At 40.0% G+C, this 288,358-nt stretch overlaps 5 protein-coding genes, 2 non-coding genes and 1 pseudogene across 11 annotated transcripts; 1 reads left to right on the top strand and 7 right to left on the bottom strand.

Annotated features, from left to right (window-relative positions):
* Window positions 1-48,849: 48,849 nt before the first annotated feature.
* VCPKMT (valosin containing protein lysine methyltransferase) lies at window positions 48,850-54,877 on the bottom strand. Of its 2 annotated transcripts, XM_005894281.3 has the most exons (6): window positions 54,564-54,874; window positions 54,357-54,467; window positions 54,113-54,185; window positions 53,197-53,316; window positions 52,105-52,209; window positions 48,850-49,959 (listed from the first exon to the last, which is right to left on the bottom strand). In XM_005894281.3, the coding sequence occupies exons 1-6, from the start codon at window positions 54,827-54,829 to the stop codon at window positions 49,945-49,947; spliced, it is 690 nt and encodes a 229-aa protein (XP_005894343.2). In that variant the 5' UTR covers window positions 54,830-54,874; the 3' UTR covers window positions 48,850-49,944. The 2 variants fall into 2 exon arrangements, with proteins under 2 accessions (XP_005894343.2, XP_014333249.2); XM_014477763.2 differs by lacking the exon at window positions 54,113-54,185 and having other exon boundaries at window positions 54,368-54,467; window positions 54,564-54,877.
* Window positions 54,878-55,460: 583 nt separating this feature from the next.
* SOS2 (SOS Ras/Rho guanine nucleotide exchange factor 2) lies at window positions 55,461-161,367 on the bottom strand. Its single transcript, XM_070378109.1, has 23 exons — window positions 160,705-161,367; window positions 136,004-136,129; window positions 132,232-132,363; window positions 131,142-131,306; window positions 120,343-120,546; window positions 116,472-116,615; window positions 113,295-113,405; window positions 104,855-104,953; window positions 92,192-92,319; window positions 91,039-91,694; window positions 90,552-90,633; window positions 88,801-88,923; window positions 86,024-86,127; window positions 83,247-83,469; window positions 80,014-80,133; window positions 79,694-79,856; window positions 75,340-75,457; window positions 74,163-74,335; window positions 71,494-71,610; window positions 69,983-70,244; window positions 69,411-69,452; window positions 58,672-58,781; window positions 55,461-57,187 (listed from the first exon to the last, which is right to left on the bottom strand). The coding sequence occupies exons 1-23, from the start codon at window positions 160,789-160,791 to the stop codon at window positions 56,678-56,680; spliced, it is 3,999 nt and encodes a 1,332-aa protein (XP_070234210.1). The 5' UTR covers window positions 160,792-161,367; the 3' UTR covers window positions 55,461-56,677.
* LOC138989660 (U6 spliceosomal RNA) lies at window positions 150,480-150,586 on the bottom strand. Its single transcript, XR_011465907.1, has one exon. It is a non-coding gene; the product is annotated as a U6 spliceosomal RNA (small nuclear RNA).
* An 8,295-nt stretch (window positions 161,368-169,662) lies between the features above and the next one.
* Window positions 169,663-223,098, bottom strand: L2HGDH (L-2-hydroxyglutarate dehydrogenase). 2 transcript variants are annotated; one of them, XM_070378104.1, is made up of 11 exons: window positions 222,853-223,098; window positions 217,492-217,607; window positions 216,335-216,486; window positions 205,520-205,651; window positions 192,814-192,976; window positions 191,554-191,588; window positions 183,843-184,010; window positions 182,438-182,595; window positions 181,198-181,329; window positions 171,820-172,032; window positions 169,663-170,585 (listed from the first exon to the last, which is right to left on the bottom strand). In XM_070378104.1, exons 1-10 carry the CDS (start codon window positions 222,990-222,992, stop codon window positions 171,837-171,839), a joined length of 1,392 nt encoding a protein of 463 aa, XP_070234205.1. In that variant the 5' UTR covers window positions 222,993-223,098; the 3' UTR covers window positions 169,663-170,585; window positions 171,820-171,836. The 2 variants fall into 2 exon arrangements, with proteins under 2 accessions (XP_070234205.1, XP_005894340.1); XM_005894278.2 differs by having other exon boundaries at window positions 169,663-172,032; window positions 222,853-223,091.
* Window positions 169,816-169,976, bottom strand: LOC138989639 (U1 spliceosomal RNA). Its single transcript, XR_011465894.1, has one exon. It is a non-coding gene; the product is annotated as a U1 spliceosomal RNA (small nuclear RNA).
* LOC138989464 (histone PARylation factor 1 pseudogene) lies at window positions 186,312-187,439 on the bottom strand (annotated as a pseudogene).
* Window positions 223,099-223,154: 56 nt separating the features above from the next.
* DMAC2L (distal membrane arm assembly component 2 like) lies at window positions 223,155-234,792 on the top strand. The gene is made up of 5 exons (XM_005894277.2): window positions 223,155-223,227; window positions 230,101-230,212; window positions 231,097-231,305; window positions 231,872-232,043; window positions 234,115-234,792. Exons 2-5 carry the CDS (start codon window positions 230,106-230,108, stop codon window positions 234,227-234,229), a joined length of 603 nt encoding a protein of 200 aa, XP_005894339.1. The 5' UTR covers window positions 223,155-223,227; window positions 230,101-230,105; the 3' UTR covers window positions 234,230-234,792.
* Window positions 234,793-234,938: 146 nt separating this feature from the next.
* Window positions 234,939-286,820, bottom strand: CDKL1 (cyclin dependent kinase like 1). 3 transcript variants are annotated; one of them, XM_070378106.1, is made up of 10 exons: window positions 286,520-286,820; window positions 285,693-285,979; window positions 260,542-260,663; window positions 248,024-248,096; window positions 244,698-244,788; window positions 243,937-244,137; window positions 243,462-243,544; window positions 240,536-240,592; window positions 239,222-239,377; window positions 234,939-237,375 (listed from the first exon to the last, which is right to left on the bottom strand). In XM_070378106.1, exons 2-10 carry the CDS (start codon window positions 285,861-285,863, stop codon window positions 237,268-237,270), a joined length of 1,062 nt encoding a protein of 353 aa, XP_070234207.1. In that variant the 5' UTR covers window positions 285,864-285,979; window positions 286,520-286,820; the 3' UTR covers window positions 234,939-237,267. The 3 variants fall into 3 exon arrangements, with proteins under 3 accessions (XP_070234207.1, XP_070234206.1, XP_070234209.1); XM_070378105.1 differs by having other exon boundaries at window positions 285,693-285,966; XM_070378108.1 differs by lacking the exon at window positions 286,520-286,820 and adding an exon at window positions 286,135-286,423 and having other exon boundaries at window positions 285,693-285,966.
* Between the last annotated feature and the right edge of the window lie 1,538 nt (window positions 286,821-288,358).

Here is a 288,358-nt window from a genome sequence, read left to right as displayed (position 1 = left end):
CCGGGCCCCATGTGACTGCACACGTCTCACATCCATGAAGCTGCTCTGTTAGCAGCTGTTGTTTGCATCGGGGGTGCACGCCACGCCCCTCCTTGTGGTAACGGCAGCTTTTGTTTCTGTGTGGCTTCTGTAGGACTGATGCCACCATTGCTACTTCAGATGGGCCTGTGATACTGGGCTGGCCAATGAGAGCACTGCATCCTCCAGGTTATGATTAGTTCAGGGAAGGGCATGTGACCCAAGCCCAACCAATGAGAACTGTACCTCAGAATTTTGATGTAGGTGAAAAGGTATCTTTTTGCTGGTGCTAAGTCACCAGGAAGTTAACCTAGAGTCCCTGGGGATTGCTAATTGGAGGAAATTCTGCTGGAGATAAAGCTGACCCTGAAAAATCAGAGTCGAGAAGATAGGGCACTTAGGGGAGAGATTCTTGCCAGCATCATTTAAGCAATTACTGAGCTGATCTTCTCCTTTTCATTTGTATAAACCACTAACTTTCCTTCTTGGCCTAAATCCGCTTACCTTGGATTTCAGTCACTTGTAATCAAACCAGTCCTGTGAGTCAAAGCTTAATAAATGCCTTTCAGTTTGAGTAATAGATCTGCAGGGCTTGAAGGAATCTGTTGTTTAGTTCTATCACCCATTCTTTGCTTGGTTCCATTTGACTTGAGAATCAGGGCAAGAAATAGAATAGCCCAGGGAGACTGTGACCACATTATTAAAATGAGAATTTATAGAGACGTATCTCTTACTTGTGTTCATTGTTTTGTATTCAGAAGGAGACAAGGATGAGGAGCATGGGGTAGAAGGCCTTTTTGCTTCGGACATTTGAAAACAAAGTTTTTCAGTTAAGCATGTTTTACTTTTATACTATGAAAAAATAAGAATAAAGTTTTTTTGTTTCAAAGATTTGAAAAGATGCAACTCAAGCCAGTTCACCTTTCCACAGACTGCTAGGGTAATGATCCCACATAGGTAATTCTGACCAGCCATGCCAACCCTTCGTGTAAAGCCAAGCTCTGCAGAGCACACAAGTCCATCTGAGCCGCACTCTCCCCACCCAGGACTCAGCCTGCCCATGCCCCCACCCCACCTGCTCAGAGGGGCTGTGTCAAGGCCAGCAGTCCAGGTGGATGTTTACCGACTTGGGTCTAACCACGCCCAAACTATACCCCTTCACATTTCTTTTGGAATCCTGAGGAAATCCTCAGACTGCTGACTTTACTGCCAGTAGCAAACATTATCTACCCTCTGGGTGTGCTGGCAGGAAAATCAAATTTTATACCTTCAGGCTGGCCCGAATCTTAAGGCCACTTACCTTCCCCTGTGATCTCACCCCAGTGGCCCTTTACTTCTTCCCAGAGTGAAACCTTCCTCTATGCTTTGCTCGACTCTCGGCCCAGCATGGCTTTCTGACACCCCCTCCATCACCAGCCCCCCAGCTTGTCTCCCCTCACACCCTTCCCTGACAACCTCTTTCTTTGGGTTGCCCTCCTCCGTTTAATTGTGAACAGACTCTCCATCCTACTCCTGTGGGCAGACTCTTTACTAATTCCTTTTTGCCTCAGTTGAAACTAGATCTTTCCAAGGACACTAGCCTCCCCTGTGGACCTCTCACATTCTCAAGTGGAAGCTCTTAGGGCCTTTCCCCACAGCTAGTCCTGCCATCAACTTGGGAGAGTTTGGTTTTTCTCATGGGTGTCCTAGCCTTATTGTCCACCTCCTCAACTTCAAGGACCTTTCCCTCTCTCCATTTCAACCATGGCCACATCCTGTATGTCCTCAAAACTCAGAACTGAAATGTTAAACTCTAATACCCCTAAACTTGGTTACTGGCACTCCCAATGTCAAACACCAACATTTTTGCTTTATTGAGATTTCTGGTCTATGGTCCATTCCATTTCCCCCAAATTTATGCATTCAACAAATCCCTACTGATTCTATGCATGTACCAGGGGCTGCTAGGCAAAGCTGGTGAAGCTTCATTCTAGTGGGAAGAGGTTTCAGTTACCTAGTGCTTTGCAATGAACCTGTAGACTTTAGTGACTTCAGACAAGGGCTGATTATGTCTCATCTTTCTCTGGTCGGGAACTGGTCATGGCCAGGTTAGGCAGCTCTTCTGCCTGCCTGGGTGTCAGCTGGGATCACTCATCTACATTCAGGCATCACTGTACTTCTGTCACTTCCGTGCTCCTCCACACAGAAGCCTGAGCCTCCTCACAGCATGGCAGTCTCCAGGCGGTCCGCCTCATCACATGGCAGCCAGCTCCCAAGAGTAAAAGTGGAAGCTGACGGACTTCTTAAAAGTTAGGCCCAGAGCTTGGACAGCATCATTTCTGCTGCATTCTGTCAGTCAAGGCAAGTAATAGGAAATCAAAAGTCCAGATTCAATGAAAGGAGAATCAGACCCCACCTCGTGATGAGTGGAGTAGCCTGTACGTACAATAAGAGAAGGAATTGGTGGTGGCCGTTTTCAAAGATTATCGACCACAGAGGAGGGAGACGATAGATAGGTAGGCAGATAAACAGGAAAACGCCAGATGGTAGTAAAGCTGCTCAGACAACTGAAACAGGGTGATTTGATAGAGAACCGCTGAGTAGCTCCTGTAGATTGAGGGGATTTTCAAGGAAGAATCTGAGGAAGAGATATTTAAATTGCAACTTTAAGGCAAGGATTGCCAGCGTGTGAAGATCCAGGCAGGAGGGAGAGCTAGCACAAAAGCTCTAAATGGAATGAGCTGGGCAAATTTAAGGAATAGAAAGAAGGGGCAGGAGTTAGGGAGTACAGCCAACCACAAAGTGTGTGACTGGAAACAAGGCTAGACAGGTCAGAGGGGCCAGTTCAAATGCACTGGGGGAAGGAGCCTGGATTTTATTCCAGGAGCAGTCAATGGAAAGCCACAGAAGGGTTTTAAGCAGAGAAGGGACAGAATCACTGTTAAAAGTTCACTTTGGCTTCCCCATAGGGAATAGGTTGTGAACTATGAGTGTGGAAGCAGCAAGACCAGTCATTGTCTACCATGGAACCCAGAATCAGGAAATGGTGGCTCATTTGGCTGCCAGATGTGGGGAGAAGCATGGACATGTTTGAGGGTTGGGCCATCAGGAGGAGCTGAGACTTGAGCCTGCTCCGTCTTGGTTCAAGTCCCTATCATGCCTGGGTGATTACTGCAAAAGGCTCCTGCCTGTTCCTCACCAGTGCACCCACAGCTGGCTGTCAGTTAGTGCCCTTCCTTAAACAGCATCTTAGTGTTTTAAAGATTATTTTCCAAGTAAAGTATCTTGCATATAGGGCTTCCCTAGTAGCTCAGTTGATAAAGAATCTGCCTGCAATGCAGGAGACCCTGGTTCGATTCCTGGGTCGGGAAGATCCCCTGGAGAAGGGATAGGCTACCCACTCCAGTATTCTTGGGCTTCCCTAGTGGCTCAGATGGTAAAGAATCCGCCTGCAATGTGGGAGACCTGGGTTCCATCCCTGGGTTGGGAAGATCCCCTGGAGAAGGTAACAAACAACTACCCACTCCAGTATTCTTATCTGGAGAATTTCATGGACAGAAGAGCCTGGTGGGCTACAGTCCATGGGATTGCAAAGAATGCCTCACAGCTGAGTGACTTTCATTTTCATATCTTTGCATATAAGCCAACCCCCAGCCCAGGATCTGTCCCTCTCCTCACTCAGGCTCGTTTCCAGTCTATGTCCCATATTTCCTTTTCACTCCAGCTCCATCTGATCACCCACAGTACCCTGACAACATCCTAGGTTGTGATCCCGGGCCTCACACATGCTATTTTATCTTCCTAGAATGCATCTTCTCCCCACCTCCATTCATCATCCACCCAACATCTACTTCACCTTCAAAATATAACAGGCGTTACCTTTTCCAATACGCCTTCCCTAAAAACCCAAGTTTATTTAGATTTCTGTGCACTCAACACAGTGTACCACGAATGTCCATCTCCTTTGTCTGTCTCTTCCAACCAAGTGTGGGTGCCTGAAGGACTGGAATCTAACATAGCACTCTCCAAGTGAAGGCAGTGAGAAATTTAGGAGAGCGGATGCTACCCTATTTGGCATGATTTGCCCTTAGATTCAGAAAATTTGCATTACAAGATCAAATCACAGCAGAAAGATGGATGTGATAGGTGCTTTTACTGTGTTCCTCTTTCTCCAGGCCAACTCGGGGAGGTTAGAGTTGGAATCTAGAATGAGGGGAGAACTTAGTTTCCTCTGTGCGTAAGATCCTCCAGGAAGAGTCTGCCCCCTGTATACACGATGCATCAACATCGTTGTTGATAATAGTATTGACTTCTGGCAAAATTAGTACTCTGACTGCCTTTCCCCTGGGAAAGTCTGAAAAGCCTGCTGCTGGCAATGTGAAGTCCACCATGATATTTAACGGTAAATACACTGCAAGCTGATGACTTTCATATCCATACCCAGACCTGGTCCTTGAACCGAACTTCAGACTCTGAACTCCAAGTGTCTGATGCCCTTCTCTACCTGGATGCCCCTCAAATTTGGCCAGTCTAAAATCAAACTCATCACCTCTCTTACTCCTGTACGCCCAAGACTGAGGATCTACCAGTAATTCATGGATGAGTCACCGATGAATATTGGAGTTCACTCTCTTCCTTCTGAGTGCCAAGATCCTGGTCCAAGGCCTCAGCTTCTCTGGGCTGTACAACCACCAGCATCCCTCCTCCCAGGCTGTCCTTCTCTGGTTTCCAGGGGATCCACTGGAAGTGCAATGGAAATGCAAATCCAATCTTGTTCCCACCTCTCACCAATCCCATCTGAAAATCTAAAACCCTTTAATTCTTTAATTGTCCAACATCTTGAGAGCTTCTTTAAAATGCAGATCTGAGCCCCTCTAAAGGCCTGGTCAATCCAGAATCTGCTGGGTGAAGCCTAAGGATGAACATTCTTAACATTCTCAGTGTCCAGGGATTCTGATGGGAGGGGGTCCACCCTGAGCCAAAGTGTGATCCAGGGAAGGAACCCAAGCTCCTCACTCACTTTACCAAGCCCTTCATGCGTCCCCCTCTTCTTAGGTGAGGTCACAGCCACCTCCTTGCCTCACCTACTCTCTCCCCACACACCCTGCTCTCCCAGGTTCTTCTCCTCTTTGGCCTTTGCTATATCTTGCCTGTCTCCAGGAATGTCCTCTCTGAATGACTTCTTTCTTCAATGAGATAATGAAACTGAGTCCCCCTAAAATCAAATTTCCCTACTAAGTTTACAATTAACCTCTCTATTCAAAACTTTACTCCCTTTCTTGTTCTGAACTTGTTCCCCTCAGGATTGAGGAGCATCAAAGAAAAGGGGGCATCGAAATGGAGCAGGATGCTGTGGGGCCCTCCTGGATAAAAAAAATCTCTCCATGTTCCCCATTTTTATTTACAGAAAAAGACTTTATAATCTCGTAGGCTTTCCTGGAGTTTCAAAGAGCAGACATAAGCAGTTACTAATTAGGGAAGGAGGGAATGCAGAAACAAAGGAAAAGCAGTCAAGCAAGAAAAGCAATGATATTTTAAACAACAGTTCAGCGATAAAACAGAATCCTAGTTCCTCCTCAAGGGGTATACGGAACAACCTGACACATATCTTTGACTTGTTTTGCAGAAACTAAGACCCCCCATCCCAATGGAGGGTGGTGACTACATGCACGTAGACCCCAGACTGGTTGGAAACGGAAGGTTGATGATTAAAATTTCCAAACCACCACTGTGCTGCCTCACCATCAGCCAATCAGAAGAAAGTCATGCACTCTGCCACATCTGGGAGCCAGAGGTTTGTTCTCACAAGCGACTCTACCACTAACTTCTGTCACCTTGGCCAGCCTCCTATACCTCTCTGAACCTCTGGTTCTTGGTGTGTAAAAAAATGAATAAGAATACTTGTCTGGTCTACCACACTCCTTCCTCTAAATACTCAGAGGTGTTTCTACAGGGTTATGACAGGCTGGGTGAGGTGTGCATGCGTATGTGCACACACGCACATGCACACACGCACACACACACACTCATAGTCACTTCCTCTCCATGCTGTTCATTGACCCAAATGCAACAGAGCAAAGCCCCAGTCTTCCCATGAGCTTTCCATGCCGCCATGATGGCACCCATGAATGTCCAGGCCGATGCTCTCAAGAGCATCAATAATGCTGAAAAAAAGGCAAACACCAGGTTCATTTAAGGTCAGGCTCTGCAGTCATTGCCTGGTTTCTGCAATGGTGAAGCATGATTACACTGGCAATTTTGAAATCATTGTTGGTTACAGAGCTGGGAACATTTTTATGAACCTCACTGGCACATTAAAGAAGTGTGAATGGAGCCCCAGATTTGACGTGCAGCTCAAAGATAGAGAACAATGGCAGGGAAAATGAGCGGGACCCTTTTGGATGCAAAAGCCCTTGTGTCCCCTGTTTCTTGTTTGTCAGAAATAGGCTTTGGCCTCCTAGACCTCCTCCTTCCAAAGGGCAGATCCAAACAGTTGCTAATCAGGGAAGGGAGAGAAGGCAGAAACAAAGAAAGAGCAGTTGGAAAAAAAAGAAAAAACAGTGCAGTAAAATAGAGTAGAGTTCTAGTTCCTCCTCAAGGAAGGTACACAACAACAACAGCAACATATCTCTGAGTTCTTCTGCAGGAACTAAGGCCCCCTCCCAAGTGGAGGATGGTAACTTCAGGCTGAAGCACAAGAGTCCTGGCACATCACCCTGTTACCTCACCATCAACCAATCAGAGGACAGCCTCATACCCTGCATCCTTCCCCCCAAATTTTACCTCTAAAATCCTCTCCCTGAAACCATCAGGGAGGTCAGCATCATTGAGCACAAGCCACCTGTTCTCCTTGCTTTGCCCTGCAGTAAACCTTTCTCTGCTCCAAACTCCGGCTGTTTGTTTGGACTTGCTCTGCGTCAGTCACACGCATGTGCATTTGGTAACAGCAGGACCATCTGCCCCAGCCTTTTGGGTTCACTGTAGTGGTGATGATCTCAGCTGGCATCACAGATAAAAACACACAGGCAGGAAAACCCTGGGACTCTTCTTCTAGAGGTGTAACACATACATACAAGTCGAATGTCACAATGGGCCAGAGAGATGGAGAGAGAGAGGGGAGCAAAGCCCGGGTCAGCTATCTGCCCCTTGCAGCTCTGAGTCTCAGCTGGAGCCCTGGACAAGAGGGAGCTAAACCACTTGGCATCATCATGAGTGTCTAGACTGGAGATTGACCATCTGGGACAGGTCAGGCAATTGGTACACATAGAAGTTCTCACTGAGGAGTGTCCCAGAGCCATTAGTCTGCATTAAGGAAGGACGCTGCCTCCAGGGAGCCTCCCAGCAGAAGCTGGGCTTGCTTTAGTGCAAGAATGAGGGACTGCAGGCCCTAGAGCCAGGGTGCTCACCTTGGACATCTACAGTACCTATTTTATCTTTTGTCTGCTTGCATGTAGGGCTAGACGGTTCTATAAGCTGGTAGGGGCCAGAGAACACAGGCTTCACTTTTGGAATAGTTAGAGCTCTTAGGCAGAAATGAGATTTGAAACTGGACTTCTCCTCCTCTGCCCCCACTTTATTAACACCGACGATTTATGACACACCTACTCTGTGTCTGGCAGCATCTTAGATACTAGACTTGTATAGTCTCACAGAGTTGAAAATGAGGAGCTCATGCATTTCTCAGAACTCAAAGCAGAACTGGAGTTACTGACTCCCCCAATGCCCTGCCCCTCACCCCGGGGCCTTGCCCACAGCATTCTCAGTAAACACCAGTTGGAGGGACCATCTGTGGTCAAAAGCATTTGAGAATGTCTACATGCTGTGTCCCCTTTGGTTTCAGGATGCTGTGAGCTGAAAGACACAGAACATTCATGAACAAGGAAGAAAAAACCCAGAGAGTTAAAGCAACAACTGAATAACACCAGGGATGGAGAACCGTGCCTCTGGGTGGTCCAGGCCTTCCCTCAAGATCCCAGTCTGACTGCAGCAGTTCCAAGCTCACGTCTTCCTGTGCTAGTGTCAAAAGACAGAAGAGACAAGTACTGTCTTGCGTTTCGCTTTGAGAGGAACAACTTCCTGGGAGTCCAAAAGCCTCATTTGCCTGTGGGCAGAGCTGTACTCCAAGCTCCTGCTTAATAAGGCAAACACCGCCCCTCCGGGAATGGTTCAAACCAACCGGTCTTCCTCTCAGGACTGGGGAGGAGCCCACAAAGTAAACAGGTATTTAACCAAAACATTCCAGGTTATCTGAGCAGAAAAGTGGGGGCCAGGATGAGTATTAAGTGGGAAATCAATAGCATCTTCCAAACCTTTCTTGGTGAGCCACACTGCTCATACATTTAAGGTTCTTAAACACATTTCTTTCTTAGATCAAGAAACCCACTTTATTTCTTTGAACCCAATGCTTTCCCAAACTTATTTTTCCTGAGAATTCTTATTCATTTCTTACAGACATGCTGAGAAAAGTTGGACCCCACCTTGCTGTTTTTCCTCAGCTAAACGACTGTCCTGAGTGCTCTGAGAGCAGCCTTGGGGCCAGACAGCACTCCATGCAAGGAGAAAAGCTCAGAAATTCAAAAGGGAGAGATCCCTTTGGCCTAATTAATAGGAAATAAAGGCGGGCGTTTTTTATCTTTGGTGGGCTCCTTTTCTTTTTGGCTACTCCAAATTAATAGGTTTAAGACATTACTTTTAGTTGAATTTCTTTCCACTAAACTTGCCACCAGAAAGGGACAAAATGATGGCTTTTAATAATGATTATAAAGGGACAGATGGTTAGGTCAGGCGAGGACTGTGACCGCACCAGCGAAGCCTGCAAGAACTCACTCCTTAGTCCTTCTTATGGCTGTCAGCTCTCACTAGGCGATCCCCTCCTCCCTACCCCTCCTGTCTTCCCGTCCCCGCTTCTCCTTGGTGCCTCCTCCCCTGTTGGAAATTCCTAATGAGTTTTCAAAAAGGAGACCTTGAGGTTTCTTTGTCACTGATATTTGAGTGAAAGTAGAAACCCCACCACAGCCCTCTGCTTGGGAGAACAGCTGGACCCAGCCTCCTCGCGGTTGTTAAGAACCACAGAGAAGGGGCAGGGACCAGCAGGCGGGAAGGCCACTCTTCACACTGGAGATAACCAAGGCTCAGGTTGATGTCACAGATAGAACCATTGTTCTCTTTCCTGTTCATTTTGAGCCCTCCTGTGGGCCCGACTTGTTCCCATTCTTGTACGTGGGTTTTAAGAGGCAGAGCCATCATGCTGGGTGTGTGAGGGAAGGACAGGTGCCCTCAGCAGCCTCTGCTGGCTTCCTCAGGCAAGGTGTCCCACCAGCTGACAAGCCGAGGCCTCTGGGCTAGCGTCTCCTGGGAAAGATTGGGCAGGAGGTGTCCGTCTTGCTAGGAGGACTGAGAGGAGCTCAGCTCATTCTACCTGGTTCAGCCAGATACAAGAACAAGGCAACTAACAAGTAATGTCCACAAAACTGAGATTCTGGGGACGCAGGATTGGGGCAGGTCTAGGGTGGACCCGACACAGGCTTGTGCAGTCTTGCCTCTCCCCGCGGTGTGTGTCTTCCTTCTCTGTGGCTTCAATGGCTGCCTGCTCAAATCTTCCCACTCTGGACTCCTGTTTCCTTGATCACTTTGTCTCCTGTTTCTTTGACTCTGTCTTAAAAATGTCTCGCATCTGTCCACTTCTCTCTGTTTCTATGGCCTCTGCCAGCATTCAGTCCCCATTGTCTCTTGCCCCAAGAGACCTTGTCTCAAGGTCAGCCACACTGCCACTCTTTACTCCCCAACCAGACTGACCTTAAAATGTCACTCATCTGCTTGGAACCCTTTGGTGGGTTCTCACTGGTCAAAGGCCAGATTTCACAATCTTTACAGTGACTCACAGGCCCTGATATGCTGTGGCCCCTGCCCCTCGTCTGCTTGCCCCTGCTCACTGAGGTCAGTCATGCCAGCTGCCGCTAGCTGGGCTGGCTTCATGGGTCTGTGACCAGTGCAGCCATGCAGGGTCCTGCCCTCTGAAAGGGTGACTCTGCTTGGGGTCTAACACTCTGTGATTACCACCTTGCAGTTCTTAGTAATTATCCTTTTTGCAGGGGCCATGTTGTAAAGCTTGTGGGATCTCAGTTCCTTGATCAGGGATTGAACCTGGGCTGTGACAGTGAAAGCTTGGAACCCTAATCACTAGGCTACAAGGGAAGTCCCAGTAATTGTCTTAGAATTCGTTTTCCAAGTGAAGTTAGACAGGACAATGGAGCACAGCACTGCACTAGACCTAGAGCCTCGACAGTCCTCTGGTCCTACTGCCTCCCTGCTCCCTGGACCCCTGTCCCACCCACCTTCCCCTTCCTCCCTGTGGCCACGGCCTCCCTCTGCCAGGAGCTGTGATCAGGCACACTGGCAGGCCCATATTCTGCTGTTGCCCTTCATTCTGGGCAGAGCTGTAGGAGGGTTGGAGACAGACACCTGATGTGACGTCATTTCCGCCCAGGCTGGCAGCCCCACAGCTCTTGAAATCACTGGATCCAGGTATCCATCATGTCCTTGGGCGGGGGAGGGGAGACTGCCTTACCCCTGGCTGGGGGCCTGTAATTAGCAGATTACATAGTCAGCTCGGCCTCTGAGATTCTCTGGGCTGCCGCCCAGACTGCGCTTTCCATGCGTGGTTCTTTCTCATCCTTCAGGTCTCAGCTCACAGTCACCTCCTCAGCTCATCATGCCCTGCTCCTCCTGTCCAGAGGAGATCACACCTGTTGTCCTCCGCTGTCTTCACATCACACTTGAAGAAACTGCTTGAGACACAGAGCTTACACACTTCTTAGTGTAATCCATGCATGCCTTTAAATCACTCATTCGCACAGAGGGGACTCCAGGGAGGCAAGGTAAGTGGGAAGATGTTCATGGCTCTGAGCTGACTGGTGGACCTGATTTCCCTCCCCAGCCTCTTACTTGCCATTGCCTCTTCTGAATTCTCTGACTCCTCATATGGACATAAGGAAGGTTCTGGCAATCACTTATCTCAAGGGAAAAAAAGAGTGATTCCCCTTCTCTGTTTCTGTTCAGTCACCCTCTCTTCACCTGGGAAGAGAACAGGAAGGACTTGAGAAAATGTACTAAGAAGTCCTTTGTTTTAAAAATAGCAGAACATTGCTGCTCGATATTTCCCCCAATTTTTATTTATTAAAAATATGACCTCAGCTCCTCTTGAGTTTAGTATGGACAATGGAAAGGCTTGGACTCGTCCTAGAATCTAGCATGCATCAAGCAGGAGGTCCTTTTGGAGCACGTCAGGGTGTAGCCTGGGTGCTGATTAACCAGGAAGTCACTGGCCCTAGTGCATAAACAGGACGTGGAAGCCCCCTACTGCATGAGTTGATGCCTGCTTATTTGGTGTTATGAACCAAATGTCTGTTTCCCTAAAATTTATATGTTGAGGCCCTAACTTATTATGTGATGGTATTTGGAGATAGGACCTTTGGGAGGTAATTAGGCTTAGATGAGGACATGAACAGGGCTTCCCAGGTGGCACTAGTGGTAAAGAACACGCCTGCCAGTGCAGGAGATATAAGATGCAGGTTCCATCCCTGGGTTCGATTCCTGGGTCAGGAAGATCCCTTGGAGGAGGGCAACCCACTCCTGTATTCTGGCCTGGAGAATCCCCATGGACAGAGGAACCTGGTGGGCTACAGTCCACAGGGTCACAAAGAGTTGGACATGACTAAAGTGACTTAGCAGGCATGGGCTAGGACATGAAGGTGGGGCCTTGGTCTGATGAAATTAGTGCTCTTATAAGAAAAGACACTGGAGGAAATTCCCTGGTGGTCCAGTGGTTAGGACTCAGTATTTCCACTGCCATAGCCCTGGTTCAGTCCCTGGTTGGGGTTGGGGTTGAGGGTGGGGAAAGACACTGGAGGATTCCCTCCCTCTTCCTCTTTCACTCCCTCAGTTCCTCTCTCTACGATGTGTGTGTGTGTGTGTGTGTGTGTGTGTGTAAGAAGGCAGCTTTCTGCAAGTCAGGAAGAATGCCCTTTCCAGAGTCCCTCTCCAAGCACTGACATGGCCAGCACTATGATATTGGACTTCTCAGTGCTCCAGAGCTGTGAGAAAGTTAATTTCTGTTCTTAGACCACCCAGTTTATGGGGTTTTGTGACGTCAGCCTGAACAGACTAAGGCTTTCAGGTATCTGGGAGGTGCCGTGGAGTGGTTGGGCGAGGGTACATGGGAACTTGGGGCAGTGGCTAGTCACCATTAGGTACAGAAATATTTCAGTCTATTTAACAATTGAAACAAGTAGATTGTGATGGCCCAGTACTGCTCACGGAAATAACATTATAGAAGAGGCAGACAATGTACAAAATAAGCAAAATAAACAGTATGTCAATGGTTTTATGTGCTGTGAAGAAAAAAAAAAAAAAGGCAGAGGAGAGAGTTAGGAGACGCCATGGAAGAGGAAGGCGTAAAGAGAAGGACACAGCACATTCCTTCCATTGAAGAGAGCTTTCCAGAAGTTACACTCTACACTTAAAGCCTGTTGCTCAAAACTTAGTCACTCGGCCACACCTGGCTACATGAGAAGATGGGAAATACAGACATCATTCTGAAAAGCCATGTGCTCAGCCATTGTAGGAAGTGAGGTTCCAGGACTGAAGATGCAGAGACTGGATATTGGGGAACAATCAGCCACAGCATGGGAAAAACATGATTATATAGAAAGATAATTTTCACAGGTGTCAGGAGACCACTCTCCCTGGGTTTCTCACATTTGTGGGTGTCCCCATAAGCAGAGGCACCGGCTGCCTTCCTTCTGGACTCTCTTTGCAAGGATGTTTGTATAGCGAATAGTCTTAGAGAGAGACAGTGTCTCCCTGTGGAACAAAATACAGGAGTGTTGAGTGTCCAGTATAATAGAATAAGATTTCCTCCTTCAGAAGAAGTCAGGACCTACGGACCATCATAAAATACTTGGGTTCCCTAACCTCAGAGATCCTCCCCTGTAATGTAACCCACTGCAGGCTCAGGAACCACCCGGCCCTCTTTGCACTGACCTATAGGAGGAACTGGGGATCGGGAAACCCCCATTAAGATGTGTATTTATTTAGTCATTCCCAGGAATAGAAGGAAAATGGTAGCTTTATAATAAAGAATCTGGCTGATACCATCTTTACAAGAGGATCAAATGACACAACCAATAATGGGACAACTTGACATTGTGTTCAGTTCAGTCACTCCGTTGTGTCCAACTCTTTGCGACCACATGGACGGCAGCATGCCAGGCTTCCCTGTCCATCACCAACTCCCAGAGCTTACTCAAACTCATGTCCACCGAGTCGGTGATGCCATCTAACCATCTCATCCTCAGTCCTTCCTTCCAATGAATATTCAGGACTGATCTCCTTCAGAATGGACTGGTTGGATCTCCTTGCAGTCCAAGGGACTCTCAAGAGTCTTCTCCAACACCACAGTTCAAAGTGTGTCCTTAATGTAACACTCTGAGAAGAACAAAACCCACAGCTTCCTTGCTTTTTTTAAAAAATAGCTTGATTCTAATTATGAGGAAAAACCAATCCAAATCAAGGAATATGCCATAAAAATATTAGCATTATGAAATACAGAAGAGGGTGGGAGAATTCTTCTCAACCACAGAGGGTAGTTCACCACAGACTGGTGATAAAGACCCTGGCTGATTGTGAAGGAGCAGAGGCTGGAGCCATTAAAAGGCATTGCATCGGTGTTTCCGTTTAATGCCTCAGCCATCAATGACTCCTCAGAGGCTGCTTCAGCTACCTGTTCCAACGCATCCTGGGAGTTGCTGGGCAAATATGTGGACAGCATTTCAGTCCTAAACCTGCAGGGCCCCCCCACCTGCAGGGCCTCCTGCTCTCTATAGGTAATGGTTTCAGCCTCTCCTTCAAACCTAGTCTCAGCAGGGACCATTGAGTCACCCAAACCTCAAGTCTGGCTTTCGGGAAACAGCCACCGGTCTAGAAATGTGTCACTGTGAGAAGGAAGGAAAGGGAAAGATAACTGAAGGCCCAAGGTACAGGCAGCCTCTGCTCTCTCTCTCTCTCCAGAAAACAGAGGGTCCCTTTCCTCACTCCAATCCTTTCTCACTCTTATTCTCCTTTCAGGAGAACTTAAGTCTGTGGCTAATCCTTAAGATCCAGAATGAGTCAGACATGGGTTTTGAGTCTGGATTCTCCATCTACCAAAGAATAATAATAATACACCTTCCTCCTGGGAGTGAGGGTCCATGGGATAACTTACAGTAGGGCATGAGGGAGCCAGAGGTGAGGGTCCACTGTTCTCCCAGGAACATCTGGACAAGGTCAGAGGTGGATGGCCCCAACCATGGTGCCTCTTGGACCACCCTGGAGAGGTTTCCAGTCACACAGCAGGAGAGATGGGCCTCCAATCAGAGGCCCCGGGTTGCTGTGGTCAGGGGGCAGGGGCGGGTGCAGGCTGAGGGAGGGGGGCGGGGGTTCCACTCGAATAAACTGCACACCTAAGATCAGTCCAGGCAGAAGACTCCGGGAATTTCCTACTACCTTCACTGCAGATGTCCTATTTATAAAGCTGAGTCACAGACAGTCAGTCAACATGTAGAGACAGGAAATGAGGGGCACACCCAGAAACAGGGCCTCACCCACCCACAGGCAGGGGATACCCTGGGTCCAGCCTGGCTGTCCCCACTCTTAAAAGCACCTTGACAGACTCTGGGCATTTGCGTTTCTGGCCCAGTTTTCTCTTTCTTATTGCATTGACCCCCTTTCTGGTTTCTTTGCTCCAAAGTAGCCTGCTCTGTTTCAGGGTTATAAACTTCCACGGAAAGTCTGGCATCTTCATGGCTGGCTTACAAGCAGTGCCAGTCCCTTCTGGGGGGTGGGGGGCCCTCCATCTCCCTCTGAGACCCAAGGGATCAGGCATATGCACGGATCTAACAGCGTCTGTCTGCTTCTCTGCATGATCACGTGGGCCTGAATGCCTCTTGCTCAACCCAGCCTCTGTGTGAAAAAACCAAGTTCTCCTAGGAGTGGTTCCTTTAGTTCAGGGGTGTGGACGCCTGGGGTACAGGCATCATCAAAGTCAGCAAGGGAGCAAAAGGGAGCAGAGTTCAGCTAAGACCAGCAGCACTTGCCTGTCCATCAGCCCCTCCTGGAGAAGCCCTGGAAGGACGGGCTGGAGGGGTACCCTCCTCACCTCCCCATGTTTCAGCCACTCCACCAGCCACTGAAATCAGGGTCACCAATCACGGCTGTGAACAAGGCCTGCCCATCCTGACCCCAGCAATCCCATCAAATGTTGGGCAAACCCACTTCCCCACCCCACAGTTGCGCAGAGAAGTTTCCAAACCAAAGCAATCTTCATAGTCAGCCACAGTTACTCATCAAACAGGCACACCATGCATGGTCAAAACATTCTCACCTCCTGACCCTCCCTCAATAAACTTCTGCTCAGGACCAAGTGTGGGAACCCCCAGCTCAGTGAGCCTTGTGGATCTAGCTCTGACTCCTGGAAGTTCTGGGGATGCGGGAGGTTCAGACTTGGGGGTTCCCAAGCCCTGAGGCCTTGGGAGTTAGGGTCACAGCAGCGCAGGTGACCAGGGCTGCATGGGCTGCACTGGGAGGGGCCCGGGTGCTCACACTTGTCTCCCAGGTGCTCCAGCTCCTCCGCCATCCCCATGTCGGGTGACCAAAGGACCCTAGGGTTTTCTCTGGGTGGCCCAGCTGGATAGCGGGGCTGTGTCCTCCCGCTCTTCTGGACCTGAAGCTTCTCTTACTGTCTACTGTCCCTGATACTTCTCCAGACCACCCCTCACCCCATCAATATCCCCTTCCAAAGTCTTTCCCTTTTCTCTGTCTTCTTCCTCCTCCTCTCCAAATCCTTCCCTCTCTCTTACTGATAGCATCCCCGCCCTTCCCCTTTCCTGTTACCAGAGAATGTTAAGCCACTCTTTCTCCCATCACAGTGGTCAGTGGCCTGACTACAAGTCTCTGAAGCCATGGAGACCCTGAATGTTCACATCACAGAGGCCTGGCCCCTGCCTGGAGGAGGAAGCCTTTTCCACTCCTTCCACTGAGTCACACCCTCAACCCTCACCACCCACCTACCATAGAGATTAAATAGGGTGGGTGCTTCTTTACTGTAGCAATGGAAAAATTGAACGTCAACTTAGAAAAAAGAAAGGTTGAAACAAATGAGAACTGACAAGTTTCAGTAAGTTTACCAGGCACAAATCACCCTGCACAAATTAAAGCATCTCTCCCCACCCACAGTAGCTGCTAGGAAATATTACTGAAAAGATACCATTCACCACAGCAACGGGAATTATAAAATACATAGGGGTTAACCATGAATACACAAAACTTCTACACAAAAGTGTTTTTTTAATTCTAATAAAGGAAACAGAAAATGATCTAAATAAGAAGAGCATATTCCATGCTTTTGGACTGTATGGCCTAATAGAGGATGACTTATCTTGGATGAGTCTGTAAAGACCTAATTGAATTCATGATTAATCTATAAATTCAGCTCAATCTCACTCAAAATTCCAGTTGGACTTCTTTTTGAGGAATAATAAATAAACAACTTTCAAAAAGACGGGTAAAGAAGAGAGACTTGCTCAATCAAACACGCTGCACATCCATAGTAGTATAGCATGGCATTGGCTCAGTGACAGAGAGACCAGCGGGACAGAACGGAAAGCACTACAGTGTACCCATGGGTTGTGTTTGAATATATACATATCAAGCTTCCCTGGTGGCTCAGACAGTAAAGAATCTGGCGGGCTACAGTCCATGGGGTCTCAGAAGAGTCTGACACAACTTAGCGACTAAAACAACAACTGTGGTAGTAGCCAACAAGTCCCAATGTCCTTTATATCTTGATAATTATTGAATCTAAAGTAATGGGTATAGCAGGTTCGACAATACTATCATCTCTGCTTTCATATGTTTGATATTAAAAGTTTTCTTTTTTTAATCTGTATGGCTTAAAATAACAAAAATTTGCTTCTTGATCCTACTATGTGCCCATCATGGATCAGTCAGGTCTCTCCCCACCTCACTGAGAGGCACAGTCTAGTGAGCACCGGCTGTCTGCTTCCACGGCAGAGGAAAAGAACCCTGGGGGTCCATGTGATGGTGCTTAAGGCTTTTGCCTGGAAGTGAAATGTATCTCACTATTGACGTTTCATTGATAAAACAAGTCACATGGCCACACTTAACTTTTGTGACTCAGGAAAATATGACCCACCTATATGCTCAGTAGGAGACCTGGAAATATTTGGTGAACAGCATAAATGATTACCACGGTTCTGAAGACACGAGTCTAGAAATTAAAGGCCAAAATGTACTGTGATACACAACAGTTTTTATCGAAGAATTTCAACACCCCCTACCCACATGCTCAGCTTTCTCACTTGTGATAAAACGCTCAACATTATACCAAGATTGGGAGACCCACAATGGCAGGGACAGTTTATCTGTCTTTACCTTTCTAACCCAGAACACCTGTTTTGTCTTTACCAGGAGCTAAATTCAGGTTTACTGAGCTGAAGAGACCCTGGAGACAAGCAGTGTGAACTACCAGGCTTTCCCTTATGGAACCTATTTCTCATCTCACTTCTTACTTTTACAAATTCGGTTTTATGACATTCCCAGGCAGAACATGGGGCTGCTGCTGCTTTTCTAGGCCACTGGGGTGGTGGCTCAGTCATGAAATGAAAAGATGCTTGCTCTTTGGAAGGAAACAATGACAAACCTAGATAATGTATTAAAAAGCAGAGACATCACTTTGTGAACAAGGGTTCACATAGTCAAAGCTATGGTTTTTCCAGTAGTCATGTACAGATGTGAGAGTTGGACCATAAAGAAAGCTGAGCACCAAAGAATTGATGCTTTTGAACTGTGGTGCTGGAGAAGATTCTTGAGGGACCCTTGGACAGCAAGGAGAACAAACCAGTCAATTCTAAAGAAATCAGTCCTGAATATTCATTGGAAGGACTGATGCTGAAGATGAAGCTCCAGTACTTTGGCCACCTGATGCGAGGAGCTGACTCATTGGAAAAGACCCTGATGCTGGGAAAGATTGAAGGCAGGAGGAGAAGGGAACGACAGAGGATGAGATGGTTGGATGGCATCACTGACTCGATGGGCATGAGTTTGAACAAACTCCGAGAGATAGTGAAGGACAGGGGAGCCTGGTGTGCTGCAGTCCATGGGGTCGCAAAGAGACACGACTAAGTGACAGAACACCACCACCACCATGGTTGATCTCTCTTGGCCAAGAGCCCTGAGCTTGAACTCACTTATGCCAGGGACTCCAGAAGCGAACCTTGGGATCATCCCACCCAAAGGCATGCATCTTACAGGTGAGGAAACTGAACCTCAGAGAAAGTAACCTAAGTAAGAATTTCTATTTTCTGGAAGTGTCTATGGCCAGCGTGTGCCCTCCAGTTTGCTGTGGTTTGCTTCAAAAGTGTTTAGACGGAACAGAGCTTGGGAAACCATTTCTCCCAATCTCCAGCCTCCCTCTAACTTCTTTTTCAGTCAGTGCAAGCTTTAGAACCAATCACTCAGCAATCACTCAGACATCCTCTGCCTCTGGAGCAGCCAACACCTTTTTTTGAGCTTAGCTCTTATTTCCACTCAACCATGAGCTCTCAGATTCGACAGAATTATTCCACAAAGGTGGAGGCTGCAGTCAACCACCGAATCAACAAGCATCTGTGGGATTCCCACACCTACCTTTTCCTGGGTGTCTGTTTCAACTGCAGTGATGTGATTCTTGAGGGCCTGGGCCACTTTTTCTGCAAACTGGCCTGAGCCTCAGATGCTGAGGTCCCTGAGCATCTCCTAAAGATGCAAAACCAGCACAGTGGCTGCACTGTCTTCCAGGATGTGCAGAAGCTGTTTCCAAGATGAGTGGGGTAAAACCCTGGGCGCTATGGAAGCCATCAAGCTCGTACAGAAGAACCTGAACCAGGTCTTTGGGTCTGCATGTCCTGGTCCTGACTGTGCAGACTCCCAGCTCTGACTTCCTGGAGAGCCACTGCCTAGATGAGCAGGTGAAACTCATCGAGCAGATGGGCAGCCGCCTGACTAACCTCCCAGGCTGACTGATCCTCAGGTGGGGCTGGGTGAGGACTTCTTCGAAAGGCTTGCCCTCAAGCATGACTAGGAGCCTCTGGAGCCCAGTGGACTTTAAGGAGCCCCTCTGCATCCCCCTGGTATCAGGGTTTCTGCCTGAGTGTCTCTCTGTAGCCACTGGACAGCTTTTTAACCACCCTGGAGCCCTCTCCCAAGTCCTGGACTAAATGAAAACAATTTTTTAAAAAGTCTGTGTGGGGAAAAAAAAATCTGTGTGGCCTAAATCCCTTTGCCTTAGCATTCTTCAAAATGCTTGTGGCTGAACTGACTTTGCAACCCCAGTCTGGTGCTCTCCGTGCTCCATACTGTATCCAGCCATCCTGTAAATTGCCACATGTTCAGCAAAAGTAAAATTAACAGAGAGAGAGTTGTTTGTACACTGTAGGCAATTCTGCCTGCTACTCCACTCAGTGAAGGGATATGAATCTGCTGTTCCATGTCGGTCTTGGTTCCTGCCTCCTTCTCATTGTGTAAGAACTGGCCAGATTTGGTGACGCTCTAGCACAGTCCTAGACACAGGCCAACCCTTCTCCCGGGGCTCCACTGAAGAGACAATGTTCTGTCCCAACACCTTAGTGAGGAATGGTGTCATGGTCTCTAATGTGGCACTGCTCATTGCTTCCCAAGGGTCATTTGGACCATCCTTCCATCTTTAGAACCTGAGCCTGGGTGTGATGTGCTCTGCAGTAATCACTGCCAGCACAGGGGATAGGCTGCCAGGAAAGAATTCATGCAGATCAGCACGTGTGTTCAATGACCCCCTCTTGCTGCGGCATCTTATTGGCAGGGGAGTGTGGAGAGAATGAAAACTTGAACAAACCTACACATCACTGGACTATAAAAAATCATTAAAATATCGAGGGGTTTGAAGGTTTAATGACCCAGCAAAGATGGAAAATACTTAAATGCAGATCTCAGTCATTAAAAACGCGTTTTGCACGCCACATTTACCTCCCATGAAAATGGCGGGGTAGGGGTAGAGGGGCAGGAATACACTTAGGGTGAGATTGCCACAGCTCCCCGAGAGGGCGGGTTAGAAAAGTGAGTCACAAATCTCACTGAGTGCCCAGTGGGGTCAAAGCTCTCAGGTGCTCGGGTGGTCTTTCTGTGGAGGCTGGTGGCTCTGTCACCATTTAAAGCTGCAGCCAATCCACCACTGCAGAGCCTTCTGAACTGTGCAAGACGCAGGAAGCTCTCTCCTGAGAGACCTCCCCTCACAGGGAAAGATGCCAGGTAGGTTCTGGCTTGGCAGAAGCATCAGGAAGTAAGGAAGCTGGAGAAACGTATGTCACAAGAAACACGAGCAACTGGGAGCAAATTCCTAGAGAGAAACAAGTTAGTCTCCGACCACAGCATGTTGTTTTCTGACCAGACCTTCCTTTCTGTGTTAGTTTGTTAGGGTTATTGTAACAAAGCACCAGAGACTGGGTGGCTTAACCAAAAGAAATTTATTTTCTCACTGTATTGGAGGCTAGAAGTCGAAGATCGAGGTGCTGGCAGGCTTGGTTTCCTCTGAGGCGTCTCTCCTTGGCTCGCAGACGGCCACCTTTTCCCTATGCCTTCATGTCCCTTCCCTCCTCCTGTGTCCTCTTCTTATGACACCAGTCATTGCTGGATCAGGGCCCACCCTAAAGACCTCATTTTAACTTAACTACCTCTTTCAAGTCCCAGTTTCCAAATCGGTCACATTCTAAGGTACTGGGGTTTAGGACTTCAACATATAAATTTGGGGGGGGGCAGTGCACAAGCCAAACCCTGCTGCTGCTGCTGCTAAGTCGCTTCAGTCGTGTCCGACTCTGTGTGACCCCACAGACGGCAGCCCACCAGGCTCCCCCGTCCCTGGGATTCTCCAGACAAGAACACTGGAGCCAAACCATAAGAGTTGTTAAATGATTATAACACCTTCAAAAGGAGGCTTGGGGAGGGGCTGCTTTGTTTTATAGAGAAAAGTAAATGTTCATAGTGTGTGGAGTGGCTTCTGCCTTTCTAAGTTTTTGACTCCAGTGAAAAAGTGTGGAAGTGTTAGCTGTTCAGTCACGTCCGACTCTTTGCAACCCCACGGACTGTAGCCCACCAGGCTCCTCTGTGGAATTCTCCAGGCAAGAATACTGGAGTGGGTTGCCATGCCTTTCTCCAGGGGATCTTCCCAACCCAGGGATCGAACTCGGGTCTCCTGCATTGGTAGGTGGGTTCATCACAAGCGCCATCTGGGAAGCCCTCAGAACATACAGTTAAGTGAACAAAAGCAAGTGGACGAAAGTATATTGCCACTTGGAAAGAGGGGGGTGGGTAGGTATGTATATTAAAAAAAATTCTTGGAAGAAATGAAAAACAAAACAGAGGGAGTCCTAAAGACCCCCTTTAATGCTAAAGATAGTGTGACCAAGATGTCAGGTCCTGACCTCTAGGAGTGAAAGTGGAGCAAAGGGACAAGCGGCCTGGCCTATCCCTCCACCCAGTTCAGGTGAGTGTGAGGAGGAAGCCACGGGAGTGTCTGTCCTGTATAGCACCCGAGATGGGTACTTCAAAGAGATTTTCTCCTTTAATCATTTATAGTTTCACTTTGAGATAGGTATTTTTATTACCCTCATTTATAGATAAGGAAAGGAGAGCCAAGAGCAGTTAAGCAACTTGATCAAACTTATAAAGCAAGTTGCCAAAAATAGGGCTCGGGATCCCAGCCACTGCCTCCCTCTCTGGTTGGATGCCGGCTGGAGCTCCTGGGCTGTGGCCACAGTGAGGTCATGCTTCCCTAGGGACCTGGTTTCTGCCTCCTTCTTCACACCCTCCCAGAGTGGGGCACCAGGCCCAGCTGCAAGGGAGGGGGCCTCTCCCAACCTCCTGTCTTCTCTTCTGCCTAGGGAGGGAGTGGCTCTAAGCCACTGGTTTTCAATGTAATTGTGTATGAAAATTGCCTGAGGAGCTTTCAGAACTACTGATGCTCAGGTCCTACACTCAGTGATTTAATTTGTATGGGTTGCAGCCTTGGCATGGGGCTTTTAGACAGCCCCCAGGTAATCGAATTGCAGGAGATGTGAGTTTGATCCCAGGGTTGAGAAGATGCCCAGGATAGGAAATGGCAACCCACTCCAGTATTCTGGCCTGGAAAATTTCATGGACAGAGAAGCCTGGCGGGCTACAGTCCATGGGGTTGCAGAATCAGACACGACTGAGCAATTAAGCACATACACACACACAGAGGTAATCCTAAGGTGCAGCAGTTTGAGAAGCAGAGCTTTGAGCTCCTGCTGTTTTCACGCGTACTCAGGTCAGGGATCATAGGTATCACCTGGGTGTTTGTTAGACCTGCGTGCTCTCCGGCCCCGCCCAGACATACTGAATCAGAAATTTGTGTGAAGGGACAGTGAAGGGAAGGGGGTCCATGACTCCTCAAGCCTTCCTCGTGATTCTCTGTGCTCAAAGCTTGAGAACCGCCGCTTGGTGCAGCAAGCCAGAGACAGACCCCTGGTGCTGTGGTTTGCTTCATCAACTGTCACAAAATTGCTGTGTTATTGCCAAGGAAGATTAAGTTGCTGGTCCTGGGCAATGAGACTGTCCAGGCCTTTCCCCTGAGAATAAAACTTCACGGCCTGTGAGAACGTGTTTAAATGTGATTTGGAATCGACTGGAAGTCGGTGTAGCTTCTGAGAAGGGGAGTGACATCAAAACATGATGATGCTACTCAGCTACTGTGAACAACAGGTGCTAAAGGGACCATCGGCAGCCGAGGGGGAACTGTGACCCTTGGGGACAGACAGGCTGGGGTGGGCAGCTGAGGTGAAGCAGCACCCTGGCAAGGCCTCACCTGCCAAGGCCTGTCCACTTGAATGGTGTATTAATCTCCTAGGGCAGCTGTAACACATTAATACATGTGATTGAAAACGACACCTGTTCTTGCACTGCTCTGGAGGACAGGAGTCTGAATTCGGTTATCAGCCGGGTTGACTCCTCCTGGAAGGTCTGTGGTAGGAGAATCGGCTCCATGCTTCTCTCCTGGCTGCTCCAGGCTGCGGGCAACCCTTGGGGCTCCTTGGTTTGTACAGCAATTGCTCCAGTCCCTGCCTCTGTCCTCACATGACCTTCCCCTCTGTGTCTTGATTCTCCTTCTCCTTTCTCTTATTAGGACAGTCCCTGGATTTAGGGCCCACCCTAAATTTGTCATGTGAATCATGACAAACTGTGGAAAATTCTTAAAGAGTTGGGAATACCAGACACCTTACCTGCCTCCTGAGAAATCTGTATGCAGGTCAAGAAGCAAGTTAGAACCGGACATGGCGCAATGGACTGGTTCCCAATTGGGAAAGGAGTTCGTCAAGGTTGTATATTGTCATCCTGCTTATTTAATTTATATGCAGAGTACATTATGCAAATTGCCAGGTTGGATGGAGCACAAGCTGGAATCAAGATTGCCGGGAGAAATATCAATAACCATATTGAGATTCATATTCAGCTTCAGCATCACTTCATGGCAAATAGATGTGGAAACAATGGAAACAGTGAGAGACTTTATTTTCTTGGGCTCCAAAATCACTGCAGATGGTGACTGCCATGAAAATAAAAGACCCTTGTTTGCTCCTTGGGAGAAAAGCTATGACCAATCTAGACAGCATATTAAAAAGCAGTGACATTACTCTGCTGACAAAGCCCATCTAGTCAAAGCTATGGTTTTTCCTGTAGTCATGTATAGATGTGAGAGCTGGGCCATCAAGAAGGCTGAGTGCCGAAGAATTGATGCTTTTGAACTGTGGTTGTTGGAGAAGACTCTTTAGAGTCCCTTCGACAGCATGGAGATCAAACCAGTCAATCCTAAAGGAAATCAGTCCTGAATATTCATTGAAGGACTGACGCTGAAGCTCCAATACTTTGGCCACCTGATGCAAAGAACTGACTCATTGGAAAAGACACTGATGATGAGAAAGATCGAAGGCAGGAGAAGGGGACAACAAAGGATGAGACGGCTGGATGGCATCACCAACTCAATAGACATGAGTCTGAGTAGGCTCTGGGAGTTGGTGGTGGACAGGGAGGCCTGGCGTGCTGCAGTCCATGGGGTCACAGAATTGGACACAACTGGGTGGCTGAACTGAACTGACAATCTAGGATGATCTTATCTGAAGATCCTCCATTCACTCACAACTGCTAAGGTTCTATTTCCAAACAGGGTCAACCTCACAGGTGGTGAGGGAGGGGTTTAGGCTTTGAGTGTACCTTTGGGGGGCCTGCCATTCAACCCACTACGAATGGGAAACAAATCCCACTTTCTCACAGCAGCCCTCTCTAATGCTGATTCTGGGCAGAGGGGTGACCTGAGGAACCTGCTTCTCTCAGGGCAAACACAATGGGCCTGGAATTCAGCACTGAAGACTGTCTTCATAGCGTTCTCTACCAGTGTGCTTTCCTGAGAGCTCTGAAGCCCTGCCGCAGAGCGGAGCTCTGTGCTATTGAATTGATATAAAAGGAGAAACTGAGGCTTAAGGAGGGCTTTCCAGGTGGTGCTAGTGGTTAAGAACTGGTCTGTCAATGCAAGAGACATAAGAGACGTAGGTTTGATCCTTGGGTCAAGAAGATTCCCCCGGAGAAGGGCAGGGCAACCCACTCCAGTATTCTTGCTTGGAAAATCCCATGGACAGAGGAGTCTTGTGGGCTACAGTCCATGGGGTCCTTAAGAGTCAGACACAACTTAGGGAGGTTGACTTGCTGAAGCTCCCAGAGTTAAGGGTGGTCCTCCCACTCTAACTGTGCTGCCCCTTCTGTTGGTATCAGCTGGTTTCAGGAGTCATGACAGCCTGGTTGTCTTCAGGAAAGTAGGGGGCTGGGGATCTCTCACCTGGGATCAGTGGTATAATTATCGTGCCAGCCAGCTTGTCGCCGAGAGGCTCCTGGGGACGATGGTCTGGTCACTTCTTTGTTTCCTGTGACCTCTTTCGGTGCCACTTCTACACACACAGAGTGCTTTGTGCCTGCCAGGCACTTGGCCTCTGGGAAGAACTCAGTAAATGTGAATAGAATGATTTTTTTGTTTGCTTGTTTTTGGCCCCAGCTCAGCAGGAAACCCGTTTGATATACACAGTCAAATAAAATACATCTATTTTGGGACTTAACAATCCAGGGGGCCCACAGATGTACAGTCAGAGTAGAAACAGTGGGTTCTGACACTGATCTCCTTGCTCTTGTCAACTCCGAACTGTGACATGCTGTAGGAAAGCAGCCAGGAGACTGGTGTGGGTGTGGTCACCTCCAGGTGGCTCTGTGTGGTCCAGTCAGTGATGTGAGGTTGCTTTCATCTTTAGGGTCGTCATCACCGAGCCCAGTGGGCTCAGGTTTGTTTGCTCACCTCAGCCACAGCTGCTGCAGCTTCTAGGAATTCAGTCACGTGTGGCTTGAACGACCCCAGTGTCCCATCCTGGGACTCCTGCCTGCCTATTCTCAGCTCTCAGCCTTTGGGTTTCTAGCTACCAGTCTGACTATTCCACCATCACGTCAAACCAAAATTTAAAAAATCAACCTATCTTCCCCTATCAGAGTAGTTCCCCTTCCTAACCTTTCCCATCTGCTTAATGGTACTACCTAGAAAGCTGATGTCACTGCTTGGCCCTCACCTTTTCTCTCTTCTCTACAGGCGACCTCTCACCTTTAGATAGGAGGTGGGGTGCAGCTATGGGAGATGAGGAAGGAAACCAACAGTTTTGAGCACTCACCACAATGAGACAGACCAGGGGCTGATGCTAACTCACTGATCTTCTCAATAATCCCGGGAGATGAGGACAGGGTTACTGTCCTAATTTCAAAAGTGAAAAACCAAGGCTCAGGATGATTGAGGTCTTGGGGCCATGCAGCCATGAGGTGGGGATCAGGACCCAAGCCCGTGTTCTTTGCGCCTGGCAGTGATGCTCAGCCTGACGTATGCTTCCTTTGCTGATTCCCTAACTGCTGCTTCTCTCTCACTTTTGCTAGCGCTGCCTAGTTCAGGCCTTCACCATCTCCCTTCTGAACAGCGGCAACGGTTTCCCAGCTATTCAGTGCTTCTACTCTTTTCTGCTGCAAATTTGCCCGTGTCCAACACTTTCTATTTCTTTTATGTCTCCCACAGTGCCTGGCCCAGGACTGGACGCGGGGTAGACACTCAGCACATCTTGTTAGCAGAATGATATGGGCCTGGTGCCTTGGGAGATTAATTTTCTAGCATCTAAGTAAGAGTTTTGATTAGGCTAGGCATCATCTGATTTGCTGCCAAGGATGGCAGGTATAGACTAGGTTAGAAGTGTGGTTGACTTGTTACCATCCTTAGTGACGAAGGATGAGGATGGCAATTACATGGGAAGTTCACAGCTAAGGGATGACAATTACTTCTTAAAGTCCTTAGCTTCATCTTCTCCACTGACAAATCTGTAGCCAGTCTGTTTCTCTACTGTCGCACAGCTTCAAGGGAAGTCAGACAGTCCCAGGGTATTCATTACCTGTGCACCAGGAGCCACAAGTCCAAGGAACTGCTGGATTCTCAGGTGACTTGGATGAAGAAAGTCAAAGCAACTTTAGCTTAATCTGACCCAGGAAGGTCTGATACACATTTCATGCAAATCAAAACCATAATTAGATATTACTTCACACACTAGAGCATTAAGGACCACAAGAATCAGCTCCATATGTAATCTTGGAACAGCAATGTGATGAAAAGTATATGCTCGTGATGAATGTCAAAATAGTTCCTGGTCTCTTGGGTTTGGTATCTTGGGAGAGCAAGGTGGTAGAGGACAGTGGTTAGGAACAAGGCTCTGCAGTCAAATTCCAAGATTTGGTCCTGGTGATGCCATTCAAGCCATTTGACCTTGAATAAATTACTCTCTGGTCTTAGTTTTCTCATCTATAAAATGGAGATAATTATAGCACCTATCTCCTAAGGTTGCAGTGATGATGAAAGAAGTAAATATAGGCAAAATATATACCAAGTGCTTAACCAATGTTACTACATCCTTAAAAGCTAATCTGCTTTTACAAAAATCATTATTTCTGCACAGTAAGCATTAAAAGCTTCAAACTCCTCACTGCCCCTCCCCTCTCCTAGCTCCTGGGGCAGTGAATTAAAATAATAGACTTGATCTTTGTCTCTTAAATTCAACAGAATGGTTATTCCTAACCAGTGTTGTCTATTGCAATGCAAATTAATGTAAACTATTCATTTTATCTCAAAATCATCTCAGACTCCCACAGTCATTAATTTCAAACCCAGACTTGCCTTTGTACACAATTATTAGTTCTTCTCTCAGGGTCGGGAATGTAGCACTTTCATTCATTCACAAAAAAGTTTAGGAGCCTTTCTTGGTGGTGGTGGTGGTAGCCATGGCAGTGACTGAATGAGTCCAACAGAGCGCTGGAGTCAATGTGTTAGAAATTCCCATTTGCTGCTGCAGAAAAGTTATACCATCTAAATGGGGTTTTTAGGCTGAAAGCATGGCAGTTTCTCTACCTTGTTAGCAAGATAGGAAGTTCCAAAAAGGAGGTGGCTGTGGGATCCTAAGCAAGCCTTCACCTGTCTGTATCTTTAGATATCTCTAAAACAAACAGATTATATTAAAAGGTGCAGTGGTTCTTTCCCTTCCAAAAGACCCTATGTAGATGTGAACCCTGTATCAGGAAGCTGGGCTCTTTTTTTTTAAACTATATTAAAATACTCCCCTCTGACCCCAGCATTGCCACCACACATCTAAACACACACACACAGTGAAATTATAAAACAGTGCCCATTTATTAGTGCTAAGTGCCAAGTGCTTTACATACATCGTGACACTAAAGCTCACAATAAACTTCTGAGGTAGCTATTAAGTTTTCAGACACCCATAGAGGCCACAGTGAAGCCCAAAGAGAGAGCCTAGATTCTTCCCTGTAAAACAGGAACCTGAGCCAGGTGACCGAGGCCTTCCAAGTGCTTGACCATTCTATACATCTAGATTATTGCATTCCCAAGCCTTCACAGTCAGCCGTGGTCCTGGGATTGGGCAATTCCTGTGGGACGCTTCCTGATGTCCGAAGTGTGGAATGCCACTGTGTCCTTGGGATTCTACTTTTCAAATCTGTTTTGGGTGGGCTGGTTTTATGAAGCAGTGCAACAAGAGTTCTCTTCAGGCTCTTGAGAGCCTCGAAGGCAGACAGACATTCTGTACTTTTGATTCCAAACTGCCTCCCTTCCTCTGAAAAACTCAAGGCCCTCGACAGTCTCACTGGGGAGAGAGACTCAGCTCCCTCCTGTGGCTTTTCAGTTTGCGTCAGGCCGCTGGGCAAGGCTGCAGTGATGTGACCTCACTTTCGGTGTCTGGTTTCAAAGCCCGTATTTAAGTCTCCGATTCTACTGCAGCTGCACATTTTCTGAGCCTTTATCTTTTATCCCTGCCTTCAGAACTTCAGTCTATGCGGCCAAGCTCCCTCTCTCTCTCTCACACACATTCTCATTCATTCTCGATCTCTTTGAAAATATTTCACAGTGGAAAATTAACACATTGGAATTAACACAGTTCGCTGTGACAAGAAAGCACACAGAAGTGAGAACCAGCGTCCTTATAACCGCAGTGGTAAGGAATGTCTTTGGAACCATTCTCTTCTTCACAGGGCTGAGAGCTCCAACAGAACTCATCAGAGACTAAGACAGGCTCAGAATGAGAAACGCACACATTTATTCCGAGCAGCTGCATTCATCTGAGTTCATGGAGGGATGTGGGGCAAGACTGGCATTCATTCACTGCTCTGGAAAAGCCTGATGCCATCAGCACCCAAAGGAGTGAGTTCCGGGCGCCATGTGGGGCATCCACCAGGCTGCAGCCCCTGCAAAGGTGGGGTCCAGGCTCTCCAGGGAGTTGGGGTCACAGGGCCTCCTTATCCCCACCGCTGGGGCACCAAGGGGCGGGGCCCAACCTGTCAGAGGTGGGCGGGGCCATGTGGGGGGGACTTCTGAGCAGTTCCCCACATTGCCCCGCTTCCCCCACCCCAAACCTTCAAAGAAACAGTTCAAGGGTCGCAAGTTAGCACCCTGCCCTGGGCGTTGCAGAGGGGCAGGGCCCAGCCAGGCACCTGCAGTCCCGTCTCGTCGGCCCCTCAGGGATCAAAATCCTGCCATCTGCGAAAGGAAGGCGCTGCTTTATTTCCGGTTGATCCTTTCTTTGGGTAAGGCTTTCCCTCTGGTTTTTAGCAAGAAGAAATACAGAACACTCAGCTAAATTTGAATTTCAGATAACAAATATGTTTTGGTATAAATATGTCCCCAATCCTGCAAGGGGCATGCTTATATTAAAACATTTTTTGTTATTTACCTGAAATTCAAACAGCACTGGGTGTCCTGTATTTTATCTGGCAACCATACCTCCTTGCAGCCCTCCCCGAGGCCTTCCCAGGGAGTGCTTATCTTGCAATGTGCTCTCAAGCAGAAATTCATCAGTTCTGATTCTCCTGGGATTCCTGGTGAAAAAGCAGACTTCAGGCCACATCTACTGAATATAATTTCCAGGGGTAGGACCCAGAAATATACATTTTATCAAGGTGGTTGTCTAGGTGATTCTGACGCACATTTGTATGAATTGTTTACTGCCTCCAAACAAATTCCCTAAAACACAGAGGCTGAAAACAACCACATTATCTCACAGTTCAACATATGAGACAGGAATTTGGAACTGACTTAGCTTTGTGATTCTGGCTAAGCTTCTCTCATGATGCTGCAATCAAGGGGTTGGTCCAGGCTGCAAACATCTCTAAAGACTGTTCTGTTGCTGGAGAACCTGCTTCCAAGCTCAGGTCCTTTCTGGCTATTAGGTGGAAATGTCAGTTCTTCAACACATGGACTGATTGGTGCCTTTTCCCAGAGTTAGGGATGACAGAGACAGAGATACACAGAGAGGGAGGGAGAGAGAGGGGAACTCTCCAAGACAAATCCACATCCAAGGGAAGAGAATTACACAAGATCATCCATTCCAAGAGGCAGAACCGTTGGAGGGTTGTCTTAAGAGGCTGTCCACCACCATATTCAAGTCGGAGAATTATGATAACAAGTTAGTTCTCAACGTACCACAACCAAGATCACATTTAAAAATTGGAAGTCAATGTCTTCCTTTACTCACTTTTTCCCTGTTTGCACCCCTCCTCCCCATATAGCCCTTGGGGTTTAAGACAACAACAATCAGGAAGAAAAATAGTCAAAATGACAATCTTAGGAGACTAGCAAAATGTTAAAATTTTAAACGCCTGCAAATATTGAGGAGGAGAAAATTAAACACCAATCCCACACATATATGGCTGTGTCCACCCAAAAACCCTCAGCATTCAATGTGACTCCTGAAGAACCTCCAATGAGGACTTCTGGAAATAAAATACAGAAGGTGACCAGCTGTCCCAGTTTGCCCAGGTTTCTCCCAGATCCTGGGAGACCCTTCAGTCTCAGGCAAATTGAGATGGCTGGTTATCTTCTAACATGGAGCCAGTAAAAAATCAACCACTCTGCCCCTGTCTATAGACTGAGTGGGTCTATCCTGTGACGAAGTGGAGAGTGCGGGCTTTGAGCTAGAAGCCCACCAACAGGTGCCCTGAGCTGTGACTGTAAGCTATCTCACACAGAAAGCAGGCCCCATAATTCTGCTTTAAGCTTAAGTATAACGACGCCCATGGAAATGCCTTATAAAGTGAGAGGTACTGCCTAGATGCTCTTTTCTACTCTTTTGAAGACCCTGATCCTAACGTGAAAGGTGGGACCAAAGTCATCACCCGTTTATACTTTTGCAACCAAATGTGACATTGTCTCTTTCAATTAGGCAGATGTGCTGGCCTCCAGAAAAGTAAACACAGCCCACAAAAGCCATATGACACACCTTTAATCTTCATTTAGTTTGCACTTTAATCCCCCAAATTGATTCACACTGTTCCCTCCAGAAACTGCTACACTACTGAAAAGGACAGTCATCTCTATTGTATCCTCAATGACGAGTTTCCCAGAAAATCTGTGTGAAGTCTTGATAGGAAAGACATGATTCATTTTTCACAGCTCTGAGGGTGTGACTCCCTCCTCTTGGGAGAAAACCTGTCACCAGCGGCACTCATTCCCTCACCCTCCTCGTCTATCTGTCCAGGCTTGGGAGGCTTTTTTTTTTTTGCTAGTGAGAAAGGCAGCAGTCTGTAAATCATATGCAAGTGTTCAAGGCAGGAGTCTGTAAATCATATTCAAGTGTTCATTCCCTCTCTTTTTTTCTTCTGCGTTTACCAGTTCTGTGCAGGCCTGCCCAGTAATATTAATATGATGCCAAATCTCAAAATCAAAACAGAAAATGCCATTTTGAACAGACGCCAGTGATTTTTGAGGAGGGCCAGTTAGCAAGACCAGCCACGGTTGTGTTTTGTCCACTCTCCTCCTCCCCACTCCTGTACCCTGGCTGTGCGTCCCAGGCACCCAACAAAGATGCTGGACTGATGACGACGCTGAAGAAAGCCCATGTGGTCTGGCCTGTTCCCTGCCACCCTGCCACCATGTAAGCCAGGAGCTCTCCTGAGTCTCAATGGGAAGAATGACGTCTGGCCCTACTGCAGCATGGGGCAATGTGCAAGGATCAAATCAGATTCATGTAAATGAAAGATGTTTAAAAATCTTAGAGTGCCATATAAATGTGAGGGCTTAGGTTTTATTAGAGTCCTTCCTTCAGCCTGCTTCAGGTATCTGCACAACTGAGTACTCCTGTAGTAGTGTAATCTGCACTGTTCACTAATGAGAATTTTTACTTACTGACCTCAGCCAGCTTATCTCATAACTATAATCATCTTAACACAGCCACAAAGCTGCTGCCTTACGGTTTCTGTTTTACAGTTTTAATGCTTAAGAGGCTGATTTTTGGCCCTGCGTTAAATTAGACCAGTCTTCAAGGTGTGTCCTTTCCTCGATATGCAAGACAGTCATACCTCAGTTTATGAAGTAGTCTTTAGCTTTCTATTTTATAATATCTCTACATAAATACAGACTGTTTTAAAAATGTTTTGGCTTACTTCACTCTGTATAATAGGCTCCAGTTTCATCCACCTCATTAGAACTGATTCAAATGTTTTCTTTTTAATGGCTGAGTAATACTCCATTGTGTATCTGTACCATAGCTTTCTTATCCATTCATCTGCTGATGGACATCTAGGTTGCTTCCGTGTCCTGGCTATTATAAACAGTGCTGCGATGAACATTGGGGTACACGTGTCTCTTTCAATTCTGGTTTCCTCAGTGTGTATGCCCAGCAGTGGGATTGCTGGATCATAAGGCAGTTCTACTAACGCATATATATGGAATTTAGAAAGATGCTAACAATAACCCTGTGTACGAGACAGCAAAAGAGACACTGATGTATAGAACAGTCTTTTGGACTCTGTGGGAAAGGGAGAGGGTGAGATGATTTGGGAGAATGGCATTGAAATATGTATAATATCATATACGAAACGAGTCACCAGTCCAGGTTCGATGCACGATACTGGATGCTTGGGGCTGGTGCACTGGGATGACCCAGAAGGATGGTATGGGGAGGGAGGAGGGAGGAGGGTTCAGGATGGGGAACACGTGTATGCCTGTGGCAGATTCATTTTGATATATGGCAGAACCAATACAATATTGTAAAGTTTAAAAATAAAATAAAATTAAAAAAAAAAATGTTTTGAAGATTTTTCTACCACAATAAAACTCATTTTAAAAAACAGCAATGCTTAAGCTAAACTTAAATGAGTACCATATAATCCCTTAAAGAAGGGATTATAAACACATTTCCTCTGTTAAGTTGCATACAAGCTTGTATTTAATATATAATCAAAACATTCACAGCCATATCAAAAGAAATGACAAAATGTGTTCACTAATAACTCTACCTGCCTGATACAAGTGACTAGTCTGAAAATGAAACTAAGTAAATTGTTTCACTATAGCATTTTTCTTCTGGAGGAGAAAGGATGGGAGAGTTGGGCTCAAAGACTCAACCTCATTCAGGGCACTTGGGGAGTAGGCCTAAGGGGGAATGCCATGCATAAGCTCTCTCAGCACATCCTTGTTTTTTTCTGAGCAAAGACACTGTGAGGTTAATTTTATGTGTCACCTTGGCTGGACGACGGAGCCTAGATTACTCATCAAATATTCTGGATGTTTCTGCGAGGGTGTTTTTGGTCGAGTTCAGTTCAGTTGCTCAGTTGTGTCCGACTCTTTGCAACCGACTCTTTGCATGAACTGCAGCACGCCAGGCCTCCCTGTCCATCACCAACTCCTAGAGCCTACTCAAACTCATGTCCATTGAGTCGGTGATGCTATCCAACCATCTCATCCTCTGTTGTCCCCTTCTCCTCCTGCCCTCAATCTTTTCAAGCATCAGGGTCTTTTCAAATGAGTCAGCTCTTCGCATCAGGTGGCCAAAGTATTGGAGTTTCAGCTTCAACATCAGTCCTTCATGAACACCCAGGACTGATCTCCTTTAGGATGGACTGGTTGGATCTCTTGCAGTCCAAGGGACTCTCAAGAGTCTTCTCCAACACCACAGTTCAAAAGCATCAATTCTTCGGTGCTCAGCTTTCTTTATAGTCCAACTCTCACATCCATACATGACCTCTGGAAAAACCATAGCCTTGACTAGATGGACCTTTGTTGGCAAAGTAATGTCTCTGCTTTTTAATATGCTGTCTAGGTTAGTCATAACTTTCCTTCCAAGGAGTAAGCATCTTTTAATTTCATGGCTGCAATCACCATCTGCAGTGATTTTGGAGCCCCCAAAAATAAAGTCAGCCACTGTTTCCCCATCTATTTGCCATGAAGGGATGAGACCTGATGCCATGATCTTCGTTTTCTGAATGTTGAGCTTTAAGCCAACTTTTTCGCTCTCCTCTTTCATCAAGAGGCTCTTTAGTTCTTCTTCACTCTCTGCCATAAGGGTGATGTCATCTGCATACCTGAGGTTATTGATATTTCTCCTGGCAGTCTTGATTCCAGCTTGTGCTTCTTCCAGCCCACTGTTTCTCATGATGTACTCTGCATGTAAGTTAAATAAGCAGGGTGACAATATACAGCCTTGACGTACTTTTCCTATTTGGAACCAGTCTGTTGTTCCATGTCCAGTTCTAACTGTTGCTTCCTAACCTGCATACAGGTTTCTCAAGAGGCAGGTCAGGTGGTCTGATATTCCCATCTCTTTCAGAATTTTCCAGTTTATTGTGGTCCATACAGTCAAAGGCTTTGGCGTAGTCAATAAAGCAGAAATATATGTTTTTCTGGAACTCTCTTGCTTTTTCGATGATCCGGCAGATGTTGGCAATTTGATCTCTGGTTCCTCTTGCCTTTTCTAAAACCAGCTTGAACATCTGGAAGTTCATGGTTCATGTATTGCTGAAGCCTGGCTTTTTGGTCAAGGTTAACATTTAAATTGGTGAACTTTCAGTAAAACAGACTGTCCTCCCTTATACAGGTGGGCTTCACCAATCAGGTGAAGGCCTAAATAGAATAAAGACTTGGGGGGGGGGGTGTCCGAATGAGTCCCTCAACTTCTTTTAGGCTTAATTTCCTTGTCTGAAAAACCGAAAACGCTTTGTAAACACTACTATATAATGTCTGGTGTTACATTTATTGTATTTCCTAAACTCACAGTAGCAGCTAACACTTGAGGACATTGGCCAGGTTCTGTGCCACATACATGTATTATCTCATTTACTCCATCCAACAACCTATGTGGGAAACAGTAGCACTGACCCCATTTTACAAATGAAGAGACTAAGGTATAGAGAAGTTAAGGTACTTGCCTTAGGTCACGCAGATGGGACACAGCAGAGCTGGGACTTATACCTACATCTATCAGAACTTGGGGAATGTTCTCCCTAATGATTAGCTCTGTGACCAGGGGGGAGTTATTTAACTATTCAAGTTCTGACATTGTTGTATGTAGCGTGGGATACCTGTATGTCTCCCAATCCTGGTGTGAGCATTCAGGGGATCACATTCTAGCACAGTGTCTGGTGTGTGTGCTCAGAGTGCAACAAGATTTCCACTCCAGACTGCTGGGTCCCACACTGCCAGTCCCCATGCACAGAGGATGGCGGGCAGCCACAAGCCAAAAGGGGCCAGATTCCCTGGACATCAAAGGCCACTCTGCCACACTTACTAACATCTTATTTCAAGAAATGTTCTTCCTGAGAAGAGTCAACGAATTTGAACAAATTTTTTTGTTTTTCTTATAATGTTAAGACTTTTAATATGTTACAAATATCTTCTTAAATATATGAGAAGCCTAACTTACTCTATAACGCAAACTTTTTGGCAAATCAAACATTCCTTAAAATACTAATGAAATACATCCCATATTTAAAAATACAGCTGAGATTATTGTGTTAGTCTGCTCAGGTTACCATAACAAAATCCCAGAGACTAGCTAAAATAACAAAAATTTGTATTCTCACAGTAGTGGAGGCTAGAGGTCCAAGATCAAGGTGCCAGCAGGGCTGGTTTCTTTTGAGGCCTCTCTCCTTGGCTTGCTGATGGTAGCCTCCTCCGGTCTTCACATCTTTCCTCATTATACGTCTGAGTCCTAATCTCCTCTTCTTGTAAGGAAACCAGTCATATTTGGTTATGGTCCACCCTAATGGGGCTTCCCTGGTGGTGCTAATGGTAAAGAACCTGCCTGCCAACACAGGAGATGTATTTGATCTCTGGGTCAGGAAGATTCCCTGGAAGGCATGGCAACCCACTCTAGTATTCTTGCCTGGAGAATCCTGTGGACAGAGGAGCTTGGTGGGCTACAGTCCAGATGGTCACAAAGAATCGGACACAACTGATGAGACTTAGCACGCAGTACACTAATGGCCTCGTTTCAATTTAATTACCTCTTTAAAGGTCTATCTCCTTCTGAGGTACTGCAAGCCAGGACTTCAACAGGTGAATTCTCAAAGTACACAATATATACAAATATATATTAACTTTATTTACATTAAAATAAATCCCTATTTATTGGACATCTTCAGAATCACTGAATATGCATGAAGAATATATTCACTGACTATATTTGAGAAAATATATGCATGAATATATTCATACAGAGACTCTTTGAATGAAGCTTTCAGTAAACTGGTTATTTTGGTAAACCTGACAAGTTGGCCATATGGTGAAATGATACTTGGTCAGTCGTCTCTCTGAGAATCAACAATTGGGCATATTGATCCAGAGCTGAAAATCTGTATGAACCACCATCTAATGAGACCTCCCCACCTCCAAGAGTATCACACTGTTCCCTGAGAGAGGAAAGCACTGAAAGCCATGATCGACTGTGGAAACAAGGGCAGCAGGTGGTTGCCAGGAGGCCAGGAAGAGGTGTTCTGAGGGAAGGCGTGGGGGAACCTCCAAATCTGAAGTAGGTCAGTTCAGCAGAGTGCTCCCAGGGAGCCTCCAGATCCTGGTTCAGGGGATGGGTTGGGGAGAGAGAGAAAAGGGTGAACCTAGAGAGAACTTCTATTTCCCACCTCTGCATTTCTTTTCCTCAGTCAGGCCACATGGGCAGTTCTGTGTCACAGTTGCTACTTGCTAGTCTGTCCACTAGTCAACCCTGTAGCAGCTTAAGCTCCCTCATGTCGAAACCCAAGTCCCCTCTTTCATTCATTTAACAGTGAAAACCCAGGGTATTGGTGATAAACCCCTTTCCCCCTAGGTGCAAGTGTGCGTGCTAAGTTGCTGCAGTCGTATCTGACTCTTTGCGACCCCATGGACTGTAGCCTGCCAGGTTCCTCTGTCCTTGGGATTCTTCAGGCAAGAATACTGGAGTGGGTTGCCACTCCCTCCATCAGGGGATCTTCCTGACCCAGGGATCAAACCTGAATCACTTACGTCTCCTGCATTGGCAGGCAGGTTCTTTACCACTAGTGCCACCTGGGAAGCCCTTTCCCCTACATCCCCGTCCACATTTAGCTACATCTTCCTCCCTCCCCGCTTTTCTTCCTTCCTTCCCTCTGCTTTCCCTCCCTTCTTCCCATCAGTCCTCTAAAAGAGATGACCCTCTTCCTTCCAGAATCAGTTTACCTGCTCTGGATCTCACTCCTCCACTCTGGGCTCCTCTACAGCCCCCCTCCCCTCATGCCCACTTTATCTTCAGCCACAATCTCTTCTTGTCCATCCTTTAGTACAAGCCTTCTTTCAATTAAACTCTACGAAATAGGCTACTGCTTTCACTTTCTCCACTCTGTTGCCTCAGTTTTCAGTCATATTTCATTTTTGTTTTCCCTCCAGGACCTACCACAAGCATCACGGGCACTCGAGAAAAGTTGGTTGGATTAATTACTGGGGAATGGAATATTCCTCGAGCGAGATGTGCAAGGATCATGCAGGGTGCAAAGACTCTGTTCTTGACTTTAAGGAGGGGGCGGAAGAGTCAGGGAGACAAGGTAGAAACATGGAAAAACAATGTTGCTAGAGCCAAACTGGAAACAAACATTAGAGAATCTTTAAGGGGTGAGTGCCAATCAGTGAAATCACGGTGAGTGGCAAGTACTGTGACGATTACGCCACAGCAGGGGGCACAGAGAATGAAGGCGCATCATAAGGATGGGGGGATATTCTGGTTGGGAAGGACGGTGTCCCTGGTGGGAGGAAGGCAGTGGAGGACGCACGGAATCTGGGCATAGGCCAGCTCTGCGGACCCAAATGGCAGATTTCCCATGGCTGCTGCTGCTGCTGCTGCTAAGTCGCTTCAGTCGTGTCCAACTCTGTGCGACCCCATAGACGGCAGCCCACCAGGCTCCCCCATCCCTGGGATTCTCCAGGCAAGAACACTGGAGTGGGTTGCCATTTCCTTCTCCAATGCATGAAAGTGAAAGTGAAGTCACTCAGTCATGTCCGACTCTTAGCAACCCCATGGGCTGCAGCCTACCAGGCTCCTCCGTCCATGGGATTTTCCAGGCAAGAGTACTGTAGCGGGGTGCCATTGCTGGGCGTCTTTAAATCAGACCTCAGAGCCCTGCAGGCCAAGCAGTGTTTACAGCCCTCCCTGGGGAGACCTGCTACCCTGGATTCTTTCAAGAACAAGGAAATAAGACCATGTTGAGTTGAGGAGGCCTTTCATTTGACAGGCTGAGGAATCAATGAAAACACATCTGCAAAACCAGTCTCATCGCCTTCGCTCCCATAGTAAGAGTAAGAATAACAAGAAGATAATGACACATCTGTAAAATGCTCAGCATGTCTTGGGCCCTGTCCTGGCGTGCTCACTCCTTTTAGGAGCCGCCTCTTTTCCATGATAGTGAGCAACTCACAACCCATGGGTGTCCCTAGCACTTGCCGTAAGGCTGGCCCACTGAACACAAATGAGAGATGGTGACTGTCTCTCTTCTGTGACAAGGAGTGAGCATACGATTGATAAGATCTGGGCCAAGGTCAACTAGAGTCCAATAAGAAGCCAGACTGAGGAGACCAAGGGGAACTGAGCCACAGTCTGTCCCTCCCCACTTCTGTGGACCTTTGGCTAAGGTCCCCTGCTCATTAGAGATGAAGCAGATACCCTCTGTTTAGTTTTGAATGGCACATACTTGGCTGGGAAGGGGAAGAACCATCCAGCCTTTTGTCGGATGTCAGCACCAAGCACAGTAACTCACATCTCCATCCAGCTTTCAAGCTGACACTGGGCTCTCCCATCCATTTTCCTGTTTGAGCATCCTAAGGACTCTGTGGGTGGGCAAAACAGGTGTCACTACCACCATCACCATCCCCATCTGATTGAGGGACCTGCCAGAGGACTCACAGCTAGTCAACAGAGGCAGGAGGTCAGCCTTCACCCTCTGGCTCCAGTCAAGCCAGGAAATCTCCATCAAATGCTGCCGAGGCATATCTTTAATCAGGAGGACAGGGTAACCTGAGGGGCGTCAGCATGGCCACTGTCCTAATCACAGTCAATGCCTGGCATTGAGTGTTTGGAAAGATAGCTAGATGCCTGGGAACTCACAGATGAGTCCAGAGAGTTGTGGGAACTCTCTTGTGCTCGGAGAAGTATTTCTGGGGAGATTTGCCGGCTGGAGCTACTTTGTCCCCAGGGGAGGCTGAGGAGGCCAGAGTCCTGGGCTCTTAACAGGAGCCCACTCTCCCTGCCATGATCCTCGTGGAAGGACAGCAAACAATGCCATTCTTTTTGTTGAAGAATAATGGTCAGTTTTTCTAGGCTACCAGGCAAGTTAAGAGACATTGGTAAGAAAAATAAAGCCTCCAGTCTTTTACCAATTAATTACAACCCCATCCCCAACCCCGCTCCAAAACACACACATTATCATATTCTCTGCTCTCTACTCACATTTCACAGGCCTGGGCACAGATCTAAAGCAAGGCTCTGAATGGCCAAGTGGCATATTAGCTATTAGCTTGGGTCTTATGTTAGCCTTGATCACATTAAGCATGATCACATAAGGTAGAACTTACATCAAATCTGACAGTCTTGAGCCCATCCATTCACAACACCAACATCTAATCTGGTTTCCTATTTTGGGAGAATTTGATTCTCCTACCACTGCAGCCAATCACCTGTCAATCATCAAAGCTGCCTTTAAAACGAACCCAGGCCTCTATTGTGAATGGCTGTCTTGTCTTTCATAAATTAGTCCTTGTGAAAGTCAGGGATCATTCTGGAAACTTAAAATTCACAGTTAGGGATTTTATTTCTTGACTTGGTTTCAAAATGCCATATAGTCCTAACATAGGCCTTCAGGTATCTCACACAAGAAATCACAATTAATTTTAAAAACTATCTTACCAATCTATTTGGAATAACATGATATGAGTATAAATTCTAGTGAAAGTTTCAAATCTGGTGATATTAAAAAAAACATTAGGTTCACTTCAATCTTTCCAAATACCTCGATATTCATGACAATTACATATAAAGTTAAGCAAAATATTTACTGCATGTAACATCTGTAACCCAAGGGTCAGCTTTGCCTCTGTTCCAAAGCCCTCCTCTGGCATATACTGGGAAGAGGAGGTGGCCCCTGGAGTGCTGGGACCCTCTGGGGCTCTCTCTTCCTCCCAGAATTTATACTCCTATCATGTTATTCCAAACAGATGGGTAAGGTAGTTTTTAAAACTTACACTCTTCACTTTTTGCCACCACATGGAAGCTAGACCCAGGTGTCAGACTTTTAGGAAAGCTGTGGAACTAAACGGAATTGAAATAAAGTAAAAAAATGAAAACTTCCAATAAATACAGGTTTTTTTCTGTAACCCAATGAAGCTTTCCAACCTTTCTTAGCTGACACCCTCTGCGTCTAGTCTTGCTCTCCAGATCTTGGACCTCACCTAATACCTGCTGTAATTCTCCCTCCACTTTTCACAGTCAGCCCTACCCAGACCCACTTGCTCTCTGAAGCAATTCATTCTCTCAGTGCTAAATAACAAGTCCAGGATGGGGATGGAGAGGGGGAGCCTTGAATATTTTCTGGATGCAAAGGTGGTGGGTATGCTCTTTGGTAATACAGGAAAACCACTCCCACAATGGGTTTTTATTTCTTCACTTTTGCTGAGTAGTTTTATGATGTTTACTTTTGTGGCTTGATAGGTTAAGATACTGATCACCTGCAGTATGATCAATAACTGACACTATTGTAGCAAGTCTGTAAATCAATGGCTAAGATGATTTGGCTGCAATTAAGCACAAAATGAAGCCTTAAAAAGCAGATTACTTCTTGGGAAAAGTACTGGTTGGGAAAGATTGTTAAGATAGGGGTAGAGTGTGAAAGGCAGAAAAGTTTGAAGGGTCTAGTTAGGACTCGCTCCACGGCAGGGAAGGGAAACCCAACCTCAAACCAGCAGAACAAAGCTAACTAGGTTATACAACTGGGAGTCTAGGCGGTAGAGCTGGCTTCAGAGGCTCAAACCGAATAATCAGGAGTCTTTTGATTTCTCTCTCTGCATCTAGATTCTGCTTTTGTCTGTGTTGATTTTTATTTGGGGGAAGCTGGAGTCTCATTTTTATCCTTAGCATTAGCTACCCTGGAAAAGAGGAAGTGCTTCTGATCCCGGAGGGCTCTGCAGGGTTGGCATGGGTCATGTGATACCCATCCTTTAACTGTGGGGGTGCAGGGGAAGTGAGGCTGTTTGGCTGGGCTTGGTCATGGGGCAGGCAGAGGGTCAGTTCTTAAGAGATTTGGTCTTCACTAGTCAGTTGGGTGGAGAAGGCGATGGCACCCCACTCCAGTACTCTTGCATGGAAAATCCCATGGACAGAGGAGCCTGGTAGGCTACAGCCCACGGGGTCTCGAAGAGTCAGACATGACTAAGCAACTTCACTTTCACTTTTCACTTTCATGCCCTGGAGAAGGAAATGGCAACCCACTCCAGTGTTCTTGCCTGGAGAATCCCAGGGACGGGGGAGCCTGGTGGGCTGCCGTCTATGGGGTTGCAGAGTTGGACACGACTGAAGCGACTTAGCAGCAGCAGCAGTCAGTTGGGAGAAGGCTGATGGAAAAGATCATGGGCAAAGACAGAAGCCATGAAGCACACTGTGTACACACCCAAGAGAAGTCCATTTTGGGAAGATAGCAAGAAGGAAGCAAAAGGAGATACACCGAAGAGGGTACTGAGTACCTGATGTGGGACTTTCTACCTCACGGGCAGTCTCTGGGGAGGTTTTTGAGTAGGATGCTGAAAAGTCTGGAACTCCCTGTCAGGAGAGTACACTGGCACCACTATCTGCACAGGTGTGTGTGGAGATGCTGGAAGTGGGAGACATGGAGCATGGATTAGAGGCAGTGAGGCCTGGCCTCGGGTGACAGCAGTAACGGGAAGAAGGCGAGGGAGATGGGACACACTGAAGGCAGCTGAAGAGGTGACGCCATGGCTCAGCAGGGGCAGGGGCAGGGGCCAGGGTGGGAATCTACAGTCGGCTTGTGGGTGGAAACAAGAGAACTGCAAGTTCTCCCCTGTGACCTCTTACTCCCTTGTGATGAAGGTGGAGCCTAAAGAGAAAGTGGAGAACTCAGGATGGAAGTAAAAGTAAATGACAGACAGGCTGCTACACTGGGAATCCCACCTTTTTGACAATAAAGGCTTTTGCTTTTTTTGGACCAAGCCGTGTTGTTTCCATAGGATAACTTCTCTCTAGTTTGCAAGAATTTACCAGTCTGAACCCTCAGAGCAGATAGTTGAGGCTTATGCTGGAGAAATGCCTTCTTCCCTACCCTTGTCTACATATATTATCTAGTATCAGGTAGATGTCACTCTCACTTTACAGAGACGGACATTAACATTCAGAGAATTTAACTCGCCCAAGGATATATAGCTAGATAAAGTGGTAGTCAAGTGAGCCATTTTCTCCTTAGGAGAAGAACAGAATGTATAAGCTTGGGCACATCAAGGGAAGGTGAGTGGACTTAGAACAGACCTAGGGTTGTCTTCGGAGCTAATTTGGACTTTCATTTCTATTGGCCACAGTGAACTTCCACTCCTCTCTTCCTTGGAATCTCAGGTTAACAACCAGACACCTACTGCAGACAGAGAGTAACAGACTGAATGTGGGTGTCAGAGATATGCTAGAGAGTGAAAAGAGAGTTCTGAACGACAGATTTTTTTAAAAAATCCCTGTGACAAGATTTAGAAAGACGATAGTTATTCTAAAAGTACACTGTACCTATGTTCATAAATGTCACCGAAACCCAAAGGCATTCTCTGGTTAAACATTTATTATTTGTGGGAGTGTGAAACTTGTTTTTCCTGTTTTTAAGTTTCAAGAAGCCAGGTGTATGTTCAAATGTCTATTATATGCCATGAGATTATTCTTTACACTCATTTGGAATGAAAATATCAAGCTTCTCATCTTAGCTTTGGATAAAACATGCTATTTATATTTACCCCAATGTGCAACTGTACTGTGCTCGCAGGACAAGCCAGTTTTCAGGACACATTCCTAAAAGAACAAGGTCAGGTAATGAATGTAGATACATGGGATTGTTTGTACTATATACACAATAACTCCAGCAATGATTTATCAAAGCACCAATGAGCCAACAAATGAATCTGGACTTCAATGGATTAACAAACTTAGAATAAAAGTTAACTTTTAAAAAAATTACTCAAGAGTGTTTAAAAGCAATGACCCATCAAGCGTTTTAACAGACTGCCAGTGATGATTCATGAGAGCTAATGACATGAAGGAAATCTGTTAAGTACTCAACATTTAACCCCGTAAGGTTGGCATCTAGAACAGCTCTTTCAAAAGCCTTAACTTTGTTTTGCAAAGAAGAAAACATCATTGTTTCTAACCTTGTGAATAGTAAAAAGTGTGAATTTACCCTTCATCAAATTAAGTTAGTGTCATAGCTAATAGACGTTTCTAAAAATTAAGACCAGCTATCTAGTGTTCATAATAATCTTTTCCATCAACTGCAAACAAAAAAGGCTTGAAAGTTTAATATAATGCAGTTAAGCACCTGTGTTATTTTACACTGGCTGATGGAGAAGTAGATACAGTTCACGCTTCTGACTCTCATTCTTGTCTGCTGGTACAGACAGAATCAGCCTGAAGTTAAATGAAGCTCCTGATTCTCATCATATATACTGATCACAGGGTAAAAGATGGTTTACCCAGGAGGCAAGAGCTACAGAGTATTTTATAGTCACCTTGTTCTTTTAGAATCAACACATCTAAACCGATAGTAATTACGCAGATACATCAAGCCCCAGCCTTCAGAAAAATGACCTGGTGCCACTTATCTGGTCTCAGTTTAACACAGAGAAGAACCACAGAGGGAAGAACTGGGTAAGGTTCAGGATGCTGGGATCCTGGAGCTTCAGCCAACAAGCCCAAGCTCTGGTATTTGGAAATGAGGATCTGTTTTTGTTGGCCTCTTAATGCTCATGGCACTTAGCTTTAGAACCGTAAAAATGAACAGCAAACAAAGGTTTTCTTTTCACCACATTTTCTTTTTCTAAAATTGCTTACCTGTTCAACTTACTGTGGAACACTTTTCTCAGACTCCTCCCACCTAGGAGCCATTCCCACTGTGATGAGGTAGTGATGTTCATGAGCCTGATACTCTCAAAAAGATGCCCAGATTTCACACCGCAACACAGACTTGCATTATTACATTTCCCCAGGACCCTCACGTAAAGTAATTCCAAGCCTGCTATAACCACAACATTTATTGAAGGCTTACTGTATGCTGAGTATTTTATGTGTTAAATCGACTTAATCCCTATGTCAAGGGATATGTCAAACTATGAGGCAATCCATCATGGTTTTACCTCATATAGGAGGAAACTGAGGCACACAGTCATATAGCTAAGTAAATGAAGAACTGAGGTTTAAATCCAGGTAATCTGGCTTCAAGGCTTGTGAGCTAATAGTTTTCAGGATGGTCATGAGAAAACAATCATCATAGAGATAACCTATTCTAACACAATTTAAAATTTATTCTTTGAAAACTATTTGCTATTAATAATGAATTACATAAGATGGATCTCACAACTGATATGACCCAAAATACGTAACAGCTTTCACCTAACTGGTGAAAATGATTTCAGAATTTGTTTTCCTACCCCAAATCATTTAAAGTGAAAACTTAAGTTTCCCATTACTTAATTTTCAGTAAAATTTTGTTGCCACAAACTTTTTCTAATTCAAATATGGCTTAAAGATCTTTATGTTATGAAAACTGAATATTATATTTTTAAATGTTTATTATCACTGAATCAAAAACTCTTTCAAATCCTAATGTTCCTTGAGGAAAAATTAAAACTGAAAGTCAAACAGGCAGCCTAAGCTTACAGAACTGTGATACAACCAAAGACAGAGCTTCAGTCTTTTGATGTAAAAGCTACTTATTACTCTAGTGAAGAAGGAATACTGGCTTGAAAACTAATTAAAATTAATTAGAAGCTTCAAGCACCTCAGATATAAAATCATGCATTATATAAAAAGTACTTTCAAGGTGAATTTCATTTTTAGAACTTGAACTAATTTAGCCTTTGAAATATCTGTCTCTCATAGAAAATACCAACAGTAGAGAAATGATTTATGAATTGCAATTTATGTAGCTATATGAACAACATTCAAAATTTCAAAAGGCATATCAAAGTGCAATAAACAAAATAAATACAGATTTACAAGGGAAAAAAACCCTATTTCCCCTACACTACTGTTATGGTCTGGATGCTTACACCACGCCCCTCCCCACCCATTCATATACTGAAATCTATTCCTCCAGTGTGATGGTATTTGGAGGTGGGGCATTTGGGAGGTGAGCAGGTCATGAGGGTGAAGCTCTCTATAAATGGGATTTGTGCCCAGTAAAAGAGATCCCAGGGAGTGCCTTGTCCCTTCCGCCCTGTGAGGACGGCTGCCTATGGACATCTTGATCTTGGACTGCCCAGCCTCCCAGAACTGTGAGAAATAAATTTCTGTCGTTTGTAAGTTACCTAGGCTACGATATTTTGTGATACCAACCCAAACGAACTAAGACAACCACATTATATTCTGAAAGCAACTCATAACAGGTAGGTTTTATTCTTTAAAATCTAACTGTACTTCACTTTCAAAATGCAAGTGTGAATCCATTTAAAACATTTTAACAACTTCCTGTCTATAAACTGTTTAAAGACCAAGTTAAGCAACGCCATCTACAGGGAACCTTAGGAACAACAGTCATATTTCTATGATCCACACTATTTTTTTTAATATTTTATTTATTTATTGGACATGCAGCATGTGGGATCTTAGTTCCCTAACCAGGGATTGAACCCATGCCCCCTCCATTGGAAGCTCAGAGTCTTAACCACTGGGACCACCAGGGAAGTCCCCCACACTTTTCTTTGGGGGCTTCCCTGGTGGCTCAGTAAAGAATTTGCCTGCAGTGCAGGAGACCTGGGTTTGATCCTGGGGTCGGGAAGATCCCCTGGAGGAGGAAATGGCAACCCACTCCAGTATTCTTGCCTAGAGAATCCCATGGATGAGGAGCCTGGGGGCTACAGTCCATGCGGTCACAAAGAGTCAGACACAACTGAGCGACCAACACTTTCACACTTTTCTTTAAATAAACACAGTTGTCTGTACTCTGAATTGACATCATTTAACAAGGAAACTAGCCACACTGTGTAAAAAGCCCCACTAAAAATCATTGTGGATTGTTAATACTTCTTAATAACCAAACTTTACTTCCAAATTCACCAAACATGACCCATGGACCCTAGGTTATGAATTGCAGCAGATTAAGATTTAAAACTATGTAACCTTAAAGACCTTGAAAGTTATAGTCTATACAGAGAGGAAATAAGTCATTGGAGGCTACACCTGTAATAATTTTCTTTTCCTAGCTCTTGAATCCTCCCCCCTCCTTTTTTCGGGGTGGCTACCCTGTGCTGCATGTGAGATCTTAAGCTCCCCTGCAGTGGAAGTGGAGTCTGAACCACTGGACCTTCAGGGAAGTCCCTCCCCTTTATTCTTGAGGAGTATCACCTTTACCTTCCTAGCCAAACTTTCTAAATTTTCACATATTTAGTTCCTAAAACTCAGCCCGGTTTATTTTAAAACATCCTATTTCATAGAAGATTCCACATCAGATTCAAAACTCTTTCCTCCCTTTATATAGATCTAATCATGGTTTGTTTTCATGTATCTCTTTCCTTTGATCTCTTCTTGGGAAGTAGCTGCTAGAAGAGGCTTCTTCATTGCAGTAATTCTCAATCTAGGCTAAACATTAAAACCATCCAGAGCACTTTAACAAATTAAACTCTGGTTTAATTGGACTGGGATGGAGACTAAACACAGTTTTTGTTTGCTTTTAATCTTCCAAGTACAGCTTGTCTGAGAAGCACTGCCTTACTGGGTGGCTGGGTGGGGTGTGTGGCTCTCTAACTGGCTATAGCTGCACTGCAGTAAGTGGCTTATAGGTTTCATTGTGCACAGTGGCAAGCCCCACTTGGGCTAATTCCTGAGCAGTTCCTCTTGGCCCTGGAAGTCCCTTGAGATTTGAGCGTTGTCTATATTCTAACTCCCAGATAATGGCATCACACCTCACTCGTCTGCTGCACCTGCCTTTTAACCACCCCATGTTGCTGCAGAAGTCCTAATGCCTTCAACTCATGTGTCAACTCTCAACTGCCTGAGATCCATCTTTAACGCCTCTCTGACAGTCTCCACACCACCTCTCCAAAATTTCCATGCTCTGGAATTAAACAGATATATTCATCTGCAGGATAAAGACAAATCCAACCAGGTGGGAAAATGCTAGTCAACCCTTCTTGGAGGCATCCTGGATCTTGAATTCCTCCCCAGGTCTCCCTCCTGTGGCTTCTGAGTACAGATATGCTCTGTTCCCTCTCTCATGAGAGCTCAAAGGACTAAATCCCTTTCCTCAACATTGCACTTCCTCCAAAAGAAGGCCTCTCCCAGGTCTCCCCAGCTGTGTGTAGAAGGTAGTTAGTGAGAGAGCTTGCTACATGACCTGGCAACCCTCAGGAAGCCCGGCAGTGTTTACTACTCACTATGGTTCTCTGATCTTGAACATGGTGATTGGTACCTTTTAAACTCTGCTTTGGCCTTATTCCAGAATAAGAAAAACAATCTCACTTCACTTTCTGTTACAAAGTAGTTAATCCTGTAGTCAGTACCTTATATCAGTTCCTCATAAACAGATGGTAATGAATGTATGATGGTGGTTTAGTCTTTAAGTCCTGTCTGACTCTTGTGACCCCATGGACTGTAACCCGCCAGGCTCCTCTGTCCATGGGATTTTCTAGGTAAGAACACTGGAGTGGACTGCCATTTCCTTGACTTATTAAGGTGATAAGAAAGAAAGGGAGTGGAAATAGGACATGAAAGAAGAAGTAAAGGGGTGATTCTGACAAAGCTGCCAAGAGGCTGATCTCATCCCAACCCCTCCAGGAAGTTTTGGTGTAAGGTCCCCTGTCGGAAGTAAAGGAACTGGGCTTTCATTACAGGAATGTTAAGGAGGACTTCAGCTGAACATCCACAGCTACTGTATTTTAGAAGTACAGTCTTAAGGGGAGGAGGGTGAAAGGGACCTGAGGAATTGGAGTGGACTACTAGGGCTGGTCATTGTTAATAAACTCATTTCTACAAGTTTTATATTGTTACGAAACAAGCCAGAAAGTGATCATTTGTTCTAAGACTTCACTAATAAAACACCTGGTATTATCTGTAACTAGAAAAATACCATACACTTAGGTTACACTAGCTGCTTTACACTAGCTGCTTCGTAAGCTGATTAATGAAATGCTAAGAGCAGTTTCAGAGAAGGCAGTGGCACCCCACTCCAGTACTCTTGCCTGGAAAATCCCATGGATGGAGGAGCCTGGTAGGCTGCAGTCCATGGGGTCACTAAGAGTCGGACACGACTGAGAGACTTCACTTTGACTTTTCACTTTCGTGCACTGGAGAAGGAAATGGCACCCCACTCCAGTGTTCTTGCCTGGAGAATCTCAGGGACGGGGGAGCCTGGTGGGCTGCTGTCTATAGGGTCGCACAGAGTCGGACATGACTGAAATGACTTAGCAGCAGCAGCAGCAGCAAGAGCAGTTTGGGGAAAAAAACAAACAGCAGAACAAAAGTTAAAGACTGAAGAAAGCCTGAAGGAAAAAAATTTTCTCTTGATGTTAATCTTTAATTTCTCTAGGGCTGCTTTTGCTCTTTCTGGAAAGCAGTCACCTGCTTTAAACATTTATTTTCTCTAAAGCTATTTCTGAAACATTCTCAAAGTCACAGGATCTCAAAAACAATGTTTATTTTAACACATAAAATGTGCCACCTAGCACCAATGCCTGTTAAGTACCAGCATTCCATCTGGTTACTATTACGCTTTGGAACCAGTGTGACTGGGAAGTCCTGACAGATCAGTCTGCGAACAGATGATTATCATAACATAAAACAGAGACCACACAGAAAAAAAATCATTTGGTAAATGTACACAGAAGTACACTTGTAGTATTTTAAATAGCTTCCTGTTTCATATAAACAAGTGATCACCAGTGAATTTAGCCACATTTTCCTGGAAGCTACACAGGAGGAAGAGTGCACAAGACACATAAACGCACGGGCCTGAGGCTGGGCCTTTCATTCTCACTCCATCCTCAAATAAAAAATGTTTACCAGGATCTTTCCCTCCCTTGCACTCTGACTTCTTTCTTCTTTACTAACCAACCACAGTATAATTTATTATGTAATTCACAGGGTAAATTATACTATAATCAGTACGGTAAAGGAAAAGCACAGAACTTTGGTCACAAAACAGTCTTTTCATTTTTTTTCCCCCAAGTAAAAGAACACAAATATTAAAGTTGTCTGAAAAACAATGAAGTGGAAGATACTTAAAATAAAGCCCATTTTTAAATGTTAAAACCCTCTCTTAAACTTATCTTGATGACAAATTAAAATTTACTGATTTGAATTTAAACATTATTAAAGAGTAACTGATACCTCTCTTTAGAAACTGGGTCAACTTACCTCTATTTTCCTGAAAACATGCCAAGCCAACCATGCTACTTCATTATTTTTGGCAGACTTTAGGCTAACCTCAGTACCTATTTTTATTGGAGGAGTGACTGACACAATGTTTCTTTTAAGCAGAACTTGATGTGGAGCTAAAAGTAAACTAAGTTGGATTTCAGGCCCATTGGCAGGTAGGCAGTCAGTCAAGTCATTTTTCATATTGCAGGCAGCCGGTGGTGGTTGTCTATAGATCGGATCCCTAAAGACATGCTGAAAAAATCTGTGAACACAATCTTCCCATGCTGTATTCACATGCTTCATTCACGTTATTAGCTTACCCACGTTGGTAGAGGCTTGGGTAAGATGACTAAAGATTTCATGATGGGAATTTCTATAAGAAAAAAAAATGAAACCTTAAAAGACTGATTTCTTATTATATATTAAATATTTACTGGGTATTTAATACTAGGTATTATGCTTGCTGACAGCTAAATGCAATTCAAATGAATAGCTATATATAATGCTTAGAGATGGTCTTTGTTAATGCCTCAAGTACAAGCAACCAAAGAAAGAACAGATATACTAGACATCATCAAAATTAAAAACCTCTGTGTTTCAAAGGACATACTATTAAGAAAAGAAAAGGACAACCCACAGAATGGGAAGAAAATATTTGGAAGTCATAAATCTCGTATGAGTCTGGTGTCCAGGATATATGAAGAATGTTTACAACTCAACAATGAAGACAACTCAATTTTAAAACAGGCAAAGGGTTTCTACAAATATGTAAAAAGGCCAATAAGTACACAAAAAAAGATACTCAACATCATTAGTCATTAGGGAAATAAAAACCACAAAGTGATTACCACTTCATACCTACTGAGATGACTACAATAAAAAAGATTAACAACAATAAATGTTAAGGAGGATATGGAGAAACTGGAAAATGCAGACAGTGCTGGTGAGAAAGGAAAATAGTATAGCAGCTTTGGAATAGTTTGGCAAGTCCTCAAAAAGCTAAACAAAGAGTTCCTGTGTGCCCTAGCAATTCCACGATGGGTATACACACCCTCAAGAGATGAAACACGCCACACAATAGTTTCACATGAATATTCACAACAGGATCATTCATTAGAGCCCAAAGTGGAAACAACGGAAATGCTCATCAACTGATGAACGCAGGTAAGGTGTGGCATATCCATACAAAGGACTAGTATTCAAGTGTAAAAGAAGTGAAGTGCTGATGCACCCTAGAAAACACTACTGAATGAAAGAAGCCAGACAGAAGAAGCACACATCATGTGATTCCATCTGTATGGAATGTTCAGAATGGGCAAATCCACAGAGATACAGACTGGTGGTTGCTAGGGGTTGGGGAAGGCAGGAAAAAGGTGTAACTGCTAAAAGGTATGGGGTTCCTTTTGGGGGTAATGAAAATGTTTAAAATTAAAACGTGGTGATGGTTGTCCAATTAGGTAAATATACTAAAAATGGCTTAAGTGTAAACTTTATTGTATATAAATTATATCAAGTTAAAAAAACAAATGACTCTCTGCCCACCCCCCAAAAAAAGCCTTTATATTTAGGAAATACAAAATTTTTAAGCCTCAAAAAAAACAAAAACAAAAAACCCTACTTTTAAAACTATACAACAGCTTTGGCTAAAACTGGATCCTTTAAGGCATAAAACATTTTTAATTCATTGTTTTATCTCTAGAACCATGCCACATAATAGTTGACCTGAATTACTAATCCCACTGCTCTTCTTTCTTTGTAGTTCCAACACCTACTCCTGATTCCAAAAAATGCAGATTATCTGCTTTTGGCTAGAATGCACATAAATCAAAAAACTTCACCACAAATCCAAAGGAAAGATAAAAGAAACAAATGGAACTAAATCACGTTTAGCACCCTCAATTCATAAAAGTGATCTTGTTCTTGCCTTATACCAGTCACATACACACAAGGTGCTGGGGTACAAAGGTAGATGGGACACAATTCTTCCCTTCTACACATTCAAATACGAGACACTGCATAAAATGTACTTATTATAATGGGTAAAGGAAGCAATCTAAAAGGGGAACATAAAGATTCTATTTAATTGAGTGCATTTTTCTTTATTGGACAGACCAAAAAATAAAAACATATAACTATGTTATAGTTGGACTAGTTAAAAAAAAAAAAACTTGAATGGTTGGAGAGAGTTCACAAAGGTCAGAACTGGCATTTGAAAACCTCTAAGAGATAACAGAAATTTATAAATAGCTAAGTTACTTGTCTGAGGTAATGCCCAATTATAAAGCTATATAATTTACAGCTAGAAATGACCTTTACAAAAAAAGTCTGCCTTTTAGAGAAAACACCGGAGGCCCGATAAGTTAGGCAATCTTAACACTGAGCATTAGTGCCCTGGTTCTGTTAATCATTATAGCCATTTCCCCACATTAAAATTAATATCTACATCATACTCAAGCTCAGAGACAGTGTCCAGCTAGTGAAATCACTTCAGAGGATGATAAGGCAAACATGTATTTACCGATTTTTTCTTTCTGATGTATAACATGTGAATATCTTCACTTCGATATTCTTCATCATGTTTTTCCAAAGGAATTTTTTCAAAGTCAAAGTCTAGTTGAAGGAGCTATAAATTTAAAAAAGATGCAATTCAAATTCAATAATATGAACTATCCGTTGCTGACAGAAATCAGAATGGTGGTTACCTTTGGAATACTGACTGGGAGGGGTATATGAAAAGTTGAGCTAAGCACTTGATATATATGCATTTGATATGTTTTAACTCAACTGAAAACTGATTAATGATATCAAATTTTCAAGTATACACTATTTCAGAAGTTCATTAAAGTTCTTCACAGTCAAGAAAAACATAAAAGTAAAAAACCATTTCACCATATATCTGAGGCAGAGTCATGAAGAGTCACTTTACCCAAAGTAACCCTTTCAGAAGATAAAACTGAAGAGCCATAAAGATGTTTCCTTAAGAGGAACCACTTGTCATATGATGGATCTTTACCCATAAGAAGCATTTGGGTGACCACTGGAGGAAGATGGGGGAAAGACAAATGGGATTCTAAGTACTACTTCTGCAGCTTCCTGTGGGTCATTAATTCTTGCAAAAGGGAAAAAAAAAGAAAAAGAACAACTTCAAAATAGGTAGGATACATTGGCCAAAGCTACCATAAAAATACAGTGGAAAATACTGAAATGAAAACATATCATGTTTCAACATATCACATATCATGTTTCTATGATGTATTCTCCAAAAAATATATACATCATTAATATGTTCCTAAAAGCCAGCAACTTGTCTGATAAACACTGAAAACTTTCTCAGAAAAGACAAGGGTGTCACATTATTATTTTACATGGCTTTACACATACTAGATCAACAAATCAAAAAAGAAAAATAAAGGATCAGAACGGGGGTACTGGGGCGGGGGAGGCTGGCAGCAGTTGTTAGAATGGTGTGCTCTAAAGAATTCTCTCCTTGGGTTCATACAAGCAGAATGTTTTCCCTACTCAAAATTACCACAATATACTGAAACACAAAGTCACACATAGCCTCTCTGAAGGGTAATCCCTACAAATGCAGATCTAATAGAGTACTCACCTCAAAATATTTTTTCTCGATTTCTGGATTTTTTCCCATTGTTCGCTGTTCATAACAACATATAATACAAGTCTCAGACCCACTGAGATCTTTTAGGGTTTTCAACAGTGGCTCCAAAGACTGTTCAAAAAGGAATATGATTTTTGTTAATGACTTTTAAAAACACATTTGTTTACTATAAAAGGGGGTAGGGGAGGCAGAGGAGATAATTATAACTCCCTTACAATTCACACATCTTTGAATCAATCCAACCCAGTAAACACAGTTAACAACTCTGTAACTAATGATTGGTAAACTCTTAACTAATCAACCATTGTATTAATTTCAGCTTCCAAGAATGGATTCAAGTGATTGCATTTTGGAGTACCCATGGGTAAAAATGGAATTGACAGCATTCTTAAAGCTTACTCTAACAATATTTAAACAATCAACAATTTACTTATGAAAGTAGGTCCAACTTTAACTTGAATATAAGTTGGTTCAATGTTCATTATTGTAAAAAAATGATTGATGCTTACACTATACAAACTGATATTCTAAAAGAAAAAAAATTCTATAAATATAATAAATCTTGCCCCCAAACAATGAATCCTTTAGGATGCAACTTACAGCTAACTTAAAAAAAAAAAAAGAAATCTTAACCTTTTACAGGAGATTCAGAATAAAAAATCCTTTAAAAATTTTACGGAGGCCTCCTAAAATGCACGTAACACTTTTCTCAATAAGGTTCAGGGACCTCTATGTTAATCATGAGTACATATACGTAGTTCCTGGTGACCTTTCTCTTTGTTCATCAACTATGGAACATATATCCTGCATTCAGAGATGTTAAAATGCTAAGTAATGCGTGCTCCAGAATCCTCGAAATACAGTTTAAGTCTTCTAAAGGAAGAGACTCCACTCATGAAATACTCACCTCTTCGTAGTATATGCAGTCAGCCATCAGTATATAGTCTGGCGGAGAAGGAAAGTCTTCTAATTCTTCCCCCCTTAAAAACGTCAACCACATATTTTAAACTGTTGCTTTACTAATTTAAAATAGTCTTGTTTTATAAAAAGACCCAGAAATCTCCACTCGTATTAATCATGCTTTCAGTGAAACGCGATTTAAAGCAAACTACAAATTGTTATCTTAAAACAAGCTGAAAGGCCATACAAACCATTTCAGTACCTTGGCTTGAACAGAACCAGTGACAAGATGCTTGTTCATATTAATATTCATCTTCAGCAAGTCTTGCAATTCCTCAAGATCGGTGACTATAACATCTGCCCTATAAAATAACGTTGATTTACGTGTAGGCGAAAGAGTGGGAAGCCAGTAATCGGGGTTCCCGAACAAAGCGGCGTACCCTCCCGCCAGGTCTTACCCGAGAGTAGCGGCCATGAGCCCCACAGCCCCGGTGCCTGAGCCCAGCTCTAGCACCGACCGCCGGCTCAGCGCGTGGGCCCCATCGCCGGAAAATCCGGGCGTTTCCAGGTATTTAGAAAGGACAATGGCAGCGTCCCAAACAACACAACCCACGCCGCCGGAGCCATACTGCTGCAGTCGTAACACCGTGCCATCTCGCTTCTCCAAAACTCGCACAAAGTTCCGCAGTGGATCCTCCCCAGAGGACTCCAAAGAAGCCGCCATCGCTGCCCGGCAACAAGAGGCGTCGCACGCAGCGACGTCACATTCACGCGCACTATTCCAGGCCCCGCCTTGCCAGGGCCCCGGCGCGTCCCGGTGGCGGAGTTGGGGCTACGGCGCGTGCGCGAAGCCACAAAACCCGGAAGGCAGCGTTCTTCCAGCGCTGCCCAACGGTGGGCCAAGGCACCCCTACGCGCGAAACCGTCTCATTCTCCCCTAAATTACAAGTGTGGCTTAACGAACGGGCAGTTTAAATCACTTTTCCAGACAACGCCAACCTGAGCGTTTTTACCTGGCTGGAGACTGATTAAGTTTTTTTTTTTTTTTAAATTACTGGCTTTAAATCAAGGCAGCTTCCAAGATACTACCGAGGGTGGCTATAGTCTGCTTATCTCGAGTTCCTAATAGGCTCCTAAATTTTCATCTCAAATGCATAAAACGGTTGCAGGAAGCTTGTGATCGCGTTTAACGGTGAAGACAGTTTCCCCTCTTCCCTCTAAAGTTTACATCACTTAAATTCTTTGGGATTATGGAATTTAAACTGCACAAAATAACTGAAAATAATGTGTGTATATGTATTACTTGTACAGAATTCGACAGTCTTACCCCCTTGTTCCTTATAATGAAAACACATTTTAAAAGTCTTTTAAAAATTAAGACTGGGGTGATTTATTAATCTTGTTAGGAACTCTGATACAAAGCACAGTAAAAGGCCACAGACCAGTAAATAAACAATGTGGCTTTTGGCTACTTTACAACTGCTGCTAGCACTAAGAGCAAAACACGCTTTTTCATCACTTTGAACAGAGGAGTACAAATGGCAAATAAAAGTTTTAATCACTTCTCTGATTAAAAAGTTTAATAAAGCTTTAACTGCTGGTTTAAATATTACCAATCTAAAAAAATACTTTAAAAAATTTTAGTTAACACGAGATTTATAGAGAAAGTTACTTGGTTTTGAAGGCAATGCAGTTGGTTCCTATGCCATAAGAAAATTATCCTCCGGATTTATGAATTAGTAAAGTAGCAGATTGTATTATAGGCCTTGAGTCACATAAATTTATATAGGTTATTAGCATTATTTTTAAATATACAATATAAACAAAACTGTACATATATGGCATATTAACTTTGTTTTCCAAAACAATAGGCAACTCGTTAGCTAAAGACACCATAGTCCGCAAAAACAAAAAGGCACATCTGTACAAGATATATGCCCTTTTTCCCTCTATGACTGAGTTAGGTAGTCTTTACATTTTGACAACATAATAAACACAGTGCATTCTATTATTTTCATTCTATTTTTCACTTTTGTCTTCAGCAGCAAATTCTGGCATTTAAGACATGGCATTGAAGAGTTTAAGAATAGTGGGTGTTATTCACAATTTTCGGTAAAAACTAGATGTAAAAACAAAGATGGTCAAAGAAGCTTAAAAATCAGTATCACCACACACCCCCTATATGTGTGTAAATTCACTGCCTTAAATAGTCATCTGTTACTCAAATTTGAAAAATTCCACAAATGCACTATCCCCTTTCAGTGCAATCAATTTCACTTTAAACCATATTTTAGCAGAGTCTACAGTGCAAATATAAATTCCTTATACTGGCCTTTTGGCAGCACTGAGGATCCAAGACAAGGCAATGCTACTGATCACCTGAGGATAATGGTAAATGACTTCTGTATTTTTATTTTTCCAATTCTGAAAAGCTTATTTGATCAGTAGCATTTTTGTAAGAGCATTATTTTTTTAAAAGTACTAAAATACTATGCCTTTTTTGAATAAATTAAAAAAAAAAAAGAAACTTTACAAATATCATTCCAGTGTCAATGACTACATATGGCTAGGGTCATTGAGGAGTTTCTGCATTTTCTAACAAAGGCAGTCTATACACTGGGGGGTGTGAAAGCTCCCGTTTGTAAGTCTTTGGTGGCAGTTTTGGTAGATGAGGGCTTGAATTCTGCCTTGGTGGAACAGGGGGAGCTTGAGGATGAGCAAGATTATTTTGACTAGAACTGAGCACATAGCATCGACGAGGTACCCTTGGAGAGGGTGTGCTAGGAGGAGTGTTCGGAGAATTTGGACACGTACTAACGTCTCTGAACCAGTCTGGATCTCTGTGAAGATGTCCCAGTGGAGGTGGCTGAAGGGTAAACGGACAGTTTATAAAGTGTTCTGGAGGCCGAAGTGGAACCGGTGGAGGGGTATCAGGAAGAGGGTCTCTTGGCGGCGGTGGAGGTGGACTGTGCAGAGGCCCGTCAAATGGACCAGCGGGAGCAGGAACTCTGGGTTTTACCTTTGGAGGAGGAGGTTGTCTTGGTGGAATAGCAGGGGGGTCATCATCAGATTTCATAGTTCCCTCAAAAACAAAAAAATTAAATTATACCTCTGTTCTCTTGAAACATCTATAAGAAAAAGTTTTAAAGACTAAAAAATTCTTATGTGTTAAGTTAAATCCAGAGACACAAAATAGGTTAATCTGGTTTAATGATCAGATTTATGAATAAATTACTCCCAGTTTCACTCAGGGCTCAGTTTAATATTTTTATATATGAGATGTTTTAACTGAAATCTTATAAAGCCTCAGATTATCTTGCTTTGTAGATACAGTTTATAAATTTATGCATTTTAATTATAATAATGGTCAAGTAAGTAAAAAGAATATTTAGTTTTGTAGACATGAATGCTGAAGCTGAAGTTCCAATACTTTGGCCACCTGATGGATAAGAAGAGCTGACTCACTAGAAAACACCATGATGCTAGGAAAGAATGAGGGCAAGAAAAGGGGGCAGCAAAGGATGAGATGGTTGGATGGCATCACCGACTAAATGGACAGGAGTTTGAGCAAACTCCGGGAGATAATGAAGGACAGGGAAGCCTGGTGTGATGCAGTCCATGGGGTCTCAAAGAGGCGGACATGACTTAGTGAATGAACAACAAGACATGAAAGAACATGATGTCAAGAGGTCTTAATATCCATCTTCTGCTTTTTGGCCATTTACTTCTACTATCCCCAGTGAACTTCAGAGTGGTGGTTCTCCAAAGTTTGACCCAGGATCAGCAGCATCAGCACTATTGAAAGTGTTAGTTGCTCAGTTGAGTCTGACTCTTTGTGACCCCATGGGGTGCAGCCTGCCAGGCTCCCCATTCCATGGAATTCTCCAGGCAAGTATACTGGAGTAGGTAGCCATTCCCTTCTCCAGGGATCTTCCTGACCCAAGGATTGAAACCGGGTCTCCTGCATTTCAGGCAGATTCTTTACCGTCTGAGCCACCAGGGAAGCCTTAATAGGGATTTGTTATAAATGAAAATTCTTGGGCCCTGCCCCAGACCAACTGAATCAGAAATTCTGGCCATCTGGTTTTAACAAACCTTTCAGATGCATCTGATGCAGCCTGAAGTTTGAGAAGCACCAGCTGAAAGTTTGGAGAATGCTTTGAATACTACAGTTTTTCCCATCTCTACCCAAAAGAAAATGTACTTCTGAGTATCTATGAATCTGCCCAGCCTTTTTTTTTTTAAGAAAAAGTATTATGAGGATTAAACAATTATTTAAGGTATATTCTAAATAAAACAACCTAAGTATTTAAAAAACATAAACGGTAACCAAATTATAATTGACAGACTCTTTTTAAGAATAAGCACTGTTTTGAAGATTCACAACTTTGAATAAGTTGAGGCAAACCCAAGTCCTGTTGACTACCTTGGATTTTTGTTGTTGCTCTTGTTGGCTGAAAGGCACAGCATGTAGGATCTACAGTTCCCTGACCAGGGATCAAACTTGTGCCTCCTGTAATGGAAAAACAGCATCCTAACCACTGGACCACTGGGGAAATTCCCTACCTTGGAATTTGAAGCATCCTGATCAAATTTTTTTCGAGGTGGAAGTGGAGGAGGAATCAGTGGCTCTTCACTTAGCTTATGTAAACTACCACACGAACTGAAGAAAGACTCTGGGGGTAAAAAAGATTAGTTTAACCACAACTCATAATGCAATCATAAGACAAAACTTTATTTCAGTCTGTGATCACCTCTCCTATGGCATCCATCAGACTGTACTGTAGCTGACTGTTGGTTTAGCTATCCTCTCCATTAAGGTGTAAGCTTTTTGAGGGCAGTATTTATTTTCATATCCATAGCAAGTAACACACTGATAGTGCCTGCCACATGCTAGATACTACTGCTAAATGAAAATATAGTACCCAATTAAGATTAATAAGGAGATTCTGCTCCCTGAAAAGTCTTTTGTTTGTATAGCTGTAAAGAGCATCCATAAACAGAGACTATGCATTTTTGAAAAAGTTACTATCGGATACATTTCTACATAGGTAATAAAACCTTCATTTAGGAGATGATAGGGTACTGTTGTATCACAGAACCATTCTCTATACAAATTTCTTATTGATAATGGACCCATTACATAACCACATTAATGGAAATTTACAAAATAATAAAGTATTAGAGGAAAAATTATCCCTAAACATGCCAACCAGACATAGAACGATTTTCATGTTTATTTTTTTTATCTTTTTCATATGGTTATAATACCTGTCATTATGGACCTGTATAAAGGCACTGATAAGTCTTGTTTATCATTATACTGAGATTGGGTTTAAAGGAGCTTTTTGGGAAAGAAGCTGATGAGTTTAATTTTAAACACACTGAGTTTGTGTGAACTGCTTATGGGACATCCAAATAAAGATGTCACTCATTACTCCATGTCAAAAGTTGCTGTCCTGATCATATCACTCTGCAGTCACCCCAGGGGTCTTGCTGGCTCAGAGTGCCAGCAGCAGAAACAAACAGTATCCCTATGTGGTGTTGGCAGGTGGTGTGAGGAGGACAGGTAGAGCACTACCCGCTGTCAATACGTTCCTTTTGCTTGCCCAGCACACCCTGCCCTGTCTTTGTCTCCAGGTGATGGTGAATCCATTCCATATGGTTTAGTCAGCCAATTCTGCCGAGGGCGCCCCAATTTCAGTCAAGAAGTGGACAAAGGACTCATTTTCTTGACAAGATCAGATCTGTAGCTACCTCTTTTTTATGCATGCAGCCATGTGCTTCAGTGAAATCTGACCTCACCCCTTAGCTCCAAAGATGGGGCCTGCTTAGATCATTCCCTCAGCCAGAGTAACTGGTTTAGTTGTTGGCACAGGACCCAATTCAGACTACTGAAATCTGAAAGGAGTTATGCAAAAGGATACTGAAAACGAAGTTTCTTGTTCTTTTGGAAAAGCAGTCTGTCAGTCTTTCTTTGTACCTCTTTCTCACTTGACTGAGCAAGAACACACATAACCTATTTATTGCTTCTGCCACCCCTCTTTCGACTTTGAGGAAAAACAGCCTTGGATAAAGCTGATAATCTGGACAAAACAACGAATGGTCAAAAAGAAACCTGGTCTTTGATAATATCACTGAAACACCGAATCAACCAGCCTTAGAGCAACCGTCCTCCAGATTTTCAGCTAATGAGTCAGAAAGCTTCCTTAGTGTTTAAGGCAGACTGAGTTGAGTCTTCTCTTCCATACAGAAACACACATGCTTATGGAAGCAAAAAATATCTTAATGATGATGAGACATTGGTTTTAAGTTTTTGAAACTGAGTCTGACTCTACGTCAGACCACTTAACCACTATGACAGGAAGCACTTAGTAAACCCGTGTTGAAGTCTCAACTTCAATTTTATTTTCCATTAAGAGCACTTCTCCACAGATTATTCAGGTTTTGTGAGCTTTTAAAATAACTTCATTATTCTACACTAGTGAATGTTGGATAATTTACTAAACAATTTCTGTAATGTTAGTTAGCTATATAAGTTACTTCCAATTTTTTATCATTCACGCCTCCATCCACGCAACAAATATGTATTGGGTATCTGCTATAGTGCCAACACTCTTCTAGGTACTAGCAATACAGCAGTGAACAAGAAACAAAAATTCATGTCCTTATGAAGCTTACATTCTAGGTTGATAAGAAAGAATATACATGATGATTAAGTAAAAGTATAACAGCTGTAAGTTAAAAGAAGAAATATTAGATAGGGAATGGGGAACAAGTTCAAACAGGGTGATCAGGGAAGACCTCCCTCAGGAAACACTGAGAAAAAAGGTTGAAGGAGGCAAGGGAGCTTGCCATTAGGCCAGACGGGTGAACAGCACTCTAAGCAGAGGGAATCGGAAGAACAGAAGTCCTGATGTGGGAGTATGTCCAGGATGCAGAGTAGCTAGAGTAGAGTAGGTGACAGGAGTGAACAGCAGGTGATGAAGTCTGACTGATCAGAGGTTAAATTTCACAGGACCTTACGGGTCCTTTTTGAAGAAACTGAAACTGTGTCTTTTACTCTAGGATGGAAGGCTGCTGGGAGCCAGCGTAAGGAACTCCGCCCGTGGCAAAGGTCATGAGGAAGGAGGCTTGGCATACCGCAAAGGTGGGATTGAGCCTCAGGGGTCCCCCTGGAAATTCTCGAGCATCTACCCCCCCAAACCAGAGTCTGCCTACTTTACTGCTTTGTGCTCTCACCTACACCTCTGACTTTACAGGGGGCTGTCCCCCACCACCTCTCTCTGAAAAAGAGTTAACTTACAGCTCCAGTTAATAAAGTTCCTGGGTGTGACAAGAGGGTTTCAACCTACAAACTCCTTTGGAAGTCCTCTAGCCTGCCTGAATAGGATCTTCCGGCCACATGTGATTGTTCACAGCCTCCCAACCTTGAGAGGCATGATATGTTCTAAACTGTCTAAATACAGATTCCTTTGAGCAGTTAAAAGATTGATTAGAAATTGTATTGGTGAAGGGTTTTTCACTTGTTGGGCCAATGTTTGCTGCTAAGTTTCCATATCCCTTACCTACTGTGTCCCTGGGAGTGTATTGATTAATATAATTGGTGTATAGGAATGTAAGTAGTAGCTTTAATGTTTGTAACCTTGGACCCTTGAGTTAATTCTTTTCTTGTTATAGCCCACCACACCTTTGCCCTATAGGAATGCAACTTTATCTAATGCTTTTGGAGGGTGGTGCCTGACTTTAGAATAATCACCTTTAGAGAAAAATAAGTTTTCTGAAGAAAGGATGATAAAATGTTAACAGGCCTCTTGGCCAGAAGATGATGTAATTCAAACTTTTGCATATGATAAGTTTGCAGGAAGAAAGCCTGGCTTACTGCTGACTCTACCCCTTCCTCATTATCCTCTATGCACAACTTAAGGTATAAAAACTACTTTGGAAAATAAAGTGCGGGCCTTGTTCACTGAAACTTGGTCTCCCCATGTCGTTCCTTCTCTTACCTTCTGGCTGAATTCCCATCTTGAGCATGGAGGCTTGTCAAGCCTACTAAATTTGCCTGGGCTTCTAAGATCTGACCGGGGAGGCCTTAGTGTCTCCTCTCCTTCGGGAGAACGGGAGGACACCTGCGGTCTACGTAGGTGACTCAAATTCCTTATTTTGGAATTTTATTAGCTTTCCACGTAAACCAAGTTATTCAGCCTCTTTTCTCCACTGAATTTTCTCACTGAGCTATCCTTATTTGATCACCCTTTGTATCTTTAATTCTATCGTATCCTGATCGCCGAAGCCGTCTCCCCTTAGAATTCCCTGGATCCACCGGGGCTGGACCCCGGTAAGTGGCGCCTGGACAGGCTTTTCAAAGGTAGGTCCCCCCCTAGAAGCAATTAGGGTCATCAGCCCTATTGCCCCCTCCTCGGAACAATTTGGGTCATGAGCCCTGTTGTTCCCCCTCAGAGCAATTAGGGTCATCAGCCCTACTGCTCCCCACTCTGAACAATTTGGGTCATCAGCCCTGTTGTTCCCCCTCAGAGCAGTTAGGGTCATCAGCCCTCCCCCCTCACAGCAAGTAGGGTCATCAGCCCTACTGTTCCCCCTGTGTTGAGTTTTTGGGACGGCTAGGACCCCACTCAGGGTGCTGCAGACCCCCCTGTAGGATAGACAGGGCAAGTAGGAGTGGGAAGTATTGAAGTGTTAAAGGGTTGGAGAGAAAACCCGGTTTCTGAAGACTAAAACTAAATCTTTTACTATACTTAACTTTCTGACATGGGTAACAGTGAATCAAACAAAGACAGCTCTTTATAGGAGTAATTTTGCAGTTATTAAGAGAGGAATCAAAGTTTAAAAATCTACCATTCAATCATTTTTTTTCATTTGTACAAGAATAGTGTCCTTGGTTTCCAGAAGAGGGTACTGTTAATTTAGATACTTCGGTTAAGGTAAAAAAAACAACTAAAAACTTATCATACAAATATGATTAAAAATGTTCTGGACCCCTGTCATGAGGCTGTTGGATAGCCTATGGGAGAGGCTATAGCGGTGGATGGTAGTGGGTCTCCACCTTCTGCGCAGATCATATTTTCTGCCATTGACGAAGAAAAGGAGGGAGACTGTGCTCTACCTCCCGAGGAATGAGAGGGCTTACAGGACACTGCGGCTGGGCGACCTGGCGAGCCCCCTCCCCCTCTACACAAACCTTTAAAAATTTATACAACAACTTCTGATTTAAGGCGACCACCCCACCTCCGCTTGCACCTCCCAGGGCCTAGGAATTCCCCAGTTTACATCCAAAGCCTCCCAGAGCATTGCCTAAGGCTGAAAAAGATAAAAAAATTTTCTTTTAAACAAAGGAGCTTTTAAAGAATACACAATACACAGAGCCTGCTCCTTGCAGAAAAACCCCCTTCGAATTCAATGACTCCACCAGGGCTGGACCCCAGCAGAAGGCCATGGGTTTTAAGTAGTCATGAGTTAAGTCTAACCTACATTCTAAAAGGACCCATCTGCTGTATTGAAAACTGAAGTACGGAAGGTGGGAAGTGAGGATGCTACTATAATCAATCAGGTAAGTGATTGTGGTCACTTGGACCAGGGTAGCACTAGTAAAGAAGTCAAGAAATGATTAGATCCTGGATGTATTTTGAGAGTAAATAAAACTTGTTGATAGATCACACTTTGGGTATGAGAAAAAGAAACAGGTAAATGATAGCTCTTAATATTTTCAGCCTCAGCAATTAGACAAATGTGATTATAACTGGGAAGAGGTGGCAATGGAGAGAACGACTTTAGAGGGCAGGATATTGAAATAGAGACATCGAACAGGACACTGATTATACGAGGCTAAAGATCAAGAGAGAAGTTCTGGGCACAGGAAAAAAATGGGGAATTATCATATTACAGATGATATAACATTGAATGAGACACCAAGTGAGTGAGAAGAAAAGAGATCCAGAGACTTAGGACCTTCCATTTTTAATAGGTTGGGAAAATACAGAGAAACCAGCCAGAGAGACTAAGAAGCTAAAAGTAAAGTAGAAAAACCAAGAGAGTGAGTGGGGTGAGCAATGTGATCTTCATGTATGTGCCTTCTTCACAAAAATGTTTTGGTATTCAGTATTAATGAAGGCAGAGACTTTTTCTTGTTTGCTACTGAATCCTTAGTAGTTGGCAGAGTAGCTGGTCCAAAGTACTCAATTTTCTATTGAATGAATAAGACCAAAAGGTGTGAACATTTTTTTGGTTTGATACGTTGTTTTCAAATTTCTCTCCAAAAGGATCATACTAATATATCAACTCAAGAGGGTAAGTGATATATGAGCACCTTTTAAGATAGGCTTGCTCATTCTTTGATGTAAACTGCCTATTCATGCCCATTGTTTCTTGCTGTTTTTCTCATTGTACGTGAGCACTTTTTGTACTTTTATTTCTTTCAGGACCTTAAGATACTCAGAATTTTATGCAGTTATTCTCAATGTTTTCTATTAAAATTCAAAACATGATTTTATTTATGATATGGAAAGTATATTTTACCATCACCCAAAATAATGTCTAAAACTCCTTGTTCTAAAATGACACAGTGTTATAAACTGAACTGTGTCCCTTCTCTCCATAAAAGTTATGTTGAAGTCCTAGCCTCAGTACCAATAAATATGACTCTATTGGGAAATACAGACGTTACAGCTCTGAAATCAAGTTAGGATGAAAGTGAACTCTATTTCTGTTTGTGTGCTATGTGCTTAGTCGTATCCAACTCTTTGCGACCCATGAACAGCGGGTCATAAAGAGTGGGCCGCCAGGCTCCTCTGTCCATGGGGCTTCACAGGCAAGAATACTGGACTGGGTTGCTATTTTCTCCTCCAGGGGATCTTCCCGACCCAGGGGTCGAACGCGCATCTTCTGCATCTCTTGCGTTGGCAGGCAGATTATTTACTACCTTGCCACCTGGGAAGTCCTAATTCTGTGTGACTGGTATCTTTATAAAAACAGTTGAAGAGAAAACGAGATACAAGGAGAAGCTGGCCATGTGACAGCAGAGGCAGAGGTTAAAGTGATCTATCTACAAACCAAAGGATGCCAAGGATTACCAGCAAAGGCAGAAGCCAGAAAAGCCAAGGAAAGATCCCTCCTTACAGGTTTCAGAGGGAGCATAGCCCTGCCATCTTGATTTTTCAGACTTTCAGCCTCGGAAGTGGACTTGAAGTCACTCAGTTTGTGGTACTCTGTTACTGAAGCACTAGAAACTAATATATGTAGTAAAAACATTTCCACTGCTGGACAATACAGGAAAGTAAGAAACATATACAAACTTCAATGAAACCAGGAAACATCTGAATCCTGAAGCTTCAACCCATAAAGGTGGACTACAGTGTATATGAAGGAGACAAATGGAAGAAGACAAAACCCAACAGTCTACACTGAATGAGACTGACAAACAGCAGCAAAACTGCCCCCACAGAACCAAAGGAGGGACCGGGAATTGAAGGCACTTAGTATAATGGAAGGCACGGGACAGAGGACTTGATTGAGTCTATACAAGGGACAACGAGAACCCTAAAGCCCTATTCTGTACTTAATGAAGCCAGGAAATTACCACATTTCCACCACTGGCAGGAGACTCAGGGTTTTATTCGCTGGAGAATCTAAACATCAGACTTGGGGACACTAGTCTGTGCTGAAAACAGATTTTCATACTAAATGCAAAGATCACCCAGGGAGAAGATTCACAGATCTTTCTTTGGAGAAACTAAATACTCTTAGAGAAAAGGCCTCACAGATTCTGAAATATGGGGATTCCTAATTTAAAAAATTCTCAACACTCTATCACCCTACAGTGAAACCCACAAGTCAACAAGTTTTACCCATGGATACAGATCTTTCCATAAATTTATACTGTCTCACTTTAAAATATGAACAGAAAGCTAAGGATATAAGATAAGAAAGAAAAGCCTCCAGTATGAAAGACCACAGACCACAACAAATAGAAGAAAGAAACTCAGAAAAAAAAGAATCTTATCAGAAACAAAATTTTTCAAAAATTAAAAAATTAAGCCAGAAGAGAAAAATATAAAAATGGCATGCTGAGAGGGAATTTAGAAAGAATTCTGAGAAATTCAAAACCATGATAGATGAAAAAAATAGAAAAGCTGGGTGATTAAAGTAAGGCAATCTCCCAGAAAACAGAACATAAAAACAAAGAGATGGACAAGAGGAGATAAAAGAAAACTGAATGACAAATCTAGGATGTACAATATGGAAAATAAGCTCCAAAAAGGGAGCCAGGGAACATGGAAGGGAAGAAAGTATTAACAAAATGATACATGGAAAATTTTCTAGAAATCAAAGACATAAATCTCTAAATTTAAATGGCTCATTAAATACACAGCAAAATGAAAAAAAAAAAAAAAAAAAGACCCACATCAAAGTAGATCACTGTGAATGTACTGATCATTAGGAATAAACAGAAGATCCTAAAAGCTTCTTGAATTTAATGTGGCAGAGACTCCTAATTGTCCCCCAGGGCACCTTTCCCTTTCATCCTTTTAGTAATAGGCTCTGCGGAGAAGGCAATGGCAACCCACTCCAGTACTCTTGCATGGAAAATCCCATGGATGGAGGGGCCTGGTGGGCTGCAGTCCATGGGGTCGCTACGAGTCGGATATGACTGAGCGACTTCACTTTCACTTTTCACTTTCATGCACTGGAGAAGGAAATGGCAACCCACTCCAGTGTTCTTGCCTGGAGAATCCCAGGGACGGGGGAGCCTGGTGGGCTGCCGTCTACGGGGTGGCAAAGAGTCGGACATGACGGAAGCGACTTAGCAGCAGCAGCAGCAGCAGTTAGAGAGCATTTCTTACAGCTGTGCCCGTGTGACTAAGTTTTGGCCAATGGGATGAGAGCAGGAGTGACGTTTGCAACTCCCAGACCATGTTTTTGTAAACAAAGTTCCTTGCCCTCCAAGTTCCTACTGGCAGAAAAATGGTAACAACTCAAATCAGTTGCTCAAAACTCAGAGATGGAAGACACATTTTGAGAATCTTGGATTGCCCTGCTAGTTTGAAAGCCTAGTAGAGCAGAGTTGTTTACTTACTCTGGCTATTTTGAGAAACAAACTTTCATTTCATTTAAGGCACTGCCTTTTTGGGGCTCTTTGTTATTACAGCAAGTAAACTGCAGTTTTCAAAAAAAAGTATTAAGAACGTAGGGTCACTGACAGAAGGAGTTTTGTCTATTTTGTTCAGTGCCACTTCTCTTGTACCTACAATAGGGCCTACATGTAACGGGCATTTAAAAATATGCATGAATAATTTATGAGTGAATGATACTAGACTTCTAAACACCACATATGAAAGCTAAAACAGTGGGAAACTGTCTTCAAGATTCTGACTGAAAATGACTTAAATTTCTCTACCCAGCCAAACTTTTTTTTTTGGGGGGGGGGGACCTTGGGGGAGGGCAGTTTGCACCATGTGGGCTTGGAGAAGGAAATGGCAACCCATTCCTTCTGGGTTTCTGGCCTCCAAAATTCCCTGGACAGAGGAGCCCGGTGGGCTATAGCCAAAGGGGTCACAAAGAGTCAGACATGACTGAGTGACTGAGGATGAGCATGCAGGCTTATGGAATATCAGTTCCCTGATAAGGAAATGAACCCAGCCCTTGGCAGCAAAAGTGCAGAGTCCTAACCACTGGACTGCCAGGAATTTTCCTGGCTAAACTATTAACAATGAAATGTATAATAAATACATTTTCAGAAATGCAAGAACTTAAAAATGTATATCCTATGTATCCTTTCTCAGGTAGCTACTACAGAATGTACCCCTATCAAAATAAAGGAGTCATTTCCAGTATGACAGCAGAAGAAAGTTCTAGGATTTCAGCTAAGTCAGAAGCCGAGACAGCAACTAGTCCCAAATGGAGCAGGAGGACAAAAGATCATCAGTAAGGAAGTTTCCCAGTTAAAAAGCATACACAAAAACCCTCAAAACCAAAAAAACCTTGGTAATTTCCCCAAATGGTCTGACTTTAAGGAAAACTGTGGTGTTAAAGCGTGTGGGAAGACTTAGCAATAGACGTTTAAAAAACAAAAATCCTAAACATTAATGAAGCTATTATTAATTCCAGGAAACAGCATACAAGAAAGGAAGCATAATCACAGTATATACTCTGTGACTTAGCCGTAATAATATTTTCTCTAAATGCGGGAAGTTTATTAGGTAAAGAGAGAAATCCTCACCTACCATGTCTTTTAAACACTGTCTAAAAGTAATGATTCAAGAGAGAGAAAAATATAAAAACATCACTTAAAAAGGTAGAAGAATCACTGCAAAACAAGGGGTGGGGAGTCAGGAGGGAGAATACTGTTGTTAATTTCACCCTAAGTATTTTAAGCACTATTTGCCTTTTGAAACTCTACACATATATTACCTTGATAAAAATCTGAAATTACAGAATTAAATATTTAAAAGAATAAACTTACTTTTCTCACAGGACAGGAATTCTCTTGTTACTATCTATATGATCTACATTTTACTATCATAGAAGCAGAAGTCCTCTAGATTGGGAGAATTATTCCTGAAGCTGCTGTATCCCTTTGGGTTATTCTGTTTTAAACAAATGGCCACAGAAAGGTAAGTGACAGTATTTATGTCATACAGAGGATGAGATGGCTAGATGGCATCACTGACTCGATGGACATGAGTCTGAGTGAACTCCGGGAGTTGGTGATGGACAGGGAGGCCTGGCGTGCTGCGATTCATGGGGTCGCAAAGAGTCGGACACGACTGAGCAACTGATCTGATCTGATCTGATGATATAATTAAGGATGGCAGAATAGCATTTTACTTAAAATGCTACTTTAACTAAATAAGTTCATGAGAAGAAATAAGTGATCAAAGCTAGCCTAGGAACCTGATAAACATTTAGTATTATTCCTGTAGAAAAATGAATTGGAAATAGCAGGGAAGAGGAGAGACAACCAATATGAAATCACTGTTCCTTCCTTCTGCGCCAAGCAATGTGCTAGGTGCTCTATATAGTTATCTCATTTGACCCTTAACAAGTTGGAGATGCTAAGTAATTTGTTCAGCATCATGCAGTCCCTAAAACATATATAGTAAAATGATGAAACTGTAGTAAAGTTTAAATAGTACCCAGTTGTAAAAAAATAATTCCATCCATTTGTAAGAATTTTATTTTGTAAAATCTTTAAATGTTGCTAAAATTCAAAATATTCATATACAAAGTTCATCAATGCAATTATTATCTTTATAGTGATTTCATTAGAATCAAGTTAAATTCTTACTTACTTGAATGAGGCAAGAGGACTGGAGCAAAGATGCTATTGCTTCCTATTAGAAGGAGAAAAATCAATTTGAAAAGGAAGGTAATATGTATGATTTTATTTTAAAAATATGTTTGCATAAAGTAACATACATAATAACATGTACAGAGTTCAGAACTTTATCATCTTTTGCCATGTTAGTTTTTAAAGAATGAATATGGTATTCTTTGTACTTGGAATTTTTTTCCTTTCTTAGCATAAATAGCTCCCTCTCTATCAGTCTCTTTAAATTTCCTTCACAGAATTTATCTGTTTTGTTTTCTTTTTCATTGGCTATTGCTCCCTTTAGAGTAGAATTGGGGCGCAAAAGGTCCTGAATAAATCTTTGTTGAATGAATAAACTAGAAAATAATATGCAAAAGCAATGCACAAATTATGCTTTCCTCCCCTGTGTTAATCTTTATTTTCACATATAGATGTCATTTTTCACACTAATATAGTCTGTAAAGGATTCTACAGTTTCCTAACTAAAATGATGAGAATTAACTAAAACAAAAGATTCCCTTTTTTGCCAAACAATTTACATCAAATACATACCACAGGAACTGTTGAGATCCACATCTAAAAACACACTAAGGTCTGAAGAAGCAGACACTGGTGGGGTAGACGGTGTATTTGGAGAGGTTGGTGCTGACACTGTTGATTCAAGCTCCGTTTCAGCAATCCGACTAAAGCTTATTTTACACGGTTCTCTTTCTAATGGTGTTGGGTGACCTCGCAAAGTACCTGAGGTAGAGCCATGTCGGCCTGTATTAGGCCTTATTCCAGGAGATTTTAAGGAGAAAGCTGATTTCCTAGGCTAGGAAAAGCAAATGTAATTACCATTACTAACTTGCGTGTACTTTAATAAATAAAGTACATTATGTAAAGTATTATGGCTTAGCATATTAGTATACAGTTGAAAGAGTACAATAAATCCCAACCTGCAAGGACAGTCTGTAACTGTTCTTCCAGCAGAACACTTTGAGATTTGATTGGCTTAATTTTAAGGTGGACTTGAATACTGTATAAGTAAACCTCTTTTCATAATTCAGAAATAAAATAAAAATTCATGTGAAAACAACTATTTGCTTCCAAGACACTTGAATCTAAATTTCTTCAAATTATTGATATCGATTTTATAAATATTTACTGTAGATACAATAAATACAACATATTATGCTAGGTGCTATAGAAAAAAAGACATCCTCTCCCCAACTCCACAAAATAATAAATGACCAACCTCTGCAATGATACTTTAGAGTCTTTGGGAAAAATTGCTATCATTGTCTCTCACCTTTACCCTCCACTTTTAAAAATTCCCACAGTGGTAACTTAATGAAAAATATAAACTCAGATTCAGATAATTTGAGTTAAAACCTCAAGTGTGCCCATATCTAGCTATGCAGCCTTGAAAAGGTTATTTATCTCCTTTGAGCCTCTTTATGTCTGTAAAATGAGACTAAGGTCAATATCATACAATTGTTGTGGAGATGAGGTAACATGAAACTATCTGGCCCCAAGTTCATGTATGACAAATGTTTTTCCTTCCTTCCACATCTTGTTTCACTTTCAGCTCCTTATAATTGGTGTACTACTACTTCTGTGTCACTGTAAACCCCAGGAATAAAAGCAACTACTGTATAGTAGCAAATTTTAGCGAGTGAGGTGGGTTCCAGTGCTAACTGTGGACAGTGGTGCTCTTATGGCAGAAACCATGGTCAAGTCAGAAGAACCACAATATATCTCCTTACTCTTTCCCAAGTCTCTTCATTCCTTGTCCTATTACCTACCTGTCATTAGGTTCTCACTTTCTCATAGCTTTCCCCCTTATACTGGGAAGGATCAGAAATGGATGGGTAAGTAAGTGGTTTAAGAGACAGGATACATCAGGTTTTATCTAACTGCTAACTTTCCCCCTACAGGATATATAATTTTAGAAATAATGCAATACTGCAAAACAAAACAGGTATTCAAGCAAAGTATGATTTTAATGGAAATAGTCTACTGAACATTAAAGATGATATCGTTTTAAAAAACAAAATTTTCCAAAATTATAATGCACTTACAAATCGAGGTGGCTGTTTGCAATTTCGGGGTTCAATTTCTAGTGACTTGTTGAACAAATAATCTGTAAACTCTTTTTCAGAAGCACATCCCATGGGGTTAAGGTTTTCAAAGAATCTCTGGAATTAAACATCCATAAGTATATATTTTTATTTTATTAAAATGTTTACTTCATCGGTTTAATATCAAAAAAACTATCAACAAATTAATAGATCCTAATGTCTGAAAAGTCCTCAAGGATTGCTGATTCCAATCTCTCTATTTTGGGATAAAATTATAAAGTTTTTATGGAAGTTTTATACTCCAATCTTAAACTTCTATTAAGAAGATGAACAGACTTTCACTTATTATCATCTTAATAGCTCAGTATCCGTCAGTTAACATTCCTACTGATTACACAACAAAATGATCATCAGTAATAAGTCAAAAGTGTTTAAAACAGAATTACAGTTATAATCCACAATAAAACTTTGATGATCAGAAAAAAAGTAGCGATAAATTGGATTAAAGTCTATTCAAAAATAATTTCAAGGACAATAATATATTTTAACATATCTGTGCTCACATCTAACAAAATAACTTTTCTGTCTTTAATGAAAAAGTATTTGCTAAACTTAAACATAGGTTTTTAAGTAGAAAGTTTAGATGATCTAACAAAGTGCAAAAAGAAAAACAGTAATCTCACAATGAGAGATTGCACTGTCAACATTTTACTATTGGGACAGTCTTCCAGTGTCTTAACTATGTATGTGAACATATGCACATATACATTATTACAATTTTTTTCCTGCGAAATTGGGGTCACAACATAGGTATTTTTAGCCTTTTGAAAATATTAATTTTTTTCTGTATGGTTTACTTTAAATAATACAAATTTTAACTATACTGTACTTCATCAGATGAAATGTTCCAGAATTTATTTCACCAATTTCCATATAGGTAGTAACTTACATAGGTGGTTTCTAATTTTTTGCTATTATAATTATGTGTTATTATCCACTCCTCATGCATAAATTTTTCTGTGCATTTCTGATGACTTCCTTATAAGCAAATGATTGGGTTTAGTTTAATTTTGAAGTGGCTTAGAAGCATATGTAAAAATAAGTTCTGAGTTTTAGCTTTACCAGTAGGCAAAATGAGCTTTAGAATTTCTAGTATAAACTTCTTCCATTTTTCAGGCATTCTGACAATTTCAAGAAAATTGCATTACTACTTAAACAATATTGAAACAATTTATTCTTATATTCAGGTCAGATAAATTAAATCATATGGACCAAAAGTAATTTAAAGACTTTTATAAAGTTATAATTGTGATTTTCTCATCTGTTACTCTACTTTTAAATACTAGTTTGGCTAACTATGCTTTGAAAGTGAATGGCTACTTTATCTACATTTTAAGCTTATTTTGAGTCAATCGTAAAAAAAGCATTCTCTGCTCCTTACCCCCAAAAGAATGCTTTAAATGATGGCAGGATGTCTAGATCAGATGCAGAAACCTATCAGGAATTATTGAGATATGAATGCTAAAAGCACTATTTTAATTATACCCAACTAAAATGCAACATTATTTCTATGAGGAAATACACTGTGAATTCTAATCTGGGCTTCAAGAACATTTTTTTTTTTTTTTTGGGCCCCATCATGCAGCTTGTGGGATCTTAGTTCCCTGAACGGGGATTGAACCTGGGCCCTTGGCACTGGATCTCCGGGGAATTCCCTCAAGAACATTTCTTTACCCCTATGGAACACCAAATCATAGAGGGTTGGCTAAATGCTGAGAGAAGGGGATGGAACAAACAACCATTTTCTTTAAAGCAAGTATCTGTCTATATTTTCATAATGGTGTACACTTCAGGTCAATTTTTCTTAGGACTTTAAGGTTCTTTGTTTTGAACTTGGAACAAAGAATAGTTACCATCTTACAATTTAGGAGGATGGAAATGATGGTGACTATTTTCACTCAATATGCTCAACCTGCAAACTATATCTGAAAGTGTAGCACAATTTTTAATGTGAAAGGTAAACTTACTGATTGTTATCATATGTTCTGAATTTCAAATAAACACAATAATATCTACTTACTATAGATATAATACCATAGTATTTACTCTAATTTAGAAGATATTCACACTTTATAGTACCACAGAATCAATATTATGAACTATTGCTCAAAACAGAATATCAAGTGATAAAATATTTTTTAAAAAATCATTGTTTTGCTATGCATATATACACATCACTCTCCCAACCCCTTCCCCTACTTAAATGCAGTGTTCTTATAAAGGTATTAATTATTTAATGTTACACTGGCACATGTAAAATATCTAAAATGTCTATTAACTAATGATAGTACTGGTAGTGGATTTTCTTTTTACTGTGTGGACATCGGAAAGCATCTTCCATTCCATTTTGTCATTCATTTTTTTGAAAGTGTTACTTAAACCTGTTGCACAAAGAAGCAATAACTGTCAACACAAAGTGCCTAGTAATATTAATAACGGCAGATTGTTAGTGGAGAATATCTAATATTCACCACTTCCATCTATTGATTCATTAATGCATATTATTTTCATAGCAAAATAAAGATCATAATGTATGGCTATGGAATTTCTTAGAGAGGGCAGAGGACTTAACATGTTCTCTTTTAAAGATAAGCAAAGAAAATATTTACCCTCATTTCTGGTTCTATCCGTAAACAGTAAGGTTGATTTTGATACTGCTGAATTTCTCCAGTAATTTCAGCTACTTTCCTCCTCTTACTGAAATTGATTAAATCTTTCCCTTTCTTTTTTAAAAAATCATTATTCCCTTCTTCAGTCTTCAGTATATTTGTTAAATATATTCCTAGTAAAAAAAGTATTTGAAGAAAAGTTTTAAAATTGGTTACTTAACCATTTGGGAAAACAATTGATCTAGTAAAGTTGAAAGACATCTTATAATACAGCAGGTCTTACTAGTGAAATCTCTGATATATTTAATAATCAACTCTACATGAAGAATTTTTTACATGGATGGAAATAATTTAAAATTGAAAGAAAATTAGGGTTTATAAAGAGCTTAATTTGCCATTTCTTAGTCTAATAGCCTAAAATAAAAGAGGGGATTCATTCACAGTCTAAATTATGTGTTAAATCTACTCTAACCATTTTAATATTTACTTATAAATATTTAACACCAATGATCTTAAATGATTATTGATAAAATACACAATACCAATGATCTTAAGTGATTACTGACCAGCAAGTTAATTTTAAGCCAATTCTGGTTAATAAGACTACAGATTTGCAAACTAATTCTGTTTTCCCAAAGCCTGTAATTTAGACACAATTTATTCTTCAGTTTTGGACAGGAAGAAAGTTTTCAGTTTCTCTTTCACACATAATTAGATTCATTTACATCAGTGGCTCTCAACTGGGGACAATTTTGTCCCCCAGAGGACAGGTATCTGGGAATGTCTGGAGACATTTTTGGTGTGTGCTATAATTTGAATGGTTGAATGTTCAAAATTCATATGTTGAAATCCTAATGCCCAATGTGACAGAATGAGGTGGTGAGGCCTTTGAGAGGTGCTAAACTTATGAGGCTGGAGCCCTCATGAATGAGACTACTGCTCTTATAGAAGAGATTCCACAGGACTCCTTACAACTCTATGAGATAATTACCAGAATTACAAGTTTTATAGATAAGAGTCTACATATAGAGTTTAGGTTTCATTTATCAATATAGACAGCTAATAAAAGTAGATGTGCTCAGATATAAAATCAGGACTATCTGCTTCTAAAGGCTGGTCTCTTTTTGCTATATAACAAAATCTCCCTCAAAATATAAATCCATATTTTATAACTTACCAAAAAAAGGCACACAGGGTGGATTGATTGACTTAAGTTTCACTAGATATTTTTTAAAATGATCTTGACTTAATTCCACAGCGTCATCCAAAATTTTCCTTTTTCTTTCCTGCAACGCCTTTAAAATATATAAATGGAGTATAATTTGTTTTTTTTTTAAACAGCTCAATCATATTTTTTAGGTACAAAGCTTTCAATTTTAATATTGTACAAGTGTTTGAAAAAAAAGCTTTTAAATTAAGAGATCAGTAGTATTCTTATCTCTACTTGCTGGAAATGACTTATCTATAAATATAGAACTTTAAAACTTAGTTTTTTTCTAATATAAGTTAGAGGATTAAACAATAAAACAATCTTCCTTAAGACATTATTAGTTATAATCCTGATTAGCTGGAGTTTCAAGTTATAGCTATAGGAGAAAAATATAATCCCATGGCATTCAAGTATTTTTCTACTGGAAGGTCTTTTGGGGCTAAGGGTAATAAGATTTTGGTAAAGAGAAGGCCAGGGGAGGGAGACAAGAATTGAACAAAAATTTATTAAACCAAGTAAGCAGTCATTTATTTTATATTTCATTATTACATTTTGTAATTAAAAGTCAGTTATTTTATTTTTAACCTGATACATACACACACACACACACACACAAATTGACAGCAAACGTACTTGATAAAAAACCACTCAACTCATTTCCTTTAACTTAAGGAAAAAGCAAAGGTGACTGCACTGTAACTTTTATTCAGTGCTCTACAGAAGTTCTAACTAGAATGGACAAGAAAAATAAACAAATAAATAAAAGACTAGCGACTGAGAAGAAAAATTGCCAGTATTCACAGAGGAAATGATTATGTAAAGAAATGTAATAAATCTACATATAGAATGTTAATGAAAGAATTTAGCAATATTGCTGGATATAAAACTAATAGGCAAAAATCAACTGCATTTCTAGATATAATCAATAAAGAAAACAAATTTTAAAATATTCTAATATAAATCTAACAAAACAGTTGTGAGGTCTTCATCAAGAAAACCATAAAACTTTATTAAATAAATAAATGGAGAGATACACTATGTTCGTAGTTGGGAGGATTCATTATTGTAAAAATGTCAGTTCTTCATAATTGATTTATAGGACCTGTACAATTCTTATCAAAATCCCAACCTTTCAGATGATTCTACAATTACATAATAGCAAAGGGTCAAGAATAAGTCACTCTTGGGAATTCCCTGACAGTCCAGTGGTTAGCACTCAGTGCTTTCACTGCTGGAGTCCAAGTTCAATCCCTGCTTGGGGAACTAAAAAAAAAAAAAGAGTAAATCACTCTTGAAAAGGAAGCTTGGTGGGGACTTGGCCTACTATAGTGTATCAAGAATTAGTATAAAACTATGGCAATTTAAACATGCGGCACTAGCACAGGAATAATGGAATACATTAAAGGAACAGGACAGAGGAACCAGAAACAGGCCCACACATATATGGATGCTCAATTTATGACATAGCTGGCACCTAGAGATCAATGAGGAAAGAATGTACTTTTAATAAACGTGTGGGATCATCTGGCTAGCCAAATGGAACATAAAATGAATTTAGACTCCATACTCAAAATTTGTTTCCAGCTAGATTAAGGACTTAATGAGAAAGAAAACATTAAGATAACAGAGGAGGATCTATTATACAAGACACCAACAACCACAAATTACAAAGGAAAAAATAAATGTGACATTAAGAATTTTTGTTCATCAAAAGACATAATAAAAATGGTGAAAACAGAAGCTTTGATCTGGAAAAAAGGTATTTATAACAAACATGATTGACAAAGGATTAAAATATAGTATATGAGAGAACTCATACAAATTCATGAGAAAAACTCAAAGAAAAGTAAAAAAATTTCCACAATACAAAGAGCCAATAAACATCTTAAAAGAGGTTCAAACTCAATAGAAATCAAGAAATTATAAACCCAAACCACAAGACTAGAAAAATTAAAAGAACTGACAATATCAAGTGTCAGTGAGAATGCAGAACAACCAGAGTTCGTTATGTTTCCAGTGCGAGTATAAACCGGCACAGTAATTTGAGAAAACAACTGGGCATTATCTATTCTATCATCCAATAATTCTACTTCTAGGTATGTAAGAGAAATTTGTATATGTATGCTCCAGGACACAGGCAGAAAATGTTCATGACAATATTATCGATAATAGCATCAAACTAGAAACAATATGAATGACCATTAACTAATAAATAAATAAGCAAATAAATAAATTTTAGTAAAGTTATTTCTATAATTTTCTTGATGAGATCTCTAGTTTTTCCCATTCTATTGTTTTCCTCTATTTTTTTGCATTGATCACTTAGGAAGGGTTCTTATCTCTCCTTGCTATTCTTTGGAGCTCTGCATTCAGATGGATATATCTTTCCTTTTCTCCTTTGTCTTTCTATTCTCTTCTTTTCTCAGCTATTTGTAAGCCCTCCTCAGATAACCATTTTGCCTTTCTGCATTTCTTTATCTTGAGGATGGTTCTGATCGTCACCTCCTGTATAATGTTACAAACATTATAGTTTGTATAGTTCTTCAGGCACTCTATCAGAGCTAATCCCTTGAATCTATTTCTATAATATGATACAACTATAAAAAAGAATGGCCTATAATTATAAGAAACAATATGGATGAAGTTTAGGAAAATAATACTGAGTGAAAAAAGTCTGGGAAGAATTATATTCACATATAATTAAGAAACAAGAAAAATAACATTGTTTAGTGCTACAAATAGTAAAACTATAGAAAAAAGCAAAAGAATGATAAGCACAAGATTTAGCACAGTAGTTGGCTCTGAAGGGACAAAGGAGATAGAATTGGGAAAGGTTTTTAAACTGGATGCCAGGTAAACAGGCTTTTTTAAAATTTTTATTCCTTATACCATATACCTATTTTAAGAAATACTGTTGAACATTTAATATTTTAAGAAACTAAAGCTTAACGTCTCAAAATGAATATATTTCTTTAGAGTTTACAAAATGAGAACTGAAGTTATTAGTCTCTTAGATTAATATTTGGCAATATTTGACTATTAACATCTTTAATATATAATATGTCCATACAAATCAATAACATGCAAACACTCACATAGAAAAACACATACATGAAAGCAGTTTAACCCTATACTCCCCACTAATCACAACCCACTGTAAGAATGAATGTTAAGTGAAGAGTACATATCCTTCCACTCTTCTCAATGCTGTGCAACTCCACTTACATGTTTAGAGTTTATTCTGTTCTGTTCTATCAAAATGAAGTCATACTATATTAATTTTTCTAAAGATTTTTGAAATGGCTTTTCCCCTGAATGTCACACTATTCTTTCAAGACACACACAAAGATTCTAGTCACTTTTTTCCCCTCCAACCAATACTCCACATGATAGGGATAGGATAACATAATCATTCTGTTGATGGACATACAGGTTGGATCTAGCTTTCTGCTACTATTAGTACAATTAATGCTGCAGAAACTAGATCTTTGTACCTTAATTTTATAGTCCTGAGCCTTTTATTCTATGTCCAAAAGTATGTGTAACATCTGTTAACATCTGTAGCCAGATTGCTTTCCAGTAACACTATAAAAGTTCACATTCTCAAAGGCAAATATATTTACATGGCTGAGTCTCTAAATTTCTATACTTTCTATATCTTCCAAATTTTTAATGATAAACATGAAAACATACACCATGTTTACACAATTATTTTTTATAATTTAAAAAAACATTTAAGTTTTAGAAAGCATTCTCTCCATGTTACTTAACTATATACTACAGGTAATTAATTTGTATATTTATATTTAAAATATGTTTAGTCATTTATTTGAAACTGTCAGTCAATCTACTACTGAAAAAATACATTTGGAACTTTATACATCTGAAAGTGAAAGTGTTAGTCGCTCAGTTGAGTCCAACTGGTTGTGACCCCACGCGCTGTAGCCCACTAGGCTCCTGTGTCTGTGGAACTGTCCAGGTAAGAATACTGGAATGGTAGCCATTCCCTTCTCCAGGAGATCTTCTAGACCCAGGGACTGAACCTGGGTCTCCAGCATTGCAGGCAGAATACTTACCATCGGAATCACTAGGGAAGCATTTAGGTAAGCATATTAAATAGTCACAAAACACATATTCTTTGATGAATTCTAGGTTTACTAGCATATATTGATGTATTTTCTAATATTGTGATACTGTGCTTCAGGAGTAAGACAGATTATTTATAAACAATTTACTCAAAAAAGATTGGTGGTAGAAGGAATCTCCTTCACATTAATTTTATCTCCTCTCAAAAGATAAACTATTTAAGCCTAAAACTTACCTCAAAGGTATGATCTAGTCTATAGACTGATACTGAATTTACTGCACTGACGATCTCCAATACACCATTGAAATTATTCAAATCTTGAAAAACTTGCAGAATTTCTATAATTCTACTCAGTATTGCCACTCGTTCCTCAAAATTTTCTGCCTCCACAATGCATCTAACCAAAAAAAAAAAAAATCATGGCTTAGAAAGCAAGAAGTGCCTTGTTTCATACAGAAAAAATATACATTTTCAGCCAGAATGTTTGCTTATATGTGACTTAATGTTATAGAAATATATTAAGAAGTAATAATACAAAGTAAGTAAAAACTTACTTTTCAAACCAGAGGGTGAGATTTGTGGTGTGGCGAATCATTTTTAATAAATTTGGAGAATTTATTTCTTTATCTTCTTTGGTCCATACACTCCCTACAAGTTCAGAAGGTTGAACTTTCCTGTGGAACCAAAAATCCATGCACTTAATCTACAAGGGATCAGTATCAAAATTATTTAAAGGCCTCCAAAAGCTTAAAAAGAAAAAGATAACTAGTTTAAAAGGTAAGTGAACAAACATACAAGGAGATAATTTACAGAGAAACAGAACTGAATAGCTACAGACATGAAAGAATATTTTAACTCTTACTCAGAAAAAAGAACATTAAACCACAATGAAATCCCACTTTATTGCTATCACACTAAAAGAAGTTTAACACCAAATGGATAAAAATGTGGAAAAAAGAGAACTCCCCATCACTGATGTGCAAGTAAAAACAGATATAACCACTTTTCAAAAAATTTCACAATATCTCATAACACTGAAGATATACATACTAGATCATCTAGCATTTCTAAGAACGTTCAGTCAAGCAAAATTTGCAAGAGTGAAAAATCCCAAACAACCTAAATGCTCATCATCAAGAGGATGGATAAACTGTGGAGTATTCATACAATGGAATACAATACAGCAATTAAAATAAGCAGACTGGAGCGATACTCAGCAACTTGAACAAATGCCAGAAATGATTTAAGTAAAAAAACAAGTTACAGAATGATACACAGGTAGAAACAGACTTAAAATGTGTAAAATAATGCTACGTGTTGTTTATGAATGGTTGTATGTATATAAATTATAAAGACACACATAGGAGTAGTAAATGCCAAATATAGAATAGCAATTATCCTTTGGGAGAAAGAAGAGGAATGGGATTGGAGAGAATCACACAAAGGGTTTCACTTTTATTTGTAATGCTTTTGTTGTTGTTGAGCCCTTACTGTATTATCGTCTATATTTTTTAATAAAAAACAGTTGGAAAAGCAGATAAAATCACTGTATATAGTGATTCAGGATTATATGATTTTTAAAATATTGACCAATGGCATTGCCATCACTGTCCTATAGACCTGGCTATTATAATAAAAAAGTTCAGTAGATTTGAATACAAAAGGGTACTCTGAACAGTCTTGGAAATAAATTTTCTTAATTGGTTCTATTATTTCACCAGAATTTTAGTTTACAGAGTGTCAATGTTTTACGTATGGTATCCTTCTTCCATAATACACATATCACTTAACAAAGGTATTTCTATGTTTTGAAAGTAGGTCCACATAGAGCTCAGTGCTTTTTTATTCCTGATGTCCATTCATGTAACACTGTAAGGAAAAATCTAACTTCATACTATTTGCTTTGTTATCTAAGTAATAAGTCTCTTCATTCCCACCTATCACAAATCCCACAGTAAAGAAACAACTTAAGTGCCCATGAACCTAGAGGGTATTATGTGACATGAAATAAGTCAAGCAAAGTAAGAAAAACACGTTATCACATATATATGGACTAAAAAATATAACCAACAAATGAATGTAACAGACTCATAGATACAGAGAACAAACTAGTGGTTATAGGTAAGGAAGAAGAAGGGGCAGGAGCAACTGGGGTAGGTAATTAAGACCTAACAAAGTACTATGAAGAAAACAAATAAGCTATAAGGATATATCGTATAGTACAGGGAATACAGCCAATATTTTATAATAATTTTAAATAAAATAGCCACAAAAATATTGAGTCACTATAATGTACACGTGAAACTAATATAATATTGTGTATCAACTACAATTGCAATTTAAAAAACTCTTTCCTTAAAAAAATCCTATAATACAAACAAAAACCACTCGAACTCCAAATTATTTAAAATATAACATGACACTCTGAATCAGATGGTAACAACCTCTGATGTGTGTGCTAAAGTCTGAACAACACAACCAGGGCAAATCAGAAACCCAGTTCTAAAGGTCAAGTTTTATATCTGGTGTCTTTCTACACTCTCCACTAACGTTAAACTTTATATATTCTTGCTTTTCCCTGTGTAATCTCAGTTTAAAAAAACAACGGCTGCTAATCAGGATAATTTCTTAAGGATGTTTGTATTTCAAAAGCAGCTCCTGAACGCAGAAAAGTTTCTGATACAACCATAGTGGTACAGGTTAGTGAGTGGTGATTACCTACAAGGCCTATACTCTCTTTTTTGCAAGGCCTCTACTCTTCACAGGAACCTGGGTTGTAAATGAAAGAAGAAAGCTTATATTATGAGGGAGGAGAAGACAGAAAGAAGCTAACGCGCTGGGAAAACATAGGGGTTAAAAAAAAACCTGACAGACAAAGAAGTTGATAAAGCAAGTTGAAAAGAGAGACTGAGATACATGAGTTAGTAATTCTGGAATAAAATTTGAAGTAAATAATATGACAAAGCGAAGTGTCTGATTTGGAGTAGAGAGTGACCCTGGAAATGCCACAGCCATGATACTAAAGTTAGGCTGTAAATGCGTGATGTGTGTAGATACAGGATGATGGCAGGAACTGCTTTATATATAAAGACAAATGATGGGATACAGACAAAAATAGTCAAGCATATTTCTAGCGATTCTTATAAACAAAAGAAAATTATTTACAAGTTTAAAGTATGGTTCATCATCTACTTCAAAAATCCTTAAAGCCAATACTAATTTCAAATAGCTACAGTATTTGAGACTCCTTAAAAGAAGTGAAGAAATCTTTACTCCACTAAGAATTTTTATTCATTTGCCTTGCAAAGCTAACCCAGTCAAGTCCCAAGTCTAACTTTTTATTACAGAGTATTTGAAAAAAAAAAAAAAGAAGAAAGTTTATTTCACTCAATAGTCCATGGACTGAGCTGCCCAGAGCTTAGCATCTATACTGACAGTCTTTTTTAACTGAAGCAAGTTAAACTAAAGCAATATGACAAAGCATCAGGAATAGGAGCTGGGTGACGGTCTAAAGTGCCTGCTTATTCTATTGCATTAGTCTTCTCTTTGCCACTTCTCTTGTGAAGGATTGCTAGTACCTAATCTAGGCCTAAAGAGCAATAATTTATAAGACTTTCACTTGCAGAACAGATTATAATTAAAAAATTGCTATGAACTTTCTTCCTAGCCCGTAAGAATAGACGAGGCTTTTTAAGTACACATGAATAATTTTCAGAAAGTTCTGAAAATAGATAGAAATGTTCAACGTTCTTGAAAACACAGCAGCAAATTAATGTTAATTGTCTACCTGTAGAGATCAGATTCCAAAAGGGTCAGCTGACGTGCAATTTCTATTGGATGAAGTGTCATGAGATCAAATGTTTCAAACTGTCCTGGTCTGCTGATATGCCATTCAATTGGTGGAGGTGGACTTTCAAAGGTAATATTATGGCTTATACCATTTGCCTGAGCTTGTTTTTTCCTCTTGATGATCTTAGCAATTGACTCTACCCATTTCTTCATAGCTTTCCCTAGAAAAAGAACACAAACAAAAAAAGCCCTTTACTTGACAAACATTAACTGCAAATATTCATATAATTTGTAACTTTCATCTACTTTCAACAATTATCAACTCACGGCCACTGTTTTACCTAATATCACTCATGTCCTCCCTCTACTTATATTATTTCAAAGCAAATCGAAGGTATAATATAATTTCATTCATATTTAAGTATGTATCTGAAAGTTAAGACTTAAAAAAATACAATACCATTACACATATAAAAATGACAGTATCTTCTTAATATCATCAAATATTTAGTTAGTATTCACATTTCTCTGATTGTCTCAGGGAACCGTCTTCCCACAGTTGGTTTGTAGGAAGTAGGATCCAACAAGATGTACACACTGCACTGAGTCAGTATGTCTCAAGACTCCATTCATCAACAGGTTCCTCTCTTTTCTCTCATTTCTTCAGACAATTTATTTGTTGAAATTCAATCACTTGTGGTGTTTCCCAAGTCTAAATTTTGCCAATTCAATCTTTGTGGCGTCATCAGCCCTATTTCTCTGTCTCTGTATTTTCTGTAAGTCAACATATACAGATTGATCTGGTCCAAGACAAACTTAAACATGAATACTTGCAAGAATATTTCTGACAAGAGGCATAAAATGTCTTTTTATGATGTTACTGTGAGTTTGAGAAATGGTAACATTCTAATTCTGTCATTCCTTCTTCACTTACTGGTTGCAATGCTTCTACAAAACCTTTCCCTTTTATGACCCAGCAATTACCACTTCTAGGCATATACCCTGAGGAAACCAAAATTGAAAAAGACACATGCACCCCAATGTTCACTGCAGCACTCTACAACAGCTAGACATGAAAGCAACCTAGATGTCCGTCAACAGGTGACTGGATAAAGAAGCTGCGGTACATATATACAGTGGAATACTACTCAGCCATAAAAAGGAACACATTTGAGTCAGTTCTAACGAGGTGGAGGAACCCAGAGCCTATTATATAGAGTGAAGTAAGTCAGAAAGAGAAAAATAAATATTGTGTATTAATGCACATATATGGAATCTATAGAGAGAGTAATGATGAACATATTTGCAGGGCAGCAATGGAGACACAGACAGAGTTAAGACTTATGGACAAGGGCAGCAGGGGAGTGGAAGGAGAGGGTGAGACGAATGGAGAGGGGAGCACAGAAGCATATATGCTAACATATGTAAAATACGTAGCCAATGGAAATTTGCTGTATGACTCAGGGAACTCAAACTGGGGCTCTGCAGTAACCTAGAGGGGTGAGATGGGGAGGGAGATGGGAAGGTTAAAGAGGGAGGGGACATACGTACACCTATGGTTAATTAATGTTGATGTATGACAGAGATCAAGCCAATACTATAAAGCAGTCATTGATCAATTAAAAACAAATAATTATAAAAAAAATATCTTCCCCCCAAAAAAAACTTTCCCTCATCAACTACTGAGTTATCTTGAGGATTAACTTGTATTGGAAAGGCCTTTAAACAAAACCATTTAATTGTTTTATTCTAATATGTGTATTTTAGAAGCTTCTTATAGCAAATAAAATCTACTATCTTCATTAAGAACATTAAATTAAAAATCAGCTTAGTACTATAAAGCACAGATGATAAAAATGTGTTTTAAACATCTCAAAATGGAAACAAATCACATTCTCTATTTTAAGTAAAATTCACCTTAAAGAACAAGTAGGAGATGAAAGAAGCTATATTTAATTTACAATATGCCAATATTTTTAATTAATGCCTTATACTATCAGGGAAAACATGAATTTTCTGGATTCAATAGCATATATCTGATATGTTGCATATTTTGATACATACATTTGTTTGATGCTCACTGCCTAGAGTTTCATTTTATGGACTGTGCTCTGCAACTTCAGGTAGGAAACCCCTATCTTTCAGGTGCCAAAGATATACCAAAAACTTTTCCAGGGGAAATAGATATTATTTAAGAAGCTGTTAGGGCTTCCCTCATAGCTCAGTCGGTAAAGAATATATGCCTGCAATGTATAAGACCTGGGTTCGATTCCTGGGTCGGGAAGATCCCCTGGAGAAGGAAATGGCAACCAACTCCAGTGTTCTTGTCTGGAGAATCCCATGCATAGAGGAATCTGGCAGGCTACAGTCCGGGGGGTCGCAAGAGTTGGACACAACTTAGCGACTAAACCACCAATACCAAGAAGCTGTTAACCATTCAAAACTGAAGAATAAGATAAAGGAAAATAAACAGGTAAAATTACACAAATATTTAATTAGTTAAAGGAATGGCAGCCATGAGACGAGATAAAGTTTTAAATTTACTAAAGAGGACTTCTGACTTTAAAAAAAATATTTTCCTAAAAACCTTTAACACTTCAGGTGGTTCTAAACATATGTGAGAGCCTTAAAGTCTATAAAAATTATTCCAAATCTTACTTCTTTTTTAAAATGAAAAATAGTTTAGCTTCTTAAATTGAAAATCACATAAATTAAAAAAAAACAACAAAACCTCATGTGCAACAGAAGAGTCAATCAAATCTTTAAATAATATACCTCTTACACTTGAAATGAAGGATTCTAGTCTTTCAAGCAGCTCCAAGTCTCTTTCAAAGTCATAAAAATGGTGTTCAACCCAGTGCCGAAACACATTTAAGACTCTGACAAAATGAAAAGAAACATATTTTAGTAAAACCCAAACGTTCAATTATACTTCTTTCACTTCTCTAATGCCATGGTGGTACTTTTATACACTAGGGCCAATATAAAACCCAAGAGTTTCTAATTTTATAAGCATGGAAAAGTACCTTTTCTTTTTTCATATGTAGAAAATTTATTCTCTATAATTACAAAAGCTACTTTTAAGTTCTTCAATTGTAAAAGGATTTCTTTGAAAGACCTAAAATTTGAAAACCAACTAAGATTTAGTGTATTTGGTTCTAAATGCAAGTGCTATCATCAAATTACCTGTATTTGCAGGTAGGCTCACATTCTTTTTTTTCAAAAGACAAAAGTATTTCTGACCGAGCTATTTTGTTTTACGCTGCTGCTGCTTAGTCGCTTCAGTTGTGTCCAACTCAGTGCAGCCCTATGGACTCCACCCTGCGAGGCTCCTCTGTCCATGGGATTCTCTAGACAAGAGTACTGGAGTGCACTGCCATGCTCTCCTCCAGGAGATCTTTCCAACCCAGGGATCGAACCCAAGTCTCTTACATCTACCTGTACTGGCAGGCGGGTTCTTTACCACCAGGCACCACCTGGGAAGCCCATTTTGTTTTATAGTACCTCATAAATAATTACTTATACCTTGCAAATAAAGATGTAAACAATTGACACAAATATAACATTCCATTCTCCATCACAAAGATAGTTAGTATATATTAATTTCATTAGCATTTTTCCTTCATTATTTCAATGAATGACTATTTCTAGGTTATCTTCCCACCTATACCCTCCACAACCACCCAGTAATTGTCAGGCAATAGTTTTTTCCCCAGACTAAGAAAATACTCTAAATTTCTAATGGTATCTGGAATAAAACAACCTTAAGGGCCTGGTTAGCTCAGTGGCTTAAGGCATTATCTTCTTACACAAAGAATGACATACTAAAAGTTTTGGCTAAAAGATATATAGTTGGAAGCATCATCATTCCGCCAAAACTGCATTTATTTGTGGTAATTATCCTTGAAAATAAACATTTAATATACTTAGTTTTAAATTTTCAGTTTATGGTTAACATTAATCAAGGAACCCTAACATTTACAGGAGAAATATTTAATCATATATAACTAATAAGATATCTCAGTTTTCCCATGGAAAAGGTTATGATTCCCATGATTTTCACTTGCACTATAAATAGGCCTAATCAAAGGAGCTTTCAATTTTCAATGCTCACTGAACATTGAAACGAACAAGCAAGCACTGGCTCAGGCAGTCAGATGTAAGTCTGAACCCTGTCCTGTCACTCCTTTTATACGACCTATCTCAAATTACTTTATTCTGTTAACTTTCAATTTTCTTTTAAACGAAGTGAAGGACAAAATAAAAAAGATCAAGCACTTAGGCACACAGAGTAACGTTAACAACTGGCAGATGCTATTACTAAATATATTTTTAGAAATTACTACATAGATAACCAACAAGGACCAAATGTATAGCAGTGGGAACTATGCTCATTATCTTGTAATAACCTATAATAGAAAACAATCTAAAAAAGATAAAAAGTATATATAAAACTGAATCACTTTGCTGTACACCTGAAACTAACACAAGATTATAAATCAACTGTACTTCAATAAATTTTTTTTTAAGTCATGAAAAAACAAATACTGAAATGACATTGTTTAGGTAAGTAACAGAGAGAAGACAATGGCAACCCACTCCAGTACTCTTGCCTGGAGAATCCCATGGACGGAGGAGCCTGGTAGGCTGCAGTCCATGGGGTCTCGAAGACTCGGACATGACTGAGTGACTTCACTTTCACTTTTCACTTTCATGCATTGGAGAAGGAAATGGCAACCCACTCCAGTGTTCTTGCCTGGAGAATCCCAGGGACGGGGGAGCCTGCTGGGCTGCTGTCTATGGGGTTGCACAGAGTCGGACATGACTGACACGACTTAGCAGCAGCAGCAGGTAAGTAACATATATCAATGTATCTTGTGGGAAGAGAGTAGGGAAAGAACTAGAACTTTCATAAATATTATAAACAGAAAAAAGTCTAGGATTACTAAATGATCACACTGAGACAAAAATGAAATCAAAAGGGTAGAGAGGACTGACAGTAGGCAAAATTCATATAAAATCAAAATATTTTTACTTATTAGGTACCCTAGCCTATAAGCCATAACATATTGCCTGTGAGAGATATCTGATGCATATAACACAGTATATTTTAATAATTAAATTTCTTCAGGGAATTAAGAGTAGCTTCATGGCACCCCACTCCAGTACTCTTGCCTGGAAAATCCCATGGACCGAGGAGCCTGGTAAGCTGCAGTCCATGGGGTCACTAAGAGTTGGACACAACTGAGCGACTTCACTTTGACTTTTCACTTTCATGCATTGGAGAAGGAAATGGCAACCCACTCCAGTGTTCTTGCCTAGAGAATCCCAGGGATGGGGGAGCCTGGTAGGCTGCTGTCTATGGGGTCGCACAGAGTCTGACACGACTGAAGCGACTTAGCAGTAGCAGTAGCAGTCACATAGAACTTGAAAGTTTAACTGCTGTGCAATTAATAAAATAACCTACATCTGAATTAAGAGGTAAAAATTTTTGTGCTAACTATATACTGAAAATTGAATGACACATAAAAAATACAATATTCAGGCCAAACCTAAGTTGTACTGGTTGGACGTATTCCTTGCGAAACCTTTTAAGGTCTGTACTGATGGGCTGTTCGCCTTTTTCTAACGCCAATTTATCTGCTTCAGTAGGTTCTGGCTCTGGAATTTCAAATCTAAGAAGAAAAGCAAAATGAGAGAAATTTTTTGTTGTTCAGAAATGAGGATTTCAAATATAGCAGGAAAGACACTTTAATAAGCAAACTTCTTTCCTACCATTTATGTGAAAACTGAAACTGATAAACTTCTCTTAAAGTACTACATACTACAAAACACTGCCCTTTAGCTATATAGTACCGAATACTTATATTCTTACTTTTATCAAAAGTTTAATAACTAGCACTGACCAACGTAGAAAAGGTCAATGGAAAAGATCCAAGAAGACAATCAATAGAGTATGACCTCTTTAAAAACATAACAGAGATACCTTATCTAATCCTATCTTTAATATTTATTTTATTAAAATGAAAGTAAATATGTTTCCTTAAATAAACGAATATTAATCCAAAGGAAGTCCCACACTGAATTTTAAATAGTATTTAAAAAACATAACTAAGTGGAAAAAAAAATCAAAGTTTAAAAAAAAAACACCTTCCCCAACCATAGGAAATGTAGCTATAATATAATAATGGGGCTTCCCTGGTGGCTCAGACAGTGGTGAATCAGCCTGCAATGCAGGAGGCCGGGGTTTGATCCCTGGGTCAGGAAGATCCTCTGGAGAAGGTAATAGGAACCCCAATATTCTTGCCTGGAGAATTCCATGGACAGAGGAGCCTGGTGGGCTACAGTCCGTGGAGTCACAAAGAATCAAACACAACTGAGTGACTAACACTTTCACATAAATACTATAAATAAATAAATATATATATACCATATGTGCATTCCTTATTTTGAACGTGAAAAGGCAACCAAGTAAATCTTCATAGCACATTATACTGACTGAGTCTGGTATAGTTAGCTTCATGGGATAACATAATGATAGAGGTCCAGATAAAAATCTGGTTAAGTTTTAAAATATAAAACAAAATTATGTTGAAGCTCAAATACTACAGTTTAACCTATAAAGCATTTTAAAATACCACTAACATACTCAGTAAGAAAGAAAAAGCCAATTCAAAACTTAATTTTTAAAAATTACTCAATAAAGGAAATCTTAATTTTTTAGGTCTAATAATGATATTGTGATTATGCTTTTAATAAGAATACTTATCTTTTAGAAATACTAATGGAAATAATACTGACAAACATGTTGCCACGGATTTACTTCAAAATAATCCTGGGACTAGGGTATTCAAATCAACAGGGAAACAGATGAAATACAAGGAGATAATTATTGAAGTTGGATGATTGATAAATGGGGTTTATTAACAGAATATATTTTCTCTTGCATATGTTTTGAAATTTTTCACAATAAAAGGTTTGTTTTAAAAGTGAAAAGCTTCTTTCAAGGAAGTATTGTTTTATTGCATAGAAAAAATTTCATTAAAATTCATATTTTTTATCCTATAAAAATGAGTCTTTCTGATTACCACTATAAATTTTGCTAGGATCTGAAAAGATCTGTTATAAACAGGGATTTCAGTAAGTATGCTACTTAAAGAGAATAATAATACTGTGAATTTAATGTTGAATAAATTATGTTCAAAAACTACCTGAGTACATACTGGGTACCTAGCACTTTGCAAGGTAAAAAAGTTAACTTTTTAAAAAATGTAAAAATAAGTGAAATAAGTATTTTTCTTACCGTTCAATCAGTAAGCTTAGTAATTCCTGTGGTTTACAAAATGAACGATATGTAGTAAGAAAAGTACGAACAAAATTGGGATCTGAAAAGGCAGAGCACAGAACACATTGCATATTCAATTTACTCAGTTTAATTAATTCAAAGTGGCATATTTTGGAGGCCTTCCTTCCTTTCTTTTTTTCCTGGTTCCCCCCACTGTTGCTTTTCCTGCCAATTGTGGTATCTTTTGATAAAGGACTGCTTCTTGATAAAGGGATATTTTCAAATTCAAGATTCATGAACATAAAATTTTGATGAATATTTATTAACGAAGTTAACACTATATAGACATTTAATTAGGTATTTATTCCTATTGATTCTGCAGTATTCCTTTTAAATTTTAGAGGCAGTCTATTTTCTTCCTAGGCCCTAAGTGTTTCTGAACAATCTTGAAAAGGTTTTGGATATCCTCTGCCCTATATAACCACTTGTAAAGAGCTCCACATACCTGCGTACATATGATATGTTAGCCTTTCAATTAATTTCACCACAGTTCCTCCTTTAATAATGGGGATTCCACTTCTACTCTGCAAGTTGTCTTCAAAAACAATGTTTTCCTCAGAGTCTTTTACCACAAAACGATACACTTCAGGACTTGGTAATCTCAATGGTTGTTCATTTTCTTCCTTCAATAATACTGAATCTAGCATTCGATCAAGAGTACTACGATACTGAAGGGAAATAAGTGCTGCCATCCAATTATTTTTCTCTTCGGCAGACTTAGCAGCATATATTACGCTGTTTTCATCTTTGGATACTAATTCAAAAGCATGTTTGCACTCACAAGTATCTTCTTTATCACATATTTGTATTTTCCTCATGACAAATTTTTCTTTTAATCTGTATTCTGCACTACTGCATCCTGGAAGGCGTGACTGGCTGTGATTGGGTTTGCAGCTAATCATTAAGCCATCAAAGAGAAAAATATGCCGTTCATGTTTAGCACCAATTCTTGTCAATGGGCCTTCCATAATAAATTCATTACAACACTGTCCAATATCTTTGCCTTCCCATCCATCTATGTTTTTCTGAATTTCATTCATTTTTTTAATAGCCAGGTGCTTGCTTCTTAATTGACGATTATAAAAAGGGCAAACAGGATCCCTAAAAAAAAAAAAAAAAAAAAAAAACCAAGATAAATTTAGCTTACTCAATGGCTAAGCAACCTTAATTGCCTGAAGTATAAACTACTTTAAATCAAGTGACAAAAATATTAAATAACTAAACACTAAATTTTGCACACAGCATTTACTTTCTCCTAACTTTGCCATTAAATAATACATGCTTCAATTTCATTATTCAGAAAGAGAAATCGTAGAGACTTGACATGATTCCTGAGGTCCTAAGAATTAAAATGAAAATAATATTAAATTTCTTATATAAATAAGTTATTAAATATATCTTTTAAAATTTTTGTTAAATATATCTTAACAATATGACAACACCAATTTTAAAAGGCTAAAGGGCAAAATAAAAATGTAAAACAAAAATATAACTTTCAAGAATGCAACTATCACTGTAAGTAACACTTTAGAAAACCAGACATCAGATATAAGTGAAATACTGCATAAGCATTCATATTTTCAACAGTGTGGAATTACCCAGGTCGGCGTCTAGGTGAATACTGCTTGTAAATTCGGTCCATACTACCTTGGAGATTCATGAGAGCAGTAATAGCTTGGTTCAAACATTCTCTGTCTTCATGCTCTTCACTACGTATTTTCAATTGCTAAGAAAAACCAAACAGAAAAATTAAACCTGCATTGTTCAATTCTTTCCCTTTCTCATACTTAGAGGAAGCAGCAACAAACATTATGAACTCTAAAAGAATTTTAAGTATACTTAATAAAAACAACTATAATTTTATATAATTAAGTATACCTCCTGATCCTTCAAAACAGCCCTCTTTCTATATATGCAAATACAATACAGATATAAAGTACTATAACCATTACAATCATAAAAAACAAAAAGTAAATTTCCAGGTATTTCCAGAAAATGTCTCGAAAAAGACATTTTCCAGATATATAAAAATAGTTTAAAACATGCAAAACATGAGGCTTACAAGTTACTTTTATTTGTAACTATGAATAGAGAAAAGATAAATACATACTATTTCACATTCTCTAATGATTAAATTCTTAACTTTTACAGATTTTTAAGAGCTTGCATATTTTTGTTACACAATAAAATCAAGTATGCTAATTTTAGCAATTCAATCTTTCATAAACTTTTCTACAAACAGCATCACAAAAAGATCCAACTGACATTTTTTACAACATAAAATTCAACTATTCTAGTAAACATCAAGAATCCATGAAAATTAATATCCTATCTTACTAATCCTTAGAAATGACACTTATAATAACAAATTACATCATTAATCTTAACAACTCTGGCTTCGTTTCATTTAAGCAAAAACTCTAATAGCTCAGTCTCAAAATGGAAGAAAATTCACCTTATAATAAGTAATTCAGACTGGACGATGCTTCAGTGCTTTGACAGAAGAACTCCAAGAGGAGCATTATACAGAGATTATGTAGATATAAATACACATTTATATGAGAATATGGAAAAATTAAAATTGCTTCAGAAAATTTTTAAAAGTTTAAGTCTATTTCATGATCTTAAACTACCTCACTAGAAATTTTGTGATAAATTTTCCTTATACTCCAAGAACAATCTGAAAACCATTCAGCAATGGCTCTTCTTCCTTAGCAAGGAACTGAATGGATGCTGTTTAATACTAGGTCCATTACCTTTCACATATACGTCTAGAAATTATTCTCTATATGGAGCACAGACCCATTAGATATTTTTCAAGATACATATAGAAGTCTTGCTATCAAAGATTTGCAATATAAATAATTTAAGAGACTATCATCATCTCCAGATTTAAGAAATAAATTGAAAAGATGAAGGGAAAAAGAGTTTAAAAAAAACCCACCGGTTTAAAACATGATTAGCACTCGATCACTCTGACTTCTAAAGGTGAAAATTACTACCAAATCACTTCATTTTGCTGTTTGAAAGCTTCTTACAAAAAGATTCTTTTCAGCTCCACTCTAAAATATTTCCCTAATATAGACATTGATGAGACAAAATGCTTAATTACAGATTTTTTATTTTTACTGCTTCTGTTGATCCAAATTTCCAAATTATCACTAATAATGAGGTTCTACCAAAATGAGAACTGCTTTTCAATTTAGGTGTATGAGGACACTAAATTTCTACTGTAAATTTCATCGTAAGGTTGCTCAAACCTAAGCAAAAGTTTCCAAGCAAGTGGCCTTATCATTTCTACATATCCATGAATAATTTCAGGCTATCAAAGAGAAATAAAACTTCAGGATGTTTAAAGCATAGGATTTTCCAGTGATATAAGTATACAAAACAATGGCTTTCTTTGGCATAAACACAGTCCAATAATTTGCTAAATAAACATTTCTTGAATTTGGGCAGTAAGATTCAATAAACATCAGATTAATGAAACCCAAGCTAATTCTCTATAGATATTTGGGAGAACGTATTCTTATCATGATGTAGAAATTACCATACTGAATTACCTTGCATGTAAGTCATGCTCTTTCACATTGATAGTGCTTTCTACATATTTGTCTGTGCTTCTCTTATCTACCTGGTGAATTTAGCCTCCATGATACAGTTCAAATGCCTCCTCCTTAGTAAGCTCTTTCCTTTTTCCTCCCCCTTGAATTTTTTCCTTTGAAATAATATCAAATTTGTAGAAAAGTTATAAAAATAATGTAAGCAACTCTTGTTACTCAGAGTAACCAGTTTTTAACACTTATAAGAATCTCTCTGCATATGCCAGAGACCTGGGTTCGATCCCTGGGTGGGGAAGATCCCCTGGAGGAGATCATGGCAACCCACTCCAGTATTCTTGCCTGGAGAATCCCATGGACAGAGGAACCTGCGGGCTACAGTCCATAGGGTCACAAAGAGTAGAACATGACTGAGCGACTAACACTACTACTACTACCACAAAGGCTATACCACTCTGTGTGTGAGTGTTATGTGGCATTCTCCTGCTGAACTACCTGAGAGTAGTCTGTGACACAATTCTCTCAGTTCCTTGTTGAGGAAGGTGCTGTGCTTGCTATGCTTGGTTGCTCAGTTGTGTCTGACTCCTTGTGACCCCATGGACTGTAGCCTGCCAGGCTCCTCTGTCTATGGGGATTCTCCAGGCAAGAATACTGGAGTGAGTAGCCATGCCCTCCTCCAGGGGATCTTTCCAACCCAGGGATCAAACTCAGGTCTCCCGCCATTGCTAAATGGCTCTGAGATTGTTTCTCAAATACATCACAAACTATTCTCAAATAGTGTCATTCCCCTTATTCCTTTGATATTTCAGTGTGTCTTAGAACAAAAATTCTTTTACAGTATAGTGATAACTTCAGGAAACTTTTGCTTAATGTCCCAATCCTGTTCTTAGGGCAATCCCACCCACCTCCACCCCACCCCAATACAGGATCCAATCAGTATGTACTTAGTTGTCATGTTTCTATTCTCTCTTTTAATCTGTAATAGTCCCTCAGCATTTGTCTTTTATGGCTCCCTCAATTTAATAACACCAACATACCAGAACAGGATGATAAATTCTAGCATACTCAACACTCATATACATCTTTTTCTAACTTTCCTAGACAGAGTTGGTAACTCCTGCCTCACTATCCCATAGAATTACTTTTATTAGGCACTTCCTATATTGTAATTATTTGTCTGACATTTATCTTCTTTACTAAAACATGAACTCTTTAGCTTGGGGATATATTTTATTCATTTTTAGTACGGTACCCACAAATGGTAGGTACCCAAGAAAGTAATGAGAATGAGTGACTGTTGTATAAATACTTAGAATTTTGTTAAGTGTTTAGACAAATAACAACAATGAACATTTATTAAGCTCTTGATAAAAAGCATTCTGTGCATGCTCTTTTATGCACTGGCTTATTTAATGCTTGTTACAACTCTGTAAGATAGGTACTATCATCATACACATGTCACAGATGAAGAAACTGAGGCACCCAAGATGAATGGCAGAGTCTATATTCAAACCAAGGAACTCAGATTCCATCCTTTTTGCATGCCTCTCTCCAATGACACCGAACACAATTATGCAAAAAACTGGACTATGCCAAACTCTGGTGAATGAATTGAAGGGGATTCCCCTTTATCTTAACCATAAACTGGATAATTACACAGTTTAAGAAATAAAATGAAGTGTGCTTTGGGAAAGAGGTCAAAGAGAATAAAAGTGAAAGTGAAAGAAAGTGAAGTCATTCAGTCGTGTCGGACTCTTTGTGACCATGGACTGTAGCCTATCAGGCTCCTCTGTCCATGGGATTTTCCAAGCAAGAATACTGGAGTGGGTTGCCATTTCCTTCTCCCAAAGAGAATAAATGCCCTTGCAATTTATGCTTAAACTAAGTAGTAAAGGGGAAATAATCTTTCATTAATGTGTACTACCTTATGAATTTGACTGAAGAATATATTCTTTGCTTACCTGATACACTATTCTCCTTAGTAGCATATATGTGTATTTTGCCTGAGATTTTATACTTTATGTAAGTTTTTTCTTAACTCTAAGACTTCACTGAAACTCTTAAATTTCTATAAACTGCTATATCAATTCAGGATATGAATTCATTTATGTTCAACTCTTTGTGACCCCATGGACTGTACGATTTTCCAGGAAAGAATACTGGAGTGGGTTGCCATTTCCTCTTCCAGGGGATCTTCTGGACCCAAGGATCCAACCTGCGTCTCCTACATTGGCAGGTGAATTCTCACCACCGAGCCATCTGGGAAGCCCATCTATTACAGATACATGTGCCTAAGACAGGAGAAATTATATTAAATTATGAATTTATCTCTAGTTTATCATGCTGGGAGTTCAGTTTAGATGTGAAATAATATATGTGATCAATTCTCTTTTGGTAATAATAAACTTCTCTCTAGATTTTCATAAAAATAGGATTTTAGAAATTTGGTGGGAAATTCACCTCAATAAAACCTGTTACTTCTCTTTATGTGCTTTTTAAAAATGTGCATTATCTTCCTTCAGATATCTTTGAGTGCTGTGTCAGTACTGAAACAGTAAATATTACATAGTAAAATATTCTCACATATTTTTTTCAAGAGCCAGAACATTTCTTTTAATAGACATTATCTCAACTTCTTGATGTTATAAATACACTTAAATACACACACAGGAATTCTTTTTTGTCACTTTCTCTGTAGGTGACAAAGTAATTGTTACATAATGTTAACAATTAGGGAATCTAGATGAAGGGAGCATACTATTTTTGTAACTTTTCCCCTATATTTTTCAAAGTAAAAGGTTAAAAAAAATATTACCTAAAGAAACATTTTCAATTGTTTCACTAAAATATTGGCTTATCGTTCCCAATGAACTTCATTAAAGTTATTAGTAATAGGTATTCCTGTTAAGCTTCAAATTAAGATAAAGTTCTCTTCAGAGGAAAATATTTATTCTTTCCATTACTAAATTTCCAGGGAATGACCAGAGTAAGAGAGGAGAAGAATGTTACTTGGATTTGAAAAAATCAATTCTGAACTAAGAGTTGATATGTTCCTAGTAACAGAAGGATAAACAGATTTTTTTCTTAGAATATAAGAAGTATATTATAAAGATGCTTATAAATCAGGAAATGAATTTGTGATTTCTGTTTCCTCTTACATAAGGGTTGGAATATATATTAAGGAAAGAAATATCTAAAATTTATCTGAGAAAAATAAAGAAAATGAAAGTAGTTTATGATTAACCCCAGAGGGGCTTAAATTGGAAAAGAACAAAAAAAAGAATCATATTACCTATAACATGAACTTTAAAGTATTGCTAAAAATAATAATAATCCAACAACAAAATAATACTATTCTACAAGTGTAAAATAATTTTAGGAAAACTATATATGATATCCTATAATTTCTCATTATGTAGTTGTCTTTCTGTCTTCTTATCATAAATTCTGACTCTGGGAAGTAAAACTCAAATAATATTTAAACATTATATCCATAAATAAATCTTCCTTGGTACATGACCAAGGCAAATATTTCAAATTAAAGCTGGCCTAAAACTGCTCCAGGACAGTGTTTTTTATTCCCAAAGGAACATGACAGCCGTAAGTTACACTGGTCGAGCCTTCTTTCCTATGGGTCTCATCCCAAAGTAGGCTCAATATGAAATGAAATTTCTTTCGAATGAGTGCTTGAGCTCAAACAATATCACAAAAAGATAATCACCAGAATGGGAGACAGTACCGGAAATGACACATTCAAAAGGTTTAATATTCAGAATATATAAAGAACTCCTATAAAACCACCACAAAAATATTTACAAATAACCCAAATAAAAAGTGGGCAAAGGACTTGAATAGACATTTCTCCAAACAAGATATATAAATGGTCAAAAAGCAAATAAAAGGATGTTCACTGTCACAAATAGGGAAATACAAGTCAAAACCATGAGATACCATCTCACATCCATCGGGAAGGCTATTATCAAAAAATAAAAATACAGAAAATAACAAGTGCTGGCAAGGAAGTGGAGAAACTGTAAACAGTGTGTGCTATTGGTGGAAATGTAAAAGAGTATAAAGTTACTATGGAATATCATACAGTGCTTCCTCAAAAAATTAAAAACAGAATTACCCTATGATGCAGCAATTTCACTTCTGGCTATATATCCAAAGAATTAAAAACAGTCTTGATGACATATTTGTTCACGGCAGTATTATTTATCATAGCCAAAAAGCAGAAGCAATCCATGTGTCCAACAACACTGGGTGTATAACAATATACTTAACACTACTGAGCTATACGCTTAAAATGGTTAAGACAGTAATTTCATGTTTGACCACAATTAAAAAAATAGTAAATTATTATTAAAAGGAACAGTATCACAGTCAGAACAGATATAAAATGTAAAAAGTAATTTCTTATCTGATCATGTGATAATTCTTTTTGCTTATGTCTAGAATTAATCCTTATTTTGGTTTTTCAAAATCTATGTCATAATACACTGAATTATGAAATGAATGGATCCTTTTTTAAAAAAAGAAACAGAATAGAATATAACAGAATATAGGGTGTGAATATATTCCATGAAATGCCGAGTAGCATTTCAAAAACCTTTTTGCTTTGTGTGTGTGTATGGTCGTATAGCATTATCATGATGTTAAATGTATTTCTTACTATGGATCATTCCCACTGTGTAACATACAGACTGATTCCCACCGGACAATAATGCTATAAATAAATGGGTCACTTTCTAGAATACTTAGGCCCTTCTGAGCCCACTAAATGAGTCATATAATTACCAAGAATCAGTAGTAAATGTTTCCAAATATGAATGACAGTTGTGCTTATAATTATATAATTCAATAACTATATAAGCTAAAGAAATATGACTATAAAAATATTTATATAAAAACTCAAATCTAATAACTTTAAAGGCAAGTCATTTTTAAAAGATATAGGGAAGACAAATCATAAAAGTATTGGAAAAATTATAAAAATTTAGATTTCGGCAATCAGATTGCTTTACAAGGATCTTCAAGGTTATGTACCATCTAAAATAAATGGAAAGTAGAAATCATAGAGATACTGTTTGTGACTTAAGTAAGATTCATACTCAAAGAAAAGGTTTTACCCTAAGTCAACAGATTAGCATATAAATATATACAAATGTTCATCTCTAGGGGTTTTGTGTTTATTAAAATGAGTGTTTATTAAAATGATTATGATTGATAATTAAAATGATTTATGATTCTTCAGTTCATTTTCAATTAACTGACCAACTACTAGTCCCAATCACAGTGGCTAAAAATACTTGGAGTCCAGTAATTAATTGGTAGTAAAAGTAGCTGTGACATTAGGATGAATCAGGCCATTATAGTCAATGTCCGATTTTAGATTCAGACCTCAGAGATTTTAAAACTAATCATCTAGACAGGGCAAAAATAGTAAGCTTCTATTTTAGTTAACTTCTATTACAGTTAGGTCCATGCTACTGCTAAGTCGCTTCAGTCATGTCCAACTCTGTGCGACCCCATAGATGGCAGCCCACCAGGCTCCCCCGTCCCTGGGATTCTCCAGGCAAGAACACTGGAGTGGGTTGCCATTTCCTTCTCCAATGCATAAACGTGAAAAGTGAATTTAGGTCCATGAATCAAGGCAAATTGGAAGTGGTCAAACAGGAGATGGCAAGAGTGAACGTCGACATTCCAGGAATCGGTGAACTAAAATGGACTAGAATGGGTGAATTTAACTCAGATGACCATTATATCTACTACTGTGGGCAGGAATCCCTTAGAAGAAATGGAGTAGCCATCATGGTCAACAAAAGAGTCAGAAATGCAGTACTTGGATGCAATCTCAAAAACGACAGAATAATCTCTGTTCGTTTCCAAGGCAAACCATTCAATATCACAGTAATCCAAGCCTATGCCCCACCAGTATGCTGAAGAAGCTGAAGTTGAATGGTTCTATGAAGACCTACAAGACCTTTTAGAATTAACACCCCAAAAAGATGTCCTTTTCATTATAGGGGACTGGAATGCAAAGTAGGAAGTCAAGAAACACCTGGAGTAACAGGCAAGTTTGGCCTTGGAATACGGAATGAAGCAGGGCAAAGACTAACAGACTTTTGTCAAGAGAATGCACTGGTCATAGCAAACACCCTCTTCCAACAACACGAGAGAAGACTCTACACATGGAAATCACCAGATGGTCAACACCAAATCAGATTGATTATATTCTTTGCAGCCAAAGATGGAGAAGCTCTATACAGTCAGCAAAAACAAGACCAGGAGCTGACTGTGGCTCAGATCATGAACTCCTTATTGCCAAATTCAGACTTAAATTGAAAAAGTAGGGAAAACCACTAGATCATTCAAGTATGACCTAAATCAAATCCCTTATGATTATACAGTGGAAGTGAGAAATAGATTTAAGGGACTACATCTGATAGACAGAGTGTCTGATGAACTATGGATGGAGGTTTCATGACACTGTACAGGAGACAGGGATCAAGACTATCCCCATGGAAAAGAAATGCAAACAACCAAAATGGCTGTCTGGGGAGGCCTTACAAATAGCTGTGAAAAGAAGAGAAGTGAAAAGCAAAGGAGAAAAGGAAAGATATAAACATCTGAATGCAGAGTTCCAAAGAATAGCAAGAGATAAGAAAGCCTTCCTCAGTGATCAATGCAAAGAAATAGAGGAAAATAACAGAATGAGAAAGACTAGAGATCTCTTCAAGAAAATTAGAGATACCAAGGGAACACTTCATGTGAAGATGGGCTCCATAAAGGACAGAAATGCTATGGACCTAACAGAAGCAGACGATATTAAGAAGAGATGGCAAGAATACACAGAAGAACTGTACAAAAAAGATCTTCACGACCCAGATAATCACAGTGGTGTGATCACTGACCTAGAGCCAGACAGCCTGGAATGTGAAGTCAAGTGGGCCTTAGAAAGCATCACTACGAACAAAGCTAGTGGAGGTGATGGAATTCCAGTTGAGCTATTCCAAATCCTGAAAGATGATGCTGTGAAAGTGCTGCACTCAATATGCCAGCAAATTTGGAAAACTCAGCAGTGGCCACAGGACTGGAAAAGGTCAGTTTTCATTCCAATCCCAAAGAATGGCAATGCCAAAGAATGCTCAAACTACCGCACAACTGCACTCATCTCACACGCTAGTAAAGTAATGCTCAAAATCCTCCAATCAGGCTTTAGCAATATGTGAACCATGAACTTCCAGATGTTCAAGCTGGTTTTAGGAAAGGCAGAGGAACCAGAGATCGAATTGCCAACGTCCGCTGGATCATCGAAAAAGCAAGAGAGTTCCAGAAAAACATGTATTTCTGCTTTATTGACTATGCCAAAGTCTTTGACTGTGTGGATCACAATAAACTGTGGAAAATTCTGAAAAAGAATGGAATACCAGACCGCCTCTTGAGAAACCTACATGCAGGTCAGGAAGTAACAGTTAGAACTGGACATGGAACAACAGACTGGTTCCAAACAGGAAAAGGAGTACGTCAAGGCTGTATATTGTCACCCAGCTTATTTAACTTATATGCAGAGTACATCATGAGAAACGCTGGGCTGGAAGAAGCACAAGCTGGAATCAAGACTGCCAGGAGAAATGTCAGTAACCTCAGATATGCAGATGATACCACCCTTATGGCAGAAAGTGAAGAGGAACTAAAAAGCCTCTTGATGAAAGTCAAAGAGGAGAGTAAAAAAGTTGGCTTAAAGCTCAACATTCAGAAAACGAAGATTATGGCATCTGGTCCCATTACTTCATGGGAAATCGATGGGGAAACAGTGGAAACAGTGTCAGACTTTATTTTGGGGGGCTCCAAAATCACTGCAGATGGTGACTGCAGCCATGAAATTAAAAGATATTTACTCCTTGGAAGGAAAGTTATGACCAACCTAGATAGCATATTCAAAAGCAGAGACATTAGTTTGCCAACAAAGGTCCGTCTAGTCAAGGCTATGGTTTTTCCAGTGGTCATGTATGGATGTGAGAGTTGGACTGTGAAGAAAGCTGAGCACTGAAGAATTGATGCTTTTGATCTGTGGTGTTGGAGAAGACTCTTAAGAGTCCCTTGGACTGCAAGGAGATCCAACCAGTCCATTCTAAAGGAGATCAGCCCTGGGTGTTCTCTGGAAGAAATGATGCTAAAGCTGAAACTCCAGTACTTTGGCCACCTCATGTGAAGAGTTGACTCATTGGAAAAGACTCTGATGCTGAGATTGGGGGTAGAAGGAGAAGGGGACGACAGAGGATGAGATGGCTGGTTGGCATCACCGACTCAATGGACGTGAGTTTGAGTGAACTCCAGGAGTTGGTGATAGACAGGGAGGCCTGGCGTGCTGTGATTCATGGGGTTGCAAAGAGTCAGACACGACTGAGCAACTGAACTGAACTGAATTGACTATAGTTAAGTTGGTATTTTTAAATGTTGGCAAATACTAGAAGGCAACTATAAAACTAATGATGGGACTTCCAATTAGACATGAACATTCTCTAAAAACTTTTAGGAATCTAAATATACATCTGTGGCTGCTAATATATTATTCATGAGAAGCCTACAATCCTTTCTATGAGTTCTTTATGGATCCATTAGTCTCCATGGAGATACACAAAATCAAGTTGCTCATCTATTTGTTTACAAAAGCTAGTGAGCTCCAGTATCACACATTATGGATAGTAAGACTCCATAAAAAAAGAATTCTTGAGGTAGGTATTTATTGTTGTAGTTGTTTAGTCACTAAGTCCTGACTTTTGCAACCCTATGGACTGTAGCCCACCAGGCTCCACTGTCCATGGAATTGCCGAGGCAAGAATACTGGGGTGGGTTGTCATTTCCTTCTCCAGGGCATCTTCCTCATGAAGGGATCAAACTTACATCTCCTGCCTTGGCAGGTGGATTCTTTACCACTGAGCTACCAGGGTAGCTACCAATATCTGAGCCAAGATATTCATTAGAAATCATCTAAAGATTTCTTTGCCTAGATGTCTACTAAGTTTAGTTATTCTGGCTTTTATTTTAAATATTACTAATGAGTTACATGGAAAAGTTAGAACAGGCTGTCTAAACCACCAACATGGTATAGACACAGTGTCTACATATAGACAAATATAGTATACTCTATATACACAGAGATATAATATCTATATAAAGAATGAATAATAAAGAGAAACCGCACATGATCTCATTAGTGAAACTCAACTCTTAGAAATATGGAATATATTCAGCTTTAGTTGATGCACAACAGTAAGAAAAACAATCAGAAAAACTGCAAAGACAAGGCCCAGAAGATATTTACAATGGCAGAAGACTTGAACGATCCTATAAAAAGTTATTCAAAAGGCCAATCAACATATGTACAAGCACATTAATAATCAAGAAAATATAAAATAAAACATTAGTTACCATTATAAATAGATCATATAATAGAAAATCTTAAATATGAAAAATGCATAAAGAGAGACATCATGCATTCTGGTAGGAGTATAAACTGTATAACTTTGGAAAACTTTCCACTTTGAAAAACTGCTTGACCTCATCTATTAAATTTGAAAACATACACACCTTATGACCAAGCAATTCTAACCCTGAGTACATACTCTAGAGAAACAAAATCATGTACATGTGTATCAAAAGATAGAAAAAAGAATATCAATAGAAGTGTTATCAATAATAGCAAAAAACTATTGTTCAGCCAGAGAACAATAAATAAATCATGGTTTATTCAAACAATGGAAGAAAATTAAATTAGAAAAACATAAAATAACATCAGTGAATCTTATGTTGTGTGTTAGTTGCTCAGTCATGTACAACTCTTTGTGACCCCATGAACTGTAGCCCACCAGGCTCTATTGTCCATGGGATCAATGAATCTTACAAATATCAATGTAACTTTCAGAGAAGATGACACAAAATACTATAATAATTTGATCTAATTGATAAAAAGCTCAGAAACAGGCTACATACATTTTTACTGACATATACATAGGTGGTCAAACTGTAAAGAAAAGCAAAAAAGTAACTGCCATTACAGTCAGAGCAATAACTTACCTCTGGTGTGCTTGTACATTACATTTATTTATTATAAAGCATGTTTACATTTTTCTCTAAGTATACACCATAATAAAGTTTATACTACATATTAGACCCTTAGAAATTCAGTATATTTTTATGTGTACTGATATTTAAAAACGAGTTCAAGTTTTATCACAATTTTAATTTTTAATTCATTACTTGGGTTCTACCTACTACATTGCATGGGCAAAAGGTATCAACTTTAAACGTGTTTTTCATGACAAGTTATATATGACAGAAGTTTAGAACAATGTTATACATAAAAGTTATTAATTACCTTTATAAAATATGAAGTTAAACCATTGTTGCTGTGTGTCTCCAAAAATTAATTTTTAAAAAGTCAACTTTTTAATGTTATTACTTTGAGAATTTATATTATCAAGTGATAGATAAAGTAACATTTTCCCCTATCTACAACTTGGAAATTATATGAATATAAAAAATTAAAGGCATTTCTCTATGGTCCATGGGAAGTAGGAAAACATTTAAGATATTTTCTTTTTATGAATAAAAACTATTAAAACTATCATCAGAGAAAAAGTTTTTAAGTCTCATAAATCTAAGTATTTCTTTTTGTTCAGAAAACTTTTATCTTACCTTTAATAATTCAAAATAGTGCCAACAATGATATACTGGCACCAGCATAAGGCGTGGAAGGACATAACGAACTGCCTCTTTAAAACCATCAGCGATGGACTGCAAAGTGAAAAGACAAAATAGTATATCTCTGATATAAAGGTTACGTAAACAGCAGTGCCTAACAGAAGTAGTTTTTAAGAATACAAGATACAGGGAACTCTCTGGCGGTCCAGTGGTTAGGACTCGCCACTTTAACTGCTGGATCCTTGGTTTCAATCTCTGGTGGGAGAACTAAGATCCCACAAGCTGCTAGGATCCCAGCAGCTGCACACAACTTAGCAACAACAATAACAATAATAACAACACTAAACAACAATAATAACAACTTAGACTAAACAATAGAAACATTAGGGTACAGATATCTTTAATGGAACTAGTCTCTAGTCTAACCTCATTTGTGTTTTGGGCATGACTTAAAAAAACAAACAAACAAGATAGAGATGTATCAAAACTATAATGAAAGCATTCTATATTGAAATTGAAGTGCTATAAATCAAGTTTTTTCCTTCTTTAATTTATCAGCTAATTAAATATATACATTTCATCTTTCATGGCTAATATAACTTTAACAATGGTCTTCTCAGCTTTTTCCCCAAAAGTTTTGGGTTCCAAATACCATAAAGGAATGCTGAAAAGCTATACATCTTCTCACAGATTTCTATGTCACTTTTACTCAAAATGTTTTAAGTAGTTACAAAGAATGTGTTTGGGGGGATGTGGTACATTGCAGATGTGATTTAAACCTATTTCACCAAACACCGATCAAATACATTTCAGATTTAGCTCATTTAACTTAAGAAAAATGCTGCTTAATTGATACAGCTGATCTTCACTGTCAAAGTAAACAGCCAGATCACATTAAATTTCCACAACAGGTCTGACTTCACTCTTAAATTGAAATACACAAGTTAATACCACAGTCTTCAGTACAGGAAGCACTTGAAAGAAACTATAACTGCTTCTAACATAGCATGTTCAAGTATGAGAGCTTTACAAGCCTCCCCTCTCCTTTATCATAATGGAATCAGTGAATTAAAATGGATGAGAATGGGTGAATTTAATTCAGATGACCATTATATCTACTACTGTGGGCAAGAATCCCTTAGAAGAAATGGAGTAGCCATCACAGTCAACAAGAGTCCAAAATGCAGTTCTTGGCTGCAACCTTAAAAAACAACAGAATGATCTCAGTTTGTTTCTAAGGCAAACCATTCAACATTCCAAGTCTATGCCCCAGCCACCAAAACCGAAGAAGCTGAAGGTAATCAGAAGACCTAGAAGACCTCCTAGAACTAACAAAAAAAACAGATGTCCTTTTCATCATAAGGGATTGGAATGCAAAAGTAGGAAGTCAAGAGATACCTGGAGTAACAGGCAAGTTTGGCCTTGGAGTACAAAATGAAGCAGGGCAAAAAGACTAACAGATTTCTGCCAGGAGAACTCACTGGTCATAGTGAACACCCTTTTTCAACAATACAAGAAATCACTTTACACATGGACATCACCAAATGGTCAATACTGAAATCAGATTGACTACAGTGTACCGGAAAATGGAAAAGCTGTATACAGTCAGCAAAAACAAGACCGGGAGCTGCCTGTGGCTCAGATCATCAGCTCCTCATAGCAAAATTCAGGCTTAAACTAAAGAAAGCAGAGAAAACCACTAGGCCAGTCAGGTATGACTTAAATAAAATCCTCTATGAATACACAGGGGAGGTAATGAAAAGAGATTCACGGTATTAGATCTAAATATCAAGGGAACATTTCATGCAAAGATGAGCACAATAAAGGACAGAAATGCTATGGACCTAACAGAAGCAGAAGATATTAAGAAGAGGTGGCAAGAATACACAGAAGAACTATACAGAAAAGATCTTCATGACCCAGATAACCACTATGGTGTGATCACTCACCTAAAGCCAGACATCCTGGAATGTGAAGTCAAGTGGGCCTTAGGAAGCATCGCTACGAACAAACCTAGCAGAGGGGATGGAATTCCAGTTGAGCTATTTCAAATCCTGAAAGATGATGCTGTGAAAGTGCTGCACTCAATATGCCAGGAAATCTGGAAAACTCAGTAGTGGCCACAGGACTGGAAAAGGTCAGTTTTCATTCCAATCCCAAAGAAAAGCAATGCCAAAGAATGTTCAAACTGTACCACACAACTGTACTCATCTCACACGCTAGCAAAGTAATGCTCAAAATTCTCCAAGCCAGGCTTCAACAGTATGTGAACTGTGAACTTCCAGATGTTCAAGCTGGATTTAGAAAAGGCAGAGGAACCAGAGATCAAATTGTCAACATCCGTTGGATCATCAAAAAAGCAAGAGAATTCCAGAAAAACATCTACTTTTGCTTTATTGACAAAGCCAAAGCCTTTGACTGGATTACAACAAACTGTGGAAAACTCTGAAAGAGATGGGATTATCAGACCACTTTACCTGCCTCCTGAGAAATCTGTACGCAGGTCAAGAAGCAACAGTTAGAACTGGACATGGAACAACAGACTGGTTCCAAACTGGAAAAGGAGTACATCAAGGCTGTATATTGTTACCCTGTTTATTCAACTTATATGCAGAATACATCATGTGAAATGCCGGGCTGGATGAAGCACAAGCTGGAATCAAGATTGCCGGGAGAAATATCAGTAACCTCAGATACGCAGATGATACCACCCTTATGGCAGAAAGCAAAGAAGAACTGAAGAACCTCTTGATGAAATTTAAAGAGGAAGTGAAAAAGTTGGTTTAAAACTCAACATTCAGAAAACTAAGATCATGGTGTCTGGTCCCATCACTTCATGGCAAATAGATGGGGAAACAATGGAAACAGGGACAGACTTTATTTTGGGGGGGCTCCAAAATCACTGAAGATTGTGACTGCAGCCATGAAATTAAAAGACACTTGCTCCCTGGAAGAAAAGCCATGACCAACCTAGACAGCATATTAGAAAGCAGAGACATTACTTTACCAACAAAGGTCCATCTATTCAAAGCTATGGTTTTTCCAGTGGTCATGTATGGATATGAGAGTTGGACTATAAAGAAAGCAGAGCGCTGAAGAATAGATGCTTTTGAACTGTGGCATTGGAGAAGACTCTTGAGAGTCCCTTGGACTGCAAGGAGATCCAACCTGTCCATCCTAAAGGAGATCAGTCCTGGGTGTTCACTGGAAGGACAGATGCTGAAGCTGAAACTCCAATACCTGGGCCACCTGACACAAAGAACTGACTCATTGGAAAAGACCCTGATGCTAGGAAAGATGGAAGGCGAGAGGAGAAGGGGACGACAAAGGATGAGATGGTTGGATGGCATCACCAATGTGATAGACATGAGTTTGAGTAGGCTCTGGGAGTTGGTGATGGACAGGGAAGCCTGGCATGCTGCAGTTCTTGGTGTCGCAAAGAGTTGGACACAACTGAGCAACTGAACTGAATTGATTAGATCTAGTAAACAGAATGCCTAAACAACTATGGACAGAGGTCCTTAATATTCTACAGGAGGCAGTGAACAAAACCAAAGAAAAAGAAATGCAAGAATACAAAGTGGTTTTCTGAGGAGGCTTTACAAATAGCTGAAGAAAGAAGTGCAAAGCAAGGGAAAAAGGGAAAGGTACACCCAACTAATGCAGAGTCCCAGAGAACAGCAAGGAGAGAAAAGGCCTTCTTCAATGAACAATGCAAAGAAACAGAGGAAAACAACAGAAAAGACAAGAGATCTCTTCAAGAAAGTTGGAAATATTAATATCCAAAGATGGGCACAGTAGAGGACAGAAATGATAAAGACCTAATAGAAACAGAAGAGATCAAGAAGAGATGGAAAGAATACACAGAAAAACCATACAAAAAAGATATTAATCACCCAGACAACCATGATGCTGTCGTCTCTCACTTAGAGCCAAACATTCTGGAGTGTGAAGTCAAATGGGCCTTAGGAAGCACTGCTGCCAATAAAGCCAGTGGCGGTGATGGAATTCCTGCGGAGCTATTTAAAATCCTAAAAGATGATACTATTAAAGTGCTGCATTCAATATGTTAGCAAATTTGGAAAACTCAGAAGTGGCCACAGGACTGGAAAAGGTCAATCCTTATCCCAACTCCAAAGAAGGGCAGTACTAAAGAATGCTCAAACCACCAGACAATTGCACTCATCTCCCATGCTAGTAAGGTTATGCTCAAAATCCTCCAAGCTAGGCTTCAGCAGTACATGAACCAAGAACTTTCAGAAGTTCAAGGGGTTTAGGAAAGGCACAGGAACTAGAGTACAAATTACCAACATTTGCTGAATCATAGAGAAAGCAAGGGAATTTCAGAAAAACATCGACCTCTGTTTCATTAACTATGATAAAGCCTTTGACTGCATGGATCATAACAAACTGTGAAACACTCTTAAAGAGATGGGAATACCAGACCATCTTACCTGTTTCCTGAGAAACCTGTATGTGGGTCAAGAAGCAATAGTTAAATCCCTGTATGGAACAACTGACTGGTTCAGGATTGAGAAAGGAGTATGATAAGGCTGTTTATTTCACCCTGTTATTTAACTTATATGAAAAGCATGTCATGTGAAAGGCTGGGCTGGATGAGCTACAAGCTCTGGAATCAAGATTGCTGAGAGAAATACCAATAACCTCAGATATGGCAGGTGACACTACTCTAATGGCACAAAGTGAAGAGGAACTAAAGAGCCTCTTGATGAGGGTGAAAGAGAAGAGTGAAAAAGCTGGCTTAAAACTCAAAAAAACTAAGATGATGACATCTGGTCCCATCACTTTATGGTAAATAGGAGGGAAAGAGGTGGAAGCAGTGACAGATTTCCTTTTCTTGCACTCTAAAATCACTGCAGATGGTGACCGCAGCCATGAAATCAGAAGACGACTGCTTCTTGGCAGGAAAGCTATGGCAAACCTAGACAGAGTGTTAGAAAACAGACATCACTTTGCCGATAAAGGTCTGTATAATCAAGGCTATGGTCTTCCTGGTACGGATGTACAGATGGGAGAGCTGGACAATAAAGAAGGCTGAGCTCTGAAGAACTGATGCTTTCAAACTGTGGTGCTGGAGAAGACTCCTGAGAGTCCCATGGAAAGTAAGGAGATCAAACCAGTCAATGTTAAAGGAAATCAACCCTGAATACTCCTTGGAAGGACTGATGCTGAAGCTGGCCACCTGATGCGAACAGCTAACTCATTGGGAAAGACCCTGATGCTGGGAAACATTGAAGGCAGAAGGAGAAGAGGGTAACAGAGGATGAGATGGTTGGATGGTATCACCAATTTGTTGGAGATGAACTTGGGCAAACTCTGGGAGATGGTGAGGGACAGGGAAGCCTGGTAGACTGCAGTCCATGGGGTTACAAAGAATAGGACACAACTTGATGACTGAACAACAACAATAACAATAAACTCTTCTTCAGGAGAAATCTTTTTTTTTTTCTGATTGGTACCCTGGAGATTTTTACACCTTGGATTAATGCATGATAGGAAACTCCATAGGATAATAAGTAACGTGTAGGAAAAATTGGAAGAGAATGCAAAAACATAAAGTAAGATTAGAAACTAATTCTCTTCAAGATACCTGTACTGGTAAGTTTTTGTTGTTTAGTCTAAGTTGTTTTTGCTAAGCTGTGTCCGACTCTTTTGCAATTCCATGGACTGTAGCCAGCTAGGATTCTCTGTTCGTGGGATTTCCCAGGCAAAAATACTGGAGTAGGTTGCCATTTCCTTCCCCCAGAGGATCTTCCAGACCTGGGGACCAAACTCACATCTCCTGCATTGCAGGTGGATTCTTTACTGCTGAGCCACCAGGGAAGCCCCCTGTACCCTTGTATCACCTGGAAAATCAGCAGCAGCAGCAGCAGCAGGTACATCCCAGTTTTGAAAACTAATAGTCTGCAGAATAAATGATTTTCTAAAATTTATGAGGCATTTAAAAGTCACTCATGTTGATTTTAAATGTCATATATTTATTTAAAGTGGTATATCTCCTCATCAGGTAAATACAGACAGAAGCAATACACAACGTGAAGAAAAAGTTCAAGATGCTGTTTTTAAAATATATCCTCATAGGTAAACATACCCATAATTCTCACCTATTGTTAACTGAAGTAAACTATAATTTGTTCAACAGACTTTTACCAGAATATGCAGAGATTAATTTCTTTTATCATTTAATTAAGACAGTGATATAAATTATGCTGGATATAGGTTTATGTATTTTATATGCAATGCTTTAACTGGAAGCAAGATGAAACTTTAAATTTAGTCTACAAAACTGTCATTTACATGGTTAATTAGCACTGAAATGGCTCCTAAAGTGTATTCTAAAATATTAATGCAATGTATGTTTATAGTGTAAGGAGGCCTGTAAAGACAATATACACTAATGTTTGCATGTGTAGTATGTGCCAAATGTGCTTAGTGTATTCCTGTTTAATTTTCATAACCATAGAGATGTACATTATCATTATCATTTTACAAATAAGTAAACTGATTCTCAGAGATTAAGTGATTTATTCAAGGTAAGATAATTGGCTCAAAGCCAGAAGTTCTGACTCCAAAACTCATATTCTTACAGTGTGCCTACATCTTCTAAAGTTTTGTTGTGTTTTTTAATAAAGCATTACTTTTTCATCTTACAAATGAAAAATTTGTTTTACGTTAATAAAGTACAAGTGAGTCTGGCCTGAAAAGGGGTATTATCTAACTCTGAATTTCACTGAGTATCTGGAATAACAGCTTAAATAATTGGGTTAGAAACATTAAAATCTCATAGTAAGAATTACTGGGTGCTTCCCAGACGGCACTAGTGGTAAAGAACCTGCCTGCAAATGCAGGAGACATAAAAGACGTGGGTTTGATCCCTGGGTCGGGAAGATCCCCTGGAGGAGGGCATGGCAACCCACTCCAGTATTCCTGCCTGGAGAATCCCACGAACAGAGTCTGGTGGGCTATTTATAGTTTATGGAGTCACAAAGAGTCAGACATGACTGAAGCGACCTAGGAGCAGCAGCAGTAGTAAGAATAACTAATAAAATAAGGATGAAACAATTGTTGTACTTTTAATGAGTATGCAAAGATCTTATAAGCATACTGTTCCATTTAACTAATGCTTAATTTATGGTTTATATGAATATCGAAGATTTAACTTAAAAATTATTTCTTCAATTAAGTAAATTTTGAGAATTAAGTGTAAGTTTTATTCCAAATTGACAAGTTTTTGAGGAATAGATGATAATGGGAATTCACAGTAAAGGAGGCAGGGAGAAGACAATACGTTCAGTTTTATTTATTTATATTTGAAGTCCTTGTGGGATATTCAAGTGAATTAGTTCAAAAGGTTGCTGGTTATAGGAAGGTGCATATACACACACACATCCAGTGTTCAAAAGAAAGCTATGGGTTAAAAATACAAATAAGGAAGTCACCAGCATACAGATGGAAGCAAAGGGTATGGATAAAGTCCTCAAGGACAGCACAAAGGAACAGAACAGCAGGAGCTGATATAAGAAGATGGGTAACACCTGCAACTAAGGAAACTGAGAAGAGGAAACCAGAGAAGATGAAAACTATGTAACAGTAGTATCACAGAAGTAAAAAAGAGCAAGAGGAATATTCATAAATACTACAGACATAAACATGAAATCAAAATAACCACAAGATTCGGTGGTTAAGTTCATTGTCCAGGGCAGGTTTTAGTGTTAGAGCCTGGTTAGAGCACAGGTGGTGGCAGTCTGATAGAGAATGATCAAAATATCATTGGCTACAAATGGGAAAAAACAAAAGGGGTAAGAGTAACAGCGACAAAAATCTGTGCATTTATTCACTTGTTTTAGGACAATACAGATTTGACCATATTCTTATGCTAAGGGAGAAAAGCCTGTCTAAATGCAGGAAGCTTCTACAGCAGTAAGTAGTCAAGGATCATCGATGCCAATCTAACCTTCATTAAGTGTTAACAGAGTAAAATGTAATTTTGTCTCTCTCCACTTACTCTCATTTTATCTAACTGCATTACAGAACCAATTAACTTGCATAATCTCCATTAATATACCTATCTCCTTTAAATGACAGTCCTAATTGGAAAATAGTATGAGTATACATGAGGATATTCTCCACTCTTTATTATTTCAGTTCTCTCTCTCGTAGGGAAACAGATCCTGAAATAGCTCTCCACCATCATCTCTACATCTCAGATCTAGAGTGTACCAGATTTTTCTAGTCACACAGTATTTGTGATGGTATTCTATAAAAGATTTCCACATTAAGGACAAATTGAAAGAACTCAAGACAGAAAACAAAAGACAACCTACAACAGTTTTACAATTAACAGATTTTGAAGGACTGGTAAAATATTCCTTTAGTTTCTTTATAAAAAAAACAGCATTCAATTTAAGTTTACCTGAAAGTGTAGAGCCACTGCAGGTCTGGCCATCAACTTACTAAAATTTTCATTAAACTTTGGTGAAAGAATATCCTGGGATAATGTTTCATAAGGATCAAATGCTTGCTCCTATTTTTTTTTTTAAAAAAAGAAAAATATGTTAGGTTTAAAAGAAAATCTTTTCTACTATCATGGCACAGATTATTTAATGGCAAATTTTTAGTTAAGCCCTCCATTAGGTTTCAGAACATTTTTTTTATTCTGGGGACAAATAATAACTATGGACTATAACTTGGAAATTTTTTAAAAATGTAAGTAATGACTTTAAGTAATAGATGACAAGAAGCTGCTAGTCTTAAAATAGGTCACTGACTTGTGATCACAAGTATCAAACTATCAAATGCATATGCATATTTATCCCAGCTAAACAAAAATTGTATTATTAGTAAAATAAGGCTGGGATTTGAAATTTCAGTTAGGTTTGCTGCTGCTGCTAAGTCACTTCAGTCGTGTCAGACTCTGTGTGACCCCATAGACGGCAGCCCACCAGGCTCCCCTGTCCCTGGGATTCTCCAGGCAAGAACACTGGAGTGGGTTGCCATGTCCTTCTCCAATGCATGAAAGTGAAAAGTGAAAGTGAAGTCACTCAGTTATGTCTGACTCCTAGCGACCCCATGGACTGCAGCCTACCAGGCTCCTCCATCCATGGGATTTTCCTGGCAAGAGTACTGGTGTGGGTTGCCATTGCCTTCTCCATCAATTAGGTTTACCTAGGCTAAAAGTCTAGATGGTTGGATGGCACCACCAACTCTACGGACGAGAGTTTGAGCAAGCTCCAGGAGTTAGTGAAGGACAAGGAAGCCTGCCTAGCATGCTGCAGTCCATGGGGTCGCAAAGAGTCAGACACGACTGAGCCACTGAACTGAAATGAACTGAGACTAAAAGCAGTTTACACTGAGGATATTTTCAAAAGAAGCAAGAAGTGATACTTCCCCTGTTTTATACCACATTTTTTCAAAATTAGAAAAAGAAACCAAAGACTAACATACAGTAAAATAACAAAACAGAAACTGCCCATATTTTGTCCATGTTTATATTTTTTAAAATTCCTATTATTTTATAATAATCAATATCTGCAAAGTTTAGTTAGAACTAAGACTTATTTCATTTTCATATGTTAAAAATACAATATGTTTTCCAGAAAATAACAAGTGCTGTCAAGGATGCAGAGACACTACAACCTTTGTCCACTGACACTTGGAATGCAAAATGGTATAGCCCCTGTGGATAAGTTTGACAATTCCTCAAAAAGCTAAACAAAGAACTATGATATGACCAGCAATTCTACTCCTAGGTATATACCCAAAAGAACCAAAAAAAAAAGTGACTCAGATACTCATATGCCAATGTTTACTGTAGCATTATTCACAATAGCCAAAAAGTGGAAAAAGCGCAAGGGTCTATCAACAAATAAATGGATAAACAAAATGTGGTATATACACACAGGGGAACATTATTCAGTCATAGAGAAGGAATTCTGATAACATGCTATTACATGGATGAACCTTGAAAACATTATGCTAAGTGAAATATGCAAAGGAGAACATTGTAATAATTCTACCTTTATCAAATATCTAGAATCAGCAAGTTCATAGAGACAGAAATAGATTAAAGGTTACCAGCGTTTGTGTGGGAGAGAATAAGGATTATTACTTAATGAGTACAGAGTTTCTATTCAGGATGATTAAAAGGTTTCAGAAATGGATAGTTATAATGATAGTATATTACTATGAGTTTCATTTATCCCTTAAATTGTACACTTAAAATTGCTAAAACGGCAAATTATGTTTTACCATAAAAATTAGAAAATACATTTTTGAATACAAGTTTTTGACTCATGATATCTTTAAGAGTACAAGCAACCAGATTACAAAGTAATATTCTAAGATATCACAATATTAAAAAAAGCTTTCTAATAAGAGCAAGCCTAAGTATCTTGGTTAGGCATCAGTAACTGAGTATTTCTATACTATCAGTTCCATTGTCTACACAATGGATGTAATAAAAGTGATGCATATTTTCACAAAAATTAAAAAGAGATTATAAAATTATGAAATTTACATGATAACTAAAGAAAGAACTTTTAACATCTGTTTTCCAAAAGAAATAAAACTAACCAATGAATATGAAAAGATGTTCAACATCATTAAAGAATAATGAAATACTGTTTTTCTCTCACTAGACTAGCAAAATTTAATGGGATAACAACCAGGTCTGAAAATATGGGGAAAAAAGAGGGCCTGCATATACTGGAACTTATCTGGAAGTAAATTTGGAAAAATGCTTCAAAGTTCTTAAAATGTACCATAATTCTACTTCTAGGACTGCATCTTAAAATAATTAATGGATTATAAAGGCATTATATAAATGTTTGTTATAGTGTTGTTTATAATAACAAAAAGAACTAAGACAACCTACATGCTTAACAATAACAGATAATTTGAATAGTATCTCCATAGTACATGGTACTTTCAGATTTTAAAAGCTATAAAGTATATTTATTAACATGGAAAATGTTCCTGATGTTGAGTGAAAAAAAGCAGGTTGTAAAATAGTAAGATCCTATTTTTGTAACTACACATAGGTTTGTTTAAACATGTAGACAAATATTCACAAGGATAAATAAATCTTATAAAGACAATCTCTAGGTTTTGCAAAACAGTGATTTTTGTCTTATACTTACCTACATTTTTCTGAACATTTTTAAAATGAGTTATGTTAATTTTATAATCATTTGAAGTACAAAAATATGATTTTCACTTTGAGAAAAAATATATAAATTTCCTTTTTGATTTTTGGAAATTAAGACTAAAATCCACAAAAGTTAAACTTTTAGCTTGGTCAATAAAATTTCTATGGTCAATAAAAGCAATGATCAATAAAATTTCTTTTCTTTCCGCCTTAAGTGCACTTGCCATCAAAAAAAGAAAGGTCTTAAACATTACTAGTCTATCAGCTTTTGATATAAATATTAGCATAAATACACCATAAAATGCCACTATAAAGACAATGCAATTTTAGTTTGCTACTGGTTAAATCTTAAGCATTTTTTATAGCAGCCAGCAGTGTCTTCTAATTTTCACAAAGAAATACAGCACTTAGGACTTTAAAAGGAAAACAGTTTTGTAAATTTACCTCTGCCAGATCTTCAAAACAGCTGCCAGCTAAGGGATGAGGGCTACTTTCATCAGTCATTTCAACTGTGTCTTCAATTAAACCTAAAAGTTTCACAGTCAATTCATGTATATCTAAAATGTTACTGAAAATCTTTTCAATATCCTAAAAAAAAAAAAAAAAAAAAAGGTTAAGACATGTCAGGTTGAAAATTTCATTAGAGAATTATTAAATATAAGTAATATAAGTGCTAAGGGTATATTTTCATCCAATCGCATACCAGTATATTTCAAGACATAAAACATATTCCGAATCATAGCAAAAGTCAATCATGAATAAGGAAGGGAAATGAATCTTTTGGATTAGATTTAGAATTATTGACCAAAACTGTATAGAATCTATATTTTCCAGTAAATGTGCTGTAAATCTCATATGGTGGATGATTCTGAGCAACTTTTTAAATGAAGAATTCGGGCATTTGAGTATTTTTAAATTGGGTAGGTGCTAAAAGTCTTGATCAAAGTCTCAGAGTTGGTTAATGACAAAAGCTGGGATCAAAATGAAGATCTGACTCCTAACTGAGACACAAAGTAGTTCCACAATATGTGACCTGTCTCTTAAATTTGAGGAGGAATTAAAGATTTCAGTCAAGCTCTTCAGAGTGAACTTTATCTGGGTTAAAACATGTTAAATACTCTGGAAACAAGAAGACCACGTGACTGATTATCCAGGTTATAGCCAACTAGTATTCATTCTGCATCTGGTAATGGAAACATGGATTAAGGAACCTAACAGACTTGAGTTTGGATCCTTGTCCCACTACTTGCTAGGTGAATGACTCTGGATTAGGACAATAACAACAGCTAACATTTCTTGGTCACTTTCTATGTTCCAGGCACTATTATAAGTACCTGACATGTAAGTTCATAACAGATTAGCTACTATCATCATCTTCATTTTACGAATGAGAAAACAGAGACACAGAGCAATTATGTAATTTGTCCAGGGTCACACAGCTGGTATATTAAGACCTACTTCATAAGGTTTTTAAGAGAATGAAATGAGATGATTTCTACAAAATGCTCCTGGTATATATTAGGCCTTCCACAAATATGAGTTTTCTGAAGACATAGGGGTAGGGGTAAACCCCAAAGGAGTAAATTAAGATTAACAGTCATTAATTCTTTTATCAAATATTATTGAATTCTATGCTCTGATCTTAGATGGTCTTTATTTCAAAAGTTTACAGTCTCATCTATGTTGAAAAAATATAATATAGAGATAAAGGGATTCCCTCTTTCTCTTGACTCTTGAGTATTTAATGAAAATTTTCTGTCAAATCAGCACAAATTCAGTGAAAAAAGAACCATAAAAATTAATTCTTGAGGAATGAAAACTGATGGGATGAACAAAAGGTAAAGAGGATAATAGTTCCAGCAATTATTATTAGCTAACAGCATTTATTAAGTTTTTAATTCTTCATCCACTTTAGATAAAACCCAATTGTGGTATAAAAGAATCAAGTTCAACCTCCGTAAGTAACTTATCATGTCATAACTATTTTGTGTCTATTTCCTCACCAGTAAAGTTGAGGTGATAATACCTGTCCTACCTATCTCAGAGAATTTTTAAGGGTCACACAAAATAGGACAGTACTTTGAAAAACATAAAAATGTTAACTACTTAAGGCAGTGTGTCCAGTAGAAATTATTATCAAATGTTAAACTAAACATGCATTTTTTAAAAAAAGGATAAAAGCCAATTAAAACATCTTACATTTTCATTAATAACCTCAGATATGCAGATGATACCACCCTAATGGCAGAAAGTGAAGAGGAACTAAGAGTCTCTTGATGAAGGTGAGAGAGGAGAGTGAAAAAGCTGGCTTAAAATTCAACATTCAAAAAATGAAGATCATAGCATTCAGTCCCATTACTTCATGACAAATAGATGGAGAAAAAATAGAAACAGTGACAGACTATTTTCTAGGGCTCCAAAATCACTGTGGACAGTGACTCTAGCATGAAATTAAAAGACCTGCTCCTTGGCAAGAAAGTTATGACAAACCTAGACAGCATATTAAAAAGAAAAGACATCCCTTTGCCGACAAAGGTTCATATAATCAAAGCTATGAATTTTCCAGTAGTCGTGTGCAGATGTGAGGGTTGGACCATAAAGAAGGCTGAGCACCAAAAAATTGATGGGTTTGAATTGTGGTGCTGGAGAAGACTCTTGAGAGTCCCTTGGACAGCAAGGAGGTTAAACCAGTCAATCCTAAAAGAAATCAACCCTGAATATTCATTGGAAGGACTGATGCTGAAGCTCCAATACTTTGGCCACCTGATGTAAAGAACCAACTCATGGGAAAAGATTCTGATGCTGGGAAAGATTGAGGGCAGGAGGAAAGGGGACGAGAGAGAATGAGAGGGTTGGATGGCATCACCAACTGGATGGACATGGGTTTGAACAAACTCTGGGAGATCATGAAGGACAGAGAAGCCTGGTGTGCTGCAGTCCATGGGGTTAAAAAGAATCGGACACAATTTAGGGACTGAACACATACACTTACACACACAATAGTTATTTGGGAGAGGAAGTCAGGAGGTAAGAGAAAAGCTAAGAATTTAAAGTGAAAGACACTCAGACATCCAAGGGAAAACAGATCATATAAGAAAGGAAGGAAAGAAAAAGAAATCTAAACAAACAAACACAGCATCTGTCTAGATAGATTCCTTAGAAAACTACACAGGTTAGAAAAACATGGACAAGACTCTCCTGGATCCCCATCATAATTCATCCCATTCCTACCCGACAGAGTAGAACTCTGCTGCTCTGCCTTTGTTTATGAGACATTCTGCATAAACTTTTATTCTTAAAAAGTCTCACTATTAAAATTTTATACTACTCTAAAGTACTTACCAAAAGACAGGACAAAATGTATATCTTTCTTTTCTAGACCATACATTTCTTTCACCATCTTCAAATGAATAACTATAAATCTCCAATATTGCACAGTAGAAAGATTTTATTCCAGTGTAATTCCCCTAATTTTGTGTCTAATTTTCATTGCCACTGAACATATTAGTGTAACAACCCATGTACTAAAAAACCCACAACATGATTTTGTCACAGAAATCAGGGCAAAGCTCTGTAAGAAATCAATTGATTAAAGTTGATAACTTTCTTTCAAAAAAAAAAAAACTCCCACAATATCCCCAGTGTTCACAGCAGCATTATTTACAATTACCAATATATGGAAGAAACTTAAGTTGTCCCTCAACAGATGAATGGATAAAGAAGTGGTATATATACACAATGGAATACTATGCAGCCATAAAAAGATGAAATTTTGCCATTTGCAGCAACTTGGATGGACTTGGGAGGGCTACGTGAATTAAGTTAGACAGAGAAAGACAAGTACCAACTATATATGGGATCTAAAAAATACAATAAGCTAGTGACTATAACAAAAAACAAGCAGACTCACAGATATAGAGGACAAACTAGTGGTTACCATTGTAGGGGACAGAGGCAGTATAGGGGTGGGGAAGTGGTAGGTAAAAACTATCGAGTGTAAGATTGGCTACCAGGATGTATTGTACAACATGAGGAATATAGCCAATAACTTATACTAACGATAAATGGAGTATAAACTTTAAAACTTGTGAATCACTATGCTGTATACCTACAACTCATTCGGGAATGTGTATCAATTATATTTCAATAAAAAACTGAAACAATTTAAATAAAGCCAAACAATACCACAGTACTATATAAAACCATATTTTTGTTTTACATACTCATTAAGTTTATAAAGTTACTACTTATGATTTTTAAGCTACTATCTGACATTTGGGGGCAGACAGACTTTCAAACCCAAAAAGGTACTTACAGAAGGTTTAAACAGCTTTCTGTCAGAAAGAAAAGCTTCTCGAAACACTTTTATGATCATATTTAGTTCCCGTAGATACTGTCTTTCTTCTGCAATTTCAGTTCTAACAAGGTCATAGTAGTTTAACTCGCCTGAAGAACTAGGTTCATCTTCACAAAGAGAAACCAAGCCTATGTCATCCTGATCAAACATGTCCATCAAAACCTAAGAAATATAAATCAGTAATGAATAAACTTATCTTACTTACTGTTACAGGACCATTTCAAAGTACTTGGAATTAAAATATTATTAAACAATGAGAGCTATGTGTATTAGAGGCCAAATTTATAAAAGAAAACTAAAGAGAAATATGAAAAGCTAAAGTGAGATAATGTTCAAATAAAACTGGATATAGAAAAATAAATATTTATGAAAATAAATCTAATAGTGAAATACATATATACACATATTATGTACACAAATACATGTGTGTCTGTGTGTATATAAATACATATATACATACATGTAAACACAAAATTTACAATAGCAAAAAGAGTACACATTTGGAGAACAAATCTGTACAATTGTTCTGAACAAATCAGAACAATCTGAGCCAAAAATCACAGTTCTATCATTTACCTGTGATTATAGACAATATAATATTTTCGAGTATTCCTTCGAAAGTCAGATCCCTTACATGTATGTAATTGATGAAAGAATTCAATGAGGTAAAGGACATAAAATGCATACTATTATGACTAGCAAATAATAGGCATTAAAAATAGTAGTTCTTTATCCTACTGTAAGAATGCTTAGGTGCACTTAAGTGGAGTTTAAAGGAGAAAAATGAAACAAGACACAAAATATAGAAATAGCATGATGCTTTTCTGATGCATATTTACTACATTAACAACTGCTATAGAAAGTTCTTTGTTAAAATCAAGCATCCCACAGATGCTTAAATTGCTATAGTGACAATTTCCCCTTTCAGGAAAGAATAAAGATTGGTACTATGGACTTGAGTCAACCAACACTCAGTAGCTGGATGTATATTAAAGTCAACAGGAAAAAGGTGACCATACTTTTTAGAATTAAAAACATTGATAGTTTAAAAATAAAAGAAAAATTGGACCTACTTAATTATATATGCATGACTAACTGAAAACTACTTTCCTAGAATTTAAGAGAGAAAAAAAAAAAGCACATTTCCAAAAAGGAAGCTCCAAAAGTAAAACAATTAAGAGAATGAGCAAATTCTGACAATATGAGATATTCATTCATTCTCAAAAATATCTACTGAGCACCAGAAATTGTGCCAGATGTTGGTAAGATATAGCAGTAAGCAAAATAAACATGAATTCTGCTTTCCTGATCTTTTAAATCTAACTCAAAAATATTTCTTAAAGCTGGTCAGTTCTCTCCATTACCCTCCAAGCTTCAAATTAGACTATTAAGGAGCCATATCACCTCTTAGAAGGTCTTGCAATATGACCTCCTTGCCACAGGTTTCTTCCCAACCCCAGTTCCAAAATTATGTTCCTAAAACCAAATTGTGTCACATCCTACATATACATGATACTGGATTTCATTGCTTTCAGTATACAATTCTAATTTCATGAAGATAAAGCCACTTACAATTTAACCCCGGCCTACCTCCCCAGCCTCATCTCCTGTGATACTCTAAAATCCCTCTTCTCTTCATTGCCCTCTCCATGCAACTCGCCCTCCTGCAACTGAACATCATCGCCTCCCATTCTCAGCCACTTAAGACCTTTGAAGAAACCACTGGGCTGCACAGGGAATTAGCTAATGATTTTAGGCAGACACACAAAAGAATGGAAAGTATGACACAGAACTATCTTCTCTTCCCCCACTAGAGATATTTTTAAAGTAGTCTGTACTTTGTATCTCTAATTTCTTAGTTCTCAAGCTCACCACTCTACTGAAACTCACTAATAATGTCTGAATATCTTTTTGTTTTCTCTAGTTATTAACACAGATAACCAGAACCTCTTAAAACTTTCTCTTCCCTTGGCTTCTCATACACCATTCTGTCAGTGAGGCCTCCTTCTCTACTGCTTACCTTCCCTGCCACCCACTGAAGGGTCCCATTTTTGGAACTGTTTTGGCCACACGACACCCAAAATCCTGAATGTAAATGCTACAGGAGTCAGGCAGATGACACATCATATTAATACAGAAGAGGTGACAGGCAGTGTGGCAAACTAGAAAGTGCATGGACCTAAACAGGAAAGTGTGCTCAATGGTAGCTGTTTTATCAGGCATTTTGATTTTCTTTTTCAAGAGTCTGAAATCTAGATTTTATGTAGAATTTTCATTATTTTTAAATATAAACAGATTGCAAATAATTCAAAATTTTAAAAAATAAACCTGGAGCCCCTATTCACTAGGTGGAGAACCCCTATTCAATAGCAGGCCATCAGTCTGAAACATGTACTATATTTTCTTCTGAATGAGCTCACCTTCTTAGATGATTATCAATCACTAGATAATGACTCCCTAAATATTTATGTCAGAATCTCTCTGGAATCTAGACAAGTGCTATGAAAGGCTGGCTAGGTATCTCTCTGTCTGACAAACCCATACATGTACACTCCACTTGAGAATCACTAATCAAGCATCATCTACTTCATAGCTAGAAAACTTGTCCTTACCCTAGACTTAACACTTCTCAACTTTCACACCAAATCAGTCCCCAAATCCTTTTAACTCCAATTACAAACAGCTCTTAAAACTGGTCAGGTCCTTCTATTCTCCTGTCCTTCACCTTCTCTTACTTCTCTTTCCTTCCAACTCTCACATTTATTCACCTGATAAATCCTTAGTAATTTTCATCACTTAGCTCAAATAAAATTGTCTTTGTATAGCTTTTCCCAACTCTTCCTGAACTCCTCCATTAAAATCTTTCCCTGGCTTCAGTCCTCCATAAGCATCCCTTCTCTTTTCTATTTAAGCACCTAACTTATACTGACATATCTACAGATAAGAGCTGTAACTTCATCTTAAAATCCACAGCATTTGATGCACAGTAAATGCACAAAAGATACCTGCTTAAAGAGCATACATATATTGTATGTTTGCAAATTAAGAAGCACAAGCTGGAATCAAGATTGCCAGGAGAAATATCAATAACCTCAGATATTCAGATGACACCACCGTTATGGCAGAAAGTGAAGAGGAACTAAAAAGCCTCTTGATGAAAGTCAAAGAGGAGAGTGAAAAAGCTGGCTTAAAGCTCAACATTCAGAAAACGAGGATCATGGCATCTGGTCCCATCACTTCATGGGAAATTGATGGGGAAACAGTGGAAAGAGTGTCAGACTTTATTTTGGGGGGCTCCAAAATCACTGCAGATCGTGATTGCAGCCACGAAATAAAAAGACATTTACTCCTTGGAAGGAAAGTTATGACCAACCTAGAGAGCATATTCAAAAGCAGAGATTTTAGTTTGCCAACAAAGGTCCGTCTAGTCAAGGCTATGGTTTTTCCAGTGGTCATGTATGGATGTGAGAGTTGGACTGTGAAGAAAGCTGAGCGTCAAAGAATTGATGCTTTTCAACTGTGGTGTTGGAGAAGACTCTTGAGAGTCCCTTGGACTGCAAGGAGATCCAACCAGTCCATCCGAAAGGAGATCAGTCCTGGGTGTTCATTGGAAGGACTGATGCTAAAGCTGAAACTCCAATACTTTGTGAGTTGGAGCTGAAACTCCAATACTTTCCACCTCATGAAAAGAGATGACTCATTGGAAAAGACCCTGATGCTGGGAGGGATTGGGGACAGGAGGAGAAGGGGATGACAGAGGATGAGATGGCTGGATGGCATCACTGACACGATGGATGTGAGTTTGAGTAAACTCTGGAAGTTGGAGATAGAGAGGGAGGCCTGGCGTGCTGCGATTCATGGGGTCGCAAAGAGTCGGACACGACTAAGCGACTGAACTGAACTGAAATTGCTAAGACTTGTAATGACTTGCAATAGCCTTCCCAGGTGCCTCAGGAGTGAAGAATCCACCTGCTAATGGAGGAACCACATTGGAGACAGGGGTTTGATCCTTGGATAGGGAAGATATCTTGGGGGAGGAAATGGCAACCCACTCCAGTATTCCTGCTGGGATAATCCCATGGACAGAGGAGCCTGGTGGGCTATAGTCCATGGGACTGTAAAGAGTCAGACACAATTGAGTGACTGAGCAGACACAAGACTTGTAATGAATGGCTAAAGACTGAGTTAAGGATCAGAATAAATGTTAGGACAACAAAAGCAGTTCTTGGTCATGTTCACAAGAATAGTAAAGGAGAATCAGTTCTTGAAATAGAATAATATTACAACAAAAGAAAAAATACAGAAGAACTCAACTCCTATGACATCTGGGTCCACAGAAATAATCCTCAGAACAGCTCTGTGCTCTTACTCTCTCTTGACTTGAATCAGTTCAGTTCAGTTGCTCAGTCATGTCCGACTCTTTGTGACCCCATGAATCACAGCACGTCAGGCCTCCCTGTCCATCACCAACTCCCAGAGTTCACTCAAACCCGTGTCCAACAAGTCAGTGATGGCATTCAGTCATCTCATCCTCTGTCGTCCCCTTCTCCTCCTGCCCCCAATCCCTCCCAGCATCAGAGTCTTTTCCAATGAGTCAACTCTTCACATGAGGTGGCCAAAGTATTGGAGTTTCAGCTTCAGCATCAGTCCTTCCAATGAACACCCAGGACTGATCGATCTCCTTTAGGATGGACTGGTTGGATCTCCTTGCAGTCCAAGGGACTCTCAAGAGTCTTCTCCAACACCACAGTTGAAAAGCATCAATTCTTTGGCATTCAGATTTCTTCACAGTCCAACTCTCACATCCATACATGACCACAGGAAAAACCATAGCCTTGACTAGACGGACCTTTGTTGGCAAACTAATGTCTCTGCTTTTGAATATGCTATCTAGGTTGGTCATAACCTTCCTTCCAAGGAGTAAATGTCTTTTAATTTCATGGCTGCAATCACCATCTGCAGTGATTTTGGAGCCCCTCATAATAAAGTCTGACACTGTTTCCATTGTTTCCCCATCGATTTCCCATGAAGTGATGGGACCAGATGCCATGATCTTCATTTTCTGAATGTTGAGCTTTAAGCCAGCTTTTTCACTCTCCTCTTTGACTTTCATCAAGAGGCTTTTTAGTTTCTCTTCACTTTCTGCCATAAGGGTGGTGTCATCTGCATATCAGAGGTTACTGATATTTCTCCTGGCAATCTTGATTCCAGCTCGTGCTTCTTCCAGCCCAGGGTTTCTCATGATGTACTCTGCATATAAGTTAAATAAGCAGAGTGACAATATACAGCCTTGATGTACTCCTTTTCTTTTTGGAACCAGTCTGTTGCTTCCTGACCTGCATATAGGTTTCTCAAGAGGCAGGTCAGGTGGTCTGGTATTCTCATCTCTTTCAGAATTTTCCAGTTTATTGTGATTCACACAGTCAAAGGCTTTGCCTTGCTTAAACATCAAATTTCCTCTTAAGCATATATTTTCTATTTTTCCAATCTGAATATTATTTTCCTTAATAGTGAAAATATATGAAGGGTTGAGCTTTAAAATTCCTTCCTATGATCATATACCTATTCTCAGGAATCTCTGATGGGCCAGAATACATCATATAGTCAAATGCTGCTTTTTTAAGTGCAGAAAAAAACTTGATTCTCAAGTTCTCTGTCAAATTATATGACCTTGTCTGGGAAAATTAGAGACCTCTAGAAAGCACTTTGAACAGTTTATTAAACAGATGGCTTATAAGTTCCTGAAACAGTGCTCACAGGAAATCAGTTTAGATTTACTAAGATCACACCATATCACACTAGTCTCATTACTCCATTCACATGACTAGTCCCACAAATAAAGTCATTTGGATCTTTGCTATACATATGACAGTCTCTTGTGACAAATTTGGAATCACAGGAGGAAAGGATGGGCAAACTAGCCCACAGTCCACAATGAGCCTACTGCCTTTTGTATAAATAAAGTTTTACTAGAGCACAGCCTAAACTCATTGTTTTACGGCTGCTTTCTTGCCACAAAAGCAAAGATGAGTGGTTCCAAGAAAGGCAAATATATATATATATAGCCCACAAAACCTAAAATATTCATCCATCTATCTGGTCCTTTACAGATAAAGCCTGCTGATACCCGAATTAGACAAAGAGGTGAAATGGCAGCTAACTAAAAGCCCGTAGTGAAAAAAAGTGGTAATTTATTAATCTAGAAGGATGCCTCTAATAACATTATATGAGGAATATCACCTATTACACTTTTTATAATATTTTTAATAAATAATTCAAACTGAAACAAACTAAGTTTCTTAGACTGGCATATATTATAAAAAGCTAGTAGGATATCTACAATGATGAATAACAAAATCAGATTTTTATAATATCTTGATATGCTGGACATAGTCTCAATAACAGTATTAAGTTTTAGAGAGATAAATTTGAATTCAAACTTGGATGAAAAAAAATATACCAACAGCACACATTGTAAGAAATCAAAGATATAACATACTAGTACCTCACGTGAAAAGTCCTAGGGAGTTGAGATATATAACATACTAGCATCTCCTGTGAAAAAGTTGAGACATCTGTAAACTCATTAAGTAAACAGAACAACATGTGTGCTCCAAAAAGTTAACAGTAAAATAATAAAAGAACATCATATCGAATAAAGGAAGTAGGCATTTCATTGCACTTTGTGTGGTCAGAAAAAATCTAGTCTGTTGTCTTTATTTTTGAAATCACAGTCTAAGAGCAATTCAAAGAAAATCTGAAAATCATGTCAAAAAGATTGGTTTGCAAAGTCTCAAAAGGTGAAAATTTAGTACATGGAAAAATGCTTTAATAACGGAATGACTTATTCTGAAAAACAGTTTCATCGAATTAAGGAATCAAAGTTAATAGGAAAGTCAGATGAAAACTGACTTTTTATATATAGGATGAGTAAATAATAAGGTCCTACTGCATAGTAGAAACTATATATCTAAGAAACTATATTTAATATCCTATGATAAACTGTAATAGAAAGGAGTATGAAAAAAAGTATATATATATATAACTAAGTCACTTTGCTGCACAATAGAAATTAAACACAACATTGTAAATCAATTATATTTCAGTAAAAAAATTTTTAATGCATGCCATACTTGATATTTATAGTTCTACTACAGGTCTGTACCCTAAAAATGCACTGAATTTTAATAAATTCTCTTTTGGATAATTCCATCCAAAAAATTTTTTAAAAGGCATGATGTGTTTAAAATTGTACATATTGAATTATCAAGTATATTCTTGCTAATAAAAAACAGCTAGTCTGGAAAAAAGTTAATAGGAAAGTTAATTTTAACTCTCTATGAGGAAGACATTTCACCTAACTAGAATTCTATAAAAATGAATAGACAGTTTTATGAGCAATAAGCTCCCCAGTGCTCAAACAGACGCTATGTGACTACCACCTGTCAGTTTGCATATAGATCTGGTCTCTTGTAATTCTGAGACTGTGTAATTGTCTAAGAATTTAACTACTTTTGCTTTTTAAAAGAGTCAGAGAAAAGTTAACTGACTCAGATATAGAATAAAGTCTCCCCTTCCCACAGTCTCTCAATAATCCCACGCAAAGCCACTATTCAGGGCAGGGAGAGTGGAGGAATGGGGCAAATAAAGGAGGAATCCCTGCATGAGGGTGTGGGGAAAAGCTGCAGCGCCCCATCTCAGTGTGCTAGTTCCTGAGAGGAGTAGGGAGGGTGTTTACAGGAGTGTAGGGTTGGGGCACAAGATGTTAGCGATCAATCAGAGTATAGAGACTATCCATAGGATAGCGCAGCTTGATGCAGGGTGCTGGAGCCCTAGTGGGTAAGGAGGGTATTTGCACGGGAAGTTGGTCCAGCAGCAGTGGACCAAGATGGGATTGTCAGAATTTGAGGAGGGTTAGGACAAAGTATACAAAGAAGGAGAAGGGTTTCTATGCCAAAATAGGGTGTCTACACCAGAGTGGGGAGATAGGCCTGCTGGGAGACTGGTCACATACAGAAGTGTTGACCAAACAAATAAATATATTAAGAAAAACAGGAGCCATGTTTCTATCAGATAACAGAATTACAAATGTAAAAATGGGGAGGCGAAAATGAAGTCTGTGGTAATGAACCTGGATTGAAGAGAACTCATCTAAAGATACATAAGATATAAATACAGATGTATATGTATGTGTTATTATTGTTGTCTCAGTCACTAAGTTTTGTCTGACACTTTTGTGACCCCATGGACTGTAGTCTGCCAGGCTCCTCTGTCCACGGGATTTCTCAGGCAAGAATACTGGAGTGGGTTGCCATTTCCTTCTCCACGGGATCTACCCAACCCAGGGATTAAACCCACATCTCCTGCTTTGGCAGGCAGATTCTTTACCACTGAGCCACCAGGGAAGCCCATGTATGTATGTATACAAACACACACACACACATATTCCCTAATTTTGACCTTAGAGAGATCGGAGGAGTAACACTCCAGTATCAATGAGCTCATCGAGCACCAAGATCATGGTTTCTAAATACCATTCTCCACTAAAAGGAACCAGGGATTTTTAGAAAACAACTAATTCCAGGCTTGAGTAGCCAGGTAAAGAACAAGTTGAACCTGGAGCATCTTATGTCAAAAGAGAGACAGGGACAGAGAAGCAAACTGAAGGGGCTCCCACTGGTCAACTTGAGACAATCTGAATATCAAAATAACTAATAAAGTAACAAGTTATGTTTCACTAAATAAAATAAGAATCAATGAGTCCATATTAAAATAAATTGTAGCTCAGTTGGTAAAGATTCTGCCTGCAATGCAGGAGACCTGGGTTCAATCCCTGGTTCGGGAAGATCCTCTGGAAAAGGAAATGGCAACCCACTCCAGTATTCTTGTCTGGAGAATCCCATGGACAGAGGAGCTCGGGAGGCTACAGTCCATTGGGTAGCAAGAGTTGGACACGACTTAGCGACTAAACCACCACAAAGTGTGATGAGGATCAAGATATTTACATAGCCTTAAGATACTCCACAAAATATTCATTAATTACCAAAGGGTAAGGAGTCCTTTAAAGTAGAGAAATCTAGGAGACAAACCCTTAATCAAGGGATTGAAGTGACCATCACCAAAAATGGGACACATCAAAACTGCTGTCGTGTGACAAAGTACAATGAGAAGAACTTCCATGGCATTTCTGCCACAGCTCCATACATAACCTGAAACTTATCAAGAGAAAATGTCAGAAAAAACTGAAGAGCATTTTAAACATTAATAAGCATGTCAAGGTCATAAAATGTCAAGGTCATAAAAGTTAAAGGAAGAATGAACTGTTCCAGAGTGAACAAGGAGAAGAAAAAGATACATGACAACTAAACACAACACATGATTCTGAACAGGATCATTCTGCTTAAAAGACGTCACTGGGACAACTGGCAAAACCTGAACAGGGTCTGAGGATTACATAATATAGTGTATCAGCATTCATTTCCTGGATTTTGACTGTCACAGTGTGATTATACAGGAAAATGTTTTTCTTCATATGATACACTAAACTATGTCAATAACCTACTCTCAAGTGGTTTAGGGTACAAGGGGGTATCTTTTTTTGTACATGCGACTTTTCTAAAAGTGAGCTAGAAACTAAGTTAAAAAAAACATATAATCATTGTTTTTCATTTTTTGAGAAGTCACACAGAAATAACAAGGAATTTCTACAATAAAATTTAAGTGAAAAATCATTTTTGAGACTATGGCGTAGTACAATGGCTCTCAATTGTTAACCGTACATCAGAATCACTTGTGAGCCTAAAGGCCAACCCCAGGCCAAGTAAATAAGACCCTCTAGAGGCAAGATGCACACGTCAGTATTCTTTTAAATACTGGTAATAAATAATAAATACTGGTAACTCTGATGTGCAAGGTGAAGAACCAGGGGCCTAGGCCAGGCCCTGGGGTAACTCACACCTAGAGGTCTAGCTTAGGCGCCTTCTCTATGAAGTGCTTCTGGTCTCCCCTATCCAGAGTTAACCACTTTCTTCACCGCACCTTTGATTCATTTGTATAATAATAGTTTTAATTATCTTGTACTGCAATTATTTGTTTATAATACATTTATTACCCACTAAAATAAATTCCTTCTAACACAGGGACTGCTGATATGCTCAGTGTTGTACATTGCTCAGGGCAGTATCTGACACATAACAAGCATTCAGAAATGTTGATTTCAAAAGAAAAAAAAAAGGAGGAAAGTAGAAAGGGAAGAAAAGGAGGAGAGAGGAAAATAAAAGACTCAATTTCTTTCCTCTGTAGCTTACAGACAGGAAGAATGAAGTAACAAAAAAAACGATCCGAAGAAAGTAACTCTGGCATTGTAAAATCTTCTCTTTCCTTATGCCCCACTGAATTATGCTGCAAAATCGAAGTATGTTTTTCAAAATTACTTCTTAAAAGTATCTGAATATTCTGGATTTATTATCTTTCTAAAAATACAAAACTCAAACTACTTTTTTAAAACTTGTTTGAGGTTTTGGATGTTTTTTCTCTGCATGTAAAGAAGTTTTGATGGAAAAAAAGAGATTCTCATCCCACCACATGCTGAAAAATCTGAAAATATCATTGTTATTAGTCTATAAGGCCACCATTTTTCTGTCTTGCAACACTAGGAATTATAAAAATCACTAATATAACCATGTATTAAAAAACAGAGATAGAAGTGACATAATCACTAGCATTCTAGCTAAATTTAAATACTTTTTAACACTTACCTTATCTGCACACATTGACACTTTAATGTCTTGTTGAGATATTTCATAATGTCGGATATTAAAAACATAATTACCAGCCAATTTCAAAATATCAGCTGAGATATACTCCAGCACAGCCACAATATACAGGGATACATGGTAGTCCACTTTGTACCCTAAAACTTCCTGTGGAAAAAATAAACAATTTAATTCCCAAAAATGGCAGCACTGTCAAGTAGCAGGTAAAACGCACTTAAAATTTTTATTTAATATTCTTGCTTATAAACAACTTTCCAGAAACCAAATGTCTAAACTCAAAGGTACCACAGGATGTAAAATGAGCTGTTGGCTCAGTATCGGGGTTTTGGTTTTGATTTTTTAAATCTAACAAATCTGTCTTTAGTATCAAACAAGAAGCGATAGTTGATTCTAAGACAGAAATCTTAGACTGGACTTCACTGAAAACCTCTTGATATATTATCCAAAACCCATCTGACAAATATTTGCATTTTTTAATTAATATTCCCAAATTACAACGGTTTCTACTGAGGGGATGACATATATGTGGGGGGTTCTAAAACTGCTACCAAGGGATATTCAAATCCAGGTACACCAGCTACTCTGTACAGACTAAATAATATATCCTACCCAACACCCAACTTTACCAATGTATATAAAAATATCTATAACAAATACAAATGAATTTAAAAAGAGTTCTGAACTCACAGCTTTTGCATTATACACAACAAAAAGCTGAAAGTTAATCAGCGTAGCAGTCATCAGAAGATGCCAAAAAGATGCATTATTTCTTATCATTAACTTTTAATACTATTTGAAAAGCAACTGATTTTATCAGAGTATATTTCTTTTTGCTTTTTGCATATATTAAGGAACATATATATGTATGTGTGTGTGTGTATGTGTATATACAAGTATATACATATTCAACTGCACATACACAGTCACATAGACCACGCATATAAATACATAAATATATTTATAGACCATGTATATAGATACATAAATACTATATAAAGGACTATTTGTTAAAAACTTCTCTCAACAGTTTTTTGTGTGTCTTGTTATTGTATGTTTGCTTGTTTGCTTTTACCTTCAATGAAGGATGGATTTTGTCCACAGGCAGTAAGAGAGGATTTCTTCTTTTTCGTTTCTCTATGGCAGACTGTGCATCAGCAATAGCCCATTTATCAATTGGATGAGGAAAGGTCTTTTGAACTCGTTCCTGTTCAGATCACAGCAGAACTATCATTAACAGAAGTGCTCATAAACGGAAAGTTCATACAAAATTAACTTTATCATCATCCTCATGCCAACAGTTAATAGTAACATAACCTGTTCTGATTTCTGCAATAAATTAATGTTTTTTGTTTAAAAAAAATTCAAAGCACTATCAAGATTTTTCCACATAATTCCCACAGGTAAATAAAAAGGTGAAGTTTAAACAGAAAGCTTTAAGTGTAAGCATAACTAAGATAAAATTGGAAAAAAAAGAAAAAGTAATAATGTTAGAGATTAAAGCAAACATAAAATATGCTAAGTCAGTGATTCTACGGTCAAGGTTTCTAGGGTTAAAATTGTTTACCCAGCAGAAGGTGTTAACTTGTTATTAATAATTATTATGCAGTCATTCTCCTTCTGCTAATCTCAGAGCTTTATAGAGAAGAATTTTAAAAAGGAGAAATATCATGTACCTCTTAAAGAATCAAGTGTATGGCAGAGCTCAGAATAGTTTAAAGAAATGTATCGCTTGGCAAAAACAATACAAACCTTTTATATCATCTAATCTTATTAACAAATTTAGTGGTAATAACAAATCTTATTACCAGTAATTGGCATGAATAATGAGAAGTGATGATAACTGAATCAAACTCCAATTCAGCAGAATTTCCTGTTTTTTAAGTTATATTCTCAGCTTCTAGCATATTTAGCTTCTGAAAAGTATACTTTTATTATATTTAGTTATGTCCAATTCTTACAGCAGAGAATACGGAAACAAATGCATTAATTACCAGAGTTCCTGAAACTCTTAATATTGTTGTTACTGTCAGTTGCTAAGTTGTGTCTGACTCTTTGTGACCCCATGAACTGCAGCACACCAGGCTTCCCTGTCCTTCACTATCTCCCAGAGTTTGCTCAAATTCATCTCCATTGAGTCAGTGATGCCATCTAGTCACCTCATCCTCTGTCGTCCCCTTCTACTCCTGCTCTCAATCTTTCCCAGCATCAGGGTCTTTTCCAATATAAGTCATCTCTTTGCATTAGGTGGCCAAAGTATTAGAGTTTCAGCTTTAGCATCAGTCTTTCCAATGAGTACTCAGGGTTGATTTCCTTTAGGACTGACAGATTTGATTTCCTTGCAGTCCAAGGGGCTCTCAAGAAATCTTTTCCAGCACCACAATTCAAAAGCATCATTTCTTTGGCACTCAGCCTTCTTTATGGTCTAGCTCTCACATCTGCCATGACTATTGGAAAAACTATAGCTTTGATTATAGGACTTTGGTCGGCAAAGTGGTATCTTTGCTTTTTAATACACTGTCTAGATTTGTCATAGCTTTTCCTCCAAGGAGCAAGTGTCTTTTAATTTCGTGGCTGCAGTCAATGTCCACAGTGACTTTGGAGCCCAAGAAAATAAAGTCTGTTACTGTTTCTATTTTTTCCCCATATTTGCCATGAAGTGATAGGACCCGATACTTTGTTTTCTGAATGTTGAGTTTTAAGTCAGCTTTTACACTCTCCTCTTTCACCCTCATCAAGAGTTTCTTTAGTTCCTGTTCGCTTTCTGCCATTAGAGTGGTATCATCTGTACAGCTATGGTTGTTGATATTTCTCCCGGCAATTTTGATTCCAGCTTGTGAGTCATCCAGCCCAGTATTTCACATGATATACTCTGCATAGAAGTTAAATATGCAGGGTAACAGTACACAGCCTTGATGTACTCCTTTCCAAATTTTGAACCAGTCCATTGTTCCATGTCTGGTTCTAACTGTTGCTCCTTGACCTGCATACAGGTTTCCCATGAGGCAGAAAGGAGGTCTATTACTCCAAAATAAGATTATCCTTTACCCTGGAAGTTGTTGCCTTGTTAGAAAATAATTTTCAAAGAAAGGTGACATAAACAATATAATGCCAAAGTAACTTTTAAAAACTATACTGACAGGTATTTCTAAAAATTTAGAAATACTCACATGTAACTGAGCCCAAACAGGTATTTCAGCACTAAATTACACATGATCTTTTAGGTAGACACACACATGCTTCCCTCGTAGCTCAGACAGTAAAGAATTGGCCTGCAATGTGGGAGACCTGGCTTCGATCCCTGGGTTGGGAAGATCCCCTGGAGAAGGAAATGGCTATCCCACTCCAGTGTTCTTGCCTGGAGAATTCCATGGACAGAGGAGCCTGGCAGGCTACAGTTCATGGGGTTGCAAAGAGTCAGACATGACTGAACAACTTTCACATTCATTCATTCATATATATACATATATGTATATTTTTTTAATCAATGAGTAAATATCTTTATTCTACACTAGTCCTTTATGGAACCTAATATTTGTATGCAGTAAAATGCACAGATCTTAAGTGTATAATTAGATAAGTTTTGAAAAATGTTTACACCTGTGTAACCATCTCACTAATCAAGATTACAGAAAACTTCTATCATCTTAATCTCAACTTCATAGGCAGCTACCATCCTGATTTCTATCACCATTACTTTAAGCTATTTCTGATTTTCATATAATTGGAATCAATAAATATATACTTTCTGGGGTTTGGCTTATATTTTGTTCCACGTGATAACTGTAGATTATAGCTATGTTATTGCATGTATCAATAGTTTATTCCTTCATTTTACTACTAAGTAGCATTCTATTTTATGAATCTATCACAATTTGTTTTCCCATTTTCCTATAGATGGAAATTTTAGCTGTTTTCAATTTTTGCTTGTTATGAATAAAACTGCTTATACATTCTTATATAAGTCTCTTTGTGAAGGTATATTTTCATTTCTTTAGGATTAAATACCCAGCAATAAAACTTCAAGGTCATAGGTTAGGTATATAGTTAACTATAAGAAACTGTAAAACAATTTTCCAAAGTAGTTATGCCATTTTATACTCCTACTAGCAGTGTTTAAGAGTTCCAGTTGCTCTACATCCCATTAGTATTCCATGTTATCAGTCTTCAACTTTATCCCTCTTAGTGGGTGTGAAATAACTCCTTGTACTTTAAATTTCTATTTCCCTGATGAATTATGAGTTTGAATACTTTTCATATGCTCTTTTATGAACTGTCTATTCAAGACTTTTGTTCATCTGGGTGAGCAAAGAATCTTTTTATTTTGGATTTGTAATTGTTTTTCTTTTTTAACATATTCTGGATACAAGCCCTTTGTAAGGAATACATATTGAAAGCATTTTCACCTAGTCTGTGACTTGTATCGTTTTCACCTTCACATCAATTTTATTATTTTGCTATTTATGGTATTTTGAGTCCTCTGTAAAAAAAAAAAAAAATTTAACATCATCTTATAAAGATATTCTGCTGCATTTTCTTCTAGAAACTTCATAGTTCCAGCTATTATTTTTAAGATTATGATGTATCTTAAATTTCTGAGATGGTTTCAAGGGTTTTTTCCCACCAAAAATTTATCCAGTTGTTTTAACACTTATTTTGGCTGAATAACTTTACTTTCCTCATTGAATTGCCTTGACATCTCTGACAAAAATGAATTGATCATACATCCCCCATATGATTTCAATGGCTTTAGTTTCCATGATAATTTTAAATGATATAGATGTAGATATAAAAGTTAATTTATACAGTGGTTCAATGACTTTTTGAAATAATACAATCATTTTTACCTCCACATCTTGAACAGTCCTTGGTTGGGCCATGCATAATTTATTAAGCAGCTGAAAAATCAGCTCTTCAATGTAATAGAGAGACTCTTCATTAGCTGAGAGATTGGGATGTACTTGCTCCTGAACCTTAAAAAAAAAAGTTCTCAATTTAAGTATAAGCAAAATGATACTTATTAAACAAAAGTCTGAGAATCTTACATATAATTAATAGTACTTTATCAGAATGGTTATTCAAATACAGACATAAAACACAAAAAAATGGGGGGAAAAAGTTGGTTTCTGTAAACTTTTCTTAACTCATAGAAGTCGTTCTTAATCTTTCTTAGACTATGGGGTTGGAGACTGAACAGCAAGCAGATCAAACCAGTCAATCCTAAAGGAAATCAGTCCTGAATATTCATCGGAAGGACCAATGCCAAAGCTGAAACTCCAACACTTTGGCCACCTGATACAAACAACCGACTCATTAGAGAAGACCCAGATACTGGGAGAGACTGAAGACAAGGAGGTGGCAGAGGATGAGAGAGAGGATAGATAGCATCACCAACTTAATGCACATGAATCTGTACAAACTCTGGAAGGCAGTGGAAGACAGAGGAACCTGGCATGCTGCAGTCCATGGGGTTGCAGAGAGTTGGACACGCCTTAGCAACTAAACAACAATAATACTCTATGAAAATCAACTGAAAGCCACTGGTCTCTCTTCTCCTTACCACCAAAAAACCATATACACATAAAATATTCTATACAACTTCAGAGGAAGCATGGATACCCTGAAGTTAATTAATAAACCTACTGTGTACAAGGATCCTATTAGGGACGATATCAGTCACTCTCACAAAAGTCCTGAGGCTGTAAATTTCTGTGACAAGAGGAGAGGCAGCCATCTATCTGTGTACAGAAACACGTACATAACTTTGTACATGGTTTGGGTTTTGCCCTTCCTTTGACAATTATAATCCTAATATCTTTTCTTTCCCCTTTGAGTAGAGCTATTAGCAGAGACATTACTTTGCCAACAAAGGTTCGTCTAGTCAAGGCTATGGTTTTTCCTGTGGTCATGTATGGATGTGAGAGTTGGACTGTGAAAAAGGCTGAGCGCCGAAGAATTGATGCTTTTGAATTGTGGTGTTGGAGAAGACTCTTGAGAGCCCCTTGGACTGCAAGGAGATCCAACCAGTCCATTCTGAAGGAGATCAGCCCTGGGATTTCTTTGGAAGGAGTGATGCTAAAGCTGAAACTCCAGTACTTTGGCCACCTCATGTGAAGAGTTGACTCATTGGAAAAGACTGTGATGCTGGGAGGGATTGAGGGCAGGAGGAGAAGGGGACGACAGAGGATGAGATGGATGGATAGCATCATTGACTCGATGGACGTGAGTCTCAGTGAACTCCGGGAGTTGGTGATGGACAGGGAGGCCTGGCGTGTTCCGATTCATGGGGTCGCAAAGAGTCGGACACGACTGAGCAACTGATCTGATCTGATCTGATTGCAGTGCCTCAGAGGTTTGTCTATATGCTTTGGTGGATTGCATGTGAGTGTAAAGCCCAGTTGTTGGGGGTGGGGGTGGGGGAGGAGGAAGCTTGGCTAAATGTAGGCCAATGGTGGAGCTGAAGCACTATCAGCCCCACAGAGGTGGGTCAGAGGTGTTCTGCTCCGAGCTGCATTTCCCCTTACCCAGAAACACCACCATTCTTGCTCCTATTCCTACACATCCCCCTCTGCCTCAGATGAAAGCCACACCATTCTGTTTACAGATAAGTTCAGGTGCTTTGGGTCACTGGTCTTGAATCTACCCTGTTTTTTTAGAGTTACGATCCAACTCCAGAGGCATTTTCTGAGAAAAGTGGTTGAGGCCTGCGGTCATGACTGAAAAGTGATACCAATACTGTACCACGTGAGTCAGATGCTGCTCTTCAGTTTCAACCTGATTACTACCAACCCTCACTCTCCCAGGGAGACAAGGAGCAGGGCCCTTTTCACTTAGGCTGCTGACTTTATTACAAAACTATTTCCTACAGTTCAAAAGAAAGAGATCATTTTTGCATTAGACCTGGGCTATATGCAGATCAAAACTGGCTGTGAGTTAGAAGAGGCACCATTAAATTTGAGGCCCAGAACACGCTGGGAGATAGGTCTGTATAGTGTGTCATACAGGTCTTTGGGGTATTTGGGCCCACCTCACAACTTCTGGACCACCCTGACTGCTGATGTCCACATTAGCACATATTGAACTTCTCTGAACTAATGTAGTTCAGATGTTTGACCCCTGAGTTTGAGAAGAGAAAACTGGGTAGCCCAGCTACCAAGACAGACCAGATGTCCCTCAAAAAAGCATGGGTTCCTGGCTACAGACTCTAGGAAGGTGAATCAAACCTTTTTCCTTTGGCTTTTCTTTCCAAATTTATTTGCTTTTAAGAACTATAAACTCTGGCTACTGTTTCCTATGTCCTCAGGGCCCCCTGGGTATACCTATAAAGCTTGATGATTCAGAGCAGATGTAAGCCAAGAAATCATGGCACTGAATGTGCTGAGTTCAGACAAATATTTATATACACATTCAAATTTGAAGATAATGTGTAATTCTTTAGGTTTCAAACACTGTAATTAGACATAAAGCAAAAATTAAAACGTGTTGCAAAGTTAAATAAAACAAACCTACTAGAAGTCTATGAACACTAGGTCATAAACCCAGCAACAGAGGTATCTCTGAATGACCATACGGTTTTATAAATTATAGAGGTGCACTATGAAGTGCACCCTACTTCATAGGGCACCTCTATACCATCCCCAAGAAAAAGAAATGCAGAGAGGCAAAACGGTTGTATAAGGAGGCCTCTCAAATACTTGAGAAAAGAAGAGGTGAAAGCCAAAGGAGAAAGGATATACCCATCTGAATGCAGAGTTCCAAAGAACAGCAAGGAGAGATAAGAAATGCAAAGATCAATGCAAAGAAACAGAGGAAAACAACAGAATGGGAAAGACTAGAGATCTCTTCAAGAAAATTAGAAATACCAAGGAAATTTTTCAGGCAAAGATGGGCACAATAAAGGACAGAAATGGTACGGACCTAACAGAAGCAGAAGATATTAAGAAGAGGTGGCAAGAATACACAGAAGAACTGTACAAAAAAGATCTTAAAGACCTGATAACCACGATGGTGTGATCACTCACCTAGAGCCAGACATGCTGCAGTGTTAAGTCAAATGGACCTTAGGAAGCATCATTATGAACAAAGTTAGTGGAGATGACAGAATTCCAGCTGAGCTATTTCAAATCTTAAAAGATGATGCTGTGAAAGAGCTGCACTCAATATGCCAGCAGATTTGGAAAACTCAGTAGTGGCCACAGGACTGGAAAAGGTCAGTTTTCATTCTAGTACCAGAGAGGGGCAATGCCAAAGAATGTTCAAATTTCACACAATTACACTCCTTTCATATGCTAGCAAGGTAATGCTCAAAACCCTTCAAGCTAGGCTTTAACAGTACGTGAACTGAGAACATGATGTACAAGCTGGATTTAGAAAAGGCAGAGGAACCAAAGACCAAATTGCCAACATCCGTTAGATCACAGAGAAAGCAAGAGAATTTCAGAAAAATATCTACTTCTGCTTCACTGACTAGGTTAAAGTCTTTGACTGTGTGGATCACAACAAACTGAAAAAATCTTAAGGAAATGGGAATACCAGACCACCTTTCCTGTCTCCTGAGAAACCTGTAGGCAGGTCAAGAAGCAACAGTTAGGATCAGACATGGAACAACGAACTGGTTCAAAATTGGGAAAGGAATCCACCAAGGCTGTATATTGTCACCTTGCATATTTCCATTGTTTCCCCATCTATTTGCCTTGAAGTGATGGGACCAGATGCCATGATCTTAATTTTTTGAATGTTGAGTTTTAAGCCTGCTTTTACATTCTTCTCTTTCAATAGATGGGGTAAAAATATAAACAGTGACAGACTTTATTTTTGTGGGCTCCAAAATCACTGCAGACGGTGACTGGAGCCATGAAATTAAAAGACACTTGCTCCTTGGAAGAAAAGCTATGACCAACCTAGATGGCATATTTAAAAGCAGAGACATTACTTTGCTGACAAAGGTCCATATAGTCAAAGCTTTGGTTTTTCCAGTAGTCATGTACGGATGTGAGAGTTGGAAAATAAAAAAGGTTGAGCATCAAAGAACTGATGACTTTGAACTGTGGTGTTGGAGAAGACTCTTGAGAGTCCTTTGGACTGCAAGAAGATCAAACCAGTCCACCCTAAAGGAAATCAACCCTGAATACTCATTGGAAGAACTGACACTGAAGCTGAAGCTCCAATTCTCTGGCCACCTGATGCGAAGAGCTGACTTACTGGAAAAGACCCTGATGGTGGGAAAGATTGAGGGCAGGAGGAGAAGGTGGTGACAGGGTGAGATGGTTGGATGGCATCACTGACTCAAAGGACATGAGTTTGAACAAACTCTGGGAAACAGGTAAAGGATAGGGAAGCTTGGCGTGCTGCAGTCCATGGTCACAAAGAGTGAGACACAACTGAGCAACTGAACAACAACAAGTAGGATTTAAGAATGTTGATATAATGATAGAGAAACAGATGAATGGAACAGAACAGACAGTACAGAAACAAGTCTACAGATATATAGACCCTTGATGTACAACAAAGGTGGCACAATGGGTAGGGGGAGAACTGCTGAGGAAAGGTGGGGCAAGTGGATGAACAGTGAACAACTGGACACTCATACAGAAAAGAATGAAATCAACTCCTATTCATACTTGATACAAAAATCAGTCTTAGTTGGATTTTAGATCTATTAAATAAAAAGACCTAATAAAGTTCTGATAATATAAAATAAGATAATAGATAACAATCTCATGATCTCAGGACAGAAAAGGAGTTACTAAAAAGGACACAAAAATTACTATCCATAAAGTAAAGGATTTACAAACTTATCAACATTAAAATTTAAAACAAGTTCAGCAAAAGACATCTTTAAGAAAATGAAAAGGCAAGTTACAGAGTTGAAGATCTATGTTAACACATAATACAAAAGGGCTCACATCCAGAATATATTATAAAGAACTTCTAAAAATTCAACAAGGAAAAAATGATGAAAATCCTAATAGAAAAAAAATGGCAAAAAAATTTTAAACCAGTACTTCACAGAAGAAGAAATTCAAATGGTCAATTAATGTGAAAATGTGCTCCAGCTCTTTAGCCATCAGGGAAGTGCAAATTAAACCACAGTGAAATCTATCACCCACTTAACAGACAAGAAAACGAAAAAGTATGATAATACTAAGTGTTGGTAATTATGTGGAAAAATGGGAACCCACACACACTGGCACTGGGGTGCAAAATGGCTCTATCACTTCGGAAACCTTTGCTGTCATCTACTACAGTTCAAGATATGATACCCTATAATCCGGCAATTCTACTGTTCAGTATATTCACATCTTTTAGAGCTCTATTGTCCAATACAGGAGACACTAGCCTCATGTGGCTAGTGTGAGCACCTGAAATGTAGCTCGACCAAACTGAGATGGGCTATAGAATACATACCAGATGTCAAAGATCTAGAATACAAAAAGAATGTCAAATACCTCAATAATTTTTTTGTTGGCTAAATGCTGAAATGACTACATTCATTGGGTTAAATATGTTATTTAGATAAACTTGATCTGTGCCTTCTTATATTTTTAATGTGGCTACGGACGGAGGTACATGTGTGCTCAGTTGCTAAGTCAAGTCCGACTCTTTGTGACCCCATGGAATGCAGGTTACCAGGCTCCTCTATTAATGGGATTTACTAGGCAAGAATACTGGAGTGGATTGCTATTTTCTTCTCCAGGGGATCTTCCCCATCCAAGGACTGAACCCGCATCTCCTGTACTGGCAGGCAGATTCTTCACCACTGCACCACCTGAGAAGCCCTAACGTGACTATGAGAAAACTTTAAATTACACATGTGGCTAATATTATATTTCATCTGGACAGCACTGTTCTAAAGAAATAAGCACAAACATTTACAGAATACGTGAACAAAAAGGTTCAGAAAAACATTATTGGTATACCTTTAAATTAGAAAGGCAAATTCAAATACCTATCTAGAGTACGATAGATAAATTGTGGCATATTCATACAATGGAATGTATATACAGCAAAAAATAAAACATGAGTAAAGACAGCTCCACAAAATGTGGATATATCTTTAAAATAATGTTGGCAGAAAGAAGACAGATAAAAAGAACAGATACAAATTTCACTCACAAAGTTCAAGATCAGATAAAATTAAGCTGCGGTGTTTAAGAACACATGCTTAGATGATGAAACTATAAAGGAAAGTAGTGATGACTACTGGTTACCTTCTGGAGAGTTCTCTTGAGAAAAATGTTAAAAATGTGCTATTTTCTCACCTGGGTGATGGTTAAGTAAGAGTTCCTTAAATTGTATATTTATGTTTTATGCATTTTCTAGCTGTATGTTACATTTCACCATAGATAAAGTTTTAAAAAGAAAATCACCAACAAGCAAACAGAAAATTAAGGGGCGAAATTATCAATATATTAAATCATTAAGGGCCCTCCTAGTTCCCATCTCAATGAAAGAAATGAAAATGTCAGGATGCCTGGAGATATAGAGAATATCTTACAAGTTCAGAGTAGAGGGAGAAAACAGGTCATGCACAAAGTAGACAACATTAAATCAGCTCCAGATTTCAACAATAATACTAGAAGTTGGAAGGCAATAATTTCCAACCTTTAATAAGATCTTAACAAATTATCAATCAAATGTTAAGGTATAATGAAGACATGCTTGGATCTAACATGGCCAAAAGTTTTACTCTCACATACTCTTTTTCGTTAAACTTTATAGTTTGTACCACAATAAAACAAGCATACAAATCAAGATAGAGAAAAATATGGGATATAAGAAACAAAGGAACCGATGCAAGAGAAAAGCCAAAGGAACGCCTAGGATGACGTGAAGAAAACTTATGAGATCTGTAAAACAAGCATAAAGGTTGCCAGTCCAATCAGAGCAGATCAGAAGGCTCTGAAAGAAACTATCTCAAGAAGATGAAATTAACAGAGTATCTGATAGATCTAAAACTCTTGAGAGGATATTTAGACAACTGGTAGGCAGTTTGAGCTTAAACTGATAAGTACATAGAAAATACACAAACAAGAACACAAGATAATTATTAACTTCAGTAAAACATTAAGTAGGAAAGAAAAAGGGGTTTAACTATAAATAACATATAGTATATGGTCATTATGTACAGTAATAATACTATAAACTCTGAATATTGATCCAACCAACATTAAGATAGAAGCATGGAGTGGGAGGGGAGACAGGAAGTATGTACATGTGGTAAATCTATGTGTTGTTGGAGGGGAGAATATATATATGAGTGTGTGTGTGTGTACAAAAGATAGTAAAACCTTACCTTCCATAGTAGGAAGCCAAAAGATACTGCCCAAAGCAGAAAGGTCAATAGAGCAGAAGCACTTTTTTTTTCTTAGAGATACAGAATACTGAAATAAATCACTTTGAAAAATTAAAGGGACTGCATCTAGGAAGCAAAAACTGTTGCAAATAGTGAGGAGATACTGCTATTTTTCCTAACAGCCTTACAGAGCTAGTTATCTTTTCATTTCCATGAATAATTTTGATAAAAACAAACTTACAAAGAAACATAATTTGAAGTGGGGAAGTGAGAGAGAGAAAGGACACAAGAAGCTGGAACAATAACCAGTTAACGAAGTCTGGATGAGAAGCGCTTAACTAAGGCAGCTGGAAATCCATACAGGACTAATATCCAAAAAACCTGGCTTTACTTTTTTTTTGGAAATTCAAAATAGATTTGGGAGAAATAAATATTTCCTGTTACATGTCAAGACGAAACTTAATTACACTCTACCATATATTTCTATTATATCAACAGAACAGACATTTAAATACATGTATAAACACGTATAAATATATGTATAAAATAAACATTTATATTGGAAGTTTAGCTTAAAAAAGTCCATAAGACTGTTTGTTATAACATTCTTCCACAAAAGCCAACAGCCCCACTCAGTACAAATGACTATGCGTGAGAATTAAGATAATGTCTAACTGGGATACAAATTTTTCCCATGATTATGATTTCAGTAAGTAACCTGAAAAGCAACCTTAACACTGAGCATCTGAGTTTCTTATGCTAAACTCACTAAATTGCAAAGATGAAAAGTCATAAAAACAAATATAAAATCTTAAAATCCTAGCTATAAATACTAAAAAGGATATCAAACGACAACAAAAGATAACCGTACCCTGCAATACCACATTTACTATCTCAGCACCCTAAGAGACAGTAAGTATAAAATAATTACATCAGAACAAACTCACTCAAACTCACTTTTCATATTTTTCTGAAAGACTAGGCAGAAAAAAGAGCAATTAAAATAATTTTCAGTCTTTAACAGTAGATTAACATATCAGACCTGTATTCCCATTATACCGTATTTTCAAATTGCCAGACGGTATTTCCTTACACATACACTGTAAACAGAAAAATCATACTGCTACAGATTTGTGCGTAGACACATATAAAAGCATTAAACTTAATTTTTTAAATTGATAAACACTAGATCTGACAAATTTCAGAAATGCTATTTCCTAATACATACATATTTTCAGTTTCCCATACTCAGAATCAAATAAGAAAATCTTGCTAGTGCAAATTGTTCAATCAACTAACATTTGCGTTTAGGGTATGGAAGAAAGTGAAGAGGAACTAAAAAGCCTCTTGATGAAAGTGAAAGAGGAGAGTGAAAAAGTTGGCTTAAAGCTCAACATTCAGAAAACCAAGATCATGCCATCTGGTCCCATCACTTCATGAGAAACAGATGCGGAAACAGTGGAAACAGTGTCAGACTTTATTATTTGGGGCTCCAAAATCACTGCAGATGGTGATTGCAGCCATGAAATTAAGAGATGTTTACTCCTTGGAAGGAAAGTTATGACCAACCTAGATAGCATATGCAAAAGCAGAGACATTACTTTGCCAACAAAGGTCCGTCTAGTCAAGGCTATGGTTTTTCCAGTGGTCATGTATGGATGTGAGAGCTGGACTGTGAAGAAAGCTGAGCGCCAAAGAATTGATGCTTTTGAACTGTGGTATTGGAGTAGACTCTTGAGAGTCCCTTAGACTGCAAGGAGATCCAACCAGTCCATCCTAAAGGAGATCAGTCCTGGGTGTTCACTGGAAGGACTGATGCTAAAGCTGAAACTGCAGTACTTTGGCCACCTCATGAGAAGAGTTGACTCACTGGAAAAGACCCTGATGCTGGGAGGGATTGGGGGCAGGAGGAAAAGGGGACAACAGAGGATGAGATGGCTGGATGGCATCACCAACTTGATGGACATGGCTTTGAGTGAACTCCAGGAGTTGGTGATGGACAGGGAGGCCTGGCATGCTGTAATTCATGGGGTTGCAAAGAGTCGGACACGACTGAGCGACTGAACTGAACAATATAGAAATAAATCCCTTGGATACACAGTCTGTGTATTTATTCATGCCAAATTCTTTATTTCATTGCCAAAGTTTCTGCAAAGATACAGTGGCTCAAACATCAATTAAAAATACTGAAAGCTTTAAAAGTTAAAATTCAATTTAAAAAGAAAAAGCAGATTTCACCCTAAAGATATACATTAACAACTACAAAATATTGCTGACAGAAATGTTTAAAAATCTAAATAAATGAAAATACAAACTTTGTGGGTTCAAAGACTGAATACTGTTAAGATTTCAATTTTCCTCAAATAATCTATAAATTCAACATAATCCCAATCAAAATTCCAGCAGGGTTTTTTTTTGGGGGGGGGGGTAGAAATTGACAGGCTAATTTTAAAATTTCTATGGAAATGCAAAGGTCCTAGAATAACCAAAACAACTGCGGGAAAAAAAAAGCTGGAAGGCTAAACCTACCTGATTCCAAAAATTTTTTATAAAGGTGTAATAAAATAGTGTGGTAGACTGGTGTAAAGATAGGAAAAAAGGGATTTCCCTGGAGGTCAAGTGGTTAGGGCTCTGTGTTTCCATTACAGAGGACACTGGTTCAATCCCTGGTTGGGGAACTAAGATCCCACACGCTGATGGCCAAATAACAAACTTGCACTATTCGTTAGCAAATAAACTGCAGCAGGTACCACAGAATTAAGAAAAACATAGAAAAAAAATAAAATAAAATAAAATTTTTATTATTATTATTATTTTTTACTTGACAATATTGTATGGGTTTTGCCATACATCAACATGCATCCACCACGGGTGTACACGTGTTCCCCATCCTGAACCCCCTCCCACCTCCCTCCCCCATACCATCCCTCTGGGTCATCCCAGTGCACCAGCCCCAAGCTTCCTGTATCCTGCATCGAACCTGGACTGGCGATTCGTTTCTTATATGATATTATACATGTTTTAATGCCATTCTCCCACATCATCCCCCCCTTCCTCTCCCACAGAGTCCAAAAGACTGTTCTATACATCTGTGTCTCTTTTGCTGTCTTGCATACAAGGTTGTCGTTACCATCTTTCTAAATTCCATATATATGTGTTAGTACATTGTATTGCTGTTTTTCTTTCTGGCTTACTTCACTCTGTATAATAGGCTCCAGTTTCATCCACCTCATTAGAACTGATTCAAATGTATTCTTTTTAATGGCTGAATAATACTCCATTGTGTATATGTACCACTGCTTTCTTATCCATTCATCTGCTGATGGACATCTAGGTTGCTTCCATGTCCTGGCTATTATAAACAGTGCTGCGATGAACATTGGGGTACATGTGTCTCTTTCAATTCTGGTTTCTTAGTGTGTATGCCCAGCAGTGGGATTGCTGGGTCATATGGCAGTTCTATTTCCAGTTTTTTAAGGAATCTCCACACTGTTCTCCATAGTGGCTGTACTAGTTTGCATTCCCACCAACAGTGTAAGAGGGTTCCCTTTTCTCCACATCCTCTCTAGCATTTATTGCTTTTAGACTTTTGGATCACAGCCATTCTGACTGGTGTGAAATGATACCTCATTGTGGTTTGATTTGCATTTCTCTGATAATGAGTGATGTTGAGCATCTTTTCATGTGTTTCTTAGCCATCTGTATGTCTTCTTTGGAGAAATGTCTGTTTAGTTCTTTGGCCCATTTTTTGATTGGCTGGTTTATTTTTCTGGGATTGAGCTGCAGGAGTTGCTTGTAAATTTTTGAGATTAGTTGTTTGTCAGTTGCTTCATTTGCTATTATTTTCTCCCATTCTGAAGGCTGTCTTTTCACCTTGCTTATAGTTACTTTTATTGTGCAGAAGCTTTTAATTTTAACTAGATCCCATTTATTTTTGCTTTTATTTCCAATATTCTGGGAGGTGGGTCAGAGGTTCCTGCTGTGATTTATGTCGGAGAGTGTTTTGCCTATGTTCTCCTCTAAGAGTTTTATAGTTTCTGGTCTTATGTTTAGATCTTTAATCCATTTTGAGTTTATTTTTGTGTATGGTGTTAGAAAGTGTTCCAGTTTCATTCTTTTACAAGTGGTTGACCAGTTTTCCCAGCACCACTTGTTAAAGAGATTGTCTTTTCTCCATTGTATATTCTTGCCTCCTTTGTCAAAGACAGGGTGTCCATAGATGCGTGGGTTTATCTCTGGGCTTTATATTTTGTTCCATTGATCTATATTTCTGTCTTTGTGCCAGTACCATACTGTCTTGATGACTGTGGCTTTGTAGTAGAGCCTAAAGTCAGGCAGGTTGATTCCTCCAGTTCCATTCTTCTTTCTCAAGATTGCTTTGGCTATTCGAGATTTTTTGTATTTCCATACAAATTGTGAAATTATTTGTTCTAGCTCTGTGCAGGGACGGGGGAGCCTGGTGGGCTGCCATCTATGGGGTCGCACAGAGTCGGACACGACTGAAGCGACTTAGCAGCAGCAGCAGCAGCTCTGTGAAAAATACCGTTGGTAGCTTGATAGGGATTGCATTGAATCTATAGATTGTTTTGGGTAGTATACTCATTTTCACTATATTGATTCTTCCAATCCATGAACATGGTATATTTCTCTATTAGTGTCCTCTTTGATTTCTTTCATCAGTGTTTTATAGTTTTCTATATATAGATCTTTAGTTTCTTTAGGTAGATATATTCCTAAGTATTTTATTCTTTTCGTTGCAATGGTGAATGGAATTGTTTTCTTAATTTCTCTATTTTCTCATTATTAGTGTATAGGAATGCAAGGGATTTCTGTGTGTTGATTTTATATCCTGGAACTTTACTATATTCATTGATTAGCTCTAGTAATTTTCTGGTGGTGTCTTTAGGGTTTTCTATGTAGAGGATCATGTCATCTGCAAACAGTGAGAGTTTTACTTCTTTTCCGATTTGGATTCCTTTTATTTCTTTTTCTGCTCTGATTGCTGTGGCCAAAACTTCCAAAACTATGTTAAATAGTAGTGGTGAGAGTGGGCACCCTTGTCTTGTTCCTGACTTTAGGGGAAATGCTTTCAATTTTTCACCACTGAGGATAATGTTCGCTGTAGGTTTGTCATATATAGCTTTTATTATATTGAGGTATGTTCCTTCTATTCCTGCTTTCTGGAGAGTTTTTATCATAAATGGATGTTGAATTTTATCAAAGGCTTTCTCTGCATCTCTTGAGATAATCATATGGCTTTTATTTTTCAATTTGTTAATGTGGTGTATTACATTGATTGATTTGCGGATATTGAAGAATCCTTGCATCCCTGGGATAAAGCCCACTTGGTCATGATGTATGATCTTTTTAATGTGTTGTTGGATTCTGATTGCTAGAATTTTATTAAGGATTTTTGCATCTATATTCATCAGTGATAATGGCCTGTAGTTTTCTTTTTTTGTGGCATCTTTGTCAGGTTTTGGTATTGGGGTGATGGTGGCCTCATAGAATCAGTTTGGAAGTTTACCTTCCTCTGCAATTTTCTGGAAGAGTTTGAGTAGGATAGGCGTCAGCTCTTCTCTAAATTTTTGGTAGAATTCAGCTGTGAAGCCATCTGGGCTTTTATTTGCTGGAAGATTTCTGATTACAGTTTCAATTTTCGTGCTTGTAATGGGTCTGTTAAGATTTTCTATTTCTTCCTGGTCCAGTTTCGGAAAGTTGTACCTTCTAAGAATTTGTCCATTTCTTCCACATTGTCCATTTTATTGGCATATAATTGCTGATAGTAGTCTCTTATGATCCTTTGTATTTGTGTTGTCTGTTGTGATCTCTCCATTTTCATTTCTAATTTTATTGATTTGATTTTTCTCCCTTTGTTTCTTGATGAGTTTGGCTAATGGTTTGTCAATTTTATTTATTCTTTCAAAGAACCAGCTTTTGGCTTTGTTGATTTTTACTATGGTCTCCTTTGTTTCTTTTGTATTTATTTCTGCCCTGATTTTTAAGATTTCTTTCCTTCTACTAACTCTGGGGTTCTTCATTTCTTTCTTTTCTAGTTCCTTTAGGTGTAGAGTTAGGTTATTTATTTGACTTTTTTCTTGTTTCCTGAGGTATGCCTGTATTGCTATGAACTTTCCCCTTAGCACTGCTTTTACAGTGTCCCATAGGTTTTGGGTTGTTTTCATTTTCATTCGTTTCTATGCAAATTTTGATTTCTTTTTTATTTCTTCTGTGATTTGTTGGTTATTCAGCAGCGTGTTGTTCAGCCTCCATATGTTGGAATTTTTAATATTTTTTCTCCTGTAATTGAGATCTAATCTTACTGCATTGTGGTCAGAAAAGATGCTTGGAATGATTTCAATTTTTTTGAATTTACCAAGGCTAGATTTATGGCCCAGGATGTGATCTATCCTGGAGAAGGTTCCATGTGCGCTTGAGAAAAAGGTGAAATTCATTGTTTTGGGGTGAAATGTCCTATAGATATCAATTAGGTCTAACTGGTCTATTGTATCATTTAAAGTTTGTGTTTCTTTGTTAATTTTCTGTTTAGTTGATCTGTCCATAGGTGTGAGTGGGGTATTAAAGTCTCCCACTATTATTGTGTTATTGTTAATTTCCCCTTTCATACTTGTTAGCAATGGCAACCCACTCCAGTACTCTTGCCTGGAAAATCCCATGGATGGAAGAGCCTCGTAAGCTGCAGTCCATGGGGTTGCTAAGGGTCGGACATGACTGAGCAACTTCACTTTCACTTTCCACTTTCATGCATTGGAGAAGGAAATGGCAACCCAGTCCAGTGTTCTTGCCTGGAGAATCCCAGGGACGGGGGAGCCTGGTGGTCTGCCGTCTATGGAGTCACACAGAGTCGGACATGACTGAAGTGACTTAGCAGCAGCAGCAGCATTTGTCTTACATATTGCGGTGCTCCTATGTTGGGTGCATATATATTTATAATTGTTATATCTTCTTCTTAGATTGACCCTTTGATCATTATGTAGTGTCCTTCTGTCTCTTTTTACAGCCTTTGTAAAAATATGGAACGCTTCACGAATTTGCATGTCATCCTTGCGCAGGGGCCATGCTAATCTTCTCTGTATCGTTCCAATTTTAGTATATGTACTGCCAAAGTGAGCATGAAAAAAATAAAATTAATTAAAATTAATACTGGCTTTTTCCTGTGGCCTGGGGAAAAGGTCACTAAGTATATTTTATTCAGTCAAACTTTAATACTCCCTGGGTCAAATACTCATATCCTTCAGCATCCTACCAAAACTACCATATGCACTCTTTCTTAAAGATCTGCCTGCAAGGTGCCTGCACTCAAGGAGTAAATAATGCATTCTCCTTTCCCATCTCTCCACAACTGCCTTCCTCCCACTTAACAGAAGAAAGGCAGATCTCTTATCTTGAATGTTGTTATGGGGCATTGCTCTGCAGAGCAATAAATAATAAATTCTATGACACAAAACAAAGAGACGGTGATAAATACTTCTCATTTAAATAATAAATATTTATCATTTAATCTTGCTTCTTTCATCCCGTAGCCTAGAGTAAAAAAAATACACTATAAATGAGGAGACTCATGAGAACAAAGAAAAGAAAGCATCTTTAAAAGAATACTAAATACAGCCAACATCATTTTATTTCAGTCAGGAGAAACAATTTAAAGCAAGTTTTCACACCTTATCTTTCTATCTTACAAATAGAATTCAGAAGTGAAATGGCTGGCACATAACAAGTATTAACACACTCATCTGAATTGAAAAATTAAGTCAGACTTGGTCTGAAGATAAATATGATAGGCAGGTTGGCTTGACAACTAAACTGACCTTTCCAGTTAGGTTATGGGGGATATTTTCCATAAGATGAATGTGGTAGGCAGAATTCTAAGGTGCCTGGCTCCCAAGATTCCGATCCCTGGTTTACACACCCCGTACACTCCTCTCACCTTGAATGTGGGCAGGACCTGTGAATATGATGACATACCACTCCTGTGCTATTACTGTATATAGCAAAGGTGACTAAGGTCAGTAATTAAGTTGACTTTGAGTTAATCATAAAAGAGATTATCCTAGGTGGGCCTGACCTAAATCAGGTGAGTCCTTTTAAAAAAGGGTCCAGAAGTGTGAGACAAGAAACAGCAGCAGATGCAGTCCTGTTCGCCTCGAAGTAGTAAACTGACTTATTACAGGCAGAACCACGGAGAAGAAATGGCAGCAACCCCTGGGAGCTGAGGGCCTCAGACAGGCAACTGAAGGAAATGAATTCTGCCAATAACCACATAAACTTGGAAGAGGATCTCAACCTCAGATGAGCCTGCAGCTAAAGCCAAAACCTTGATTTCAGCCTATGGGACCCAAAATAGAGAATCCAGGTAGGCCATGTCTGGACTTCTAACCGTAACTGTAGGATAATAAATATGTGTTGTATTAAGCCACCAAGTACTCAAAAATTTGTTATGTGGAAACAGAAAGGCATGGCAACCCACTCCAGTATTCTTGCCTGGAGAATCCCATGGACAGAGGAGCCTGGAATGTTACAGTCCATAGGGTCGCAAAAAGTCAGACACAACTGAAGCAACTTAGCAACCACACAACAGAAATTCATAAGGTTTATGTTCTTTTGAGCAACTATGTACTACTAAAGTATGTGCTCAGTCTCTAAGTCGTGTCTGACTCTTTGTAACCGCATGGACTGTAGCCCACAGGCTCTTCTGTCCGTGGAATTTTCCAGGCAAGAATACTGGAGTGGGTTGCCATTTCCTCTCCAAGGAATCTTCCCGACCCAGGAATGGAACCTGCAACTCCTACATTGGCAGGCTGATTCTTTATCACTGAGCCACATGGGAAAGCCAATAACTCAACCTAAAAGAAAGCACTTTGTCATATATATTAAAAGGATGAATGGTGTGTATCAAATTGTTACGGTATTTAGATTTCATTGGGTATTAAAACACTAATGTAAATGTTTTATTTTAAAACACCTGTACTTAGAAAACAAACTATTGAGTTGGCCAAAAAGTTCCTTTGGTTTTAAAGTAAAAATAAAAGACACACCTTTTATTTTCACCAAGAGTTTATTAAGCAATGTATTCAACCATTCTGTTTCACAAACTTCTGCCATTTTTCAGGCAACTTCATAATTCCATCCACCCAAAACATTTTATCTTTTTGAGCAAAAAACTGTTTCAGGTGCCTTTTACAGTTTTCCAGGGAACTGAAATTTATTTCCATTAGGAGAATTTTATAAAGACCGAAATAAGTGGAAATCTGAAGGTGCAACATCTGATGAATACGGCGGATGTATCAGGACTAGCTAGTCAAGCTGTAACAGCTTTTGCCTGGTCATCAAAGAAACATGTGGTCTTGCATTATCTTGTTGGAAGATTATGCATTTTCTGTTGACTAATTCCAGACACTTTTCATCCAGTGCTGCTTTCAGTTGGCCTCATTGGAAGCAGTGCTTGGAATTAACCATTTGGTTTTCCAGAAGGAGCTCATAATAGAGGACTCTCACCAATCCTACCATATACACAACATCACCTTCTTTGGGTCAAGACCAGCCTTTGGTGTAGTTGGCAGTGGTTCATTTCACTTGCCCCATGATCTGTTCCACTGCACATTATTGCCCAGTAGCCACTTTTCATTGCCTGTCACAATTTGTTTTAACAATGGAATGTCTTCATTATGTTTAAGTAAGGAATCATATGCAGAAATATGGTTGAGAAGGTTTTTGCTTAACTTATGTCGAACCCAAATGTAAAAGCGATGAATATAACCAAGCTGGTACAAATGATTTTCAATGCTTGATTTGGATATTTTTAGTATGTCAACTATCCCCTGCATGGTATAATGTTGACTGTTCTCAGTTAATGTCTTGACTTGATCACTATCAACTTCAACTGGTCTATCCAACCATGGAGCATTGTCCTGTGAGAAATCTCAACATGAAATTTCACTAACCACTTCTGACACATTCAATCAGTCACAGCCCCTTCTTCATATAACACAAATCTATTTTTGTGTTTCAATTGTGTTTTTATCTTTCTTGAAGTGAAGTGAAAGTACCTCAGTCGTGTCTGATTCTTTGCGACACCACGGACTGTAGCCTGCCAGGCTCTTCTGTCCATGGAATTTTTCAGACCTGGATACTGGGGCGGGTATTGTTCCCTTCTCCAGGGCATCTTCCCAACCCAGGGACTGAACCCACGTCTCCCCTACTGCAGGCAGATTCGTCACCATCTGAACCACCAGAGAAGTCCTTTCTTGAAATAGTAAAGCATAATATGGCAAAATGTTGCTTTTTCTTCCACCTTCAACACTAAGTGAAAGTGAAAGTCGCTCAGTCATGTCTGACTCTTTGTGACTCCCTGAACTGTAGCCCTCCAGGCTCTTCTGTCCACGGAATTCTCCAGGCAGGAATACTGGAGTGGGTAGCTGTTCCCTTCTCCAAGGGATCTTCCCAAACAGGGATCAAATCCAGGTCTCCAGCATTGCAGGCAGATTCTCTACTATCTGAGCCACCAAGAAAGCCTTAAACACTGAACACTAAAATGGCTACACAAAAATTCTCTGGTTTTGGTAAGTTTTTAAAATGCACACTGATATGACATACAATCTAACAAAACTGTGTCAAATGAAGTTAAAGACAACTAAGCACTACTAAAGCCACCATAGATCTTCCTGAGTGGTTCAGCAGTAAAGAATCTGCCTGCGGGTTCGATTCCTGGGTCGGGAAAGAGTTAGATGTTAGACAAGATTTAGCAACTGAACAACAACAAAGTCAACTTACAGAAAACCAAATGAACTTTTTAGCCAACTCAATATATCCTCTGAAACTAAGCTTAAAGATGAACATTTTTAGATGTCAACATAAAAATGTACAAAATTTTCAAAATTCTTTTGGAATACATAGTAAAAAAAAAGTTAGAAAGCTCCTTTTAGGAGAAAAGAATCAAGACTGGGTGTTGATTACACATGAACCTGGAGAAAAAAGAACAGATGATGACTAGGCTTCTAGCCTGAGAAATGAGTACAAGATCATTTATACTGGAGACATCGGTTTATGGAAGATGATAACAAGCTTGAATTGGGACATGCTGTTAACATTTACATAGGAATTTCCAGTAAGCAGGAGTTGCAGAAGTTTAGACAGGCTCCAAGAGAAGGACTCTTTAAGATCTTTGTCTGAAGACTTATAAGAGGTAAAAGGGCCACTCATATTTTTATCTGCAGGAAGGTTGTTCCAGGCTGAAGAAACACCCAGCACAAAGCCCTGAGACTAGAACACGTCTAAGAGTTGGAGGTACCAGGAAGCCAGTGTGCGGCAGGAGGAGAGCAAAAAAAGGACAGTGGTAAATGAGATCAGTGAGGTTCAGGGGGAAGTGGGGCAACACCAGGCTACTGAGAGGACTCTGACTTTTATTCTGAGAAGCACAAGTTTTGAACAAAGGAATGACATGATCCCACTTATCTCTATGTGTTGAGAAAAGACTATGCGTTGGGATAAGGGGAGAAGACAGGAGACCAGTTAAGAGGCTATTTTAATAGTCCCAGAGTGTTCCCAGAAGGTAGAAGTGGAAGAGTAAAAAATGGTGACTGAATACTGTTATAGTGTGAAGTAGAGCTAAAAAGATTTGCTGACACATTAGATATTGGTTATAAAAAAAGACAGAATTCAAGAATAACTCAGTACTTTGAGCAACTAGAATGATGAAGTAGCCATTCACTAATGTGGGAAATATTACAAAAGGAGCAAATTTTCAGGGGAAGAGGAGGAATTCAGTATCAGTTGAGATGTCTATCACACATCTTTGTGGAAGTGTTAAGAAACCAGATATCCAAGATCAGGAGGGAGCTCTGAGCCAGAAATATATATTGGAACCCATCAGATAGAGATGGTATGTGAAGCAATGAGGCTGGGTGGGATCTCAAGAAATCTATTGTAAATAGAAACAGAAATTCAAAGACTAAGCTCCAGGGAGGTCAGGATGATGCATTGTAGTAGGGAAGATGAGGAGATAAACAATGGTGAAGAACTAGGAGGAATATAGTCAGAGAGGGAGAAAACCATCAGAGGTTGGTGTCCTGGAAGCCAAATGATGAAAAGAAGCAGAAACAGATCAACTATGAAATGTTGCTAATGGGTCATTTAAGAAAAAATTACAAAGTGCTACATAAGTAAGAGGTAGTATTTGAGTTCACAAGGTGTTTTTATGAAGAAAACTGGGTAATGAAAACTTTACTTGGAGATAATACTAACGCTCTCGACTTGATCTTGATGTTATTTTCATTGTGTTGCTTCCTCTCTACATATTAAAATGTGAAGTATATAATACTTTACACATTTAAAAAGTTTCTACTTACTATGTGCTCTTATGTAAAAAAAGGAAAAGAATTTTAGGTTGTTAATTTTTAACGTGACTACATGAGATAACGCTAAATCTATTAGTTCCATTAAAATTCCTTCCTGATTCAAATATGCAGGCTAACGGAGGATATAATCAAACTACTGCTCCATTGAAAGAAAGGCCCTGATTAATATAAAAGATATATATTTGATTTATGTCAAGTGGTAACACAGGTAATGCTTTGGATACTCAGCATAAAACACTTTAATGGAATATTATTGCTCCAAATATACCATACCAAAATTAAACTGAAAATAGAAGACTACTAAATCATGGCTGACAGGAAGCTAAACGCAGCAAGCTAAAATGCATTCCTAATGCTCATCCAGTTCTAGCTGAACCCCTTGGGTCAGTTTGGGTCATTATTAGTTTGGAATAATTCCAAATGACTCCCTAGAGTTATATTCACTGTTATATTCAGTGGCTTTAGGAAATTCCGAATAGGCCTCATGTCACAAAATCATAGTTTCTCCTATTCCTTTTAGCTGGAGTGATCTCTTCAAAAAAGCAAGTTTGATCAAGTTAATCTAATTAATGTGTTACATAAATAACCCTACAGGATTTTCTATTCTCAGGAGAGACCTTAACCTGAGTCTATGTAAGAGTCTCTCAACTTGCTCAACTCCTTTTCACTTGATCTCAGTTCCTAAAGTCATGGTCCTACCTTACCCTACAGCTCCAATCTTTTCTCCCCCTTTCTTTGTTTATTCCTATTGATCTTTCAAATAATTGTTTACCTCTTTACTGTCTGTCTCTCCCCAGACCTCTCTGCTACAGTCATTTATTAAGAGAATAGATGTTTTTAATGAGAGCAGGGCCTTACTACAACCTCAGTATCAAGAATACTGCCTGGCACGTATGAGGCACTCAACAAATATTTAAATATATTCTCCAGAAGTCAGCACTAATGTTACTTCCTTAAAGAAGCCTTCCTTGACCTTCTGTCAATGACACCAATTTCATTTTCTCAAAGAACTCCCATGCTTTTCTTCTGGGTCCTAGGAAAGATCCAGTGCAATCTTCTAAAACAGTTCCAAGAGGTATTAGTACAAAGGCATTTCTGAATCAAAACCTTCAACCTTCTCTTCCACCCCCACCCTCAGCATTGACTGCCATTAATTAACTCAAACATTCTCTCACATCTCTTGAATTTTAACAGATATCAAGAGTAAACTGTAATGGTTGAGGCGTAAGGTCAATATTAAACCTGAATTAAGTTAGACTCAGGAATAAGGTAAGTTTACCAATTCTTTCTAGCTTTCTGTGACAGCTGTAATGACAGATAATAAGAAAATTTTCTTTTCCATGGCTAGCCTGGTGAATAATATCCTACAGAAAAGGCATCTACAAGGGAAATATCAGAGACTAAAAAACCTGCTAAAATGATTTTAAGGCATGTTTCCCTATATGCAGAATGTTTACACTGATTTTTCTTAGCATACGATTCAAGTAGCACATGCACAAAGTACCACAGGCATTTCAAAGACACAGGTAATAAGCTGCATTTGCAAATATATCCCACACCCTTTCTTCCCTCAAGTAACATGATAGCTTCAGTGTTCTTCAGGAGTAGTAATGAGGGCAATTACGTCTCTGGCTCTTTTTAGGTAAGATACATAATTCAGCAGTAATGTTAACAATGCACATAGTATCCATTAGTAGTGTCATATTGCTCTACCCTTTGTAGCTCTCTATGTATTTAAATGCCCTAAGTGAAGTTCTATTTTAACAGGTAAAGAACAAAAGCACAATAAAACAAAGAGCTAAAGAACAACACATTTCTATTTCCAAAATTATTTTTCCTTAAATCTATTTCTCAATGTTCATGTTTCTCCATAGTGAAATGAATATTTAATGTTGGTTTAAAACAATCTCTTCCATTTTCAAAGTCAGTATAGTAACTTTATCAAATATATGTATGGTTTTCAGAAAAATCAGGAAAACTTGAAAATAAGCAAAAGAGATAACTTGCTGTTCTTCAGTCCAACACTATGCTTGATTACTACTGACTGGGCTATTTTACAAACGGGTAAGATTAACTTAAAGAGATTTTTGTCCGGCACAGATGCAAGATCTAATCAGTAGGAAGATAACCCCAAACTTACTGCTTATGTTCCTGTAGGACATTAACTATTTTTGTGTCCAATCCAACAATCTTACCTTGAGATTCTTTAAGGTTTCCTATAAATACTTAACCTCCTCCAATTTTCATATGAAGTGGCTTTTAGCATCTCATGAGTTAAGTAATAAATTAAGTAATAAATTGAATCAAAATCACTGATACATGTTCATTCATAACTGTCATGAGAGTTTTGATTTTACCTTTCAGAAAATTATATTGTAACTGTTTTGAAGGTTCCATCAAGATGCACAAGTGAACTAACAGAACTAATTAAACAACCTTGTTCTTTTCACACAGAGATATTTCTTACAGAACTTTTGAGTTCTACATAAACCAAAACCTCAAAGTTTAGAATTTTCAGTCTATGTGGTAAACATTTTAGAGCAAGGCATCTTGGTTTTATTCACGTTTGTATTCTTAGGATCCAGTTTGGGGCCAAGTACCTACAATGTGTTCAATAAATGTTAATAAAACTAGCTCCCACATGTTTGATGGCAACATCCACCAGAGGAGAAAAGTCTTAGTAGTCTAATACTATTGCTGCTTTTACTATTAGTATTAATCTTAGTAGTGTTTGCAATAATCTGGTCAGCTGGAAGAAGGAAGCCATGTTCTAGATGCCTTGAATGTGAAGACAGAGTTTCTGCCTAAGTTGCAGAATTCTCACTGTACAAGGACACGTGTGGCAAGTACAGACCAGAATTTAACTCATCCTGCAAAGAAAGAGTGAACCTTGAACTCCTCAAAAACTACAAACCTCAAGAACTACAAAACTACAAAGAACTATAAACCTACGAACTGCACGACCACAAAACTGGATATAATCTGGAATTACAAACATCAAAAAATTTGCAAAAACATAAAAAAAATGTGTTCCATGGGAATATACCTCAATTCTAGAAAAACAGTAATGTAATAAGTTAAATAAAAATTGTTTTTTAATTCACTCAAAAGGCCAGATTTCCTTAGCTGTATATATTCCATACGCAAAGGACATACAAGAACTGTAGAATACAACAGAGATCTACAAGGCATCTGAGATCCAAGAAAACAAGCACAACATATAAATGCAAAATAACAGACTCAAAGCAATGAACTAGGATCAGATGCTACCCTGGGTTTATTTCCAGACTAACCTGAAGATATAAATCTGTATCTGTGCATGAGGGATTATTAGGGTCAAAGCTACCTATTGAATAAGTTATGCAACACATACTCAAATTCTATTTGCTACCAGAAAATCCTAGTAAGAGACCTACACCTCACTGCCAACAACATAGGACTATGTGATAACTGCATTCACATTTCTATGTGGTAGAAGGTTCAATCACTATCTAAGCATTTCCCTCTTTGCTTTTAACTCAGGCCAGTGTTCATTATCACCACTCAGCACACTTGCCATTTCCTTCCCTCTCCTTATAGAATCGGGTTGCCCACGGAAGGAAGGTCAATGTAATACTTTAACACCTAAAATACCTGTGAAATGGTAACTGTCTAGCTGCTCTTAACCACCTCCACCAAATTCTTTAAAAAATTTTACATGATGTTTGGCCCAAGGAAGGCAATACCTCTTCCTAAGAATCGTGAAAAAACGGCAGATCTGAAACTCGAATACGTGAGGGAATGTTTTTTACTTTAAAATACTACTACTTCTTTTCACTTAGAGAAATTTAATGTATGAAGATTTATTTTCCGGGGTAGTCTTTTAAATTAATGTTTATTCCTTATTATTTTAAAATTTATATTTGGTTATTTTGCACAAAAGGTCATAGGGACTACATCTGTATCAATGGCAAGGAAAGCCCATGCTCAGTATGTTTATCATCTTCTGCCTCCATTTACACTCTTTAAACGTCTTGACCTTACAAAAGGCTTTATTATAAAAACGTATGTTTATTACATATTAAAAAACTACGATTATTACCGAAATTCAGAGGAAAACTGACATCATCTACAGGACAGATGCACCCTAACGATGTACCCAAACTAAAAAGATTGATTTTTTATGAGCTGAGCCTTTTTTATCCCCTTAAAATGATTCTAAGTAATAAATTGCACTCAGTGAAGAAAATAACCAAATTTTACAGGGGAAATCTCTCCTAAACAGGGGGACGCCTATGGCAGGAAGGGAGGAGGCACTTTAAATTGACCTCAAGAATTGTAAAAGCAATATTATGGCTCACTGACATTTCTCAATCGAGAAACACATCCATCACCAAAAAAAAAAAAATTACAACCTCTTAAGTGAGTGGACACCCTTCACCCTTCAAACTGCCTAAGGGAACAGACCCAAAGAATTTAATTAAAAGTGATTACTCGGCCTAGAAACGTGCTTTTGTTTTTTAGAAACTGTCTAAATACCAGTGGGACTTTCTGTTGCCCGAATCCAGCCCGAGGACAACAAATTGGTCAACGGCGGAAGTCGCCTGACGAAAAGACTGCAACATGAAATCCAGTTTTATGATCATAACAAAACCTTCCTTCCGGGGCCAGGCAATAACTTGAGAAAACGTCCTTTGGGACGCAAAGGCAATCACAAGCCCCTCGTCGCCGGCCAGAGAGAAAGCGATGGGCCCTCCGGCGCCGAGCGCGGGGAAGACGTGCAGCTCCCCGTTACAGCGTCCGAGGGGCCGCGGCTCGGGCCGTGGCTCGCGCCCCGCCCGCCTGCCGCGGCCCCGGCACCTCCCTCGGGCCCCGAGGCCGCCCGGGCACCAGCACTGACCTTCCGCAGGGCCGAGACCAACAGTCCCCGCCATTTCGGACTGTTCTCTTCGCTGTAGAACTCGTAAGGCTGCGGCGCCTGCTGCATGGCCCCGGCGGCAGCGCCTCCGCATCGGGGGCGGCCCGCGGGCCGAAACGGGCCGGGCCGGTGATCTGACAGGCAGGGCGCGGGCCGCCTAGCCTCACCGGCCGCCGCCGCCTCCCGCCCGGGCCGCGGTTACGGCCGAGGCGGCTCGGAGGCGGCGCCGGCGGGCGGGCGGGGGCTCCGGGGGCGGCTTCCTCGGCCCCGCGACCTCGCCTCGCGCAGCGTCCTCAGGGGAAGCGCGGCGGCCCGTGAGCCCGAACGGCCCTCGGCTGCGACCAAAGCGACGGCCTCCTTTCCCAGTGGCGCTGGCCCGCTTCTCGAGCGGCTGCTCCTCCTTTGTCTGGGTTCGCAGCCCGGCGGGGGTACAGCTGGCCTCGCCCCCGCCCCGACTCCCGCTACGGCCGTAGTAGGCGGACAGAGGCGGCGGCAGCTTGTGTCCTCATCGCCTCATCTCCGCCCTCCCAACCGGCAACGCTGCCCTGCCCGGGCCGCCCGAGTCACCTCCAGAGGGCCCTGGGGACCGACCGGGCGTGCGCGTCGGGCGAGCAAGCCACACTCCTGCGCGCACAGTGCCGGCCACCGCCGCCGCCCCTTCAGCAGCCGCGCACAGAGCCTCAGGACCGCCGCCAAGCCCAGGTCCCAGCAGCCGCGGCTCGGCCCGCCCCCTCCGCCGCGCGCTCATTAACCAGAGTAGCTGGACCAGCCCCTCACGGAGCATGCGCGTCGCAGAGCTGGCCGAGGCGCCGGCTGGGCGCGGGGGCCTTCTCTCGGGAGTGCACGTCTCCTGGGCGCTCTCTGCGAGCCAGTTTCGGAAACACTCCCTAGCTCCCTGACTGCGTTTTACACACTCTTTCCCGCGACAATCCTGACTCGATGCCATTCCTCAAGCGCCAGAACTCCAGTCGTGGGAAGCAATATAGGGAGTTAGAAAGAAAGTGGTTTTCAGGCTGGAAACGATGTTTAATGTATTTGTGTTCTACGTGGCTCTTCTGTATATGTAACTATTTCATAGCGTAGTGTTGAGGGGACTGAAGAAGGTGAGGAGTGGAAAGTCCTTGGCGCATAGTAGGGCCAAAAAAGGCAGAGGGCAGCGTTAATCAAGCTTGAATTTAAAAGTCCTTCACTTGCACGAGCCCTCATGTGTTCACAGAAATTTCATACCGTTTTGGTAAAACTGTCCATATTTTTGCATTGTTTTCTTAATGGTGTTTCCAAATTGTGGCGGTGTGGAGGTGTCAGGTCCCACAAAACCTGGATCCGCCCTTGGGGCCAGCCCTACTCACTAGCAACCCCAAAAAGATCCCCAGACCTTAACCCCTCCTGAATTGACGACTCTGGAAACTTTATCGTTAGCATAAATTTTATCCCACTAAAGATGCTGAGCACATACATGAATTACAATAGATTGTTGCCAGCCACCATCCCGGAGGAAGGGAAAGGAAGAACAAGGTACAAAAAAACAGTGTGCCACGATTCAAAATCGGTTCAAAATCAGTAGCAGAGCAGTTAAAACAAGCATCATTTTGTCATTTTGGCAAAATCATAATGGCAGAGTTGGAAAACTTAGATCATTTTTCTAATCCAAGTATCCACTGAATCCAGAACCTTTTCAAATAGATAAGTAACAAGGATATGTGGTACAGCAAGGAAATATAGCTATTGTTTTGTAATAAGTTCAAGAAGAGCAAAATATATTTAAAAATATTGAATTGTTGTTGTACACCTGAAACTACTGTAAATAAGAAATACTTCCTTTAAAAAGAATGGCCACATCCACATTCCCATGTAATTAGGATAAAAGGTAGAATGGTGAAATGCTTGTATTTCTCCAAAGAATCTTTCCATAAGTGAGGGCAAAGACCTTGGCTAATTTAGACCTCTTTACTTTTCTCTCTTTTCTTGAACTCCAGCTATAAACTGCTAGGCTGTCCCGCTATTAGACTGGGGTTGTATTTTCTTATAGGAAAGTGAAGATGGGAAGTTTCATTCTTGGCTAAGGAGATTAGGAGCCTTCTCTGAGTCAAATCAGGTCTCAAGACACATTTTGTTCAATCAGAACTGTATTTACCTTTTTAAACCTGATGTTAATATTTTAAAATTTCATGTAAAAAAATCTGGATTTCCAGCTTCTCTTGACAAAGATCTGGCAATACTGGGCCCTGATGCGCCCTGCAAGGGAATGATCAGTAGGCACGGGGTAGTGGCTGCCTCTTTAGAAAAGTATGCCATCCCATTTGAAGCTGGCTAGGCAATGGCACCCCACTCCAGTACTCTTGCCTGGAAAATCACATGGATGGAGGAGCCTGGTAAACTGCAGTCCATGGGGTCGCTAAGAGTCAGACATGACTGAGCGACTTCACTTTCACTTTAATGCATTGGAGAAGGAAATGGCAACCCACTCCAGTGTTCTTGCCTGGAGAATCCCAGGGACGGGGGAGCCTGGTGGGCTGTCGTCTATGGGGTCACACAGAGTCGGACACGACTGAAGCGACTTAGCAGCAGCAGCAGCAGCAGCAGCCTCCCCACCTGGCACTCTTCACCCTTTTATGTAACCTGCCTAGTCTCTACAAGCATCTGAGCTATGATCTCTGGGCTAGACAAACAGAAATGTGATCCACATGCATGTGGAAAATAATCCAAGAATGACATTAGTAAGAAGTTACCCAACCAAATGGGCCATCCAGGAAAACATGTTGGATCCATACCCTATACTGTACACTAGGCTAACTCCCAGATGTGTCAAATATTTAAATATAAAAAATAAAACCATAAAGTAATCTGCTTATAATTTCAGAGTACAAAGACCTTACTACTATGACATAAAATGTAGCTTGGTAAGTTCTAGTTTTGAAAATGTATACCAAAGGAAAACATAAGTAAAGCTAAAAGGCAAACGACAAACTGAAAAAAATATTTACAACTTATTTCCTACAGTTAATCTCCCTAATATCTAAAGGAGTTCCTATAAATTTATAAGACTAAAATGTAATAATAAAAAAACATTAAGGATATGAAAAGGAATATAAAATGTCTCAAACTTATTAAAGATGGGCAACTTTCTCATATTACAAAAAATGCAAATTTAAATTATGTTATCATTTTTTACCTATTCAGTACACTTCAGTTCAGTCGCTCAGTCGTGTCCGACTCTTTGCGACCCCATGAATCACAGCACGCCAGGCCTCCCTCTCCATCACCAGCTCCCGGAGTTCACTCAAACTCACGTCCATCAAGTCAGTGATGCTATCCAGCCATCTCATCCTCTGTCGTCCTCTTCTCCTCCTGCCCCCAATCCCTCCCAGCATCAGAGTCTTTTCCAATGAGTCAACTCTTCGCTTGAGGTGGTCAAAGTACTGGAGTTTCAGCTTTAGCATCGGTCCTTCCAATGAACACCCAGGACTGATTTCCTTTAGAATGGACTGGTTGGATCTTCTTGCAGTCCAAGGGACTCTCAAGAGTCTTCTCAAACACCACAGTTGAAAAGCATCAATTCTTTGACGCTCAGCTTTCTTCACAGTCCAACTCTCACATCCATACATGACCACAGGAAAAACCATAGCCTTGACTAGATGGACCTTTGTTGGCAAAGTAATGTCTCTGCTTTTGAATATGCTATCTAGGTTGGTCATAACTTTCCTTCCAAGGAGTAAGCGTCTCTTAATTTCATGGCTGCAATCACCATCTGCAGTGATTTTGGAGCCCCAAATAATAAAGTCTGACACTGTTTCCACTGTTTCCCCATCTATTGGAATAGCACAAATCAGAAAGTTTGATTATATACTGTGTTGGTGAGAATATGGGGAAATGTGTATTCTGATACATTGTTGGTGAGACTGGTAACTGGTCAGTCTCCATCAGAGGCAATGTGACAATATCTTAACTGCAAAGCACAAACCCTTCAGTTCAGTTCAATCACTCAGTTGTGTCTGATTCTTTGTGACCCCATGGACTTCAGCACGCGAGGCTTCCATGTCCATCACCAACTCCCGGAGCCCTCTCAAACTCATGCCCATTGAGTCAGTGATGCCATCCAACCATCTCATCCTCTGTCGTCCCCTTCTCCTCCCACCTTCAATCTTTCCCAGAATCAGGGTCTTTTCAAATGAGTCAGTTCTTCGCATCAGGTGGCCAAAGTGTTGGAGTTTTAGTTTCAGCATCAGTCCTTCCAATGAATATTCAGGATTGATCTCCTTTAGGACTGACTGGCTTGATTTCATTGCTGTCCCAGGGACTCTCAAGAGTCTCCTCCAACACCACAGTTCAAAAGCATCAATTCTTTGGCACTCAGCTTTCTTGATAGTCCAACTCTCACATCTATACATGACTACTAGAAAAACCATAGCTTTGACTAGACAGACATTTGTTGACAAAGTAATATCTCTGCTTTTTAATATGCTGTCTAGGTTGGTCATAACTTTTCTTCCAAGGAGCAAGTGTCTTTTAATTTTATGGCTGTGGTCACCATCTGCAGTGATTTTGGAGCCTCAAAAAATAAAGTCACTCACTGTTTCCATTGTTTCCCCATCTATTTGCCATGAAGTGATGGGACCAGGTGCCATGATCTTCGTTTTCTGAATGTTGAGCTTTAAGCCAACTTTTTCACTCTCCTCTTTCACTTTCATCAAGATACTCTTTAGTAGTTCTTCGCTTTTTGCCATAAGGGTGGTGTCATCTGCATATCTGAGGTTAGTGACATTTCTCCCGGCAGTCTTGACTCCAGCTTGTGCTTCATCCAGCCTAGCATTTCACATGATGTACTCTGCATAGAAGTTAAATAAACAGGGTGACAATATACAGCCTTGATGTACTCCTTTCCCGATTTGGAACCAGTCTGTTGTTCCATGTCCAGTTCTAACTGTTGCTTCCTGACCTGCATACAGATTTCTCAGGAGACAGGTAAGGTGGTCTAGTATTCTCATCTCTTTCAGAATTTTCCACAGTTTGTTGTGATCCACACAGTCAAAGGCTTTGGCATAGTCAATAAAGCAAAAGTAGATTTTTTTCTGGAACTCTTTTTTTTTTTCCAATAATCCAACGGATGTTGACAATTTGATCTCTGGTTCCTCTGCCTTTTCTAAATCCAGCTTGAATATCTGGAAGTTCACAGTTCATGTACTGTTGAAGCCTGGCTTGGAGAATTTTGAGCATTATTTTGCTAGCATGTGGGATGAGTGCAATAGTTTGAACATTCTTTGGCATTGCCTTTCTTTGGGACTGGAATGAAAACTGACCTTTTCCAGTCCTATGGCCACTACTGAGTTTCCTAGATTTCCTGGCATATTGAGTGCAGCACTTTCACAGCATCATCTTTTAGGATTTGAAATAGCTCAACTGGAATTCCATCACCTTCACTAGCTTTGTTCGTAGTGATGCTTCCTAAGGCCCACTTGACTTGGCATTCTAAGATGTCTGGCTCTAGGTGAGTGATCACACCACTGTGGTTATCTGGGTCATGAAGATCTTTTTTGTATAGTTCTTCTGTGTATTCTTGCCACCTCTTCTTAATATCTTCTGCTTCTGTTAGGTCCGTACCATTTCTGTCCTTTATTATGCCCATCTTTGCATGAAATGTTCCTTTGGTATCTCTAATTTTCTTGAAGAGATCTCTAGTCCTTCCCATTCTATTGATTCCCTCTATTTCTTTGCATTGATTGCTGAAGGCTTTTTTTTTTAATCTCTCCTTGCTATTTTTTGGAAATCTGCATTCAAATGGGTATATCTTTCCTTTTCTCCTTTGCCTTTAGCTTCTCTTCTTCTCTCAGCTATTTGTAAGGCTTCCTCAAAGAAACATTTTGCCTTTTTGCATTTCTTTTTCTTGGAGATGGTCTTGATCACTGCCTCCTGTACAATGTCATGAACCTCCATCCACAGTTCTTCAGGCACTCTATCAGATCTAATCCCTTGAATCTATTTGTCACTCCCACTGTATAATCATAAGGGATTTGAATTAGGTCATACCTGAATGATCTAGTGGTTTTCCCTAGTTTCTTCAATTTAAGTCTGAATTTGGCAATAAGGAGTTCATGGTCTGAGCCACAGTCAGCTGCCGGTCTTGTTTTTGCTGACTGCATAGAGCTTCTCCATCTTTGGCTGCAAAAAATATAATCAATCTGATTTTGGTATTGACTATCTGGTGATGTCCATGTGTAGAGTCTTCTCTTGTGTTGTTGGAAGAGGGTGTTTGCTATGACCAGTGCGTTCTCTTGACAACACACTGTTCTGTTCTGTTAGCCTTTGACCTGCTTCGTTTTGTACTCCAAGGCCAAATTTGCCTGTTACTTCGGGTATCTCTTGACTTCCTACTTTTGCATTCCAGTTGCCTGTAATGAAGAGGACATCTCTTTTGGGTGTTAGTTCTAGAAGGTCTTGTAGGTCTTCATAGAACCGTTCAACTTCAGCCTTTTCAGCATTACTGGTCAGGGCATAGACTGGGATTGCTGTGATACTGAATGGTTTGCCTTGGAAACAAACAGAGATCATTCTGTCGTTTTTGAGATTGCAAACCCTTGGACCTAATAAATTCTAGGATTATGTCCTATAGGTATGTGAAAGTCATATGTGAAATGACTTTGCACAAGATTATTTATTCCAGTACTGTTTGTTACAGCAAAACAAGGAAAAACACAGTAGAAATAAACAATTCAAATAATTATCAGTAGGAATGAGAGGCTGGTTCAACAAATAATAAATCAGAGAATGGAACCTATAAAGTCATTTAAAAATACTTGGCCACTGTGTTCAAGCCACTTGAACATTCTCCAAGAAACGCTGTAAAGTGAAAAGAGCAGGGTGTATATAATACAGTATACAGAATACACTACCACTTGTATTTTAAAAATGGAGACAATGTTTTATTATATATATTTCTGAAAGGCTGCACAAGATTTTGACAATTTTCATTGCCTCAGGGGTGAGAACTGGGTCGCTAGAGAGGGAGACTTTCCACTGTGTACCTTTTTATGACTTGAATTTTCAACTACATGAATGTTGTACTCATTCAAAACATTAATTAAAAGCTGCTTTCTTTAAATGAAAAATTCCAACCTCACTAGAAATACCTTCTTCAAGTGTTAAAAAAATATAAGTTTTAAATACACTAATACCATGAGAGGGAGAACCTGTGGATATGTAACAAAAACTTTATCATAAACGTGAGTTAAAATTAATATACTATCATAATAACTTGATAGTAATTTTATTTGGTTTTAGAATTTACTTTATGTAAAAATTTTTAATAGTTAATTTACAATATCATGTAAGTTTCAGCTGTGCAACATAGCAATTCAGTTATACACACACGTGTGTGTGTGTGTATATATATTCTTTTCAGATCCTTTCCCCTTATAGTTTATTACATAATATTGAGTATAGCTGCTTATGCTATACAGTAGGTCTTTGTAGGTTATCTATCTGATACATAGTACTATGTATATGTTAATCGCAGTCTTCTAATTTATCACTAGCCTCACTCCTCCTTTCCCCTTTAGTAACCATAAGTTTGTTTTCTGTGTCTGTCTGTTTCCACTTTGGAAATAAGTTCTTTGTGTCTTTTCCCCCCTTTTGTATTCCACATAAAAGTGATATGGTATTTGCCTTTCTGTCTGACTTGGTTCACTTAGTGTGATAATCTCTAGGTCCATCCGTGTTGCTACAAATGGTATTAGTTCATTCTTTCTTTATAGCTGAGTAATATTCCATCGTGTATATATACCACGTCTTCTTTATCCATCCTTCTGTTGACAGGCATTTAGGTTGCTTCCATGTCTTGGCTATTGTAAATAGCGTTGCAATGAACACTGGGATGCATGTAATTTTTCAAGTTATGTTGTTTTTGTTTTTTTTATATATGGCCAGGAGTAGGATTTCTGGGCCATATGGTAGCTCTATTTTTAATTTTTTAAGGAACCATACTGTTCTCCATAGTGGCTGCACCAATTTACATCCTCCCCAACAGTGTAGGAGAGCTCCTATTTCTCTATACCATTTCCAAAATTTATTATTTGCAGACTTTTTGATGATGGCCATTCTAGCAGCTGTGAGGTGACACCTCATTGTAATTTTATTTGTCTTTCTAGAATGTAGAATGGTTTTAAGGTGATAACTTGAATGACCCAGTCATTTGACAACTCAAATTTTAACATCTTAAATTTTAAAAGGCAGTAAAAATTTTACCACTAATATTCTCCCACTGAAAAACATTTTCAAGAAGGGCTTACTCAACATTTCTCCCATTTACTCTCTTCTACTTCTTCAATTTATTTAAAGCTACAAGAGCTGCCAGTCAGTAGCAAACCAAAACTATGCCACAAGAAATAATAAATGTAGTTGTCACTCACTTTCATGGTCCATTGCTGTAGCTAACTCTGGTCTTCTTACAGTCCACCTGCTGGAAAGAAGTTGGAGCAGGCACTCAAGACAGATCATTTGCCCTATAACCATTATGACAGTCTCATGACCAGAACCTCAATCCCCTGTAAGAGACAGCATACCAAAAATGTCTTCCCAAGAGGAATGATAATTTTGTATAAAATTCCAAGATGATTTATTTATTGCCCCCCTCCCCATGGAGAAAGCACTATAATGTTCCCTGGGACTCTGTGTATGAAGATGATACTGGTGTCAGCTAGATATTGCCACCACTACCAAATGGAAAGCCATTTTTGTACACAACTGAAGCAACTTAGCACAGCACAGCATGGTAGGAAAGTGCTCCACTTTTTACCCAAAATACAAACTACTCTACCTCATTTTTATATTATACACAAGTACAAGCTTTTTTTTTAATTGACTGCTATCTAAATCCTACAATAGTTCTGTTTCAAACATAAAGTTTATATGAATCAGAAATTTTTTTAAAAAAATCTTTATTTCTCCATGTCCTGTATCACATTCACCACCATTCAGTACCCATGTTAAATGGATGATGCACTAAAGGTTATCTTCAGTATTAGATAAACACAAACCACTGGACCCCTAGAAAATGTTATTGAGGGATCTCTATCATTAAAACAGAAAAAAAAAAAAAAACAGGGGAAAAAGTGAACACAGTCCCCCACTACCACAAATTATGCAGCCAAGTTTCCCACATTTGGGGAAACTGCAAGGATCAGCATATCCAGTGTAAAACAGATGAGCTGCACACTGGAAAAACCACCTTCGTGTAGGTATCTCCCCTGCCAGGCAAATATTGAATCAAGAGTTTTTATGAAACTAAAAATTATGTTCACAAAACCAAGGCTCATAAAATATTTTTAATATTAATATACATTTCTTCTGTCTTAGAAATACAAAAAACTTAAATATTATAGCATTATTCCACAATAAGACTCTATTGACAAATACAAAATGTTTTACAACTAGAATAATCTACACATTCAAAACACTTTCAATAATTTTTTCACAATTTTTTGGAGGCATAGTAAAAATCCAAATGGAATGAGCATTGCTTTAAATAGGATAGTTATTTTTATAATTTCAGTCTTTCACAGCTTAGTGTATATACAATCTTACTGTCAATAAAATAGAGAACTGAATATTTTCCATCTCCAAATAGTCTTGTAATGAAACAGAAAATACCCTGTGTGTTACATTTCTTGGAGGAACCAGTTTTTATAAAGAATCATTAGGGCTTGTTTCCTCTGTGAATACTTTCCAACTGCTTTCAGTATGTATGCTCATTCCAAGTGTCAAATAACTACCTAATCAATTTACCTGGATGTGCTATTCTGGAACATGAGCTGACGATGTGTAGCCTTTCAAATTAATTAATGAGGTAGCTCAATCGATGTAATCATTGGCTTGAAGTGAAAAGGAAGAAAATAAATAAGTTTTCCTATTTACCAAAATGCTCATTTTTCTAACTCATCCATCACACAGTTTTAGAGATGAGTGGAAAGAAAAAATTAAGACTAGAAGATTAATCCGGAGAGAGTATATGTGAGGGAATGGATGAAAATGTCTCACCTAATTGGTGGTTCTGTAATAAAACATTCCTCATATTCTACTACATTTCCATTTATATTTCTGTTTTCTAACATTCTGAACTATAAGAATCATTTCAATAGATACCACACACATATAATATATAGTACACAGTAGACAATATGGCACTGGGCAACAATTTAAAATACTCTTGAAATACACATGATTGTAAGGCACTTTTGCGGTTTACAAAAGTGAATGCCTCAAAATTAGGTATTTCCTCAAAATGAAGAAATATCCTCATAAAGGTTTATAGGATTCCAGAAAAGTCAAGTAGGCATGAATCATTAGTGATCTGGGTCAACATTTGAGAACCTTGGTGTAACTGAAGACTAGAGATATAAGAGGTAAATACCATTTTAAATTACAAAGTTCTGTATGTCAGTGTCAAGATTCTAAGTTCTTCTGTTTTTTTGACCACAGAAGACTGAAGAATAAACAAAACACCCATAGAGGACTGTTGTTAAGATTTACGGATGACCCAAGATTAACTGGGTCAATTGTAAGAAACTGAGAAGAATAAATACTTTGAATTTCTTTTGCAAAGTTATTTTTTACAAACACAGATTAGATAGAATCTTACTCAAATTACTTCAAAATGTGAAATTTCATGTATTTTTAATCAATAATTTAAAATTCCCAATTACTGTAGCTCTAAATAATGTGAGCTTTTTTTTTTTATGACTCTTTGAAATTAAAAGGAAGTTTTCAATCTACAATATATTTTCTTGTCAAGGCAAGACAAAAGAAACTTAGATATTATAAAACTAAAAAGTTAAGGGAATAATCACTTTTCATGCTACAGTTCCCAGAAATTCCAAAAAAGCCAAATCTCATGAGGACAGATCATTAGCAAAGTCAGAAGGAAAGATACAACTGTACCTTTTTAAAGAGCACAGACTTTAAAAATATATTATTTCTATGTTACCTAATTTTAAAAATTCAGTGGTTATTTAAATGGTATACCTAAAAATGACATTTTAAACCAGTTTTCTTAAAGAATGCGGTTAGTAAATTCTTGTTGCTGAACATGGAGATCACAATGCATACCTAGTTCCTTTCATTATTTACAATTTAAATCTTTGTTGCACTTCATCTGCAATCATTCCAGAAATCGCAAGGGAAGAAGTGGCAGCAGGGGAAGGTGCATTCCTCACATGAAGAATGCGATTTCCAATATCCCCAACGCCTCCATCAAACACAAAATCTTCTATGAGATTCCCATCCCTATCCAGGGCTTGGGCTCTTACTCCAGCGGGGCCTCTGCAAAAGCAAGAGTGGCAGTCATCTGACTAGGAGAGATAGGACACTTCACATATGTGTCAGTGGTTTCAAAGTATTCTTAAAGCAATAAAGTCTTTCCTCTTTTAAGTGTACAATTATGTGAAAACCAAACTGGTTTGTAATTAGCCAAAGGCTGTCAGTTGTAGCCTGTCAAACATTCATCCTTAGCCTAAAATACAGAAATGGGTTCTTTACAAAAGTAGCAGATAAACCCATACTTCGAGTAGATGTATTTTTATTTGAATTTACAAAATGAATTTATTATAAAATCAGTCATTAGAATATAAGGCTCTTCTGATTGATACAAAGCAAAGAAAGCAAGAATTATATGTGTCAGCTACATTCCTACAGCTGCTACAGACTTCCATGTATTTTTGTATTTTGTTTTGGTTGAATACTATTAAAATTTATGCAGAAAAATATTTGCAAATGGCAGCAAATTCTTGTTTTGTAGTTTGTTTTTATTTTTAACAGTTTAGCCTTTAATATCAGGATAACCTTCAATCAAAGAGAAATGACCTGGAGAAGGAAATGGCAACCCACTCCAGCATTCTTGCCTGTAAAATCCCATAGACAGAGGAGCCTAGCAGGCTACAGTCCATGGAGTCGAAAGAGTCGGACAAGATTTGGCAATTAAACCTTGCGTTGCCTTACCTTGCCTAGTACAGTAAGATCCCTTAATACTAAAAGTTCTGCGTTATAACACTTGCATTTACAAATTAGATTTTTTTTTCTTTTTAGTTTTAAAAAAAGTTACAGATAAAACCTGAATAAAATATTTTTGGAGTCCAAAAGTACCTCCACTGAAACCATGTAAGAAAACCCAGTTGAAAACAGGTGCCTTTTATATACCATCAAGACTCAAGAAATCAGGCAACAATATTAAACAATTTTGAATGATGCTGGGCCAATGCAGATAAGCACATGAGGAAGATACAAAGAACAATATGAGAGTACTACCCTCTAAGACCTCAGACTAACTAAGGAAAGATCATGATAATAATAGCTTTTTTTGTTTTTTTTACCAAGTGTTTGTTTAATCCATGCTAGGAATTCTCTCATTTAATCCTCACAGCTCTAAGAAGCTGATATAGTTTATATTTAACAGCAAAGAAAATAGAGAGATTAAGTAACTTGCCTGAAGTTACACAGCTAAAAAGTTCATTTGTAAAGAGATAAGTAAGAATTACAACAATGAAGGTGAAAAATTCTATAATAAAAGTAAGTAATTTGTAATACTGAAGCCCTCAAGGAATCTGGACAGGAGATTTCTGAGCTGTAAAGATTTCCAGGTAAGAATCAGATACATCACTATAACCCAAAAAGACAGAATGGGATGGAAGCTGAATTTTCTTAGGGTAAGGATTATTGGCCAGGGTATGGTCCATTTAAGGTACATTCTGTGTTTATAAATTCTCTCAACTCATCAAAACAGCATCTCTCCTCTCGCTTTTCTTGGATAATACTCCTGTTGCTGTTGTGAGCATCTCTATGAGTTTTCCTGTCCCTCTCCTTTTATCTCACAGAAGGCCAAATGAGGGGGCACACAGTGGCATGACCAGCTACTGATGTTGAGTGTTCAAAAAACTTTCCTCTCCAAGAAAGTTTAGTTAGTATATTCTCCTTACTCCTTCTAAGCAAAGAGAAGTTAATGCAAATTAACTAGTTAAAATGTGTCTATACTTATTTATTCCTCTTACAAACACCAACTATTTTATCAACATCCCCTACATTCCTGCCCAAGTATTCAAAACCTATAATCCAAACTGTAAAAAACAATATACAAGATTAGGTTTTTCTAAGGAACTAAATTTAGGTTGAACTAAAGTAGCTATTTCATATGAAATGTTTAAATTATCAAATTCTTCATGTGTTCATGTTTCCTATTTAGCACTTAATGAAACTCCAGGGTTTTTCTTTGCATGATTCCATATAGGCATTCCCCCTTATCTTGAGGTGAACACTATAACTTGAAGTTTTAGGTAAAATAAACCATAAACACCTTCAGGGCCAGAACTGAATCTTGCACCACACTCCTATTTCTGCCCTGGTGTCTAGATTTGTGTACATAAGAGTATTCAACAGAGGCTTCCCAGGGGGTGCAAAGACTCTATCTGCCAATTCAGGAGACACAGGTTCAATCCCCAGGTTGGGAAGATACCCTGGGGGAGGAAATGGCAATCCACTCCAGTATGCTTGCCTGGAAAATCCCATGAACAGAGGAGCCTGGTGGGCCATAGTCCATGGGGTCACAAAGAGTTGGACATGACTGAGCATACATGCGACTACTCTCTAGAAAATTTTAATTGTTTAATTTTTCATTCTATTTTAATAGCTAAAGGAACAAATGATTCAGCAAATATTTGCAAATTTAGCCATATTTAACTGTTTAATGTTATTTCTATCAACATATTTTGCCCTATTTGTAACTAAATTTAATAGGAATGCAAGCCTTAGACCCTTTAATATGTGAAGAAACAACAGGTGAATATGTAACTAATGGCATTCATTCTTCTGAGAAGTGTTGTATTTATTGCTTTATTATTCTGTGTCAGGCATAATCCTGTGGGCTAGAAAACAGCTATGACAGGCTACCACTGACATCTTTGTTGCTTAGTTGCTAAGTTGTGTCAGACTGTTTTGCAACCCCATGGATGATAGCCCGCCAGGCTCTTCTGTCCATGGGATCTCCCAGGCAAGAATTCTGGAGTGGGTGACCATTTCCTTCTCCAGGAGATCTTCCTGACCCAGGGATTGAACCCATGTCTCCTGCATTAAGAGGCTGATTCTCTACCACTGAGCCACCAGGGAAGCCCACTAACATTTTTGGCCAGTTTAGTATTTTATAAAACTTACCATGGGATCTACTGTTAACCTAAAAATAGAAGTTCACATGAGCATATTTAAATTGGGAGTGGTGATACAGGGCAAGTCAACCATTCCATCTTAATTTCCAAACTTGATGGAAGGGTATAGGCTATTTTTATTATTAATATTCAACCAAACTGGACTGCAACAAAAGGACATGTAAATGTTTTGTGAGGACTTGAATAACATGAGTACTCTGTAACGAGAGTGAAGGAGTTCTATGAATCCATTAAATAAAGTGTTTCATGTTTTTTTTGTTTCTAGTTGTTGGTTATCCATTTTGAATATAGCAGTGTGTACATGACCTTCCCAAACTCCCTAACCATCCCTCCCCCACTCTCCAGCAACCATAAGTTCATTTTCTAATTTGCACATGATGCATTTTTAGCTTGCAACACTGTTCTCCCAATTTTTTAGATTTACCTTCCAATTAACTGATTTTCTCTTACAGGCAGTCTAACCAGCTGTCTAACTTAATCATTTGAGTTTTAAAATTTAAGAACTACATTTTTCATTCCTAGAAATTCTGATTACGTGGTTTCTAAATTTGCCTAGGGTATTTTTTATATTATTATTCTTTTTCTAGTTTACTTCATTTGCTTTTTAAATTCACTGGCATATACTTACTTTATGGTTTCTAATATTACTATTACCCTAAAGGGTTAGGGGTCTAATTCTAGTATTTATTCTATCTGCTTACTCTCACTACGGTGCTTTGTAACTTTTGCTAGTGAGTTCCTATTCAGCAGGATTTTATCTGGAGGAATAGTGTGGGGGTTGGGTTGAAGTTATGTCCTTATACAGAAGGTTTTATATTTGTTTTTATTGGTAAAAATAAATATACTTTTATTTGCTTTTATCAGTACAAATAAATATACTGATATATATATAATATAAATAAAATGAACAGCATAATGAACTCCCATTTTATCAGAAGCTCCACATATTACCATTCTGGGAACACCCTTTTTTTTTTAATGGAAAATGTTAAACATGTACAAAAGTAAAATGAAGAGTATAATGAACTCCCATGTATGTATTACCCAGTTTTGATAACCAACACACAGCCAATTTTGTTTCATCTGTACCCCACTCTTTGTCTACCCTTCTCCACTGGATTATTTTAAAGCAAACCCTAGATTGCATATCATCCTGCTTCAATGTATATTTCTCTTAAAAGGATTCCTAATAGTAAGACAAAACTACTAATTGCTTCTTCATGAAAGTAAAAGAGGAGAGTGAAAAGTTGGCTTAAAACTCAACATTCAGAAAACTAAGATCATGGCATCTGGTCCCATCACTTCATGGTAAATAGATGGGGAAACAATGGAAACAGTGACAGACTTTATATTCTTGGGCTCCAAAATCACTGCAGATGGTGACCATAGCCATGAAATTAAAAGATGCTTGCTCCTTGGAAGAAAAGCTATGACCAACCTAAATAGCATATTAAAAAGCAGAGACATTACTTTGCCAACAAAGGTCTGTCTAGTCAAAGCTATGGTTTTTCCAGTGGTCATGTATGGATGTGAGAGTTGGATTGTGAAGAAAGCTGAGCACCGAAGAACTGATGCTTTTGAATTGTGGTGTTGGATAAGACTCTTGAGAGTCCCTTGGACAGCAAGGAGATCCAACCAGTCCATCCTAAAGGAGATCAGTCCTGAGTATTCATTGGAAGGACTGATGCTGAAGCTGAAACTCCAATACTTTGGCCACCTGATGCAAAGAACCAACTCCTTTGAAAAGACCCTGATGCTGGGCAAGATTGAAGGCAGGAAGAGAAGGGGACGACAGAGGATGAGATGGTTGGATGGCATCACCGACTCAATGGACATGAGTTTGAGTAGGCTCCAGGAGTTGGTGACAGACAGGGAGGCCTGGTGTGCTGTAGCCCATGGGGTCGCAAAGAGTAGGACACGACGGAGCGACTGAACTGAACTGAACTGAACATATATGGATGTGAGAGTTGGACTATAAAGACAGCTGAGCACCAAAGAATTGATGCTTTTGAACTGTGGTGTTGGAGAAGACTCTTGAGAGTCCCACGGACTGCAAGGAGATCCAACCAGTCAGTCCTGAATATTCATTGGAAGGACTGATGCTGAAGCCGAAACTCCAATACTTCGGCCACCTGATAGGAAGAACTGACTCATTTGAAAAGACCCTGATGCTGGGAAAGATTGAAAGCGGGAGGAGAAGGGGATGACAGAGGATGAGATGAATGGATGGCATCACTGACAAGATGGACATGAGTTTGAGAAAGCTCTGGCAGTTGGTAATGGACAGGGAAGCATGGCATGCTGCAGTCCATGGGGTCACAAAGAGTCGGACATGTCTGAGTGACTGAACTGAACTGAACTAACTGCTTGCTATCAACAATATTCAGTTTGTGGTCAAATAACCCTGATTTTCATTCACTCTAGTCTGTTTAAAGTGAGAGAGTGAGAGGGAAAAGTATTAATTTGAAGCAGGATACAAACTAGACTGGATCTACACTTAGCTTACATTTCCTAGATCAAAATGGTGGTACAAATTGAAACTCCAAGTGTTTGTGAGTGCAGGCCCAGGATTCTAGATTTTTACAGATTTTTTTTCTAGACTTCCTTCTCACTGAGAGTATAGCCCTTCCAGAGTCCCTGGCTTTACAAAGCGGTCTCAGTTCCAACTTTTCACCTTTTATGGACCCAAGGCTTTCTTTACACCACTTGAAAGGCAATTAAAATACAAGTCCCTAATGTATCTTGATTTGGGTGGTGGATACGAGTTTATATAATTCCAAAGTTCATTGAGCACTTAAGATCTGCATATTTTATTGTAAGTAAATCACATATCAATTAGAAATGAAACTCAAGTTATATGACATCAAAATCAGAAAATGCTCCCTATCCTTCCAGGTCAGCATCAGCATTCCTTTTAGTTCTTAGGTTTTCAATTTCCTTTGTTTTCATCTCTGGGATGCCCTTATTTCCTTGTACTCTCAGCAATAAGTATTTCAAAGGGTTTTTTATTATATTTTCTCCAGACTCTCTTAGGTGTTTTGTAATTTGAATTTTGTAATGATATGGCTGGATGGCATCACTGACTCGATGGACATGGGTCTGGGTGAACTCCGGGAGTTGGTGATGGACAGGGAGGCCTGGCGTGCTGCGATTCGTGGGGTCACAAAGAGTCGGAAACCACTGAGCGACTGAACTGAACTGAACTGAATGTGAAGGCTACCACATTCTCTAGACTAGTGCTCAATCGGGAGATTTTGCCCCCTAGAGGACACCTGGCAACGTCTGGAGACATTTCGGTTGTCATACCAGGGAAGTACAGCTGGCATCTAGTAGGTAGAGGCCCGGGATGCTGCTAAACATCCTACAATGAATTGGACAGTCCCCCCACAGTAAAGAGTTATTTGGCCCAAAAGTCAATGGTACCAAGAATGAGAAACCATTTTTTGCAAAAGAGTCTGATCACTTTTATTACAGAATTTCTGGGTTTTACCCTTGCATTTCACAATGATATTGTATAATCTTTAGCTATCACTTATGATGAAAACATCTTGCCTGAAAATTTATTTGCCTGAAAAATACCTACCAAGAAGGTATTTTCAAAATGAAGCATGGAAAAAAGAGGGGATCTTGGCAAATATGTTTTCATGTTCTATGTCCTTACAACGCTGCTGCTGCTACTGCTAAGTCGCTTCAGTCGTGTCAGACTCTGTGTGACCCCACAGATGGCAGCCCACCAGGCTCCCACGCCCCTGGGATTCTCCAGGCAAGAACACTGGAGTAGGTCGCCATTTCCTTCTCCAATGCATGAAAATGAAAGTGAAAGTGAAGTCGCTCAGTTGTGTCTGACTCTTCGAGACCCCATGGACTGCAGCCTACCAGGCTCCTCCATCCATGGGATTTTCCAGGCAAGAGTACTGGAGTGGGGTGCCATTGCCTTCTACCTTACAACGCTAACACATACAAACTAGTTAGGTTACCATGTCAAAATTAATCACAGAACAAATTAAAGGGCTTTACAGCTTAAATTAGGAATCTTAGAGATCACCATTTAATAATGAGAAGTTTGTATACCTAATGCATATATTTGGCAGGCTATCACTTTATATTCCAGTCTAATGTTCACCAGCAAGTTACTGCCCATGATGCTCTGGCTAGGCAATGAGAGGTCAAGCTGTATCCCCTTTGGAGGCTAGTGCAACTAAAGGACACCATCTTGAGCTAAAAATCCCACTAGAAGTGCTGCTTTGGTTCTTTTTTACTATCCGGAACTGCCTAATATGCTTCCACTCCAATATTAATGATAGAACATTTATGGTGTCACACGGGTTTCAAGACATGCAGGACTTGGGCTTCAAAACGTGGGAAAGCCTAATTATATCATTTATTATGATGATGATTATTATTTAAGATTCTAAGCATGTTAACAGGTGTGGAGAATAACGTAATGAGCACCAATTTTTTAATCAAACAGCTTAAGAAATAAAGCATTATAGATATGATAGGAGCGCCCTGTCAAACTCTCTGGATCCCATTCTCTTGTTTCCCTAGAGTTAACTTTTCTCTTCAATTAGGTATTTATCACTCCCAGGTTTGTTTTTATTTTTACATGTGAAATCCATATACAATATGGTATAAACATATAAATGGGATCAAACATATCTTCTACGATTTTCTTTTCACTAATTTCTTGCATTTCATAGCTACAGGAATCAAATGGAATTGCTGACTATGTTCAGCCTCTCTTTCTCCAGAGAGAAACTCTCATGGGACTGAGTTGAACTCGTCCCCACATGCACCAGCCTACACTGCTGTGTGCTTTCTACTGCATGCTAACGAGACTTGTAACTGAAATCCACACCCTTCCTCCCAGAGACAAGAGTATTCACCAAAACTCACAAGCTCCAAGTTCAGTTCTACTATATGAAATCCACTGGTCTAAAGAGTTTTCCTCAGACTTCTACAAAAGTGTGGTAATCAAATCTAGGTAGTGAATTCATTCCAACTATTTATGTATAGAATTCACGACACCCATCTGTTGTATTTTCCAAGGAATATTAACAGGAGTAAAAGACACTTGATTTGACCCATCTATTTTCAGATACAAAACATAACAAGACTGCTAAAAAAGACCACTGAAAACATAAAAGCCTTCATTTATAGGTGAGTGAAACAACATAAAGCCTAGATATTGTTATCCCTTTCATTTCAGAAGGTGAGTGGAGGGGTGAGAAAGATAAGAGTAAAAACATTAGCTTGGTTTAATAGTTCTAAGCATTCAAAGAGGCTGGTCTAGGAATGACACATAAGTCAGATTTAGACCAGGACGCTACCCTGAGGGAGACAGCTGACGTGATCATTGCTCTCCTCCTAGATACAGAGCCGAGCTGCTGACATTTTACACCAGGCGAGTCCCACAGCTGTTACTGAGGAGACAGACATGGTGCTCTAGAGATTCATGGAGGGATCGGTTCAGGGAAGAGGGAGCCTCAAAGACCATGGTTGATTACGCCTAACAAATGGCCAGTTCAGGAAAAAAGGTGAGCACCCTAAAAATACCACCACAAAGGAAACAGGCTTATGTGGTATTTAGGACAAAGTATAGATTAAGTCCAGAAAACCTTTTCTCTTTAAGAGAATAAAAAAATTTTAAATAGTCCTTCCTTTGCCCCACACCCCTGAAGCAAGGACTTAAACTGATTGCTACCATACTATTTCCCACTCCTGTTCTGCAAATAATCCTTGAGTGCAACAGGACCCAAGAAACAGCAAAATAAGTAGATAGGAAGCAAGGTAAGACAGCAGGTATGAGTTATGTTTCTAAAAGGTTTTAAGAATCAATTAAAGTGTAATGTTTTAATATGCTTATTACCTAATTAGGTAACATGCTGATCAATGATCTTGCACAGAACTGAAGTCAGAAGGCTTTGGAATCACAAGTGGCCAGGGAGATTAAAAAACTTTCAGGTGAGATGTTATATTATGAGTGATAGCTAGACACAAGGGTGAAGATGGCATCGTAATATAACTGCAATGGAGAGTTCAGCTTAGTGCTGGTCTCTCTAGACAATCATAAACGGACCTAGTTCTAGCACTAAGGGGACTGATGCGGCAACACCCAAACTGCAAGGGGAATGAGCAACTTGTTAAGAAAGAGAGATCACGCAAAAATTCAGGGCACACACTAACTGCATGGGTGCTTAGAATCACGAAGTCAGACCCACCTCCCAAGTTCACAGAGGTCATGAATGCATTTACAATCCTTATAGCTTTTCCTTACCTAAGTACATCACTGATAGTAATTTCAGGGATAAACTTTTGAAGGTGCTTCACTGTTGCACTGAGAAAACATGCTTTGTACATTTCATTAACTCCATAGGAGAAATTCTGGAATACCAGTTTAATCAAGCCACTGAAAGCAAAGAAAATAAAATCTTTATGAGAAAGAATTCCTTATTACTGTAAAACATCTCTACAACTATTAGATTCAGGTGGGGGGAAGTGGTGGGGAGGAGGGTAGAACCACAGAAATCTAGGCGAAGTCCAAAACACCACATATTAAAAAGAAAATCAACTTTTGGCCTACGTTAAAAGGAAACTTCATCGAAGGAATACCTTCCAAATTCCAGAAGTAAACACCTTTCAAATTCAAATTCCCAGGGGGTGCTGGTTTCAAAACTAGGGTTCTATAAAGCCTGCCAAAACCAGGGCTTTCTAATGCAATGTTACTTGCTCTTAAAACACACCTAAAAGGCATTTACAGATTTTTTAATTTGGGTATTAAAAGTGTGGGACATTTACCCTACTTCTATTGAGTCAGCCAGAGGTCAGATACGCTAGTAGTGATTCTCAAGTGAGAATCTGGGGAGCCTGTGCTCATATGTATTTTTACAAGCACACAGCTGGGAAGCCCCACCCTAAACTGGTTTCAGAATCTGTGCAGGGTGAAATGCAAGTAGAGCTCTGAAAGCTTTCTAGTGATTTTGATGATGTGAAACCCTCTAGAGAGCAGCACCGCTAAAAGGATAAAATACTTCAGTGAGTTATTTCTTACCATAGTAAATGATCTGCACTTCATATCAATGTAGCAGTATTGCTAATTTTCCAGAAAAGGAAACAACCTTGCTTATCAGCAGTTTCTCCAGAGGTTTTCAAAATCATGGTGACTAGCCTGAAATGATCTTATCAAAGTAAACCATCTACTGATTTTGAGAGAAACTTTCTTTTTTTCAAACTCAACTAAAGGTTAGCAAAACAAGGTTTGGATTCTCAGATGGGGGATCACTCTTGGCTCTTTTTTCACCAAGACATCACCCTGGCTCATCAGAGTTTTCTTGAAGTAGTTAAAATGTTATGCTTATTTCACAAACCTCTTAATTCAGATTAATTTTTTTTAAAAAACCAATATACCAATCACAAATATGAAGATTTATCCAAATAAACCTAATATCAAGAAAGAAAAAATTTCCCATATTAAAAGTATAAGCACGTAAAATCACTTTTTAAGGAAATGCAGTTACCTCTTGATGATTATATCCATAATATCTCTGGCACTGAAGTCAAAGGGTCTGTAGCCCTCTCGTTTAAAGGCAAGAATTGCATTGGGCCCTAGCCAAATACTGCCATCCATCCTTGGTGTGAAGTGAACTCCTAGGAAAGGAAATCGGCTATCGGGGACCTACAGATTTAACAGAGCAAACAGAGCCCCATTTCATACTGCATTTTATTATACACACAAACATTGAACTGGTAATAGAAAACACCTTCTTCTCACGCATTTACTTGTGATCTGTGCTCAGATAATACTTTTCTACGTACATGCTTCTGCCTAGAAATGCCACAAAGGAAACCTGATGCCATGACAATGAGGCACACTGTCCCATCTATTCCTCTTTCTGGGTAAAGAAAAAAACTGTCCTACTTTAGGTTACTCCCCACTCCTACCGTCCCCAACTAGGAATCTACACAGCTGACAAGTAAAATCAGAGCTGCCAGGAAAAAACCCACCTTCATAACACAGGCTTTTGTCAAGTGGGAATGTAACAGGTTGGAAAAGATGATGGAAGTCTTGGCAAGGTCAAAAACACTGAATAGCTGAATACTCGTAGTTCAACCCAGTAGGTCCAGACAGAAGAATGAGCTTTTCATTTAAATGCCTATGTCTTCTACACCATGAAACTACAGAGTGGCCACATCCCCTTTCTTGCACTTATAGATAAGTGAACTAAGAAAGAAGGTTGGCATCTGGGCTTGTTAAAAGGAAAAGTTCTCTTAGGAATACTCTTTCCAGACAGAGGTGGGAGAATCAGGTTCTTTCCTCACTGTTCTTCCTGTGGTACACTCAAGCTTTCCAGGACTTGTGAGCAAGTACTGTCAATTTAGGGCTTCCCTTGTGGCTCAGCTGGTAAAGAATCTGCCTGCAATGTAGGAGACCTGGATTCGATCCCTAGGTTGGAAAGATCACCTGGAGAAGGGAAAGGCTACCCACTCCAGTATTCTGGCCTGGAGAAATTCCATGGACTGTATGGGTAGCCACAATATCAAAACAAAGATGTAGGGATTTAACCCAGAGAAACAGGTGGAATGCTTGAACTAAAAAGCCCTTTAAAATAGCTCTTGTGTCTAACTCTGGGAAAAGTTTTTGTTTCATTCCCTTTTGCCACAAGCGTCTTGAGAAAGCAGAGGTATCATGGTATGTGTGTGTGCTCAGTCGCTCAGCCGTATCTGATTCTTTGCGACTCTGTGAACTGTTACCCATCAGGCTCCTCTGCCCATGGGATTTTCCTAGCAAGAATACTGGAGCAAGCTGCCATTTCCTCCTCCAGGGGATCATCCCGACTCGGGGATCAAATCTGCGTCTCCTGCGTTGGCAGGTGGATTCCCTACCACTGAGCCATCTGGGAAGCCAGATGTATCATTACTTACCGGATAAATATTTCCTTTTACAAGATAGCGCTTTTCTGGCTTCAAGACTAGGTAATCTCCCCGGAATGGTACAATTCGAGGATTGGGATTGCAGCCACTCAACTCGGAAATACGGTCTGAGTAAAGTCCCGCACATGTCACAACATACTGACATCGGACCTCCTCTCCCTAGGGCAAGAGAAAAGAACAGCAACTTGTGGGAAGCAGAAAGAATAGGTGATAGCAAAGACAATAAAGGCACAGATATGGATCCTTCATTCATTCATTTATGGCTGCATCGCACAGCTTGCAGGATCTTAGTCCCCTCACCAGGTATTGAACCCAGGCCCCTGCAGTGAAAATGTCCTAACCACTGGACTGCCAGGGAATTCCCATCTTTTTATTCTTTTTAAAAGATGAGATTAAATACAGGTATCAGCAAAAGAAGTTCTTCAGCATTTAGTTGGAAGGTAGAAACTTAGAGCAATGGCACACAAGAGGATATCACCTTAAATTTTGTACTTTAGAGTTACAGTGGTTGACCTAGCGAGGATACCTAACAAGCCACATACAGACAGCTCTTTTTCACAAAGACCTACCGTGGAACTTCTTCACTACTTATTGCAGGAAGAAGCCACCTTCATTTAGGTGGCTCATTTGGCCTCAACCCATTTGGCCTCCTCTGTATTTCAAATAGCTTCTCCTGTCTTATCTAGGGGTAATTATCCTGTTACTCTCAGGTTGCTTCACACTCAACCCTTGCTCAGTTCCACCTGTAATCTACCCAGCAACCAAGGTCTCCCTTCGGATCAGTATCTACTTTGCAAAGTGAGGCTACTTTTCAAAACTCAGTTATTCAACCCACATTTACTGAGAATGCACACTATGGTCAAGGTTTGCTTTAATGACTAGGAGACTACTAATCTTAGGCTATGTTTTCTCATAAATTTTATTTGTGATTATCATCTGCATATTTTTTGCTTTACTCTGATAGGGTTAGCCAATTTGTGACTCAATTTCCTAAATGATTTCATTTAACCCTAATTCCCTACCATACTCCATTTCTATTGCTTTATTTCTTACAGAGGAAACAACTAATACCTTCTCGCTCCAGGTAATCTCATATTGCTAGATTTCCTTCTGAGAGGACCTGTTTCTGAAGCCTTGAGGTTCTCATCTGCCTCAGTGTTCTCTTTCTTTCTAGGCTTTACTGATTTATCCTTATCCTATCTCTGTCTTCATCCTATTTTTGCCCAGCTACCAAGATAAGCCTCTTTTCAACAGTTATACAAGCACACTTCGGACAAAAATCAAATGAAACTTCTTTGCAGTGAATTCAAATTAGCTAGACTAAACTCATGAAAACTCATGATCCTTGAAGTCAAAGGACTATGTCAACAAAAATAAAAATGCTTCTTGTAAGTAGGTTAATATCTTTTCTGTTCATCTAGAACTATATACCAGAAGTACAAAAAATTTTTTACGTGATATTAATCTACTAGTTACCTACTTGAAAAGCAAGCAATTGTTTTGTTCTTAGAACATAAAATGAAGATAAGCCTTATGATAAACGTAAAGATAAAAGAATTCATAGAATGGTACCAGAATGCAATAACTTAGAAGTTCTTTTAAAAACTTGAGGAACGATTTCAAAGGAAAAAATTATTAAATAATTCAGTAACATTAGTTTCACACCCAAAATGGAAATTTTTAATTTACATTGACTTATTATTATTAGTTCAACCATAAAAGTCTTTTAAAAAATAAACCATGCATCGTTATTGCTATTTCATAAGCTTCCCTGGTGGCTCAGACAGTAAAGAATCTTCCTGCAGTGCAAGAGACCAAGGTTTGATCCCTGGAGAAGGAAATAGCAACCCACTCTAGTATTCTTGCCTGGAGAATTCCACGGACAGAGGAGCCTGGGGGCTAAATCCATGGGGTGGCAAAGAGTCAGATGCAACAGAGCAACTAACACTTTAACACATTCAAGTGAAACAGACCTTTCCCCATGTTCAACCTATAAATCTTTAGTTTGCAACTCCTCTCCTCAAAAGTTTATTTTAAAAATTCATTTTTTTAGCTTGTCATAAATGCATCGATATTCAACTTGATAAGCTGACTCAAATTTTTGTATTTTATAATTTTAAAATATATTAAAATTATATTTAAAATTTTAAGTTATATTATTTAATTATACTAGAGGAAAATGCCAAAATAAAAGTAACAACTATAGAAGCTGAATAAAATACATATCCCCTGGTTTCCCACAGGCCCCTGTGTATCTTGGATCACATGATGCCACACTTTAGTGAAAATGTTTCTTAGGGCAAGGGTGGAAACAGACTTTTAATCCTTTTTTTTTTAAGCTTTATAAAAGTTTTAGGTAAATGTTTCCATCAGTTCGTTTTATGTACTTCTTGAAAACAAAATTCATAGGTTTAACATTAATGCTTTAAAATATTGTACATCAAGAAAGCCAATTCTCACTCATGCAACAAGTTGGTCTGTGTTCTCTTTACTCCTGTTTGCCAGACAATCTTCAATAATTTCTGCAAAGAGACTTCTCGTCGGCAGAGTATAGGCAAGAGGTGAAAGCTGGCCAGCAGCTTTATGAAAACAGTCTGAACCATAATATGGGAAGTCCATCCCACTTACGCTTCATTCTATAATCACATTTATCACTAGCAAACTGCACGAAGGTCATCATTTCTTGAATGAGAGCCAAAGCTTTTAGCCTCTCTTCATTACTTGGTGCTTCAACAATTGTCTTGCAAATTCCCTTGAAGCTGGCATCCGTTTCAGGGAGCTCACCATACCCAGCATCATTTCCCTCTACTGAGACAACCAAGCCTGCCTCGTGAAAAGTCTTTGTCATGACTTTCTTATCTTTATATTTCATCTTCATGGTTCTCTGTTCCAAAGAGTAAACCCAATGCTCTGGCTGCTTCTGTGCATTTTTCATCTATGTTTTTCAAGAGACCAGTTTTCTTCTTATCTGTTTTTTAATCAAAAAAAAAAAAAAATCTGATGGCAGCAAACACATTATCTCCATTTTGATCAATTATACAATTTTTCTTTGCTCCATCTATACCAACATATACAGGAGGTTGGTTCATCAGGAGACTCCCTGAAATACTACACGTGGAAATGAATTTTATTATCTATTATTTATTATTTATTATTTACCAGAAATAATGGTCTGGAACTCAAGAAGGCCACGGTAAAATCTCCAGTGAAGGTTAAAATCAGCCTTGCTGATATTTCTGTTCATTTTGTGTTTCATAAAGACCCACTGATCGAAGTCCAAAGTTTGCAGAAAAGGGAATTGGCTGACTTCTCAGGATCAAGTTCTTCATAGAAATTCCAGAAGTGATAGAAATCTCCAGGCAGAGAATGCCTATAACGATTTTCTATACTTATTTTCTTTTTAATATCTCTTTTCTAAAGTCACTGGAGACCTGTTTTCAGGATTTACTCCCCACCAGGCCTGCACTTCCCACCACTGCTGACCATTCTGCTTCTTAATCCTTTTTTGAATGGACACCTTGGCTGTTCTGCCACTTGGGCCACACGATCCAGCAGCTCTGACAGTAATTCAAGTTTGTGGCTGATCATGATGTTTTAAGGAGACTTTTGTAGGTCCCTATAGGAAGAATCACAGCACAGAACTTTAGGATTTGGGAGGAAAGTTACACCATCCTCTGCAGGTAATTAGCCTCCTTTTGAGAAAGGGCTTCTGCCTTTGATCCAACACTTGACCACAGGTCACCAAGTTACCATTTGAATTACCCATTATGAACTGGGTATTGTCTTACTCACCAGGCCACAAAACTGGGTGTGTACGCAGCACTCTGTCATCAAGAGGAAGTGGTAATATACAAGATCAGAGATGTATAGGTCCTGCAGGCACACATAAGTTGTGGAGGCAAGTGGCTCAAATGCCCATGACCTCCACCGCTAAATCATCTCCTCCCTCTGGACCTGCTCCCTCGGCCCCATGGAAAGTGATCAGCTGACCAAGGAAGAAAAAAATACAGGCCAGGTTGACAAATGGTTCTGCACAACATTCTGACATCACTTGAAAAGAACAGCTACAGCACCAGCGCCCCACTTGGGAGTGGCCCTGAAGGTCTATAGTAAAGGGCAATCTTCCCAAGGGGGCAGAACACAGAATGTCATACCTGGTTATTTGTCCTAGAAGTATGGATCTATACTGTTTCATGTGCAATGACTATTTGCTGGATGGTCAGAAAAAGGAGCTCTGGAGAAAAGGTATGTGAATGGATCTCTCAAAACAGGTTCAGATAAAAAAGACATTTGAGTTCTCTATGAATGCTCACTGAAGAGTGATCATGGAAGAGGAAAATTTTAATAATCAGTGGACAAGATGACCTGCCCTGTGGATGTTAGCTAGCCTCTTTCCCCAGGTACCCCATCCACACCCAATGGCTTCATGAACTAAATGGTTGTGGCAGCAAGGAGGTAATGCATGGGTTTAGCAACATGGACTTACTCACCAAGGCTGATCTATTTACAGCCACAGGTGAATACTCAATCGGCCAACAGCAGAGATCAACATAGCCACTGACATGGTCCCTGGACCACTTCAATCAAAAACCAAAGGCAGCACTTAGTCCTCATTGGAGCAGACACTTGCTCTGGATACAAATTCATCTTCTACACCTGCAATGCTTCTGTGGAAACCGCCATCTGTGAACTTACAGGATGCTTTATTCACTCTTAACGGTATTTTACTCAAAAGCATTACTTCTGATCAGTGAGCTTATTTTCCAGGAAATGAAGCACAACAATAGGTTCATGCTTGTGGAATGCACTAATTTTACCATTTACCCCACAAACCTGAAGCTACTGGGTGACAAAAAGTAGAATGAGCTTTTGAAGATCCAGTAACAGCACTAGCTGGCTGGCACACCTACAGGCTTGGGGCAGTGTCTTCCAGGATTCTCTACATGCTCTAAACCAGTGACTAATACATGGTGGTGTTTCTTCCACAGCCAGGATTCACAGGTCTGGAAATCAAGGGGTAGAAAATGGGAGCAGCTCCTTACTATTATAATAAACTGCTTATGAAATGTTTGCTTCCCAGCCCTACAATTTTTGGTTCTGATGGTCTAGAGGTCTTGGTTTCCAAGGGAAAAATGCTTCCATTAGAAAATAAGCAATGGTTCCATTAAGTCAGAAATTGATACTGTCATACCTGGTCACTTTGGGCTCCTCCTGGCAGTGAATCAATAGGCAGAAGGAATTACTGTTCTGGGTGGGATAACCGATTCTCTCAAGAAAACACTGAGTTGCTACCACATAGAGGGCTCAGAGATGATAAAGAGAAGTATGTCTGGAATGTAGCTCCCCTGGGATATGTTTTAGTTTCCCCACGTGCTATTATAAAAGTTAACGGAACCCAAAAATGGAACCCACAACCCAAAACAAGCAGGGCTGCTAAGCGCACAGACACTTTAGGAATGGAAGTTTGAGTTACCCCAGCAAACTAGGAACCATTACCAGCTGAGATGCTTGCCAAGGGCAAAGGGACTATGGAATGAGTAGTGGAAGAAGGAAATTATAAATATCAGCTACGACCACATGGCTGGTGACAGAAATGAGGAGTGTAGTAGCTAGGGGTATTTCTTTCTTATTCTAAAATAAATATAATTGCCTATAAGTTACCCAACACTTTCTTTACCCTCATTGTTACTAGAGTGAACTGTGTCCTCCTCAAATTTATAAGTTGAAGTCCTAATGCCCAATGAGACTGTATTTGGAGATAGGACCTTTAAGGAGATAATTAAGATTAAATAAGGTCTGTAAAGGGGAACCCTAATCTCATAGGACTGGTGTTCTTATAGGGGAAAGAGACTGCTCTCTCCCACTCTCTCTCTACACGTGTGCAGGCACAGAGAAAAGGCCACTTAAGGACAAAGGCAGCCAGCCTCAGGCCGAGAAGAGAGATCACACCAGAAGCCAACTCTGATGGCACCCGGACCTAGATTTCTAGCCTCTAGAGATGTGGAAAAATAAATTTCTGCTGCTTAAGCCGCCCAGTGTGTGGTAATATGTTGTGGAAGCCCCAGACAACTAGCACACCCATTTCTGCCACTTCCCATCATCTCACATGGGGTTTTTCAACTTCAGCATTATTGACATGTGGGACCAGATGCCTCTCTGTCGTGGGGACCTGTCTCTCACACTGTAGAATGCTTAGCAGATTCCCTGGCCTCTACTCAGTAAATGACAGCAGCAGTGCCCCACCTCCTCCACTTCTACTAGGTGTGATGAGAAAAATGTTTCCAGACGTTGCCACACGTCTCCTAGGAAGAAAAATTACTTCCAGTTGAGACTTAAGATGCTTAAATAGTGGTTAACCTTTTATCTCAGGATTTATATTGCAGGATCTCAAAGTGGGAGAGTGACTCAGATAGAAAAGAAATGAACATTCACAATCAATGAAAGTAGACTTTGTATCCTCTTTGGAGAGAAAGCTTGTCTTCAGGTGTATGAAAGATAGTTGCACCTTGTGGATGGAAGCATAATTGTTCTACTCTATTTCATAAATGTAGTTATAAGGGGTGTGAGTGGATGCCAAGTGGGAAAGGGAGGGACTGCAGGGGATTTACGGTATCACTTGGGTTATGCTGGGATTGATGCTTCCTTACATGCTTCTAACTTAAAGCTGACCAAACAGCAAGTGCATATGATCCAGGAGGCAGAGGTACAGCAGCAACCACACTATTCTCTGAAGGTCACCTCTGGCCCAAACACCCACTGCCAAGTATTGATAAATTATAGCTCCACCTTCAGCTCACCTCCTGACTACCCATCCTACTGGCCAAGCACAAAGGCACCCACTACTTGGGTGTAGACAAAGCTTCCTGCTCGCATTCCAACTTCAGCAGCTGGACACACTTGGCTTCTCAGAAACTGGCTGGAGATACCTCCTGATCTACCAACTCCCCTTCTGAATTTTCACCTCCCTAAATACTTTCAAAACTGTGTAAGGCCTAATTCCTACAATATACTCATTGATGACTCTACTCTCCTGACTGACTGAACTCTGATCGTTCGGTGAACAAACAGCTAATGCAATACTTCTATGCTATTCAATAATTCTTGTTTTAGACTATGAGAAGCTGAAGAAAAGCAGCCTATCTCTCCCTGCACAGCCTGCTCCCTGTCCCCAAAGTCTTATAATTAGTAGAGAGTTAATAATAAGTTCATGTAGATAAGTAGGCAGAAACGATAAAACATCTATCAGTTTTCATTACCCCAAGTGCTTATAATCCTCTCCTTTGCTGGCACAATCACTTGATGAAGACATTCCCAAGTTGAAACCTTTCCTAGAATGAAAGTTGTTACATTGTTCCCAAAGGATTTTTCTCAGAATAACTTTTACAGTAGGCAAATTTCATTCAATGATGTAAAATACAGCACTGTGGTTTAATTCAACTTTTTAAGGAAGAAGATGACAGTAGATAAAGTAGATAAAGTTTACTTAAGAATCTTGGGACTTCCCTGGTGAACCAGTGGTTAAGACTCTATGCTTCCAATGCAAGGGGCTCAGTTTAGACCCCTGGTGGTAGAACTAGATCCCACGTACCACACCAACGATCCCAAGAGCCTGCAAGGCGCAACTACAAGATCCTGCGTGACACAACTAAGACCTGGCACAGCCAAACACATAAATAAAGATTTTCTTAAAAAGAATCTTTACCTTTGTATTCCTTATAACGATTGGATATTTCATCCCTGAAAAAAAAATTAGTGAAAAATTTATTTTTAGCAAAAGAAGGCCTACATTAAATGAAATATTATTCTAGTCATAAATTTCAAGGATTATCTCCATCATAACCATGACTGGCTCCTACTTTTCATTCTAAAGTTTTCTTTTTACCAAGTAACGAGATTAAACTAGTTAAGATTCGACAATATATAAAACTCTGGCATGTTTTTTTAGCATATTTCATTTTAATTCATTTAACCTGTAAACCATTCCCCACCTCAGCTCCAACACTAGAAGGCACAGCTTTTCCGTGAACCACAATCCTAGAAAACATGCTGTAAAATGGACCATCACAAATCAGTATGTATTTTTCCATCGGAAGAACGCTATGACACTTGTCATTCAAGTGTTATCTGAAGCTTTACAGATTTTAGGTTGGATAGAGAAGCAAGAGTTATTACAACACAAAATTTCCAATGATAAACTATTTCTAAAATTTGTTCCCAATCAGATACATGTGATCTTAAAGACCTATAATGCATATGGATAGCAGGTAAAGAATATGATTTACTTACTTACATCATAAATTTGATTGCTTATGCCACCTACCTAACAATCTCAATTATTTAACAATTTTGCTCATCATCTTAGAATTTAGAAGAACACTGGGAAAATGATTGCTTCAGATAGCCCAGATCTCCTTAAAGGCCTGTCAAGAAAGAATGAACCAAGCACTACTTCTTTTTCCCTTCAAATTTCCAAACAACAAATTTAAGGCTTAACAACTAATTCATTTGGTTTAAAAAAAAAAAATCTGTGCCCCCAAAGCAAAACAAAATAAACTCTAAGTACAGGCTACAATGGGGGAATTGCAGGTGGGGGCTTCAGAATGGCTGAGTCATGTCCTATCCTCAGACAGTCTGATTCAGTAAGACTGCTGCTGCTGCTAAATCGCTTCAGTAGTGTCTGACTCTATGTGACCCCATAGACGGCAGCCCACCAGGCTCCCCTGTCCCTGGGAGGATGCTAAAATCTGTATTTTTAACAAGCATCCCCAGGGGATTCTGAGTCTAACCTATTGGATAGGAAAGTCTTTGGGAGCTAATTTCGCTTCTGCACCTGCCTGCAGCTCTGTGCCCTACTGTAGCTACCTCCTGGTGACCCTCATGTCATGCTACCCTAGACAGAAATAGTCCCAAGTTTCTATAAAGTCAATTCAAGTATTCAACAGAAAAGATACAGACAGCTTACCATCTTTACTTCTTGAAGGACTTTCTCTAGCCATTTCAATATCTTCTACTTCAAAATTGGTCAAAACAGAGCCACCTGCTTCTTGGAAATCCTTGGCAAATGAAAAAGCCACCTGCCGATAGTCCACGATGCCAGTATAGGGACAATCGATAGCCATTAGACCCTGGGACAGAATTGTGAAAGGACCAAGACAATATAATTAAAAACTGCTGAGGACAGGCTCTCCAATGAGGCTTCCCTGGTGGCTCAGTGGTAAAGAATCCACCTGCCAATGCAGAAGACTCAGACTTGATCCCTGGGTCGGGAAGATCCCCTAGAGGAGGGCATAGCAACCCACTTTAGTATTCTTGCCTGGGAAATCCCATGGACAGAGAAGCCTGGCAGGCTAGTCCATGGGGTCTAAGAGTTGAACATGACTTAGCAACTAAACAACAGATTGTCCAATAAATTTGACCTTTGGCTGAATTTTTTTTACTGTTTATAGTAATGGATAACTCACAATTAGCCTTTCCTGGCAAACATCTGATAATCTTAAAGAAAAATAAAATAAAAGCTTTCTCAATTCAGTGCCTAAATCTGATACTGAATACGTATATAAATTGTCTAACAGATAATAGAAATAATACGAGCTAAATAAGAAAACCTCTATAATCTGGAAATAATTCTCCTCCTTAGAGGAGTTAATTTTTCCAGGCTCTTTCAGCTGCTACAATGAGTCTTTCAGTTTTATTCGGCCTAGAGGAGCTATCCCACGTTGAAGGTCAGGAAGGGCAGCAGTGAGGAGATACCCCTCATCCAAGGTAAGGAGCAATGGTTGAGCTTTGCCGAAGCAGCCATGAAGAGATACCCCATGCCCAAGGTAAGAGAAACCCAAGTAAGACGGTAGGTGTTGCAAGAGGGCATCAGAGGGCAAACACACTGAAACCATAATCACAGAAAGCTAGTCAATCTAATCACACTAGGACCACAGCCTTGTCTAACTCAATGAAACTAAGCCATGCCCGTAGGGCAACCCAAGATGGGCAGGTCATGGTGGAGAGATCTGACAGAATGTGGTCCACTGGAGAAGGGAATGGCAAACCACTTCAGTATTCTTGCCTTGAGAACCCCATGAACAGTATTAAAGGGAAAATGATAGGATACTGAAAGAGAAAATCCCCAGGTCAGTAGGTGCCCAATATGCTACTGGAGATCAGTGGAGAAATAACTCCAGAAAGAATGAAGGGATGGAGCCAAAGCAAAAAGAATACCCAGCTGTGGATGTGACTGGTGATAGAAGCAAGGTCCGATGCTGTAAAGAGCAATATTGCATAGGAACCTGGAATGTCAGGTCCATGAATCAAGGCAACTGGAAGTGGTCAAACAAGAGATGGCAAGAGTGAACGTTGACATTCTAGGAATCAGCGAACTGAAATGGACTAGAATGGGTGAATTTAACTCAGATGACCATTATATCTACTACTGTAGGCAGGAATCCCTCAGAAGAAATGGAGTAGCCATCATGGTCAACAAAAGAGTCAGAAATGCAGTACTTGGATGCAATCTCAAAAATGACAGAATGATCTCTGTTCGTTTCCAAGGCAAACCATTCAATATCACAGTAATCCAAGTCTATGCCCCAACCAGTAACGCTGAAGAAGCTGAAGTTGAATGGTTCTATGAAGACCTACAAGACCTTTTAGAACTAACACCCAAAAAAGATGTCCTTTTCATTATAGGGGACTGGAATGCAAAAGTAGCAAGTCAAGAAACACCTGGAGTAACAGGCAAATTTGGCCTTGGAAAATGGAATGAAGCAGGGCAAAGACTAATAGAGTTTTGCCAAGAAAATGCACTGGTCATAATAAACACCCTCTTCCAACAACACAAGAGAAGACTCTACACATGGACATCACCAGATGGTCAACACCAAAATCAGATTGATTATATTCTTTGCAGCCAAAGATGGAGAAGCTCTATACAGTCAGCAGAAACAAGACCAGGAGCTGACTGTGGCTCAGATCATGAATTCCTTATTGCCAAATTCAGACTTAAATTGAAGAAAGTAGGGAAAACCACTAGACCATTCAGGTATGACCTAAATCATATCCCTTATGATTATACAGTGGAAGTGAGAAATAGATTTAAGGGCCTGGATCTGATAGAGTGCCTGATGAACTATGGAATGAGGTTCGTGATACTGTACAGGAGACAGGGATCAAGACCATCCCCATGGAAAAGAAATGCAAAAAAGCAAAATGGCTGTCTGGGGAGGCCTTACAAATAGCTGTGAAAAGAAGAGAAGCAAAAAGCAAAGGAGAAAAGGAAATATATAAACATCTGAATGCAGAGTTCCAAAGAATAGCAAGAAGAGATAAGAAAGCCTTCTTCAGTGATCAATGCAAAGAAAAAGAGGAAAACAACAGAATGGGAAAGACTAGGGATCTCTTCTGGAGAAGGCAATGGCATCCCACTCCAGTACTCTTGCCTGGAAAATCCATGGATAGAGGAGCCTGGTAGGCTGCAGTCCATGGGGTCGCTAAGAGTCGGGAACGACTGAGCGACTTCACTTTCACTTTTCACTTTCATGCACTGGAGAAGGAAATGGCAACCCACTCCAGCGTTCTTGCTTGGAGAATCCCAGGGACGGGGGAACCTGGTGGGCTGCCGTCTATGGGATCACACAGAGTCGGTCATGACTGAAGCGACTTAGCAGGGATCTCTTCAAGAAAATCAGAGATACCAAAGGAACATTTCATGCAAAGATGGGCTCGATAAAGGACAGAAATGGTATCAACCTAACAGAAGCAGAAGATATTAAGAAGAGATGGCAAGAATACACAGAAGAACTGTACAAAAAAGATCTTCATGACCCAGATAATCACAATGGTGTGATCACTCACCTAGAGCCAGGCATCCTGGAATGTGAAGTAAAGTGGGCCTTAGAAAGCATCACTATGAACAAAGCTAGTGGAGGTGATGGAATTCCAGTTGAGCTATTCCAAATCCTGAAAGATGATGCTGTGAAAGTGCTGCACTCCATATGCCAGCAAATTTGGAAAACTCAGCAGTGGCCACACGACTGGAAAAGGCCAGTTTTCATTCCAATCCCAAAGAAAGGCAATGCCAAAGATTGCTCAAACTACCGCACAATTGCACTCATCTCACACGCTAGTAAAGTAATGCTCAAAATTCTCCAAGCCAGGCTTCAGCAATATGTGAACCGTGAACTTCCTGATGTTCAAGCTGGTTTTAGAAAAGGCAGAGGAACCAGAGATCAAATTGCCAACATCCGTTGGATCATGGAAAAAGCAAGAGAGTTCCAGAAAAGCATCTATTTCTGCTTTATTGACCATGCCAAAGCCTTTGACTGTGTGGATCACAATCAACTGCGGAAAATTCTGAAAGAGATGGGAATACCAGACCACCTGATCTGCCTCTTGAGAAATTTGTATGCAGGTCAGGAAGCAACAGAACTGGACATGGAACAACAGACTGGTTCCAAATAGGAAAAGGAGTTCGTCAAGGCTGTATATTGTCACCCTGTTCATTTAACTTTTATGCAGAGTACATCATGAGAAACGCTGGACTGGAAGAAACACAAGCTGGAATCAAGATTGCCAGGAGAAATATCAATAACCTCAGATATGCAGATGACACCACCCTTATGGCAGAAAGTGAAGAGGAACTCAAAAGCCTCTTGATGACAGTGAAAGTGGAGAGTGAGAAAGTTGGCTTAAAGCTCAACATTCAGAAAACGAAGATCATGGCATCCGGTCACATCACTTCATGGGAAATAGATGGGGAAATAGTGGAAACAGTGTCAGACTTTATTTTTCTGGGCTCCAAAATCACTGTAGATGGTGACTGCAGCCATGAAATTAAAAGACGCTTACTCCTTGGAAGGGAAGTTATGACCAACCTAGATAGCATATTCAAAAGCAGAGACATTACTTTGCCAACAAAGGTTCTTCTAGTCAAGGCTATGGTTTTTCCTGTGGTCACGTATGGATGTGAGTTGGACTGTGAAGAAGGCTGAGCGCCGAAGAATTGATGCTTTTGAACTGTGGTGTTGGAGAAGACACTTGAGAGTCCCTTGACTGCAAGGAGATCCAACCAGTCCATTCTGAAGGAGATCAGCCCTGGGATTTCTTTGGAAGGAATGATGCTAAAGCTGAAACTCCAGTACTTTGGCCACTTCATGCGCAGAGTTGACTGATTGGAAAAGACTCTGATGCTGGGAGGGATTGGGGGCAGGAGGAGAAGGGGACGACAGAGGATGAGATGGCTGGATGGCATCACTGACTCGATGGACGTGAGTCTGGGTGAACCCTGGGAGTTGGTGATGGCCAGGGAGGCTTGGCGTGCTGTGATTCATGGGGTCGCAAAGATTTGGACACGACTGAGCGACTGATCTGATCTGATGTGAACCATATCTGATAATGAGTCAGATTCTGTATCACCAATTTCTTTATATAAACTGCACTAAGATTTTCCCAGTAGTATATTATCTGTCATGCACACTCAGTGAGAGCCCTGAGTTGTTCACAATGTTTTCAGAGTACTGATCTGATTTGCTGCTGAATCTATCTTCAAGACTGCAACTACTGAATGGAGATTTTAGTGGTTAAGTCAAACTTTCTCTTTAGGTAATATGGAGAAATTAATAGCCTGGGTATTTAATTGCTATGTTGGAGTGTGTGTGTATGTGTGTGTGTCAGTTGCCACTCAAAACATGTTTAAACTCTATAAACGAATGATCTACAACCATACATATTTAATTTTTCAGAATAAGTGTTCAATGTGCACAGGCCTTTTCTAATTGTGAAGAAAAGGATATGAGTAGAATTTCACACACTAAATACTGACTACATTTTGGCGAGTGCTTGGAAATGGCACAATTTTCTGTTGCGTTATTGTATATAAGAGTATATCAGTTCTCTCAATCAATTTCCTCTAAGAGGGCAGACTGGTTCCCAGGATAACTAAAGCCCAGAAGTTGAGTGTGACTTAAGGGCTGCCATCCTCCTGGGCAGCACTGCACTGCTGTTACAGTTTTAAAATGACATCTGATAATATTAAATATCTCATCTGTATTCACTGCTCCACCCCAGCCTAGTGTGTTTACCTGTCTGGCCTTTAAAAGCTTTTAATTTTGCCACTCAACCCTGACCAATGTTTCCAAATGGCCAGATGGCACTAAAAGTGAAGGCTCATAATCTCAGGCTCTTTTCACAAGCTGAACCTAACATGTGGCAAAAATTCATCATTCTCCTGACAGTCTTGCTTCCAGAATTTGAGAGCATTTGCCAAGAATAGGAAATCATTCCTTCTGTTTCTAGACACACGTAAGATTTTACACTAGAACTTCTATTGCCTGAAATTCCTAAATTCACAGGTCCAATAAGTAGAATTCAACTCCAACCTACAAACAGTATCTGGGATACAACAACCTTGGAAGCTAATTTAAGATAATACTAAGAGTTTAGTCACAAAAACTTTCTTACATAGCATAGAACTATGTGATAAGTATGATAACAGAGGGGTAAAATAACATGTGTCCAAGTGCCTCGTGTCAATCTTTTTTTATCATCCCAAATATCCTCCTCATTCATCTTCTACTCCTCTAATCCAGCACATGCCTGACACACACAGAAGGCACTCAAATACTGACTGAATGAATTTTTGAGGGCTGTCTTTAAACATATACCAAATCTTACCCTTCCTAAACAGGTTTCCTTCTTCCTTCCCTTTCTGGTCTTGGCTCTGACCCTCCTCATGAGATGTTGGTGTGCCTTGCCTGAATGTGGATGAGGGGGAAGGTGGAACAAATCACTGCTGCCAAGCTGTTGACACTCTGGCCTAGGGTGGGGTTAGGGGACAGGCTGGCTGTCTGCCAGCCGGCAGACTGCACGTGCACGGACCAGGTCACCAGGTCAGAGCTTGAAATCTGATATTGTGGCAGATCAGGTTGGAAAAGAACCAGGCAAGTGGGTCAGGGAAAGCTAAGAGTTGGAAGTCAGTCAGGAGGCTAGAGGAATATGTGATTGACCAATAGCGTTATATAGTAAGGCAGTTGGCTCAGCATCCCTATGGTCAGAGGAAGCAGTCAGGATAGAGAGGCACAGAGAACACTGTCAAGAGCCATTCTTCAAAGTTTACAGATGCAGTTTCAAAGTTTCTCAGATACTCCCACTAGGGGCACTTGATTTTCTTCTTAAAGAGATCTGATACAAGAAACATTTTCAGAGTTCCCCTGACAAACTGTTTCTTTCTGGAGGGCCTGGAAGAAAGAGAAGAGACCCTATACCATGGAAATTCTGCTACCCAATCCTGGTAGTGGTTGTGAATTTGGGGTAAAAGGGAGAAATTTATTCAAGACACCTTTATGAAAAACCGAAGTATACTTTCCACTATATATTGTCACCCCTAAAAATTCTGGACATTGATAACCATAATGCGGCCTCCTATAAAGTAGATCACTACTGCAGAGGCTTCAGGGAAGGGTAACATACACCTCTCTTAGAAGTTACACTACTTATTTATCTTTCAAGCGGGGGGCTCACCTCTGAGAAGACTTTTCTAAACTCTTGGATTAAACTAAAAGCTCTCCCTTGCTTTGGTACAAGACAGTTCTATCATAATACTTATCACTGTATTAAAACTATCTTCTGCTACACTCTAACTTCTTTTAGGATCATGACAATGTCTTATCTTCACATCTGCAGTACCCACTGTAGTGCTGGGCACACAGTAAAGAAGAAAATGTTGGTCAAATTAACTTGATTATCTATATATACATACTTCATCTACCCTGTTCTGAGAAATGTGAGGATCACATGGTCAGGTGCACAGAACAATATCCAGACTCATCCCTAATCTTTATGATGTACAAAATGCTGTTTTGTTTTGAACAGTAAGGCATGATATTAAGAACCATGGGTCCTTCTTATAAAGAACCATGGGTCCTTCTTTTTCTATTTTTTTTCCAATTTCTAAAGTTATCAGACACACAACAGACGACTGTTGTTTCGGTTGACTAGCTGGAATATTCCAAATCCCCAAGATTTCAGTACCATCATGAAATCAAAAACTTTGTTTCCCAAACTCCAGAGTCAAAATTGTTTTTACATCATGACCAAATCCACAGTGGGGTCAGGGGCTTTTTTTATATATATATTTTTTTTACACTAATATTAAAGTCTGAAACAGTTTCTTGATAGTACATAAAAACAGAAACACATTTAAAAATTAGCATGCCTCTCTGGTGGAGGTTATAAATTGTTTTATTCTCAAATGCCAGGTAATACTTGATACAGATCAGTGAGATTCTGACATCTTAGTTCCACAACCAAACCTATCAAAATCACACAAAACAATAAAACAGAAACAGGTTTAGCTGTTTTATAGTCAGGAAACACTCAATAATTCTTGTAAAGCACTATATAGATAAGAGATGGGAAGTAAGTTTAATTTCATTTTTTTAGTAGATTTGATTTTTTAGAGCAGTTTTAGGTTCACAGGAAAACTGAGCAGAAGGAACAGAGACTTCCCGAATATTAATACTTCCTGCCCCCATATGTGTAGCTCCCTAATCTCTTTAATACTAATACTTTTTTTCCTTTTTAAGTACAGCATTAGTATAAACAACCAGTTCTGCTATAGACTGAATGTCTGTGGGCCTCCAAAATTCATAGACTGAAACCTAACGACCAACGTGACAGTATTTGGAGATGGGGCATTTGGGAAGTGATTAGGTAATAAAGATAGAGCCTTCATGAATGGGATTAGTGGCTTTATAAAAGAGACTCCAGAGAGCTCCCTCACCCTTTAAGTATTGTGAGAACACAGCTAGAAGATGGTCTATGAACCAGGAAGTGGGTCCTCACCAGACATCAAATCTTTCAGAGCCTTGATCTCAGACTTCTGGCCTCTAGAACTATGGGAAATAAATACCTGACACTTATAAGCTAACTGGTCCACTTTCCAGATGGCACTAGTGGTAAAGAATCCGCCTGCCAACATAAGAGACACAGAGAAGAGAGCTGAATCCCTGGGTCGGGAAATCCCTGGAGTAGGAAGTGGCAACCCACTCCAGAGTTCTTGCCTGGAAAACTCCATGAACAGAGGAGGCTGGTGGGCTACAGTCTACAGGGTTGCAAAGAGTCAGACACGACTGAGCACACACTTTGTTGCAGCAGCCCCAACTGACTAAAACGAGCCTTTATATGAGTTACTCACAACCCTAGTTTGAAGATATCCTACGATCTCTCAACAATGTTTTGAAATAGCCTATTCTATTCTACAGAGGAAATGACATGGCTTAAAGGAAATAAACAGAATAAAATAATGAGTTACAAGCAAAGTATTAGGAAAAAGGGAAAATGTAAACCAGGAGAAAAAGAACATAAAAAAGTTATCTTATCAGACGTCATGAAAAGTACCCAAGTATCTCAAAAAAATCCATTTTAATTCACCAGAATTACTGCTCACATAAAGCACAAAATAACAACCATCACTTCTTGAGGATTAACATATCTTGGATGCTTTATATGTATTATTGTATTTAATTCTCAGAACAACTCCATTTTACAAACAAGGAGTCTGAGGTTTAGAAAAATTTTAACTTAAGGTAAACAGCTGTTAAATAGGCAGATATGAGATTTAAATTTATGTCTGTCTGACTTCTCAGCCACCACAAACTGCTGCTCATCTTATGTCAGATCCCATTTTATGGGGGGGAAAAAAGAGAAAATGCAGTGAGATAAAGAATAGTATGTCAAAACTTCCTTAAGTCTAGAAATTACTGACCTATGATATACAGTAGTAGTAACGTTAGCTGCTCAGCCGTGTCCCACTCTTTCAGACCCCAAGGATTTTAGCCTGCCAGGCTCCTCTGTCCATGGAATTCTCCAGGCAAAAGTACTAGAGTGGGTTTCCATTTCCTTCTCTAGGGGATCTTCCTGACCCAGGGATCAAATCAGGGTCTCCTGTATCGCATGCAGATTCTTCACCATCTGAGCCACCAGGAAAGCCTGGTAGAAAGGAATCAGGTTTTCTAAAAACAGGGGACAACAGAGGATGAGATGGTTGACTGGCATCACCAACTCAACGGACATGAGTTTGAGGAAGCTCCGGGAGTTGGTGATGGACAGAGAAGCCTGGCATGCTGCAGTCCATGGGGTCGCAGAGTTGGACACAACTGAGGGACTGAACTGAACTGATTCTAAAAATAACTATAAATAGGTAGTGTTGGTGGTGTCATAGTGAGTAAAGCTGCTTCCAAAAATAAATATATAAATGGTTCTGACCTCCCACTTCAAGGCTCCCCTCTCTCCCACAACCAGTTTCATCCTGTGTACCAGAGTTTGATTAACTTTTCCTTAATTAACACAGTTTGCATGTCATTTTCCTGCCAAAATCCTTCAGTGGCTCCCTACTGTTTAGATCAGGAGCTGGTAATTTTTTCTATAAAGGGCCAGATAGTAAATATTTTTGTCCATGTGAAGCTTAAGGTTCCAACTACTCGAGTTGGTTGTTTGGCACAAAAGCAGCCACAGACAACACATAAATGATTAAGTATGGTTGTATGCCAATAAAAATTTATTTGTGTGACACTGAAATTTTGTTTCATATAATTTTCACTGTCATAAAATATTATTCTTTTAATTTTTCTCAATCATTTAAAACAGCTTAATAGGTCATTAACAACTGGTTGTGGGCTTGGCCCACACTGGCCACAGTTTGCCAATCCTGGCTTAAGACCCATGTAGCATTTGCTCAAAGCCGGAAGAAAATAGACAAAATCAGATATTCAATGAATGAGTCTTCTTATTAAAAAATCAGTCATTCATTCATCATCTCAGAGAAATAAGAACTATATGGGGAGAAGAAAAGGGAGAAGATCTGCTCCCACAAGGAAAACACTCTTACTATTCTGAGTCCGAAGGGAGAGAGAGGTGAAGTATGCTAGAGTCAAAGATGCTATGCTATGACCTTCCCTGCAAGGAAGAACTCATTCAGCGCTATCTGGATTTCTAGGTACTACCAATCTCTTGGGAACTTTATACTACTTAAGAAAATCAAATATTTTGATCCAACCTTAACTGCACAACTAAAGATAACTTAAGAAAAATTAATTCTATATTGTCTTTGTGTAAAAGGATTTGAAGCAGCTTGTAAAAACAAACAAAAATACATACAAAACAATATATACTAGCATTAAATTTTAAACCAGACAAGTATATGGATTAGAAGTCATTATTTGCAGACAATATGATTGTATATAGAAAACAGAAGAAGAATTAGGACTTCCATAGCAGTCCAGTGGTTAAGAATCCATGCTTTCACCGCAGGGGGTGCAGGTTCTATCCCTGTTTGGGGAACTAAGATCCTATCTGCCGTGCAAAATGGCCAAAAAAAAAAAAAAAAAAAAAAAGAATTCATAGATAAACTGTTAGAATCAATAAGTGAATTAAACAACCAAAATGAAGCGGTAATGTTCTGTTTGTTGATCTGGATGCTGATCACATTTCGTGAAAATTCATCAAGTTGATGATTTTGGATGTACTGGTATGCTAGGATTCAATAACAAGTTCCAAAAAATAAGAGCTTACAGAAAACAAAGATGAAAAGACAAGATGAAACAAAGAGTGAAATTAGTGCATAAAAATAAAAATTTATGCTTAAGGCTTTAGCTACTTGGCAAGAGTAGGGCACAAATGTGTCCTGCTTGGGATCAAGGCAAACAGGACAATGCAATCAGTTACAGAGTCCATAGACAGAAACTGCTCAGGAAGAAAAAATTATACTTAAAACTGGGGTCTGAGAGAAATTTCTCCTGAGTGTTCTCAAAAAGATGTTATTCAACAGTGAACCTATCTTCTTACAGTAGAGGCCTTAGTGAGTGACACAGTGATTTTCTCCATAGGCTGATGCCAAAACACCAACACACAACTCAAGGAGAGTAATCTGGGGTCAAGGAGTAGGTGGGGAGAGAAAAACACTACAGTATAGGGGTACCACAATCTGGTGGTCTGGAGAGAGGTAGAAGGATGAATGATCATCTAGGCTCTCTTCTTTAAACAGTGTTTCTCTAAAGCAAGCTTTTGATAAGCATCGCCTGACAGTGAGTTCAAGGTCATACTCACTAAGATAGGTACCCAGAGTCCAAATATTGTATAATGTCATTAAAACACTGGGGACAGATGTAGAAAGCAAACCTATGGTTACCAGGGGGTAAGCGGGGGTGGATAAATCAGGATTGATATATACACACTACTGTATATATTAAAATATATATATATACACAAAGTGAAAGTGAAAGTGAAGTCGCTCAGTCGTGTCCGACTCTTTGCGACCCCACAGACTGTAGCCTACCAGGCTCCTCTGTCCATGGGATTTTCCAGGCAATAATACTGGAGTGGATTGCCATTTCCTTCTCCAGGGGATCTTCCCAACCCAGGGCTCCAACCCGGGTCTCCTGCATTGTAGACAGATGCTTTACCGTCTGAGCCACCAGGGAAGTCCATACATATAAAAGATATAAATAAATAAAATAGACAAAATAGATAAATGGTGGTGGTTAGTTGCTTCAGTCATGTTCAACCCTTTTACAACCCCATGGACAGTGGCCCACCAGTCTCCTCTCTCCACAGGATTTTCCCAACCAGAATACAGGAGTGTGTTGCCATGCCCTCCTCCAGGGGATCTTCCTGACCCAGGGATCGAACCCATGTCTCCTGTACTGCAAGAGGATTCTTTCCCACTGAGCCACTGGGGAAGCCCATAGGTCCTTATTAGTTATCTATTTTTACATATTGCTTATATATATATATATATATACACATGTATACTATTATTATATATACTTTTATCTATTTTATTGTATATATATACACACACATATTTGGGGAAGATCTGTAGTGGCCTATACAGGAAAAGAATCTAAAAAAGAGTGGATATGTGTATATGTATAACTAATTCACTTTGATGTACACCTAATACAACATTGTAAATCAACTATATTCCAATTAAAAAAAAAAAACCAAAACCCTGAGGAATGGAAAACAGGAGATACAGCAATTCACTGTAACAGTCAGTGGCGTGGGAATCAGACAGTAGCCTCTAAAAGGCTATCAAGGAAAGCTGATAAACAGAGCAACTATTATATATATATAGTCAAGTCTCCATCACAAATAAAGAAGATCTGGTTTTCCCCATAGCATGCTTTAAGCCAGATACTCTATAACCCACCATTCACACCCTCCTGAAGCAGACCAGATACTGCAGCCACCATCCTCAAAAATTTTCAGTGGCTACCCATGTCTACTGGATACACTTCAAAGTATTAGCATGAATGTCAGGCCCTTCATGTGGGCTGGTTCTGCCTTTCCAATCTCATCTGTTACCTCCCACTACACACCCTAGGACCCAACCACACCTCACCACACAGTGCTTTCCCAACATGTCACAGGGCCTCAGACCTCTCTTGCCTTTGCCTGTGCTCTTTGGACCTGGTAGTTTCTCAAAGGGAAGAAGAAATCAGCATCCAGAGTTTGTGGCAGTGCCCTCTTGTGTCTGTCACCTCAATGCTCCTGTGACAAGATTATCTGTTTCTATGATTCCTGCTTCCTATAGGCTCACCCCCAGCCTCCATGTCACAGGGACTGAGCCCCAGCTGAAAATATCCCTGTGAGCATGTGTGTGGGGTTAGCGAATCACTTACCCTACAATATGGCTCCTTCTTTTTTATGTCCTCCTGCTGGATCAGCCTCAGGCCCTGGACACCATTCTGCAGGCCTCTCTCATACAGGGCCTGAAGTCTGGGAATTTCTTCTTGTTCAACAGCCACTATAAGCTTAAAAAGAAAAAAACATAAAGAATATGAATAAAGTTAAACATATCATCAGTTATGAAAGATAAAGGTCAACAGAAAATCATAAATTTTTGTATGATTCAAACTGGGTTGAGTTTTAAAAACTGCTTTTTGCCTCATGTATCTACTTCTCCCTTTCTCCAAGACTTCACTCTTTCTCCACCAAAAATATTTGTTTTTAGACTGCATTAAAACAAAGGTGAGGCGTGGCCTCAATTTTCACATCTACCATCACAGTTGCTATGTGTGTCTTGGCCATACGTATCCCCATCACTGTTTCAATCCCAGAGGGGAATGAAGCACAGCTTGTTTTGTCTTTAAATTAAAAAAAACAAAAAACAGAATATCAGAGAGATAGGAAGTATTCAGTATAATGGGATATCACTAACAGAAAGCTATTTTCTGGAATAAAGTACATTTCAAATTATTTACTGATGCATTCTGTCATAGAGGAGAAAAACAGAAAATTCAACAACTTTACTCAAGATTCCTTTTCTATTAATATTTATTTCTGGGCAAAGTATCTGTTTGAGGTAGTTACTTTCTTACTTAACAGTTACCAGCAAAGGAAAACACAGATGATATTCACAAGTACATTAGAATTCAAAAATCACTATTTCATAGCAAGGAGTCAATCACAGTCCATGAAGTAATACTTCTAATCAAAGTGTAAAGGTTATTTAAATCAACAAATCCTTAACCTTAAAAACAGATGTGGAATCAGACGGCACTATCAAGAAAGTAAAAAGATAATGCACTGAACAAGAGAAAATACTTGTAAATCATATCACTGATAAGGATCTAATACGCGGACTATATCAAGAACCCTTTACAAACTCTGTACAGACTTCCATATACAAAGTAAGTAAGTTACAGGGATGTAACGTACAGCATGGTGACTATAGTTAGTAATTGTGTATTTATAGTTAGCAATTGTGTATAGTTAGTAATTGCATATTTGAAAGGTGCTCAGAAAGTAGATCTTAAAAGCCCTCATTACGGACTTCCCTGGTGATCCAGTGGTTAAGAATCCACCTGCCAATGAAGAGGACAAGGGTTCAATCTCTGCTCCAGAAAAATTCCACATGCCGCGGGGCAACTAAGCCCATACCCCACAACTACTGAAGCCCGTGCACTCGAGAACCCGTGCCGCGCAGCAGGAAAAACCCCCGCACAAAGCATGCGCGCCACCACTACAGCGTAGCCCGTTCTCTGCAACTGGAGAAAGCCTGCGCGTCGCAACAAAGAACCAGCTAAAAATAAAGAAATAAATGCAATGTTTTTTAAGGGATCATATAATATTTTTTTAAAAGTCCATCATCACAAGGAAAAAAATTCTTACATGTTAAATCATACTTCAATTTGAAGAAATAAAAGGACTTCAAACTTGATTTAAAACAAAGAAGGTGGAGATGGGCAAAGACTCAAAAATAAGCGACTAAACCAGGAAAACTGTGAAATTAGGTTATTAAGTCACACTGACATTGCCATGGCCTGGAAGCAGCAATCTGTAAATTAATCCCTGGATCTGAGCTGAGTCACTGTTAAAAGCAATGACATGATTTGATGTGAAGAGGGAATATGAAGTAGTATTCAAGCCTCCAGAAAGAAGCAGGTGTTACAGAGCTCAAAATCATCCTATGGGCAGGAATGGGGCCTGCTATATTTCTCAGAGGTGTTCAGTGGATGATGGTTGGCTCCTTTGGCTTAAAGGATTGGATGTTTAGTAGGTCTTGCATTCATGCAGTGAATCTCACTTGATCTTGATATATAATTCTTTTTATATGTTGCCACATTCAGTTTACTAGTATTTTGTAACAAACAAACCCTCATAATGCAACCATAAAAACTGTAAATATACTTCTACATTTTGCTTTTTTTTTGCTTTATAGTATGTCAAGACCATTTTCCCACATCATTAAAAAATTCTTCATAGCATTTTTAAGGGCAACAATGAATTTCTATTCTTAAAAATTACATGGAGAGGAGTTATAAGGAAATACTGTGAACAATTATAAGCCAACAAATTAGATAATTTATATGAAGTGGGAAAACTCATAGAAAGACACAAAGTTTTGAAACTGACTCAAGAAGAAAAAGAATATGTGAATAGACCTATAACAACTAAAGAAACAGAATTAATAACTTTTAACAGCTCAGACCTCATGAATGCTACCAAGTATTTAAAGAAGAATTAGTACCAATTCTTCAGAAAATCTCCCAAAACACAGAAACAGGAACACTACCTAATTCAACAAGATCAGTTAACAGTCAAACAAGACAAAGACATCAAAAGATAACAAAAACTGCATATCAACATCCCTTATGAATATTGATACAAAAATTCTGAACAAAATACTAGTAAACTGAATATGGCAACATATAAAAATAATTATATATCAAGATCAAGTGAGATTCATTGCATGAATGCAAGACCTACTAAACATCCAAAAGTCAATGAATGTAATAAATTCATATTAATAGAATAAAGGACAAAACCCACATGACTGCCTCAACAAAAGTGGGAAAGGCATTTGAGAAAATCCAACACATTTTCATGATTGTGCTGTGCTAAGTCGCTTCACTTGTGTCAGACTCTGTGCGACCCCATGGACTGCAGTCCACCAGGCCCCTCCATCCATGGGATTCTCCAGGCAAGAACACTGCAGTGGACTGCCATTCCCTTCTCCATTTCATGATTAAAAACACTCAACACAATACAGGTAGAAAGGAATTTCCTCGGTCTGGTAAAGGACATCTTAAAAAAAACCCATAGCTGTTGTTATACTTAATAGTGAAAGACTGAATGCTTTCTCTCTAAAATCAGGAACACAAGGATATCTCCTTTGACTACTTCTATTCAACACTACATTAGAGATTCTACGCAGGTAAAGCTAGGCTTTGCATGCATGTGAAGTCACTTCCGTCATGTCTGACTCTGTGACCCCATGGACTTTAGACTGCCAGGCTCCTCTGTCCATAGGATTCTCCAGGAAAAAATACTGCAGTGGATTTCCATGCCCTCCTTGAGGGGATCTTCCCGACCCAGAGATCAAACCCACATCTCCTGGGTCTCTTGCATTTGCAGGTAGGTTGTTTACCACTAGCACCACCTTTAGCAGTACATGAACCGTGAACTTCCAGATGTACAAGCTGGATTTAGAAAAGGCAAAGGAACCAGACACCAAACTGCCAGCATTCATTGGGTCACAGAGAAAGCAAAGGAATTCCAGAAAAACATCTGCTTCACTCACTACACTAAAGCCTTTGACTGTTGGGATCACAATAAACTGTGGAAAATTCTGAAAGAGATGGGAAAACCAGACCACCTTTCCTGCCTCCTAAGAAACCTGTATGCAGGTCAAGAAGAAACAGTTAGAACCAGACATGGAGCTACAGACTAGTTACAAGTTGGGAAAAGAGTAAGTCAAGGCTGTATACTGTCACTCTGTTTATTTAACTTCTATGCAGAGTACATTATGCAAAATGCCAGATTGGGTGAATCACAAGTTGGAATCAAGATTGCCAAGACTAAAAAAAAAGATTGCCAAGAGAAATATCTACAACCTCAGAACCTCAGATATACAGAAGATAAATGGCAGAAACTGAAGAGGAAAGAAAGAGCCTCTTGATGAAGGTCATAGAGGAGATTGGAAAAGAGGGCTTAAAACTCAACATTTAAAAAACTAAGATCAGGGCATCCAGTCCCATCACTTCATAGCAAATAGAAACAGAAACAGTGGAAACATTGACAGATTTTACTTTCTTGGGCTCCAAAATCACTGCAGATGGTGACTGAAGTCATGAAATTAAAAGACACTTGCTCCTTGGAAGGAAAACTATGACAAATGTAGACAACGTATTAAAAAGCAGAGACATTACTTTGCCGACAAAGGTCCATGTAGCCAAGGCTGTGGTTTTTCCAGTAGATATGTATGGATGTGGGAGGTGGGCCATAAAGAAGGCTGAGCACCAAAGAATTGATGCTTTTAAATTGTGGTGCTGGAGAAGACTCTTGAGAGTCCCCTGGACTACAAGGAGATCAAACTAGTCAGTCCTAAAGGAAATCAACCCTGAATATTCATTGGAAGGACTGATGCTGAAACTGCAATACTTTGGCCACCTGATACAAAGAGTCAACACATTGGAAAAGACCCTGATGCTGGGAAAGATGCAAGGTAGGAGGAGAAGTGGGCAACAGAGGATGAGATAGTTGGATAGCATCACTGACTCAGTGGGCATGAAACTGTGCAAACTCTGAGAGATAGTGAAGGACAGGAAAGACTGATGTACTGCTGTCTGTGGGGTCACAAAGAATCAGACATGACTTAGCAACTGAACAATTCAACACTCTATTGTTGTATTGTACCATAGTAGCATATTGCCCAATGTGCTACTGGAGACCAGTGGAGAAATAACTCCAGAAAGAATGAAGAGGGTACTGTGTAGGGCCACCCAAGATGGACTGGTCCTGATGCACACAAGGTTTTGTTTGTGCCCTCCAAGAGTCTGTTTCCCCAGTCTTGATCACCTGGACCACAAACTTGTCTAACTCAATGAAACTATGAGCCATGCCGTGTAGGCCCACCCAGACAGACAGATAATGGTGGAGAGTTCTGACAAAACACGGTCCACTGGAGAAAGGACTCGTAAACCAGTATTCTTGCCTTGAAAACCCCATGAACAGTATGAAAAGCCAAAAAGATAGGACACTGAAAGATGAACTCCCCAGGTCGGTAGGTACCCAATATGCTATTGGAGATCAGTGGAGAAGTAACTCCAGAAAGAATGAAGAGATGGAGCCAAAGCAAAAACAACACCCAGTTGTGGATGACTGGTGATGGAAGTAAAGTCCGATGTTGTAAAGAGCAATATTGCATAGGAACCTGGAATGTTAGGTCCATGAATCAAGGCAAATTGGAAGTGGTCAAACATGAGATGGCAAGAGTGAACATCAACATTTTAGGAATCAGTTAACTATAATGGACTGGAATGGGTGAATTTAACTCAGATGACCATTATATCTACTACTGAATCCCTCAGAAGAAATGGAGTAGCCATAATAGTAAACAAAAGAGTGTGAAAGGTAGTACTTGGATGCAATCTCAAGAACAAAAGAATGATCTCTGTTCATTTCCAAGGCAAACCATTCAATATCACAGCAATCCAAGTCTATGCCCTGACCAGTAATGCTGAAGAAGCTGAAGTTGAACGGTTTTATGCAGACCTACAAGACCTTCTAAAACTAACACCCAAAAAAGATGTCCTTTTCATTACAGGGGACTAGAATGCAAAAGTAGGAAGTCAAGAGATACCTGGAGTAACAGGCAAATTTGGCCTTGGAGTACAAAATGAAGCAGGGCAAAGGCTAACAGACTTTTGTCAAGAGAATGCACTGGTCATAGCAAACACCCTGAAGCAACAACACAAGAGAAGATTCTACACATGGACATCACCGGATGGTCAATACCAAAATCAGCTTGATTATATTCTTTGCATCCAAAGATGGAAAAGCTTTATACAGTCAGCAAAAACAAGACTGGGAGCTGACTGTGGCTCAGATCTTATTGATCTTATCAATACTCCTTATTGCCAAATTCAGACTTAAATTAAAAAAAAATAGGGAAAATCACTAGACCATTCAGGTATGACCTAAATCAAATCCCTTACAATTATACAGTGGAAGTGACAAATAGATTCAAGGAATTAGATCTGCTAGACAGAGTGCCTGAAGAAGTATGGACGGAGGTTCATGACACTGTATAGGAGGCAGTGATCAAGACAATCCCCAAGAAAAAGAAATGCAAAAAGACAAAATGATTGTCTGAGGAGGCCTTACTAATAGCTTAGAGAAGAAGAGAAGTTAAAGGCAAAGGAGAAAAGGAAAGATATACCCATTTGAATGCAGAGTTCCAAAGAACAGCAAGGAGAGATAAAAAAGCCTTCTTCAGCAATCAACGCAAAGAAATAGAGGAAAACAATAGAATGGGAAGGACTAGAGATCTCGTCAAGAAAATAAGAGATACCAAGGGAACATTTCATGCAAAGATGGGCACAATAAAGGACAGAAATGGTATGGACCTAACAGAAGCAAAAGATATTAAGAAGTGGCAAGAATACACAGAAGAACTATACAAAAAAGATCTTCATGACCTTGATAACCACGATGGTGTGATCACTCACCTAGAGCCAGACATCCTGGAATACGAAGTCAAGTGGGCCTTAGGAAGCATCACTACGAACAAAGCTAGTGGAGGTGATGGAATTCCAGTTGAGTTATTCCAAATTCTAAAAGACAATGCTGTGAAAGTGCTGCACTCAATATGCCAGCAAATGTGGATAATTTAGCAGTGGCCACAGGACTGGAAAAGGTCAATTTTCATTCCAATCTCAGAGAAAGGCAGTGCCAAAGAATGTTCAAACTACCACACAACTGCACTATCTCACACGATAGTAAAGTAATGCTCAAAATTCTCCAAGCCAGGCTTCAACAGTACTTGAACCGTGAACTTCCAGATGTTCAAGATGGAAAATGCAGAGGAACCAGAGATCAAATTGCAAACATCCGTTGGATCATTGAAAAAGCAAGAGACTTCCAGAAAAACATTTACTTCTGCTTTATTGACTACCCCAAAGCCTTTGACTGTGTGGATCACAACAAACTGTGAAAAATTCTTAAAGAGATAGGAATAGAAGACCACTGACCTGCCTCCTAAGAAATCTATACACAGATCAAGAAGCAACAGTTAGAACTGGACATGGAACAACAGACTGGTTCCAAATCAGGAAGAGTACGTCAAGGCTGTATATTGTCACTCTGCTTATTTAACTTATATGCAGAGTACATCATGTGAAATGCCAGACTGGATGAAGAACAAGCTGGAATCAAGATTGCTGGAAGAAATATCAATAACCTCGGATATACAGATGACACCACCCTTATGGCAGAAAGTGAAGAGGAACTAAAGAGCCTCTTGATGAAAGTGAAAGAGGAGAGTGAAAAAGTTGGCTTAAAAGTCAACATTCCAAAAACTAAGATCATGGCATCTGGTCCCATCACTTCATGGGAAATAGATGGAGAAACAGTGGAAACAGTGACAGACTTTATTTTAGGGGGCTCCAAAATCACTGCAGATGGTGACTACAGCCATGAAATTAAAAGATGCTTGCTCCTTGGAAGAAAAGCTATGACCAACCTAAACAGCATATTAAAAAGCAGAGACATTACTCTGTCAACAAAGGTCCATCCAGTCAAGGCTATAGTTTTTCCAGTAGTCATGTATGGATGTTAAAGTTGGACTATAAAGAAAGCTGAGAGCCAAAGAATTGATGCTTTTGAAATGTGATGTTGGAAAAATCCCTTGAGAGTCTCTTGGTCTGCAAGGAGATCCAACCAGTCCATCCTAAAGGAAATCAGTCTTAAATATTCATTGCAAGGACTGATGCTGAAGCTGAAACTCCAATACTTTGGCCACCTGATGTGAAGAACTGACTCACTGGGAAAGACCCTGATGCTGGGAAAGATTGAAGGCTGGAAGAGAATGAGACAACAGAGGATGAGATGGTTGGATGGCATCACCGACTCAATGGACATGAGTTTGAGTAAGCTTTGGGAGTTGGTGATGGACAGGGAAGCCTGGTGTGCTGCAGTCCATGGGGTCGCAAAGAGTTGGACACAACTGAGTGACTGAACTGAACTGAACTGAACCCAGGTAAATTAGGCAAGAAAAAAAGTACCCAGTTGAAAAAAGTAAAACTATCTTATTTGTAGATGGCATGATCCTGCATGTTGAAAGTCCTAAGGAATACACACACCACACACACACACACAAACTATTAGACTAAGAAATGAGTTCAACAAAGTTGAAGGATAAAGATCAATATGTAAAAATCAATCCTATTCTATACATTAGCAGTGAATAAATGCAACTGAAATTAAGAAAATAATTTTCCTCACAAAAGCATCAGAAAGAATAAAATATCAAGGAATAACATTAACAGAAGAAATGCAATAACTGTACAATGAAAAATAAAAAATATTTTTGAAAGAAATTAAAGAAAATTAACATAAATGGGAAGACATCCCAATTTCATGTCTTGCAATATTTAATATTGCTAAGATGGCAGCACTCCCCAAATTGACCTATAGATTGAGTATAATCTGTATCAAAAATATCAGCTGCCCTTTTGGAGATACTGACAAACAGTACTGGCATAAGGACACACACGCATCAGTGGAATAGAATTGAGAATCCTAAATACACCTTCTTACATTTATGCTCAACTGATTTTTGATGCAGGTGCCAAAACAATGTATTGTAGAAAGAACACTTTTTTCAACAAATGGCAACTGGATATCCACATGCCAAAGAATGAAGTTGGACCCCCTCCCTACATCATATACCACAATTAATTAAAAAATGAACCTACACTGGTAGAACACGTGTAGGGGGTGGGGTGGGAGCTTTACTTCTGGTGGCAGGGTCGGTGGCAGGGTCTGGGAAGGGGCGGTAGGCCAGCTGCAAAGGCGGTAAGAAGCACCTGAAGCAGACCAAGGAGCTGGATGAAGCTGATGGGGCATTCAAGCAGAAACAAAAAAAGCAGCAGAAGGGGAGTTCCCTGGTGGTCCAGTGGTTAAGAATCTGCCTGGCAAAGCAGGGGACAGGGTTCGATTCCTGGTGGGGGAACCAGGATCCTGCATGCCACAGGGCAACTAAGTCCATGTACGGCAGCTACAGAAGTGTCCACCCCACCACGAAAGCCAGAGCACTGCCACAAGACACAGCGTGGTCAAAAAGCAAGAGAGAAGCAAAAGAAGCTTGAGAAGCTAAAAGCAAAGGCTGCAGGGAAGGCCCTCCCGGAGAAAGTAGGAATTAAGAAATCTGTCAAAAAGTAAGCTGGGGGACTTCTCTGGTGGTCCAGTGGTTAAGAATCCCCCTTCCAGTGCACGGGATGTGGGTTTGATCCCTGGTCAGGGAAGGAGAACTAAGATCCCACATGCTACAGGGCAACTAAGCCTGTGAGCTGAGGAAGACCCAGTGCAGCCAAGGAAAAAAAACAAAACACCACTTTTCGGGACTTCCCTGGTGGTCTAGTGGCTAATACTCTGCTCTCCCAATGCAGGGGGCCTGGGTTTGATCCCTGGTGGGGGAACTAGATCTCACATGCTGCAACTAAGGCTTGGTGCAGTCAAAAAATAAAAATACATATTAAAAAAAAAAAAAAAAAAGAAGCTGTTCTTTGTGCTGGAGGCAATGGTAATCCTTAATTCCATTCCCGATTCCCTGCCATGTCTATTGCCACCTATAGTTAGAATGAAGTACTGTCTTGAAGCCTGTTACACATTTAAAAACAAACTTTTGTTAAGGTTTAAAAAAATGAAATCATACAGCGGCTCATATTCTCTTTAGTTCTTCTCATTTAGCCATTTCTACCGTAGCTGTGAGGTCAGAGTAAACCCAGCCTAGAATCCTGCCAAAGTCTGTTCTTCAGTCTTTGTTCTAGCTCCAATTCTGTACCACTCAGAATTAAATCAACTCATCTCGGGAGGAAAAGGGACTAAAGATCTAAACATCAGAATTAAGGCTTTGATATTAGAAGAAAATCAGGAGCAAATTTTCATGATCTAAGGTTTGGCATATTTCTTAGATATGACACTAAAGGTACAAGCAACAAAAGAAAAAAAAAGATAAACTACACTTCATCAAAATCAAGTGTCTCTGCTTCAAAGGATACCATCAAGAAAGTAAAAAGAAAATCTACAGAATGGGAGAAAATATTTAGCAATATTTTAAATATCATCATTACTATTATTTTATTTTTAAAATAAAAATATTTTAATATTTTAGTAGTATTTTAGTAAATAACATATAACTGATAAGGGGCTATATTCAGAATATATAAATAACACAACTCAACAATAAAAAGACAAATAACTCAATTTTAAAATGGGCACAAGATCTGAATAGGTATCTCTCCAAAGAAGATAAATGAATGGCCAGTAAGTACATGAAAGATGCTTAACATTATTAATTACTAAGCTTAATTATAAAAAAACCCACAGTGATATAGCACTTCACATCCTCCACGATGGCTAAAATAAAGCAGACAATAACTGGTGTGCATGAGGATATAAACACACTGGAATCCTCATTAATTGCTGACGGGGATATAAAATAGTACAGCACTTTGGAGAACAGTTTGGCACTTCTTCAAAATGTTAAACATATAGTTTCTGTATGACCCAGCAACTCTACTCCTAGGTATATACCTGACAGAAAGGAAAACCTAGGTCCACACAAAAACTTGTACATGAATGTCCATAGCAGCATTATTCACAGTAGCCCAAAAGTGGAAACAACCCAAATGTCTATCAACTGATAAATGGATTAACAAAATGTGGTATATCGATCCAATGGAATACAAAGAGGAATGAGGTACTGATTCATGCTGCAAGATGAATGAACTCTGAAAACACTATACTCAGTGAAAGAAGCCAATCACAAAAGACAACATTTTGCATGATCCCATTTATATGAAACATCTAGATTTTGCAAATTACATGGATACAAAGAAAGAAAAGCCAGGTATTTTTTAAATCAACATTTAAGATTACTAAGAAAACACTATTTATAAATATGTCAAGGGCCTAGTAAAATGCCATACCTTGCCACATTGCTTGTAGGAAATTCCCTTTTGGTTACAGTACTCGTAGATGAGGGCTGCACCTTGCACACATAATTTAGCTTTCAGAGATTCGGGTTTATAATAAATCCCACTATGTATGACACCACTATTGTGTCCGGTCTGATGAACAGCTATGGAACAAGAGAAATACCTTTAACAGAAAGTACACACAAGATTCATTCACAACCCAAGAAGTAGGGGAATACAGTTAGAGTTGAAGCTATTAGAGACCACTATTTAAAACTCTGCCTGGGTTTGTTCCTCCAGCTGGAGCACTGGTAGCTTCCCCAGCAGCCAACCACAGTATGTGTGTCAGGTCCCTCCAGCCCATCTCTGACTTCAGCTATGACTTTGGGGTACAAACCCACCCCTCACCACCAGCAACCCACTTCAAGGGCCCAATATGGCTCTCTGCCTTTTGCCCCAGGGTGTTCTCTAATTTTGGGGGAGAGGGACTTAACATCCCTAGGGACAATCCTCAAACAAAGGGACAGAAGTTGAAGGGCACATGAGCACAATCCTGGGAGATATTAGGCAGTTCCTCAGAGGTCTCGGTGGAATCAAGCTCACAGCTTCAACCTGGATAACACACCTTCCCAAGATTTTCCCTCCTTCCCTGTTTACTCTCCCCACCCACTGACTCCTGCTTCCTTGGATAACCTCACAAATTACCTTTTTTTTTTTTTTTTAAGTCACTCAGTCACGTCTGACTCTGCAACCCCATGGATTAACACAGTCCCTGGAATTCTCCAGGCCAGAATACTGGAGTGGGTATCCTTTCCCTTCTCCAGGGGATCTTCCCAACCCAGGGATTGAACCCAGGTCTCCCGCATTGCAGGCAGATTCTTTACCAGCTGAGTCACAAGGAAAGCCCGTATCCAATATCCAGTACCCATGTTCTAGTCCCAGGCTCTGCTTTTTGAAGAATCCAGACTGGGACACTAGCATTGACATTTAGATTGAAAGATGCAGAACTGACAACATGAGCAGGTGTTCAGGTTTATTGTTGTTCAGTTGCTCAGTCATGTCCTACTCTTGGCAGCCCCATGGACTGCAGTACATCAGGCTTCCCTGTCCTTCACCATCTCCCAGAGTTTGCTCAAAGGTGTTAGGGTTAAGCAACATAACATACATACCTAAATTTTTCTCCTTCTCCAGAACACCAATGGAAAGAGCTGGATGTCGCAGGATGAGTGCTCTGGCAGAGGCAAGCCCCACAATTCCGCCACCAATAATGACTATATCAAATGAGCTTTAAAAGAAAGCCATCTTTAAAGTAACACATGTTTACAATAGATTTTATCAAACTTCGCATTTTCATCACCAATAAACAATTAAACTATTAATTGTAATCATTAAAATCAAATGTTTACTGGGCTTTGTGATATTTGGCTTTAAAAGTTAATCAGCTACAGCCAGCAGGCAGAATGGCTAGTTGCCCAAGCTGCTCTAAGTCTCCATTACACTCTGCATAAGCTGGCTCCATCAGCAGTTACTCGGTTAAGTATCACACTCTCCCCTACTAACTGTCAAAAATTCAAGTGCAGTATTCTTTTGTGCTTTTTTGTTTGTTTCTGGGTTTTTGCAGGTGGGGGGACTGGCCACATTGCACAGCATGTGGGATCTTAGTTCCCCAACTAGGGACCTAACCCACATACCCTGCATTGGAAGCATGGAGTCTTAACCACTGCACCACCAGGAAGTCCCTCAAGGGCAGTATTTTTGAGGACAAGTTACCATTAAGTCTTTAACACCTTAGTATGCAAAAAGTCATAATTATTTTATTCTGCTTAGAAGTAAACAGTGAGAAAATCAAACCTTAAGGAAATAAGTCATCCAGGAATGGGCTCAGAACCAATTTTAGTCACGATAACTCTGATTACACAATTATTTAAAAAATTAGAAAGGGTATGTATAGTCTAACTCCACAGTGCGAAGCTTAAAAAATTACCATTAGCATTGATCTCACGGTCAACAAATCTAGGTTTTATAGGAACATGGCCACTTTCACTTTTTCAGCCCACTTTTTTTTTCACTCCCTCTTGCATTATATTATTTCAGTCTAAATTCTAAACATCATCTGTAAATATCCAATACGTTATTTATAAAAGAGTTCTTTAAAACACACACACAATGCTATTATTCTAACCAAAAAATTCAGTTTTTAAATATCTGCAAATACCCACAATTAAACTTTAAGAAGAAAACACAGGAGAAAATCTTTGGTATCTAGGGCTACTTGAAGAGTTCACATCAAAAGCATGACCCATAAAAGAAAAAACTGAAAAACTGGACTTCATCAAAATTAAAAGTTTTTGCTCTGCAAAAGACTCTGTTAAGGGGATAAGAAGATGAACAAATTGGGAGAAAACACTTGCAAACCATATATATGACAAAGGACTCAATTCTTGAAATAAACAAGTAATTTAGAGAATGGGCAAATGATATGAACAAACATTTCATCGAAGAAGATAGATATAAACATGGCAAATAAGTACATGAAAATATACCTTTAGTCATTAAGGAAATGCAAACTAAAACTACAATGACATATCACTACACCCCTATCAGAATGACTTTTTTTTTTAAAGTGATAACACCAAATGCTGATGAAGATGAGAAGAACTGGAACAACTCACACATTACTGGTAGGAATGTAAAATAGTACAGACACTCTGGAAATAGTATGGCCTTTTCTTAAAAAACTAAACATGTGCTTACTACATGTCTTAGCAACTGCACTCTTTGGCATATATCTGGGGAAAAACATTGTTCAAAAGAATACACGCACCCCAGTGTTCACTGCAGAGCTGTTTACAATAGCAAGTCATGAAGCAACGGAAATGCCCATCAACAAATGAATGGACAAAGATGCGGTGCATATATACAATGGAATATTACTCAGTTATTAAAAAGAAGAAATAATGCCATTTGCAGCAACATGGATGAACCTGAAGATGATCATACTAAGAGAAATAAGTCAGATAAAGACAAATATCATACATTGCTTAATTGGGCAATCTAAAAAAATGGTACAAATGAACTTATTACAAAACAGAAAGACAGACTTAGAGAATGAACTAATGGTACCAAGGGGGGTAAGATGGGTGGGGGGAGGGATAGATTGGGAGTTTGGGATTGGCAGGTACACACTGCAATATTTAAAATAGATAACCAGCAAGGACCTACAGGAAACTCTGCTCAATATTCTGTAATAAGATAACGGAAAAAGAATTAGAAAAAGAACAGATACATGTATGTATATAACTGCATCACTTTGCTGTATACCTGAAACTAACACAACATTGTTAATCAACTATGCTCCAATATAAGAAAAAAAATTTTTTTAATATGAATTCACTTGACATCAGATTTCTAAATTGTAACAATGAAATCCATAAGTCACTAGAGCTACTTCCTTGGTGGTCCAGTAGTTAAGACTGCACTGCCAACAGAAGGTGAGGCTTCCACCCCAGGTCTGGGAAATAAAGTCCCACATGCTGCACGTTGTAGGCAAAAGACAAAAAGCAAACAAAAGAAGCAAAAAAAAAAAACAGTAAACAAAACAAAAACAATAACAACAACAACAAAACAAGAAGTCAATGAAGTAGTAGTTTCAAGAAGAAAAAAAGGATTTCTAACCTAGAGTTAAACTGTATCATTTAAATATGAGGATTCAATAAAGATATTCTTAGATAAAAAAGGTTACAGGAACTTTAACATGCAAGAGACACTCCTAAAAATACTACTGTACCAAAATTTAATGAGTTATCAACTCAAGAAGTTAAATACAATAAGGAAAACAAATATATAAAGATACATAATATATAAAACAAACATATATATAACAAAATATAACAAAGAAAAATCCTTTATTTGAAAAGATTTATAAAGTAGACAAATCTCTGGCAATAGTAATGAGGAGAAAAGTGAAATGACTCAAATATATATAACAGAATAAGGAAAAACATGTAAAGACATGACAATGATCTTAAACATAATCAAAGAACATCATGAAGATCTATGTGCTAATAAATTTGATAACATAGATGAAATGGGGTGAGGGACTCAAGCAAAATTACTGAGACAAGAAGAAATAGAAGTTTTGAATCAATTGCTATAAATTAGTCATCAGAGGCTTTCCACCTAAACACACATACACACACGTGTGTAAATTTTACCAAAATTTTAAGGAATGGATAATCTCTATCATCGAAGATGTTCCAGAAAAATTTAAAAAGCTGAAGACTTCCTAACTCATTTTATGAAGTACCTATGACTCAGGTTCCAAAACTGGATGTTGGTGTTGTTTAGTCGCTAAGTCATGTCTGTCTCTTTTGTGACCCCATGGACTGGATCCTCTGTCCATGGGATTTCCCAGGCAAGGATGCTGGAGTGGGTTGCCATTTCCTTCTCCAAGGCATCTTTCCTATTCAGAGATTGAACTCGTGTCTCTTACTTGGCAGGCAGATTCTTTACCACTGAGCCACCTGGGAAGGCCCTAAAGTGATAAAGTGTTAGTTTCCAAATCACGTCCGGCTCTTAGTGACACCATGGACTGTAGCCTGCCAGGCTCCTCTGTCCATGGAATTTCCCAGGCAAGAATATTGGAGAGGGTTGCCATTTCCTTCTCCACGGGATCTTCCCAACCGAGGGACTGAAGCCAGGTCTCCTGCATTGCAGGCAGAGGCTTTACCATCTGAGCCACCAGGGAAATCCCCAAAACTGGATAAGAAATACAAAAAAGCATTAAAAAAAAAAAAAAAGCATATTCTATACAAGTAAAATCTAGCTGAAAGAATATAAAATAAGATACTATTTATCATAGCAACAAAGCAATAAGGGAATCTAAGAATTAACTAAAGAGAAAAAGAACTTCACAGAGAAAAATTTAAACTTTATTAAATAACAAAGGCATGCATGTGTGCATGCTCAGTCATGTCCAACTCTTTGCAACCCCACGGAGTATACTCCTCTGTCCATGGGATTATCCTGGCAAGAATACTGGACTGGGTTGCCATTTCCTCCTCCAGGGGATATTCTGGACCCAGGGATCATACCTGTGTCTCCTCCCACTCCTGCACTGACAAGTAGATTCTTTTACTGAGCCACCTGGGAAGCTCCTAAATAACAAATGAGTATGCATAAATGAAAAGATATGCCAAGTTCATGGATGGGAAAACTCAAAATTATAAAGAAGCAATTCTCCCCCAAATCTATCTACCTAATTAATTTCAATTTTCAAAATAATCTTTTAAGATACTAACTGTTATATAGAATAAAGTCTGTAAGTAGTGAAGCAATTTTAAAAAACGAGTGCATGTAAAACTGATGAAAATCTGAACAAGGTCTATGGATTGTGCTAATATCATTTTCCTGGTTTTGACACTGTTATTACAGTTAGGTAAGACATTGGAGCAAATTGGGTGAAGAAGGGTACATGAGAGCTATCTGGTCTGGGTTTTTGTGGGGGTTTTTTTGGGAGGGGGACTTCCTATGGATCTTTAATCATTTCAAAATAAAAAAGTATAAACAAAACCTTCACTAACCTTACTTTTCTTCCCTTAAGAAAAGGTTCCCAAAAGAACAGTCTACATACCCCACGATGAATCACAAATCCTATTCCACACTAATTCCCCTCCAATCCACTAATACACAGCAGCCAGAATCAACTTTTGAAACATCAACATTTAATCACGTCTTTAAAAGTCTCCCAGCGCCCTTAGAATAAAATTCCACGTGCAGTTAAAGCAAAACCTCTGCTGTGATGTAACCCTTCTCCGGTGTCTTTCCACACCATCCTCTGTTCCGCCAAGCTCCTCACACTCATGTTGCCCACATGCTAGTTCCCGAAAAAGAGCCAAGAGCTTTTCAGCTTTGAAACCTTCGCATAAACCGCTCCCCATACAGAGAGCAGGTAAAAAACGGTAATTTCATACGTGATCTCCACATTTCAAATCACAGGACGCTGAATTCTGCAGGGTTTGATTAGCAGCTGAGCTGCTTCTCATACGGCAACTCTATGCAGCCGTGTGTGTGCCAGGAACTGACTGACTTAAGACCGGTTTCAGATGTTCAAGTAACATCAGGAAGGCCAGCGAACAAACAGCACATTTGATTGCTTACAGTGTGTGAGGTCCTTGTAATCCTCAAAACGACCACTTGCGCGAGAGACTAGGTTCCAATTCACAACTGAGCCTTAAAGGAGCTTAAGTAACCCGCCCAGGGTTGAATGGGAAGCGGTGGAGTCGTATTCAAAGCCAGGACTGTTCTTGACCTCTACTCGACACTGCCTTTCTTATTCTTCTCTCGCCCACAAGCCTACGAGGGATCCAGGCAGGTAGCTCCTGGGATCTGAGGCTGGAGCCCGGGCTTCACAGGATCCCGACCTTCTCTCTCGCCGAGGACAGCGAAGAAGAGCAGAGGCAGAGGTCCAGCACTAGGCACCTCCAAGAGAGGCAGCGCAGACCGCGGGGGGCGGGCCAGCGGGTACTCACCTGGTGCTGGCTCTGCGGCCACCCTGGCACAACAGCCGGGATTTCCCCGACGCGGGTGTGTGCGCCGCGGAGAAGCCCCCGGGGAAAATCCCGCGGGCCCGTCCGCAGACACTGCCCAGGTAACGCAGTGCTGGTACCATCGCCTGCACCCCTTTCCCTGCCTCAAGCTCTAGAAGCCAGCCCTTGAGACCTGCAATGCCCGGGTCCCAGCGCCCTCTAGACCCGCCCCCCAAGCAGAGCCCAATGAAGGGAGCGCCTTCGCCCCACGTGGGCGCAGCCGCCAGTGGCCAATAGACGCGCGCGGCGGAGGGCGAAGGGCAGGCCTGCGCCGCCGTAGACGCTGGGGACGCCAGCTTGCTCCTTCCTTTTGACGCTGTGAGTAGAGGAGCTAGGCCCCGAGAGGGGCGGGACTAGTCGTGGTCACCCTCTCCCCTTTCCCTTCTCCCATCGCTTGGCTAACTGAAAATCTGGCCCGCCGAGTCACGCGTCCTCGACCTGCACAGCCCAGCGGACTTGGCGCCGCAGGAGAAAGTCTGGGGATGACGATGGTGAAAATTCTCGTTTGGGCAGGCCCAGAGGCCCTCCTTTCCTCCAGCTAGGCCCCGCCCCCTCGACCCCTCCCCGCGTCTCTCGTGGCTCCGCCCTCTCAACCTCGCCTTTTCCTAGCCCCTCCCCACGTCCCTAGCGGCTCCTTGCGGAGAACCTGTCTCCAACGAGTCTCCTACAGAGCGAAGTGCTCACTGAAGGGCACTGTCCAGCCCTACCCTTCTCCAGACGGAGGCTCTGTCATGGCGACGCCTGATAGCCTGCTGTTTTCTGGCCATCCATATATGTGGCTCCTGACATGTCATTCATTATTGGTCTTGTAAATATTGAGCGAATAAATGAAACAGACGGCTCGGTCTCTGCCATCATTTAGCGATCTGTTTCCTTTTTTTTTTTAATACTGGACTGACATGTAGTTTTAAATATGCTTTGCGGGCCTAGAAACAGTGATTCACCTGTGCATGTCACTTCACCCCTGTTTAGCTGTAAAATGAGGGAAGCGGGCTGTGTAATCTCTGAAAGGCCTGTGTTAGATTAGTTCTGTGCCTAACACCTGTTGTCAGTGTTTGATGGAAGTTTTTGGTTTTTTTTTTTAAATTTTTAGGGTCAGGACAGCTGAGCAAAACAAAAATAGAACGATGTAACTGTATTACTTTATTTGGATTTAGCAGATGGAGCAGTGATAAAGAATATGCCTCCAGTGCCAATGCAGATGGCGCAGTTTCAGTCCCTGGGTCCGGAAGATCCCCTGGAGTAGGAAATGGCAACCCACTCCAGTACTTTTGCCTGGAAAAGTCTGTGGAGAGGAGCCTGGCGGCCTGCAGTCCATGGAGTGGGAAGGAGTCGGACACCATTAATCATCCCATGGGCACTAACTTTATTGCTGGAAGGACTTACACTTGCCTGTCTGAATTTGGCTCCAGTTATTAGTCACATAGCTTGGGAAAGTGGAGTCACCCCTTTCCCTTAGCCCCTCCTCTGTGAACTATTAGTGATGTAGGGTCCCTCTCATAGGACTTTTGTCCTATGAGCAAGATAAGACTCATCAGATTAAGCACAGTAAAGTGAAGTCGCTCAGTCGTGTCCGACTCTTTGCGACCCCATGGACTGTAGCCTACCAGGCTCCATCCATGATATTTTCCAGGCAAGAATACTGGAGTGGGTTGCCATTTCCTTCTCCAGAGGATCTTCCTGATCCAGGCATCGAACCCAGGTCTCCCGCATTGCAGGCAGACGCTTTACCGTCTGAGCCACCAGGGAAGCCCTTTAAGAGCTCAATAAAATGATGGTTTTTATTATGTTTATATGGTTTTTATCACCTGGATAGTTATGCATATTTTCTTTATTTGTAAAAATAATGTGGAATGTTGCCTGCTTGTTCATCACAAATGAAAAATAAGATATTCATTTTTTAGTTTTTAATTAGAAAATTTTTAATATTTTGAATTTTGAGTTAATTGTAGATTTCCATGCAGTTGTAAGAAACAGTAGAGATCCTGTGTACCCTTTACCCAGTCTTCTCAAATAGTAGCATCTTGTAAAAGTTTGATACAACAACATAACCAGGAGCAGCCCATGGATCTTATTCAGATAGCTGTTTTGCATTTGTGTGTGTGTTTAGTCCTGTACATATTTTATCACACCTGTATAGATTCTTATTATTATTATTTTTGGTCATGCAGTGGGGCTTGTGGAATCTTAGTTCTCTGACTATGGATAGAACCCTGACCCCTGGCAGTGAGAGTGTCCCAACCACTGGACCGCCAGGGACCTCCCCATGTGTAGAATGTTGTATCCATCACAGGCAAGCTACAGCACAGATCCATCACCACCAAGATCCCTCCAGCAAGGCACCCTCTTCCCCATTCTGTTCTCACTTTCTAAAATTTTGACATGTCAATAATGTTACATAAACAAAATTATATAGTATGCAACTTTTTGGAATTGACTTTTTCACTTAGCATTATCCCATGAGATCCATCCAAATTGTTGCCTGTATTGATAGTTCATTCTGTCTTATTGCCGAGAAGTATTTCATGGTATGAATGTACCACAACATGCTTAAACCATTCACCCTTTGGAGGATATCTGAGTTACTTCTAGTTTTTTTCACTATTCGAATAAAGCTGCTATAAAACTTAGTGTACAGCTTTTTGTGTGAGCCTGTTTTTATTTCTCTGGGATAAATGCCCAAGAGTCCAATTGCTGGGTCATCTGATAAGCACATGTTTAGCTTTGTAAGAAAGTGCCAAACTCCTTTCCAGAGTGGCTGTACCATTTTACATTCCCACCAGCAATGTTGAGTGATCGAGTTCCTCTTCAGTGTCGCCAGCTTTTGGTACTATCACTGTTTTTTATTTTAACCATTGCACAGGATTGTAGTTGATTTGTTACTAGGTTGAGTATGCTGCTGCTAAGTCACTTCAGTCGTGTCCGACTCTGTGTGACCCCACAGACGGCAGCCCACCAGGCTCCCCCGTCCCTGGGATTCTCCAGGCAAGAACGCTGGAGTGGGTTGCCATTTCCTTCTCCAGTGCATGAAAGTGAAAAGTGATAGTGAAGTCGCTCAGTCATGTCCGACCCTCAGTGGCCCCATGGACTGCAGCCCACCAGGCTCCTTAGGTTGAGTATAGAATTCTACAATCTAGGGTCTGTGGTCAGGGTTTCATGAATCAGTCCATAGTAGTGACTGTTTTACTCTTCTGTGATTTTGAGCTTTGAGCTTGTACTTCCTAGTTTAGCAAAGTGAAAGAACTCAAAATACACATGTACTTTTATAAAATTTTCTCTGCTTAGCTTCTCACCTAGTCTTGACTGTACATTAATTTGTTTCATCTCGATTATCTCAAATCAAGAGCTCACCTTACATTCATTGACCCTGTAATGTCTTTGGCTAGAGACATTTGTTTTCTGGCCACCACATCCTCCTGAAGCTAAGAATTCATGTTCACCTTCCATCTAGGTCAGAACCCATAAGAAGTTAGTTCAGTGAGTGTCAAGTGATACTGGCCTAGGGTGACTTTGGCTTCTAATTCCTAAGGAAGTGCTCTGTCACTCTATTTCACTAGACTCTAGATACATCAGGAATAAGAAATGGCATCAGTAATGGATGATTTCCAGTGAAGTGGGGTTATAATCTGGGGGGAAAACTCCCCAATTCTGATACCACCTCACCCTTCTCTCCACACTTTCACTGCCCTCAAGAACAGGTTGGCTAGTTTAGTCTTTTTGACCCTTAAGTTAGCCATCATTTTGAATAGCCCACCTAAGTAATTTTGTTTAATATATAAAAAGAGAACTTGCACTGTTTAAAAGAAACTTGTTTTTATGCAACTTGGAGAACTCTCCATCTCCTATTTTGAGGCACACATTAGAGGTCTGGCTTTCTCTAAGTCACAAACTTACTATCAACTTTTGGAAACATCTTTAAAAAAAAAACTTACGGCTCCAAGCCATGTTATGATAGTAAGAAGAATTTTTAAAATAATTTGAATTCCTGAGTTATCACAGCAGTAGCTTAGTAATGTTTATTTTTTAACTTGAATTTGAGTGGTTTCTTTTAATTTGTGTGCCTGGTCACTCAGTTGTGTCTGACTGCGACCCCATGGACTGTGGCCTGCCAGATTCTTCTGTCCATGGAATTTTCCAAGCAAGAATGCTAAAGTGGGTTGCCATTTCCTTCTCCAGGGGATTTTCCCTATCTAGGAATCAAACCTGAGTCTCCTGTGTCTCCTGCATTGCAGTTAGATTCCTTATCTGCTGAGCCTTCCCGGAAGCCCTTCTTTTAATTTATTAAAGTTAAATTCACCAACTCACCACCAGAGGTCTCCTCTTTCCCTCTAGAAAGCTTTCTTAGAGATAGCTGCTTGAATTCATTTGAAATTCCCAGTATCAATTTTAACAAAATTACAGTTGAGAATGCAAAAACCTACCAGTTATTTTTTTAGGTTTACTGAAAAATAAAAATTTTCATGTTTAAATTATTTTGAATATAATATCCAGTATTTCTAGAGATCATAAGCTGAAGTAAATTTGGTCTTTTTCTTAAGCTGAAATATAAGGTTGACCAAAATGAATCAAGTGACTTCAGTTTTCATACTTCTCTAATTTTTCTGCTTAATGACAGTTTCTTTGTTTCTGCATGAAAATTCATCAGCCATTGAAGATTGTTAATTCCAAGTATTTATTTAACTTGCATTAGGGGATGGTGCTGTGCCTGGTGTTAGGAATAATTGAAATGAATGTGTGATTTTTGCTCTTCCTTTTGCTCTGCATACTTTAAATATTGCATGAATGAATAGATGGATGGAGGTGGTATTTGAATAAAGTCTTGAGGTTGGGAAAGATTTTCATAGGATTCTAGGGGCGGGCAGGGAGGACTCTAGGAGGGAACTAGGAGGGAACAGCCTGAGATGAATTCAGAAAGACCCAATTTGTAAATATGGTTGGCAGCCAAAGGAGTTACTGAAGTGGGCACGGGTGGTGAGAGATTTAATCAAAAGCAGGGAAGATCTGAGAATGTGGGAGGAAGTATTTATAGCGCGGGGACACGTTTGTAGTAATGAAGGCGGAGTAATGGCGGAAAAGCAGGGAAGAAGGTAGTAGATGACCCCAGGGTCCTGTCCTCAGACCTCAGCTCTCATTGTTCACAGCCTCAACATCCTCGGGCATTTCCTCAGCTCTAAGGTGGTTCCCTCTCAGGACTCTCTAGTTCTCTTCTTTTTCTTGAGTTCTAGAACCATTCAAGGACTGAAGAAAGAGCCATTGACTAATTAGAGCAAAAGCTAGGTTCAGGTTTCAGCACTGCATTGCAAACAATTAGCCCAGAAACACTGGGCAAGTCCCTTTAAAGACACGCATTTATTAATACCCCCACCTTCTTCCAGGATTTTAGGGTGTCAGTGAGTTACTTAATATCGGGGCTTCAGTTTCCTCATCTCTGAATGGCCCTCATTCTTGCTGCTGCTGTCTGAGTAATCTTCCTGAAGCATAGTTCTGACCATGCCAGTGCTCTGTGCTGAAAGCTCAGTGACTGCTAGCTACCTGCAGAAGCCAAATTCTCTGGCTGATCACAGGAGACCCTTCCTGTTGGGACTGTGTACATTGTCTGTCTCCTCATGACCCCCATGTTCTAAGCCAACTGAACGACAATAAGTCTTAAACGTTCCCACCACAGCTAGTCACCTGACCTACCTTTTCTTGGCATCTTTGTCTGTTGAAATCCGTGTTTGTCTTTAACTCTTTTGAGGTATTTTTCAGGCTCCATCGTTTATTTTAACTACCTGGTGACTTGTTTTAGCTCACTCTACCCTGCATTAAGTTGTCAGCTCTTCAAAGACAGTGTATCATTTGTCTGTGTTTCACCCCCCTCCACCTGGCACCATAAGTCACGTTGAGACCCAGTTCCGAAATCACTTTCTCAACTCATGGTTATGGATTTTTACAGCTGGAAATCATCTGTGCCAATCATCTCATTTTATAAATGAGAAAACCAAGGGTCAGAGAGGTTAAGTGGCTTGTCTAGCCTTTCCCAGCTGCCCTGGCATAGTTCTTGGTTTGCACTGTTCTGGGGGCTACTTACAATCTTGTCCTCAGTTCACTTCAGTTCAGTCGTTCAGTCATGTCTGACTCTTTGTGACCCCATGAATCGCAGCACGCTAGGCCTCCCTGTCCATCACCATCTCCCAGAGTTCACTCAAACTCACGTCCATCGAGTCGGTGATGCCATCCAGCCATCTCACCCTCTGTTATCCCCTTTCCTCCTGCCCTCAATCCCTCCCAGCATCAGAGTCTTTTTCATTGAGTCAACTCTTCTCATGAGGTGGCCAAAGTACTGGAGTTTCAGCTTTAGCATCATTCCTTCCAAAGAACACCTGGCATTCCCAGGTGGTTGGATCTCTTTGCAGTCCAAGGGACTCTCAAGAGTCTTCTCCAACACCACAGTTCAAAAGCATCAATTCTTGTCATAGGAAGATCTATTTCCATGATTCCACTCCTTTTCTGGATCTAAGTGTCTTAACCTTGATACATTGACCCTTAGATGATTTTAGTTTGTCATTTTGATACTGGAAATGTGGATTGGGACTGGAACTACTGCTGCTGCTAAGTCACTTCAGTCGTGTCCGACTCTGTGCGACCCCATAGACAGCAGCCCACCAGGCTCCACTGTCCCTGGGATTCTCCAGGCAAGAACACTGGAGTGGGTTGCCATTTCCTTCTCCAATGCATGAAAGTGAAAAGTGAAAGGGAAGTCGCTTAGTCGTGTCGGACTCTTGGCGACTCCATGGACTGCAGCCTACCAGGCTCCTCCACCCATGGGATTTTGCAGGCAAGAGTACTGGAGTGGGGTGCCATTGCCTTCTCCGTGGGACTGGAACTGGTTTCGGTAAATCTGTAACTGCACTACCTGAATGGACACCAGGTGGCGCCACTGTAGGCGGACTCCAATTGAAGCTCGAACAAGTATAACTTAATGTCAAGGCTGGGAGGAACCATAGAGACCATCCAATTTGGCCTCTCCTTTGCGGCAAAAGAAACCAAGAAAACAAACAGTAGTAACTTGCTCAATAACTATTGAGGGGTAAATGAGTCAGCTTTATCATCACAAGAACATTGAGTCTGAAGTTGTGAAGTAAGTTACTGTATGTATGGATTCTGATTGCCAACTGATGATCTAATATGAATACTATTTTATGTGTCTAGAGCAAATGATGCTGTTTGGAAAAATTTCCCAGCAGCTCTGTGGCTTAAAGAAACTCCCATGGTCACGTGACTCCCGATACTTCTGGGGCTGGTTGAATGCAGTGTTTAACAAGTAAGTTACCCATACTAAAGTGAAGAAACATGGGGATTGTTTCAGCTCGATGAGTTCCCAGTGGCTAATTTGGTTTTCTTATATTTCAGATGTTATTTGTGTTGTGTATGCAGTATGATCCTAATTTTCTTAAAAAAAAATTGAATTAAGACCAAAAAGAGATAAGTTATAAAATATTAACTGTGACTGACTGGGTTACAGGACTTCAGTGATTCTTTTTATTCATTCTTTCAGTGCCTTTCAAGCTTTTAAAAATGATCTTTTATTATTTTTATAATCAGAAAAGCTCAATAATGTTAGAATATTTTATTCTGTGACTTAAGCAATGTAGTTAACCTTTTGAATACCATCAAGTGAATTCAAGTTTTAAAAATGTTATTTGGTGGCATGCTTATTTTGAAACTGGCAAAACTAACCTCCTCATTGCTTAATACAGCATTAATACCACTAACTAGAGAAAAAGGCATAAGTAAAAATTAATAAAGATCACTTAAGGACATTAATTTGAACAAATGTTCAAAATTATTCTTTTAAATCTTTTATCATTAATAAAAATTATAACCAAGTGTTGTCATTCGTTCAATACATAGTTACTGAGTATCTCCTGGAGTCAAGCTACTATGCTGCATACGAGTCAATGAAGACCCATGTCTGCCTGATAAACTCAGATTTAAAAAAAAAAAATGCTTTGACAGTGTTCACTTGAAAACAAAAGCAAAAATGGTAGCAAGTAGAGCTACCATTGAATATTTTCTTTTCATGGATTTATCTCCCTCATCACGGGAAGTGAAAAGTAGTTGCTATTCCATATTTACGTTGGTGAACATAGCTAAGAAGCTAGTGACTATAGTTAAAGCTACCTGCTTTTGTCCTCGTCCCCACAGAGTGGATCATGACCGCATCAGGGACGTGGGCCCTGACAGGGCAGCGTCAGAGTGGCTGCTGCGCTGCGGGGCCATGGTGCGCTACCACGGCCAGCAGAGGTGGCAGAAGGACTACAACCATCTCCCGACAGGCCCTCTGGACAAGTACAAGATTCAGGCGATTGACGCCACCGATTCCTGTATCATGAGCATCGGATTTGATCACATGGGTAAGTCCTCCACCATTTGTTATGGGAAATGCAGGTGATTTGCAATGACCTTTGGTTGCACTTGAAACTCTTATAGTCATATGGGTGTCCTTCTCACCCTTTTCAGTCCAATCCAGCTTGTATCTTCTTGTGTATGATATTTATTTTTAAGTTAAATAGAGGTTACAAGTACCCTCCTCTCCTTTCTCTCCAAACCAAGCTGTGGTTTATCAACTTAATATTTAAGGTCTTGTTTGTCAAACTGTCTTTGTCAAACTTCTGTCATTGAGTAACCCTGACTAATGTAGAAATAATTATATCCACACAGCCTCTGCTTGTGTGGGCATTTTATTCCTCAGTGCATGGGCATCTGACTGTAGAATGGCTCTGTCTGTCAGCACAATCCATGTAGTGAATACTTTGTGTGGTTAATAGGGTGACTAATTGTTCCAGTTTTCCTGGGATTAAGAGGTTTCCTAGGACTTAGGACTTTCAGTCCTGACACCAGAACAGTCCTGGGCAAACCAGGACAGTTGATCATCTTAATGGTAAAGCAGGTTCTTAAACTGTGCTTTTTTCCCCTCCAGAAGGCCTACAGTATGTTGAAAAAATAAGACTATGCAAGTGTCACTATATTGAGGATGGTTGTTTGGAGAGACTTAGCCAACTTGAAAATTTACAAAAAAGCATGTTGGAAATGGAAATAATTTCATGTGGGAATGTCACAGACAAAGGTATCATTGCTTTGCATCATTTCAGGTAGGTGGTTAGTGTCAGAATGGAAACTTGATAATCATGTTAAGGTGAATAATCAGAATTTAAAACAGTTGATAAATGGTATCTTTTCTTAATTCTGAAAAACAGAATTTAAAAAAATAATTTAACCTTCAGCCACAATACTTAAAACAGTTGAAATTATCAACTTTAATATCTTATAGTTGTATTGCATTTTTTAGGAAGCATCTTTTTTTAAAAAATCAATTACATAAAGCACCTAGCATGATGCCTATTAAAGTTGTTGGTGCTCTCAGTAAACATCAGCTATTATACTTCCTCCTCATCCTTTAAAGTATTTTTCCCCCATGGTCTGCCAATAACCTCAGCATCACAGGAAGTTTGAGAAATCTTAAACATTATAACCAAAAGTACAAGATTGTTTGTCTCTTACATTAGTTCAGGCTTTGTGGCTTCATCTCGTAACAGAAACTTGAGTTGTTTTAAGAACTTCCCCAGTTTCTTTTCCTTTCTAGGTTAAGATTCATATTTTTAAAATTCAATTTCATTTAAAATAAAAGCAGAAACATAACACAGTTCACCCATTCTCCTGCTTCTCACCCCGGCTTGGCAATAACTACCAATCTGTTTTGTGTATCTGTGAGCTTGCTTCTTTATTTTTAGCTTCCACATATAGGCGATCATACAGTATTTGTCTCTCTCTCTCTGACTTATTTCACTTAGCATAATACCCTCAAGGTCTATCTGGTTTGTTGCTAATGCAGAATTTTATTATTTTTTATGGCTCAGTACTACATATATGCATATACCTTATTTTCTTTATCCACTGACCCATCAGTGGACTTTTAGGTTGTTTCTGTATATTGACTATTGTAAATAATGCTGCCCTGAACATGGGTGTGCAGATGTCTTGTTGAGTTAGTGTTTTTGTTTTCTTCAGATAAATACTGAAACATAGAATTGTTGAATCATACGGAGAAGGCAATGGCACCCCACTCCAGTACTCTTGCCTGGAAAATCCCATGGATGGAGGAGCCTGGTGGGCCACAGTCCATGGGGTCGCTAAGAGTCGGACAAGACTCTGCAAATTCACTTTCACTTTTCACTTTCCTGCATTGGAGAAGGCAATGGCAACCCACTCCAGTGTTCTTGCCTGGAGAATCCCAGGGACGGGGAAGCCTGGTGGGCTGCCGTCTATGGGGTCGCACAGAGCTGGACACGACTGAAGCGACTTAGCAGCAGCAGCAGCAGCAGCATGGTAGTTCTTTTTTAATTTTTTGAGGAATCTTTATGCTGTTTTTCATATGACTGCCCCAATTTACACTCCCCTCAACCATGCACAAAGATTCTCTTCCCTCTACATCCTCGCCAACGCTTATTTCTAGTCTTTTTGATAACAGCCATTCTAACAAGTGTAGGGTGCGGTCTCATTGTGGTTTGATTTGCATTTCCCTGATAATGATGTAGAGTATCTTTTCATGTACCTGTTCTCCATCTGTATGCCCTCTTTGGAAAAATGTCTATTCAGATATTTTGCCCATTTTAAAAATTGCATTGTTCAGGTTTTTTTGCTGTTGAGTTGTATGAGCTTATATATTTTGGATATTAGCCCCTTATCAGATATATGACTTGCAGACATTTTCTCCTGTTCAGTAGGTTGCCTTTTCATTTTGTTAATGGTTTTCTTTGCTGTGCAGAAGCCTTTCAACTTGATGTATTTCCACTTGTTTATTTTTGCTTTGTTTTTACTTTTAGTGTCAGATTCAAAAAATCATAACTACAACTGATGTCATATTTTATATTTAACATGCAAAGGAGTTCTATGCCATAATATACATATTTGGAAAAACTCAGCAGAATTATTGACATAACCAGAACAACTAAACTTTCCAAAGTCTAGATTAGTTCCTAGCATGAATTTCATTTAAAGTAGTACTCTATGACTACTGTTCTAAAAGTCATTTTGAATGTGTAGGATGATATGAACACGTACTGTGTGTACTTTCTTAAAAAGCCAATAAAACAAATTTATTTTTAATGCTATGAGAGTAAAGGTCAAATTACATTAACTTTTAAAATTTTCTTCTTTTTACAGGAACCTCAAGTATTTGTTTCTAAGTGATCTTCCTGGAGTAAAAGAAAAAGAAAAAATTGTTCAAGCCTTTAAGACATCACTGCCTTCTCTGGAGCTAAAATTGGACTTGAAGTAAAATAATATTTCAAAAAGTATCTTAATTCAGTGTAGAGTGTCATTTTAAATTGATCCTTAACAGCAACAAATATTATATGGTTATCAGCAGAACTATAAGGATGTTACATCATGACATTTTTAGCAGGGTCCATCATGTAGAAAATAAACATTCAGATGTGATTCACTAAAGTTACTAAGTTGGAATTAAGAATTTATGTACACTAAATCATATTAAATGCAAATCATATACCCTTTTAATATATTTATTTTATAATGGTATCTATATAAATATCTTGATGTAGATACTTAAGTTCTTTAAAATGATTTAAATGTATAGTACAGATATTTAACAGTAATTTGTTTCATTTTAAAGTTATTGAAGCATGTTACTATAAATGTACAATTATGAAAAACTGAAAGCTAAATTTCAGATTCATTGAGATGGAGTCAATTATGCAAAGTAATCAGAGGTTGCTGGAGCGTTCCCATTCTTCCCAGGATTTGCATGCATTTCTCATGATCCTGCATATCTGTGCTCTTTGTAACATACATCCTTTCTCTGAATAAACAGTTTCTGGCTAATTTGTCTAGTCTGTAGGCTTAATCTGGTGTTTTATTAAAACTAGACCTAAATACTTGGCTGGATTTAAATAACTTTGCTTATTCCAATAAACCAGAGGAAACAATGATGAAGACCAGCACAGCTTTACCTATTTTTTGCTTAAATTTAAAAACTGCTTAAAGAGGAAAAATTTAACACGTCAATTAGAAACTAATTTGTATTCCCTCATATATGTTGGATAGTATTTCCCATGAGTGTAAGCACAAAATTCACTTTATGTCTAGAACTCAGTGATAATGAATATCACAAATAGATAAAAATCAGATCTTTATTTTTACCTCTTTGAAATGGCCCTGATTCTATTATTGTTAGTTATATGCCAACTTGTTTGTGGATGTCTATATGTTTGGTTTGAACATTATTCTGTTAGATATAACCTTGACTGGAGATAGTTTTAAAATAAACACTTTCTGTAATGCACTCTTATAGTAGAAAAATGAATTTTAGTTGTGTTTAGAAACTGGGTTATGTAAATAGCACATGCCATAAATGATATACTATTTACTAATATAATTGCCACTGTCATTTAAAAAATCAGAAAATGTTTGTCTCATGTGAAACAGTGGTGATTCCATGATGAAGAAAGAAAGGATCACGGATATGGTTAAGTATAAGCATACATTTTATAGAAGTCAGAAAAAAATGACCACTTCTATCTCAGGTTTGTTTGATTACTATGTGATGAAGCACCTGATTGGCCACAAGTTAGTCTGGCAACACTTTTCTATTCTGAATGGGATTCTTTAAAAATACTGGATAAATTAGGCAGTTGCAGTCATCTGCCTCATCAGGTGCATTGTTAGGAGTAAAGAAAAAAGAAAATACAAAATTTACACTACTGCAGAAGTTGGATGTCCTTCTTTGTCATTTGAATCAAAGTCTATGTAACAAGAATTAGATTATATTGTGACTGGTTATTTAGCCCACTGTCAGCTTTATGCAAGAAGCTACATACATCAGGAAGCCTCAGGCTATCATTAAACTGGCTGGGATACTCAAAATTATTGAACAGATGCCAGAATTTGGTAGATCACTGTGTAGTAAGTAAAAACCGTCAAATGCTGTCATGAAGAAAATTAATATGGCAGTAAATTAAAGTGCAGAAGAAATGTTTTGAAGATATAGTAAACAGTAAAATACGTCTTCAAAAACCATGGCTGAGAACTGCTAGGAAATAGCAGGACATCAATCAAGAATGGGGTTGAGCAATAAGAAACAGACTTATTGCTTCATATTGCCCTTATGTCCAGGGGACAAAGATGAAAAAGCTTTTTGAATAGAAGCAATAGGCCAAATCAAAACTAATTATATGTCATCATTTTAAGTACCACTGTACAAAGCTAGCAATTCTCAATAATATCACTTTGGCCTATTATTGTTAGTGTGTATATATACACACATATATGTGTGTGCAGTATACATATATATACAACATATACATAGAGTGTAAAAAGATATTTCAGGGAAAACATAATGTCTCTTATGATCCAAGTGAAAGTTTATAAGCAGTTTCTTCCAAAACCCAGATCACTGTATATAGTCCTGCCTGTTGCTCTGTCTCCAGGCCTGAGGCAGAACTGGAGAGAATGGAGTACTAATTACTTTCAGGCTGGCAGGCTGAGTTCCTGCAAAGCCTGTAGATCTTGTTCTACCCCTTGGTCAACTGCCAAGCTTCATGCCATTGTTTGCAAGGGTAACTGGGTGAACAAATGTAGACAGATTATAGTCAACCCATCTTGCCTGCAAAAATGACTAAGATGCATCCTTTACTAAAGGTTAAGACCAAAGTATATGTAAGAAGTGTCTATAAACACATCATTAAATATATAAGCAGATAAATTACAGTCCTTTTATGATAATCCACATGATTTTAAATATTTTGAATGACTCAAATATTCAAGACGTTTCCATATATAAAAATCAAGAACTAGAACAAGCAGGAAATGGAATTTTAAATATTTTGCTTTTAAGAACTAAAACCCTCCTTAAATATGATGAGAAAATCTGAAGAAGCAGGAGACAGGTCTCAAAGCAACAGAGATCCAAAAAAAATATATGGGCATTCTGTAATCCATTTTCACCTGTTCTATCTGGTACGATTATAGCATAAATCTTTTTTGCATCTCTATTTTGCCAGAGGTATGGGCGAGTACAGTAGATACAGTTTATATTCTGTCCATTAGCTCAGCTACTTAGATACAATAAAAATACAAATGAAAATCCAAAGAAGTTGTTCCCTTCTGTTCTGGACAGCATTGTCATGCATGGAAGACTGCCTCTGGAATTTTCCTTCACATCTTGCCATTTGGCCTCCCCCACTTAGTTACTTAATTTTCTCCTGAGGCTTCTTCCAACGTTGTGATTGTTTTCAACCAAATGTGTGTTTTATTCAAATTGATGATCAACTCTTTTTTTATCATCAATCTCCAAGCTCTTTAAATGTTTGGAAAATGGTAGTTAAGTTTCTTGGTGTTATAGCAATGTTTCTTGTTATCCAGAGCTGGAAGGATGCTGCTGCTGGTCAGCTGAGGTAGGCACTGCAACTGAAAATACAAAACAGAGTTACGTTCAATGCCACACACTTTTTTCATTATCCATAACACGGTCAAAAAAAAGGTCAATTTTTTCAGCACAGAAATACTCTTTCTGCATAGAATCCAGGATCTGAGAGAAAAAGAATGTTTACATCTGGAGCTCAGGGGCTCCAATCAAGATGGAGGAATTGATGGACATGGAGCTCAGTGCCTCCTGTAAATCTGGTCTCTGCTTTTCAAGATTTATTGTTTATTATAAAGCAAAACATGTACTTTAAAGGAAATTGAGAGGATATGAAAAGGAAGGGGAAATCTACATGTTAACAGTATTGAGAAAAAAAGCATAGATTCACAGGAGTTAAGAGCTTGCTGGGACCTTGAAGTGAAGTCGCTCAGTCATGTCTGACTCTTTGCAACCCGTAAACTGTAGCCTACCAGGCTCCTCTGTCCATGGGATTCTCCAGGCAAGAATACTGGAGTGGGTTGCTATTTCCTTCTCCAGGGGATCTTCCCGACCCAGGGATCAAACACAGGTCTTCTGCATTGCAGGCAGACGCTTTAGAGCTTGCTGGGACCTTAGGGATCATTTAAGCCAATACCTTGTCTTACAGCAAAGAAAACTGATGTCTGAAGCACTCAGATGATTTGGCCACCTACTACATTACTTAAAAAGGCAAAACTGCTCCTTTAATGCTGCCAGAAAATGTTTGAATTCATCCTCAATGTCAAATGAAGGCAAGGGAACACATATTTTTTATGGTACTATATGGACTTAGGTATCTGAAAAATGAATACTTTTCAGGACTTTTAAATCAAACCTACAAGCGATATACAAATTAGTGAGGTTCCCCTATTCTTTCAAGTAAAAATATTTATATCAAGACGCTGTACTCCTGAACACAAAGAAACAGTAAGGTAAGAGGTAACTCTGAGGGGAAAGTCTATCTGCTTTGTATGAAAAGCATTCTTAACTTCCTAACTCTGGTCTATTTTAGGGCACTGGGTTTCATGTTGTACCTGTTCCTAATGGAGCATCCACCCTCTTCTCTCCTCCAAACCTCACAAACACCACCCAGATACCACTCAGCAATGGAAGCTGCAAAGGGAAAGACTAAGCAAGATAATTTAAAGCTTAAGGGGCACCTGAGCAGATGAAAGAAGCAATCAGGAGCAGCCAGCTCATCCTAACTGTGGCTCCAACTACAATCCATTCTAAATCTTTACAGCTCTTGGCTTATGACAAGACAATGCAAGGCCACTCTTCCCACTTTATAGCAATCACAAATCTTCACAGGCTCCCAGTGTGCAGCCTGGATGCTGTGCTCTGGTTAAAGGTACTGTTCTGCTGTTCTTGTTGAAAGCAATCATCACCACGTTTACCACAGCCAACTCTGATGATTAACGGGTCAAGGAGGAAAACAGTTCCTTTTTCAGATAAAACTGGAATGTCAATCAATACTGAAGGTAAACATGATGACAGAGAGCCGCCTGGGGTAAATTTAATTTCATTTTCCAAAGCACAAGAAGCATGCTCAGCGGAATTCACACCCTTGTCTCTGTCTGGGACCTGTGCTCCTGCACAGCAAAAGCCCTGGCCCCTGGGTGGCAGCAGGAAGCCACGAGGCAAGGTCATCTTCAGGATTCAGGAAGAAGGGCCCTTAGCAGTAAGTGTCTCTGGGACCCTGGCCGGTAGATCTTGTGATCTGTGTGTCCTCACGCAAAAATAACAGGATGCTGGAACTGCAAGCCTCAATCGACACCTCAAGTATAGATTCAGACTCTACCAGATGGCAGGTATGAACTCATCTGATATTGCAACCTCGCATGCTTCTGTAAAGCAGTGCCCCATTTTTACCCCCGGCAAGTGCTTTCGGCTCTGTCGTAGGGTCTTCCTTGTTGGTTTCTCATGCTGTTTTGCCGAATCCCCTATTTCTCTGATACTGTCAAAATACGAATGCTGCAACAGCTGCTCACACGTCAGTCTCTCGGCAGGATTCATGTGGAGACAGCCCTAAAAGACAGAAAACCCCCTCTTCTTACTCTCTAAAACTGTATAAACTTATTAATATCATTTTTTCTTCTTTGAAATATTAAACTCTTCAGTTGGGAACAAAAGGAGGAAAAAGTAAGAAAAACACACCAATCATGACTTTCATTCCTTCCACAATCATTCCTGAATGGGTAACCACATAATGAATTAATAAATAGTTCTAGGAATAGTAACAAATCCTTTTCTTCACCTTGTTCTGTTCTTGAGGCATTCAGTGCTCTGCCCTGAGGGAGTAGGACATGATTTTTGAGTTCACCTCACTGTCTCACTAGAATAATCCTCCTAACCCATTTTGGGCACTTGACTATACTTTGTAAAACCTAGTTTTTTTATTTAAAAAATAATATCTACATGTGATAAAAATAAACTTCATACAGTATGTAGCAAAGTCTCTTCATCACTCTAGTTCTCCTATTCTGTCTTCTAAAATCAGTCATTTTTTGTTTGTTCTTACAGAAATAGCCTATGTGTTACATGTATGTAAGAGAGAAGAGACATACCTCTCTCTATGTTACATCATTCTTAACTACTTTCTCTGCCATAGGCTAGAGGGCTCATACTTAGATAGATTAAATCTCACAATTACATGCCTCAAGGAACTGTCTCATTTCTAAAACTATAAATGCATCAGTAAATGTTCTAAATACTTTTTATCATGGGTGGGACATTGACCTTAACTTGCAAATATTTTAATTGGTACCTCATTTTACACAAGGGCTATATACTTTTGAAAATGTGTATGGAAATCAAGTTTTAAAGTTGAAACCTACTTTCAATATATTAAAGTGTTGGTTATTTAAAAGAATCCTATGGCTAAACAGGTTTTTTTTTTTTTTTTTTAAAGAAAAGGATTCTTTTTGTAAAAAAAAAAAAGAATTCCTCCTCTTAAAAATTTACATTTCAAGTACAACATTAGGGTTATTTAAAGTGAAAAATACTTACAGTTGTTTTCACCGTTATGTGACTCATTTTAAAAATGAAAAGTACATATACTTTTCAAGTGAGAAGAATAATTCTAAAAGGAACTCTTTTCAATCCATGGATTGACATAAATCATTCAGATTCCCCAGTGATACAGCTGCCCTGTACTCCCAGGTCTGTTGGAAGCCATGATTTTACCTTTAAGAGGCCCAGGGCAGAATAAGAGATGTTTGGAAATTTTAATTCAAGTGGTTCCTGTTGAAAAAGAAAGAAAATAGGGATTTTATTTACAGCATATATTCAAATATAAAGTTACTTCAGATTGAATTTTTCAGTGCAAGAAGCATTTTCCTGGAACCTTCTTTGCCTCCTCCACCCTCTGCCCACCCCACCTCCCACCTATGTCTGTTTCATAAGTTCCTTCTTTCCCCACTTCCAAAATGTTTTATAAGCTTATACTCTCCCCCATCCTCTAAACCGCTTTTCCAAATTTTCTTCCTAACCATTTACCCCCTTTACTTCCTAAAGAACAGATTCAGGTAGCAAACTGTGAGGGAATACTAATGGAAAAAAACAACACACTTGTCAAGCAATTGTTATTTCCCTGTTTTCTGCTCCAATTTATATAACTTGCCTTGTCTCAGAATAATGTTTGGCATTTCTAGAAAGGGGTCCTAATTATGGCATTTACTGACATTTACCTAAAGGGAGCTATGTAACAAAGATTTTTTTCCCTACCCAGGTGAACAGACATTCTTGGTTTTCTGGAATAAACACTGTTCTCTCCTCCCACAGGAGCCTGCTGTCCCCCTGATTACCCTACTGTTTAAAGAGTCTCCTGAGCAGACATCCATCAATCTCCCTTTGGCCATTTAAGGCTATTTGGCTCTGGTCATAGGCAGGCGACAATCAGGAGTGATAAACACTATAAAATAGAAGGAATGCCGTGTGTCAGGCAGACAGGCCAGTTCAAGTCTCCCACACTGCAGGCGGACTCTTTACCGTCTGAGCCACCAGGGAAGCCCACACCACTGATAAAGAGGCTAAAAAGGAGGAAAACAGAAACTAAGAGCTAACCAGGCTGAGTAAAATAAATGACAAAGATGAATCGTGTGTATAAAGACGGCGGTTCCCTGGTGCTGCCATCAAGCCTAAGAGCACAGGGTTACTTAGTTCAGGGAACCAGCCAACAGCAACCCATTCCCAAGTGTGCAGTTATTCATCACTGATAAGAGATAAGAGCCTCAGTTTTGGAGTTGCCTAAGATCAACAGGGAAAAATAAAATCCTAAAGCAGATCTTTATGAGCCTTTAAGAGCAGCCCACTCCACTCCCAAAGCTAAACTATTTCTCTTGCTATTTTTGTGTGTTGAATCTGAGCACCACTGGAGACTGCCTTGACATTGCTGACACCGAGGTCTGCTGTTTCAGCCAGGACGCCTGGGATGAGGCCAGCTGGTTGGCTATGATAGGCAGGGGCCCATCCTGCCTGCTTAGCCGGTTTCCCTGCCCCAGAAGCGTGCAGGCCTCCTTCGGGCAGGGTTGGTGACGGGCAGAGGGACTCGGGCACAGATATTCAACCTGCGCAGCCCCCACACTGCGTCTTCCTGTGTTTCTGTCAACAGGAAATCCCCTGCAGGACAACCTCTGGGAAACCATGGGAAGCCTTTTACAGTGATGAAACCTGGGTTGTTTCTGAGGTTTCTCTGGTAGAAGAGCAAACAGGAAGTTCGCTAAGGGATATTTAGTGTGACACTGGGCATGTCCAGGTCACAGGGGAGCACCTGGGTCGCCTGCCATATGTCAGGTGTCATTCCTGCTTCTGTGGCCTTGAAGGCTCCCCGCTGCCCCACTTTTCCTATTCCCAGTGCTGCCGGAGGAGGGCGGCAGGGCAGTGGGAGGTGGGAGACTTCACTGAAGGACAAGCCCAGAGTTTGCAGGGACAGACGGCTCTGGTGGAACTGGCTAGAGCCTCCACCTGGAAACTGAGCGATGGAGGAGGGTTCACTTCAGTGTGAAACTACCTTCCTTAGACAGTAGGAACTCAGGACTTCATAGACCTTAACTGTGCTCTGAAATGTTTCTGATTATAATACAGGCTCATTAGAAGACACTTTAAAAAACCAGAAAGAAAGAAACAAATTGTCCCACCACAAAGAGACATTCGCTGTTAATATTTTGGTATACTGTACCTTGCAGCCATTTATTTCATAAATATAAAAATCTTTATAGCCTGATTTTCTTGAGGTTGTCATATTATTTTGTATTTGTACATGTAAACATGTATATTTATTTAAAATTCATTAAAATTATGTCAAATTATGGATACTGTTTTATAACTTTTTTTCATTTAGTAATATGTTACAGACCTTTTTTATCAGGTGATTACATATGAATCTAATTATTTTTATTAGCTATGTGGTATTTCTATTGTAAGGACGTACCATAACCTATTTAATTCTCTAAAGGAAATGATTTCTGTTAAAGAATGTCATGTTTCCATCAAAAAATGTTTGCTGTATCTTTATACTCTTATCTAATAGTTTCACTGGACTAAATTCTTGAAAGTGGTTTAGACTATGCACATTTTAAATTTTTTCAGTTTTTGAAAAATGTGTGTTTTCTCCACATTGGCCAAAAGAACAGGTATCAGAGTGAGGCTGGCCAAGCAAGTTCATCACCATTCTGCCCCATGGGCTGGGACTGAGAGCACAGTAGAGTAGGGGTTTGGACCATGCTGGATTTTCCTGGAGGAGTCATCTTCTACAAGTTGATCAGCTCTGAGCTTTGTAGCTTCAGCTGCTGAAAATGATGGACAGGCGAGTTTGGGGCAGGCAGCTCTGCAATCCTGTCCAACATGATGGCTATGCTCTGCTATGAGCTGTCTGTAAATTAGCACTGAAGGCCAGGGTCTTGTAGCGAATTTGCCCCCGTTTTCTTTTCCACTCTTAGACTGATCTTCTGGTGCCAAGTGGACCATGGGGCTCAGGTAGGTGCCTAACTATCAAAACCTAGTTAGACTGCAACTCCCCATGTATATTCATTGAGTGAGAATGATCACCACTTAAATACCCTGGTAAACGCAGCTCTGACCTGCAGAACTCTTACCAAAATAGGTCACTCACCATATCTTCAGGGTCTGGAATTTTTACCCCACTGAAGTACTGATTTGTGCTAAATACATGTTGGTGCCTAGGAATGAGGTCTCCTTTGGACAAGAAGAAAGAGAAAGGTAAAATTAGATCAGTTATATGTATATTATAAAATACTCGGTATAGTTTTCTGAAACTAACACAATATTGTAAGTCAATTATACTTCAATAAAAATTTTTTAAAAATAGGAAAACAATGTTTTTCATCCTCTCAAAAACATTAGATCAGTTAGCAAGCACTGCTCCATGGTTTCCTCCCATTGGTGCTGTATCAGTCAGGGCCTATACCTACAAAGGACACCGTTCATGGAGCCATTACAATGAGGCTCTGAGAGTTTCCCTCTTTCGTGACTGTAAGGGGCACTGGATGAGACTAGGAACTTGGCTCTGCCCTGACATGGGTAAAACTATCAGGTTTCCAAAAGATGGGACAAAAACCAGCACTTACCCAAGGTTTTCCTAATCAGATAGAGCTGATCCACATCTGATTTTCCTGGCCACAGAGGAACCCCTGACAGCAGCTCAGCAAAGACACAGCCAATCGCCCAAACATCTACCGGGGGGCCGTATTGCGTGTCCCCCACCAGCAGCTCTGGGGAGCGGTACCACCTGGTGGCCACGTAGTCTGTGTAGTAGTCGCTCGGTCCAGCTGGCCAGTGATGGGACATGGAAAACAGAGGGAGCAGTGCAAGCAGGGAGTCAGAACGGGGACGGGGAAGACCTGAGAAATCAAGCTTGTGCCCCACCTGTGGTTTTTCTAAATCAGTGCTTCGCAATACTGGTTACACATGAAAACCACCTGGAATATAGTCCTTTATAAAAATTACTGATGTTTGAACCCCACACCAGTCCAATTAAATCAGAATCCCTAGAGGGGTATCAATATGGTTTTTAGAGTTTATTGCTTCCCAGATGATTCTAATCTACAGCCAACATTGAAAGCCACGCTTCTAAAATAGTAGTTTTTAAAAAGCACTATTTTAGCAAAAAATGAAGGGTAATATACGTATTAGTAAGCCCTTTATTGTGATAAAATGTACATATAGCATATACATTTTTAAACCACTGTATGTGTGTTTTCAGTAATTGCAACTTGCAAGCTTATGCCCTAAATATACAAGAACTAGCTTCCTGTAGCACTTAGGTCCTTTATCATATTAAAAATCTCTCTAGCTTTGACACTTAACTAAAGAAAACTTTGATACTCACTCAAAAGTCGAGCGAATCCAAAGTCACAAAGCTTAATCACAGACTGTTTCGTGACGAGGATGTTTTCCGGCTTCACATCCCTGTGTATGCACTAGTCACAAACATCAAACCCAAGCAGATTAAACAGGAGCAACCCTAATATATGGACTAAATAAAATACATGAATATCCAGCAAATATCTGAGGCTGTTTGAACCTCTCACTGACCTTCAAGATAACAGACTACAAAACAGTAGCCTAAAATAAATCGAGTACCATAACCACCATAGCCTGAATCAACCCCAATTCCTGGAGGGCCCTAAAGGACCAATAAATGTGAAAAGAAAAATGAAAGTAGGGTAGAAAGATAAACAACAATTTTTTAGTAGAAGTACATCCCATGTAGTGTTTGGAACATATTTATACTAAAGTGTTTATGACTGTTTACTTGAAATTCAAATTTAACTGGGTGTATTTAATCTGGCTACCTTAGGTGATAGACAAAGTGTTAAAAGGCTCTGGGTGAGGACTGCAGCGTGGCTGCAGGAGCTGCAAGTTGGTGCCTAAGCAGAATTCATAATTCAGTTGTTTAACTGAGAACAGAACACATTCCGCCTGGTAAACAGGACAAGCCCTGGGCCTGCTGAGATAAGCTGAGGAAGAGATGGGCGGGAAGCAGCAGCTTGCCAAGAGACCTCCCTTCCAGCTCTGACATTTGTCCCCACAAGATAAACAAACGCAGGCAGCGCACACCCTCTGGGGAGTCACTAGATGTCAGCTCCATCCCACACACATCCAGTCTCCTTACTGCCCCTCCACCCCACCGGATGTAGCCCCCACGCCACTGCCAGGGTTTAGACACAAATCACCTGTGGTTTCCAGACCACAGCTGACATTGTTTAACAGGGTGATGTTAGAAGAATGCTTAAGAACCTTCACATGATTTTCCTATTAAATAGTGCTTTTTTTGGTAAGGAACAAATCTTCAACAACAATAAAAAACAACCAATTAGCAATTACATAAAAACAACAGTGGGGTCAAAATACTGTTTAAGTTTCTAATAACCTTCCCTTCTTGGTGTTTTCCTCTCTGGAGGAGAATGTTAGAGGCTTCTGCAAACCGAGAGACCCTCTCTGGCTTAGGGCTGATACCCTGGGGTGTTCTTGACTTTCTAAAATTTGGAGCTAGGACAGAGGTTCCTCTTATGCCTGGCCTAGTTCTCACTCCAAAGGATCTTCAGGGTGAGACCCGGGTGTCAGGGTTTCCCCACGGGTATTTATTATTCTGGAAAAATTGGGAGAAGACAATTTCTGAATTATTTTGTTACAACAGATCTGGTTCTCAGCAATTAATGGGCCTGAGACCTCCACTTTTTTACTCCTGGCTTCAAATATTATTATAATGGGTACACCCTTGAATATCGTGATGACAGATGGTCAGAAGTACTTGTAAGCAAGAATGTGCTCCTATTCTGTTCTGGGAATTCTTTACAAGTTTCTACAGCCCTCCCCCCAAGCACATGTGGCCAAACAGTTTCAGGGGCTCTCCAGGGAGCTGTGGTATGCATTATATTTGTTCTTAGTGTCTCTGCTTTTCCCCACTAGGGCCTTTCTGCCGTCTCTCTCACTCCCCCCACTCCCCAACCCCGCTCCTAAAACCTGCTATCAGCAAACTGCTGGCCCTCACTCTCAGTGAAGAGCAGTACGTATAAGGCATCCACACTCCCTGGTGCGCACGCATTTGGACACAGATTGTAGCCTTCAGCTAGGTGGAGGCTCAGCTGGGAGAAGTGCTGCTTACTCTCATATTTCCTTCTGAGAAGGCAGCTTCAGAGGAAAAAAAGTTAGAACAGCTCGAGAAAGGCATTTCAGCCCTACCAGTGAAATTGACCCTGGACGTTGTCAGGATGACAAAATGCAGTAAACTGCCCTTGGGGCCAAAATGAAGCTCTGATATTGGAGTCTGGCTTCCTGTATGCAGGGAGTGGGCTATGTTGAAGCCAAGGGAGAAGCAGGCTACCCAGTGTCTGTGAGGTCACACCACCTGGGCAGCAGTCCACTGTACCTCCCGCCAGCCTTGCTGTGGCTGAGAGTGCTCACGAGGTTTCCACTGGCTGCTTCGTTGCAGCCCTGGCACTCCTAACTCACCTATGCAGACACGAGCAGGTGTGCATCACACTTGGGACTCCACGTAATACGTGCAACAGGCATGAGTCATCTGGGGTTCCCCTCCCCAATTTCATAGTATTTTGAGGGTACCTTATGGCAGAAAGTGAAGAGGAACTCAAAAGCCTCTTGATGAAAGTGAAAGAGAAGAGTGAAAAAGTTGGCTTAAAGCTCAACATTCAGAAAACGAAGATCATGGCGTCCGGTCCCATCACTTCATGGGAAATAGATGGGGAAACAGTGGAAACAGTGTCAGACTTTATTCTTCTGGGCTCCAAAATCACTACAGATGGTGACTGCAGCCATGAAATTAAAACACGCTTACTCCTTGGAAGGAAAGTTATGACCAACCTAGATAGCATATTCAAAAGCAGAGACATTACTTTGCCAACAAAGGTTCATCTAGTCAGTCAAGGCTATGGTTTTTCCTGTGGTCATGTATGGATGTGAGAGTTGGACTGTGAACAAGGCTGAGCACCGAAGAATTGATGCTTTTGAACTGTGGTGTTGGAGAAGACTCTTGAGAGTCCCTTGGACTGCAAGGAGATCCAACCAGTCCATTCTGAAGGAGATCAGCCCTGGGATTTCTTTGGAAGGAATGATGCTAAAGCTGAAACTCCAGTACTTTGGCCACCTCATTCGAAGAGTTGATTCATTGGAAAAGACCCTGACGCTGGGAGGGATTGGGGGCAGGAGGAGAAGGGGACAACAGAGGATGAGATGGCTGGATGGCATCACTGACTCGATGGACGTGAGTCTGAGTGAACTCCAGGAGTTGGTGATGGACAGGGAGGCCTGGTGTGCTGCGATTCATGGGGTCGCAAAGAGTCGGACACGACTGAGTGACTGATCTGATCTGATCTGATCTGATCTGAGGTGGGCTGCCGTCTATGGGGCCGCACAGAGTCGGACACGACTGAAGCGACTTAGCAGCAGCAGCAGCAGAGCAACGTGGACTCCAAGTGAGAAGGAGTCTACCTTAAATCTGGATAGTTTCTAAGCAACATAAACAAAACTACTTTCTTAAAATCATAAACATATCTTTAAAACCTGAACAAGAAGGAATAGCTTAGGTTGGCATTTTTAGCTTCTCCACAAAAGTATGATATAAACTCTGTACAAAGGTTCCACCTCCGGTAAAGGGCAGCCTTCTGATTTTTAGAGGGGGATTATGAGACTTACACTGTGTTTATGGCAAAAATTTACAGCCTGCAGTGTCTGCCAAGTTATGCTCTTCACAAGATGTTCTGGTACCCTAAAAAAAAAAAAGAAGCAACACAGATACATTCTTTAGTGTTTCGATGGAATTCAACTCAAAAAAGAAGAAAGTAAACCAAGACACACTTAAGTAGTGGAAAATCCTAGGTGACACATACTGTCATCTAACTCATGGGAGAGGGTCCAGAGTGTAGAAAACCTGTGTTAAGAACACTGCTGAATTCCAGGGATGGCAAGGTGCAGCAACACAACATCTACGCCTCCAGAAAAGGACCATGAAGCTCCAGCGGGATTTCAACAAGTACTGATGGCCACCTACCTCGAACATCTGTGACTGGGAACCTGCCTGGTGACTGGGAACCTGCCTGGTAACTGGAGTTCCATTGCTATAAGGAGCTTTTGTTGATGGCAAGCATAAAAGATGCTGCCTATTTTTTCAAGTTGCCCCAACTGATGGCCTTGACGTAGAACTCCTCTTCCACAGATGGGCCTGGGGTTTTTTCAGATTCCTGAGGAAGCACTTTTTTTTTAAGGTAATGAAGGTTTTATTGAAGGTAAAGAAGAGGTTTGCATTGCACACCACACAACAGAAGGTCAGAATAACCAACCTGTGTGTGTTTGCCCACACAGGCAGCTTGGTTCTTTGTTCACATGGCTCCTCTCTGGTAGCCGGTTGCATCCTGCTTACATCTTCCTGCCCTGTCCTCTATCACAGCATCTAAACTTTATTCCACTGTTCCTAGCACTTCCTCCCTGACTCTAGGTTTACATAACCAGGGCAACCAGTAGCCCACCAGGTCCTCTGCACAAATCAGGAAACAGCACCTCCTTTGAGTGCACTTCTTAAAAATATTTATTTTATTTTATTGGCTGCCTTGGGTATTAGTTGCAGCATACAGGATCTTTAGCTGTAGCATGTGGGATCTATTTCCCTGACCAGGGATCAAACCTGGACCCCACGCACTGGAAGCATGGAGTCTTAGCCACTGGACTGCTAGGGAAATCCCCTGAGAGTATTTTTTTTTAAATATTAGGTGATGAGTAAAATGAATGCTAGTGGTAAAGAACTCGCCTGCCAATGCCGGAGACATAAGAAACATGGGTTCGATCCCTGGGTGGGGAAGATCCTCTGGAGGAGAGCATGGCAACCCACTCCAGTTTTCCTGCCTGGAGAATCCCATGGATAGAGGAACCTAGTGGGCTACAGTCCACAGGGTCACACGACTGAAGCGACTTAGCATGCATGCAAAATGAACCACAGAGAGAGTACATTTATATTTCAGAGACTCTGGCCTACCAGTTAGACTCACTGTTTTTACAAATCAAACATTAAACAATGTTGTTGTGATCCTCAGCCAGAACTAATATGTATACTAGGGAGGAAACTCTTGAGCACTCGTGTCAAGGTGACCCAAAAAAGTCACTTCCAGCCTCTGGGAGGGGGTATGAGGCCACTGTTGTCACAGGCCAGATGTTCAGGAAATCCTTTCAGGCAGATAAGGGGATGTTGTAACAGTGGGACAATGTGGAGGAAACAAAGAGGCCACTTCCAGGAAGAAGATCTGGGACACTCCTGGGCTGAAGTAGCTTTTCTCCAATTTCTCTTCCTTATTCTAATGACACAAAGGTAGAGATGCCAGAAAAATCTCACCTGTCTAGAAAAAAAGGCCTAGAAAAACACAACTAAGACAAGGACATTTCAGGTGATATGCTTTCCCCAAGCCTCCACTTTTTGTCCAGAAAAAAAAAAAAAAAAACAGAATATATTTTGATTATGTAATAAAGTGTTCATATATGGTTATTCAGAACCAGGCATCTAGTCTCTAAGAACAGTTCCCAAAAGAAATTATGCAAAAAAAAGCATGTTAAAGTAAATTATAATAGTGTATCATTGCTGCTACTGCTAAGTCGCTTCAGTCATGTCCGACTGTGTGACAGACCCCATAGACGGCAGCCCACCATCCCTGGGATTCTCCAGGCAAGAACACTGGAGTGAGTTGCCATTTCCTTCTCCAATGTATGAAAGTGAAAAGTGAAAGTGAAGTTGCTCAGTCGTGTCCGACTCCTAGCGACCCCATGGACTGCAGCCTACCAGGCTCCTCCATCCATGGGATTTTCCAGGCAAGAGTACTGGAGTGGGGTGCCATCGCCTTCTCCGAGTGTATCATTAGTGCTCCTCTAACACTAATCACCTTATTACACAATTTTCAAACGTAAAAACTCTGTGCAAGCTACCTAGTACCATCTTGGGTCAGCTACTCACTTCACTTTCTGATTTTTCCGTGTGTTTTATCTGATCTCTAAGACCCTTTTTATATGACAATGATAGGAGTCAAGTTTTTCACTCTCGGATAAGGGAGAGACAGATGTGGAAAGAAAGAAGAATAGAATCTCTTCTGTGGCATTGGATTGGGATTGGATACACATGCATGTACAGAGGGTGCTGCCCTGGAAAGGGTGCTGATATCTGACACAGGTGCTCTAGAAAGCTTCTTGACATAGGACAATATCTGAGGTAGTGGTTAAGGTGATGAGAAGTGGCCAGATTTTTATAGGAAAAAAATCCATATTTTAAAAACAGAGTCTTCAGCATTCTCTGAGAGATTGGATATGAGATTCAGAGAAGAGTCAAGGAATGACACCAGGGTGTCAGCTTGAGTCGCTGGTTTATAGTAGGGCCCTTCCCTGGTAGCTCAGACAATAAAGAATTTGCCTGCAATGCAGTAGACCAGGGTTCAATCCCTGGTTTAGGAAGATCTCCTGGAGAAGGTAAGGGTGACCCACTCCAGTATTCTTGCCTGGAAAATCCCATGGACCAAGGAGCCTGATGGGCTACAGTCCATGGGGTTGCAAAGAGTCAGACACGACTGAGTGACTAACATACTTACTGTGGAGAACGCTAGGGGAAGAACTGATTTCAGGGAGGGAAGAGAAGTTGGATGAGATGCTTCTTAGCCTTACACGGGAAGACTCTGGGAAGCGAGTTCTGAATTCAGAAGGGAGATGTCAATTTGGGAAGCATAAGCATAGTGATGGAATTTAGAGCTCTAGGGCTGGATGAAGCCACTTAAGGGGTGAATCCAGAAAAAAGAAGAGGTCAAGCCCAGAGGCCCTCAACATGCAGAGATCAGAAAAAGGAGGGGGACACAGCAAGACTGGGGTTGGTCCTCAAGTGAAGTAAGATGACTCTCAGGAGAAGTGTTCCTGAAGCCAACTGAAAAAAGTGTTTCAAAGGACTTCTGGGTTAAGATGGTGGATAGAACACACCCATCTATTTTCACTCTCTTCTAAAATCTAACTAGAACTACACTAAAGATCAATCGAAATATAAGCCATCCTCTCACCCTCAGGCAGCTTACAGTATCTTTGGGAAGATAAAAGTACAAGACAAGACATGTTGACAGTAGATGAGAGAGACATCTGTTCCTCTGGAGCCCACTGGGCTGCAGTCCAGCTCAGCAGAGGCACTCCCTCCAGAGAGGGTGGAGTGAATCCATCTTCTACCAGTGGGAACAGGGGAAGGAGGAGTGCACCCGTGGGTCCTCCACATGGTTTTCCTCCTGCCTGCTTTGGGGACTGTTTCACCCCCAGGAACATGAAAGCTTCCCAAGAGTTTGGCTCCAAGGAGGAGTGAGGGGGTGTCATTAGAAATGTATGTGGTCTAGATTTCTGTGACTATACCACTTTTAACCAACTGAAGATAGAGATGCTTGGTCACAACAAGCAAGCAAAGCCAGATTAAGGAAGACAAGACATCCAGGAAGCAGTGAAGCCAACCCTAGAGAAATTCCAAGAGGGGATTCCAAAGATGACATCAAAGGGAAGTCCCAGGAGGACAGCTGGTCAGCAGGCTTGGAGAACAAGCCAGACAGATGGAGAATGGGGATCTAAAGGCAGGACATTATCAGGAGGGAGAAAAGGAATAGATTAACTGATATGATTATCCTGTGGAAAAGGATACTAAGAGACTATTAAAAAGAGTGGGGAAAGTTAGCAATAGGGTTAAAGAATACTAAGCAAATTTTAAAAATAAGGCAAATATTAATTTGCGGAAAAAAGTATAAAAATAAACTCCAGTATGGTAAAATGCTCAACTATAAGTAATATTTCCATAGGCATAATAATAGTAACAGTGAATTTTGAATTAATGAAATTTTAATGTAACTATTTGGGGGAAGAAGAAAGGGGAAGCAGAGGAAATAATGGTATAGGATGAGACACCACCCTTATGACAGAAAGTGAAGAGGAACTAAAAAGCCTCTTGATGAAAGTGAAAATGGAGAGTGAAAAAGTTGGCTTAAAGCTCAACATTCAGAAAATGAAGATTATGGCATCCGGTCCCATCACTTCATGGGAAATAGATGGGGAAACAGTGGAAACAGCGTCAGACTTTATTTTTCTGGGCTCCAAAATCACTGCAGATGGTGACTGCAGCCATGAAATTAAAACACGCTTACTCCTTGGAAGGAAAGTTATGACCAACCTAGATAGCATATTTAAAAGCAGAGACATTACTTTGCCAACAAAGGTTCGTCTAGTCAAGGCTATGGTTTTTCCTGTGGTCATGTATGGATGTGAGAGTTGGACGGTGAAGAAGGCTGAGCACCGAAGAATTGATGCTTTTGAACTGTGGTGTTGGAGAAGACTCTTGAGAGTCCCTTGGACTGCAAGGAGATCCAACCAGTCCATTCTGAAGATCAGCCCTGGGATTTCTTTGGAAGGAATGATGCTAAAGCTGAAACTCCAGTACTTTGGCCACCTCATGTGAAGAGTTGACTGATTGGAAAAGACTCTGATGCTGGGAGGGATTGGGGCAGGAGGAGAAGGGGACGACAGAGGATGAGATGGCTGGATGGCACCACTGACTCGATGGACGTGAGTCTGAGTGAACTCTGGGAGTTGGTAATGGACAGGGAGGCCTGGTGTGCTGCGGTTCATGGGGTCGCAAAGAGTCGAACACGACTGAGCGACTGAACTGAACTGAAAACTAAATCCTCATTTATCAGAATAGTCTGTAGATAATTAATATATCTAAAAATATATAGTCTAAAAATTAATATATCAATAACAGTATATCACTCTTTTATATATTGACATTATATTGCTAGATTTAATTCACTAGGGATTTTTGCATCTAGTTTATGAAGGATATCCATCTGTCATTTTCCTTCCTTGAAATGCCCTTGTCTAGTTCTGGTATCAGGCTATAGTGGCCTCATAATATGATTTGGAAATTGTTCCTTCCTTCTATATTTTATGAAAGAGTTTGTGTAGGATTGCTAATACTTCTTCCTTTTATGTTTGAAGGAAATCATTCATCAAATATTATAATAATAGAAACCAAAGGAGTATGACTATAAGGAAAAAAATATACATTATTGGAGATAAGATGAACTGGTTCAGTTTGACAAACCCTATGAGCCAATAATATTTTGAGAACTTTGAAAGAAAAAATAGAAAAGAATAAACATCTATTTGTAGGAAGATTTTGATAGCAGAATCATTTAGCAGACAAAACACTGAAAATGGCCTCTATTCAACAGTGGAGGAATGGTTAGATGGTAATATGAGATGTAATATCTTACGGTTAGTAATAGATCTAAAAATTATACTGCAACATATATAGAAATGCATATGAGAGAATATTAAGTGAAGAACAGATTGGGGTTCGGGAAGGGAAACAGTCATTTCATCATTGCAACATGGAGAATGGAACACTTAGTTTGGAAGGCGGCCAGTAGCCTGGCTCCTTTTTACAATGGTCTTCAGGCTTTCAGATACGGACACTAAATTTTGTCAGTGTATTAAGACAGTATCCATTACAAAGTGGCAAGTGAATATTAAACAAATTTACTAGCCTGATATATAAAACAAATTTGTTCATCCATCTTCAAATTCTGTGTGCCAGCTTATGTTCTCTTTGTAGGCAATTCCATAGAGACACTCAAGTTCTAATCAGAATGGTGTTTCGTGAGGAAAGAATTGGAATGAAAGAAGGTACACAGTTTGGTTATAGCCTTTAGGCTGAGATGGTTTAATTGTGCCCATCTCCAAATTAGAAGGGTCTTGTCCTTAGATAAAACGTATGTGATCAGCCCAGCATCCATCCTACACCTTTAAGGATGATTTGCGTATCTCTGCCCTGATGCATTATGTGTTGGTTTCACAAAATAACTCCCAGAAAGCAAGCTTCTACCTCTCCTTCCAAGTTTTGGGAAAGAATGCCTATGACCCTAATGTCCTGACAACAAAATTGAAATGAACAGAGAGAAACCTAAATAACTGCTGTGGGAAAGTGAAAAGGTCAAAGTGCATTTTAAGTATTTCTTCAGAACTAAAAGAGACAAGAGAGATGACAAAGAAAGAATATGGATCTGTTGCCAGGTTCCCAATAGAGTAACTGTCCTTTCCACCACTGCTTCTCTAATATTTGCCACATAATAAGAATTCAAACCATCAACATCCATTCAAGGTTCATTTCTACACAAGGCTACAACAAAGACAAGGATGAAAGGAAACTGGTCAAGCTCCTATAGAAATAATATGTTCTTTGAAATTTATTCTATAGGGACTTCCCTGGTAGTCAGGTGGTTAAAATTCGGTGCTCCTAACGCAGAGGGCACAGCTTCAATCCCCAGTCGGGGAACTAAGACCTCACATGCCAAAGCAATAAAAATTAAAAAAAAATTTATTCTATAGAAATATTTTTGCAAGTGATTATTTACTGTAACCTTATTATTAGAGAAAAACTAGAAACAATCTAAATATTTATCAGTGGGGGGTTGAATAAAGAAACCATGGTATGTCAGCACAATGGAATTTTATACCATATTAAAAATAAAAAAGCAGAAATCTAAGAATAGGGAGACAGCTCCCACATACACTTTAAAAATGAAGAATAGTATACAGAGTACAATCTCTTTAAGTATTTATATAGAAATGCATAAAAAATAATTAGAAAACTATTTCTCAAACTTTATTTCTACATGTTTCTGTGTTGCTTGAAACATTTTCACAACAAACAATATATCACTTTAAAAAAAAGAATGACATTGAAACATGTAAAATATCATGTAAGAAACGAGCTGCCAGTCCAGGTTCGATGCACGATACTGGATGCTTGGGGCTAGTGCACTGGGATGACCCAGAGGGATGGTATGGGGAGGGAGGAGGGAGGAGGGTTCAGGATGGGGAACACAGGTATACCTGTGGCGGATTCATTTTAATATTTGGCAAAACTAATACAATTATGTAAAGTTTAAAAATAAAATAAAATTTAAAAAATAAAATAAAATAAAAATTAAAAAAAGAGATTTTTTTTTTAGGGTTAGCTCTGGAATTGCATTGTCAGAAACCAAAAACTTGTAGTAATGCCCTTTACTCACCAGATGTTCTTTGAACAAACTAAGAGAATCAGAAGAGGATCTGGATGAAATGGAATTTGCACAGGAAAAAAATGGGTGAAGTACTGTGTCTGGCTGCACTTAAACAGGGGCAGAAAAATGTGGAGAGAACACATAAACCAATTGTTTACAAAACTTTGACAGACGACAGACCAATGGTTTATAGAATAAGTAAAAAACATATTAAGTCCTATGGAAGATAAGAAATACACTTGTTTGAGAGCAAATCTAAGCAATGTGAACACAACACAGGGAATAGTAATGGATAAAGATTTATATATTTATATATGTATACAGGACATATTCTGGCATAAACTTGACTGTTACAAGCAAGTTCTAACATTGAAGTTATATTCATTATATATATTATATTCAGTATAGCATGAATGTGAATCTTCTCCAAAATCTTTCCAGATGAGTTCAAAGTTAACAACATATTACAAGAAGATGAATTAGTATCCACTTCAGATTCACAGTAGAGAGTTCTTTGGTTCTGATTTAGCAAGAATTATTTTTAATAATTAAAACATTGCCAGAGTAATACATGGAACATGGAGAAAATAAAGAAAACAAACAAACAAAAAAGAAACAGAAAAATATCTATACAAACATCACTCAGATAATCTCTATTAAAATGTATATATTACTTTTTAAAATTTTCTACCTACATATAAATTGTATAAAAAGGAAATATATACTTTTATTATAGCACAGCTTTTTTTACCTTGCAACCACTCATGAACATTCTAATATGTAAATGTTTGTTTTATCTTGTAAGCATGTTTCTTAGCAGCACCACTGTGTTCCACTATAAAGACATACTATACTTAACCAATCCTTTATCACTGAACATTTCAGTTGTTTCCAATTTTTTTCATTAGAAACAATACTTAAAAACAGACACTTTTATAACTAAAACTTTTACACATATATTTATTTCCTGTGGTAAATTATCAGAAGCAGCATACGTGCCCAGTCGCTCAGTCACGTCCAATTCTTTGCAAACCCATGGCCTATATGTAGCCCACCAGGCTCCTCTGTCCATGGGATTCTCCAGGCAAGAACACTAGAGTGGGTTGCCATTCCCTCCTCCAGGGGATCTTCCCGACCAGGGATCATACTCGAGTCTCCTGCATTGGCAGGTGGATTCTTTACCACTGAGCTCTCTGGGAAGCCCTATCAGAAGCAGACCCATTGATTGCCAAATTGCCCTCTGTCCAACAGTGTACTGATCATTTCCTTTGACAGTATTAGGTTTAGAAAATTTTAATCAAAGTAATTATTTTTAAATGAAAAAAAAACACATTGTTTTGATTACTCTTTAAAATCATCTTGTAAGGATCAATTTATTGATTTGCTGACTCAATCACTACACAAGAGTACTGGGAATGTACCAAGTGCCAAAAATTAACCTAGAAATTACTGAGGATACACAGGTGAGGAAGATACAACTTTTGCCCTTGAATATTTTATAGTTTACTGGGCAAATATAAATAATCCTGGAAGATATAATGAATACCAGAGGAAGGAACTCTCACCTCTCCTAAAGGGGATATCATTAGGAGGTCATATTTGGACTGTATCCAAGGACAAGCAGGAGTTTGCCAGGCAGAGTAGAGAAGGTAAGGCAAACCAGGTATCCTAAAGCCTGGAATGCAAATAATTTCATGGGGTTGAAAACTGGTGGGGAGTGGGATGGACTTACAGAGTGAGACCTTGTATTGCATGCTAGGGGTTTTCACCACATCAGTAAGCTTTGCTGCTGCTGCTGCTGCTGCTAAGTTGCTTCAGTCGTGTCTGACTCTGTGCGACCCCAGAGATGGCAGCCCACCAGGCTCCCCCGTCCCTGGGATTCTCCAGGCAAGAATACTGGAGTGGGTTGCCATTTCCTTCTCCAATGCATGAAAGTGAAAAGTGAAAGTGAAGTCGCTCAGTTGTGTCTGACTCCTAGCGACCCCATGGACTGCAGCCTAACAGGCTCCTCCGTCCATGGGATTTTCCAGGCAAGAGTACTGGAGTGGGGTGCCACTGCCTTCTCCGAGTAAGCTTTGAGGAGCTACCAAGTGACTTATGCTGGGGAGTGGCATGGTCCACTTTTTATTTTAGATATCTGGCAGGTTGATCCTCCTTGAGTTTGCCTCTTTACCCCTCTGCCCGGTGATCACTATATTCCCAGGTACAAATTTCTAAAATATAAAGTGGAACATGCCACTTCCCTAAATAGTACAAAAGTTAGTCACTCAGTCGAGTCCGACTCTTTGTGACCCCATGGGCCGTATGTAGACCACCAGGCTCCTCTGTCCTTGGAATTCTCTGGGCAAGTATACTGGAGTAGGTTGCTGTTTCCTTCTCCAGGGGATCTTTCCAACCCAGGGATCGAACCCAGGTCTACCAGATTGCAGGCAGAATCTTTACAGACTGAGCCACCAGGGATGCCACTCCTACCTAGTATAATGAAAAGTTACTTTTATTTTTAAAACGCACACAAACAAAAATCCTTAAACTTCAAAGTAAATAGATAATGATCTGATTTAGAATAAATCTTAGTTTTCAGACTTGCTCATTTATTGGTGTTCCTTAAGTCAGTCTTATATTTGATAAACCATGGCACAGTGTCATTTAGAAATGAAGTTGCTTGTACTTAACCACACATGTGTCTACCAGACAGTCCCTTCTCTAACCCACCTCTATATTAAAGCATTTTCTGGAACACATATTGGAGATTTTAGCCAGCAGAGTTAAAAAGAAAAAAAATCTGCCTCCAGGACTCTCATCCCTCCTTGTCCTGTCTTTTTATTCTTCTGCTTAAACTACATGCTAAAAAAAGAACTGACTCCCAATTGCTTTCAACCTTCCACTAATCAGTTGGCAAATGACTCAATCGAACATGATTAATCAAATTCTCTGCAACAACTCCCTAGTTAGCCATGGCACAAGTAACTTATACTAGTAGGCTTAATCGAAGTGTCACTTGCAAGCTGTCAAAAGAGCAAATACCAGCACACTAAATGTTTTCTTCCTTGAACACATAATTTCTCTGTATCAGTGACTTTCTGAAGACGGGAAGTCTGTCCTCTTGGCTCTCTCTGTGTAAACTAACAAGAAAAGCCGCCTGTGCCATGGTCACTAACAAATCAAGAGCCACTTTAATCCCATCTGCCCAGAGGTCACGCTTGATCATGTATAACCACCACCACATGGCAGAGCAAGCTCTTGGCCAAGGCTTGAAAGCCTTGTTGAGTGAGCCTCAGCCTCCAGCCACTGGAGTGCGAACGAGAGTCAGGATGCAACGCCCTTCCATCACTCTGATCTCTGGTGCACTCTGCAGATTATCCCCAGCCAAAGCTGAGCTTCCAGGAATACAGCAAAAGGAGAAGATGGGATATCCTTTTCTGTTCGACTTCTGGGGAGTCTCCTTACCTTTCAAGCCAGAGACCACCTCCTCTGTGAAGTATTCTTTGATTGACCCACTTTGAATCCTATCTCCCTGGGCCTGCTAATCATTCTACCTTCTTCCTCCAGCACAGTGATAGCTTCCAGGGATAACTGCATCACTGAAGCTGAGCCAACCAGTCTTCTACTGGACCTTCTGTGCAGACGCCACTTTCTTGTAGAATTTCCTTTCTTCTAGAATGGCTACACAGGGTGATAAAAGCCTACAGCAATGCTTTCCACTACATACTTTTCCTTTCCTAACACCTTCCATCTCACAGCACACATATGCCCTCCAAAATCAACCCTGTAGGGGAGACTCACCTGAAAGGCAGAATGAAGCCAATACAGAAAGGAAGAGTTGGGAGGGAGAGGGAGAGAAAAGGAAAGAGAAAGCCCCACCTAAGGTGCTCTGCCTTAAAGACGCCCAGCTGAGAGAAGCCAAACTCCAGCTTGCATTCTGCTCACCCTCACAAGGAGCTACCTTCAGAGGAACAGATTCCCCCACACTGCGCTGGTTTTTCAAACAAAGGCTCTGTCTGCTCACCAGGACTTTCTGCTGCTGCACACAAAGGTGCTGCCTGTGCTGTTGCTGCTGCTGCTAAGTCGTGTCAGTCGTTTCCGACTCTGTGCGACCCCATAGCTGTGTGTGCTAGAAACGTGTTAAGATCAGCAGAGCCTCCAGAGTCACCTTCCCAATTACAGCCACCACCACTTCCTTTTTCACTTACACCAGTGTCAGTTAGGTTTTTGTCATTTGTAACCAAAAAAACTCTGACCAATACTGCAGACCGGATACCCGGATTGCTTCAGATAAAACACTGCTGCCCTGCAAATAGGTTCATCAGTACCATTTTGACGCAGAGATAGAGAGCAGACTTGTGGATACAGTGCGGGAAGGAGAGAGTGGGACGATTTAAGAGAGTAGCACTGAAACATACACATTACCATATGTAAAATGGATAGCTAGTTGGAAGTCAACGTAGGGAGCTCAACCTGGCTCTCTGTGACAACTGAGAAGTGTGGGATGCAGTAGGAAGGGGGAGGGAGCTTCAAGAGGGCGAGAACACATATACTGCTGTTGTTCTGTCGCTCAGTCCTGTCTGACTCTGCGACCCCACGGACTGCAACTTGCCAGACTTCCCCGTCCTTCACTACGTACATACTTCTGGTTGATTCACATTGATGTATGGCAGAAACTAACACAATGTTGCCAAGCAATTATCCTCCAATTAAGAATAAATAAGTTTTAAAAAATATTTATAAAAACACTGTTTTAGCCTTACATTTCCTATGAGCCATTGTCTTTGAAGTCTTCCTTTCAACCTCCAAGTCCTTATGCTTCCCTAGGCTGGCGTGGAATAATTGATAGCCTTCCTTTTCTTTCCTAGAGACTGATATAGCATCTATGTAGAGATAACATACCAAAGAAATCAAGTTCAACCTAATAACATGGTTGCTGCTTTCTTCATGAAAATGACTAGTTATGATCCCTTTCCCAACATTTCTGGCAACCCCTCAGCAGCAGAGTATGCTGACCAAACACTGGCTGTCCCTGCCTACCGTGAAAAAGGGTCATAGCTCATCTTCCCTCGCCAACCCTGGTGTGTTTTGTTGGGTTTTGTTTATAAAGGACTGGTCACTCACCCTCTTTGGTGTCTGTCCAGCTCATGGAGCACCGTGTGGTCACAGTACTCAAACACCAGGTGAAGCCTCCGCTTCCTCCTGAAGACTTCGATGAGGTTGACGAGATTGGGATGCTTGAGTTGCTGAAAACACAAAAAGCGAGGTGCTAGACTGGAGTTGTGAAAGACAGTTTACTGTCTTTCAACAGAAGAAAGATGTTTGTCCTTTACAAAAATTCTTGTCTTGGATTGAAGGAGGCTGTAGATGGTACAATCTTAACTTCTCTTGATGAGCTGTTTGGGCTTCCCAGGTGGCACAGTGGTAAGGAATCCACCTGCCATTGTAGGAGATGCAGAAGATGCAGGTTTGATCCCTGGGTCAGGAAGATTCCCCTGGAGAAGGAAATGGCAACCCACTCCAGCATTCTTGCCTGGGAAGTCCCATGGACAGTGGAGCCTGGTGGGTTATATAGTCCACGGGGTTGCAAAGAGTCGGACAAGACAGAGCAACTGAACACGCACGCACGTAAAAAATGATCATAACCCTGGTGGCTGGTGAAGGCAAAGAGATATGAGAAGGCTGGGAAAGGAGAATGAAAAAGAGGGGGGCAGTGGTTAGTTAACATGAACTCATCCTTAAGGCTCAGATCAAGTGTCCTTTCCTAAAGGTGTCTTTCTGATCTCCCCAGACTGGTTCAGTGTCCCCTGTAGCTCCCTGAAGTATGAATCCTTTGGAATCCTTCAAAATTACTATTTGTTCAATTGATTTTTTTTTTAATGAACTCTGTTGTCGATAGATATAATAGATACACAGAATGTAAGATTCATGATAGACATCAGGGTCTGTGTTCTCCTGTTTCCTCAAAATGTGTCATGCCCCCAGCACACAGCCTTGTACATAATAGGCATCTGATCATTATTTGTGAATGAATGAGTAAATCAGGTTTCCTAGGCTGATGAAACATTTTAAAACAGAAAAATCAGAAGACTCTCCAATCTGACATGCCTAAAGGGCTGCATCTAGAAAGAACAGGCAGGAGTGAATGTTGGTGTTGGCAGAGATAAATCTTGTACTTGGCTTTCTGGGCCCTTCTGTCTATAATCTGATTGGAAATACCTACAACTAAGCAAACTAACTACTGGTTAACGTTCTTCAGGGCTTGAAGGTCTCCAGGCAGTGATCTAAGAACAAAAAAGAGCCTGAAAAGCTTCTTAAGGCTCCAGTCTCAGAAATCAGGTGATATAACTTCTGCCTCATTCTACTGGTCACAGCAAATCATGAGACCCACCCAGACTCAGCCCACAAGAAAATATAGAACTGGCAAAAATTTTGTTCAGATTTCCCATAAGACGTTATAAAAATCTGAATGATCTTTTTGGCCAACCCAGTACCACAAGGAGAGCAGGGCCCAGGTGTCCCGGCCAAGCTCAGCTCCTGCTGACCACCCCCACTTAATTCAGCTACATGAGCACGCTCCGGTAAGACCAGCCGAAGGAGCAATCAGCCAAGCCACAGTTGTGAGAAATAAGAAATCATTCTTCTTTAAGCTACTGAGTTTTGGGGAGCTCTGTTAATACAGCACTAGATAACTCGATTGGGGAACTTTTGAAAACCAGGGATGCCCGAGCCCCACTCCCAGAGATTCTGAATTGGTCTTAGGCAAGGGCCAGCCATCTATTTTCCCCCCAAAATTGTCCAGGTGATTTAATACATAGACAGAAGTATTAATCATAGGCAAACGGATATTTCAGACATGATAAAAGGCAGGAGAAAAACTGAAGTTCTTGAACTGCACAGTATAGTATATTTGTATGGACAATGAGAAAAGAAGAACCCAGCAAGGAAAATACCAAAAAAACCACAATTATTTTCTCATTTTCTTTGTCTAACACCTCTGTCTTCAAGATGTGAACTTCCTGCCCCAGACATTACACTTGATGAAGCAAAATAAAACAGCCAAGACACTCTTAAAGCCCACTAGCCACATCTGGGCCTTTGAATAGAAGGCATTCCAAGCTATAAAGCCCCACACTTATATTCCCATATCTGGAATATGGGACACCAGGGGCTTCCCTGGTGGCTCAGATGGGAAAGAATCTGCCTGCAATGTGGGAGACCCAGGTTTAATCCCTGAGTCAGGAAGGTCCCCTGGAGAAGGGAATGGCTACTCACTCAAGTAATCTTGCCTGGAGAATTCCACGGACAGAAGAGCCTAGTAGGCTACAGTCCATAGGATTGCAAAGAATTGGACATGACTGAGCGACTAACACACACACATCTGGAAACATTTAGCCTGAACTAACAGAACAGTTAGTTCTGCTCTAAGAGGACAGAACTGACTACTGTTTCAACCAAAGAAGTGCACTGGCTCAAATGTCTCAAACAGAAAGCAATCAACCAAGTTTAAAGTGGTGGAGCGGGGGGAGGCAGTTTAGACAGCAGGCAATTAGGGGAAAGCAGAAATTCTCTTATAAGCTCTGAAAAATAATTGTCTGTAGGCCAAGACCTCAAATCTTAGATTCTTTTAATTTTCCATGTTCGATATATAGTCCTCAATTCTACTGAAACAAATACCTGGAGCTTCTCAGATGCCAAGACTGGCACCTGCAACTTGTCACATTCATACGTGCAGAAATTGCCAGGGGCACTGTTGCCTCAGGGTAAAACCCAAAGATCCTCTCCACTTGACCTCTGCTTACCTCTGCAGCCTCATCCGGAGAAGACAATAGCACCCCACTCCAGTACTCTTGCCTGGAAAATCCCATGGACAGAGGAGACTGGTGGGCTGCAGTCTATGGGGTCGCGAAGAGTCGGACACGACTGAGCGACTTCACTTTCACTTTTCACTTTCATGCATTGGAGAAGGAAATGGCAACCCACTCCAGTGTTCTTGCCTGGAGAATCCCAGGGACAGGGGAGCCTGGTGGGCTGCCATCTATGGGGTCGCACAGAATCGGACACCACTGAAGCGACTTAGCAGCAGCAGCAGCAGCAGCCTCATCTCTTATAACTCCCCCAGACTCACTGAACTTCCTCACTCTCGCTTCAGGACCTGCTCACCCAGCTGTTGCCCATCTTCCAGATGAATTTTTTTCTGTCCGGCCCCCTCGGCCCTGCTCAACAAATCTAAAAGAGTATAACTCTGGAACCATGGGTGCCGTGTAGCAGGTAGAAAGCACTGTCACAGCAGGACCCACTGAACTGCATGGACTAAATACTACATTACACCCGTCCTCCTGTTACTGCACACCTTTTGAAAAGTCAGATTCTAATAACTACACTGTAAGCTATTCTAATAACATATGGATTCTCTCCAATTTTTGAGCATTTTAAATAACGTTTTGATAAACAGCCTACTAGCTGATTGACCTTAAATTGGGCTTCCCTGGTGGTTCAGCTGGTAAAGAATCCACCTGCAGTGAGGGAGACCTGGGTTCAATCCCTGGGTTGGGAAAATCCCCTGGAGAAGGGAACGGCAATCCACTCCGGTATTCCAGCCTAGAGAATTCCATGGACTATTCAGTCCATGAGGTTGCAGAGAGTCAGATACGACTGGGTGACTTTCACTTGGACATGTTAATTAACGTCTTTAGGTTTACCATTTGTGGGAGGAGGAAGCTCAGGGGCTGCTGTGACAAAGCATATGCAGCAGTGTCAGCCCACATCATCCTCTCCAGAAAGTTTAACTGTTAATATTTTTAAATAATTTTTTATTATTTTTAATTTTCTTTTTGGTTGTGCTGGATCTTCATTGTTGCACATGGGCTTTCTGTAGTCGCGGCGTGGGGGCTAGTCTTCACTGGGGTGCTCAGCCTCTCGTTGCGGTGGCTTCTCTTGTTGCGCAGCACAGGCTCTAGACTCACGGGCTTCAGTAGATGCAGCACACACAGGCTCAGTAGTTGTGACACATGGGCTTAGTTGCTCCACGGGGATCTTCCCGGACCAGGGATCGAAACTGTGTGCCCTGCATTGGCAGGTGGATTCTTATCCAATGTGCCACCAAGGAAGTCCTGTTAATATTATTGGGAGTTCAATCTATTTCTATTTAGGCTGACTATCTCAATTCATTTTATTCAACAAGTATTTATCTTAGTGTGCATAAGGCACTCTGATAGTCCTAATGATACAGAGATAATACAGCAAGTACCAAACCTACTCTCATGAAGCTTAGAAACTAGAAGGGGAGACAGATGCTCAACAAGTAATTACAGACGTGGTAAGTGTTACCAAAAGCCAGGGAAAGGGTACCTGGCTTGAGGGTGTTGAGTGGTCCAGGGAGTGGTCCAGTGGTTCCTGAGGAAGGTGGCCATTTAGGAAGTTAGTTGGAAAGCCCCAGGAATACAACATAAATAGACATGGCCACACTGCTTTCCAAAAGGATGGAACACACTTAGACCTCCGCCAGGAGTGTGAGAGTACATTTTACCATACCTTTGAGGCATTAATAGATATTTAAGGTTTGTGACGTAGATTGCTAAATTACTTCTCAAGAGGGCTTACAATGCCTCCAGCAACACGGGAAGGTGTCACGTGATATTTAAACCACTCATCTCTCCTATTTTCTGCCGTAAGATAAGCTTTACATAGCTGTAAATAGCCAATAACTTATTTCTCAACCTATTTTCAGAAAAGTGTTCATTTAGAGAAGTCAATCACTAAAACTAAATCCCAATTAGGACTCACAAATCTTAAACTGTAAATATTTTTTGTAAATATTTTTAAATAAATTATTAACTCTCTGTAGGTTGCCAGGATTCTGGGTTGACCTGAAAACATGCTAGAGCAGCAGATATCTGGGAGACAGCTCCTGTCCTGGCTGTGTACATTTATTCAAAAAAGGTCTCCGGAGTGTCTGCTCAGCCTCAGGCGCTGTTCAGGGCACTAGGGAAACACTGGCGAAGGGGACAAGGGGCTCAAGCATTAAGCAGAGAAGTGCCACGGAGCCCTCCGTGTACAAGAATCTAGGCTGCCTTAGAGAAACTGTTCTTAGGAAGTGACTCTGAACCAGAGTCCTGGAGGGTGAGAAAGGTCTGACCAGAAAAGGGCAGGGATGGTAGAGGGATGGTGGCTTTCCAGACAGAGGGTTGGCTCTGAGCTAGGAGGGAACTTACGCCACCTAAGGAACTGCAAGATGGTGTGGTCTGCATGTCAAACACATGGAACCGATACCAGAGAGACAGGCAGAAGGCAGGTTCTCTGGGGCACTGAAGGACATGCTAAGAAATTTACGCTTCACCCTAAATGCAATGAGAAGCTACTGGAATGAATTTTAACAAGAAGTGATATGGATACCATTTGGGTCTTTGTTGCTATGTGGGCTTTTCTCTAGTTGCAGTGAGCAGGGGCTACTCTCCAGTTGCTCTGTGCAGGCTTCTCATTGCAGTGGCTTCTCTTGTTGCAAAACAAGAGCTTTAGGGTGCATGGGCATCAGTAGTTGCTGTTCCCAGGCTCTAGGGCACAGGCTCAGTAATTGTGGTGCACGAACTTAATTGCTTTGTGGTATGTGGGATCTTCCCAGATCAGGGTTTGAACCCAGGTCTCCTGCATTGACAGGCAGATTCTTCACTACTGAGCCACCAGAAATCCCACCATCTGGGTGTTTTAAATGCTCACTATGGTGGCAGGATACAGAATGGCTCAGAGGAGGCAACATGACTAGAGGAGCCTGCTAACTGAGAGCTTGGAGCAGAGAAGAGGCAGGGGAGATGGGGAGATAGGCACTGTTTGGAAACAGACTTTATTATTAGGATAGTCAGGATGTGGTGATGGGCTGGAGCTGAGGGATGGAGGAGAGAGTGATGATCAAAGGTTTGTGTAATGGGGTGGATGGTGGTGCCATGACTGAGAGAAAAAGCAGGTTTTGAAGGGAAGGACCTACAGCTTTGGCACACTGGGCTGACAGGGACTCTGAGATACCAAAGTAGAGGTGTCAGGTTGGCTGGAGTTTGAGCTGAAGATAAAAGCTGGGGCGTTAGTGTGAGTGTAAGCAAAGCCATGGTGAGAAGTGATGCCCAGAAGAATGAGTGAGAAGAGCGAGGCCCAAGGAGCCCAGCACCCAGATAAGTGGTAGATGAGGAGGAAGTGGAGAAGGGGAAAGGGAAGATGGTGCCCCAAGATAAGAGAGAAAACAGCAGAACATAACACGATGGAGATACGGTGATAAGAGTACACTTACTCCACGAAGATGCTGCTGCTGAAAAGTCAAGCTGGGGAGAAGGGGTTCGTGTGACCTCACTGGAAGCAGCAGTGAGACCAGGAGCCAGATGTCATGAATTTAGCATCCCCAAACCATCTTTCTCCTTTCTCTTATTGACTCCCCTGACCCTAGGGGCTGAACTCAGAGGAGCACCTGTGGTTCTGAATCCAGTTTGCAACTGGTCGCCTAGAGGTCTTGACCAGAGCTCCAACATTGTGAATGTTTGCATTGACGAAAGTCTGGATGTTTCTACCTCAAAGCTGAATGGGCTGTTTAGGGGCATTGGGAGGAATTAGATGAGAAGAATCAAGCAGCAATCTGGATGGACCGTCACAGGTTTACTCAACGTGTTTATTATACAAGAAGTCTTAATGGAATAGACTAAATTACCATACATACTATGAAGATGTAGTTCAGGGCTCTTCTAATTAAAATTCCTTCCTGTTTATGAGTATGTGAAGCCAAAGCCCCAGCCCTGGCCTCATTCCTCAGCACTCTGATTCGTGCTGGCCCAATCCTGAGGATCTCAGTGCCTCATCCCACGTCAGTCACCATCCTTCAGTTCTTCTATATCTAGAAGCCTGGGTTGGCTCACACTCAGATTTAGTTTCTCTTATATAAAAGTTTCTGCCTTTGCTGCTGCTATTTTATTTTGGTCTCTCTTCTTTTTATTTTCTCTGCATTTTGAAATATTCCTATTATGCTGCAAAGTGAAGCGTTTTTCTCTGACTTTAAAAAAGAACTGTGTTTTATCCGCTGGATTTAACCTGAGCCCTTGTCATAAGCTCAGGCTTTTCTACACCTTCTAAAGTCAAATGTTTGGCCTTAGCATTCTGAAGGATTTTTGACCTGGTTGCCAACCTTTCAGATCAGGAAATGTTGCTTTAAAGCCTTGGTTACCAAAATTCTCTTGAAAACGCTGGTGATGTATGCCGAGCCTGCAGTCTCTGGCATCAGTGGATTGGGGCCGAGAAGCAGCTGTCCACGTTAGATAAGCCCTGGATACCCGAGTTTATCACAGTCCCTACTACTCCCTGACACGAAGGACCTTTAACATCACTCTTTCATTATTAATTTTCTTAAAAGTGAGATATTTAAATGCCCAAGTTTCTATCAAAAGTGGGGAAATGTATAAGCGATAGAAATAACTGCATATTTTAAGGCAAATAAAAGATTTGTTTATGAAAGCAAATCATTTCTCCCCTACCTGCCTGGCCCCTGCAGATACTGGGTTTGGAACCTCTGTCCTATGAACTCCTCAGCACTCACATGTTCTGGATTGGTCAGTATACAGACCACTACATCCATGGTCTCTTCTATCCCCTGGTCTCTGTTCTTTGTGGGGGAGAATGGGGGGATATTTATCCTGTCTGTGCTTTAGAGAAAAGAAACAGGCTATTTTTTCAATGATCATATCCTGTTTTCCTTCCAAAAACATTCTTCTTTTCCCACAAATTTGTGGTAAATAACAAAAGAACAAGGATTAAAATTTAGAAAGTGAGAGCTGTCTTGGTAAAATGTTTTTCACAAGCCTCTGCAATTTTTGAACTTGACTCTTAGTCACAGATACATAGATCCTGTTGCAGGAATTTTTCATCAGTTAATATTCACCCAGAATGGAAAAAAGTGATGTCCCCCTCTTTATAATAATTCATCCTGGGTACATCCCAAGGATTCCCAGGTCAGCATATGATAATACTCTCAAGGGCTTGAGACCCAGCAAGGTTTGTGGTGGTGTTCAGTCACCCAGTCATGTCTGACTCTGTATGACCCCAAGGACTTTAGCCTGCCAGGATCTTCTGTCCATGGGATTTCCCAGGCAAGAATACTGCAGTTACCATTTCCTTCTCCAGGGGATCTTCCTGACCCAGGGATCAAAACTGCGTCTTCTGCATTGGCAGATAGATTCTTTACCACTGGGAAGCCCCACTTTATAGTAGCCTCGTATAACTGATAGAATTTCTTCAAAGTAGCCTAGCCTATATACTAATGAATGAACCATTATAAAATGTTTATCGCATACAGTATTATAGTCATATTCATAACACAGTATTGGAAACATTGTTACATTTTTTTAAAATTCACTTACCTGAGATGATAGACTGATATTCAGTTTCTCCCTTTATAAGAGAGGGAGAGAGATATATACTGTACATAACATGATCTTTTGAAAGCAAAGTTATAAAGCTGTGAGAACTAACACATAATTTTATATTAAGTGTCACCTACCTTATCATGCTTATGTAAGGATAGACTAATATTTATGTATATTTTATATATTCATGACACATGTAACTTTTCCATAATTGTTTTTGATTATTTCTAGGTTACACAGGTCATCTGTGAGTTACTTCAACTGTTGCAAACCTCCAAAATTTTTTCTAACATATGTATTGAAAAAATTCACATGTAAGTGACTACAAACTTACACATGGAACATGCAGTTCAAACCCATGTTGTTCAAGGGTCAACTGTGTTAAGTGTAAAAAAGAAATGATTGGATAGTATATATTTGTGTCTGTGTTTTAGAGGGAAACACATGCCCTTACATGAACACAGGCATCCTTTGGAGAGACCGCCATTGTTCAGGGGATAAGAATGGAGACTGAGGGATAAGGCAGGTTTCTTTTCCACTGCACGTTCTTCTGCACCTTCCATCTTGTTTTCTTACATAAGCATACTTACTTATGTAAACATGATTTTTACTTTACCGTAAAAAATAGTTTTAAAAGATTTGCATAAGTCTCTTCACTATATTGTAAAACCAAGATAAATATTTTGAAGTTAGTTTCAGAGAGCTAGTTAATACATCAGCTTTGTGGTGGGGGGAGCTATTTTCATGATTTTAAAAGCTATTTAATTATCACCACCATCTCTGACCTAGAGGAAAATATTCCACACCCCTCACAGTGCTGTTGAGGAATTGTTCTTTAACACTTTTGGTAAAGGAAAGCTGCCTTGATCCCACATTTCCTTTAAATGCCCAGAGACACATGGTAGATACCCTGGCTAACACCTTAGTTTTGGGGACAGCTAGAGAAGGGGCCCCAGTGGCTCAGGCAGTAGAGAATCTGCCTTCAATGCAGGAGGCCTGGGTTCGATCCCTGGGTCTAGAAGATCTCCTGGAGAAGGGCACGGCAACTCACTCCCGTATTCTTGCCTAGAGAATTCCATGGACTGAGAAGCTTGGCAGATTACAGTCCATGGGGTCACAAAGAGGCAGACACAACTGAGAGACTAACACTTTCAGAGAAGGAATGGGTGTGACATGTGGGGGAGGAGGGAGAACTAAAAAAGCTGGAATCAGAGGTGGAAAGGTGAAGTTAATTTACATTAGGTCTGCCGTAGACAGCATGGATGGTCAGAATGCGCCAGGTAGGTCCTCTGGCCAGAGACCTGGGCTGAGATCTCTTCTGCCTTCCTCTCAAGACCCATCACAGGCAGGCTAAGGATGAGCACAGCAGATGCTCAGTTTGTTTTACTGGTTAATGAAGTTTTTGAAAAGTACTAGGAAAGAAGCAATAGCACCAATGTGATCAAAATGAGAATGAACCATGACACAGCCAAAAATTCATGCAGTAGCTCAGTTGGTAAGGATTCCACCTGCAATGCAGGAGACCCTGGTTCGATTCCTGGGTTGGGAAGGTCCACTGGGGAAGCGAGAGGCTACCCACTCCAGTATTCTTGGGCTTCCCTAGTGGTTCATCTGGTAAAGAATCCACCTGCAATGCAGGAGACCTAGGTTGGACTCTTGGGTCGGGAAGATCCCCTGGAGAAGGGAAAGGCTACCCAATCCAGTGTTCTGGCCTGGAAAATTCCATGGACTATACAGTCCATGGGGTCACAAAGAGTCAGACATGACTGAGCAACTTTCAGTGTACTGATAGTTATAAAACAAATTATTTGTTAGGTTTTTATATAAAGTTGATAGCATAATTCATTTAAAAAATTCACCTTTCACTCTTCTAACAAAAAGGGAAATGGAATTCAGAGATTTTCTATCAGGCAATTTTACTCCAAAGCATTTTTACCACAGTGTGGTTAAAGTTAATAAGTAATAAAGAAGATTAATGATTAGCATGGAAATATGCCTGTTGAAAGCAAATTTGTGGTCTAAAACATCACTTCTGCCAAATAAAAAGGTGAGTTAAAACATTAAAAAAATTTAATGTGAAAGACACAAAGCTGGTCATTAAAAAAATTTTCATTCCATACAAAAAGTTCTACTTTCTAGAGTGGTTTGAATGTTTGATAACTATATATAACACAGTTGTCTACCTATAAACTTTTTTTTTTGGCTGGAAATAAAAAACAAGTGGCAAAAAAGCAATAGTATAATTATATTTCTTATCAATGTGCTTTATAAAATCATTTATTCAGCCTCCTTCTCCTGCTCTATGATATTTTCTAGAGTAAGGTGCGTGGCAGGGTATGTTTAAAAGCATTTAGAGTGCCGACAGATGGTGGCATGTGCTTAATCTCCTTGCAAATTGGGTATTTTTAAAAGGTAAGGAGTCTGTTTGTTGATGTCTGCTTCTTTGTTCTTGAAGTACAACCATGGCAGCTTTATCGCTTAGGAATTCACTACACAGCAGGAACACGATCTTTCTAGACAAACACACGGTGAGCTAAGCCAAAAAAATCTTCTAATAAACAAACAGAAGAGTCTGTTACTATTTGCATTTAGTATGTTATCTTGTAAAAATAAAATCAAACAGGTCTCCACTTGTTGAATAAATAGGGAGAGAGGACGACAAGGGGGTTTGTTTGGTTTCTATCATTGTGGGCCAGGGAATGCTCCCCTTTGTCCTCCATGCTACTGACGACCAGTCTCTACAAAGTCCCAACACCTACATACATTAGCAATGAACCTCGAGGGTCAGATCTGCCCGTCTCCAGTATGAACATCTACAAAAAATGAAAGCTGTATAATTAGAAGGCTCCAAACTGAGCCTATATGCCAAATACTGTCTGTAGATGTGTTTTCTTTGGCCAGACTGCTGTTAAAAAAACTTTTTTTAAAATTATTTGTCACTGCTTTAAAGTCAGATTTCACTCTCACTTAAAGATATGAGGACTCCTTGGAGAAATAGCCGATTCTAGAGCTGGGGGAGGTGAGCCTGGAACATTTCGTTGTGCCCCACACTAAAGACACATACAAGGATTGATGGGCATCTGTAAGACTGAGGAGCAGGCTCCAAGGATCCCCAAGTAGCCAAAAGTGTGACAATTGGGTATTTGAGACTCAAAAAGAATGACAGTGATGGTTTATAACATGTTGAATTTTTTAAAAATCCAGAATCCACAGTGATATTAAAAACTGTGTGTACTGGGGTGTAGGAGTGTGGGTGAAAAGAGCATTTTTTTAAAGAAAAATTATAACTAATGAATATAGCAAGAATTGTTGAGAACCACCATTTTACAATAACTCTCACTGTAATTGATTTAGGTAAGGAACTTTGGCCACCTCATGCGAAGAGTTGACTCATTGGAAAAGACTCTGATGCTGGGAAGGATTGGGGGCAAGAGGAGAAGGGGACGACAGAGAATGAGATGGCTGGATGGCATCACTGACTCGATGGACGTGAGTCTGAGTGAACTCTGGGAGTTGGTGATAGACAGGGAGGCCTGGCGTGCTGCGGTTCATGGGGTCGCAAAGAGTCAGACATGACTGAGCGACTGATCTGATCTGATCTGATCTGAAGGAACTTTGGGTGACAGTTCTTGGGGAATAAGGCAGTCACACTGTTTCAAAGAATCAGCCCACAGATTACTTACTAATTATAAAGGGGAAAAGTGTTTCTTTACAATTGAGGAATATGACAGACCCATCTTAATCAAGAGATTAAAACTGAGAGCACCAGTTACAGGACAAAATGATATTATGCATTTCCTGATTAGAAACAGTGTGATGGAACAGCCTTAAACATGCTGAAATCATTTACCCTGAATCAAATCACATGGAAACAGTCAGACTTGTGTGGAGGCACATCTGCCAAAATGACTGACGTGGACTCTTCCCAAATGTCAATACCATGAAAGACTGAAAAAAGAATTTAAAAGTTAGAGAACTGTTGGATAGCCGCACGTAAAGCAATGAAGTTAGAACACACCCTCTCACCATACACAAAACTCAAAAGTTGCTTAAAGACTTACACATAAGATGTGACATCATAAAACTCTTAGAAGAGAACATAGGGAAAAGATTCTCTAAAATAAATCGTACCAGTGTTTTCTTAGGTCAGTGTTTCCCCCAGACCAAGGCAATAGAAATAAAAAAAAAATAAACAAATGGGACCTAATCAAACTTACATGGTTTTGCACAGCAAGAGAAACCATAAACAAAATGAAAAGACAACCAACAGAATGGGAGAAAATAATTGCAAATGATGTGACCAACAAAGGATTAATTTCCAAAATATACAAATAACTCATACAACTAAACAATGAGAAACAAACAACCCAATTGAAAAATGGGCAGAAGACCTATTTCTCCAAAGAAGAAATACAGATGGCCAACAAGCATGTGAAAAGATGCTTAGCATTGCTAATTATAAAGACATGCAAATCAAAACTACAATTAGGTACCACCTGATACCAGTCAGAATGGTCATCACTGAAAAGTCTACAAATAACAAATGCTGAAGAGCATGTGGAGAAAAGGGAACTCTCCTACACTGTTACAGGAGATGCAAGTTGGTGCAGCCACTGTGGAAGACAGGATGGAGGTTCCACAGAAAACTAAAAATAGAATTACCGTATGATCCAGCAAGCCCCCTTCTGGACATATACCTGGACAAAACTATTAATATCATTCAAAAAGATATTTCACCCCTATGTTCACAGCAACACTATCCACAATAGCCAAGATGTGTGTGTGTGTTAGTTGTTCAGTTGTGTCCTACTCTTTGCAACCCCATGGACTGTAGCCTTCCAGGCTCCTCTGTCCATGGGATTCTCCAGGCAAGAACACTGGGGTTGGTTGCCATTTCCTTCTCCAGGGGATCTTCCTGACCCAAGAATCAAACCCAGGTCTCCTCATTGCAGTCCGATTCTTTACTCTCTGAGCCACCAGGGACGCCTAGCCAAGACATGGAAACAACCTAAATGTGTATCCATTGATGGACAAATGCATAAAGGAAATGTGGTACATATGTACAATGGAATACTACTTATAAAAAAAAATAAAATAATGCCATTTGCAGCAAAACGGATGCAACTAGAGATGATCACATTGTAGAAAGAGAAAGACAAATTCCACTCATATGTGGAATCTAAAATATGACACAAATGAACATATCTACGAAACGGAAACAGAATCACAGACATAGAGAGCAGACTTGTGGTTACCAAGGGGCAGGGTATTGGGGGAGGAGTGGGGCAGGATTGGGGTTAGCAGATGTAAGTTTTTGTGTACAGAATGGATAAACAACAAGGTCCTAATGTATAGCACAGAGAACTATATTCAACATCCTATGATAAACCATAATGGAAAAGAATATAAAAAAGAATGTGTGTGTGTGTGTATATATATATATGTAAAGCTGAATATGTAAAACATATATATGTAAAACTGAATCACTTTGCTGTACAGCAGTAATTAACACAACATTGTAAATCAACTATACTTCCAATTAAGAAAAGAATACTGGACTTCCCTGGTAGTCCAGTGGCTAAAACTCTGGGCTCCCAATGCAGGGGGCCCAGGTTCGATCCCTGGTCAGGGAACTAGATCCCACATGCCTCAACTAAGACTCAGTGCAACCAAATAAATAAATATATTTTTTTAAAAAAGGAAAAGAATACTGTTTTAGATTAAAGGAGGTTACAAAAACATGACAATTAAATGCAATGTGTGCTCAGTTATTAATCATGTACTAAAATATACATATAATATACATGTATATATGCTTATTCTCATAAACACATTATATATATTATTGAGACAATACAAAAAATTTGAACACAGACTATATGTTAAATAATAGTACTGAATCAATGATAACATTTCTAGAATGTGGAAATCATATTGTGGTACATAGAAAAATTTCTTTGTTCTAGGAGATTCATGCTGTATAGTTAAGAAAAATGTGTGTGCATCAGCCAAAAAAGTGCGTGCGTGTGTGTGATAGAGGTAGAAATGAAGTGGAATTCTAACTGTTAAAATTAGCTAGATTAATGAATCTTGTTAAAGATACACAAGTATTCATTGTATTAGTCTTTCCACTTATGTGTGTATAATTTTTTTCAAAATAAAGAGTTATGGGGGAGAACCCAGGAGATTTTAAAGAAAATTTTGATCTCTGGCTTTAAGAAAAAGTCTCAGAAAGACTAGCATGCAACCACCTGCTTCTCACAAGACAGTCTCCAGTTTGCCCTAGTCTCCACTGCTCCGTCTTGTCTTGCGTTCAGCCTGTTTCACTGGTTTACGTTACCAGTGTGAATCCCCACAGACATCGGAGTTAGTAAACCATAAGAATGCCGAACATGGTTAAAAACAACTTATGGAGATATGTTACTAATCTATTTAAAATAAGCCAATTAAGCAAGATTAAGATAATGGACCTAGAAATGGCACGATTAGCAACAGCAGGATTAAATTCTTAAAGATGTCACAGGATTTCCCAAGGAGACTTTTACTGAGTTGGGAAATATTACTCAAATAATAATTCAACAAGTACTACGGGACCAGACACCTTTAGAGATTACGAACACTCTGATTAGACTCTAATGCTAGCGAGCATTCACACGGTTCTCTGCCAGCATTCAGTGGAATGGGGCCTTGGCACAAGAGCACATGGAATTAAGCACTGAATAAATACTGAAAAACAGGGAACCATGACTGTCCTGTTCCCCACAGCAATTTACAGTCATCAGGACGGTAATCTGCCCAGCAGTGTTTCTGGTCTGATGTTTTAAGACAGGAGAGACCATGTGAAGTACTAGCTCCTTCAGCTTCTCCTCTTGGTCGCCCACCTTCTGCCAGCCTGTACCTTTCTCTCTCCTTTCTCTACTGTTCCTCCTTTCTCCTACTCTGTCCTTTGCTGCTGCTCTTTTTGAACCTCTGCTTTCCTGCCCTTGCATCCTTAAGGTGCGTGACCGCTGTACAGTGTTTGTCCCCAAAGCACCCTGCTCCCCTCAGCAGTGAGTCAGCAGAGCAATGCCAAACAGAGACATAAATCATGGCGATAAGGTGGGCCGGGTTCCAGGAGGCACTGGAGCTTGCCCAAGGTTACCCAACAGCTTCGATCCGGATCAGAAACTGAAGCTCCTAACTGCGGCTCCTATTCCCAAGCAGCCTCACAGCCCACAGCCTCACTGGAAGTTATTGAAAGTGAGGAGACTAGGGAAAAATGGAATGCTCTGAACATGTGGTAGGTTGTTACTCTTCATGTCTGCTGCTGCTGCTGCTAAGTCGCTTCAGTCGTGTCCGACTCTGTGCGACCCCATAGACGGCAGCCCACCAGGCTCCCCTGTCCCTGGGATTCTCTAGGCAAGAACACTGGAGTGGGTAATTACAGTCAAATGAGAGCATGTTTCTGGCACATAGTACATAGTCAGCATTCTTACCTTCCTGTACCTCATGGACCTTTTTTTTTTTCTTGTTACTCAAAGAAGTCTTTTTACACAGCTTTTCTTAATCATCCCTCAATGAAATTTTAACTCCACAAATATACAGTACATCTGTATATGTACTGTATGTATACGTGCTTTATACAATAAAAAGTTAGGACCCCCATTGCTAAGAACCAACTTTCACCCTCTTCGGTGACACTGCTCATTAAGAATGAATGAACTGCACTTCCACTCACCACATCACTTTGCTTGACCTCCCAAATTGTTTGTAATTATTTTATATTGTTAGGTTAATCGTGTTTGTATTATGGCTTGCAATTGTAATTAACTTTTATTTTTTGTCTGGTTATTGATTGTGAAAACTGATAAATATCTTCTACTATTGTGATTATGTAACTGTTACTCACTTCATACCATTGTATCATGATTTGTCAACAGAAAAAAATTGAATCCTTTATCACCAAAACTATCATTTAATAGGAAAACCTCTAATAACTTTTTAAAATCTAGATGCATATCAGAATTATCTTGGAATTTTTTGAAAAACACAAATGCCCAGGTATTTCTCCAAAGCTCCAGATATGTTTCTAATGAGTAGCTGTGTTTAAAACCAACTGGACTAAATGATGATCTTTTACTTTTATCTAGTTTGTTTCACTTTTTCTAGTTCATATTTAGTGCTCCCATTTCATTTAGTTTATGTTTTCCAATTTCTCTATCTCTTCTTTTTTTTTGATGTTCTTCCTCAAGTCTTTATCAAGCATACTAGAAAAGCTTTTGTATACATAAATAAAAATAGTAGGTATACTATATATATTTTAGAAAACTTACAGATTTTTGCCTAATTTAAAATTTATGGCATTTTGATTCTACTTGTTTTTCTTAGTATGAATAGAATGATAGATTTCTAATTTAAAAAAAAAAAATAGGTATGCAAACAAGCAACAAAGGTTTACTGTATAGCACAGGAACTATAGTCAATATTTTATAATATTACACTATAATGTAATATTATAATATAATGTAATATTAAATTATACCAAAAGATAATCTCAAAATAATATATGTGTATATGTATAACTGAATCACTTTGATGTGCACCTGAACCATTGTAAGTCAACTATGCTTCATTAAAATATATATATTAAGGGAAAGAAAATGAATGAACCTGGGATTTCCTGGTGGCTCAGTGGTAGAGAATCCTCCCAATGCAGGAGACACAGGTTTAATCCCTGATCCAGGAAGATCCCACATGCCACAGGGCAGCTAAGCCCATGCATCACAACTACTGAGCCTATGCTCCAGAGCCGGGGAGCTGAAGCCACTGAGCCCACGTGCCCTGGAGCCCGCGCTCCACAACAAGAGAAGCCATGGCAATGAGAAGCTCGTAGCCCACAGAGCAACGAAGATACAGTGCAGCAATCAATAAATTAATTAATTAAAATACACAATAAAAAAATCAATGCGCTTTACTGTAGTGTTTATAGTAAAGTTTTAAATGGACATTTACCCCCATGTTTATCCTCACCTTTGTGGGTTGCAAACCATAACTGTGTACCTACTAAAACAATCTATAGGGTTAAAGAACAAAAATTGGAAAGAACTGATATTCCAGTAAGAACCCCAGGTTTCCATGAAAGCCATGAGTCTCCGAAGTAAGGCTCACTGGAGGCAAGAGCAGGATAAATCCTGAGGACCAGTCACTGGGAGACTTCAGAAAGAGTGCAGTGTTTGGTCTTCCGAGGCGTGGGAGCAGCAGGGCGTGGATGTGGGGGCCGACAGAACTGTGTGTGCATCCAGCTCACTAACCAGGAGGCCACAGCAAGTCATTGACCATCCTACATCCTTCAGTAAAATGGGATAGCAATGCCTGCCTCCTAGGGTTGTTGTAAGTGTAATTTGTGCATCTTAGGTAACAATCCTCGGGCTTTCACCCAAGACCACTGGGTCACCAGATGGGAATACGATTCCTTCTCCACGTCATCACTCTAGCTTTTCTACCTTTTGGAAGGAGGGTGTGTGGTGTGCTGTCACTCAGTCTCATCTGACTCTTTGCGATCCCATGGACTATAGCCCACCGGGCTCCTCTGTCCATGGGGATTCTCCAGGCAAGAGTGTATTGCCATGCCTTCCTCTAGGGAATCTTCTCGACCCGGGGATAGAACCCAGGTCTCCCGCATTGCAGGTGGACTCTTTACCATGTGAACCGCCAGGGAAGGACGGTAGTCACAAATTTTGACTGATGTTTGTCTGATCTACTTAAAGGCCACTGTACCATCTGCCGGCACCTCATAGCTGCTGGCTGGCATTCTTTGATTCCACTTCCAATAGTTCTATCATTTGCATTCCACAGAGAGAAGCTTCTGCAACACAGAGACTCGGGACCTTAGTAATCCAATGATACTGGGCCAGTCGGCTCATGTTTGCTTAGAACCACACAGCTTTTTTCTTGCTGGACACACAGATTTTCCCCAAGGGGCTGGGTTGGATTCAAGTACAGCCACCTGCTTTATGTAGAAGCAGTGACCACTTCCCACCACAGGTCTGTGATGCCAGACTTTTTTTAAAAAAACTAATCTGTAGTCTTGGATATTTCAAAATTTTATTTTTTCATCTATGGCTGCACAGGGTTTTTGTTGCTGCACATGGGTTTTCTCTACTTGTGGCAAATGGGGGCTACTCTCCAACTGTGGTGCACAGGCTTCTCCTTGCAGTAGCATCTCTTGTTGAGGCACAGGCTCTAGGCACATGGGCTTCAGTAGCTGGAGTGTGTGGGCTCAAGAGTTGTGGTGCACAGGCTTAGTTGCTCCACGGCACGTGGGATCTTCCCAGACCAGGGATTGAACCCCTGTACCCTGCACTGGCAGGCAGATTCTTAACCACTGGATCACCAGGGAAATCCCAGCCTTCTTGATTTTAGATGATTTCCTTTCAGGAACGTTGTCTCTCTCTGTAACCTGGCCTCTCTCATGACCATCACACCTCCTATCCAAAATATCTTTATATGTTTGAACCCTAGTTATGCAAAAGGGGTTGAATTCTTTCCTGAATGGTTCATGGGTCATAGCACAAACCAGCTGCTGTATATCCTGGTAGAAGAAGTTCTAGGCCCAACAGCTTTAAGATAGCTGTGGCTCCTGTTACCTAAAGATTAAGGAGAGTGAAGGGAAAGAACCTAGCAACATTCCAAATAAAAGAAGAGGTGGCCTAATCTCCTAACTGGTCCCTGAATTGGTCTTTTATTATGCTATAATAGCTGTTTTTGGTCATGGTCCAGGTTGGCAACTCAAGGTGAGTTACCTTGACTAGAGCCAAGGTCATGGCTCCAGGAATTCTCTCCCTCCATTAGCATACTCATTTCTTTCATATTACAAACAACAACTTCAAACACTCTCCCTTGATGCCACATTCTTCTAAGCACATACTGCCCCATTTCTCAGTTTCCTTTTATAATAAAACTTCTCAGAAGAGTTGTCTCTATCACTGTCTTCACTTTGCTCTTTTGCTCTTGAACCCTCCCTGATGAAGCTTTCATTCCTACCTCTCTACTCAAACAGCTCTCGTTAAGATCTCAAATGACCCTCATATTTTCAACACACACACACACACACACACACACACAGAAGTTGTTCAGTCGTGTCCAACTCTTTGCGACCCCATGGATTGTAGCCCACCAGGCTCCTTGGTCCATGGGATTTTCCAGGCATGAATACTGGAGTGGGTTGCCGTTTCCTTCTCCCAATGGCAAATTCTAAGTCTGTACAAAAGGTGACCTTTGACAAATGCTCCTCATTCTTGAAACATTTGCTTCCTTCAGCCTTTTGTTTTGTTTTGTTTTGCCACACCATGTAGCTAGTGGGCTTCCCTTGTGGCTCAGCTGGTAAAGAATCTGCCTGCAAGGTGGGAGACCTGGGTTCGATCCCTGGGTTGGGAAGATCACCTGGAGAAGGGAAAGACTACCCACTCCAGTATTCTGGCCTGGAGAATTCCATGGACTAACTATACTGTCCATGGGGTCACAAAGAGTCGAACACGACTGAGCGACTTTCACTTTCACATGTAGCTTGTGGGATCTTAGTTCCTAGATCAGTGATTGAAATCAGACCCTCTGCAGTGGAAGCATGGAGTCTGAACCACTGAACCCCAGGAAAATCCCTTCCCTCAGCTCATAAGGACATTGACCTCAAATTTTCCTGCCTCAAAGAGCACCCCTTCTTACCTCTTTCACTGGTTCCTCAGCTTATTGACCTCCAGATGCTGGAGCTCCAGGGCTCAATCTTTGACATTTGTCTCTCTGCTCCCCTTGGTGGAAAGGTCCCCAGACTATTCCCTGAATGCCAGACTTGTGCATTCAATTACCCACTTTACAGTGGGTCTGCATCTCAAATATTACATTTCCAAAACAGAATTCTTGATTTTCTTTCCCCTAAATTTGCACCTGGGTCTCCCTATCAGTGAATGATCTCTTTGTTCTTCCAGGTCCTCAAGTGAAGAACTCGAGTCATTCGTGATTCCTCATCCAACCATCAGATTCCTATGTGCTCTCCTCTCTGAATATATCTTGAATCTGACCACCTCCACAGCTGCCTCTCTGACCCAAACCCCATCACCTCACACCTGGGTCACATGAAGTCTGCTAACAGAGCTTCCTGCTCATGAAGCTGGAGTAAGCAGCCGCTAGAGGAACCCTTCTGGGATATAAGACGTGCCTGGGCACCCCTCTACTCAAAACCCTCTGATGACTCCCATCTCACTCAAAGTAAAATCCACAGCTCCTACCATGGCCCACAGGCCCTCATATCTGACCCACTCACCCCTGTAACATCGTCTTCCATGACTCTCGTCCTCACTTACCCTGCTTCAGGCACACTCTTCTCTTTGCTCCTTCTACAACACACCAGAACACACCTAGCACACATCCCTTGATCTTCCCTCGGGGCCTCTGTCCTACCCTCCACCTGCCTAGAACGTTTTCCCCCTGAAGAGCTGCAAGAGTCACCCCTTCACATCTCCTCTGGAATGTCTTCAAATGTCATTCATCAGGAAAGCTTTCCCTAACCACTCTGTATAAAGAAGCAAGCCCTTCCCTCACCTTAACCCCTTACCCTGCTTAATTTTTCACCACGTGACATGCAGGTTTACTGTTAGTCTCTCGTTTGTGAGGACAGACACCTAGAACAGTGCCTGAGACATGACAGGCGTTCTGCAGAAATCCCTGTGTTCACGCCAAATGAACACGTGTCAACTGTCTTACACACAGGTGTCGCATCAAAACCACTGACTGAGGGACTTCCAAGGTTGGCCAGTGGCTAAGACTCCATGTTCCCAATGCAGGGGGCCCGAGTTCAATCCCTGGTGAGGGAACTAGATCCCACGTGCCACACCTAAGAGTTCACGTGCCGCAACTAAAAGGTCTCACGTGCTGCAGCTAAGACCCAGGGCAGCCAGATAAATAAATAAATACTAAAAAATAAACGAAAAAACGCTGACTGAAAATATTGACGTCTTTTTTTCCCACAGTGGAAAGTGAGTTTGAGAAAGGGTGGGATAGTCGCTTTGTGCTCAGGTACTGCAGGATAATTTTATTTCTGTCACTGCTGTTTTAGAGTATGAGCTGACTATTTCGTTCATGTATTTGTTTGGCTGGGTCAAGTCTTAGTTGCGGCACACTGACCTTCATTGTGTCATATAGGATCTTTCCATGAGGTGCATGGATTCTCTAGTTGTGGCACCCCAGCTTACAAGCTCCTCAGCATGTGAGATCTTAGTTCCCCGACCAGGCACCAAACACTCAATCCCCTGCATTGCAAGGTGGATTCTTTATCACTGGATCACCAGGGAAGTCCCTGGGCTAATTTTAACTGGAGCCATTGTTTATTTTTCTAAAAGCCTAATTATGTAACCTGGAAAAAATAAGATTCAAAATGAAAATATTAAAGGGTTGACTGCAATAGGACTTCTTGGTGAAGAGTGGATTACATTTAGAGAGCAATTTATGAGTACAAATACTGAATTTATCTCATAAAAACGTGTTATACTTTTTTTTCCCCAAGTGGCGTGAAGTAATACTATTTGAAAAGTGTTTCAAATGTTCAGAAAAATATGTTTTCTAAAAATATTAGCAAAATTGGTTTCTTGATAATAATTTTCATCCTTAAAACCATTTACCAATGAATGGTTACATCTTCATATATGCTTCACATCAAGAACAGGAAACACTATAGACGTGCTGCCTTAATAATTAAGCAATTGACTGCTGGACAGTTCACTCCCATGATCTTATCTGCTTAATGGAAACAACTGTAATTTTTAAAAGAGTCCAATAGCAATTATTAGGAGTTGCTTTAAGTCATTAAATAAATGGTTTTAAAAACATATCTGAGGATAAATACATGCCAAATTCTACTATAATATAAAATCCAAGGGACCATTCCTTTCTTTTGTAGTATTAGAATTTTGTTGTATCAGATAGATCTTAAAAGTAAGACATCATCTGATCCAGGGAGTTTTGTTCTCAGACATAGTACTAACTTTTGTGACATTTAGGCTGCACAAAACAAATGAAGTCTACATTTTCATCAATGGATAGTGAAATGGGAAAAATAGGGGCAATGATCTCTCTCTCATACACACATACACTGTTACACTTGTATCCTCTCACACACCAGAGAAACGTATATACAGAGAGATGTTGACTTAGTTGTCAACTACTCTCTCAGGAAGACTGCTTTCTCCTAAAGTTATATCGTTCCTAGTTTTTAAAAAATATTAAAATGTCCTTTTGTTTATGAAGTAATGGTGATAAACTAGTTTCTTCAAATGTTGACCACCCAATCTGTAAAAATATTTTTTTTGAAGTTTATTGATTCATGAAATTTAAAAGTCTGCAAATGATAACTTTCTATTAAAAATATCTTAGCTGGTTTCCCTCTTTTCAGGTGAAAGCCAAACTCTTCAGCCTGGCATTTGAAGCCTTCTATATCTGGTCTTAATCTGCTTTTTTTACTTTCCTTATCACAATAAGGGCAGTCTGGGGTTCAGCCCTTGACCAATGTCACCCACTAAGGTCACTAAGATACCTTTAGCCTCAGTCATCCTAGTTCCTGATCTTAGCAAAGGTCATTAACAGCCTCAACTCTGTGAGGGGTATGCAAGGAAAACCCTAGGAATGCACACTCAGTGAGCCCTTGAGTTCACAGAACTGTGCTTCGTGCCCAGGTTAGTATTCCCCTTCCATGGTCAATGGGGCAATGCCTTGAATGCAGCTCAGACGGGGCCCTAAACACGAACCTAGACCTCACCAATTTCTTGTTCTCATGGACAACAACATGTCCCCAAGGCAGGATGGGCATCTGGGACCAGGTGCGTGGATGTGCAAACCATCACTTATCCCAGGGCCAGACCTGTATTCCAGGACATTCCTTGCACCCCTTCTTAATGGACATTGGCTTCCTTTCCTTTTCTTTTCTCCCAGGCCTGTTAGCACCCAGCAGGAATCTTGGCTAAGACTTTGGGGTTACCTGTGTTCCCTCCATACACTGCTTTCCACTATGCACCTTTTTTTTTTCTCCCTAGCAGAGACTGGCTGCCCTGAACACCTTATCTCTCATTCCACATTTCAAAGTCTAGTTTAAACAAGCCTCCAAACACTTTATTTAGAGGGCTCAAACCAGGCATGGGAACACAAGGTGAATGGCACAGGCCCTGCCCACTAGGAACTTAGTCTACTGGGAGTGAGAGCTGAGGGAGAATTCATCTCCCACCAGTTACACATCTGTAAGACAGGATGTACACTTTAATGCAAACATTATTTTAGGTATAATGAGACTCCATAAATATTTACTGAATAAATATATGGAAAAAATATGACTTAACAAACCCTCAATTCATTTATTCAGCAAATATTTAAGCGCCCATTATCAAGAATATCAAGAATTCAGACAAGTTAGGGCTTGAAGGGACAGACTCTACTGGTAATCTAGTCCCATCACCTCATACAGACCAGAGGAGTCTACAGCTGTGTCCTTGATTTTGGGGAATGGAGTGTTGTGTGCCTTGAAATCAGGGTTCTGCGTACACACCTATCCTTCAGAGGACATCAGTATTCAGTTATTCAAGAAAACACATCTGACTTCCTAATTTATTGGCAACACCTACCCTTTCTTTTTCGGTTGTGCCATAGGGCATATGAGACCTTAGTTCCCAGGCCAGGGATCGAACCCCCAACTCCTGCAGTGGAAGCACACAGCCTGAATCACTGGACTACCAGTCACACAGAGTCGGACAAGACTGAAGCGACGCAGCAGCAGCAGCAGCAGAGGTAAGAGGAGACGCCCCAGATACTCCACTCAGCCCCCACGAGGCTGCCCTTCCCTTGTTGGATAGTCAGTTACACATGTCAGAACACAGAAAGTGAAAGTGAAGTCGCTCAGTCGTGTCCGACTCTTGGCGACCCCATGGACTGTAGCCTACCAGGCTCCTCTGTCCATGGAATTTTCCAGGCAAGAGTACTGGAATGGATTGCCATTTCCTTCTCCAGGGGATCTTCCCAACCCAAGGATCAAACCCGGGTCTCCCGCATTGTAGACAGACGCCTTACTGTCTGAGCCACCAGGGAAGTCCTAGGTCCTGTTTAAAACCAGACCCAACAGAGAAAGTTAATCTGTTGAAAGAACCTCCACCATGTTCACTGCAGGTCGCACTCTACATAGGGCAGGATTTGGAGTTCATCTTCACAGAAATAAAAAAAATGAAGGAAAAATACTTTCCTTCTTCATTTCCATTTCAGGAAACAGATACTTTCAGCTTGTAATAAACACTCACCCCCTCCAAGTATCATAGTCTCCAAGAGCTAACTAGTGAACATTTTTAAAGCAGTTATTTCACTTACAGAAAAATCCTTCTTCTAGAGACAAGACAAAGACATTATGAAGCTCAGCAGTAGATCAATACAAGGTGTAATGAGAACCTGTCAGCTTCCTGGGAGTTTGAAAACAGGTGAATGATTAATTCTCTTCACAGACTAAGAATATCAACAGAGGCTAGCCTAGAAGTTTAAAAATCATGCACACCAGCAGACTTGAGTTGTGGAAAGTTCCTATACTGTTTAAGTTGATGAATCTTGAGGAACAAGATCTACAGGTGACATGTGAAAGAAGCTATCGGGAAGAAAAATAAAATATCCCACAGCAAGTCTGAAAGTGAAGACCATCTTTCCCCACACCTATGACTTTCTAATTCATTATACAATTGGTGACTGGTGCACAGATACCCCATCTGTATCATTGAGGACCAAAGTCTGTGAAGGAAGATGTGACCACATCTCAAGGCATTTATTTCATATAACATGTCTCACTTTAATTTTTTTTTAGTTCCTGAAAATTCACCTTAAAGAAATTACCTTGAGCATGCGGATTTCTCGAAGGGCGATTTTCTTTATGACAGGGTCATCTTCTGATTCCAGAAACTTCTTGATGGCCACAATCTGACCTGTGTCCCTGTTTCGGCATTTGAAAACAACTCCATAGGATCCTTCACCAATTTTCCCAATTTTTTCATACTTCTCCATCATTGATGAATAAATTCTTAAAATGGATCTTCACATAGTTTGAAAATGTCGCTTAGTAAATATTGGCATGAACAGCCCCACTCAACAATGGGTCTTTGTCAAGGACCTAAGACAGAAGACTGCAGTTGTTACACAATTAGGAATCAACCCAGTCCCTTAAACCCTCGCCCCTCAGCCATGGCCACTCGGTCAAAGACGACGGCCTCGAGTCAGCTGCCTTTGGTAACTCAAGTTTAATCCTCTGTTGTATATACCCTGAAAGTTAAAATGTAACCTGTCATCCTGAAACGAGCCGAGTTGTAAGACTATCTTTTCAATGTCAGGTTCATCCGATCTAAGACACATGAGCTGGCTGGAGGACCTGGAAGGTTAAGGGCTTCCCCGGTTCTAATATCGGGTCTCGTTTCCTTTCCGCAAGAAGACACCGCCCGACTCCCTGCGGGGGCGGCGGCGGGGCGGGACAGGAGGGGAGAGCCCCGCGAGGTAGGGCCCGGAGCCCGCAAGGAGCAGGGCAACGCCGTCCTGCCGCCGCGCGGGGCCGCGGGGAGACCCTCCTACGTCGCCCCCGCTTCCCACCCGAGCTCTGGCCCGCGCCGCGCAGCCTCGTGCGGCGCCACGTGGCGGCCTGGCCCGCGCCTCCCTCCCCGCCCGGGACTCACGGCGCCGCGGCTGCCCCGCCGGCCTCACTCCAGCCTAGCCGACTCTGGCCCCGCTCTGTCGCAGCCCGCCGGCCCGCGATCCCTATGGGAACCGGCCTCCGCCCCAAGCTGGCCAGGGCGGGGCCGCCGCGCCCATAGGCGTCCCTCCTAGACCCGGCCGCCGTCCTAGGTGCGGCGAGAGGCCCGGGTGGGCGGCCCTGGGGACCCGGGAGGAGCTGTGCGTGGCCTTCTGCCCCGGGAGAGGAGGCCTGCAAGATTGCAAACTCCAGCAGGTCGTGGAAAACGCAGCTCTGGCAGTCTGCTGCAAAGACGCCTGCGCTGGGAGCCGCCCCCGCCCCCGCTCCCCCCACGCCCCTGCCCCACTCCCACTTCCCTCGCAGCCTGTACCACACGGGGTGATAACTGTGACCTCCTATTGCGGGACGGTACACGCCTTGAGGGCAGCCTCTGTGTCTGCCCTGGTCAGTGCTGTAGCAGCCGGTGACGAATGAATGAGTGAGAGAAAGGGATCCACGAAAAGTGGAGGAATGGTGACAGTATGATGACTGAAGCCGTCTACACTTCCTTCCCACAAGCTGGCAGGGCTGTGGAGGGGGGTACGGTTCCATTAGAGCTGGGCTTATAACTTGGGAGATGGAGGCTCACAGAGCCAGCCTTGTCTTACATTCCTTATTTACATCCTTCTCCCACCTGGCTCCTCGCTCTGGTCTGAGCACAATGAAGGAAAATGAATGGACCTGGGGGAAATCTCAAAATATGGTAACTTGCCCTGGGCAGATTGCCTCAGTATTTTATCATCTTTTCCATTCCATAAGCGCAGGATCAAGATGGATGTTGCCGTGGAAGCAATAGCTGAAGAGAGAATATTTTCATACTGTCTATGAAGTGGGGACCAATCCTGTGCCAAGCAGAATGTCACTAAATGTAAATCTGGATAGGGTTCAGGAAGGAGCTGCAGTTAGGAGGAGAGAGTTTGGTGGCTGCCTTGAAAATAGAGTGGCATATGAATGGGGTCCAGGGATGGGCTAGAGGTGGTCTGTGAACTCCCCCAAAATTGTTTGCAAACTGTGTTTTCTGTCTCTATAGTTATGCCTCTTCCAGCATGTCATATAAATGGAATTATACATTGTATAGCCTTTTGAGGCTAAGCTTCTTTCTCTTAATAGATTTGAGATTCATCCATATTGTTGCATTTATCACTAGTTCCTTCCTTTTTATTACTGAGTAGTAGTCCATTGTCTGGATATTATTTATCCATTCCCAACTGAACATTTGAGTTGTTTCCAGTTTTGGTGGTTATAAACCAAACCACTATAAATATTAGTGTATGGTCTTTTGTGTGAACATATGTTTTCACTTCTCTTGAGAAAATAATGCAAAGGAGGAGTACTGCTGGGTCATATGTTAAGTATATATTACTGTAAGTGACTGCCAAAATGTTTTCCAAAGTGACTGTACCATTTTACATTCCTGCCAGCAATGTCCCAATTATTCTGCATCTTTGCCAACATTTGGTATTCACTTCTTTTGATTCAGTCATTCTAAAAGATGGGTAATGGTCTCTTGTGGTTTTAATTTGCATTTCCCTAATGACTAACATTGAGCAGTTTTTCATATGCTAATTTGTCATCTGTTTTCTCACTTAAGAGTTCCAGAAGGTTTTTGTAAATTCCTTGAGGTTTTCTCTGTGGACAATCATGTCATCTCCGAATAGGGACAGTTTTTGTTCTTCCTGAGTGGTGTGCTTATTTCTTTTCCTTGCCTTACTGCACTTAGTACATCCTCCAGTGTGACCTCAAATAGGAGTGGTGAGAGCTTATGTGCCTGCTACTGATCTTA

The sequence above is a fragment of the Bos mutus genome, chromosome 10 (assembly GCF_027580195.1).
Source record: "Bos mutus isolate GX-2022 chromosome 10, NWIPB_WYAK_1.1, whole genome shotgun sequence".
Taxonomy (NCBI): Eukaryota; Metazoa; Chordata; class Mammalia; order Artiodactyla; family Bovidae; genus Bos; species Bos mutus.
Note: the sequence above shows the minus strand (reverse complement) of the source record. Positions and strands in the feature narration are given on the sequence as shown.

Coding starts and splice junctions, on each gene's coding strand:
- VCPKMT (XM_005894281.3), bottom strand. CDS start 54,829: ATGGCGGCTTCTTTGGAGTCCTCTGGGGAGGATCCACTGCGGAACTTT. Junction 54,186..54,356: donor CAAGCCAAGGTACTGAAATG/GTTTGTATGGCC, acceptor GACGTTTTTAAG/GGGGGAAGAATTAGAAGACT. Junction 53,317..54,112: donor ACTGCATATACTACGAAGAG/GTGAGTATTTCA, acceptor CTTTTTGAACAG/TCTTTGGAGCCACTGTTGAA.
- SOS2 (XM_070378109.1), bottom strand. CDS start 160,791: ATGCAGCAGGCGCCGCAGCCTTACGAGTTCTACAGCGAAGAGAACAGT. Junction 120,547..131,141: donor TGTCAATGTGTGCAGATAAG/GTAAGTGTTAAA, acceptor TATATTTCTTAG/GTTTTGATGGACATGTTTGA. Junction 70,245..71,493: donor GCAAACAGCCACCTCGATTT/GTAAGTGCATTA, acceptor TGCTTTTCCTAG/CCTAGGAAATCAGCTTTCTC.
- L2HGDH (XM_070378104.1), bottom strand. CDS start 222,992: ATGGTACCAGCACTGCGTTACCTGGGCAGTGTCTGCGGACGGGCCCGC. Junction 217,608..222,852: donor GGCCGCAGAGCCAGCACCAG/GTGAGTACCCGC, acceptor TTTCTTTTAAAG/CTCATTTGATATAGTCATTA. Junction 192,977..205,519: donor AGAAGGAGCCATATTGTAGG/GTAAGTGATTCG, acceptor ATTCTGTCCCAG/GGTCTAATGGCTATCGATTG.
- DMAC2L (XM_005894277.2), top strand. CDS start 230,106: ATGATGCTGTTTGGAAAAATTTCCCAGCAGCTCTGTGGCTTAAAGAAA. Junction 231,306..231,871: donor CATCGGATTTGATCACATGG/GTAAGTCCTCCA, acceptor TTTCCCCTCCAG/AAGGCCTACAGTATGTTGAA. Junction 232,044..234,114: donor ATTGCTTTGCATCATTTCAG/GTAGGTGGTTAG, acceptor TTCTTTTTACAG/GAACCTCAAGTATTTGTTTC.
- CDKL1 (XM_070378106.1), bottom strand. CDS start 285,863: ATGATGGAGAAGTATGAAAAAATTGGGAAAATTGGTGAAGGATCCTAT. Junction 248,097..260,541: donor CTGGACAGACACCAAAGAGG/GTGAGTGACCAG, acceptor TTTTTTTTTTAG/GGTACCAGAACATCTTGTGA. Junction 237,376..239,221: donor GCCGAAAGCACTTGCCGGGG/GTAAAAATGGGG, acceptor TTGTATTTTCAG/TTGCAGTGCCTACCTCAGCT.